This window comes from Castor canadensis, chromosome 15 (assembly GCF_047511655.1).
Source record: "Castor canadensis chromosome 15, mCasCan1.hap1v2, whole genome shotgun sequence".
NCBI lineage: Eukaryota > Metazoa > Chordata > Mammalia > Rodentia > Castoridae > Castor > Castor canadensis.
The window spans coordinates 87734114-88022471 of record NC_133400.1 but is presented as its reverse complement, the minus strand read 5'-3'; the positions used below and the strand labels follow the sequence as shown (position 1 = coordinate 88022471).

At 41.3% G+C, this 288358-nt stretch overlaps 1 protein-coding gene across 8 annotated transcripts; it reads right to left on the bottom strand.

The window, feature by feature from the left end:
- Positions 1 to 58610: 58610 nt before the first annotated feature.
- On the bottom strand, positions 58611 to 260246 carry Sfmbt2 (Scm like with four mbt domains 2). Of its 8 annotated transcripts, XR_012442179.1 has the most exons (22): positions 257870 to 258038; positions 234818 to 234966; positions 227220 to 227314; positions 225097 to 225337; positions 165035 to 165123; positions 163130 to 163376; positions 156567 to 156664; positions 139625 to 139726; positions 135685 to 135832; positions 123717 to 123799; positions 118113 to 118239; positions 107837 to 107950; positions 105584 to 105626; positions 103821 to 103891; positions 101413 to 101552; positions 90014 to 90123; positions 78932 to 79107; positions 76866 to 77032; positions 76008 to 76271; positions 74911 to 75039; positions 62248 to 62485; positions 58611 to 60180 (listed from the first exon to the last, which is right to left on the bottom strand). XR_012442179.1 is itself a non-coding variant. In XM_074056710.1 (21 exons), exons 2-21 carry the CDS (start codon positions 234912 to 234914, stop codon positions 62345 to 62347), a joined length of 2682 nt encoding a protein of 893 aa, XP_073912811.1. In that variant the 5' UTR covers positions 234915 to 234966; positions 260178 to 260246; the 3' UTR covers positions 58611 to 62344. The 8 variants fall into 8 exon arrangements, 6 of the variants coding, with proteins under 6 accessions (XP_073912811.1, XP_073912810.1, XP_020038386.1 ...); XM_074056710.1 differs by lacking the exon at positions 257870 to 258038 and adding an exon at positions 260178 to 260246 and having other exon boundaries at positions 58611 to 62485; XM_074056709.1 differs by having other exon boundaries at positions 58611 to 62485; positions 257787 to 258038.
- Positions 260247 to 288358: the final 28112 nt, after the last annotated feature.

The following is a 288358-nucleotide window of genomic DNA, read 5'->3' as shown; positions in this document are numbered from 1 at the left end:
ACAGTCAGAAGACCGGAGGTGTGAAATACATTTATGTGTCATTTTTAAAGCTTGGAAAGATAAGCATGAGTTACATCTGTGGTTAACGCTAAGTAGGTGAGGTTGATGAGTGTCTTTTCCATTCCTCTTTTTGCTCATCGATGCTTCCTAACTTTTGTTAATGAATATGTGTTGCTCTCATAATAAGAAAAGTCAATAAACTTCTTTTATATTAAATGTTAAATAAAACCAAACAAGATCAGCACAAGTTTAATGGGGACAAAGACCCAGCTCTATCATAAACTTTATCTGGGAGTTGGGGTCAACAACACAGATGAATTTGGGTTCCTCATCCCACATATCTGCTTGTTTCTTTCCTTTTCCTCCTTCAGTTATTCACTCTTTGGGTGCAAGGACTCTGATCTCACAGTCTCTCCTAAGTACCTTGGCTCATAATGCATTTTAAGAATCCCTAGGGCAGAGCATCCACCTTGCCAGTCCCAACAAGATGAGTCCCGTGCTCTAACACATCAAGTGCCTCTGAGCACCATCATTCACTGTCTTGGTTTGCTTGGCTGTTTTAACAAAACACACAAACTGGGTGGCTTGTAAACAATAGGCTAATTCCTCATAGTTCTGGATGATGGAACTTTAAGATCAAGGTGCTAGATTTGGTGTCTGGTGGTGGCCTGCTCTCTGCTTCATGTATGGCACCTTCTGGCTGTGTCCTCACACACTAGAAGAAGCAAAGGATCTCTTTGGGGTTGCATGTATGAAGACACTAATCCCACTTAGGAGGGCTCCATCCTCATGACCCAATCATCTCCCAAAGCAGATATCATGGATATGAGGTTGAGTTTCCACCTGAGATTCTGGGAAAGACAAACAATCAAACCATAGCCCATGATATCCTGGAAGCACATGCTGATGGTGCCATGTTGTCATTCAGACCCACAGATGAAGAGGTCACTTCTATTGCACAGGTGCCCACAGGAATCACCTAGAAATCTCATTGTGGCTCAAATGAAATGTCATGTCTGAATTTTGTTAATGGAATGAGTAACGTTCTAAAGGTGCTCATTTCCTCTCTGAGTCATTGACCTTTTCCTTCTTGGTACCAGGGTCTTGTAACTATTAAATGACATAGACTATTTCTTTTCAGATGAAAGTTTCAATGTTTCCTCCTCTCAAAGTTGAAAGTCAGCCAGATGTTGGTAGCTCGTGCCTATCTATAATCCTAACAACTTGGGAAGTTGAAATTGGGAGGATGGTGGTTCAAGGCCAGACCAGAAAAAAGAGTTTGTTAGACCCCATCTTAACCAATAGCTGGGCATGAAGGCATAGCCATTGTAGGAAGTGTCAAATAGGAGGGTAAATAGTCCAACTGGCCTAGGTAAACAGTGAGACCCTACCTCAAAAATAGCCAGAGCAAAAGGACTGGAGAAGTGGCTTAAGTGGTAGAGCACCTGTGCAAAGCCCTGAGTTCAAACCCCAGTGCTGTCAAAAAAAATTCAAAGTCAATTTTTCACAGCTTTTCTTTCCTAACAATTATCATACTGATTCCTGACAGCTTCATGGAGCATCATGGCACACTTAGCTTCTTATGAGGCAAACTCCTAATGCCATCACTCGTTGGTTGCCTAGGGAAATACAGTGTTTAAAGAATTAACTCTTGGTCTACTGTGGCTCAAGTAGTAGAGCACGTGCAAGGCTCTGAGTTTAAACCCCAGTACCACCACAGAAAAAAAAAAAAAGACTCCTACTGTGGCTCTCTCAAAGAATTCTAGAGCATCCAACCCTGGTCAGATTCCTCTGACAGGCTAAATCCCAACTTAATATTCCTTTAAGGGAATCCCTTTGATTGTGGAGGTAACATAAGACCAACCCAGAGAGAAACTGCAAAGTATGCAAGCAGTACATCCATCCTCCCTTTTCTGCCTTTCCAAACGTTGTAACGGCTTCTATCACCCCGTTTTTCCACCTTTTCTCTGTCTTTCACTATCAAACTCTATGCTCAGAACAGAAACAGACAACAGTAATTCACAACATGGTGGGAATTAATGCAAGCGTTACCTCTACCAGGGCATCTGCCTGAGTCTCATTGCTAATAGGACAGAGAGCACTTCCTTACTTCAGAGGATCCCCTTATTCCTCTCCTCCATTACCCTCTGGAAGGATGAAGCTCCATGTTACTCTGTTCCCATCTCTGGATAAGGACCCCAGTTTACACTCAAGAGATTAAAAAAAAAAAAGGAGGAGGGGAAAGTATGGATGTCAATAGAAAAGTCACAACTAATGATTTTTATGACAGTCTCCCTGATTTTAGTCTCTGAATCCAAATTGTGTTTCCATACGAATCCATTCAGCAGTTTGTAGCCAGTTGTCATAATAAAATTGCATGAGCCAAACAGAAACAAGAGAAGGTAGGTAACGAACTTGAAGCAGAAATCTCATTTCAAGCTTTAAAACACCAGCGGAAGCTCCTATTCCCACTAGAATTTCTTATTAAAAAAATAAATGGCCTTTTTAATGTGAAAAAACTGATGTGAAGGGAATATTGTAGTATGTATTGAATAATGGTCTGAAGACTCATTGCCTGCCTAAGTTCGCAAATATCCACAATGCTGTAGCCTTGGGAGCAGGTGGTACCATGACACGTCTGGGTTTCATTTCACCAGTATCAGATGAGAGAGGAAGCGTGGCTCTAAGAGGTTCTGTGATCTCCCGGGGGAAGCTGAGAAGTAAGCAGGGTTCAAGCATCAGGGGAGGGGAAGTCCCGGGGGAATTTTAACTGGCACCACTACCTAAGGAAGCCTGAAGTGCTTTGGAAACAGAGATAGCCTCTTTTTTGTTATTAGTACATGGAGTTGGCCCTTATTCTGTGGGTTTTGAATTTGAATTTAATTAAGCTGCCCATTTAGTAGAGTTTTCTGGCCTGACTACCACCTATTTCTCTAAAGGACATAGAAAATAAATCAGGTCTTGGACAAATCTTTCACAGATCAATGAAATTTTATTCGAGAACTACTTTCCAGAGGTGCATGGAAGCTGTCTTAGAGGCGGGGCACACTGCGCAGGTAAAGCTCCAGTCACATTTTTGGGGGCAGGACTGGGTTTTGAACTCAGGGCCTTGCACTTGCTAGGTAAGCTATTTATCAATTGAGCCATGCCTCCAGTCCTTTTTGCTTTTAGATTATTTTTCAGAGAGGGTTTCATGCTTTTCACCCAGAGCCAGCATTGGACCATGGTCCTCCTACATCTGCCTTCCAAGTAGCTGGGATTACAAGCAGGAGCTATTGAGCCTGGCCTTCTAGTCACTTTCATTCCCACATATCACGCACCCAGTTTGTCAGAAGCACCCCTCAGTTATACATATTAGGGTTCCAGATACAGTTTTGTTTTAATCTAAACTAATAAAAGAAAAGCATGAAAACCACTAGTATATCAGCCTTAAATATTTCCTTTATAGTTAAGCATAAGTTTATTTTCATATATTCAACTTCTGGTTTATTCTGAGATGTTTATATGGATTGAACATGGGGAAAGAATTAAAGACAGAATTTGGAGCTTTTGTGAGTTGAATTCTATCCTCCACCCAAAAAAGATATGTTAAGTCTTAAACCCACTTAGTCTGCAACCATAGTTGAAGATGGGTTTCTTTAGACCAATTATCAAGCTGAAATGAACTCATTATGTGGACCATAATCCAATATGAATAAAGTCTTTATAAAAAGAAGAATTTTGGATACACACATACACACACAAGGCACCATGCGAACACAAAGGTAAAGATCAGGGTGATGGATTTATAAACTAAGAAACACCAAACAAAGATGGCTGCCAAGCCACAGGATACTATGGGAGAGGCATGGGACAAATTTCCCATCAGAGCCCTCCAAAGGAATCTTGATCTTGGACGTCCAGCCAAGATCAAGAATCTTGATCTTGCGAGAGAATAAATTTCTATTGCTTAAGCCACTCAGACTATGGTACTATGTTTCAATGGCCTGACCAAATCAATACAGGGCCAAAGGCATGAAATGTGTTGATTCCTATTTATTACCACTGCATCTTTTATGCTGCTCTTTCTAAAATGTAATGCCAATCAAAAGTTGACTTTGAGCTTTTCTTGAGAATGCCCATGCTTATTTCCTATCGGGTACCATTGAGATCAATCGGACTGTGGAACTCACCCACATCCCACAAGCATGTTACATAATCCAGACTATTTTGCTGTTCTCAGTGTGTCCCAAACTTACTGAGCAACAATTATACAGACTCCCAGTGACCCACGGCTCGGTGCTTTTCCCAACAGATCCTCCTCAAGCACTGGTTTTGACATTGGTGAATGCTCATCTTCCTCTTCAGTGGATAGTTTTTTTTTTTTTTTTTTTTTGGTGGCCCTGGGGTTTGAACTCAAAGCCTCATGCTTGCTAGGCAGGTGCTCTACCACTTGAGCCACTCTGCCAGCCCTCAAAGGATAGTCTTATAAAACCTTCCATGCAGCAACTTCTGCCCTCTTCTCTGGCCTCTTTTATCACCTGTTCCCATTGCATCCCACACTTTCCACAATAGTCTTACCTGCCATTTCCTCTCCTATTTTCTGGTCTTTGTACAGGCCTTTTTCTCCTTTAGTGCACTTTTATTCCCCTCTCTCCTCTCCCTCATCTTTCTAAGCCCTGCTTATCATTCACATCTAGAGGACATCTCCTCCAGGAAGCCATCTCTGACCATCCAAGACCCGGTCAGGTCTCCTGACTATGTGTTCCCATGGTACACTGTGCTTGGTTCCAAGAGCCACTTGTGTCCCTATAGTGAAAATGCCTGTCTCCCCCAACTGGACCGTGTGCACCTTGTTTAGGATCTGAGTTTGGCTCATCACAGGTACCTGGCACTTGGTATTTACATAGCACCAGGGAACCTTTCAACACTTCTTTTTGCATAACTGGAGAAATGTAATTTTTAAGAATTGGCTATTGCTGGTCTTGTTAGAAGGTAACCACTGTCTGAAGTGAGATAATGCAGAGAGATGATAGGCAGGGATTGATTTGACAGATGTTGAAGAGACAGGATTGTCAATATTTAGTGACAAGATATAAGGAGCAATGGAGACAAAAAGAATCAAAGTTTTCTAGGTTTCCTGATCTGGGTCAGCTCATGAGTTATGAAATAGAAGTGACTAAATCTTCCTAATTATGCTCAGTTTATGGTGGTGGAGAGGTGTTGAGACTTGCTGTTGGCCTTGGAGTTTATCTGGATTCTAGAACTCTCTCCCATACATAACATTTTCTAGCTGTAGGCAAGTCATTCATAATGACTGGGCTCAGTTTACTCATGAGGACGAAATAGATGCTGGATGGCTATTGGCTGAGTGTCCTATAAGCTCCATCATCCCATCTACCCTTCCCTTCCTTGCAGAATGGTTGTGGTTCCCAGTTAGCTTCAGTGTAATGCAAGCAATTCTCCAAGAGATCTTGGAAGCCCTTCAGCATACAGGCATTCTCACCATAACTAAAGAGACCCAGAAGTACACCACATGACCTCCAGTTTTCTACAATATCCTTTTAAAAACTTGCCTCTGACAGCAAAGTGAATTTAAAACAAGGCACACAGCAACATAAATATCAACCTCAGGCTTACAAAAAGAAGAGAATCTGCAACTAGTAGTAATAACAGTAATAATAACGCTAGAACACTCTGGCTACTGGTTGCTCATGCCTGTAATCCTAGCTACTCAGAAGGCAGAGATCAGGAGGATAGCAGTTCAAAACCAGCCCGGACAGATAGTTCTACAAGAACCTATCTCAAAAAACCCTTCACAAAAAAATAGGGCTAGTGGAGTGGCTCAAGATGAAGGCCTTGAGTTCAAGCACCAGTACCACAAAAAAAAAAAAAAAACTCTGTATAGGTTTTCATTTCCTGAAGGGACCTGAGATGTGTCCTCACAGGGAAACATCCACCTGTGGGCAGCATGTCCCATGCTTCAGAACTGCAGAGCAGTGTCACATCAGGAAGGAAAGCCTGTGGTGGGCTTTTCAGAGTTCAGTCCTCTACAAACTTCTGCTCTTAAGATCGTCCATGGGAACAGGTGCTCCCCAGGTCCATACCTCTTGCTCCTTATCTCTGAGGCTGAATTGGACCCTGCATAGTGACAAGGTCCTTCAGTCCATGCTCTCTGGACACAAACCAGCCTGCTGAGTCTCTTACTCTCTAGATACATCAAACCCATAGCAGGAAGGCACTGCTAATTGGGGGAAATGGAACAAAACATGGAGACACACAGCAATGGGCCAAAGACTGTGGGAGTGCAAGGCAAGGCCTTTGCCACATTAACAAGGTGGTAGCTTCCTAGAGGAGGAAGATCTGATTTACAGGGGAGAGAAAGAAAATAGTCACTTTTTTGTTTGAATTTTTTGGAGACAGGGTCCCACTATGTAACCCATTTTGTCTTGAAACTTGAACTCCTTCTACCTCAGCCTCCCCAGAGCTGGGATTTGACTGGAGGTGTAGCTCAAGCAGTAAGAGTCCCTACAGTCGAGTGTGAAGCCCTGGGTTCAAACCCTAGTTCTAACAGAGTTCTGGGGTTGCAAGCAGGTGTCACTACATCTGACTAGAACCTCTTAAATTCAAGAATTTAAGACAATACTATGAAGCAATTAAGATCAAGGGGTTTGAAATTCATATTAAGGTTCAAACCACTATTCATTTGTGAAACCTTGGAATTGAGACTTCTCTCTCCAGGTTGCATTTTTCCCATCTGCAAAGCATAAGACATAATATTAACAACCTCCTAGGGACAGTGACAGGACCAGAAGAGATAAAGATGGTCAAAGTGCTTAGTATAATTACTGGCATCCACAAATCCTTGAGTCACTGTGAAGAACTCTGCTTTGTATAAACAGCCAAGAAGTATAGCCAATACAGAACCATCTTCAACCCGAAGTTCATTTTTTTTTAAAGTGAGAAAGAGTACATACTTTTCTTGTTCAATGACTATGATTTATGTGTTTTTAGAACCCCAAATCAGAACAAGTGCTTTCTGAAGTTTAGGGTACTTTGAGGACAATGGAATAGAGCCTTCAACTCAACACTACTGAAAACACTCAGAACCTGGGGCTGTCATCATGTTTGTTCACACTATCCCTCAAAAAGAACATGGAGCTCACAAGGGAGGGGTGAGGATAGGTAAGACACCTAAAAAACTAGATAGCATTTGTTGCCCTTAACGCAGAGAAACTAAAGCAGATACCTTAAAGCAACTGAGGCCAATAGGAGAAGGGGACCAGGAACTAGAGAAAAGGTTAGTTCAAGAAGAATTAACCTAGAAGATAACACCCACGCACAGGAAATTAATGTGAGTCAACTCCCTGAATAGCTATCCTTATCTCAACTAGCAAAAACCCTTGGTCCTTCCTATTATTGCTTATACTCTCTCTTCAACAAAATTAGAGATAAGGGCAAAATAGTTTCTGTTGGGTAGCGAGAGGGTCGGGGAGGGAGTGGGAAGGGATAGGGCGGTAAGGGAGGGGGTGGGGGAAGAAATGACCCAAGCATTGTATGCACATATGAATAATAAAAAAATTAAAAAAGAACGTGGAGCACTAAAGGGTTAATTGTAAGTGGATTACTCACAATCTCATGAAAATATGTAGACCAGCAAGCAGCCTTAATGGCTTTAAATTTAGCCATTGGGGTAACTCAATTTCTTCTGAAAAGTCAGATTTGTATCTGATTGTGTTACCTGTGTAAGTAAGACAAAGACCCCAAGGGGAGCAACTCAAGTCACAGATTAATTCCAAAGAAGGAAATAAGAAAAATTTCTACTATAATCATTCCGGAGTGGGTGACCCACCATAGTGCAATCCCAGCATTCACAGTCATATTCATGCTACTAATTTATAGGCAACGTTTTTATTGGAGTTTAATACTATCCTAAATATGTAAGCATTTTTTTTCTTTTTAATATATGTTGGGAGCATTTTTCATTGATGTGTGGAGGAGCTGAACTCTGAGTAAACATGCAGGAGGAAGGAGGGAAAATTATACTTTGCAGCCTTTGGAACACAGTTATAAAGTGTCATGTTCTAAATACATATGAAACTGATTTTCCCACTGGGAAATCTACTTGCCGTAAGTAATCAAGATGGAGAAGGGAACGAAAGGGCCTCACTTCTCAACTTTAGCACAACGCACAGGAAGCCTCAAGAAAGCCAGATAAAACTTTCTGTGGACCCTGTGGCTTGGGTGTTGACTCAGAGATGACAGGAAGAGTGATTTCCAAAGAATATGTACAGCTTCTGTAACCTGAACCAAGCGGAATAAAATCTGAGTTAGCATCATTACTCAGTGAATGATAACAAGGACTCACTGTGAAGGATGTCTTAGAAAACACAGTGATGAATATCAGATAAGAACACCTTTGTCATACTTAATCCCACAACTTGACTTCCTGTTCCTTGTGGGATTAAATTAAAAACCAAAGTAGGCCATGGATTATTACTAGGATGCAGAACCTTCAGACTTCTAGAACTTTGTGCTCAGTGTCTATGCTTAGGAAATTAGAAGGCTTAGTTATAACTACCTCAGAGGATTTCTGTTGGGATTAAATGTGAATCTATGTAAAGGACTCTCCATGGCATCAGGGCTGGCACAAAACAGCACAAGCACTCTGGTGTTAGTGGCAAAGGTTGCTATCAGGATTGTGGTCACTGCCCTTGTCATGATCAATCACTCCAGGCCTGCCATCAGCAGAGAGCTCTGTGACAGCCATAGGCAGAGGTCTTAGGCTTTATTGCATTGAAGTATAAAAGTTTTAGAGTATTTGATTTATATTTTGGTTAAGTAAGAGCATTACAAACAAAACCTTATCATTGAACAGAACAGAATTGGAGAATAAAAGACAGTTCCTTTCATGGAATGGATTTTGCTTCTCCTTTTCTTTATTACAGACCAGTGGAATTGCCAAGAGTTGCAGAGACTCAGGGCCCCATGTTTAGAAGAGGATTCCCATGAACAGGCTCTGAAATGGCATAACTGCTGTTACCTCTGAGCATGCTTGGTTAGAATCCTGCAGATATATTTTTTGCCTTGACTCTGATGGTGGCATCACCCATGTATGTCTATACAAAGTCATCAAATCACATACCATAAATATGTGCAATTTTGTGAGTCAATTATACCTTAATAAAACTCTAAAACGGAGGAAAAATAAATAGTAAAATGAACATGGATTAATCTTAATTTTACCTACTTGTTTTCCTTTCCAAAAAATGTAGATTATCAAGGAATTTTATAGACTAGGTTACCAAAAGGTCACTAACCCCATAATTTGTAATACTTGCTGCAACTGAGAAAGTAGACCCAAAGTCATTCAGAAGCAATATGAATTAAGAGCTAAATTTAAACATCTCATTTTCATTTACCTCTTCATATTTACGTGGATTAATTTTGTTCTGTTGGTTTTATGGGGCTTCAAGGAAGCATTCTTGAAATATTTCATCAATGCAATTGCTTGTTCCCCTGTCCTGTTTAAGACATGTTTCCCCTGAGGGCCTGAACCAAAAGCAGTGTGACCACAACAAAGGTAGAGGAAAACACCCATGCAGAAAAAATGTCTGGAAGGCTATCAAGTAAAATGTTGCTGGTATATGTTGAGACCAGAAGTGAATTTTCCTTTTGTCTGTTTTTGTTTGTTTGTTTTCTAACTTCAACATTCTTACTAAAGCATGTGGCAATACATATTTACAGGAGAAAGCACAGGGGTTTTGCAGTAAGGCAGGTTGGGTTGTCATTCTGGGTCTCTATCTTTGAAGTGGTAGTTGAGCCTTTCTGCATCTCAGTGTCCTTATGTGCAACATGGACGACAGTGATATTACCTACCTGATGGGTATGAAAGTTCTTAGTCCAGCATTTAATACCTACTGGCAGTTAGGAATCATACTCCTAATAGAAAATATAAACTCATCTTTTGGAATAGTTAGGACTTTTTTGTTTCTTCAAGGCCTCCTTTATGTGGACAGTTAAGTAACTTGAAAAATGCATTCAGGAATTAGAGGTAGACTTGGTAAATGACAAGATGGCACTAGAATGGCTCATGAAGAAGTATCATTTGTAGGGTGGATATAGCACACATATGTTGACAAATCTAGCTATTATCAAGGAAGCTGAGAAGTTTTGATTAGGACTCCATTTTCATTTACCTGGACGTTGACTGTAGCAGTCTTTTCAAAATGGCTTTGAGATGCATCCTGTTTCACATTCTCCCCACCACCCTGTCCCCATATCACTACAGTAACAGTCACCACTTTCCATCACTGCTCTTAACACCTGGACTATCAGATAGTACCATTTCTGAAAATGAGTCTACATTTATCTTGCTCAATTATCTTGAGCAAGATAAATTTTGAAATTTTTCTGGTTAGGAACCTTATTAAGGTTGTCACTAGCACGTATACCTTATGACCTTCAAGTAAACCAGCAGACTGAAAGAACAGAGTAGATTACAGTGGAGGGTGGGAAAAGACTGGCCAACACGACTCCCAAGTGCTCATCGCACACCTTCGTTGAATGGCATCAGCCACTGAAATGCTCTGATGATTCCTGACTCACCTCAAAAGCCTCTGTAGATAAACTGTTCCACAAATTTCAGGAATGAATTCTGGCTGCTGTTGAGGTTACATTTATTTTTTATATTTGTATATCAAGGGTCTTTTTCCAGCTGTAGAATTGCATTTGTTTTTGAGCAAAAACTGCCTGTGTCCCTTACGTTCTTATAAGCAAACAAGGCCACCATAGCTTTCCCACAGGAACCTAAAGAAAAGACAGCAGCAGTGGTACCACCAGAAGCAACTCTTCTACAAGTGTCTGACATTGACTGTTAGTCCATGTCTCCTGAGAACACTGTGGAGGCAATGAAATAAATAAAAGGAATTTTTCCCTAGCCACAGAAAACTGCTGAGGTAGAACAACATGACCTGTGTACCCCCTCTTGAAAACTCTTCATAATTTCAGCTAATTAAAAATTCCACTTGTGAAGTTGTTAAGGTGTCCCCAGCTAAGCCACTTTCTCTGACAATATCTTTAAGGTTTCCTATAACCTCGCCTTGTCACAGAGATGTTCAAATTTCAGAACAGGCATTAGTGGTGTAAGACACAGGAAAAGAATCACCAATCTCCCTTTATACTCTAGGCTTCTGCACCTTGAGAAAAGATCTCATTAGCAAGAAGAGACGAAAAATCCAATTTCCAACTTGCAGTCTTTCTGCTGCAAATGTTGATGGCCATTTCGGTCATTAGTCTCTTTCATAAATGCTGCAATCATTATGGTAACAGAATGGCCAAGGGGCACCCTGATCCCTGTGCTTATTTTGAGTTCCTGAAACAGCTACATAAAAATAGCTATTTCCTCTTCACAGTAATTACAGAGGCAGCCATGTTGGCCATGAGAGAAGATGGCACCTTACAAACACACTCTTTAATCTGTTCTAAGGAAGAGTCTGGTTTTATTGATATTCTTGTCTGTTAGGATTAGCATTGACAAATATGTATTTGCTTCTGTAGTATAGACTTGCCATTGGTTTTGCTTACAAAGGGAAAGAACAGAGTAGGAACAAACAACTTTTGCTTCTCATTTTTGGTTAGCAATAGCTTTCTAACAAACTCTGCAAACATGTGAGCATGTCTGTGAGGCCTAGTCCCAGGAGGTGGCTAAAATAGGGTAATTTAGAATCACTCAGTTCTAGGTTTGAATCCAGGGTCCACCCCATAATAGTTGCATCTCCCTGGGCAACTCCTTGCTTAAGTGTAAAATTAGTATAGAGTATAACCTGATTCATAAAGTCACTTAGGTCAATGAGTTATGCAGAGCACCTGATACATGACAAGCATTTGGAAAATAGTACCTTTGATTCCTTTACAGTAATAATATTGTTCGCTGTGTATGTTGCTGCAAATGCTTCTTGTAGAAATCTGTTGCTTGCTGATCTCTATGGGGGCTTGGTCTTTTCATTCAGTACCTTGAGAGGACCACAGAGTACAGGGACCTGAGGAGCTCCGTAGTGGGAACTGGAACTCTAGAATGTTCTTCAGGAACTACTTCCTGGGAGTTTTGGGTTGTTCCAAACTACAGAAGCAAATCTTTGTGACACAATGTCATATTCCTGAGGAAATAGGCACCATTTCAACAATGACGCAAAGAGGAACATTAACAACAGTAATAATTGAGCTCCCATAATGGAGGCCCTTCTCCATAATAGGTGTTGTACCTGCACCATTGTTGGTAGTCACAATAACCCAAGGTTGATATGCTAAGCCTCACTTTACACGTCTGGGAACAGATTCACAGAGGTGATGAAAGTTCTTTTGTTAGACTGTTATTAGTGCAGAAGAGAGAGAGATGAATGTAAGTCTGTCTAATTTAAAAATTCGTGTTCTGTAAAGTGATGGGAGAGTTCAGTCACCTTATGCTAAGCTTTACCCTCAAATCTCTGTGGCCTAGAACTCAGTACAACAAACAAACAATGCCCAAATCTAACTGGCTTGCATTCACAATGGTTTATTCTCACTCAGGCTATGTATCAGCAAAGCATAATTAACTATGGCTCTGTTTTATGTTTTGTTTGTTCAGGACCCATTGGAAGCTATGATCTGGGACTCACTATTTTCATGGAAGAAGGAAAATACCCATGGAGGAACCTTAGGCTGAATCACCAATCTTCTGTTCCATGCACTCTCATTTCATTGGCCAAAGTATGCCAGTTAGCCAAGTCAACTGTCAATGGGGAGAGAGAACTAACAAGAAAAACGTTGTGCTGATGGTCCTGGCAGACAAGCAACAATATTTGTGTTGAACACAGTCTGGACAACTCCAGGGCAATGCAACCGGTTCTCAAAAACAAAAAGTAGTCCTATCTGACAGGCTTGTAAACATACATGCCAGAGTTAAAGAAATTAAAAAGTTGTGCTGAATTTATGTTGTGAAGTGCTACAAATGCTAAAACAGGGAAGACATACTTGGGAAGACCCAAGCAGGGCAAAACTAAAGGTGACTTGAGGCAACACTGGCAAAACAAGGCCAAACTTTGTCTCTCAGTGGCTCCTCCAAGCGCATAAGTGACAGATAAAATAGAAATGCTGTAAATTTTAAAAAGGAGTAAATAAGCTTAGAAACAAAATTAACTTCTCTGTGACTTAATAAGGAATAAAAGCATAAAACAGGGAGCTGGACTGAAGTTGAGAATTTAAGTCCCAAGACCTAACTGGAGAACTTTGTTCTTTTCAGAGTTAAGAGTACTAAGTACCCCCATTGACTTAAAAGGTGGCACAGAGCCAGACTCACAGTCAAGTTCATGACTTTAGTGAAATTCTCCCCATCTTATAAAAGGGAGATCCATCCTACCTCTGCTGCTGATAAGGGCCGAATTGCCCTGTTCCCTGAAGCACTGGCTCTATTAGAAACTGGAGCTCAGGTACCAAAAAGACAAAGACTCACTCTCACACAAGAAACTGGGCCTAAATGCTACCTTCCTGACTATGTCTGAAATATCTCCAGTGTCCTGAATTAGCATTATAAAATATGGTTTTGAATGGCCGTCATGTGGAGGGAAGCCTAAGTATATAAAAAATTATGTAACTTCCAAGCAGAATGGAAAAAAAAGGAAACACAAATCAAACCCAGCCTGAATTGCCTTTTAAAATGAGTATGCAAGCCCCAAATTCTATAACAAAAAAAAGAATTCAAATGTCAAAGACTGAAATCTATTAAAAACCAACTCAGGATGCAGAGACAAGGTAACAGTGAGTTAAAGGCCAGCCCAGGGAAAAGTTAATGAGACCCTATCTTGATCAATCAATCAATATAAATTAATAAAATAAAAGAGGGTTGAGGACATAACGCAAGTGATAAAGTATTTGCCTAACAATTTTGATGCAATAGGTTTGATTCCCCCTACACAAAAATAAATAAATAAATAAATAAATAAATAAATAAATAAATAATCATATCATGAATTTTCTCCAAATGGATTTCATTTTGTGGAATATCAAAACAAGCATATTTAGGAAGAAATAACATCCTTTAAAATAAAGAAATTACAAAACAAAAGCATACAGAAATGAAATATGATTAAGGTAATCATGAAAAGAATAAAATAGAAATATTATAAATAAAACAAAATCATTCAAACAACAGAATATTTAAGAGAAATTCTAGTATAGTTGCAGACATGTGATTTGGAACTTATTAACTAAGGAAATAACTCAGAAAATAAATTAAAATTTGAAAATTGCAACTAAAAATAAGAAAGAGTGACTGACAGGCTTTGATATACATCTAGTAGACATTTCAAAAGAACAGAATGGGCGAAATAGCAGGGAATAAATATTTGAAGAGATGGTTATTGAGCACTTTCTAGAATGGAAGAATGACAAAGGTACAAAAATAAACAATACATTCCATTTTGTACACTGCACAAAAATAAGTGATAAATTCCAAGTACAGTGAATGATGGATACATTGTTGCAAACCAGCAGAACAATGATAAAGAAGAAGATCAAAACTACACAGCACAAATGATTAGCTGCCCATTAAAATTCATACAACTTTTCATAACATAGAGTATTGTTGCTGCTGATGTGTGCATGTGTGTGTTCATGTGATTGTAGAATAGAAGTAAAATCAATACAGTCCATTTAATACAAAGAGTTTTCTACCCATCTGTCCAAGAAGCTCAAAGAACTCCAAGCCATAAAGAAAACATAGAAGTTGGAAAAGCTACAGATCTCTGTGGGCACATTTGTGGAAGGCAGAACTCATTAAACACATGAAATGCATTCTTTTCATATAGCTTTGAGGAAGGACACTTTTGCTGCATATAAGTTGATAGTTTTGTTTTTTTTTTTCTTCCATCACTTTGAATATGTATTAGCTCACTGCCCCATGTCTCTAAATTCTCTGGTGACAAATTTGGCACATGATCTTATTGAAGGTCATTTATAGGTGATGAAGCTCTTCTCTTTTACTGTTTTTAAGATTCTTCCTTTATCTTTGATCATAATGCGTTTTAGTGTGGATCTCTGAATTTGCCTTGCTTCTTGATATCCATATCTTTCATCAAATTTGGAAAGTTTTTGGTCATTATTTTTTCCATGTTGTCTCTCCTCTCTTTCTTCTCCTTCTGGGACTCTCACAATGCACATGCTGGTGTGTTTGATGGTACCCTTCAGGTCTCTTTGGCTTTGTTCACTCTTCTTCAATTTTTTTTCTTTCTGTTCCTCAGACTCAATGATTTTCATTTTGTAATCTTCAAGTTCACTGATTCTTTCTTCTGTCTGCTCAGATTGCCTTTTGAATCCCTTTACTGATTCTTCATTTCAGTTATCATACTTTTCAGCTCCAGTAGTTTTAGAACTTTCTTTGTAGATTTTTCTGTCTCTTTATTGGTATTTCTAGTTTATATGTCTTGTAATTTTTTGTTGTTGTTGAAAACTGGGTATCAAAATTTAAATATAATAATATGGTAACTCTGGAAATCAGACTCTTTTCCTGTCCCAGAGATTTTTGGGTTTTGTTACTGTTTTTTCTTATTTATATATGTGTTTTTACTTGATGTGGTCAGCCTTTATGCCAAGATTGGCCTGAGGCCTTAGTAGGCCTTAAACTTAAGGCCTACTAAGATGTTTTCTGAGCCTTTCCTGGGGCATGCATGTTCACTTTCTAATTTTCTCAATATATACATCCATTTCTAATGACTTTATGCTAGATGTCTGACTCCCAAAAGGAGAAAAGGAGAAGAATGAAGTAGGGAGGGTTGAGGGCACCAGCCCTTTTACATCCAGGAAGTCACTTTATATGGAGGGAGAGAAGCTTGTAACAATGCAAGAGGGACAGAGACATTGTCCACTGGCTCTTCGTCTGTCTGTAAATGAGCAGAAGCAGCAGTCAGAGCATAAATCCCCAATAAATATTGGGGTTCAAGGGACAAGATTCCTTTCTGACTCCTTCAAGCTATATGGAAGCTGCTGTAGGAACACATAAATAGCTGCTGGCTACAGGACTGGACTAGGGGGGGACAGCTGTTCCTGTACTGCAATTTACTGAAACAAACTGTCCAATAGACTCTTCCTAAACCATGCGTGCTCAGAATGCATACAGTTCAGTGCTGTACTGTGGATGCTCAATTCATTTTTCCCATAATGCCACACAACTTCCTCTAAAGATATGCCATCTTTCACTTAAAGTAAGCACACTATGTGTCCTCTGTGGCTTGGGAGAATTACCATAACTTTTACTTTGCTTTTGGGACACCATATGCATTTTTGGGAGGCAGATTTTCACAAAATGAAGGGCAGAGAAACATTCATTAGATCACACAATGATTTAAACACAAGTTATATGCAGGACTGACTGAGAGCTTCTCCACCTCAAATGAGCTGCATGATGTGTGAGGGGAATATAAAATATTTGTTTTGAAAGTTTCTTTTGATTTTTTTTTAATCAGGACTGGGATTTGCTAGGTGGGTACTTGCTAGGTGGGTGCTCTACCTCTTGGGCCACACCCCCAGCCCTTTTTGCTTTAAGTATTATTCCAATAGAGTCTCACATTTATGTCTAAGCCAGCCTGAATCACGATCCACCTATTTACAATTCTTGCTGTAGTGGAATAACAGGCACATACCACTATGCCCATCCTTTTATGGGTTGAAATGGGGTCTTGAAAAAAGTTTGCCTGGATTGATTTCAAAATGTGATCTTTCCAATTTCCACCTCTCATTATATTTTTGGCTGCACTTGGTCAAAATCATGTATAATAAATCCACAAATTAAATGGACTTACTGTATTTACCATTCAAGTCTTCCCCATGGAATCTGAAAGTTTTTAACACATTCCAGAATTCCAAAAAATTGCATCAGGTTCTGCCAGTGTGATTCCTGTGAACAGAAAGGTCTTTGGTGCATCCTGCTCTTTCATCTTCTGAAGATGTCCCCTCCATAATTAGTCATTTTAGACATTTAAGAGTCAAGGAGTAAGAGAAGGAGCATATCTTTTCATCCCAAATTATCTATTCACTGAATCATCTAAATCATGTCTTCTCTTTATTGACCTTTCTTAGGAAAACTTACATGTGCTCAAGTCTTTGATTCATTTTTTCTTTAGAAAAACATTTCTTAAGCAACTATATGTACTAGTCATATCCCCTTCTCTTGTATAGCCTATAGTCTAGTACAAATAATCAAGTAGTTAAAGCAATAAAATCATAAATTAAGTATGTTAAAAGAAAGTAAAACTGGATCAGAAGACTATAACATGGAATAATTTGATCTAGTTTTGGTGGCCATGAAAAAAACCCTCTCCGGAAAAACATACTTTGAGCTCAGGTATAAACTTAACTTCTCCACCTTAGGAATTAACTATGCAAAGGAGGCTGAGGCTAGATGTTTCAGACAGAAAGTATAGCATGTGTAAACACACTGTGGTAGATGGAGCTTGTTACATTCAAGGCACTGAAAGGTGGCATGGCTTGAGTAAAATAAACACAATGTAGTGGTCAATGATGGTGGGGACACCTTCTTGGCCAAAGATATACACACTGGAAACCATTGAAAGATTTCAAGTTGTACAGGGGCCATTTACCAATATTTGTTTCTTAAATGGAGAAATATATTACCTTCCAGGTCAGTCAACCTTTAAGTAGTGATAAGTTAGTTATTAAAACTAGGCTCTAATGATGATGCTGGATAGAGTGGATGGAGCCATTTAATCAGGCAGTACTGATATGTCCTCCAGAATCCTTGGACCATCCTGTAATAAAGTACTCTGGAGGAGACCCGGTCTTCTTCACATAGCTTCATATGTAAGCAAGGATCAATTTAAAAGACTATTTTGAATGAAGTTGAAATTTAACCAGTTCATCATTTACCTGAGGGAATCTAATGCTTGCTTCTCCCAGTTGGATTACATTGTATATATAAAGCAGTGTCCCTTGGGAGAAGGTAATTTCTATAATTGAGTTAACTATCTGCTATTCTTTCTAGGTATCCATCTGCCCTGAAAGAATATAGACAAAAATCTGTGTGACCAGTCTGTTGTTGGGAATTCTGTGAAGTTTCATCTAAAGTTAGATTACAAATCTCCTGCACTCCAAACACTACCTGCTATTCCCCATGACTGTACCTATCAATGCTTAGAGAATTATACTAAAAATTAGACTTGGCCTTTATTCCAAATACCAACAACTGAATAATTCCATGAATGTATGTGTTCATCTTTCAAAGCAAATATTTCAGGATCATTCATTGCTCTGTCATTTGTATGCTTCAAAATGGTATACTGTGAAAGTAGCACACACTTCAATAATACCTTTGCTGGGTTAGATTTTAGTTTACTTGATACCATCTTGCAACAGGTGTTTATATGTCACTTTTATGAGCTTATAGTTTATGAATGCTATCAAAGGTTCTCATTAAGAGAATTTATGCTCTTCTTGGTCATTAACCAACATCACAAAAACAAGCTACCCTCATCACATGGAGGAGTCTTGACAATGTACACAATGTACTCCTAATTTCTACTCTCCAGGTTCAGTCTGACCATAAGCCAAGAAACACAAATTCATAAACATGCATAGTCTTTTTAATTAACAACAAAAATGATTAATATGTGCCACAAGTCAACTTTTGAAATTAAGACTTGTTTCCTCCTCTAGCCATCACAATTTCACTCACTTTTTTGGTTAATAATAGAACAACATTAAGAGTTTTATACTGCTGACTGACAGACCCCCATACAGACTCCACAGCCATTTAAACCATCCAAATCAATTGGCAGAGCCTTCTATGGATTATTTTTTCCTATGTTTCCTTGAATTTGGAACTAGATTGGTTTTTTCCATGACTTGCTTTGAGAGGTGGCTCAAATTAAACTTACTATAAATCTTCACTACTATGACGTTCATTCTGCCTAAAACCTCAGGCAGAGGTGTGTGAGGTGGGGAAAGAAAGACTTTGTTTTGCTGACCATAATTAAAACTTAGATCCATGTCAGGGTAACAGATGGCACCACTATAGTCAAATCTTCCACTCTCACTCATCTGTGTAAATAAACAAGAGTTGGTGAGAGACGGCTTTTCACAATTCATTAACAGAGAAACTCAGGGAGATAGATCAGCAATGAGTCTTGAGTGCCATGTTACGGGGGTACCAGGTTTGTCACCTAGGAGTTTGCACATCTAATTCATTCCTTAGTTACTTATATTTTCTGAGCTTTAATTTCTTTATCTCTAAAATAAAAGCAGTAGCATGGATAGCATGAAACTGTATGCTAATTATGTAAGAAGTAATGATAATTTCAAGAACTTCCCAGCACAGTCTGTGGTAGGCTATAAGCAATGGCTACATGTTGACTTCCTTCCATCAGTTATAAAATATATTTAATGCTACACACTCTTCCAGAGCAGGTACACACTGAAGTGATGTTGTTTGCTTCAATTAGACTGAATTTGGAAAAGTCAAATGGCTGGACTTGAAGAAGGAAACCTTCTTAAGGAGTCATAATGAAGATGGGAGAAAGGAGAAGTAAAGTAGGAAACACAATTGTGTGGGTACCATATACTGTTCGAAACACATGCAGGTTTTGGTGGAATTTACCAAAGTAAAAAATAAGAATATGCTTAAAAGACATTTGATCTCATCACCAATGTCACAAAATCAAATTAAAGGGGATATACAGGTGAACAATGCTGAGCTGAGGGTACACACAGACAAATATATGCAGAATTTCCTCCTCTGACAATTATGAACGTGTAGAGTGTTTCAGCTAGACCTCAGAGAGTACTAGGTCAATGGATAGGCTCCAGGACTTAAATGATCCCCTGAAATCCTATGAAAATGTCATGTACTCATTCACATGTCATTTTAGAGCAACATGATCTACGTACTCCATCAGAGTCTCAGAAGGATAAAAGGCCCCACAAAATTCAAAATCACTAATTTAGAGCAATCCATTCTTTGGCACTGGTTGTTCCTGATCAATAACACACACACACAACTCTCTTCTTAGTTTCTGATATGATTTGGAGCCTGAGACAACTTTTTGTGGTGGGACCCTTTAATCTTCTGGTTTTTCTCTGATGCTCCTGACTTTGAGAATCAAAGGCAGTGAGAAGAAATTAAAATTAAAAAAGGTTCAAGCCATGGGTATTTTAGTCTGAAAAGCAATGAGACAAGACTGACTTACAGATTTTTCATACAAGTTACATAGTTCTCTGTCATGAACCAGAAGCAATTCTTTAAAAAATCCTGAGGAAAAGTTGTAAAAAATTAATCTTTAGGAGTTATAATGAAAACTAACATGGGATCTCAAAAGAACTCTCAACTGAAGTCCAGCAATGTCTCCTTCATAATTCATTCTATTACATGGAGCAACTCCATTCTCTCTTGTCTCTGTTCCTCATCTAGAAAATTAAATAAGTGGCCAAATGTCTATAATGTCCTTTCTAAGTATCCACCACCTGGTATTAGGTCTACTGTGCTAAATGCTAGGCAATCAACATTCAGCATCATATCTTCCCAAATCCTCACTGAAACGCTGCAAGAAAGCATTCTTCTTCCACTCTCCAGCTCTGAAATTTTGTCCTCTGACTTGTATAAGGACCCATGTCTCAGCTGTATAATTGGATTAGGACCCGTGTCTCCTGGCACCAGTTTTTTCCTCTGTACCACTGGTCTTTAAAGTTATGGAAAAAGTGATTTTCAGAATGTATTCTCAAATTATATACTTACAGGTATACAATGGTTCAGCTTAAGATTTTTCATCTTTAAGATGTTATAAAAGCAACATTCATTCAGGAAAAGCTTGGTTTGAATTTTGATCTTTTCCTGGGCTCATGAAAATGTTGTATGATCCCCCTCATGATGCTTGGCTGCCCAGTGAGCTGCAACATCCTCAAGCCCAGGATCAGAAGTGTAAACAACCCATGCTTTACAAGTACTATGTTGTCAGTGTTTTTTGGATGCAGGTACTCAATAAATTACATGGGATACTCAACACTTTATTATAAAATAGAGCTTGTCTCAGCTGATTTTGTCCAACTATAGGCTAATGAAATTATACTGAGTACATCTAACACAGGCGAGGCTATGATGTTTGGTAGGTTAGCAGTATTAACTGGAGTTTTAATTTACAATATTCTCAACTTTTAATGTGTTTAATAGGACATAACCCCATCATAAGTCAGGAGGCATCTGTATTTTGTTTATAAACTACACATACACATATGCAAGTTACCTGTAAATTATTTGTATATATGTGGAGTATAGTCCCATATGCTATATGTATTATCCCATGTTAGTACACATAATATCCTCTGTATATCACAAAATACACAGAGATTTCAATGTGATGAGCTAAAATGTTCATAATTTGTTGAAGGAACAAAATTATATTCTTTCTAGAGGCAATCATTAATAAAATTTTGGGGAGTATGTGATTAAATATATATCATCTTTTTTGAAGTTTTGGTTAAATATTTTGCAATTTAGCGATTTGTAGATCTGTATCTATTTTATTTATTTATTTATTTCACAATGTGGATTTACTGGCTGTTGTAACCCAGTTAAAGAAACTCTTTGGTTGAATGGAAACTTTCCATTCTTAGTTCCTTTCATCAAGCATAGAAATGTTTGTTGAAATTCAGTTTATAAATTTCTCTTCCCAAGGGCTAGGCACTGTGGTACATGCTTGTAATTCCAGCTACTCAGGAGGCAAAGAGAGGAGGATCACAGTCCAAGGCCAACCCAGACAAAAGCACAAGACCTTATCTGAAAAACAAATTAACTAGAAAAGGCAGCGGCTATGGCTCAAGTGGTAGAGAGATTTCCTAGCAAGTGTGATGCCCTGAGCTCAAGCTCAATCCCCAGCCACCAGTCAGTCTCTCTCTCTCTCTCTCTCTCTCTCTCTCTGTCTCTCTCTCTCTCTCTCACTCTCTCTTGCACACACACACACACAAATTCTCTCTTCTCGGATGTCATCTGATCTATTTACTAATCAGAAGATGCCTCAGTTTTGTATTTTTAACAAATAGGCTCAAAACCCCTGAAACTTTTGCTTAAAATTTTAAACTGACTAGAAGTTTGTTTCCAAACTTAAAAGTTTGAAGATCTCTAAGTGATTCACTTAAGCCATTTTACTCAAAAAAAGTCACATAAGAATAGAAGCATTTCCCAAGACCCCTTTTCAAAATGCTCTTTGCATAGCATAAGACTCTTTCAGAAAGCTGGTTTTTCTTCATTATTAAGTTACATTTATGAGAAAAAAGATAGATTAGGTGTGTTATTACTGTGAAAGTATCACACTCCACCAGAGTTTTCAGGAAAGGAAAGCACAACTTGGAGTGTTTGGCCAGATAGATAGCTCGATAGATAGATAGATTGATAGATGATTGATAGATACAGACATACATAGATAGACAGATATAGATATTTGTGTAGATATTTTATATACACACACATATTTATATATCTCCATTCATAACTCTTCTAATGCTTTGCCACAAAATAAGCAACAAGCCTGTGAGTGGTGGCGAAGCTCTTCACTGTCATGCTCCTCTCCTCACAAAGTGTGTTAAATTTTCTGCTATTGAAGAGAGTGGAATTGGGACAAAGTACTCGCCCAGGATCAAAGGCCCTGAGTCATCCCCAGCGTTCTGAAAGCTTGCAGAGGAAGGAGGGGCCAGACAAGAATCCTTGCCCTTCCCTCAGGAACAAGAGGTGACTCAGAAGCTGTCCTCCTCATGGCCAGTTGTCTGACTTGCAGCTCAGATAAATTTGTAAGTCTGTATATTCAATGTATTACCCAAAGATGGATTTATTTCCCATGTTTTTGATATGAACAGAATCACAAACACTTCCTTCCCATACACTGCAGATCTTCTTAAGCACCCCGCTGCACTTCCCTCTGCTTTGGGAGATCTTTGGTCTGAGCACTGCCCTGACTAAACCCAGTTGCTGGAGCCATGGTGATGGCTGCTGCCTCATCTATGAACCTTCAAGTGCTGAAAGTTAAAGAACCAAATGGGTCAGCATGTAGTTAATGCTCATGGTGGGGACACTGATTTTGTCCCTAGCAATCCTAGTGCGCCCATGGAGAGAACAGTACTGTTAGTTGAGTTTGCATCTCCATCTCAGAACATTTAGATCTAGAATGCCCATCTGGGGAAGGTTTCACCCCCAGCTTGGTACCCAGTTTGGGTAGTAATGGGAAATTTAAGAGGTGAGGCCTACTGGAGCTCTTCTAGTCATTGGAGTCCTGCCTTTGAGGGATTCAACCCCTCCTCTTCCTCTCTCTTTTCCATATCAGCCATGAGATGAGTGGTTTTGTCACATGTTCCCACCATGAACTACTGTTTCTCCCACAAGCCCAGTAAACAATAGGGCCAACTGACCATGATCATTGGAACTTTGTAACAAAGATCTGAAACTGTGCTGAAATAAACCTTTGCTCTTTTTAAATAGATTCTTTCCGGTAATTTGTTATAGTAACAGAAAGCTGGTTACCATTATCTTCCATTCCTTCTTACCCAGCCTTCAATTTCAATACTTGCCCAGTCCTTTCTTGACATCTGTACCCTAGATTTGGCATTTGATGAGGGTATTCTTTTTATTACACCCTGGGACCTCTAGACTCCAAAGGTCATCATTTCTCTGCTTAGAGTTACAGCCAAAGGACCTGTAAGTTTTTGTAAGTCTGTATATTCAATACCCAAAGATGGATTTCTTTCACATGTTTTTGATATGAACAGAATCACAAATCCTTAGAGGGCTCACTCTGACTTGCTGCCTCTTCTCCTCCACTCTCCTGTGAAATAAAGACCCCACAGGTCCCTTTCCTGAGCTCCTCTGCCAGCACAATAGCACCATGGAAGGTTTGTTGTGTGTCCCCTTGAAAGTGACATTTGTGTAGTGTTTACAACTAATCTCCCTTTTAAAGTGTGAGGTCTACCTGCTAGTATAAGAACCACTTTATACATCAAGAGGCAACTGCTTTAGAAAATATCTCAGAACACTTTTGAAACTTCTGCCTCATTCTCAAAAGGTCAGAGTATAACAGAAAAATTAAAAGAATCATTCCAATGAAAGAACAGCTGTGGAGAATGACTACATTTTTGTATCCCCACTAAACTGTGATTAATGGAAAAGCAAAGGTCTTCTGAGCTAATGAGTATCTGTTAAAGTTTAAGAGCTGTGCAGAGAAGAATACGTGGGTGCCGCTCAGAGAGTTCTGGAATTACAGCTACACTGTAATTGAACTCAGAGGTTGCGATAAGAGCTTTGAAGGCTGATTATCTCTGCTAACTCATAGAACCATAAAAATTTAGAAGTACACATTTCAAATCACTCACTCTTTCCAACCAACTATAATTCCTTTTCACATGGCCAGGATCTGCACAATAGAGAGCTTTTTTAGCCAGCTGTAGACTCCCCAACAACAAGACCTGATCTGACCAGGAGTTTAAGTGTTAGGATTGAAGATGAAATTAGGCAGTCAAAACTCCAATCCTCCCCAACCCCATCAAGTCTCTCTGTAACATCACGCAAATCCTTTTGCTCACTTATAAAATATGGATGTCCACTGCCCCCCATTTCCACTACTCATTTCTTTTTATATACACAAATAAAGCGCTACACTTCTTATTGCCCGTGCCCACTCATTCATTGATTGTCAATGTGTGATCACAACTGAGTTCAAACTCATAAAAGGCATAGCAAAATAAAGTGTACCTGTAATAACCACTGTTTAACGGGTTGCCAATACCACAGAGCTTCTCTAAAATGGAAGCTATTTGTGTTATCAATAATATTGTGCTTATAGAGATTTTAAAAATGTTTAGAGAAAAATGTAAACAAGAGATTTTGCTGCTTTAGGGACTGAACTTTCTGAAAATGGACTGCACGTAGGCGAGGCCTTTTTCAGTAAGCTATACTGTTTGAATCTTTTGCGTCACAAAAGACACAGCATAATGGATATTCAGCACACTTCATTCAATGTGTCTTCTTCCTTTATGTCTTTATCTAACAAGTTACACGTAAAAACATTTAGGGTAGAAGCTTCACTGTCTAAGACGTACCATTAAAAGTCAGTAACTTACTATTGATTAGCCACCTACATGTATTTTATAACATAACACAAATTAATTCTTAAAGGATAAAACTGAAATGCTCTTTTATAGAGTGAAGATCAGACAGGTGACAAGACGTTCTCATGGTTAACTTATAACAATCACACTAAACCCAGTTTCACTAAATCGGCGACCTGTTCCCTTTGCCACATCCCTTTTGATAGGCTATTGATGTACACTGTTGACTCCTGTGTCCATGGATTCAATCAACTGTGGATCAAACTATTGTCTGAACAAATGAAGTCTATGGGGTGGGCGTGGTAATGCACATCGTAACTTCATCTATGCGGGAAGGATAGGTAGTAGGATCACAGGCCAGGCTGAATCAAGTGGTTCAAGTGGTAGAGCACTTGGCCAAGCAAGTGAGAGGCTTTGAATTCAAACCCCAGTACCACAAAAATAAAAGCCTCTGGACTGAATGTGTACAGAGTTTTTTCTTGACATTATTCCCTAAACAATGCAGCATAATAACTGTTTGCACAGCATTTGCCTTGTGTTAGGTAGTATAAGAAATGATTTAAGGTGTACACAAGTTGTGCACGGGTTACATATAAATATTGTACCATTTTATATAAGGGGACAGAATAGCCCCAGAGTGTGGTTTCTTTAGGGGGCACTGGAGCCAGTCCCCATCAAATACCAAGGGATGGCTATATGAAGTGATCTAAATTATTGCCTTCAGTCTTTCTATGACAAACTGAGTGCATTTAAAAAATAATATAGAGGATATAGAAAATATGTTTTGTCAAACTCTCTCTCTCTCTCTCTCTCTCTCTCACACACACACACACACACACACACACACAATAGAAAGCATCACATTCTATTGTTTATATTCGGTAGTTCACTCTTCTGGTTCACAACCTCACAGAACAATTTCTGGCTCCTGCCAGGTTTGACATAAGTCCCAGAGCATGTAATTGACACAGTGTGCTGTCAGGATCAGAGAACTTGAGGAGATAATAGACAATGAGCCCACTAAAGGCAAGGTAACTGGAACATTTAATCTGCTGAGGAGGCTTGGCCCGTGGAACAATTCTGTTGTGTTAAATGATTTTCTTCTCCTCTTGCAGAGCCCTGCCAGGGATGGTCCTTCCTCGGCAATGGCTCTTCCACCAGGCTGTCATTTCACTGTTACCCATCTCATGTCATGTGAATATAACTGGGCGATGGGGACGGGGTGGCTTTGAGTCACATTCGATTTCTTCTTATTTTGTCTTCTGGGAAGATAAAATATTTTCAGGTCGATATCCAACCATCCACTAGGAAGCTGTTTTAAAATGACCTACAAGATTTTTGACAGGTATTTCTCTATAATGCCTGAGTATTGATATTACACGTGCAGAACGATGGCATATGAAATTAGACCATGAGCAAAAGAGCTCTCAAAACTAAGAATTCCACTATCAGTGCTTTGATCTAAATGTTTGTGTCCTTCCCAAAATCTTACATTGAAACTCCCCAAAGCAGCAGTACTAGAAGGCGGCACTGTCTGGGAAGAGCTTCCATGAATGGGAGAGTGGTCTTACAAAAGGGAACACTCTCATACCTTCTGACCTGTGAACGCACAGCAAAATGAGCCCATCAGTGAAGAGGAAGCCAGACCTTGCCAGACACGGAATCTGCCATTGCCTTGATCTTGACTTTGAGAAATAAAAGTCTGAAAAAAAGACCTTGTTTATAAGCCCCCCAGTTTATGGTGTTTTGTTACAAAAACTCCAACAGACTAAGACAATCAGGTGTTTGTTGAGCCTCTACTGTATGCTAGGTTGTATGACTATAGAAGTCAAAAGACAGTGATCTCTAGAATTCACTCTCCATTGGGAAGAGGCTGAGTAGAACTTTGATATGACAAAGGTGATAATGACAAACAAAAGAAGCAGAAAAGGAGGTCTCTGTGGCCACCCAGGGAAATAAGGGAACTCTTCCCAGGGCAGGCTGTGTCTGTGCTCTTACCCAACAGTCAAATAGAGAGACAGGGCCATGGTAACAACTTGTACAAAGACTCAGTTGTTTAACCTGGTGATCTATGCATAGTCTGACAGTACAGAGGCTAAATTATGGACAAGGAGTTCCAGCAAGGGAGACAAGCCAGGCAAAAGGGGTGACTTGCCCCCACCTCAGTAATTTCTTTTTCCATAGACCTCTTAAATCCCAAATGTCAGAGGTGCTCAACATCCAACAGGTTTGCTTTGGTACCTGAAAGTAGGTCTCAGAATTTCTAGGCATCTGAAATTCACCAGCACCCATTCACTTGAGTTTTATGGCTCTCCTAAGGACATTAGTGGGTGGTTTTCTGACTATTGCCCTCAGGCTCAAAACTGCTCAGTAGAGCACAGAAGGGAACAGAGAGAGGCATCCTTTTCTCATTAAATAAGAAACTTCCAGAGGTTTTATCTGACTCTTCTTAAGGAAAGGCAATTTTTCATTTCAAAGAAAGGGGAAGGGAGAAAGGAAATGCTTTAAATTACAACAGAGACCCCAGAGAGTTCTCTCACCCCTTCCACCAAGAAGAAAGATTCAGAGAAGACACTATCTATGAACCCAGAAGGTGGTCCTCGCCAGACATTCAATTTGCCAATGCTGTTATTTCTTAAAACAGCTAGTAGGTCAGTGTTAATTTGTTGGTTTGTTTATATGTTTTGTTTTAGGAACTCTGAGTTTCTATAAAAAGACAGCACATTTTAAACAGTTAATGGATTGTTCGCATAATTAAAATATGCAAACATTTTTTTCTGAGACTACTGGAATTTTTATATCCTTGATCAGAGACTGTCTGAAAGGAATCAGAAGAAGATCCTGTTATCTTTTTTAGGGATAAGTAATCCTTCTAAACATTCTCTGGAGAGAATACTTTAGTTGAATTCAAAGGGGTTAGTGTTTTTGTTTGGTTTGGAAAATGTAGGCTGCAGAAAAGATTAAATTGGCCGTAGAAAAGGCAATGACTTATTTAGGCTGATACCTTTGTAGAATGAAAGACAGAATAACACCAACATTATACATCATGCTGACCTCCCCCTCTGACACTGCTTAGTGTCTTACTCTGGCTTAAATTTTAAAGGCGGTAATTAAGCCCAAGGAACTCCTGGTGCCAAAGCTCTTCTACAGCACTGTTAGTGTTCCGTAAATCACCATCCTCAGCCCCTGGGGGCTCCTTCCCAGAAGCTGTCAGAGGCAACTCCATGTTTATGAGAAAGTCTCTAGACGCTTTATACTCATGGAGATAAAATTAAGTCAAAGAGCATTGAGTTAAAATGGCAGGGTAATTAAATGAACTGTACTGTGTCCCTCCATTTAAATTGCATCAAAGACTTTGAACTGAGGGAATGAGGATGTTTGGAGCTGTTTTCTTGCTGAGTAATTCCCGGGTATAGCAGGCACTAGATGGCTAATTAGGTCATGGACAACTGGGGACCTTACTGTCTCTTCTGTGTCTACTCAGAAACTACACAGGTAGTTAGAGGCTCCTATGTCAGGTCCAGATGGATGGAGCACCAGTGCAGTCATATGCATTTCTTGATCCTTGGTTGGAGATGCTAGTTGGAGATATGGTTTGTGGTCTCTGGGAGTTTATAGAGTAATAGGGAAAACAATTCAATCAAGGAGCCTCCATTGAGCAAAAGGGACTCAAGGAATTGTGCTAGATAAGTGCTCTTAATCATAGAACATTTGAATGTATGAAATTTTAATAACTTAGGAAGACCCTAGATGTAAGGAAATATAGGCCCCAATAGTGACCACGTGGAGAGGAGTGATCTGGCCAAGAGATTCTTTATTGCCGGGTGGCAGAGGGAGAGAGCAGAGAGCCAAGAGAGAGAGAGAGAGAGAGAGAGAGAGAGAGGGGCAGGGGCTTAAATACCCCTCAGTGGGACTCAGCATGATCTGATTGGTTAGGGTCTTATGGTTCATGCTGATTGGAGGTGGGGGCAGAAGGAGGATTCAAGCTAGACTTGAAGCAGGACTGTGACCTTGGGAGGCAGGACTGTGACCTTGGGAGGCAGGACAGTGACCCTGGAAAACAGAAGCTTAAGGGTGCAGTAAGAACCGAAACCTATCGGCGCCATTATTGCCAACATTCCTCCCTTTTTTGTTTGTTAAGGAAGGGGGTGTTCGCACTGGCTTCTTCGAGCTGGCAAGGGGCAGCGTGGGGGAAGGGAGGGTTAGTTGGCAAACAATTTTGGGGTGGTGACCCTCATGATGGCATACACCCAGGCTCCAAAAATGAAAATGTCCTCTTCCCTGAAGTTGATGAAGGTCCCTTGTAGCCACAGGTCGTAAAGAGTCTCGAGCCAATCCTCTGACCTCTGCATGGTGGGTATCAGCCAACTATCCTGGCGTTTTGGAGAGGTTGGTATCCCTGGAGGTACAACTGGTTAAATTTTGATCAGCAGTAGCAAACATGTAGTATGATACAAGGAAGGAAGCTTAAGAATAGGGGAGCAAGAACACAGGCATCAGGATGGGCATTGGCCAAGAGAACCACTGTGAAATGTCCCCTAGACAATTTCAAGAGTCCTCCAATTCCCTTCTCCATTTTCTAATTGTTTCTTGAGAGGTGCCACCATTGGGGGAACCCATTGAGCTTGACAATAGTGGGTGTCATGAGAATGACCAGATGAGGGCTGGTCCATCGAAATCCCAATGGAGAGGGTAGAATATCCTTTTGGAGAACAAGATGCCCTGGTTTAACAGAAATTGTTATAGGGTGGGGCAGGATCTGGTTTGCATGCTCTCTGAGAAGTTCCCTGAGAAGGCAGGTAGTCAGCCAGAGGAGCAGAGTCTGTTGGAGGCAAGTTTTTCTAAGAGAAATGGGTGGCCATACATTATCTAAGACCCAAATAGGAATATTAGGAGGAGCATAAAAAGGTGTCTGTGCAGGGACTACATACCTAGGGATCTAAATTCTGCAAAATCCTATAACTGCCAGGAAAGCTGTAAGCTGTCTTATGGTATGGGGGTTGGGAAACGGAAGATTGGGTTGATGCATTTGTGTCTCAGGGAGTGAGTCTGCCTCTTTAAGGCCACACCTAGGTAGGTGACCTGTGGGAGGCAGGGGCTGTCAGGATTTAAATGTAACACTCTTGGATAAAAGAGAGCTTTTGCTCATTATTTTATATAAATTAACATCTTTAACCTTTTAAATGTTTGTACCATATTTAGATAAAGTATAACATAACACTGTTACAAGGTGGTCATTTAAGACACATAAGCAAATATGTAAATGAACTCTGATTTAGTAGTACTTAAAGCTTGACAAGATCAGCAGAAAACACGAATAATTTCTTTGATAAAATCTTTCTCTGTAATGGTTTTTTGTAGATGTTACTCAGAGCAGAACAATATTAAGATAACCTTGTTATTTTATAGACATAGAGGATTTGATTTTAGTTTGACATGACCCTAAAAATCTTTTAGGCAACTCTTAGATTATATTCAACTTTATCACACACCGAAGCTTTTATTATACACTTTTCAAACTTACTCAGACCTTCATACAACCTACTAAACCCTTCGATGGTTTGTCCTTATCCTTCCTATTTGAAACAATCTTTAGGACAAACCCTTCTTTACAAAATCCTTTCTCATCCAAAAAAACCATTCCTTTTCTCCTTAACTTCCAAAAAAATACATTTATTACCTATCTATATCCTTTCCAGTTGTTTACTTTGTAACTTGTATTTTAAAATTAACTTTTATAAGAATTTTTAATTTATTGTAGGGGCTGGAGCAACTAATTAGTAGCCCTTGTTGTTTTAAGGAATTTATGATAGGCGTAAGGCCTCATCCCTCAGGCTTGAGGGGATATTGTTTTAGGTGTGGAAACTGTGAGGGATTTTTGAGTTTTATTTGAATAGGGAGGGCCATCCTGGCTCACCCTACACTCATCTCATCAGTGCACACTGTGGAATCTCTTTGTACCTGCAGGAGGGGGCAGCAGAGATAGCTGCCTGGGGGGAGGAGAATTTGAGCTCATAATTGAGATAGTAAATCCCGTCCCAGCAGGGACACTGGAGTTTTAGGAACTATGAGGAAAGAGTGACAGAAGAGGAGGTCTCCCCAAGAGCAGGCCAGAGGCCAGGTAAACTAGCGCTCTAGGGGCTGGCCAGATTTGCCCCGAACAATAACTTTTGTCATTGGACAGGAGAAAAAAGTAAAACAGAGAAATGGGCTCCACTGTCTAGGAGGAAAATGACCTTTTGTTTTTCTGCCATTATGGCTCCTCAACATTGATGCCAAGAAGTGGAGTGTGGCCAGGAGGCTTGGACCCATAAATCCATAGGAGGAGGCACCTCACCTTCCATCTGGTGACGGGGGCACTTAGACCTCCAGTGGTTACCCTTGCAGAGGGCAGGGTCCCGGTTGGGGGCGGGGCTGTCTCCTGGACTGTCCCCCCTTAAGCATTCTCTGCAGAAATACTCCTCCTGTCCACCATGGTAGCAAGTTCAGGATACAGGCCCCAGTCGGGTGGGGCCCTCTCTGAGAGCAGCAGTGAGGCCATGGTGTCTCTTATCTTTTTCTCTCCTGTTAGTAAGGTCCCGGACATACAGACATGGCTGGCTGTATTACTTGGTTCAATGACTTTTTCCCTTAAGCCACAGTCTGAGTTTTTATGAATATCTGGGACTGACTGTTAAATTTATCTTTGAGGAGAACCTCTCTCACCTGTGACTCTGAGTCCACAGTGGTATGCTTTCTGATAGGTTGTTGCTGTAAAGTAAAGTTGTTATTTTACATTGACACTTGACACTCTGGAGAGCAAGTCTCTGAACTGTTCTGGGCCTGTTTCCTCACTTGGAGAATGAGGGATCTGGTCTAGGTTAAACTACGTTTTTCTACTATGAGATGGCTGAAGTGACATTAATGCCACTTATCTTCTTTACCATTTTTTTTTTTTTTTTTAGTAATGCTGGGGAATTGAACCCAGGGCTTTGCACATGCTGGGCAGACATTCTCCCATTGAGCTACTTCCACAGCCCCAAATATTATTATTATTATTTCTTACTTTGGCTGTACTGGGCTTGAACTCAGGACTTTCTGCTTGTAAAGCAGCACTACACTGCTTGAGCCATATAATCATTTCCAACCTGAGTGGCCTGGGCCAGAATCCATTGCTTTTCTAATGAGAGAAATTTGTATAGGGAACCTCAGTTTACTTTTTTTTACTTTTATAGAAAAGGTCTAATTGGAGTATGGTATTGTAATTTAAGGAACCCTGTGAAGGCCACTTCTCTTGGTCACCCAAGGCATACTGAGGCTGACCTCAGTACAAAGCTTCCAACATCTACCAGCCAAAGACTGGAAGATGCAGGTCCCATCTGGAAAGAACAAAACGTTAGGATCCTGTCTTTTAGCTAACAGCAGGCAGCCTCTTTAATAAAGGCTACCTTTTTAACAAAGAAATAAATCATTTGTAAAGTTAGAGAAGGGCATTCAGAGGGCATTTCAGGACAACTAGTGTTAATATTTGGAGGGAAAAATTTATGCTGAGGCCAAAGGTATAGAAAATTCTAAATGAGAAATTTAGAGACCACAGTAATGTCTATTTTGTTATTTCTGGAACTATAACCTTTGCTAACAATTGACTTACAAGGGTCTGATGCCCTGAGGTGTGAGGTGGGGCTAGGAGCAGGACTTGTGCAAGGCCACTCCCTCCACACACACCTGGGACAAATGACCCTGACTGCCCGAGCCTGATCCTGTGGCCTGTCGCCCCTCCCCCCTTCGTGTGTACTCTGGCCGTGTTTATTCTAGGGGAAGTGGCAGCGGGCCACAGCCATCGCCACGTGTGGCTGGCGGCCCGGGATTTGCTGGGTCCTCTCTATGGATTCTCTTTGCTATGGCAGGCATTTTGCTGTGTCCAGGAGCCGGCATCCTGTGCACAGGTGTGCCTGTTTGCTTTCCCTCCTCCCCTTGTGGGGGTGGAGTTACAGCGTGAGCGTGGCAGCTGCAGGTTTTTGCAAGCGCTTTTGTAAAGCAGCTGATTTAAAGTTACTTTAGACTGAGAGGCCTGGCAAACTAGTTGGAATAACTTAAGTCATATGGTATCATGCTACAGGTTTTTCATGGGAGGTAGGGTCCCAGTAGGCCCAGGGAGGGGAAGGCAGACAGAGACAAAGGACACATGGTGAGACCATGGAGGAGAGAAAAGGTGAGCTGACATCTTAGGTAAGGGAGGGGAAGGCAGAGCCTGGAGGCATGACACACGCTTATGGGATTAGCCATCACCTGTGTCTCTAGGTTGCTCCCATTGATTGGTACTGGCAGGCTTTCAGGCAATGAAACCTCCACTCTCCGGTCACCAAATAAAGCATGAGCTCTCTCAGAGCTGGAATTGCCTTGAGGCCAGAATTGGCAAGGAGTGGCTTGCTTAACTCCATGATGGAAAGTTTGTCGGGAAGATAGGAGGAGATAGGTATGGTAAGCAGTGCAAGAAGTCTGTTTACATGGGGAAGGAGGAGGTTGGCAAAGGAGATTTAGAAACTGGTTTACAGGCTGATAGAATCTGCGCAGGGGAACAGAAAGTACAGAGGGAAGATTTGAAGTCAGAGAGCCGGATTTAGACAGAGGTATGAAAAGGCTTGAACATAATGGAATCTCTCCCCATCGTCCCGATCACTCATGGTAGTTATATGTCCTGTAAAAGGTTTGGATTTAAAGACCCGAAAAGGGGCCAGTGACTTTGGTTGTCTAAAGGATAAGTGGGCCAGATTTGAGTGCAAAAGTGGATCAATTTTTCGGTTTTATCTCTGGGGTCAGACCCAAGGTGTCTAGGCATTTTAGTGGGGAGTCAGACAGCAAAGAGGAGGTGGCCCCCATAGTGGGAGCCGGTTGGAAGGATATATGGAGTCACGGGGCATCCCCTTGTGGCCCGAATATCCTGAGAACAGTACAAGGCACACAAGAAACAGTTGTCACTGCGTTCAAGTGGCTTGTAGGGCCCCTGGGGCCCGGAGGCTGTGGATCACCCGGCATTGGGCTTTGCAGATGGGCGGTCTCCGAGACCGACGACAAAAATAGACCCAAGCTGAACAGAAGGAAGGGAACTCCCCTCTACCATCTGAGTCCCAGAGATATCCAAAAAGGGGGAGTGTTGAAACCCCAGAGACACCGAAGGGAGAGACCGCAAAGGGAGCCCAATAAGGGTAGGTGGACTCACCAAGAAGATGTCCGGTGTTGGATGGGAGCGAGGGCAATAGGGAGGCTGAGTCCTCGCCAGTCACGTCCTCAGGGTAGTAGTGGGGTGAGTTGGAATCGGGGTCCTACCAGGATTAATGGGGAAACCCACCCCAAGTCATAGCGCCGTTATTGCCAACACTAGACACTGTCTATCACAGAGATCTCAAGCTCATCTTGGTGGTTTTTACTAGGAGTTTCAAACATGTACCCTTTCCAAGGTTACCAGGAGAGGCTGACAGCCCTGGTAGTTTCAAACCATCTTCCGATTACACTGAAACTATTTTTTTTTTCATTTTTATTAGCATATATTCATTGTAAAGAGGGGATTTTTTGTGACAATTCTGAATAGGCTTACATTGTACATTGGTTAGATCTCCCCCTGCATTTCCCAACCCCCACACACACCTCCTCCCATCCCACTTAAAGGAATTAAGAGAGATTTAATTGTTCTCTTTCCTTTGTGTATATGAAGCCCATCAACCATCTTCCTTCACTTTCATCTCCTCCATTCACCTTCCCTTCCTACAAGTACCCCCCCACATACACTGTACCTATTTTACAGTCCTGTCTTTCATTATTAATTCCAAAGCCAGTATTCAAAGTGGTGTTTCAATGTGTCCTAGCTGTGAATATGCTTTACTTTTGGTCAGTTCAGCCCCCTCTGTTACTCTCCCTTACCCCTTCCCTCCCACCCCCTGTTATTCAGCAACTTTCAGTATGTATCATTATGTTCTTATCTGTGCAGATGCGAAGTCAATATTGTTGACTATCGTTCTCTTTTCTTTCCTCTCTTCCCACGTTGCATAGTGTAGTCCGCTGTTGCCAACATATTCTACCTGTAGATGTGTATATTATGTTTGTTTTTTGTGTATATCTTTATCTTTTGGATCTACTTTCTAAATATAGGAGAAAACATGTGGCTTTTGTCTTTCTGTATTTGGCTTACTTCACCTAACATGATGTCCTCCAATTCCATCCATTTACCTTCAAACCACGTAATGAAACTAATTTTTGTAATCAACCAGTCTCCACCTTCAGCACCACTTTCCTCCCCATGCATTTCTCCAGAGTCCTGCATGAGAATTTCATACACGTATGGCAGGTGTGCATGCATCCAGCACCCTCCACTGTCAATCTTGCTGGCAGCCATCAGAGCTTGCCCTGTGTTCACATTCACCTGCTTTCATGCTTCTTCTATCCCCAGTCAGCAGGCCCCATCTCTTGCATTTGAATCCTCAACCTGGAATCCACCTTCATATCACCTTCTTGGACCAGCAGCCTCCCATACCCCCCAGAGGAGGCCATGGTAGCTTTCTTCATCTGCATCTGTTCTTCTAAATATTCAGACTTTAATGCATTGGTCTTTGAGAGTCAGAGTCTTTCACTTTTAACCTATGGTACAATACATTGGGATTATGAAATAGTAGGTATTTACTAAACTAAGAAAATTAGGATAAATGATTTCTGAATTACCTTCTTTAGCATGGTTCAGAATTGCATATTTTATTTACCTCTATCCATCTGCCTATGTTTAGTTCTGAGCAGTACACCAAAAGTGTACAAAACATGTTCCCTCCAGTTAGGTGAACATTTGTTTTCATGTGCCTTGTATCCATTAAAGGTAGTTTCCTGGTTTGGTGCATTTTAGACATTGCAAGAAAGAAGTAAAGAGTAGAGATGTCTATGGGATATCTCGAGACATCTATAGGATATCCCGACAGGAGCTAGTCTAGTTTTGCCAGGTTCCTATAAAACTCCATCATTCTGCTCTCCGTTAGTCTTGTCTTGCTGACCAGCTCTGCACTATAAGAAGGCAGATAAAGTCTCCCTGGTTAAATTTCTGGGTCTCCTTGATTCTGATGCCTTTGTAACTATTGTCTGTCTAAAAGTGCTGTGAGAAGAAACGTTTGGGAGTTCTTGCTACTCTAACGTATTTCCTCCCTTCTGGCTCTTTCCTGAGCATTCAAGACTTGCTTGACATAAGGATATGGCCAGATGGGTTGCCCTGACCGTTTGAATTCTGCCTCTGGTAAGGTATTTCAATCTCAGTTTCTTGCCTGTCTCCACATTCCAGAAGCTTCTCTGGAGTGGCATACCGTCTCAGGAAATACTGTGTGACTCATTTTCATTAGAAGATGTGTAGGTGAGAGACATAAAATTCTCCAAATTTCACTTGGAGAAAAACTAAGACTAACATAAAGATTTTGAGGAGGCAGTGAAAAATACAGAATTAGTAGTGGTCAATCAAAAAATAATGAAGAAGGATTGCTTACGCTAAGTGTTATCTGGTAAACCTGAAATATGAACACTTATATCAAATAAAGCAATTCTAGGTTACTCAGTGCAGGAAGAAGAAAATACTCAACACCCATGAGATTCAGACATTTCCTTACAGGCCTTTATATCAGACTTCCTATATTAATATGGTTTTCCTTCTTTCATGATGGGAGATGTTGATGAAAAGTCAGGTTGACAAGGCAGATTTCAGAAGATGGGAAGCTAGGTGAGGTTTGTGAATAATCAGGAGTGAAGTGTGGACATTATCTTGCATAGAATGTTGTCTTGAGAGTGAGAATGTGACTCTAAATGGCTGTAAAATCCTAAAAGGGAGATAGATCCCTGGGCTCTGCTTACTACACCACTAATAACTGCGACCTCTGGCCTTCTAAGCAGGAAACACCAGTATTGTTGAATAAAGAGTGGAATGAGCATCGTCACCACACTATTGTATTTCCATATCAAATTCCAGAGAGAAACACAACGAGACACTATCTTACCTAGATAAGATCATGATTATAAAACTATTTTGGGTAGAGCTAAAATTTTCTATTTCTTGAGGACCAAGATTACTGTGTATGTAATAGGCTGAAAACAGATTAGAAAAATTCCCTGTCATAAATAAAAGCAGTAAAGTAAAAAAAAAAAAAAAAGCATTACTTTTTTTTACTACTATTCAGTAAGGCTTATACGAACATTTAAAAAATTTATGTCATCGGTGGCCAGAGTATTTTGATACTTCCGGTTGCCAGAGTATTTTGATACTTCCCGATAACATTTGATATAAAAGTTGAGCTTTAAGAGATTTTATAGTTCCTTGTAAAGTTAACTCCATGCCTTCACTATTAACTGTGATAAGATAGCTTGCTAACAGTAGCTACCCCGGGATTACACAAACTCTATTGTGTTAGGCTGTTGTTCTTTTGAATGTTTCATTTACTCAGGGGGAAAATATTGTAATTTGTAATTTCCATATTGCCAGATTATTGTGTGTTCTCCAATGATTACTCTCTCTTTGTTTGGAATCTGTCAATTTCTGCACAATTTAATAAGACAATTTGACTTCCCAAACACCAGAAGAATCTCCGAGGGCTACATTTCAATTGAAAAATAAAAAAAAACACAGTTCTTTCTCAAGAACACTGCTCAGCATTACCTTTTGCTAAACTACCTTCCCTTTTTGTTTCCCTTCCCTCCCTGGAAACTCCACTATTTGATTTCATCCTGTCACAATCAAATTTTCAAGAATTTAATCTTAAGCATTATTTTAATGCTGAAAGAGTAAGTGCAGAAGATGCGGTTCTTATGAGTTTGCTAGATGCTAAATTGCATTTTAAATGCACGTAGGTTTATGTGGAGATTAAAGGCAGTAAGTTGCAAAGACTCAAACACAATTTCTACAGTATTTAATATACCAGCTGTGTAAACAGTTTTCAAAAATTATCAACTCAAAGGAATTCTATTTGGGCCTTTCCTGTACATTGTTCATTCTTAATGATAGTCCTTTTAGCTTCCTTTTGGCTCAGCAACTGCAAGGTTCAAATACCACACTACTGATTTCTCATCAGTCCATTTAATTTTTCTTGGCTTTGTCAAATTATTCCCAAATAGGTTTTGCAATTCTCATGTCATGTCAATCATGAAAATCTGTTGAATTCTCTCGTCAGTAAGGGCTCATTGAGTGCCTTTTCAAAGCTGGGTGTAAAAATATTCTTTTCAGAAATAGTCTCACCTACTGGCTTGTTGGCTCCTTGAAGGATTTTTTTCAGTCCCTCCTTTAGTTCCAGTTCTTCTCACTGGAGAGCCTGGGTTAATAGGGCCACTGATAGGGCTGTTCCCAACTTGATTTTTCTTATCCATTAGAGTTGTTATGGAGCAACTTTTAGGTGTTCAAGACTGTGCCTGTGCAACAAACATATATAGCAGATCTGAATAATTATAAATATGTTGGAATTTAGAAGTAATCTGTGTCCTAATAGCATGGCCACTTGTGATTATGTGTTAAGAAGCAATAGATCACAGAGGTCAAGTATACAAACTTTGGAGTTAGACTCAAGTCCCTAGGTGATTGCTAACTGTGAACTAGTTAACGTCTCTCTGTTGTAGTTTATTTATCTGTAAATGAAAATTATAGAGAATACCTCAGAATGCTGATGGACGATTAAATGAGAGAACCCCTAGTTACACTGAAGTGAGATGTCAAATCTACATGTCCTGAGGTATCCCTTGGGTCACTAGACACAAAGCTGGTTCCAGTTCTCTTAGCTCAGACAGGGTCTCCCCTTTCGAAAAAGACCATTCCCCCTACCTGGAAACCTCCATTGTTACCTAGTCATGTAGAGGTTCTGAGCCCCAGAACTGTAAGTTTGTGGAACCCTTCATGCAGAGTCCTCCTCTCTCCTTGAACACTGTCAGTGCACACACTTACCAAATGCCTCCTACTTCCTGCTACAGAAACTTAGGGCCATTGGTGATTAAAATGGAAGCTATGTTGATAAGTAAATTTTCCTTGAGACTCTAAAATCTGTTTTGGCCTTGTTTTCTTTGGATGGTTTGTAGATAAAGATGGCTTTCATCTGAATTAGCTCTGTTATTACTTACAAAGCCTGGCTGATCTATTCATTCATTCCTGGTTTCTTCCTTCTGCCTGTCTTGTAACTTGTGGGATCATTTAAAAAAGATATTTGGTATGATTAACCTTGCTCAGGGATTCCATCCGATGACGTTCATATTGCAGGCTTACCCAGGGAGCACTTCCGACTAAATGCTCAGCAGAATCCACTTCTTTACCCAGCTTTGAGCTTACTAAGCAAGTGCTCAGCCACTTGTGCCACACCCTGCCCTTTTGTGCTGTAGGTATTTTTCAGGTAGGGTTTTGTCTTTTCATCTGGGGTGACATAGGACCACAATCCCTCTACCTATGTCTCCTATGTAGCTGGAGTCATAGCCATGCAACACCATGCCAGGCTTCTTTGTTGAGATGGATTCCTGCTAAATTTTTACCTGGGTCAACCATCCACCTGATCTCCATCTCCCATGTGCTGCTACTTACAGTATGAGTTTGCTTTGCAGATAATGTCTCAACAACATTTTCCTAGGCTGGCCTTGAAATGTAACTCTCCTGTTTCTACCTGCCAAGTAGTTGAGATTGCAGGCTTAATTCACCATGCCCAGACCATGGTTCCAATTTTTTATAATTAGATTAATCAGGTACTAACCACTCCATTGGTCATATGGCATAGAGAAGGCGATATGAGTAAAGCAGTTTCCAGAGAGGGTCTAGTGGGTCATGTATGCACTCACAGAACAGCCCTACACAGCTCTGACCTTCCATGAGAATGCATGTGCCTTAATGCATGTGGGTGTGCCATCCACACCCACGCCAGTTTGTGATACATTACAAGCAATTAGCGTATACTGAATAAATACCTCCGCCCACAATGCTCTGTCCTTCCAACTTTTTGCTTCTTAGAATCACCTTACCACATGGTCAAATATCAGACTACATTTGAAAGTGTGTAGTATGCAATCTGTTAGTGTTGAAAAGCATTTATCAAGTGCTAGGAGCCAGGTACCATGCTAGATTCTGCATACTCAACAAGGAACAAGGTACAGTGAATCCTAGAAATTCACAGTTAAGACAGAAGCCAGAACTGGAATCTTTGGCCTGTGAGGCCACTCCATGGGGCTCTGAGTGAATGCAGCAGAGGGAAACCTACCTCAGACCACATGTCTCACAAGGTCATGGTCAGGACTGGATGCTAGAAAAAATAGTGTGGATGTAACAAGCATAGAAGAATCTGGCACATGGTGGTGGCTCCATAAGTACTAGTGCACATAACAGTCACCTTCCAATTCCCCGATGCTTGCTGCAAAGAACTCTGGTGCTAGAAGATAACTAAGCTGTTTTCTTAAGAGATGCTCTTTTTAAGAACACTGTTAGATATGAGTGACATATTGTTTTTAAACTAGAAACAGGCTGCACCAGTGTATTAACTTCACTGTACACCTCCAAATGTGGTTTGATCATTCAGAAAATGGAATGAAAGCATCTCTCTCTGAAAGGTCTTCATATGGACCCTATGTTTGCTCTTATTCCCCTGACTCATAATTCCCAGGGGAGCAAGTACAGATATTCTGGACTTGCAGGGACTTGAATTCTAATTCTAATCCTCAGACACTTCATCTTTCTGATCATGGTGAAGTTACTTTCCTGACCCTCATTTTTCCTCAGCTAAAAGGGGAATTATTAAGAAGACAGTGCCTGGAGAGATGTTAGCCCATTCATTTATTCAGCAAGTATTAGCTGAGCACCTGCTCTGTAATAAATGCTGAAGATCCAGTAGAAGAGAAAAAAGCAAGAAAACAAACAAACGAAATCACCTGCACTCATGGAACTACCCTCTGGTGGACAAGATAAATAAATCAGGTAAACAATTACAGTGTGTCATATGTCAGTGATATGAGTAGGAAAAAATAGAAAATAAAGCAGGGGGCGGAGAATGAAGTACAAGAAAGGGAGTTGAAATTCAGATCAGTCAATTATCTGAATAAAGCCCTAAACAGCCAGGTGTGGTGGTGCACACCTATATTCCCAACTACTCGGGAAGAGGTTTGAGACCAGCCTGGCCAAAGTTAGTGCAAGACCTTATATGGAAAAAAAGAAAAACCAAAATGACCGGAGGCTCAAGTGGTAGAGCGCTTGCTTTCCAAATGCGAGGTGCTGAGCTCAATCCCTGGTAGAAGTGGTCCTGGCCCTGGTGAATGCTCAGTTAATTTTAGCCACATTCTTAGAATGCACTTTTATTCTGTGTCTCTGGAGTTGGAGCTCCTTGAGACAACCGCCACACAGGGAAGAGCGATCTGAGATGGTGACTTTGCCACACTTTGCTCTTGTGATTAGATTTAATCACCATTCATATTTCTCATCGGTGTCACTGATCTCTTCCCTTACACATGTCTGATCACATCTGAAGGCCCTTTTCTGAAAACAAACACACAGCATCACTGCTGAGGCGATCTCGCTGTTAGAGAACACACTAAAGCACTTACTTCTCCGTCTTTCATAAAAGGATTACCCCCATAAAAGGATTACCTTGTTTCCCACAATTGTTTCTCATCAGATGTAAAGTTACATAAAAGGGTGTTGTGTCCCAAGGGGAGCTTGGGAAACCACTTGCTCAGATGCGGTTAGTGTTGCGGATGGCATGTGTATGGTTTGTCAGGAGGGCAAAACCATTAGCTTGTCATGAAGTTGACATTCTAAATGACAACAGATTCCAGATAGAAATATTCAGTGTCAACATACTTATTTACTGAGCTAATAGATGCCACAAATCAGAGGGGCTAGGCACAGTGGAGACAGTTGTCCATGGTGGTCCAGGAGTGAGAAGACCAAGACAATTCTCTCCCTCCTCTTCTAGCCAACTAGAGTCCTGGAATCCCCAAAAAGAAATATTTTGATCCCATCTTTTATTCTGCAACGTTTGCTCCTTTTTTTTTTTTCATGCATCTCAAGTTTTTCACCAGGCCCCTTTTGGCATTAGTCAATAGCTATTTATTAAACACCAGTTGTTGAGGATGGGACCAAGTTGCGTGTGTGACCTTGGGCAAGCCATTCAACTTGTTCAGGCCACAGTGACTTCTGTGAAATGGGAAAGAGCACTCCTACCTGGAAGGAACATGGCGTTCTGTGATTGAGGATTGTGAACTAAGCAAAGATACGATGACCCTGAGAACCAATGCCAAGGGGCTTTTTTATAGTAGTAGAGATAATGTGAAGACATGGATGAAAAGAAAGACCATTAACCAGGTCTCATGTGATCAATGATTCTAAAACAGAAGACTCACTCCTAGTGGTCCCACGGTCTCTTCTTGGCATAGCATTAGGCATGAGTGTGTGAAAGTAAGTACACAGGCGGGGACTAGTAACTGGATATTAAGGATTGATAAGTTCCTATTAATCAGGCATAATGACTCATATCTGTAATCTCAGCTACCTGGCAAGCAGAGATCTGGAGGGCTGTAGTTTGAGGTCAGCCCTGCACAAATTTAGCAAGAGTCCATTTCAACAAATAAGCTGGTTGTGGTGGTGCATGCATGTAGTCCAGTCATGAGGGAAGCTTAGGTAGGAGGTCTGGGCTGGTCCAGGGCAAAAAAGTTGCAGACCCTATCTAAAAACAATCTAAAGTAAGGAGGGTTGGAGGCATGGGTCAAGTGGCAGAGCATTTGCCTGGTGAGTGCAAGAAAACACCTGAGTTCAAAACCCAAGTATTGCCAAATTTTTTTAAAAAAAATCTCCTTTCTTATCTTTCAAAACAGAAATATTCTATTCAGACAATAAATAAGCACCATGCTTTTGTAATTCCAAGGTAAGTTACACTACGCTAATTTATTTTGGGTTTTTAGGATTTTTAATGCAAATAGAAATATAAATTCCATCCATCCATATTTATTTATTACACAAAAGGTGTATCACAATACTATTTGATAACCTTTACTCTTTATATATAATATCTTACAGATAGAGCTAATCCCAATAAAAAAATCATTGCTTTTATTTTTGATAGTTACAGAGTTTTAACATAGAGCTATGCCACAATTTATTTAAGCAATTCCCAAAGATAGACACTTAGGTTGTGTCTAATTTTATCTATTATCAGCAATGCTTCAGTGAACATCCTTCTGCATACTTACTTCCATTACTTTCACATTCTCATCTTCAATTCTTCTTGGGTTTATTTTGGCTTAATGTCCACGGGTGAATATCACAAAGCTGCTTTAAGTATGAAGATGGGTGTAGCATTTCATTCTTTTGTTATCTTTTTATTTACTTAAGATACATTTCTAGATGAATTTTTTAAACAAAAAAACTGAGTATTTGCATGTACTTTTAACAGGTTGTAGGTTGATCATCTCATCAACGGAACACTTGGAGCATCATTCTTTTTATACTGTCACTACCGATGTCTGAGTCACCTTTCAATCATTGCCAGTTCCATAGAGAGATGAAATCGGGGCTCACTAACCTTCCGATTTGCATGTTTTCAATATTAAAAACAACTTTAGTTGTTCGTGTGTTTACTGGCTATTTTTATTTCTTCTCTGAATTACCTGCTTATGTTCTTTATCAGTTGTTCTCTCTCTCTCTCTCTCTCTCTCTCTCTCTCTCTCTCTCTCTCTCGAGTCCATTAGTTTTTATTTATTAAGAATGATATGTGGCTACGCATGATGGTGTATGCCTGTAATTCCAGTTACTTGGGAGGTGGAGGTAGGAAGATCACAGTCTGAGGCAAGTCAAGGCAAAAGCATGAGCCCCTATCTAAAAACCAAATTGAAGCAAAAGGACTGAGAGCGCAGCTCAAGTGGTAGAGTACCTGCCTAGCAAGCATAGGCCCAGCATTCAATCCCCACTACCAAAGGAAAAAAAAAAGAGAGAATGATTTTTTATAGTTCCAGCCACTCAGGAGGCTGAGACAGGAAGATGACTTGAGTGCAGGAGTTCAAGGACAGTCTGGACCACACAGTGAGACTTGTCTCAAGAAGCAGATTACCCTTTAATTACATTAATCTTTGGTTACAATAGTACAAATACTTTTCTAAGTGTTAAAACTTTTTTGTGTTCTAAAGTCCATTTGTTATTTTATTCTCCTCTCCTGTTATATAAAATCTACTTTTCATGAAATTATTTTCCTATTTCACACACTTTAATTACTTTAGTATTCCAATCCCTAATTCTTGAATTAATTTTGGTTTCATGTCTACAAGTAGAAGTGAAGCTGTCGTAAGCTGAATGTGGATGTAGTGTCTTAGAGAAATCAAAGTAAGCATTTATATTACACTTCATTAATTTAAAACATTTGCATAAATTCTCTCTCAACCCTCACAACAGTTTGAGATTTATCCTTATATTGTAGATGAAGATAACTAGACACAAAGTAATAAAACAGAAGTTTAATGCTGCTTACGGCCATAAGGGCATAAGATGGTATAGAATCTCCCATTGTAAATGACTAGAATAGAACAAATCCAGGACACGCTTGTTTTCTGCAATGACGATCATAGGAGAGGCATGAGAGGATTCCTATGCTCACTGGATTTCTGTCCTGGATTCAGTATTTGGAAGGCCTGTGACCTGGGAGACTTGTAAGTCCTAAGCAAGCTGGGGTGGTTGGTCCCTCTGAAAATGAACCTCGGAGAACAAAAACCCAAGATAAGAATTCAGAGATTTGATATCCAGGGAGACCTACAAGGCTGGGATTCTATGGAGATAGACGCTATGGAGAGAGAGAGTTCCAGAACTCTACAGAGGCCCCTGGGGTTTTTGCCTGACTCCAGCCTGCAACCAGGTGTGGATTTGTTTGAATCTCTACCGTGCTGAGCAGAGAGTGATCTGTGAAAGCATGCAGCTTTCAGACCACAGAAAGATCAGGCCTACAAGCGGAGCTACAGTTGTCCATAGCCTACCTAGCCCTAAAGAGCTGAAACAGAAAGCCCAAAAGGACCAGGGAGCAACTGTGAGGAAGGTCTCCCAGGAATGCGAGGTCCTGCTTTACTTCTAGAAAGGCACTTGAAGGCAGAGCATGCAGCCTGGCGCAGTCCCCAGCCGTCTGCACCCCTGGCTGTTCCACTTTAACTTCCCCAACACCTTACACTTCTCTGCCCTGCACTGCCTTGGCCTGGAAGTTCCTTGTTTTTTCTGACGAATGCCAACTGCTTTGCTCAGATCCCATCCAAATGCCAAGAAATTTCTCCAGGAACTCCTGGCATCTTAGTTTCCTGTCTCAGTAACTTTTACCCTTCTTGGTCATGGTATGCCACATTTACGGTATTGATTCCTTTACTCGTCTTTATAGGTTTACCCTTAATTATGCATTTATAAAAATATATGGTTTAGTATCATGGTCTGGCTTCTTTTTGAGCTTTATAGACACAGAACCATACAGCATCTATCTTGTTGTGTAAGGTTATTTAAAATTATTCATTCTCTTTTTTGCAGGCATCTGTTGCTCACTCATGTTCACTATTCTAGGGTATCCTACTGTAGGAATATATCACCACTGGTTTATCTGCTCAACCACTAATGGGTGCTTTGGTTATTTGGGGGTATTATGAACAGTGCTTCTATAAACATTTGTCTATAACCATGCATTTCTGAGGACATATTTCTAAAAGTAGATTAGCTTACTTAATATTTAAAATAATAAATGACCTACATGCTATTATTATCTAGCAAGTAGCAATTTTTATCTAGATGTAATTATTACTATTATTGTAGATAATGACGTACACAGATGGTAAATTTGCTGGTGTTACAACACAGGTACTCACTCAAATCCAGTCAGCTGACCCCAGAGAGCTCACCCTTCGCCACTGATCTATAACTATACATATATAATTATTTGCTTAATAAAATAATATTGTGAGAACTTTGACTATGAGTAAGCCTTCAATTGAGTACAAATTAATTCTGATATGCTTTAACTTTTTTGCCAACATTGGTCAATTTTGAAATGAGTAAAACACTTGGATTGCTGGTTGCCCTTTCCAAAATCAAAAGGGAAGGCAACATGTGGCCTCTATTCTTGCTTGGCACAGAGGAATGTCCTCCAGCTTCCCCGCTGTCTCCAGCACCCACTTCTCCCAGTGGTCCCCTGCCTGATCCCTGGAGCATTTCAGCTTTTAACCCTAACCCTATGAACAATAACAGGATTGGGGCCTTGTACAGGGATCTGAGAAGGACCTCAGATACCGCTTCCTTCCTTTAAGCACAACTTAACCCTCATTGTACCTATATCAGCTCCAGTGTCCCTTGATGGCTGTTTTGGTGCCTAGCTGCTAAGTTCCTTCCACATGGCTTCTGTCATTTCAAGAGCCACTGTCATAATGATGTTCTCTTTCCCAGTGTGGTCAGCACCGTACATCCCACTTAGTAAGTATGAAATATTTTTGATATAGAATTCATGTTGTTTAGATTTATTATAAAACAAGTTAGCTTCAGATGTGATTATTAAAAGTTTCATAAAATTTTTCATTTTAGTTCATTTGAATGGATGATGTAGGACTATTGGGGCTAAATGATCTGAGCATCTGCCCATTTGCATATTAAGGTTGCCCGTTTGAAGTGAGTCCAGTTGACAGGTAGTGCCTATCATGGACCATTTTTACTCTTTTACACAGTTACTTAATCATTCATGCCAACAGAGGAGACAGAACAGACTGACTTACTCAGACTGGGGTAAATACAAGCATTATTAGTGTGTTACAGAGACCAACACAGGCCATTCTACATTTGCACCACTCAAATTTATACCTCTCTCAGTGACAGGGATTTATGACCGGAAGTCAAAGGGGATAATATGCAAAGCAGTTTTTTCAAACCTTTTATAAAAAAAACTGAGATTTTCCTAAGAGCTATGTTATGGAGGAGACATTTAGAAATGTCAACTAGCTGAGCATTTGTGGAGTTGTGACTTAAATGGACCCTGTGCCAATATGAATTTTCACATGGGATTAAAATCTCATTTTTAAATAGCCAGAATAATGTAAGATTTAGTTTCACTCTCAGAACGTGCTCTAACATCATCTGTTTCTTGGAAGAATTTTTTTAAAGGTAACATGGAGGGACGTTTTAATCAAGATGGCTCTGTTAGTTTAAACTTGGATACATCTCCTCTGATCTAAACACATGAGAGCAACAGATAAAATAACATCAGTAAGACATGGCTGAAAAAAAATGAAATAAACATCTCTGTGGACTAAAATAGGTACAGAAGGCCAAGTGGGGCTGAAGCTGAAGACATGCTGGGCTCTGGAGCAGCATTCAAGCGTTGTTGTAAGTGAAAGCTCAGTGCTGGTGGGGCAGGAGCCACGCTCATAGTTTGGAGTCATGGGCTGAGGTGGGATTTCTCCGAACAAGAAACTGAAAAGGATGACTGACAAAAGTTGGGAACCATAGTGGAAAGTGCTTAGAGAAGCAGGTAAAAGAAGATAAAGGTTTAACCCTAGAAAGTGAGTCAAGCCGACCATGGGCTCAGTGACTGGACAATGAACAATGCCAATGTTAGTGTGGGGGAGGAAGGAAATGCAGGGCCTAGTTGTGTACTTGGCCCATGAAATGGATAGAAGGAAACACAAAATCATCAACAAAATGAACAAGAGAGGGAGCTAGACATAAAAACAAAAATAAAATCTGCTACTCAAAGTGACCTTGCAAACCACAATTCTGAAAACATAAAAATAATCTCACCCTTTAAAAAAAGACCAAAGAAACTTTCAGTTGAATTCACTAATGTTGCTGATAGACTATTAGCATATAAACACCACCAATGTCCCTCTAACAGTGAACAAAACATAATAGAAGAAAGTCAAAACTATAAATATTTAGGGACTATACTTAATGTCATAACCTTATTGAAGGACATATAAAAGATATGAATCCATGAAGTTATACCAATCTTCCGAATAGATTCTACAGGAGAGAAGTCCATTTTCCTCCAATTCTTCTATAAACAATGCAATTCCAATCAATACCTTCAAAGAGTTTTTTCTATGGAATTGAACAAGTCAACTCTACAATTTGTAATGAAGAACAAAAGATCAAGAATAGCCAGCACAACTTTGAATAAGAAGAATGAGACGGGAAGATTTCCCTTATCAAGTAAGGGGGGGTGGTCATAATAAAGCCAAAATACTGAGTATGATCATGCTCTAAGGACAGACAAACAGAACAATGAGACTGAATATAGGAACAGGCACAGAAACACTACATGGGAATGTGACCCAGGTGGCATGACAAGTCAATGGGGACAGGCCAGATCCTGGCATTAAAACACAACCGAGCAAAGTCACTGCCATCTCCAAGCTCATCAGACAGCAATGGTTAAATGCTGTGCCAAGGGCTGGCGGAAATGCAGAGCAGGGAGAACTCGCACAGTAGTGTGTGCACCAGGACCACCACGTTGGCTAAACTGGGAATGTCAAGTTAAAAAAAATTCTAGACAGCCTGGGAAAGACAAAATTTGTATATAATAATATAAAAGAAGTTTATGTTGGAAAAGTAGAGGTTTCTTAAACAAAAAAAAGCAAACACCAAAAAGATTGAAATTTTGAAGTGCACTAAAATAAAAAAAAAACTTTTGAGTTGCAAAAGACAAGTAGAGAGTGGAAAAACACATTTGTAACACTAATAGCTGATATGAGATTCACGTCAAGAAGTTATTTTTAAAATATCCCATAAAATATCATATAAATCAAACAAGGATAAGAGAGAATTGGAAGGTAATAGGGGAGGGGGAGGAAAGAGAGAGAGAGAGAGAGAAGAGACAAAGATGCCATGAGAATCTGAGAATAGAGAGGCAATTTACAAAAGAAAAATCCTGAATAGCCAATAAGGAGGTGAAAAAACACAACTAGTGATGAAGGAAATGAAAATCAAAACTCTGTTAAGATACAGTTCCACTCCTCAGATAAGCAATAATTGAAAACTGCTGAGTGTGGGCGAGGCTGTGGGCAGGAACAATGCTCATGCCCCACCTGCAAGAGTGCACACTGGAAATGCCACCTGGCATAATGTCAGTGACAGCCGGTAATGCTCAAAGGTGCCCAGTCCAAGGGCCAGCAAACCCCATTCTGGGGCGCTGCTACCTGTGTTCAGAAGATGTACTCAAATGTCCAAGGTGACATTCACTGAAACAATGAAAAACTGAGAAACATCTACCAACAGGAGAGTAGACAAGAAAATCATGATAAATTCCATCAAACTTGTGCATCAATGAAAAATAATGAATTAGTTATGTACATTATAATCTATGTATAAATTTCATCAACATAAATTGATCAAAACCAGCAAATTGCTACCTGATACAGGAAGCAACATGACCCAGTAACACTACCAACAATTTCAAATCCACAAAAACAGTACATATTATGGCATTTATATTTAAATGCAGTAATATAAAATCATGCTTAGTGGGCCAGGTAATGTCCATAATCCCAGTTACGTAGGAGGTGGAAGTAGGAGGTTCAGGGTCTGAGGCCAGCCTCTGGCAAAAACATGAGACTCCACCTAAAAACTGAACTAAAAGAAAAAGGAATGGGGGTATGCCTCAAATAGTAAAGTGCTTGCCTAGCAAGCAGGAGACCTTGAGTTCAATGTCCAGTACCAGAAAACAATGACAACAATTAAAAAAAAACCCTTAAGTAAACAAACTAACAAAAAAAACATGCTTAGGAATTTAAAACACCACAATTGGGGTGCTGAAATAGAATCACAGAGAATACAGCTCTATAAAATAAAAAAATATAAATCTGAAGCAAATATGGAAAAATTATAATATTTTTAGAGGCTGGGTGAGTGGTACTACATATTTGTTATATCATGTTGAATTATTTATTTAGCCATTTAAAATAAAAGTGTTGATGTACAAAAATATTACCTCCACCTCAAAGAGCATGAGTGCAAAACAAGGCACCAGTGAAAAATTTTCAAATGGTGTAACAACTTGATTTCAATACTTTATTATAAATGTAGATGGAACTGTGAGAAAATGGTAATTAAATATAAGGAGGTAATGAGCAATTTAGTAATGCTGTGTTCCAAATATTCTACAATGTACACAATACCCAGAAAGAACACTTTTAATTTTAACCTCTAGCCCAAGTCTTAATTCCAAAAGTGTTTCAAGGGCTGGCAGAGTGGCTCAAGTGGTACAGCACCTGTACCTGTCTGCGAAGCATGAGGTTCTGAGTTCGAACACCCAACAAAGTTTGCTAAGAGCATCCCAATTACAAAAAGGTGGCAGGTTTTGCAGACCGAATTACATAGGAGTATTTTGTCATTATTATTTGTACATTGCCTAAGCCAGTATGCTAATAGCTACTTTTAAATGCCTACTGTTTCAACTGACTTCCCTAGAAAGTAGACTCCAAGACAAAGTTTACAAGCTGATGCTTCATCGAAGGAGAAGAAGTAATTCCAGGCTGACAAAAGTCATGGAAGGAGAGAAACTAAATGCCAATACAGTGCATGTGGAGTTGGCTGTGATTCCATCAGAAGGCACAAGCAGTTGCTCAGACACATGGGACATCTCTAGACAGACTAGCAGTGCCACCTTATGGGGGGAAGTCCATGTGGAAGAGGAATTTATTTACTGGCTACATCCTGTATCTTACTGATCAACGTTTGTCCCATTGAACTTTAAGTCCTTAGCACTTTCAAGTTCTATCATCTGCAGCAAACAAATTCCACACCTCCTTGCTTCATCTGTGTCCATAAATCATGGGAGAAGCTGAAGCTGTGGTGGATTGGATACAAGGACTCTGAGTGTCAGAGTGGTTGTGGTTGTCACCATGTAAAGTGGGAAAGGCCAAGCTGGACTTGGTGATGACCTTAGGGGAAGCCAAGACAGCTAGTAGTGTTGGGAGACAAAGTAACAGTGACTGTGGGTAGAGCTACCCATAAAGTAGCAAATCATACTAAGTAGGCATGTGGAAGACCATGAATTGACCCAATACCTACCAATATCTGTGTGCTCAGATGTACTGGAACTCTCTCATGACCCACAACTCTTATCCAATGAGAAGATATCCTCATCTTTTGTAGTAAGAGGGAAAGTGCAAGTCTAATCCTTTAGACAGTGTCAGCCTTTATTGCAAGTCTCAGGACTCTAATGAAAACTTATCAAATTTTTCCTCTACCAAGAGTTTCAGATTCACCCTTGGCCAGTTCATTGACTGGTTTGGATCCTAGTCTCATGGACTCATTCAGAACTTTATACTCCCAAGAAGTCTAAACTCTTTTGCCCTGTCCTTGTTCAGCCCTGGTGCATGAATTGCCTATTCACAGTTACTAGTGAAAACACTGACAGTAAGAGATGCCCTAGTGAATCCATGGGTCTCTAACATTCTCTCTGTCCCCATGATATAGTAACAACCTTAGCTCCTCAGGGCAGTTAGGCATATTAACTATTTATTTACTTGCTGGTCCTTTCATGAGAAGCTCAAAGTAGCCAATGGTAGCACCACAGCTTCCAGTTCAATGGCATACTATATCCCAGAAGGAAAATATTGAACAAGTGAGTAATTTAGGAATAAATGATGAGAGAACAATAACTCTTTGGATCTGTCTGTGCCTTCAAAATCTTGGGAGAATAGTGCTTTACAGTGGCCATTGGATGACGTCCTATACCTATAGGATGCAGTTCCAAACTGATGCCATAGCTGTTCTGCTGGTCTACTGGGCTGGCTGATGTAGGTGATGGAGTTCCTGGTAAAATCAGCTAATCCTGTAGTCATGGGAATTATCGTGAAATCCTATCATGATGTGAATTTATCACAAATATGATAGAATTATCATAATGCTTTCACTGTAAAATGGAGCTCTTGGTCTAAGGTAATGTTGGATAGACATCTTGTCAATGGATCAGGCCTTCTGTAAGCATTCAGCGCAAGGAGTTGAAGATAGGGAATGCAAAACCCCTAACAGATTTTGCTTAAATTATGATAAGGACCCATCACTGAAATTTCCAAGGTGAAAGGAGTCCATTGCAATCAACTAAGAGGCGACTGGCTGATTTCCCCAAGGAATGATTTTATTATGAGGTCACCGCTATTGGAAGATTGGATATTGAGCTATGGCGTGGCAAAATTGGCATTGTTGAGAAGGAGCTCATGTAATTGAGTCCATGTTAGTCTACATTCTTACCACAGTGGGTCTTCCTTTCAGGAGCTCATGCACAATCAATTATTATTCACTTTTTCCATTGCTGTGGCAAAATACCTGAGAAAACAACTTAAAGGGGAGAATTATTTATTTTAGCTCATGAATGTGTTAGCCATTAAGCAAGGCAGGCACTTTTTTGGGGAAAACTGTTAAATTAGTGCACCTTCAAAGTATCCTTTCCTTGTTTTTTTGTAATCAAAACTTTTTGGACAAGGCTGAACATGCATGAACAATTTCAACCTTTTGAACATGTGTTTCATGCCTTTGGGTGAAACATGCCCCAAAATTTGTCCAGTATTTTCTCTTCTTGAAGCTCAAACTGAGCATTCTTAAGAATGTATCTGCCCCTAAACTTATTTCCTATATGAATAGGCTCCCCGAATAAAATGCCCAGGCTTCCTTTGTTTAAGGAAGACATTGCTTTGGACATAACTCCTATGTTCTCCTTACCTGTTGCAGGTAATAAATCTCCACAATTATTTCTTGGCCATCCTTGTTTTGGCTTTATACTCACCAAGATGCAAACCCATTGCATTTGGTTACAATTTCAGAGGTTTCAGTCCATCATGGCAAGGAGGGTGTGAAAAGCAGCTCACATCATGGTGGCCAGGGAACAAAGAAAGAAAATGCCTGTGCTCACTGGTTTTTTCTTTTCCTCCTTTTATTCCATCCGGGTTCTCAGCCTTTGGGATGGTACTGCTCACATTGAGCGTAGATCTTCCTCTAGTTAATCATCTCTGAAGCACCCTCACAGACACACAGAAAGGTATGCTCTACTAATCTATGTGCTTTTCAATCCATCCAGTTGACAATCAAGATAAGAAGCTACTATAGTGATCATTGAAGGACACTGGCCGACATCCACAGAACAGGTCATTATGGTCACCTCGTTGTTGAGCGCCATCTGTAGCAGATCATCTTGTGAATGTCAGCATCACATACAAATCCCTACAAAGATTGCCCATTGCTGACCATATACCCACATACCTACTTCCCAGACCTCCTTGTCCCCAGTTTTCTGGTCTTTGCTTTAAGACCAGATCAAACATTAAGCCATCTGTTATAGCATACAAGTCAAGTGTATTTCCATACTTCAGGCTACCTCTCTTTTGTAAATTGAATGAGCAAAGGTACTGCTTATAATTCTGCCTGCCGTTATCTTTCAGGGTCACTCCGAAGTGTGGTGGTAATACAGTTGTAGATCTACTTCTGGCTAAAAACAACGTATCACACTGACTCATCTGTGAAGTATATCTAAGTCCTTTCTTCCTCCATCAGTTAGTTGAAAGGACTCTCTCATGAAGCCACAGGTGTGAGTTGAAGGACACATATTGGTATCTTGGAAAGAGGTGGCTTGGGCTTGAACCTAATGAACCTACTCAAGCCTGAAGCCTAACGTGCAACTTCCATCACATAATGAATTGCTTTCTTGTTTTCCCTGTCTTCTGACTTGGTAGACCCTAAAGCACATAGATCATGGGGGACATCTCAGGTTGAAAAGTCACCCAGTGTCCCATGGATAGGCACTCAGTAACTCTGAGGGCCCCACAGCATGTCAGAGGCTTGGACTCATTCCAGAACCCTGGCAGCCTGGGATGCTATGCAGTATGCTTTCTACCTTAGACGAATGTAGCTAGATGAGTATCTAGGTCAAAGGCTTTAAGAATGATGTCCTTTTGCAAAGCACCTTTATCAGGTGAGCTGTTCTATGACCTTCAGGCAAGGGAAATATTTCTGCCTGGGAAAGGGCTGTTGCTATTAAGTGGGGGATACAGTGAGGGATTTAAGTTCATGGGTCCTACCTTATGTGTTCAATGACTGTGCTAATCAGTTTTGTGTCACTGTGACAAAATACCTGAGATAAATCAACTTAAGGGAAGAAAGACTTATTTTGTCTCATGGTATTAGAAGTTCAATACATGATCATTTAGCTCCACTGTTTCTGGGCCTGTGGTAAGGCAGAAAACCACAGTGGCAGGAGCTTGTGGTGGTTAGGGTTGTCTGCCTCATGGCAGCCAGGAAGCAGAGAATGAGAGACAAAGGGACTTTTGAAAAAAATAGTCCCCTAGGGCATGCACCAAAGAACCTATTCCCTTCAACTAGGTTCTACCTCCTATATGTCCATCACCTCTCAACAACCCATCAAATTATGAACTCGTGGATTGATCAATCCATTCATAAGGTCAGAGCCCTCATGACCCAACAGCTTCCCCCAAATCCATCAGCTGGCAATCAGTCCTTTATCACAAGGACTTGGGGTACACTTTAAACCCAAATCAAAACAATGACCCTCTCAGGTTTCAGATTTTCACCCTTTCCTTATCAAGGTCTTGACTTTGAACAGGGAGGGAAAGTCGCCAAGGATGCACATTTACTCTCTTTTTTAGTTCTGCCATCCTTCTACAGACGCTGGGCTTGATTTTCAGTGGGTCTTTCTTGGTGGATGTATAAGATGAAAGAATCTTTGAATGCTGCTTTAGAGGCCTTCAAATTGACAAAACTGCTTCTCCCGGCCTAGCATTTTCTTTTCAGATGATGCCAAATACAATTATGTACATACCATCTTTGTTACTATTACATTCCTTTTACCATAAGCAGCAGTCATATAGTCTCCCACAGGCATGCCTTTCACTTGCTGCTCATTCCAATTAACTAGAAGCAAAAGCTTTAGTGACTGTGATTCCATCTAGTATCTGGAAATGGTAGCCAATACTTACTAAGAACAAAAGTGTACCTATTCTTGTCAGACAGGTGGCAATGATTCCAAACTCTTATCCCGATGGGCTGTCTTCTAGAAAACCTCTGGAAGCAATTGTTTCATTCTGTGTTTAGAAAGCAACAAAATCTGATGCAAAGCTTATATGATAATATCTTATTGTAGAATAAAATACCAAGGCAGTAGGAATGAGGGAAAGTGAAAACGGAGGCAGGGAGGAAGGGAAAGCAAATACAAGGCAAGGTTGGACATTATGGATTGGTTCTCTATCAGATGACATCTCTCAACAGGCATATTCCAGTACCCTTCCTCAGAAGAGTTCATCAAGGGAGATGGGAGGGGAGCTTTGCTGCTAGTTTTCTCCTACCTTCATTACCAACTTGATCCAAGTTGGTGCTCTTGGGCACTAACAGCCCCCCCTTTATCTACGAGTGGTATCACCTGGCCTTCTGGTCAACTGCTAAGGAAATCAGATCCTGAACCCTATGGTGTATATCCTGTTTGAATCCAGAAATGGTAACTGGCACCCAAATTCTCAAGGGTTTGATTGAGTTAGGCCTGGGTAGCCAAGGTTCCTGCTGAGGTGGGTGTGAAGGCAACAGCAATGGGCAGGATGTTCGAATGGGTCAAGGGCCCTGGAGTTGATGGTACCTGGTGAAACTGGGCATCTGGTTCACCTACCACACGCTAAGACCTGCTTAAAATCACACAATAGTTACCTTATTAATAGTGAAATCTCCCATCAGCCATGTATGGATGTGTTACTATCTACATTTTAAAGAAAAAAAGCTGAAGTTTTGTTAACATACCTGGCAAGCAGTGGTACAAAGTATCTGAACCCAGTAAATAGTGACATTTGTAGTCTTTCAATGTTGTCTATCTTTACCTTGGTATCTCTCTCTCACTCTCACATACACATTTACACACACATACATACACATACACCCCTGGGGTTCAGTGGGAAGGCACAGTAGCAGTGGTCATGTTGATCTGACTTGAGAAGGGCAAAGAAAGAGTTGTTTTTATTTCTATGAAAGACCATTAAGACATATCAGCTACAAAATGACACTAAGCACAACTCTGATACAACAAATGAACCACATCAAATGGGACATGTTGGAACCCAGGCTTGGGGTGACATCACAAAAACCTCTTGATTAAATTACTCCTAGTAAACCTTTGTTCTCATATAATATTTTCAACTCTCTGATAAAACATCCAGTCTTCACAGGGAATCACCTAAGGTTATGTGCACATAAACAGCATTTTAAAAATGTAAAATAGTCACAGGACAAACACCAGTACAAAGGGGAAGTAAGTTCTAGTGGTGAAAGTTTTAAACAGTCAAAAATATAGACTTTTGGTGGCAACCCGGAAAAAAATTTTTTTTTTGCCTTGATTCATTCCATTTAGTGACCTGGAGTGTTCAGATTTCACTTTATAATATAGTCAGTCTTAAACTTCTGTTCTCAAAGATCTTCACGCACAAATAGAAACACATCCATACAATACTTTATCCATTTGCCTCTGGTGTATTGGAGAAAATAAACAATGTTTGCCACTTTTCCTTCTTAGGGTACTTACTTTTGCAAGTAAAGTTTTGCTATTAAAAATATCTTCCATCACAATGTACCCCCAGTACAACAATAATAAAAACAAATAAAAATTTTAAAAAAATAATTAAAAAGAACTGCCATAAACTGAGTGTGGTGGCTCATTCCTATAATTCTAGGAGGCTAAAGCAGGAGGAACTTGTGTTTCACCCAGCTATGGCCACACAGTAAGACATCACCTCAAAAAAATAAAGAAGCTCCATAATTTAAATAGAACAAAAACTTCTACATGTAGCCCATGAGTGTCAGTAGGACAAAAGAATGTACTTAAAATGAAGAATACTTGAGATTGTCTGGGATTAAGGAAAGTGGCTCGGCATTCCTCTGACTCTATTAAGTAGGTGCCTAACTTCCTTTTTATCTTCTCCCTGTCCCTAGGTAATGTCACCTATTGAGGAAGAGAGAAAAGGAGCAGGCTCTGGCCATGACATAGCCAGTGATGGGGTACGACAGCAACAGACTCTCTTCTTCTTCCAACGTGGATGCCCAAAAACCAGCAGTGAAAGGTAAAGTGAAAAGATAAGCAATAATGGAATATGGTAATTTAACTATGGCCATGCTAGTAATAAAACATCAGGTAATCCTAGAAGAATTGAAATGACTGAAAGTGGGAAGGCCATGGGTAGTCACGAGAGGTTTTCAGTACTGTTTTAACAGCAGGAAGAATAAACACAAGTTGAGTGAAATTCCAGAGCTAGGAGGTGACCTTGAAAGGTCACACAGAACTCTGAGAGCCATGGTTGTTAACAACCTAAAAATAGATGCTTTAGTGCATGACAAAAAGAAAACACAGGAAAAAAAATCCGGAATAAAATGGCCCTAAAGTGAGCCTTAAAAATACTGGATAACCGTCAATATAAAATACAAACACCACCAGAGAATTTATTTTTACTTTATTAACATTGTGGCCTGCAAGTTTTTTTCAAGTAAAAAGGGTTTTTTTTAATCATTTAGAATAAAAATTAAAATATAACTCTGATATAGATTTTCACTTATGTACATGAAAACATATATACATAATACAATCTTACAGCAAACTGACAGCATGCCCTTTGTCCTGCAGATTTCCAAAGTAAAGACACCCATTTTTCTCTTCTATGCACCAAAACATACACAAGATATGCATCAAATTTCAACACAAACTTCTCAAGCCGGAATGTGAAATGGTAAAGGGCTTTCTTTCAACATTCACAACTAGGGGTCCTTTATGCTTTGTAGGGATCATGCTAGCTTCCATTTTGAACAAGTGAGATGATTCTTTTTCCAACTATTTAAAAAATTTGCCTCCAAATTGTCAGCAAACAATTGTTCTAGAACTTTCCTTCCTTTTCAGTGCATCTCTTCTCTTCGGTCCACATGAAGCATTGCTTTGCCTCCATTCTGTGACATGACTCACCATCCTCACTGAGGCTGAATTCCAGCCACTGAAAACAAACCCAGTAAGCCTACAGCTCAGGAAATTGAGTAATTTATCATTTGTTATAGAGGCTTTAAACCAAAACCCAAGGTGGCACCATATGTCAGCAATTACAAGTTTTTAGGTAAATTAAATGGGTCACAAATGGCACAATTTGATTTTAGCCCATCATTTTGGATACCCGTAACCTATCTAATGATAAGAAACCACGAGATTAGATCAGCTTAAAAATTCAGCCACATTAAAGGAAATAATTTTTAGAAAACTTGTGAAAAGAACAGTGAACAAGTAAGAGAATCATTAAATTGTAATAGTTGCCAATAATAGCTTTCCCTGGCTATTTAATTATTGTACCAAAGACACATGGGTGACATGTCTATCTCTCCAAAGACTGCTTCCTTAACATCTACAGGTATCCTCATTTAAAATTTTTCCTTTCAAATAATTGCACATTCGACCACAGCTTTCTGAAGACAGAATAGAGTAACTGGAGCCTAGGTTTACCATTTTAATCCAAAAACAGCAATGCTGTCAAACCGCAACAAGATCTTAAGCACTGCTGTTTTTTTTTTTTTTTTAGTTCTATGATACAGAAATAAATATAAATGGGTGTTTTACAAAATAAGCATGAAAACCCCTAGTGTTTCCAAAACTAAGGGAGAATGGCTCTTAGAAAGGGGTGTTTGGTATAAGATAGAAGACAAACTCAGCATTTGCCTAGTACAACACTCAAAATTTGATGAGATAAATTAGGTAGCAGATCCATCTTCAAAAGGCTGATCAAAGCAACCTTCCAGAGACGGTAGCAGAAGTCAGAGGTGGCAGTGTTAAGGTTTGGATCATTTTAATTTATTGAGGAACAAGTCAAAGGAAACACATGAAGTGATCTTTCGAATATGATCAAATAAGGTAGAGGAACCTAAAGAGATATATGGCTCAAATACTGTGTGTGACTCAAACTGATCAAAAGAATCTAATTTTAAAAGTGACAGATGACTCTTCGTGCTGCAGATTCTGTAGGGAAGGAGATTGTTGTTGAAAAGCAAAGAACTTTCTGAAATGCCAGTAGTACCCTGCTTTTTTTCAGGTTATTATGTTTTATTTTGTGAACAGGATATTTTTACAACACAGTACAAATGCAGTTGAGAAGACAGGGGCAGAAACAAGCTCCGTTAGTTTAAGGGTGGGACTAAATGGTAGACTCTGGATATTAAAGTTGACGTGACATTTCTTGAGTTATACACACAGGACAGACTGCAAGGCGTCTGTCTGGCCAGTGCCAGGAGGCAATGAGAGGCAGGACGTACACACAAGGCCTAGTGCATAAATCAGAGGACTTTGGCCCCACAGAATGCTCAAATAGAGATAAAAGAATGGTATAATCCAAGGAAGGATGGGGGTGGGAGAAGCATCATTTGGTGGTGTTTAGACCAAGACATTTGTGGCTTATGGGCTGTAGTAGTACTGGAGTATATGTGTAAGATCCATTTTCTTTTGTCATGAGCCACAGGGACACAACACAGCAAAATGCTTCTTGGAAAATGATCCTATTTTTAAGACAGAAGCTGGTGAGAGGTAAGTCTAGAGAGAAATGGAAACTACTTTCTAATTCTGTAACAGAATAGCTGCTCAGGTGAAGAAGTACACCCACAATGGTGAGAATCCCCAAAGAATCCAAGTGCAATAGGACACTGGAAACTCTCAGAAGAGAAAGGGTCTCCTTGGTCCTAAAGTTTTCTTAGCTCTCCTGGAGGGCCAGGGTGATGGCACATAGTCTCCACCAGGGTGGCCCCAAGGCTGGATGCTCCATTGCTCTGGTTCCAGCATTTCCTCCTTGCCACATACACATACAGGTGAAGTTGACCAAATGACTGGTGTCATGCCGACAGAGGCTGAAGTTCAACTGCAAAGCTGAAGGCTACAGACAGTCTTAAACATCTGACTTCATGGGAAGCTTCCTACAGCAATGGTGGCCACAGTCTGTCTGGCTTCCTGATGGGTGGTCCTCTGGCTGTCTGGGTAGACTCTGAAAAGATGTTCTTCCTCTGATGTAACACCTCCTCTTCTCTCAAAGTATGATATTCTGTCACAATGTACCCATGTCCTCATCCTGGTTTCAAACAGAAATAGCTCAGCTTGAAAAGGCCACAGTGAAGGATTATAAAGGAGTCAGTCAGTACAGAGAAAATGCCACAAATCTTAAAATGGATACCCTTTCTCATCGTTGGGCAGAGTTTAACTCCACAGGGCTGAGCATTTAAGGCCAAAAGCAGGTGTCTGAGAAGGCAGGGGTAGGAAACCTAGGAGAGGTCAGACTGTAGCTCAGAAGAGAGACATCTGATAGTAAGCCAAGCACACATGGACATTTCCATCCTTGCAACACCACGCAGAACAAACTCCCCCATACGAGTCCCCAGGCAGATCCATTCGCCCAATGTTTTAAGCTTGACTATAGAGAAATCAGCTGTGGAGGAGACTAAAAAGTTTCAACCACAAAATATTTGTTTTGTACTTGTATCTGTAATCGTTACAGAATAGTAGAAAAGGTTAGCATGAATAATCAAAGTTTTCAAAGTCTAACAGATCATTGCTCTTAAAATGTTGCCTAAGTATGAGCAGGCTAATAAGCCTAGCTGTCTGGAACTGTAGAGACTCCAGGCAAAGAGAAGAGACCAACATCATCATAGTAAAGAATTTAACCAACAAAGCAAAACAAAAACCCACAGAGGTGTGAAGCCTGACCCTCTGTGAGAGGGTCCACATCTGAACAACATGAAGGTCTGGTTACCTTGCATGAGTTTTTAAAAAACATGGAGGTAACCACCACATCAGAATAGTGTAGTCCCTTTGGGTTTGCATGAACACATTGAACCACTCAGGAGAAAACACAGATGAAGTGCTGGGTAGAAAAGGTCAGTCAATTCTCACAGCCACAGATCTGTCTGCAAATGATTTATCAGATTTAACAAAGCTCCCCAAGAAGTTTCATAAGCAACCTCAAGGCCAGAGTGAAATGTAAGAATTGCAGAGGTAAAAGCTGTGACCCCCACATTTCTTTTTCTTGTTTTCTCATTTTGGTCAACTTGGACTCCTCCCTTCTAGTCTAAGAAGGAAGCAAAGGGAAACTGTATGCTTGCCCTGCACTCCAAGACACTTCTTTTACAGAAAATGGGGTCCAGGTTGATGGGAAGTTACCCAAGATCACAGAGTTGGTCCTGAGCAAAGCCAGGATGAGAAGCAACTGGCTCTAGATCCAGTGCTCGCTCTGCTGCACCAAGCCAGGTACTCTGCCTGCTGACACCTGCTGTATGTGTGGTAAGCCAGGGCAGAAGTGAGTGGAAGCGATGCTGAGAGGTGACCCACTGCAATAATGTCAGTGGATGCACCTAATTCTTGAAACACTTCCCCCAAATCTCTTCCCATTCTTCACCTCTAAAATTAAGCTTTCCTTTCTACATGGGGAATTTGACGTCTCCCTAAAGTAGTCACTTCCCTGGTCTGGTTAGGGTGAGATTAAAATGCTGGAAGACATTGTGGTTCAACAGGAGGCCGTGTAGAGAGCTTTCATCCACAGGCATTCCAGGCTTCAATCACACAAAAAGGTTGTCTCTCTGTACTGAACATCAGCCTTCGTTAACTCACCATACTTGCTAAAAAGGCACCTCTGACAGATGATGGAGGTTAAGCACATCTTTTTATAATGATGTCCTGAAACATCACTCACAGCTGTGTTGAAGAAAGGAGCTGTGACCAAGATCAAACTTCAGTGGTAGCACGTGCCACTAAAGCTCAGTCATGTGTGCATATAGCAAAGACGCTCTATAAACGTGCTTGAGAGTGACTAGAGCAAAAACTATCCGCAAGGGATCTCCTGTTCTTTGTGGTTACTTTTGAGAAGCTGTCGACTGTGCCCATATCAGTGTTCAAAGAATGTTGGCCTCAGCTTAGGAAACCTTGTTCCCAGCAAGCTGTATGGTATAGAGTGGGATAAAGATGAAATGTAGATATACAAAGGAGCTCTTCCATACGCAGCAGGGTCTAACACAGAACCATACACTCCCCGGAAGCTACTGCTATGGTACTTCAGTGTGCTTTAAAAACATGGTGAGATCAGATAGGCTGTTGAATGAAGGAGGTCCTGGGGTTCTGGTTTTTTGGTGACACTGAGTGAATGTACCTTTTCACATATCCCAGAAAAATCTAAGTCTCTGTCCTGAAAACCTTCACAAATCCAGCATCACCAAGATTACGGGCCACCTTCGAAGAGGACAGGATCAGTTAGCATACTGCGTGTAGAAAGCCACTTTAACTCTCTCGATCTGGTGACATAACTTGATAGCAGGTCCCAGCTTCAGCTCCATGCACTCCTGCACTGTTGGGAGAGTCAGCAGTAGGAGTGCCTGGCCATCAATGTCCTGCCAGAAAATAAAGGTGGATTAGAGCAGGGGCAGTATACACTTCGGGACGCATTTCTTCAGGCTTTGTCCTGGAGCCAAGTATGTGAACAGTCTTCTTTAATTTCATGTAATCTGAGAGAGTACTGGCAGAGATACCAGCTTGGTTTGATGACTGTCTAATCTTTGTATTAATAAAATAATTTTTGCTAAGAACATTTTGGCTTCTCTAAAATTCTCATGCCTACCTTTGTGGGTACAAAATTCTGCAACAGGTGGGCTGCTCCAGTAATTGGAACCTCCCTCACCAGGCCAGGTCCTTTCTATGCTAATTTGAGCACTAGAAAAGGGCTGTCTACTAAAATAGTAAAAGCTCTCTTACTTCTCTCCAAGATCTGACATTTCACCACCAGGATGCGTGAAAAGATACTAAAGACAGATATGTCAACTACCAGCATGGTTTTCCCTAGAGGAAAACACATGCACAGATGGATGTGGATGCATGCACAAAACAAGCACACACATCACATCCTACTATGTGTGCACACCCACTTGGGCCACGTCGAATTTCCCCACTGCCACACAGCCATAGAGATGGCATGTATCATGCCCAGATCATCGTTTACAGACTGGAACCAAAGCCAGTGTAGTATACCAATATAGTACCCTATGAGACATCTTTAGTAGAAAGTCTTTCAATGCAAAAAGCTATCCTGCAAAATTGGTAGAGCAAATGGATCCACCAGCTGCACCAATGTCAATATAGGGGCGACACAAGTATGCAAAAACAAGGTAACAGGCTACCTCCAAATCAACCCAAGAGCTCTAGCAATAGAGCCCAAAGAAAAGGAAATCAATGAAATGCCTGAAAAAGAATTCAAAAGAATGGTTTTAAGGAAACTCAGTAAGACACAAGAGAATACAGATAGACAATACAGTGAAATTAGGAAAGCAATTCATAATTTATATTTCAACAAAATGATGGAGATCATGAAAAAGAACCAAACCAAAATCTTAGAGCTGAAGAACGCAGTAACTGAAAGAATTACAGTTGAGAGCCTCCATAACAGACTAGATCAAATGGAGGGAATAACTTCTGAACTCAAAGACAAATCTTTTGAAATAATTGAGAATTGGGAGTGGGGTGGGGTGGGCAGAGAGAGAGAAAGAGAGAAAGAACCAGAAACCTATAAAAATAACATTAAATGAACAGATTTAGGTTTTCTAGATGAGAGGAAAAGCATGTGGAAAATCTATTTAATGAAATAATATGTAAACTTGCCAAATCTGAGGAAAAATAAGGACATTTAGGTTCAGGAGGCTCAAAAGACAGCAAAATGGCATGAAACAGTCAAACCATCAAAAGTCTGAATCAAAAAATTCTAAAGACAGCAAGAGAAAAGTGCAAAGTCACATGAAGGGAACCCTTGCTAGACTAATAGCGGATTTCTCAGCGGAAATCTTACAGGTCAAGCGGGAAGAGGTGACACATTTAAAATTCTAAAAGGAAAAAAAAAAAACTGCCAACACAAACACTATCACAGCAAAGCTATCTTTAGAAATGAAGGAGAAACATCACAGATCTGTTTCCTCATTCTGTTCTACTTCACCCTTCTATAACTACACACAGGGTCCTCTGTCATGAAGATACTCGCTAAAGGACTGTTAAATTGAAGAAGGGCACGACACCTCACTCCAAAGCCCTAGATAATTTCACTAGACATCTTTGTTCACCTGCTTGTTTCCTATAATAATCTGATTTGTTCACAGAGATGTCACCTGATTCGGTTATTGAGCATAACTACAAATACTCTTCCTATTTCCCATTTCCTCCAGAGGAAACAACTGACGGTCACAGAGACTGCAGCCCCAAAGTAAAAGATAAAAATTAATGGTGGTAAGCTAAACTCAGCTTCCCAGAATTTCTGCCACTTGGAGAAGCCTTACACTCACAGCTCCCATAAGCCACACGGATTCAACAGTCATTTGACATTGTACAGGCCTGCATTTCAGACATTGACTAGGAACTAGCTGTACACAGGGTGCTTACTTTCTTAAACCATAGTTTATTTGGCTGTTTTGAAAATGTCTAGAGCATAAAACCAAAGTGTCTATAAATGATGGTCTTGAGAAGACTAGTATCAAGAGTAAACTTAATTTATCATCTGATCAGGTTCAAAGGACTAATATTAAGAGAGCAAGAATAATTTATCACACCATCATCCCCCAGGCTACAATAGTCCCTATTAAGTATGGCAGCAATAAAAATTAAGCTTTACCTTAAAAAGTATCAGTGCAAGTGCAATTTATTATTTTTAAATTATGGATGAGCACTAGCTATGATATATGGAGCCATAAGTCATGTCTCAACAAAGACTCATTAAGTGACCTTATCAAACTCCAAATCAACAGATCAGTCTTGTATTCATCTTGAAAGATAAATGAATAAAACTGTCAACATATTTTTATGCTATATCTAGAGCTTTTTTTCCTGTACTTCTCCGACATGTTATTTTACTTTTCAGAGGCTCCTGCCAAGGCTGACTATTGTAAGGGGGAACTGGAAGTACTAAGAAATAGCCGTTTGGCTGAAGGTCATGAAGCAAACACGGGAAGACCTTTGGCCTGGGACCTGTTAGCTGACTTCATGGATAGAGCCAAATATGCATATATTATACCCAAGTGGACAGATAGTCTTAGGCCTAAGGATGCAAGGGCTCCAAAGCATATGGAGCTTTTTCATATCGTGAAAATTTACCTCGAGGCAGTTAGCTGGCATGATAAAACTGTGACACAGGTGGCTCTATTATTATGGTCAATGAAATCAGCAGAACAAGACAGACTAAAACGGACTTACTCTTAGGAGAGGGATGTTTATTTTTGACATGGAAATTCAGGCCCAGAAAAGCTAGCTGTACCACACAGATAGGCAGAAACAGCACTGGAACTAGAATTATGGCTTTGTGATACTCATCTCTGAGGGGGGTATTATAGGTCAGTTCTAAACAATGACACTTGGTCACGATGGTCACACTTGGACATTTATACTCAATTAGATTTGAAAATCAGACCTGCAATATATATGTATAACTCTTTCTCTACAATTTCAGTGAAGGTGGCTGGCATAAGCATGTACTTCACTGAACTACACTCTCTGGAGACCCTCCTACGGAACCCAGCAAAAACTCCCCCCAGGAGACTCCAGACATCTGAAATGAAGCAGGCAAGTAGGCAGGCTACTATGATATATAGAGAGATTAATGTATAGACACTGAGCCAAGGGTTAAAATAGGATAGGTACCCAAAGCAGCCTTACAGAGGTGTCAAGAATGACTTCAGAGATTAAATGATGCTTGGTTTGAGACGAGTAGGACCAGTGGAATTATCAAGATGGACTGATAGAAGACAAGTAGCTCACTGGACCATGGAATTTCAGGGAAGTAGGGAGACAGTAAAGGTGAAATTGTGACAGCCAGACAGCCACTAAGGAACTTGGAACTTATTCTGAGGTACATAAAAGAAAACAATCTCTCTTTGGTGACTTTTAACAGTTAAGTGACATATCAGATTTGACTGAATTAGGAGAAGGGAGGGAAAGGTATGAGAGATTGAAAGGAGTGAGATTTATTAGGTGGTCATGAAACTGAGCCTTGCTGGGAGACATTCCTGGCCCAGACTGGAGCAACACTGGAGGCTCTGACAGAGGTCACCACGAATTGAACGGATGAACTACACACTGGGAGAAACAAGTTCCCCTCACATATTCACACAGAACTGACCAAAGGTGATAGCAGTATTTGCATGGACAAAGAACTCCTATAAACCAATAGAAAAAAGACAAAACTATAGAAATGTAGGCAAAAGGCATGGGTAGCTATTTCACAGATGAAACAAAAATGGTAAAAACTTAGGAAAAGATACTCAACCTCATCAGGAATCAAGGAAATGCAAATTGAGTCCACAACAAAATATAACTTTATACATACCCACATAAATTACAAAGTCTGACAATACCAGGTATTGACACAAAAGTATACATAAGAGAAATCCCTTCCCTACTGGTGGAAATGTAGTTGGTTCACTGTTACAGAAAAACACTTTTGTACTACCTAGCAAAGGTACAGGAGAGGAAAATCAAACAAAAGCATAATAAACACAAACTTAGTATAGCATTTACCTCTGGTGAGCATCAAGCAGATGAGATAGAGATGATGAATCCCTAGGCTAGATCCAACGGGGTGGCCAGAGTCCAGCTTCCCCACATCTGCATTGTATTAGTATGCTCCATGTGCACACATGTCACATACATTCTTTGCTTTTCCCAGTGAAAACATTTTAGTGCCTCTATATCTTAGAAGATGTAATTTGGCATTTCTTCCTGGTTTTCTTTCTGAAATGCTTTTAGTTTTCTCCATTTTTCTAACACACCTCAACTGAGGAATTAAATCTTAGTTTTCGAGGAAGGACTAACAAGCCTTGTTGACAGTTGATTTCATTTATTTGCAAAATATTAATTAAATATTGACATATGGCAGAGACTGAAGTAGATTAAAAAAAGATACAGGGTCCCTTCCCTGCTGGGGAAGAAACTTATTGTTCAGGTAACCAGGGAAGAGCAGCACCTTAGCAGAACTAAGGTTACAAAAACTGGGGAACACTGAATGCTGGGCACATCCCTGTCCCCTGGAGAGCCAGGAAAGTCCTCGCAGAGGACATACACTGTAACTGCCTTCTAAGAAGGTGTTGATGTGGGGAAGGGATTATTGCTGGGTCGTTTGTTTCCCTGGTTCCATCCTCCACACCTAGAAAGAAGCCTACTTGGCACATAAGAGGGGATCCTGTATTTGCTGAATGAACAAATGGGGGAAATTGGCTTTGGTACACTTAAGTGAACAGATGGGTAGTGGGGCGATTTGGAAAGTGGGTAGGAGAGGAGAAGAGGGTATTCCTGGACACTGCACACACTTGTGATGGGCTCCTGCAAGGGAGGCTTTGCTAGCCATAGCTGGAACACAGCACTGAGTTCTTGCCAACAGAGAACCAAGGCATAGCCACGGGAGGGCAAGTCGTCAGCTCCCAGAGAATTCTCATTCTTTTATGTGACTTTTACATGGGAAGAAAGAAGGAAGATTAAGGGTTAGCTCTTCAACTGACTATTTTCTCAAAATAAAAACTGACATCAAGGCTGGGTGTTGTGGCTTGAGCCTAGTTACTTCAGAGGCTGAGATACAAAGGATCGTGGTTCAAGATCCACAGAGGCAAAAAGTTAGTGACAGCCCCGTAAGCTGGGTGTGGTGGCCTGCACATGTAATCTCAGCTATAAGGAAGAAGGATCGCCGTTCAAGGCCAGCCCTGGCAAAAACACAAAACCTTATCCAAAAAATAACTAAAGCAAAATGGGCTAAGGCTGAGGCTCACGTGATAGAACACCTGCCTAGCAAACCCAAGGCCCCGAGTTCAAACCCCAGTACCGCCCAAAGAACAAAACAAACACGAAAAACACTCACATTTAGTAATGAGGGTTAATTTAAGGTCTCCAGACTCCCAGACAAAATCTTGAAGGCTGCCTCACTTTTAGTCTTTTCTAAACTATTGCAGGGCTTTATTTATTGTAAGGAAGACTTTGTGGCACCAATCCTAAATGCTGGGTACTGGAGTTTTAAAGACCACAAACTCTTTCCTAGACAGCCAAAGTACTTGTGGGAGAAGTCACATGCCTTAAACCAACCACGAAGATGAGCCTGTTTGCATACCTGGACAGCCTGGTTCACCTCCAGAAACTATTCTTTGAACACCAAAGACTTGCCTGCTGGGACAAATGAGTTACATAACCAAAGTCCCACAATTTACTGTGGCTGCAGCACCAAGGTAAGCAGCCACATCCTGGTGTGGCACTCAGCACGCAGTCACACGTGTGTCACAAAACATGTGAAATGAAGTTAGGCCTCTGATTAAGTGCTAAAACCGCCTTCTAAAATTGGATGAAGAATGTAGTCTCTTTCGTGGGAAACCTCATGCCCTGACACATTTAGGAAAATGCATTGACAGACACTCTGTCAGCTGTACCTACCATGCCTGTGCTCCTGTGGTCATCCGTCCAGCCTCCTAGCCTGTTCCAGGAGCCTCAGTTCCAACTCCACCTCACTCTCCCCCATCTGCAAAGCCCCTGGCCTCTCCCTTTGTTAAGCTTTCCGGGTTCAATGCTATCTCTTCCCTGATTTCCCTGTTTAAAACTATCACCTCGCCTTTGCTAATGACACACCATTTTATTCTCTTCTGTGTGTGTGCCAATTGTGCCCATGTCCACATCCCTGGTCAGTCTAAGTACTTTGAATGCAGGCCTTCTTACCCATCTTTGTTTTCAGTCATGCAGAGGTGACTCTAAATGAGGACATGTCTTGCACATAACTGGCTCTAAGGACATCAAGGGCCTTTTCAATTAGCAATCCTCTCTAGACTTGGACAAACTGATTATGGCAAGGTCTCATTCTTCTGTCATATTCCCACAAACTGGCACAATGCAAGTGTGTGATCAAATAATGGTCTAAGTGATGAAGGGCAGGAACAGAAAGGGGAAAGGGCGCGGGATTTGGAAGAAACATTTAAGGAACCAAAAATAAGTCAGGGCATCTGTGAGCTTCCTTCCTACTTCCTACATTTGGGGCTTCCAGTGGAGACAATTTTATTACAGTACATGCATTTGAACCTCCAGTACTGGAAACAGTGGTGAGAGTTATTAAGACAGACTGGGTGCAAAGTACTCAGCATTTCTACAAAGGCAGAGATATGTCCATCACAAGCCTAAGTAGCAATTTTAAAATGTTTTTATCAAGAGAATTTAGAATGGCGTTATTTAAAAAGAGGCTTAAAAAAATAGCTAACAAGCAAATTCCATCAGTCTAATATACTCCACTAATTCTCTTTTTCCTTTTGAATCTATATGCCAGTGACAGAACAGTCACACTTCGAGTTAGGCAGAATTCTGCAAACAAGGAGCGAAATAACAAGCTAAACACTAGGTACCCATATTTATATTCTCTAAATTACACAAATCAAACCCATCCCAGCTGTGGTTATGACTTCTTCAAAAGAAAACAAATGAGATGAGGGGAAAAAAACTGAAAAACAGATTCTACAATAAAAGATATTGGGGTGCTTTGATAAAACTTTTCAAATAAGTGTTCTGGTCTCCATACCCTCCCTGATCCAGGACAGGGCTCCCTTGCCTGCTGTTCATCATGGGGCAAGTGGCATAGCTACAGAGACACCATGCAGCCTGGAGAATGCCACAGAAGAGTGATGCTTAGGGACCTGAATGGCAACTCTCTCACCTGGTCAAACAGATGCCCCTCCCTGTCCAGCCCTGCACAGGGTCACTAATCCATCTTCAGACTTTCCCAAGGAGAAGAGCAAGTGTGAAAATGCTCTAACCCAACTTCCTCCTGCTCAGCAGGGGTGAAAGCCCTATGCTGAAATGGGGTCTTGGATTTGAGGTCACAGTTGGAGGGGAAGGAGAGTCCATGTTCCCAGGTGTGAATTTCAAGCATAAGCAATCAGGAACAGAAAAGCACATGGAGGCCACACCTTTGAACTTCTCCAAGAGACCATTTATTTACCTGTATTGCACACAGAAACCCTTGGACACCTGTAGCTAAGGAGAAATAAGAGCCGGATGAAATGCCTACTTGCAGGAAGCTGTGTGTGCAGCAGGGGGAAGGGTGTTAAGGCTAAACCACCTGATTCAGTATAGAGATCCTTCAGCTTACTTTCCATCTGGGAAGAACGAATCAAATGTGGATTTAGGGGAAGTGGCTAAAATGAAACTTGTCTGTATTCGAGCTGCTGAAGGGCCTATGGCTGTCACCTCTAGGTTCTCAACTCATTTTCCCTGTTCCCTACCTAGTATAAAATAGAATTCTTGGGTATTACCATTTTGAGAAGACCATGCTGCCAGCACACTAGGCCTCTGATTTCCACATTGCTCACTGAAGGGAGCTAGGATTAGCCGAGTGACTATCAGACTGTCACTGCCATTGAAGGACTGTGGCAGACCTCCAGGGACTTTGGGATAACCCCAAGCTAACCCTGTGTTGGACTCTCTCTCAGTGCAGACTGTATGTAGCCAACACTCGCTCTGCCTCTCCACAGGGTGGGAGAAAAGGGTAAAGAGAAACAAAATTGGGCAAAAGAGAACACAGACATGACACTGCAAAATGTGGAGGAATGAGGGATGAATTAATTCCACGTGTTTCATGGTAGCCTTTGTTTTAGTTTGGAAGGAGTCTGTCTTCTTTTCTCTCATAAATTATGTAGACAAAACATCAGATACCACAACTGAGGTAATTTTTACAAAAATGCTTCTATAGAATTCAGAATGGCTGGTAGATCACCTGTTACATTAAACAGAATCATCTTAAATAGGTACTATTTTTTTAGATGGTTTGAACTCAAGGCCTACACCTTGACCCACTTTGCCAGCCCTTTTCTTGTGACAGGTATTTTCAAGACAGGGTCTCGCAAACTATTTGTCCAGACTGGCTTTGAATTGCAATTCTCTTGACCTTTGCCTGTTGAGTAGGTAGGACTGCAGGTGTGAGCCACAGGCACCCAGCAAAATGTTCTGATGAGTGTAATATGTTTATATTTTTGTGGACTGGGGTTTGAATTCAGGGCTTCACACCTGCAAAGCAGGTGCTCTATCACACCTCCAGTCTGGACTACTAATTTTAGAGAACTGAAACATGACAAAATATGCAACATGGAAGTTACACTTAGCATATGGCAAAGTGATACTGCTTTTGATAGAGTTCCCTTTAGGATTTGGTGGCTCCTTAATGGTGGTATCCAGGTAAAAAGAAGGGAAAAGAGGAGAGGAGAGTATCAATTAGAACTAAAGCTGTAAATGATTATGAAATGTTTTTATTAAAGTAAGCCACTAATTTAGGCAGTAGGCTTTTCCTAAGCCAACTGACTCACAAATAGGCAGAATGTTATGTAGAGTTGTGTTCGGTTTTTAGTTTAGATGTGTGGATTTTTACTGCATAATGTACATGTTTGCAGTATAGAATTATAGAGTATAGATTTTTTTAAGAGGTTGCCATAACATTTCAGAAATAAAAGGCATGCATGCCCATAATGGGAAATTTTGTAGTTTCTGTAAGTGCTCCTTTCTGTAAGAGATTATAACAGTCTCTGAATTTATAACACCCAGAGGTGTGAATGAATACACCATTATCATTCCCTGTACTGTGATCTCACATACACCAGCAAATGAAGCCCCTGGCTTTTTCTAGTTCATCTAAAAGCTCAAAAAACGCCTGCAGTGACCCATTGAGGCCTTGCCAAATCAGAGCAGTGGCATTTGGGCTCAAAGATGATATGATAAATTAGCAAAAAATAGTAATTAAAGGTCTGATGGAACAGGAAAGGACTCAAGTGCCCACGCACTTTAGACAGCTCAGCAGGCGACAGCTTTTTTATTACAACAGGTGTAACTGCCTAGTGTGAAATGTAAAATAAATGGGGATTAGACTCTCATCAATTGCAGCCTACCTGTTTTTCTCTCTCATAAAGAAAAGTATCTGAATGAAGGATGAAACTTTCTGGAAGAGGGCTTTGTCCATTGCTTTGTGCTACAAGTGGGAAGGGCCAGTAATGCTCCATTGCTTGGGAACCTTCTGAGGTACTGTTAAAAACTGGGCTTAGGAGTACAGTAGGACTTGGTAGAAGCAGTATTTTAGACTTTTCCCAAATTGGATTTCTTTCTCTTTCTTTTCTGAGAATTTGCACCAGGTACTGGCAGACAGGCCTGGTACCTTTCATGGTGAGTGAGATTGAGCTCCTGTACACATCTTTGAATCTAGTACCAGTGGCTCATGCCTGTCATCCTAGCTACTTGAGAGGCTGAGATCAGGAGGATCATGGTTCAAGATCAGCCTGGACAAATAGCTCACAAGACTCCATCTCCAAAATAACTAGAGAAAAATGAACTAGAGGTGTGGCTCAAGTGGTAGAACACCTGCTTTGTAAGCACAAAGCCCTAAGTTGAAACCCCAGTCTCCCCCTCCCCCTCAAAAAGGTGGATTATCTGTCCTTTGTTCTGGCTCAACTGAAAAAAAAAGTTTCTTACTTGTAACTGGGCATTTAAGCCCAAAAGGAATCAAGACCAAAACTTCAGGACTTCAGGTTACTATAGAATGCTGCATTTCATAACCATATTTCGATATTTTGAGGCATGGAACAGGTGCTTGATCAGTCTATGTTGAATGCTAAATGAACTAACAGACATACATTGGCATATTAAAACCCATCTAATCATTATTTCTCAATGCTTTTTTTCCCCTAGTGCCACTATCAATAAATACTAGACTAGGAAAAGGCTGCGTCAGGCAGTACTGATGTAAGACTTCAACCTATTGCTTTATTTCTGTCTTCAAGACTGAGATGTGGCTTATCAACAATTCCCTATCACCTAAGCTCACCTATTACTTACAATTCTGTCTTTCCTGCTTGTGTGTTACAATGAAGGATCAAGGCCATTGCCCAGGTTGTTTAGGTCAGAAAGAACTTCTCCCTGCCTGGCTCCGTTCTTTCCTTCAGCACTTAACTGAGTGTCTGCAGAAGGTTCAAGGGTAGATCAGATGAATCACTTCAGCTCCTGGACTTCTCCAGACACAGGGCAAGAGACTTCTGAATGTCAAGAACTACTCTCCCGGGGGAGCAAGGAGCATCTGAGAAGCACATTAATTTGCTTTTTTATAATTTATTACTACACTGACTTGGGAGAAAAGCTGGAAAATTCCCTGGATGCCTAGGAAATCAGAGATCTTTCTGGTTCTAATTCAATGCTTAAAATTTTCTCTTTCTAGACTATTGGTTTGTTAAAAACAGACTAGGTAAACATCTTTGATGTACTACAGCGAAAACAGTATATATTCTAAAACCGTATACATATTTTTTAAATGTGAGGTCTTAAAGGACAGATATTTACTCTGTGGGACATTGCAAGAAATTTCAACAAATCGAGCACACGGAATAGAGCACAGGAGCCACACGGTTAGAACTGAACTTTTTAGATAAAGGCAGTGAAGACTATGCAAGGTGGTATGTGTGCAGAGCAGCAGTTTGTTTTCATATTAATTTCAGGGAAATGTAAATTTTCTCTCTCTTCTTATAGAACACCATCTTGTGTCTTCTGTTTCAGCTATCGTCATTGTATCTGTTAGGTTCCAAAACTCCTTTAGGGTATAGATTACATCAATCATTTTTATCCTTGCTGATCACAGAGTCGTTAGTTTTAAACTATTTTATGACGAAAGAGGTGAAGAAGGTCAAAACCCAAAAAACACAGCAATGAGAACAGTGTTAATAGAACGCGTGGACAGAAGACTTCCATTTGAGTCGATGAACCGGCACCCTCCCATTTCTCCTGCCAAGCAGAACTAAAAGCTCTGGACACAATAACCAAACAGAAGACTGAATGGTGCAGAGAAAAGAAGGCGGTATACCAGCTAGGGGCCTTGGCCTTAGCACGTGAACTAATGAGAAAGCATTGATTGAGTTCTTTGGCTACTTTTGTGGTTGACTTTTTTTTTTTTTGGTAATATTGAGATTTGAACTCAGGGCCTCACACTTACTAGGCAGACACTCTACCATGTAAGCCATGCCTTCAGTCCTTTCTGGTTTAGTTATTTTTCAGGTAGGGTCTTATGCTTCTGCTCCGGCTAGCCTTAAACCACCAACCTCCTACTTCTGCCTCCCCAATAGCTAGGATTACAGGCTTGTGACTTGACACAAACCTGTTGCCAGTTTTTGTGGTCTCATATAATCATGTCGTAAGAGTTGAAGAAGATGGCAATGACAACAGGACCCAGCCAAAGCTGTTTTCTATTCCCAGATGACCAGCAAGGGGTAGCCCTCCAAGACAAAGATTGATCATGCCAAGGGCTCAACAATGTGGCAGCCGATGCCACAGCAAATCTGGTCCATCAGGTAAGGCCCAGCAAGTAGCCTTGACTTCCAGCTGGACCAGGCTGCAATCAGACCCCAACAAGGTGGCACCTGAGAAGGCCGGGCAAGAAGCTGGGTAAAGACTAAACTCCCTACTGTGGAGTTAGTGTGAACAAAGAGAGAGGCCTGGACGTCCACCCCTCACCTGGCTGTGATAGACTCCTCCCCATCCATATCAGGTGGTGTCAGAAGAGCCTCACCCAGCTGGTGTCAGTGAGGCCACTGAAGAATAGCAAGGAGGTACTCCAGAGACCTCATGGGAAGCCTGGTCTCCCACCTGGGCCCAGCAGCCTCCTTCAGGGGGGCTACAGCTGAGTGGGCACCTGGAGCTTCTACCCTCACCTGGCAGTCATAAGGAAGCCAGGTAAGACAGGAGGATCCTTCAAGATCCAGAGTCTCAGCAGAACCAATGATGATGACACAGTGAGGTTCTGTACCTGTTCCTGAAAGATCTTGGCCAAAGGGGCGCAGTCTGTCAGCTTGATGAACCTCACCACGTCAGTGACAGTCCACTCCAATGGGTTGCTCTCCAGTACAAGCCTTTCCTCTTCCTCCTGTTTCGCTTCCTGCAGGGGAAGGGGGACAGGACATGGTCACTGCATCCTGCAGGGTCAACTGTATCCTTTCTAACAGCCTCCAGCCCTCAGCCACTGTGCTGGCCAGGACCCATGGCCTCCCTTCATCTCTCACAAGTTACTTCTTAGCAACTTGTCTCTGGTGACTTCTGCTGCACCTGTAATGTCCATGTGCCTTTAGAGATTAAAAACAAAAGCACAGTGACAGTGACAGCCAATCTTGAGGCCCCAGTTCAGGGAATCTTGGGCATCTTGAACCATCTAATTACAGAGGAAAGGAAAGGCCAGAGGGTGTATCCAAGGGCACATAGGAGAGACACCTAAGTCAATCCACACTGACCTATGTCAGTCCACACTGACTTTTTATTTTTGGGACAGGGTCTCAAAAAAAAAAAAAAAAAAAAAAAACCATCCAGCCCAGGCTGGCTTCAAACTTGCAATTCTCCTGCCTCAGTCTCCAGAGTGCTGAGATTATAGATGTGCAGCACCATGCCTAGCTGTTCCCACTGACTTTCGTGATGATGGTACCAGTGACGTTTGCAGCGACCACACATCACTGTGAGGTTAGTGGAGGCCTGGTGCACAGGCTTAGTATTTTATGACACCACAGAGGTGTTTCACAGAAGCAGGGAACAGGGAGCAAGGGCAGAAATAGGAGTTGTGGGGATGGAATTTTGGAATCCCCATGATCAAAGGTACCTACAGGGCCTGACCACCACTACCCCCATTACAAGAAGCCCTGATGGGATTAAAGCCATCCAGAAATGAGGATGCTATTCCGGCCCTGAGAGCTGCTGTCTGATGCCGCACGACCACTCTACCAAGAGATGAAATGAGTTTTCTGCCCTTGGACTTGGGGTCTTTGACAATTAACAGTTTTTAATTCTTTAAATGAGTTTCTGCAATCCCACCCTGAGCTCTAGTTCATGGGCAACATGCCCTCTGCTCCCAGAGCTCACCTCTGGGCCCTCGGGCCTGGCAGGCAGACCCTTGTCCCCATCCTCAGGAGAGGCGATGGCTGGCGCTGGGCGGCTCCTTCGCACCCTCTCCACTGGTGGCCGGCGTGCGGCCTCCGAGCTGCTCCGCAGGGTGGCAGCCCTCCGGGGCCGGGCAGAGGGCACCTCTGCCGATGAGGTGTCGGTCTGGTCGTCCCGGACCTCAGAGCCAGTCTCCTCGCTCGCAGTGTCATTGTCCAGGGCGTCTGCGTCCTCCTCTTCACTTTCCTGAGAAGAGAAATGCATTTAAGGGGCGAGTAGCAGGAACCTGAGTGAACAAAGCTGGGTGGCCTGAACCTGTAGCCACATAGCCCGACCCTGATCCCAGCTCCTCTTCCTTTTCCAGGGGCAGCCGTGCAAAGCCACAACACATAAAGATGCCGTGAGGTGCTTCTCATTGTTTCTAACCACTCTGCAGCAAGCTTCACCCACAGCTTTCTCTATACAACAGTAACAGGCCAGTGAGAGCAATGTGTCAAAACCAGACGCTGGAGCCGGGTATGGTGGCTCACACCTGTAATCCCAGTACTCAGGAGGTGGAGGTAGGAGGATTGTGAGTTTGAGGCCAGCCTGGAATACATAGCAACACCCCGTCTCAAACAAAGGAGGTGTGCATGCAAGTCCACACATCTAATCCCAACTACTCAAGAGGCAGAAAGAGGGGAAGAAAGTGTGAGACCCTTTCTGAAACACTAAAAGCAAAGGGACCGAGGGTGAAGTCAAGTGGAAAAGAGCTTGCCTAGCAAGTGCAGCACCCTGAGTTCAGTCCCCAGGACCACTGAAAAATACAAAGTCAGAGAGTGCTTTCTAAGCGGCGTGTACCTCTCCCGAGCCTGCAGTCAAGTCCACAGTGGAAGATCTCCGTTTCTTCTGCACGAAGATGGATTTTCGTCGTTTCCTCCTTCTGGCTGGTTTGGGGTGTCCGCTCTCAGTGCTGCTTTCCCCGATCGGGGGCTTAATGATCTTCTTTCTCTTCCCGTAATAATAGGCTGATGGGAGAAAGACGGTTTTACCAAACAGGACCAAAGCACAGCACGCTCTTAGAGCCTTAGGATCACACTGGTGACCCCGACTGCTCTCAGTCCCACCAGACATTGTTCTGTTTCCCATGGCTGAGCTCAAGTTTGAGCTGCAGCATTACGCACTCTAAAATGACCCAAGAGGTCTGAGGAGATGGAAGTTTTATGAAACCAGACCCAGAATCAACTTTAAGTCACTTCCGTGGTGTGTAATTTTGCTGTAAGCCTGCTCCCACGCTGTGTCCTGGATGTGCAAGGAAACCCATTTGTAAGGTAAGCCTTCAAGGCCAGGTGTAGTCCTCAGTGAAGTGAGTTTCTAGTCAAGAGTGGCCATTGCCCAGTGAATCCCTCCCTGGCCTAAAGTCAGGTGACGTGAAAACAAGAAGGGTGTCAGGAACACACCCACAGCTCTCACCCAAGATCAGGTGTGTAGACGGAAAAGGGAGCAAGTGATGGAGAGCATAGCTGACCTTTAGCAGGACTGGCAGTGAAGGAAGACTTGGTGTGTGTGTGTGTGAGAGAGAGAGACAGAGACAGAGCGCATGTGTGGGGTATGTGTGTGTGAGAGAGAGAAAGAGAGAGAATCACAGAGAGGCAGCTATGATAGAAGAGTCACATTCCGAACATTGTAAAGGACATTCTGATTCCTGGTTCTGACACATAAGTTGACAAATGACAAGTGGCTGTGGCTCACAGAGCACCGACCACATGGCATGGGTCCTTGTCATATTCTAGCAGGTAGCTGGAATTTGGGCCGGCAGAGCCAACCTCCAGGCCAGTACCCTGGGACCAGAGAGAACTGAGGACAGAGGGAGGAAGCTCAGAAGCTATGGATCAGAGAGAGTTTGCATGCAGAGTTGTAGGTACTCACGGTGAGGTGTCTGCAGTGGCTACTGGGGTGCAGAGGGAGGTCATCAGAACACAGGAGGGGCAGGACTGAGCAGAGGTCTCTTAGTGGGATAGGCATGGCAGAGGTACGTGCTAAATGTCAGGAAAGTGAGGCCAAACCTGGCTCCTGAGTCATGGTGGAGAAGCAAAGGCATTGGGAACAAAGAAAGGGGTGGTTGTTTCTGCGTCCTCCAATTACAGTCCTGAGAGTTTTGCAGGATGTGTCTAAGTAGGGAGAAGCAGAGTGTGACAAGGACAGGGCAAGAAGGGCAATGAAGGGCCAGCCGTGAAGCTCCTGCCTGTAATCCCAGCTATTCAGGAGGCTGAGATTAGAGGGACTGCAGTTTGAGGCCAGATGGAGAAAATTTAGCAAGACCCCATCTCAGTCAATAAGTCAGATGTCCATGGCACACGCCTGTGACCCTAGCTACATGGGAGGTGTAGGTAGGAGGATCACAGTCAGAGGACAGGCCTGGTCAAAAATGCAAGCCCCTACCTGAAATATAACTAAAGCAAAAAACAAAAGGCTGGGGGTGTGGCTCAAGTGGTAGAGTGCCTGCCTAGCAAGTGCAATAATTAATTAATAAATAAATACAGGGCAGTGTAAGAATCATTACAGCTTTTCAGTGTAAGGACAAGAAATCAATCCGGGTTCCCAACCATCACTAGCAGTCAGTTTATCGTGCCCTTCTTCTAGCCATAGTTCTGGGATCGGTCTATTGGTATCCACATTCTCCTCTCTTCTTTCCTGAAGTCTACCTGTGAGGACCCGACCTGTGTTGACCCACCCCATCCCTTCCTTATGCCAGCCTAAAAACTGCTGTGAATCTGCTGTTCACTTTAGCAAATCCTAAGGATGTCTCCAGAATAATTCTTAAGAAAAACTACTGGAACGGTTAAAAACAAGACAAAACCCAAATGCATCTCAGCACTGTTTAGGCCTAGGGACCCAGGTTTTTTTTCTTCTCCATCTGCACTTACTGTATTTGGTTTTGGTGTGAATGGAGCAGTTCTCTGGGCAGTTTTCAGAAACCAGCACAGGACTGAACAAATTCGGACAGCACTCTAGCTTGGCACAAACTCGACGGCAGAAATTTGCTACTTGGTCAGATGTTCGGACAATCTTGACCACAGCCCTGTACGTTTTGCCTCTGTATCTAGAGAAAAAAAAAAAAAAAGAAGAGAAAGTGATGGGAAGACCCAATTATTATACAGACTTACTCTATTACAGAACAGTCAAAAGCAGTCACTTCCTTTTCCAACAACAAATCATGTGGTGTGTGCCTTCCACTCTGTATACTTCTTTACAGTCTCACAAATTACCTATCTATCTATCTACCCATCTATCTGTGGAAAACTGAGTTTAAACTCTGGGTCATGGGCTTGCTAGGCAGGCGCTCTACCACTTAAGCCATGCCCCAGCCCTTTTTGCTTTAGTTATTTTTCAGATAGGGTCTCCTGCTTTCTTCCAGGCCGGCCTCAGATTGTGACCCTCCTACTTGTACTTCCTATATAGCTCAGATTTTGTACAGAAGTGCACCACTATAGACCCAGCTTGATTGTAGAGATGGGGTCTTGCTAACTGTTGCCTGGGCTGGTTACAATTCTCTGCCTCCCTAGTAGCTGGGATTACAGTGTAAGCTACTATACCCCGCTCACAAAATTATTTTTAAGAAATGCTCACAGTATGCACAAAATATGTGTCAACAGTGTTAGTCACCGTAGTAAAGATTTCTATGTAGTGGGTCTCTTCCTGCTACAGATAACTAGGGCACGGTACCTAGTGGTGGTGGCACTCAAAATGAAGTTAATGAGATTTAATGGAACCTTTTCCTGCTGCTCTATCTATGGGTGCACATGGGATCGTGACTGTGCTTTGAAAGACCATGCAGAACTCAGAACACGAAATGACACCTTGGTCAAGACTGCGTACTGCACTGTTGAAGTGGGGACAACTTCCACTATTCATAAATGTCATCATGCAGATTGGTGATGGGAAGCAAGGCCACATTTGAAAGGAGAGAAAACACAATGGGTTTTAGAAGAAAAAAAGCAAAAACTGCAGCACAGCCACGAGCCGAAGGACTGTGAGGATTCCTGGCACTGAAGATGCTGGCAGCCTCAGCCACAGAAACCGTGTGAAGTGGCAAAGCCACCAACCACACCATGCTCACCAGGTGACCTTTCCTGTCCCTTTCCAGGTATGGATGGTGACATGTTGAGCCATCAAGTAAAACCACTTCTAGAGAAACCATCTGCCCTCCTGATCCTCCCGACACCGTTTTGGGTTCCTCTACAAAGCCGCACCTCTGATCTGTTCTGCACACACACGGCAGGGGATGAGGCCACCACGCCCAGAAACCAACAGGTTTTCTTAAGAATCTTTATTTTATGCGACGGAGTCTTTGGAAAGTTTGAGTCTTTATTTGTATATGAGGAATAATAAAATGCATTTTCCAGTTAAAAACAAAAAATACCCAAAGCAGTAAATTTAGACAAGGGACCTCACCTGGGACACCTTCACTCTTACGGTGTCTCCCCGCCTCCTCATTCACACACGTGAGTCCTAATCCCCAGTGTGCCTGTTCCTGGGGCATTTAGAATGGGGACTTTAAAGAAATTAAGGGTAAGTTATGTCTATAAGGGGAGTCCTGTCGCAGCAGGACTAGTGTCCTTATGAGGACAGGAAGAGACAACAGAGATATGAGCACAGAGAATAGGGCATGTGAGGGCACAGGAGGAAGACAGCCATACACAAGCCAAGGAGAGAGATCTCAGGAGGCACCAGCTCTGCTGACACCTTGAACTTAGCCTTGCAGCCTCCAGGACTGAGAGGAAGAGGAAATGAATGTTTGTGGCTGAAGTCACTCAGCCGGTGGTGTTTTGTTACAGCAGCGTTTGCTGACTAGTACAACTCATGCCTCAAGTGGGAAAGGGAGAGACAAGGGCAGGCACCCCAGACAATCTGTTAGTCACAAGGCTCTGACTGTGACTGCTGCTGGCTCTGCCCCTTTTCGCTTTCTTGGTTTACATTTTATAAGGATTCTCTGAGGTCAATCTTCAGTGTTTTTCTCTTCTCTTAGGGGGAAGACCAGTCTAGACTAAGGGTTCTCAAACCATTTTCAAAGCAGCAGAAAAATAAGACCTGGGAACTCAAACACCTTTTATACTTACCCACGACCATCTGATTTATGGTATGGGAATCTTAAACACACAACTAATATTTGAGTATTATTGCATGCTACTTAAATAGGAATCAATCTCTTCTGCTCTTCTCCACAGTGAAAAGCACAGGTGATATTGCTGAAGTGTAAGTATCTAGTGAAAAATGAAAATTCACGCCTTCCCTGCCTCTCCCCACCTAGCAGCCTGACAAAGAGTTCAGAATGAGGATGATCCTGACCTTTACAAGTTGTCATCTGTTGCTCATGACCCTTGAAAAAACTCTCTCCTGCCTAAGAAGGAACACGTGCAACGAAGTCATGAACATGAAACTAGCCACCAGATCTACAGAAGGCACGACACGTGGTTCTTCTTTTAAATGTAACTCCTGAATCCTTTATTCAAGATTTTATGGTAATAGGACATAAATACAACCTGGCTGAAAACACAAACACTTGGAAATAAGTTTCAATCACCTTTTAGCATGTCTTTTAAAATATCATAGGGGTTAGAAGCGTGGCTCAAGTGACAGAGCAATCGGCTAGAAAGTGTGAGGCACTGAGTTCAAACCCCAGCATCACAAAAAGCAGATGATGATGACAAAAAACTATCATGGGTACAAAATAATGATAAACTTTCTAGTAGGCATTAGATCATAGTTCATACCGACTAAACTTAAGAGGCCACGGATGTGTGGACGGATTAAAGTAGCTGTATCTCTCAGGTTGCGCCTTTAGTGTGGGTCCTTATATTTTAGGCAGGTGCTCTACCGCTTGAGCCATGTACCCTGGCATGAGCCATTATTTTAAAGTTGAACTCTTAAACAATTTATTTTTGCAAAGAAACCACACGTTGTGGTAGACTTTGCAGATTAACACCTGTGTCATTTCTGGAAGACAACCAAGATCACGAGGAATGACCTTCCCAGGTAAGCTGACAATACTGTCCAATGAGATGAGGACCCGAAATCTTTGTCTAATCTGCTCTTCCCACACTTGACATTCAAAGTCAACAATCCACAATGGGACGTGAGGAACATCAGACAATTAATTTGTACAAACATGACTATGAAATGAGATGGTCATGTTTGTAATTTGCAGGTAAAGCATTAACTTAAATAAAACCTTGACTTGTTTTTCAAAGAATAATACAGAGGTAGAAATTACTACTGAGTATATTATTTCAACTTTGCTTTTTGTGTTTTTGGAGACTAGAAAAAATACATTTTCCCTAATAAATCATTTTTTAAAGCCTCAACAGCAAAACAACTAAATTGTAACTTGAAAAAATGCACTTTATACTTAATCCACTGCTCTTTCATATCCTGGGGTCTCTGCCCTCCTTTTTCTTCCATTTCTCTGATGTGCCAAGGCTGACTTTCTATGGATAAGAACTAAAAAGGTAATGCTTTGTAGATAAAACCAGGCTTCAAATCCTATATTCTTGCACAACTGTTGATTTTTCTAGAGCTCTATCGATCCTAAATGTAGAAACTCCCCTCTGTGTGCCCCAGAGGGGGCCCTGCTTCGGGGGAAGAGTCTCACTTCCTGCTTTTGTGATATTTCATGACAAAAACAGCCCAACTCTGTGAACACAGTACGCCCCTCACGTTGTGGGAAATGTAGAAGAAAAACACCATATGGGTCCATTTCCCCTTGAGGTTTTACTTGCCACATGTTTGGTCCTAGGGCTCTGTTTAAGAGAATCTAAAGAATCTTCACTGTGAACACTCTACAGTCTCCTTAAAAAATAAAACATCATGGCACTCCACAGCAGAAGAGATGTGAAGACCAGGTCAGATGCTGAACTGGGGGGGGAGAGCCCAAAGACCAGACATTTATGTTCACCCAATCTCCGAGTTAGAAAGCACACGGGTGCCATGTGACACGTGGCAGGGACGTATGGAGAAAGGGAATGGTCGCAAGTGCAACAAGGGAAAAGGTGGCCTCTTGTTTCGTTGGTAGGGTGATTCAGAGGAAGCAGGTGTTTTAGTAGAACCTTTCATAATTAGAAAAAACCCATCTAAACATATGGAAATGAGAACTACAGCACAGTTTTGTTGTTTTTGGCAGCACTGGGAGTTCAACTCAGGCCCCTGCTCTTACTAGGCAGGTGCTCTGCCATGTAAGCCAAGGCCACAGCCCTCTTTTGCTTTAGCTAATTTTCAGGTAGGATCTCACAGTTTTTTTTTGCCCCAGGCCTGGCCTCAGACTGTGATCCTCTTACCTATGCCTCCCAAACAGCTGAGATTATAGGCGTGAGCCACCAGACCTACAGCACTGTTTAAAACTAACAACGCCTTTCCTGTACCATTGTGTCCAAAAGCCATGGCATCAGTGGAGGGATTGAGTAAGGAGGGGTTCTGGGCTGGGGGGCTGCCAGACCTCCTTTCTCGTGGGACTGGTTGTCCCAGGTGAGGAAGGCCTTCTGGAAGACAGCCTTCCTCTGTAGCCCCTTTGGGGTCTGCCTCAGCAGCCCAAGGCTGCTTTGCTCCCAGCCTTTTCGGGGAAAGATCTCATCAAGCCACTGCCTATGAAAGAGGTGAACAGGTGTGTCCAGTTGTCCCAACTCAGGACATGAAGGGCCATTCTAACCCCAGAGCTGCCTGAGAGCTACTACCAGACTTCATAGCAGATTGGTCTCGCCACCTGCCCTGTCCCTTCCCAAGTTGAGGGTCCCAAGGGCCCTCCTTGATGCAATCCGTCTGGAAGGCCCTCAGCCTGGGCAGTGTGGTGGTGAGGAGGCCACCTGTGTGTTGGGACAGCTGCATGGGGTGATTCTGGGGCCTGATCAAATAAGTAATACATGGGACAGAGCACAAGCCAGGCTTCCCCGTCACAGGGAGAGCTGCCAACATGGCAAAGGGAAATAATAGGATGAAGGCGGCATGCTGGCCGGGGACTGGAACCTGGACCTGCGCATGAGTGTGCAGAAGAGCTATTTATGTACCTGGCCTGGGGCTGCTGTCTACAGAAAAGCCATGAGCAAGGCAAGCCCTTGGCTGGCATCTGGAAACTTGGGCTTCTGAAGGGGTAAGAGCAGCCTACCTTGATCAGCCCTGCAAACAATGGGGCTCTTGACAGACACGGGCTTTCCTGCTGGGATGCTGGAATTTGGTGTGTGCTAGGAAGAGGCCAGACCTCTGGGTTTGGGCTTCTCTAGGCAGAAATGTCACCCAAGTGGCACTGCATTTTTTCCCTTTTTGGTGGTACTCAGGGTCTTGTGCTTGCTAGGCAAAGACTTTGTCTCTTGAGTCACACCCTAGTCCTCTGCTTTTAGTTTTTCACCACAGGGTCTCATGATTTTGCCCATTTTAGCCTCAGACTGCAATCTTCCTACTCCTGAGTGACTGAGATTATAGGCCCGAACTACCACGCCTGGCCCTGCTGCTGCATTTTTGTTGCTGGGGAAGAAGTGAGCCTGGTGAGAGCAATAGCAAGAGGAAGTCTGCACATGGAGATCCTTCCAGACTCTGCCTTTGTTCATCTTCCTTATGATCTCACCATACTGCCATTAGAAATCTTATCCACAAGTTCAACTATGTGCCAAGTCTTGTGAATCCTTCAGCAAATCTCTGAATAGAAGGTAGTCTTGGGAGCTCCTAACCCAATAGATGTAGAAATAAACAGAAAATAAGTTTGGAACATCTTATGGGGTCAGGAATTAAAACACGATCAAAGAATGATGGAGACACAAAAAGGAAACTAAAAGCCAGCTGGATATCATCATGAAATAAATGATGATAGCGTGATGGTAACTCACTGAATAAAATCAGGGCCCATCAATTCAGACCAACATAAGTAAATGAATGAATGCAAAGCGTGAAGACTGGGATATAAAGATGGAATCAAGTATCTCCCCACAAGTGACTTCTGCAGTGGAGAAATGTGCAGACCTCACCCTATTAAATGACAAGGTGAACATCAGCTGTGATGACACTAATTGAAACTGAAGAATGCAACATTTCTCTGTGCTATTCCTGCTTTGGGTACACAAACTGACTCAACCGCAAAGAACATAAAAGAACCCCAGAACAACAGTATCCATGGCCCTCCAACATGTCCAGGTCATGAGACTCAAGGAAAATCTAGGCAACCACTGCAGAAGGGCAGAGATGAACCTGGTATGGCACCCCCTTGCAATGTGGGACAGCACTGTACACTTCTGCCATCAAGGATGATGCTGGGTACCTGTGGAACGTGAGTGGACTCTAAAGATTCCATGGAAATGTTTTCATTCTAACTTCCTGATTGTGGTCACCCAGGAGGATGTCTTTGTTTTGTAGGACATACGATTATTTGGGGGCAATATGACATCTTGTCACAACTTATTTTCAAACCAATCAGGATGCGAAATCAGGAGGACAAAAATAGGACTTTTGTTCTGTACTTGCAATTTTTCCCTAAGTTTGGGATTGTTTCAAACTAAACATGTTAAAAACTAAGCATATAGTTATATGACTCAACTATATTAGGCTTACTAAATAATATGCTGCCCATCAGATGAGTATTTTCCAGCCCTGCTGATAGAGTACACATTCACTCTCAGAGAGTATCAGAATGTCAAGTGGAAACTCCATCCTGTTGAGTTGGGCAATGAATTAAGAGCAACTTGCTTTTGAAGATATCCTGAACTTCTGAAGGCATTAGCATACAAAAAAAAGGCAGCTCTAATCTTTAAACAAATGCTTGGAATTTAATGGCATAACTGCATTTGCATAATTTATTTTGCATGTTAGGGCCCTATACGTCAGGCAAGTTGTCTACCACTGAGCTATACCCCTAGCCCAGGGAAATCTAATTTATTTATTCTCAAGGACTCTCTGTCATTCAACCATCTGATCCTAACACAGTCTTCCAAGATGGCCAGGACAGGGCTTGAGCTCTACATTACAGACATGATGAGGTCAGGAAATCTGGGTGAGGATCTGGGGTTGCATTCAGAGTCTCCCCACTCTATTTTTTATTTTATCACCAACTTTCTGGACTCTTTCTTTTGGCAGTACTGGGGTTTGAACTCAGGGTCTTGCGCTTGCTAGGCAGGTGCTCTACCACTTTTGAGCCTGTCTACCAGCCCCCATCATGAACTTCCTTATCTCCTGTTTGTTCTCCAAACCAACTTCTCTTTCCCAAAGAACTCTCCATATTCTTCCCATAGAAGCCTTTACTCCCCACCTCCTCTCTCCACTATGGTAAGTTATAGAAGCCTCCAATTCCTCCTGTTTCTTAGAGTCACTCATCACCAACCACTCCCGTGGGTGTGCACTGTACATACAAAACAACTCGGCTTGTCCTTTCACTAACTTGTGTTTTGTCAACTTAACTTGCAGGATCCCAGTCACTGAACCTCAGAGAGTACTGGAAACACTTTTCTCCCCTGACATCAATAAGGAAGTGTGTGTGGCCTTCCAATTTCTCCCCTTAACCAAAGTAGGGACTTATTTCCATCTGAGTACTTATGGCAAGAGTAGAGGGAGATAGAGGAAGGCAGGCACAAGGAGTGCTAGAAAGAACAGTCTTGTCTACTTGAGTAGAGAAGAACCAAAAGGGATTTGAGTCAAAAAGAAAAGTTGTAATGATCTGCTCATAACTAACAGCACAGTCCAAATGGGGTAAGTGGGTGTGGCCCAAGTTCTCCCAGTCGCTTTCCACATGACCCTGGCTGGCATCTTTCAGCAGTATCTCCTTAGGTAGTGAGGTTAGGGCCTGGAGGTCAAAGTTCCAGTTCTTCAAGCTGAGTTCCATCTCAAACACCACAGGAAGTAAAAGAGAACCAATGGGGATTCTAACAGCCCTTCAGCAGCAGGGAAGGACCTTCTGCTTCTGTGGGAAAGCCATCCTGTGCCCCTGCAGGAATTAGTATGGTGGTGACTTCCTCCAACACAGAGTCTTTGTGTCACTAGCCCCATCTTAATCTTGACACATGAATACACAGAACATTTTCCAGTGCAGGGTCTCTCAGTTTAGGGCTCCTTTTCACATCAACCACCTGACAGCCAAATATTACATCTTACTGGTCATAAAATGTAGGCTGGAGTAAAACCCTCCTCCCCCCCAAAAAGAGCAAATAAATTAAAGTACATACAAGGTTAGCCAATGCTTATGGAAAAGAAGAAACCAAAATGTTTCCATAGAGCTGAGCATGACTTAGCTAAAAGTAAAGATCAGACTGCTCCCTTGCCTCTGCCTAAATGATAACGGGAAGTAATTCATTTGAAATTACACCAGGCTATTTCTCTTATGAACTCAATGCTTGTTACAGAAGCTGGGAAGTCCGTTTAGACTCCACCGGGCTTTTGCAGAGATCAGCACAGAAGCTATGCACAGAAAGTTAACACAGACTTTTTATTTTCCCAAGTAGAATTTATAACACATTGAAAAATGTATTTAAATGCCTCTAGATGCAGCGAGTTGGAAGGTTTTTAAAAAAAATTCCCCTAAAGTATAGTCTAAATTCCTTCTCCTAACATTCAAAATATAAGTCAAAATTTAGAACACCTAAATTCATCAGAAAGATGGGATATTCTGTTCTAGAACAGCTGAAATGAACTACATGGAAATCACTTTTCCTGTGCACAATAGCTAGCCTGTTTTTGTTTCTGGATACATGTTGAGGACTGATGATATGGTAGACTTCTTACAAGTTGTTCAAACACTGCAATCATTTCCTTAGCAGCATAAAAGCTATGCTTGGTTGGATAAATAGAAAAAAAAAAACCTTAAGAACACAACTGTACTTTTTTTTGACTGTACTGGTGTTGAACTCAGGGCCTTGCACTTGCTAGGCGGGCACTCTGCCATTTGAGCCACACCCCCAGCCCTCTGGTCAAAACCTTTTGGGAGGCCCCTTCATCCTATCAGGTAAATAGGTTTTTACTCTTTAGAAAACAGCAGTTAAAATCCCATATGTGAAATGACAGCAACCACACTGCCCTGGGGACAATCTCATGACCTTGTTTCCTGAAGACAGTCTATAATATTACAGCTGAATGCCTTAAACACAGGTCTCCTCTCTGCTAAGTTAATTTATTCACAGCAGAACACATTTCTGTCTTTCAGCAAAATGGGAAGAAACCAACTCGCTCTCCCCGTGACCAGACCAAAGATAACAGAGCCAAGTTGTCACAATCTAAAAAGTTGTCATTTTCCATCAGGAGGGAAGGACTGTCTGGAGGAGGCTCCTGCTGACTGTAAATCTGCCATCATTACCAGCTGCTAGGAGGTGCTGCTCTGATGTGGTGTAGTTGAAACCCCATCAGACCGCCATCTCCTCATTAAAAGCTGTCAGGTAAGGTTTTGATCTGGAACTCCCTGTCACCTTTGATATAAGTGGTAGTACTTTGCCTTTCCCATTCAGTAGGGCCGGATTGCACTGTGTCTGTTTTGATTGTATCAGGCTGGATTTAATGAAAGCTCCGATCGACTTGGTAACATGAAAATAAGTGCAAACACTTGCAAAATGTCATGGAGCCCAGTCATGGAGCAAGGTTCTGGCTGATTTAGGAACAGGGGAGGTTTTAATATAGTTTAGGATTTTGTACTTGCACTGTTTCTATATCCATGAGATGTAATTAGGCTGTACTGAATCATACAGAAAAGTTCTAAAACAAGAAAGAAGGATCTCTGACATCACCAGTAATATGACTTTAGAAGAAAATGTCCCATGGCTGATGACATCTTCTTTAGAGGAAATAGAAAAATATGGAACATTAGACAGGAAAAAATTTTTTGGGGGGGAGAAGCTCATTTAAGTATTGCTTGGGAACGAAGCTATACAATGACCTCTTCATGCCATTTTATACAAATAAAACCTCTTCTTATTATATATATTCTCTCCATTGTTCTAAGTTGGCAGAGTATCATTAGCTCTGAAAATACTTTTGCAGAATCTAAAATGACAGAGCCATTCTAAAAAGACACGCGTGTGCATGGGTTACTGACAACGAATGGTGAGCGACAGCCTAACACGTCCATCCCCACTCAGTACCAGGATGAGTTAACTACAGAGGAAAAGGCTACCGGTCATACAAACGATCAGGAATGCCCCAATTTTCACTATGAACAGGGCAGGTGCCCTCTTTAAAGATGAGCTTAGATTCTACTCTAGCCATCAAAAAGTGCTTTGCTTTTTTTTTTTTTTAACGTTTTCTAATTGCGCTATATAAGTGATGTTTCAGGACACGAGTGTAAGAGAAGTTAATCAGCTAAGATCTTCTCCATTGGAAAACCATACATGAGGATTGAAAGCCCTCTCAGGACACCAACCAACCATTCAACAAAAAGTTATCTTGAGAAATGCGTCTTTTCCCACAGATCTACTCAATAACCAAGTTCAAGCACATTGATGCCATTCCTGTTCTCGTTTTCAGAGGTCAAACACTTAATGCAATGCAAAATATGTCACCTCTCAATTTCCAAACAGAAGCAGTCGAGGAACCCACTGTCATTTTATTTAACTCAAGCCAAATGCGTGTGATCAGCAGTTTTTATCTTAAAAAATTCTCAAAGCTCAGAGCAGGGACTCTTTCAGCAAGGTCTTCACAATATCAAACACCAAGGTATTATTACTGAACATAATAGGATGATAAGGGATATCCTTTTCTTATAATTTTTCTTTCTTTCCAACAAATAATCAATTGGCTCAGAAACAGTGTATTTTTATTCTGAACATGTAACATAAGAAAAGTATCAGTTAAGTAGATTTCTAGAAATCCTAAGGCTTAAGGCAACTCTGTAGAGCAAAAATGCTGGTGAGTTTTTAAGTCATTCAGAGAACTGCAAAATGATGGTCTTCCCATTTGTGTCCATTTCTCTGGCTTATGTCAAAACCAGGAAACACAAGTTCAAAACAGCAGGTGAAGTACTACAAAAATCTTTGTTTTCCAGGATGGAAAGCACTTACTTTGCCTTCAGTGTCTCCTCCTGAAAATTCCAGTGTGGATCTTCCACTAGTTGTAATTCTCTTAATACCCTTCCAGGCTTGTAGGCTGCGTTGATTATCATACTAAGAACCTGTTGGGAGAAAATACCAGGATGAATTGCAGTTGTGTTCATTCCCATTGAAACCAGAATCCTTTGAAAACCACACTGCTGAAGAGGTGTTTGCTGTGCACCTCATTAAGAGAAGGGCTGTGATTAAGGTAGACAGAACCCTCTGTAGGCTAACAGGAACTGAGTTGCCATCCAGGGATGGAAAGGATGTAAAAATCCAACCCCTCTGGCTAGGAGGGTGGGAACTGCTCGCTAGAGGTGTTGCAGATGCTCAGTAACTCTTCTGGTTGCAGAAGAAACTGGGCACAACCTTCCAAGAGCTAGTTATGACTCTTCAACAGGAGTCACCTTTAGTAGGACGGGTTGCTTTGAATTTCATTCTGTTTTAAAGACACATTTCATAAGGAACCAATGAAATTGAGATCATATGTTTGGGCCAACACTTTTTTTTAATCTTTGGCCAATTTTTTAAGGATTTATTTTTTTAAAACATTTTTATTAGCATATATTAGTAGTAGGGGGAGAGGGTTCACTGTGACATTTCCGTATGTGTTTACAATGAATCTTGATTAGGCTCATCCCCAATCATCTCCCTCATCCCTGTCCTCCCTACTTAAAATGATTTTGACAGGTTTCAATGTTCCATTTTCACACAAGTATATACACTAAATCGATCACATTCACCTTCCTGCTCTCACTAGTACCCTACCCCTGACAGGATCCATTCTGCGTTCCTGTTCTTCACTTTTTTATTTATATTTTTATTTTTGTGCTGGTTAGGGGAACATTGTGGCATTTACAAGGGTTCTTACATGTCCTTCATTATTTAAGTGTGTGTCCACTATTCAAAGGCGTTTCACTATGGTATTTCACCTGTGAATATATTGCACTTTCACAAGTCTAACCTGGGCCAGCACTCCTGAAGAAACTTCAGATATTTGAAGTTGTTTGAAATTCAAGTGATGACGGCTCAATTAATGGGCATTTAATACAAGGGTGGTGCGCTGTGTATTTTATAAGGTAGTCTAGACCACCTAATGACATCCCATATCGTATTTCCTCAAACTACCCTGTCATTTCCAAGTCCCAATTCCAAGAAAATAACCAGACGGTCACCACCAATGATGGGGCACCTAGAAAGACCAGGCATTTCCATTTGAGCCCCACTGGCAGGCTGTGGGGGGGTTGAGGGGGTGATAAGAAGTTTCTGTTGAACCTCAATCTGCTTCTTTCCTGAAAAGAGGAATTCAGACCCCCGGGGGTGCTCACCGTTCATAAGCAAACATGATGAACTCTGACATCTACTGCTACTTAGCAAGCTTAAGGGACACGAAGGTACAAAGCAGAAACCTGGGTGCTGAGTTCATGAAATGACTACCTGCGGGGCTCTACTGTGGACCAGGCACCAGGGACACAGAACACACAGTGCCTGTCCCTCCTCAAATGTGCCCCAGGCAAGAAGAGGTATAAAGGGCCAGGGCTCATGTTTCATATTTCAGGACAAAATAAATACCACTGAGAGTGAGGAAAATGCCTCATGGAGGAGATCCTCACTGAGATGGAGACGGCATTATTGTCAACACATCTACTATTTTTTGGTGGAAACCAGTCCAATATAAATGGGAAGGAAGGAAGGAGATGCAAGTATGTTTAGGATATAACCGGCCTGAGTTCCTTTAGAAAACAACAAAGTTTTCTTGCATGACTCAAAGGATTTGCTCTGAAAATATTTTCTACTATGCAGTCAGCATGGCCTTTGACTTTTGCCTGGGAGGAATTTCACCATGTTCCAAGAGCCCCTTAACTACACAAGCAGAGGCACACTGAATTCAGCCAAGCACCAAACAGCTGACCAGTGCATTATGGGCAGTTTGTGGCGCCTATGTTTTCTGAGTTGGAACAAATGATCTGATTTTACCATTTACTGTCAGCACAATCTCAGACACTGAGCTTAAAAAAAGTCTAATTAGAACTGGCTGTAATAATGTACAAAGTGTCTATCAACAAACAATAAAATTTCAATGGGTTTCTTTTCACTGTGATTAGCTAAGAAAACCCCAGGGCTCCATGTTATCTGCTACATATCGAAGTGTACTTGGTGACTGTAAATAAATAGAACATGCATTCTAGAGTTTAATTTAGCCTGGGCACAGGAAGCAATTAAATCCTAAAAACACCTGCTATTGAATGTTTTTCACATGGCTTTTCCTGACGCCATGCCATTTGCCTCCAAATTCAACCAGGCCTTATAAAATGCTGGGATTGTAAGCTGCACAGTTTTTGGGTACATGGAGACCTAGTGTAGTGTGGCTCTCCCATCAGAGGACCTGAACAGATAGCTGCTCTCACTGTGCAGAGTAGACTGAACTATTGCAAACCATCACTGCATAATTCACCATGCTCTCCATCAGAGAGTAGCACGGCGCCTCCCACTCTAACTGGGAAGCCCTCAGGTGTGGATCAATAGACAGGATTCTCAGTACATGGTGTGGGGGGGGCCTGGCACCTCCAGGAGGAAGTTCACACCAGGAGCAATGCCTTATGGGATTCCTTGGAGTTCATGAAGCATGATGGGAGCAAACTTCTTCATGCAAGTTCCCCATAGTGGCCTTTCTTGTTGGACTTATCTGGCATCAAATGGCAATTCCATCCCTTAGAGGCTTTGGGTCCTTGGGCAAGGTGTCTGATTGACTTTCCTCACCTGTACGTGGGTCCTGCATTACCTGGTTCTCACAGATGTTATGAGAAATAACAAGGTGCCATTTTGGTACACAAAAAGTCCTTCAAAGGCAGCTCTTGTCTGGCTGTCAACGAGGTCCTTACTGCCTGTGTGACAGACGCTCTCTTGTTCTCTCTCCTGCCATGGGCTGTGTTATGTTCTGGCCTTGTGTCTTTGGAGATCAACTCTCCTTAGAAACCGCTTGCCTTTCTAGCTCCTGTCTCAAAAAGAACCAAAGTTCTCAAAATGTAGTCTGTACTGTTGATTCTTACCTTCACTTCGAATTCTCAACCTACCCAAATCGGTTTTCTCTCCACCCTCTGCACAGAAAGGCCTTGATAAAGGAATCCAACGACCCTGTGTCCATATCCAGCAACAGTCTCCATGTCTCTGGACCTGAGTAACCTCACAGAACCTCCCACAGTCCAGTGCTGACTTCCATGGCTTTTGATGGTTTCATTTATATTCCCTCTCACGAAAACTCTTTACAAAGCACCAAAGTTTTCATAACACTAATCTCAACTACATCATGACTAAAGTTGCAATGATGTTGAAAGTGCAGCTGAGTGTGGTGGCTCATACCTGTAATCCTAGCTATATAGGAGGCAAAGATTGGGAGGATCGTGGTTCAAGGTCAGTCCAGGTAAAAAGTTCGTAAGACCCCCACCTCAACCAACAACCCTGATGTGGTAGTTCATACCTGTAATTCCATCTATACAGGTGGGCATAGGTAGGAGGATTGTGATCCAGGCTGACCCTAAGCAAAAACTCAAGACCTAGTAAGCAAAAGGCCCTCAATTCAAACCTCAGTATCACCAAAAAATATTTAAAAAAAAAAAAAAGGAAAAGCAAGCATAGGTAGCCACTTACTAGAAAGTAATTTCTCTGCATGTCAAAGTTAGAAAAACAAAGAACACAGATGTGTCTCCCACAATGAGTGGAGGTTCACCAGATGGGAAGAAGATGGATTCCTGACCTCAGAGTTCTAATCTGTAGAATCTAATGACTACGGAAGAGCCTTTGCGGGTAGATTCTGGAAGCAGAAAAACATGCAGGAGAACGTTCAAATTTCTGGACACATCTACTGCTTCATCAGGCCGTTCTGCTTTTCAGGCTACAGAGGGCCACAGCAACAACAACAAGCTCTTTAAGAACCATGGCACATCAAGGCCTCACAGGTCACAAAGATTTCTTCTTTTCAACTTCAAAATCGGAGGAAATGGAGCTAATTTTATGAAAAGAAAAATGGTAAAGAATTTTCTTTGCTTCATCAGTGATTTCTCCCTTCACGGTTCCTCTCATGAGTGGTGTCTTAGGAACAAGTTAAAATAGGGAGAAAATGAGAAAGTGGGTCTCCTCTTATGGTGAGTTACAAAAACCTGAGTTATTTTGCTAAGTCTAAAACTGTCATATTGGCCAACTCTGATCTTCATCTTTAGTGTTTCTGTGAAAGCTGACCTCTTGGGAAGAAGGTATCCAGCCCATTGGCTCTGCTTTTCCAACAGGTAGGCCTCCGTTTCCCCTGCACCATCTGCTTCTCAGGCCACTTCCCAAAGGAGGCTATAATCTATAGGAATTCCCCGCTCCCCCTCCAACTCGAGCAGGACAATCTCATTCGGCTCTGTGTCCTAGTGACAGAATTCCAACACTCCTAGGGTACCTTTCTATCCAGTTCCAATTCCCATGTGGCTCCAATTTACCCCAAGCCAACCTCAAGCCCCTCCTCCTCCTTGATGCCCTCTGAACTCAGGGCCCATCATCCACAAAGTACGCTCTGTTCTCAACCTCCCATGAGAACATTCTTTGCAACCCTAAAGCCTTCCTTCCATTCTGGGATGGACTGGAGCCTAATCCCCAAGGGAATGGTATCAGAAGATGACTGCCTCTTCCAGAGGTGATCAGGGTAAGAAGAGACAGAGATGATTGGCCCCTGCCATGGGATTAGGGACTCCAGAGAGCAAGCTCTTCACCAAGTGAAAACATAGCAAGAGGACTGCCACCTGTAGGTCAGGAAGAAGCCCTCAGCAGGATCAGAGCACTCTGGCATCCTGACCTCGTACTTCCAGGATCCAGGCTGTGGGAAATGAGGCTCTACTGTTCAAGTCTTCTACTCTGTGGTGCTTTGTTAAAGCAGCCAGTTTCCTGAGACCTCCCCCTCCCGCACTGTCACGTCCTCTCAGGGAATCATCTGCTCTGTGTAACATTTCCCACCGTAAGCAAAGTCAACTCTCCCCATTCACCCTCCTCTTCCTTCGCCCACCTCACTGCTCTGTCTGATAGTAAAATCTTTCAGAGTGGTCTACACCTGCAATTCCTCTTCCCCTTCTTCAGTTTGCTCTGGCACCTGATCCAGTGGGACTCTGTGTCCACTTCCTCCTGAAGCTGGTCCTGTCAAGATCACAGGTGATGTCAAATTGCCAAAGGACGTGTAGTTCTCTTGGTTCTATTTTTATTTTCCCCCATAACTGCCTCTACCTCACCCTCCTGAAGTCTCTCCTCCAGCTCATGGCCAGAAAGATCCTCTAGATGCCAAGTCAACCAGGCCACTCCTCTGCCCAAAACTCTTCATAGGCTTTTCTCAGAGTCACTCAGAGCAAAGTCAAAGTCCTTAGCCTGGACTCTTGGTCCACTTGTCCCAGACAGTCCCCTTCCTCTGTTTACTTTGTTCCTGTCATGCTGGTCTGGCTGCTGCTGAAGGTTCTCTTTGTTAGGATTATTCTTTGTTGCTGTAGGTTGCTGTGGAATGTCCATGTGGTAAAGGCTTGGTCCCCCAACCTGGGATCTATTGGGTGGTCATTGGGCTGTGTCCTTGAAGGGGACTGTGGGACTCAATCCACTTCCTCTTTCTCTTTTTCACTTCCTGGTCATGACATAAGCAGCTCTGCTCTACCATGTATTCCCCACCATCCCGTGCTGCTTCACTACAGGCCCAAAAGCAACTGGGCCAATCAATCATGGACTCAAACTTCTCAAATTGTGAGTCAAAACAAACCTTTTCTCTTGATAAGCTGTTTATTTTGAGGATTGTTCCAGTGATTGAAAGCTAATGCACTTGGGATATCCTTACAACTCATCCTTTCTCTCAAAGAATTCTTATCACAGAGGCCTCCTTGAATATCCTATCTATACAATACCATCTCTCATCATTTTGGACCACTAATGCTGGTCATTTTACTAATAATATACTATTAGTCATTTATTGGTTTATTTATTTACTCGTTACCCAACTAAAACATGTTCACCAGGAAGTAATGGACTTCAAGCTGCTAGAGCTCTCACTGACAGTAGCAGGGGCCAATTATCTTTCTCAATTTGCTTGATGAGTTTCAGGGATTAGAAAAAATTAGATTCTGTTCACTAAAAAATAATGGCTAATTCACTGCAAGAATTTATTTGATAGCATATAATCTATGTGAATGGAGGCTGAAGAAACAGCATTTGCTACTGATTTTCAAGGCTACAAATCCTGTTCTATGGTAGAATGAAAAAGTTCTATAAATCTATCTTGTTTTCTTGGGAAAATAATGGAGAACACCTTAACAGCAACAACACTTTGCACTTCTCTTTGGCCACTCTTCCCAGACATTTTATGGCATCCTGCATTCTCCTGTACCCCAGGCTGTACGTGTGCATCATGTGTGATGTAGGGACTTAGGCTTAGTACATTATTCATAATGGATTAGTCAACATTTAGCATAAACTCAACGAGGCAGCAATAAAAGCACAACAGAAACCTTCCAGAGGCATGTCTGCATCTGTGTTTAACTTTGACTGACTTAGGCAAGAGTTTTCCTCTGTCCAGTATTATCTGAAAAGGTCCTTGGTATGAGACATGATTTCTACTGCCTGACTCAACTTCCCTCCATCCTTCTGACAAACACACAGCTGCTATGAAAGTATGGCCACCCTCATGAGCAGCACTCCACCATCCCCACAAACAGCAGAGGCTGCTCTGGACTGTGGACTCTCTGGGTTCCCCCCTGAAGATTTTTCTAGTCTTTGAGTAAAAGTTAGAAAGAGATAGAGAAGAAAATTGCTCAAGAAAGAGAAATTCAACAAGCTTTCCAGAACTCCCCAAATGTGGGAAATAAACACTACAATCGAAATGAAGTGGAAGGAAACTGCTTAATGGCTCAACCATGGACAGAAATACAAACTTCAAACAACAGAAATGAAGCCAGACTCCAACTGTCAGGCCACATTTGAGAGTGGCCAGGAGCGGTCCCTTTACCTCTGACGAGGGCATGGGGGTCATACAACGATCTTCAGTCAGGCCACCATGTTCCCCCGTTGAGGACAGCTTCTCTTTTTTTGTAAGCACACAGATTGCACAGTGGCAGATACTGTAAGTCAAATAACTTCTAAGAGAAACCACAAATGCACCCCAAATCTCTGCAAGCTACCCTGAGGTTTTTCCTGGGATGCCATCTCCACAGCTGATAGTGTCTCTTCAAAGACAGGGGCTCCATAACTCTCTTCCACAGTGGGTACTTTCAGAATCATTTTTGCCAGCAGCAGGTCTTCTCTCACTTTCACCATGTCCTGTACCAGCAGCTGCAATACTCCTCCATGACATACTGATGTCAGTTACGAGATTAGACCTCCCACTCCTCTTTGGTCTCTTGTGCTCACGCTGACTCACTCACTCTCCTTCACACCTGCGCACCCACCCAAACTCTGACACACTGCATAGAAAGAACGACAGGCCTGGTGATTCATGAGATCACTTAAGTCAAGCAACAATTTCCTGATCATCTTGGTCAATACACTAGGAATACCATGCCCAGCCACACTCTGCTGCAGGGGCAGGCGACCTCACGATACTACACAGACCCACATTTATCCTGTGGTGAACTTGGCATGAGGGTAGAAGGACTTGGGCTACAAACAGGTGGTTCCAATTGGGAACGACCCTACTGCATTTAGGTTTGATTTATGATAAACACCCTCACTAATGTCTGTACCTAAGAGGTTTCACTCTCCATGCACCTGGGTCCACACATTCAGTAAAATGTAGCACGTGAGGGACCAATGTACAGCTTGAATTGCCCCTCAACACCAAGGTCAGCTCCATTCTGAGTTCACTTCCAGGGGTTGCCTGGAGCTGAGTGAACCATCTACAGACTCAGGTTCCAAGTTATTCCAAGGTGCTGGAGGACTGGCTCAAACAGTTCAACACTTGCTTTGCATGCGGAAAGCCCTGAGTATAGACCCCAGTGCCACCAAAACTTATCCCAAATCTTCTACCTCCCCTTAATGCATACTCTCTAGAGCTGAGGTCAGACACGGACAACTCTCTGGCTCCCTCCATACCCCACTCGAGTCTAGAAAGTGAGTATAAGACTGGCCTTCCCAATCACTTTTGCCAGAAACTTCCTCCTTTCTACCACATGGCTCTCTGAGACAGGCCCAAGACCCCACCTCACAGTCTGAGTTTAATCATTATAAAGACCACCCCTGCACCCACACACTGAAATTATCCATTTCTAGCCTAGACATCCATTTCTGTGTCTAGACAAGACACAGAGAGGGAAAACAATGCTTATTTTACATTTTTTGAAGACACAGAAGTGTTTTAAACTTTCAGTACCACTGATGGCCCAGAAAAGCAACATACTCTGTCTTTGCTTCAATTACTTCATTCTCTTTAAGTAAAATGAAATTTGAAGCCATGCAGAGGTTCTGGTGCTGGAGAAGGAAGTGTATTAGCATAAAGATTGGCTTGGTGGAACTTACATTTTTCTTGGACTCACAGAACTGTAGTGCTGTGCTTTATTTGTTTTTTTCCTTTTTTGCTGCATGCATTTTCTAAACATTAGCAAAAAGTGACTTTTGTCATCGGATAACTGTTCTGGCCTGGCTTTTAAATTTGGTTGCGGGCACCTATCAGAGAAGTGATCAGGATAACTACTTTTGGCTTAAAATGTTATTTGGTAAAGTAGAACAGCAACACCCTAAAGAGAGGCTGAGGCCAAGGTCATGCTGTTTGTTAACGCAGCTGGCAGATAAGAGAACTCACGTTACCTGGAATGTGTCATATGAATCAGGCTTCCAGGCAGCTATGGAGAAACCCACTCACACTGTATTTTTGTCAGTTTCCGTGTCCTTGATCTCTCACATTCAGGCACGAATACAGGTGGACTTCGCTATCTCATTTGTGGGCTTAGAACTCTGGTGGACTAAAGAAAGGGAATTCTCACATGGGGTCCTGTGTCATAGCGAGACAGAACTTCTTACGCCTAATCCTGGCTTCATTTCTTTCTGAATCGAGTTTCCTATCTACAGAGAACTATGTTCCATCTCAATTTAAACAGACAGTTAGACAGGGTCCTACCACTTACCCACATCTCAGGCAGTGCCAGGTACACTGCCCCTCCCCCATGACAGCCATTCTTCTTTAACTACAAATTTGTAATTTGTCAACAGTATTTGCCGCTAAGGATGAACAAGACTTACAGTGTCTGGTTTCCAGAAATAATGCCAAACTCTATGGAGAGCTATTTGAAATGAAAATACCACCCATCTGCTGCGACGTGAGAATGTGGGCGAAGGGCCAAGTCCAGTGGCCGGGCCTGCCCGACACTCTCATTGTAGATTTGGACACTTGCTGGGTTTGACCTTTGGAGTCCTCTCATGTGAGGTGCTGTAAGCATCCCATCCTGCTTTCCTTCCCTTCATCCTCAGTCCTTGTATATGTCTTCTCTCCACCTGACCAGGTACCTGTTCACTGCACCGCAGCACATAACCTATAACTCTGGTGCTATCTCATAGCATCTGGGCCAGCCCCTGTCCTGGCACGTCGGAGGCCTGGGCCATGCTCCATCTGACTGCTCACCTTTTCTACTTGATGGGAAGTTCACTCAGGGCTGGGCCTACCTGTGAAATATCCTATGGGTTAACTACTCCTAAACAAATAACCATAGTAGCCAATTCTTACAGGTTTCTTTTAAACTGCAATCTCACCTTCTCCCTACAACAAATATTTCTTTCAAAATATCTAGAAAGTTTTTTTAACTAATACCACCCAGGGCCTGAAAAAAGCAAGCATAGCCTGACTTCTGCTTCCATGATCTTCCTCCTTAGGAAAAATGATATTTGAAGCCACAAAGATACTCTCGCATTGTAGGAAACACTTTAGTGCAGTGATTCTAGGGGCTCCCCTGCCCTGGGGCTTCAAGTTCAAACTGCTTCCAACACCAGAGAAAGCCTCTCACAAGTATCTCCCTCTGATTTGCTTAGTCCTAACTCACACTGAAGCTGCAGGCAAGCCAGATTCCTTTGGTTTTCTTTTCAAAAATACAATACACTCTTTTATACTTATTTCTTATCGCCAGCCTAAGTCCTAAGTTCTTCCACTCCAGCCATACCTGCCTTTCCCTTTCTAGCTCTCACCTTGAATGGCTTGCCCACACTGTGCAATCCACACTGTACTTATGCCTGATGTAGTTGTTCACATCTGTAATCAGAGGTAGGTGGATCATGACTTGAGACCAACCTGGGCAAAGTTAGTGAGACTCTGTTTCAAAGAATAAGTCAAGGCATTATGGCACATGGTTGTAATCCAAGCTACTCTGGGAGGCAGAGATAGAAGAAGCACAGTCCAAGGCTAACCAGGGCAAAAGCTCAAGACCCTATCTGAAAAACAAACTAAAAAAAAGCAAAAGGACTGGGAGTGTAGCTCAAGTGGCAGAGCACCTGCCTCCTAAGTGCAAAGCCCTGAGTTCAAACCTCAATACTGTCAAAAAAAAGAGAGAAGGTCTATCTGATGTCCTTTTCCTTAAGAAAGAGTGCTGTGCATACAGGGCCAAGACAGAGCTCCAAGAAGATGTGAAAAACAGTTCTAGATTGCCAGTCTGCTTCCAGCCACTGTCTGAAGTTAAGCTATAAAAATGCAACAGAGAGAGAGACAGACCTCCAGCCTCATCCAGCCTCTCAGATTTATTTACCTCTACCTGCAGGTCACTTCCTGAGGGCAGGAAGAGAAATGGCAAGGAGCTTCCGCCTACTGAGCAGCTTGGGCTTTTCCCAGATGGTGCCAAGACACAAATCTCATGAACACACTCGGAGGTTGGCCACACATTGACCACAGCCTCCTACACGCAGGTGCAGGGTGCTGTGGTGGGAGGGAGGGAATACAAAAAGATGCCACCAACCCAGCTGAGGGGGACCATTCTCAATGTGCTCTACTGTCTCAAAGGACATCTTTCTGCCTTTCCACACTGGCTTCCTCTTTGAGAAATCTTGACTCTTCAGCCTGAGCCCTCACTCCATAGGCAATCAGTTCCCTGTCTTCTCATAGCACTGATTCAAATTTAGTACAACACCTCCCCCCAAGTCACGCGAGGAACGTATGAACGCGAGGACTGAGTCTTTTGTGGGCAGGAAGATCATTTTGTCATCTCTGTACCTCCTGCTTTCAGTCCCCAGAATGAGAGAAAGGAGATGCTTGATAAAAATGCGAACTAAATGACCTTGATCATCTAGTATCTCTTTCAGATGCTGCTTTTTTTTTTTTTTGGTGGCACCGGGGTTTGAACTCAGAGCCCCAGATGCTGTTGAAAGAAGTCAGCCAAGCTCGGGAGGGGCGTTACCTCTTTCAGCACCAGCACGCACTTGCCAGGCCCCACAGACTGAGGTAGCTCTGCGATCCTCCCCTTGTTCAGGTATGGGCCCGAGAAACAACGGTGGTTGATGAAGAGCTGAGGGCAGCAGTACTTCCCATTGACAGTTCCTGTGGGGAGGAAACAAGGTGGTGGTGATTAGGATCACAGGTCTGGGATTTAGGGTCTTGATGGATGAAACATCTGGAGTCACAAAAGAAATGGACTCTGAATATACACCACAACCACAAAGGCCAGCATTGGTGAACTCTACTTAGGAGACATCACTTCGGTTCCAAATTGTGTTAGAGAAGCAGAGAAAAAGATGATTTTCTTCTCTGAAGAAAGGTGCCTTGTGTCCTAACATCAAGACATTTTATATCCTTAAAATATCTTAGAAATTGCGATTATTTTTCCACCACAGAAACATACATTTCTGTGGAGAATGAGTATTTCAGACTCACAGAGAGGTAGAAAGAGTGTGACAATGACAATTCAGGCTTCACTAGGTAGATTAGGGACAAACATGATTACACAGCTAAGATCCCCTGTGTGTCTTACCCCACTGAGTTGTCCCCTCACCACCCCTCTGGAAGTAACCATTGCCTCAAATCTGGTATTGATAATACCAGAACTTGCTATCAAAGTCCCATGTATATGTGTATACCTACAAGTACTATGTATTTTAGACATTTAAAAAAAATCTCATAAATGGCTTTCCATAACATTTTGTTTGTCTGCTTATGTTTCTGGGATATGTTCAAGATGATAAAAAGTACAGAATTTTTACCAACAAATGCTGAAATGTTCATTCTGTTTTCACTGCTGTATATGACTCCACTGTATGGATATCCACCATATGGATATGCTATGCCTGGCTATTAAAGGTTTTTTTCCTTCATTTCTCTCCTTTCTTCCTCTTCCTTTCTCCCTCCCTCCCTCCCTTCATTCCGTCCTTCCTTCTCTCCTCCCCCCCTCCTGCCTTTTTCTTCTTCTTCATCTTTTTTTGGTGGTACCAGTTTTGAACTCAAGACCTCGCACTTGTTAGGCAGGCACTCTACACCTTGAGCCACAGCCCTAACCCTTTTTACATTACCTGTTGTTCTGATAGGGTCTTGCATTTTTGCCCAGGCTGGCCTGAACCTACTTATCTATACCTCCTCCCTAGCTGGGATGACAAGGAGTACCGCAAGCCCACCCGATTGGTTGACATACAGTCCCACAAACTATCTCTGCCTCCCAAGAAGTTGAGATTAGAGCCTTGGGCCACAGTGCCCAGCTAACATCATTTCTTGATGTTTATTAGTACAAATGGAGGTTTCACTTCGGGCTAAGGGAAATCAGCACGCACTCCACCTCTCAATGTGCCCATCTAGCTCCTACCCTCAGGTTACACTGCACGAAGAGTGGTATTTCTATATAAACAGTGCTATTAACTGGAGATGGTAATTTAACAATCTAGGAAGGTTTGTTTTTATAAGGACTCCCAACTAAGAACCAACAGGTAGGAGGTAGAACTTTTATTCTAGATATATGAAAAAAGAAGTAAAATGGCCATTACAGGGTAGCTGACATGGTTCTTTTAAAACCATTCTGAAGTTTGAGTTCCTTACAACAACAGGCAAAATAACTAAGTTCCCAGATGTATTTACTTATAAACTTTTAGTAGTATTACCCTACCCAAAACTTTGGGAAAAAACTATTTTAATTAGATAAAACTGCTCTCTTTACTACAAAGATAACTTCAACTAATGGGATTCTGCCGCATAGCTTTTAATTCCGGAATTCAGAGCAATTTCATTTTGGCTAAGAAAACAGAACTCTCAATCAAGTACCACTTACTATACAAACATACCTATTGTTAGATTGGGTGGTCAAATAATAGCTCACAATTGTATTTTGAAAGGTTATTGTAAGATGTTATGCTTCATACCTATTGCACACAGCAGCTATTCAGACTCAAAGGGTTTTAAGCAACAATTCAAAAGCCAGTGGGGGGGGTTAAGTAATAATCACTAGGGTAAAAATGCAAGTGGAACTGTGATAAAATGTCAAAGAAAAGAGGAATGCCTAATGATAGTGTATTCATCTCTTTCCTTTCCTCATGCTGGTCCATGACAAATAGTGCTAATCTGGTTTTCAATGTCCAAGGATCACATGGGTCCTTTTCTTGTGAATCAGGAGACCTGTCTAGAGCTACTGACCAGGAAAGAAGTACAGAGACTTTAGCTTAGAAATGAAAAAAGAAAAATGTATGTATCTGTAACAAGTAGTAACAGAAAAAAAGAAAGGAGGCTCAAAGTTGAGCTAATGACCTAAACTTACACTTCTATCTCCACTCACTGCTATGAATTAAAAGTTCTCTCTCCCACAGAGAGCCCTCAGTGGGATCCATTTACCTGCAGTGTCCAGGTGAGGGAATAAGCAAAGATCATGAGGTATTTTCTCAACAGGCACTGTGGATGACAATCTGTGGATAAAGAAAACAAACTGTCATGGGACACAAATTTAAGAAGAAATGAGTACATTCCAGTCTTTACATAATTTCAAGTGACTATTCCAGAAATTTAAGATGAGAGCATCCTAAGACAGGATGTGTGCAAAGAAGTGGCCCCAGCAGGACCAGATAAAAAGATCATGTCAGAGATCTTGCATCTTGATGACCCTAAGACACCCAGGGCACAACTGCCCCTGAGTGGCCGTCCTTGCTCAATGAAGTTTATCTACTGTTGCTCAGCTTGCCTCTTGTGACAGAATTGTAGTAATGTCTTCAATCATGTGTTAGTATAATTTACATTTCATTAAATTCAGACTTTTCCACTTGTCTAATTAAAAACCACTTTCTGCTAACCTCGGATTTCTGACCTCTGGGCCTGTGTAGACATGGTCACCCTAAAAACAAGACCTTAAAAGAAAAACCTATAAACTGGTGATGCTTAAAATATGAAGTAGGCTTATTCTAGCAGTTAATAACATGCAGAATAAATACCTTAAGAAAACATAGCCTTAGGGAAAAAGAGGTGAGTTGGGGGTCACAGGGGTCCCCAAGGTGGCTAGACAGAAACCACACAGTTGAAAGGTGACATAAGTTCAAAGTAGACCACTACACAGGAAATCCCAGAGGGGCATTTTCGGTAGTGGTTCTCAAAGTGTGGCACCCCAACTTACAGCATTGACGTCACTCGAACTTGTTAGAAAAGCAGATAATTAGGCCACGATTCAAAGCAGTGAATCAAAAATATTGGGGATAGGGCCCAGCAAAATGTGTTTCTGTAACAGACTGATGCTGCAAATTCAGGTCCAATCACAGGTCTATTAATATCTCTACTTCATGTCATGTAGATAAAATGAAGTCAGGTTACAAACCTGATACAGCATTTGGGAATGACTGCACAAAAAATACTCCCCAAACTGTTATTCTCATTCAAATAACTGTGCAGTTATGGTTCACTTTCATTGTATTTCAACTTAAACTTGAGTACCACAAAATGCTATTTTCAGTCAACTTTCCGTCAATATGTTTTTACTTACTTAAGAAAACACAGTCACTTTGTATGGAACGTACATTTTGGCGTATTTTAAATATTTTACAATATATGGAAGGTTCACCAGCAGATCCAACCTTTAAAAAAACCTACTACCTAGAGGTATGACACTTTGCTCTAAATAAAATTACAATTTCCTCACAAAATTACAACTGAAATGGGACCCCACAGTTTTTTTTCCACATGAATTCAAATTTAATCTTCATAAAATCCTGAGAAATAGGTTGCATACCAATTCGAGTGTTGGTCTGCACAGAACTGAAGCAACTTGCTCAAGTTCACCCAGTGGGAAGTGGCAGACTTGGGGGTAAAACTGACGTCCTTGTCTCCAGGCACTCAAGGTCAGGAAAAGGGGACAACCCTCTAAGCTACACTTGCCACATGAGTGTGGGAGCACTAAGAATCATTAGCACACACAGCCATTTCACCAGTGTGAAATAAAAAGTGAGAAATGACAATTTGAACTGTAGATTTCTTTGGGCGCAAGTAACGTATTTTACACATAACAGGTGCACAATAAGTAACGCTTGTCACCAACTAACTCTATAACAAAGACATCTATGTTTTCTATTGTCTGTAGACAGTAGTTTTAGAGAAAAGAAGAAGAACCAACATACTGTTTTTCTGGCTGTACAACTGCAATCTTTCTCTTCTTCTGTGCTATAAAACATGAAGGAAAAAAGAAACAATCACTGTTAGTGGGACCAATGCATTTTAAAAAATGGCTTAGTGTAAAAAACATTCCTGCTTTTTAAAATAACAATTTGAAAAGTTACTCCAGTTATACTATAATTTTACATTAATTTCTCCTAGCATAGAACAGATATGAACACATCAGACACAAGATCTTAATAGAACTCAGTACATTTAATTTTATCACTACACTGGCTACTTTATTTTAAAATGTGCTTTTCATAAGAAAGAAAAAAAGCACACATATTTTACTTCACATAAATACACACCAAGATTGAAGTGTTGCAAGTATGATTATCCAGAATGATTTTTCCCATACCAATTGTGATAAGGCAAACAAACTCCCAGAATAGGACACCCACAAATAAGTCCCAGAGGCATGCATTTACACTAAAACACTGAATTACCGGAAAGAGAGCTGGTGGCTAGCAAATATATCTGGTCAAATATCAATATAAACCAGCAAATGGTGATTGTGGTGATAAAAAACATTTCCAGTTTCTGTTTTAATTGATTAAGACCACCTTAACAAAAACAGGCCAGAGCTTTTGGCCCTCATTAATTTTGGCTCAGATAATCTTTTACCTTCCAACATAAGCATAAATTAATTCCACTAAAACTTTTAAAGCTGATAGCACCTGGCAGGGTAGAGTTTGCCTCCTTAAAGCAAAATGGTAAGAAATGAATGCAAGAATCAATAAGAGAAGTACTCAAGAAACAGCACCCATTACTGATTTTATCTGGTATTCAATTCCAGTTGTTGCTATACAAAGCATCAAATTTTATTATGCCTCCAAGGTGGAAAAAATGTGTAGAGTCACTTGTCTAACACTGTCTGCTACTAAAGGTCAGGAGCACTGGTTGCATGCTATTTTGGTGAGAAGCCAAAAACAACAGATCCAGAAGCGACGTGCAAAATAAAGAGGAAACATTGCTACATGTGCCTTAACCAACGTGTGACTTTATTCCAAGAACTGAAAGCACCTGTAGCCTTCCATATCCATCCTTGTGAAGGACAGAGGGAAATGATACAGGTCAGTAGGTTCTATTTGGGGGATAACAAGGACAAAGTGGACTGAGCTCCAACCCCATAACAGAACCCAGCAAAGATAACTGCTACTCAATGAGTCTTCCCTAATTAGAATCATTTCTTCTCTTTATAGTATCTCTGGAACTAAGTGTAGGACACTAAATTCCAGGAGTGCCTCTCCTCTACCACCACTCACAAGGAGGCAAATCCTTAACCTGTTCAGCAGGCATGCCCACCAGTCAGGTCAGAGGATAATGCTGGCAGTACTGTGTTGGGGACCCTTCAACTGTGGTGTTGGGAATATGAAGCCAACTGTGTGATGGAGCTCTGTCCTGAGAATGTCCAGGAGTGTATCACAGAATGGTGCTAGAAAGAAGTAAAGCTGGCACACAATTTTCACAAAAAAATACTAGACATATAAACAAAATCTAATCCATTATCTTTAAGGACTCCTAAATTTCAAAAACTATCTCTGGTACACCTTACAGTGGAATGGTAAGTGCATTAGTTTGGGAAGGTCTTTAAGGGGTATAATTTGGTGAAAATGATACAATAATGCATATTGAAACTACGATTGTACACATTTAAATATGCTTGAGTGTGAGTGTGTGTGACTGGATTGATAAATCATTAATACTGGTTTTATTTGATATTTCTGTAGTCACAAGGATGTGAGCTAATCTACTTGTTACTTGTTAAAGTACAGCTGAAATCTCACTGACGAGTTTGTGCTAATATTTATATCAGTAAGTTACTGAGACCAAGTAGGATTGCTTTAGGGGAAACTATGAGAAAAAGTTCTAAGAAGTGATACTACAATATGGTATCTAATCTAAATTTTTTCCAATCAAAATAATGGACTGTACAGAAAACTGGAGGTGAAGACATCAGACATTTTTTTCCCTATGTCTCTTGGTGACCTTCGATTGCCTCCTTACTGTGACTCAGTTTCTCAACCTGTGAAATGTATCCAAATGTTTCACTTATTCAGACACTTAAAGGACAACTGAAATAAAAAATATGGTGCTCTTTGGAGTCATCTAAAGCCTTTATTTTCTTTTTTTTACAACTTCCTTTACAAAACTGCCTACTAATTCACCAAGATCATAGATGTTATCTGCATCTCGCTCAACTGGTCCACACTTACAGACAGTTTTGTGGGGTGTAGTCAAAGGGTAAGAATTCGCTTCACACCATCCTACTGGGAAGATATCCATGGATTCCACATCAACAATGACCTCTGGAACAGGAGACTGCAGACCTGCATGGGAAGAAACCAAGTCAACAGGTACCAATAAAGAAACAGAAGGAAAAAAAAATAATAGCACATCCCTCAGATTGAGAAATACGTTCCTGTATTTCTACTACTAAGTGGGACACCCTGATTTGGAGCAGAAGAGAGACAGGCAGTTTCTCCAGGAACCATGTTAGCTTCTCTGCTTAATCAGTTTGTGGTCTGCAGACTCTAGCCACGTCACACAAAAGTCTTTTCTGTAGGAATGTCGTCTTTTTCACAGGGTCTGCCCACCCATCCCATCCTGTTCCATAATCATAATACACTTTGTGTAATCACCCATCACAAAAAGGCCAGAAATCTGAATCCAACTACAGCACAAGTTTTAAGCAGCATTGGCTATGGAGAGAACAAATCTGGGACACAGCCCACTAGCTGCAAGAAAATTCTACCCTAAATCAAAAGTTCTCAAGAAAAAAATACTTTGTGGGAAGAAGTCTTGAACCAAGCATCAAAAGATAAGAGCTCTATTAACAGAGAGTGACTGACTCTCAGGCTCTGTCTACTTCCACTAGCTTGCTTTGGTCTCCTCACTGAGAATGAATATAAAAACACCACAGTAAAACTAGTCACATGCCCAGGCCATCACATGACATCTGATGAATCTGGAATTGGATTTCCCACTTCCCCAAACCTTCATAACTTCAGGAAGCTAAATACCAACAGCCAAACACAAAATGCTCCTAACTCCAATGTCAGCTCCATAGCTCCCAACTTCTTCTTTCTTATCCTGAGGCAGTCTCATGAAAACCTAGTATGTTATTTGATAAACAAAGGCTCCTAATTTAATGCCAAAGCAATGCTTTGATGAATACAAGTGCTCTGGATACTTCTGACAGTGGATACTTACACATGCATACTATCACCATTAGTTGCTTTGAATTTCTGACTGGTTCTCAAAGAAATCAACCATAAAGATTATCACTGCTAACTTTCCGTGTGCTTAATTCTACAGTTTAAAGTATAAATAAATTGAAGGAATGGAAGGTAAATGAATAGAAATCATTTCTGCTTAATCTTATTTCACTCACTATTTAATCCAAATTGCCAAAGGAATTATTAAACAACAATATGACAAAAACAGACTAAAGGTAAAGAAACTCTTACAGGGGCATCAAACATGGAAGTGAGTAGGTCCTGGGGGGATAGAATAGGTCATTTTCTCCTTTTCAGATTCATAATAATAGCATTCATTTTTAGTATGTAACACTTTTGCCAACAGGTTAAATTCATCTACGGAAACATCTATATTTCCAGATTTATGTTTGGCTACAAATAAGATTTTCAAGGTCATTAAAAGCAGTACTTACTTGAAAAGGAAGCATAAGGTGAACTCTATGCTTAACGTTCCATCCTAAATTATGGCTTTCCAATGTTCTGCTAGTTCAAACATCACCTCATATTAATGCCTTAACACATCCACTTTTTTTTTCTGTTCAATGTATGCATTAATATATTGCTACAGCCCACCTTATCACACTATAAAATTCTTTGCTCAAGCTTTCCATCCAATTAAACAAATATTTATGAGTTAAAATGTGTCATCTACCTTTCTTCCAGAAAGTTATAGCCCTGCATTCCTCCCACCCCAAATCTAATTATTCAATAAGAATGGATGGGAAAGTGGGTTACTTATCACCCAGGGAAGTTTCCCCAGCCCCAAACTTCTCAAATCCCATTCGTATAATGGGTACCAAATCTTTATTTCTTTTATTAACCTTATGAATCTAGATTCATCTGGCTAGACTGAGAATAATCTTTTAAAGCCAACCCATTATATTCCAAGATTGGGGACCCAATAGCTTACAAAATAATCTATTAAAAATGTGTGCAATGCCCCTTCTTGCCTGTTCTAAGACTGTCAAAAGTTTATGTGAAAAGCTGGATATTTCACTAAAGACCAAGACGATATTAATAGTTTCCTCATGAAGAACATAAAGCCTCAATCTGTGTCCCTAAGTGGCATCCTGTCAGCGTAGATTCTACTTGTTCATTCTTATCCAGAACCTTCATCTCAAAACCCACCAGGAAGCTGAAAACTCCTTCTACGGGAAAAGTAGTGTGTCCAAATGGTGGAATATTGTGCAACTACACAAAAGAGTAAGAAACCTCTTTACGTACTTATATGTAAAGATCACCTGGCTACATGATGCAGTAAGAAAAGACAGCACGTGAGTACATAGGAACAAATAACATATGCTCCTATGGGCATAAAATAAATCTGGAAGGAAATGTGACACTAACACAGTGGATGTCCACTGGAAGAGACACAATGTGGTTGGGAATGGGGTGTCTTAGAGTGGGAGAGAGGCTGATGTGGTGGCTCAAGCCTGGATCCCAGCTACTTGAGAGATGGAGATTGAGGTTCATGTGTGAAGTCAGCTCGGGCAAAAGGTTCACAAGACCCCATCTCAACCAATGAATGTACATAGTTGCATGGTTCTGTCATTCCTACCACATAGGGGAGCACAAAGAGGAGGACTGTGGTGCAGGCCAGTCCAGGCATAAAACAAGGCCCCATCTCAAAAAATAGCCAACACAAAAAGGGCTGAGGGCATGGCTGTAATGGTAGAGCACCTGTCTAGCAAGCATAAGGCCAAGTTTAAAGAATGGGAGAGAGAATATGACCACAGATACTTTTATGGATCTGTGCCTTTGCGAATGAGTTACCTATTGTTTTTACAACCACAGCCTCCAGGATCCCCAGAAAAATAATGGCACAACAACAAAAGATATCCAGAGAAGAAGAGAAGAATCTCATACATCAATTCAGTGCTGCCACTGAGGTCAGATTAATGAAAGGCGAGTTGCCATGAATAAAAGGAAATTAAACTTCATTGAATTGCTTCACTGCAGAAGACGACATCTCACTGACAGCAAGTTGACAAGAATATAAAATTGGAAGACTAACTGGAACCTTATTAAAGTAGTTCTGCAGTGTCCCAACTTCTGAGGACTTGTCCTCAGCTCAGCAGAGAACAAAGTCCTACCTACTCCTGTGAATGCAGAGACTTTCTATCAGAACTCAATCCCACCAGTGACAAAGGGACTGCAATAGAGTTGTGACCACTTCTACCCAGAGCATCAAGATGAGAAAGGAAGATGGCGTGGGAGGACACATCGGTGTCTTACATGGAGCGCAATCTTATCAAACTCCTAAAGCCATGCAATGACTTCACTCTAGCAAACGTGAGAAGAAAGAGCAAGTGAGGGTGAGCTCCAGGGTGGAGATGCTACAGGGCTCCAAAGGCAAGAGGGACGTGAGGGAAGAAAGGCTAAGAGTCAACCACAAGGAAGGTAAATGACTTTCATTTACTTCAGTAATAGAACGGGAACAACCTCATCTCAGTTAAAAGCTAGGATGGAAGAAAGTTAAGAGGTGTTTAAGTGGACAAGTTTATCATGGTTCATATCCTCACTGACAGTCAAGGGGCACAGCAACTGCTGATGGGCTCGCGTGAGGTAAAAAGGAAAAGCAAAGAATGAGAAGTGACCTGGAATATCCAATAGCAAACAAGAACTGGAGGCAGGACACTTTGCATGCAAGCACCTTGTGTTTGTCTCCTCCGCAGACACCAAGCCACAAGGCAGTTTTCTGACCAACCCTTGTCAGCCCACTAGTCAAATTCCTAAAGAATAAAAAGATGCACAAAACTGTAGCTGGCAAGATCAAGGTGGAGGATATGCAGTCCGAATGGCAAGAGCAGAAATGGAAATACAGGTGTGTATGGTGTCTGTGTAGCCCTCCCAGGATGGCAAGCACACAGCACTTGGCATTGACTTTAACCCTCACAACAACCCTAAAAAACAGGGGCTGTTTTCATCCCCACTTTAGAGAAGAGTAAACTGAGGTACAACAAAGATGAGGTGAGCACTTCACATTTCTTGCCCTTCTTCTTTCATGGAGGGTGGGCTATCTAACACCTGTCTTCTTCCTATCATGAGGACTCCATATCCCATTTGCAGAATTCCTGGGCTGGGGACATGACTTAAGTGGTAGAGCGTCTGCCTAGTAAGCATGAGGCCCTGAGTTCAAACTGTAGTACCACCAAAATTTTAGTTTTATTTATTTATTTTTGTCATACCAGGGCTTGAACTCAGGTTCTTCACCTTGAGCCACTCCACCAGCCCTATTTTTGTGAAGGGTTTTTCGAGATAGGGTCTCAAAAACTATTTTGCCTGGGCTGGCTTCAAGCTGTGATCCTCCTGATCTCTGCCTCCTGAGTAGCTAGGATTACAGGCGTGAACCACCAGAGCCTGGCCTATTTTTAATTAAAAAAAAAAAAGAATTCCCATTATGAAATAGCTGTTGCCTCTTTAACTCCAGGCAGATGGCAGCAGGCTCAGGCTGTCTCCAGGGGTTCAGCCTCTTGAGAACATGGTCACCCTGAAGTCACATCCATCACAATGGCAAGTAGAAACCCCAAACTTTGCTTTGGCTCCTCTGCAAAGCCTTCTAGAGAGGTGAGTCCCTGGCCTGTCCCTGCTGTCCTATCTCCCCATTTAAACAAAGTACATAGTCACTGTCCCCAAATATTCAGTAGCTTCTGATACGGACTTCAATGTCAAGACTATAGCTACCAGCTATCCATTTTCACCTGTAATTCCTATCCATATCTTCAAACACAAATGCTTCCTTCTAAATCAACTTTTCTTGCTTTTCTTGTGTGTCCTGGTTCCTTCTGATGTGGGTTCATCACCTTCCAATAAGCTATAATTAAAATCTCATTGGCAAATTTGACACACACCCACACACACACCCCCCGCACACAGCTATAACTGTCTTCCCTCAAATTTTGGCTCAAATGTTATCTTGTCCACAGTCTTCATGTTTTCACCTTGTGGTAAGAGTGTTTTCCTCCCGCCCCTAAGTTCCTGTGACATCTCAATTCCTATAATCTACAATCCCTCGTATGTTCAATATTAACACCTGAAGGAACTGGGTCTGCTTATATCCATTCTCCCTCAGCATTCAGTACACAGCCTCCCTAGAGGAGGCTCCCAGAATGACTGTGGAGTGTGGGCTGAGCACAGCACCAACTTGTCATTTCTCAGCCAAGACTTGCCTTGCTCTGTAGCCTCCATCAGGGAAAGAGAAACAGCTGCACACACTGGCAAGGATGCCTATGTGTGGCATGCAGTAAACATCCAGGCACTGTGTCCCCAGAAATGAAAGTGGGGGCTACACCCCTAACACCGGGGACTTCAATTAATTCTAGAAGAACAGTTTGGTACTGTTTGGATCTTATATGTCCCCAAAGGATCATGTGTTCAAGGCCTGGTCCAAGGGTTGTTATGGGGGGACCTTTTGGAGGATAGGGTCCTTAGGTCTCTGGGGATGTATCCTTAAAGGAGTCCATGGGAGTCCTGTCCCTTCTCTTTATGCTTCTGGTCGTGACAAGGTAAACTTTTGCTTCGCCATGCATTTCTGCCTTGATGTGCTGCCTAGACACAAGCCCAACGGGGACAATGAGTCATGGCCTGGAACCTCTAAAACTGACACAGAATAAATCTTTTCTCTTTATAAGATGACTCTCTCGGGTATTTTGTTATGGTGACAGAAAGTTAAAACACATGTTCTGACAAACCTGGAATATAAAGACAGACAAATGGAAAATGATGCCCTTGGGTCTGAAATACACCTCACCAATAAGAGTCAAATCTTACTCAATTTTCTAATACTTCAATAAGTGAAGACTATGTTTATAGAGACCACTACAAGGTGACCACCACACCTTGGCCAATACAAGGTCACTTGTACTTTACTGACCTTCAACTCAAGGTGACCCACTCTTTAGAGAGTCAGAAATGCTAGGTTCAGACAGAACACCAGGAACCACTTGCATCCTGGAATCTTTCACTGGATCTCAATGAACACTGACAGATAGCCAATCAGTCAGCTTAACTTCTGCAACGTTAGCACCACAGAGCAGCATCACAACCAAGGAATTAAAGCATTATAGTCAGGGTCAAGGACAAGCAGTATTCAGCCTCAGGAGATGCACCCGAAAGCCAGAGGCTTGGCTAGGATACACGCAAATACCTGAGCTATTCCTGTATATGCATCAGCACCTCCATCTCAGTCCCTTTCGAATCCATACACATGCCTCATGTGACAGAATCCTCTCCACTGGTCCCCTGGATGGCCCTGCCCTCACTCACCACCCTCTGTGGCCACTGACCATGTGACAATGGCAGGTTGACACGACGACTCATGTGACCATGTGACACAGTGACTCGTGTGCTAATAAGTGTAATAAAGACTGGCTGTCCAAAAAGTCTTTTCCTATAAGGCTGGAAACAAAACAACTCAATCTCCTTGGAACTGAGGTGGTCATGTGACAGTTTCAGCCAATGAGACTGAAGCAAGTGCCACTGGGGTTATAAGTCCTTCCCAAAAAACCTATTTTCAGATAAATACTGTATGATTCCATGAGATAGGGTCCTTAGAGTAGACAAATTCATACAGACAATAAGTGGAACAGTGGTTGCTGGCAATGAAGGGGACAGGGAGTTTAAAGGGTGCAGAGTTCCTGTTTTTCAAGATGAAAAAGTCCTAAAGGTACACAGTGGTGATGGTTGTACAACATTGTGGACAGACTAAATGCTATTGAACTGCCCATTTAAAAAGGGCTAGTTGAAACAGTAACCTTTATATGATGTATATTTCAACCACAATTTTATAAAGTAAAATAATTTTTTTCAAGTTTTTTAATAGATAAAAAGCTAACCTAGTCCAAGTTCTTGCCCATTGCATAAGCACCTGCAGACGGGAGCTGGAATTCACTGGTCCACCGCTGAAGTGTGAAGTAAAGTTGTGTATGTGTAAGTATAGGTAGAGAGGCCATCTCTAATCCAAAAATCTGAAACCCACAGGGTTCCAAAATTTGGCACTTTTTGACTGCTGTCATGACACCACTGGTGGATAAATCACACACTATGAAACCCTGCACAATTATTTATAATAACACATAAAATTACCTCCATGCTAGAGCATAAGGTATATATGAAATACAAATGAATTCAAGTTTAGATTTGGATTCCATCCCACAGATAGCTCTTAATGTACATGGCAAATATTTTAAAAATCCAAAACGCTTTCTGGTCTCAGATATTTTGGATATAGTACTCAAGTTGTACTTGGTCAAGTGCCCTGGAGAAATAACTCTGGGGAAGGGGAACTGACAAGAAAAGTCAAGCAAAGTAGTGCAAAGATGCGAAGCCCTTTAAAGCATAAAGAGCTACGAATGCAAGTAAAACACCAGACCATACTAGTCCCATAAAAAGGATGTGGAATGAATCTAAAATGATTGGCTTGTGAGAAGGCACACCTGAGTGTGTGAGTCACTCAGTGTGGCTGCAACACGGGACGTTAAACCGGAAAGTACCTTGTATGGTGGGGTGACGTTCCACCTGCAGTGGAAGAATGACAAAAGAGAAAGCACCACAGTGTCTGTCCCCAAACCCTGAACGCCATCTTCATGTAGCTATCAGTGGTTTATGAGCACTTAGAACTCTTTTCCAATAGTCACCTAAAATAATACTCTATTAATCTCGTATGTTTTATTCATTACTGCCTTTTCAATGGCAGACCCATGAAAGAATGATCTGACTCAAAAGAAGTCTAACACTGACTAGAAATGAACATTTTAATTACTTAAAAGTGGTCAATCAGCCAGTGCTGAAAAGACTTCAAATATTTAATGCATAAAAATAACTAGTAAAATTTTCATAGAGTAACTTTATAAATTTAAAGTGTCAAATAAAAGGTCTATAATCAGAATAATCATCATCATAAAAATAATTTAACAGCAACAAAGTGACCATAATGAATCCCATTCATTTTACATTTTATCACCAGAACTGAGGAAGGAAATGTTTATATATATATAATATAGAGTTTTATATATATATATAATGATAAATAACTTGTTCTTAAGTTGTCACTTTAAAGGTAAATGATCACTAGGGGCTAAATATCAAAACTAAAAAAAAAAAAAAAAAGCTCAAGCAAGACCCAAGAAGACAGATTGGATTTTTACCTTGTGTAAAATATATTTTTTGATGAAACCCATGCATAATTGTGACCAATAAGACCAGATAATATTCAATAGATATTATTATCATATTCAATATTCTACAGGGTGGTTACAAGCACTTGTAAAATAAATACAGGTGGTCTGTGAAAACAGCGCATTTTCTGAATTGTTTCTTAATGACAATTAGTTTTCATTGATTGCTATAGTCAAAGCAAAGAACAAAGAAAGACCAACATGAGCAAACTTCTGCTTTTTACTATAAAACCCAAACTTTATATCCAAAGGACATAGCAAAAGGAGAGAGTCCCGTCAAACAATGCTAAACATTCACTAAACCTTGCTTATCAGTCTTAGGGGTGTGGGGGCTGCAATGACTTGTGCATTCACCAACAGAGAAGATACCAAGAGCAAAGACAGTGAACCCCAGGCAGGACTTAGTTAGTTCTCCGGCTATAAAAATCAGGACACTCTTACTGCTGTTTGTGTTAGGTAATTAACAGCTGTAAAGCATACTGAAGTAGAAACTGCTAAATAAATAATGACTGCCGAAGAATTTTAGCCACAATGTGCTAAATAATAACGATGAAACATGGGCTTCTAACTTTTCCGTTTTTGTTTCCAAATTAATAATGCAGGCAAGACTCCAGGCTCATTAACATGGCTTCACACACTGTTATTCAGCTAGTTAAATTTAGTGATTAAACATCACAGAGGTGATCTCGCGTCTCCAACACCAGTTAACTCGACTCTACATGTAGCAAGGAAACGAAGTCATGCTCTATTCCTGTAACTGCAAAAAGTATCACCACTTTGCCTATGTATATTTTTGGTTGAGTTCAAGTAACCACTGTTTTACTTGAAAATCCATGAAACAGTCAAATTTTGAGAATTTGACTTTGAAACAATGTTTTAAGCTATTCTGGGAATTAACAACACAGTCACATCTAAACTGACTGTCTTGAGCCAGGCATAGTGGTGCCTATCTATAATTCCAGCTACTCAGAAGGCAGAGCTAGGAGGATTATGGTCCAAGGCTGACAAAGGAAAAAGCACAAGGCCCAATCTGAAAAACAAACTAAAATCAAAAGGATTTGGGTAAGACTCAAGTGGTGGACTACTGCCTAGCAAGCAGAAGGCCCTGAATTCCAGTACTGCCAAAAAAAAAACCCCAAAAAGCAAAAACAAAAAAACTCTACATGTGTTTGTTAGACTTGCTAAGGGAAGAAAGAAGAATGAGGTGATATTAACACCAATTCTAGCCATTTCTTCCAAATTTTACCCCAATGGTGGAATGAGCACAGAATAAGAGTCAAACTATGATAGACTAGGAGAGCTACAATATTTTGCTACTCATTTGTTTTTGTTCTTTGAATACAACTTTGTAGTAACTTCTGAGTTCTGTGCAATCTTAAAAAAATGAACAATGATATAAACCATGGCATGATGGGAAATTGTGAGAGATTAAGTTCATTTTAATTCTTTTTGGCTAAAAACATCTAGAAAATACACTGTTCTTTCTCCCTAATTCCAGAATAAGATCAAGGTTCTATTCAAAAGAAAGTATTCTGAGAATTTTCCATGCACTTCTAAATAAGCTGCAACTATAAAGGAACAGTTTTAACAACACTGAAGGAAAAAAAAAAACTAAATCTTGTTGATTGTCTATTTAGAGAGTCATCCCCCAATGACTATATTGAGAAAAAACATCTAAGAAGAAACCAAAGTAAAGGGTGTTATTCACATTAAAATGCAAATATATCATTCGATTCTTATAATAACCAACACCTCAAATACCATTTTTAGTGACTCATATTAATTTAATTGTGACATTAGCTTTTATAATCTGTAAAAGGACCACTGTGTTCCAAACATAATTATCTCGCCAGCATCTCATTTTGTGAAATTATTAGTTAACATGAACGCCTTGGAATGAATTTGTATGTGATTAGTTTCACTTACTAAAGAACACTGAATAATTTAAGATCTGTTTAAATAGAGAGGAAACAAGAGGGCATTTCTGAGTGTTGAATTCACTCTAACATGTACAAAGGGAATCCAAGTTCTTTCAAGTAACTATGAATTACACAAACCTTCCAAGTGCAGCCACAACAACCGCCCCTTCACACTGACCACGGAGGCCACACAGAGTTCCCCTGGATTCCTGGGGTTCACAGCTTCAAGTTTCATATTCTTTGAGAAGCCCCAACTGAAGGATGTCTGGAAAAGAAAGAGAACCAACACTGAGTCAGCAACTCCCATAGCAGGGGAATGGCAGCTGCAGAGCTGGCCGGTGAAGAAACAGAAACGTGTGCACATGTATCTTAGTATCTGAAACAGACAGACTTGTTCACATCTTGGTTCTGCCCACCACTTGTGAGGAAAGAACCATGCATTCTTCATTTCTGTACCCCAGAAATGAGAACTACACTTGGTACACAGTGGGAGCCCAATGTTTGTCAGATGAGTGAAAGATGAATACATTCTCTCTTTCCAGTCCCATATGCACCTGATTTTATAGGACCACTGACGCTCACATCATTTCTTACTCTCTTCCATATCTTGCTAAATTTGTACCTATGCATATTTGATGGTGTTATAGCAGGCAGATGGACCACCCATCCTGGCATCATTTTCTTTCAAATACCCGTTGGTGTTTCTTATAGTGCAGGTCTGCTGGTTTTCTTTTATCTGAAATTAGCTTTATTTCCTCTTTGCTCCTTTAGTTTGCTTACTTGTATTTATTTTTTAAATTAACTTTCAAAAACTTGCACATAGTAAAATTCACTCTTTTGGGTGTACTATTCAACGAAGGTGAGGTTTTAGACCAATGGCAGACAGTCACACCTCTGTAACCACAATGGAAATACAGAACAGTTTCCCATCCCTAAAATACCTTGTAGTGGCCCTCTGGTAGTCAGTCCCTTCTCGACTCTCAATTCCTAGCAGCCACCTGCCTATGTTTGGTGCCCCCAATTGTGCCTTTTTATTTTAGATTGTCATATAAATGGAATCACACTACCCGGAGTCCTGAGGGTGGCCCTGGAGATTCGCCCGCGCTATTGCAAAGATCAGTAGTTTGTTTTATTTTATAGCTCAGCATGTTTGTAGATGAGCTGTGGTTTATCCATTCATTTGCCAGTTAAAAAACATCTGAGCAATTCAATAGTAAGTGGTTATAAGTAAATCAGGTACACGCGTTTGTGTAAACAGAAGTATGTGTTTAAACGACAGAAATTTATTTTTTCATAATCCTGGAGACTGAAAGTCTAACAACAAGATATCATTGGGTCACTTTCTTCTGAGACCTAAATCTTGGCTTGCAGAAGACTGTCTGCTCCCTGTGTTCTCACATGGTCTCTCTCTCTCTCTCTCTCTCTCACTCTGTGTGTGTGTCTGTGTCCTAACTTCATCTTCTTATAAGAACACCAGCCATATTGAAATTAGGACTCACTCACAGGGCCTAATTTTATTTTAAATACTTTTTCAAAGATCCTCCCCCAAATACAGTCACATTCTGAGGACAGGAAGGAGGGGTTGGAGGGTTATTAAGATTTGATCATATGAACTGGGGGGAATCTAGTTCAACCCTTCATGCTAATTTTTCACTCCTTTTAGAAATGAGATTGCTGGACCAAATGGTAAATGAATGTTTAACCATCTGAGAAACTGCCAAATTGTTTTTCAATGTGGCTATGCCATTTTGCATTCCTGTCAGCAATTTGCGAGAGTTCCCAGTTGCTATAAATCCTCATAAGCACCTTGTATTGCTAGTTTTTCAGAATTTAACCATTCTCACAGGTAGCCAGTGGTACATCATTGTGGTTTTAACTTAGGTTTCCCCTAAATACTAATGATGTGAGCATTTTTCCCGTGTTTCTTTGTCATTCACATCTTCTTAGATGAAGTGTGTATTTTCACTTTATTCTTCTGGGTCTCCAATTATATGTAATTATACAATTATACATAATATCGTCCCCCAGATCTCTGAGGTTACATTTGTCTTTTTTTTTTCTCTGTTCTTCAGATAATTTCTATATTCAAAGTCATGCACTCTTTCCTTTGTCATCTCCATTCTGATATTAAGCTACTTCAACAAATTGGTTTTATTTCAAAATTATATTTCTCAATTATGGAATTTCTTTTTTCTAGTTCCTACTTCTTTTCTGCGGCTTCCTATCTTTTCATTCATAATGAGGATATTTTGCTGTAAGTCTCAAACTTCAATCACCTTGAGAGCCTTTATAGAGCAAAACCCCCGGGCTTTACTCCAGAGTTTCTGATTCATTGGTTATAGGTGGAGGCAAAAATCTGCATTTCCAGCAGATACTCAGGCAGTCTGAAGCTGCTGGTACGGTTGAGGTTAGATATAACAAGGGCTTTAAAATACTTGACTAATTCCAACATCTCTGTTGTTTCTTTCCCACTGAGAACAAACCGGATTCTCCAGTCTCTTCAGGACTTGAGCAGGTTTGGACTGAAACATGTACATTATAACTGTTATGGTGTGTTAGGTTCTGACCAAGTGTGTCGGGTTTTCTGCTTTAGCGAGGAGTTACCTTGATTGGACTCAAATTACCTACTCTGTGTCTTGAGAAGGAGCTGAAATCTCAATTCTGTTCTTTTATCCTTTTATCTAGGCTGCTGAGAGTCTGCGGTCAGATATAGGATTCAAAGACATAGACAGAACTTATAGACAGGACTTGGTATTTCCCCCTTCTCACTCTCCTGTTTGATACTCCTCTCACTTTCCAGTTGGTGGTTGCCCAATTTTATCACCTGGTCCATCAAGGCAGAAAGTCTGAACTTTATATCACTCTTTTAGTCATCCCACAGGTTGTCAACTCAGGCTGTCTTCAAGCTAAAGACTGAAAAAAGTGGGGTGCCAGCTCATGTTCTTCCTCCTTTCTTTGCACCCCTTACTCCCCTCCAGAATGTGCCTGCTTCTGTTCATCTACACTACACTCATGCCTTCGTTTTTGGCACTGTGTCTGGAGTTGAGTTGGGGAGTACAAGAAAATCAATTCAGTATAAGCTTATTCAGTCAATACTAGATGCGAAATTCCTTCCTACCATGATTTTAAAATACAGATAAAATCTTCTCAAGTCATCAACCACTATGAATTACAATCAGATATGTCATATTACCATATAGTCCTATCTATTTTGAGATATATAAACTAATACAAACAGGTTTCTACATAAAACAGATTACCTCTTATGTGATCCATGAAAAGAAATTAAGGTAATTCATATTCATGTGTCTTGTTATAAAACAAGTTGAAAAATGCCATCATATCTTTATATAATCACAAAATTATACACCACATGTTAAAAAATCAATGTGCTCCTTTTCTTTATGTTTCTTTGGAAATAAGAACAAGATAAATTCTAGGTGGGCTATGTTTTTCTTCAAGTCATCCTGTGTCCTCCACACATATTAGATATTGATCTTCTTTCTGATAACATAACTCAATAGGCCACTTGAAAAAACTCTAAGTAAGTTAAAATGCATTTTATCCTACTTAATAAGGGAAAGCTACAACCACATAGCCTATTTTCGTTTCAACTCATTGCTCGAGGGTAATTTATAAAGGGATCAATAGCAAAACTGTTACCTCTGAGTTTATTTTACTAAGCATTTGGCTGTGTCAATCCGTTCCATAACCACCCCTGACTGTAAACCTCCCTGGAGAAATGTCTTCCAAGCATCCAATTCCCTACCAGATCTCATCTGGTACAAGAGATGTGTGATTAAAAAATGAACTCATAATAAGCATTCCATTAAAGAGCACTTGTAGCAAGCTAACGAATTCAGCAAAGCACCAGTAACACAACGTATATGCCAACAGGCAAACAATCCTGTCTGTTAACTAAATGGAAAGCCAGAAACAAAAGCATTCCTACGAATGCACCAGCAAATTCATTAAGACAGATTTAATCCCGAAAGCTCAAAAGCCAACAAGGTTATGTGGCTACTTGCTCCACAATTAAAAGCCACTTGGACAACACCTGGTTAAATAAGAGCAAAGGACAAATCCTTTAAAAAGCTTTAGTGGAACTATGCTGTTATAAAAGAAATACACCCTGAACACAGAACACAGTAGTGATGTGAACATTTTCATCCTGAGGGTAGAGTCAAAGAAGGAACAGTTTCCTTCTGGGGAAGAACGCACAATCTCAAATGGGTTTGGGGATGTTCATGCTTCCATGGTCCTAAATCAAAGGCAGTTAGGCAGTTGATCCAAGACAGCATCAAGGTGGTGAAAAATCAGTAAGACACCACTGGACTTGATAAGCCGTATGGAATCACCAGCAGCTGTCCTCATGGGGCACAGTTCCACAGCTCCCTCCAGCTCACCACTTGCACACACACCACACAGTTCTTCAATGCTACAGAGAAACTGTGCATGTACCACGGCAATGCCACCCAGCACGAAGGCCACTTTGTCATCTCAGTCATCTAAGGAGCCCTGACTTCCAACTCTGCTACTGATTTCCCTCTTTGTGAGTGTATGCTAACCCAGTAATCAGTCATCCTAATTTTCAAAATCTGATTTTGACTTTTGCTCAGTTTTGAACTTCTGTGAGATCAACATTTCCCCCTCTGGCTTTTCACAGGCTGTTATCCCTGTAGTAGAAATTACTGAGGGGATGGCAGCCCTAGAGCTCATGCTGAGAAACACGTCTTTGACTAGGGAACCCTTTCCACTGCCATAACTTCAGATCTCAACTAAGAGGAATATGTCTGTATTCTTAGCACCAGGTATCAATTTTCATAACTAAAAGTATGTTAAACACACCAGGCAATACATTTATACTTCATTCTTAAATCAGAGACATTTCACAACCCTTGTCATGGTTCCTAGGGTTGATAAAGCTCAGATGAATATTTTATAGATCACTTTGTAAAACCAGCTCTTGTTATTATGCAAGCACACGTGCTCGTTGCTATTCTGTGCCACCCATAAGCTCTTTGGATAAGGAATTTAAGGGAAAGCACAAAACTCTTTAGCATCTTACTAGTTACCAAAGTACTTAATAAAGTAATCAAAGAAAATAAAATTAGATTCTAGTTTTTCGTAAGGTTCAGGAGTGAACTATCTCCCGTCCCTGGGGTTGTCAATATTGCATCACACAGCACGCACACATCTAAGAGTGGTGTGGGGGGCTAGCTGTCCACCAGAATTTGTTCTCTTTCCTTTATAGTTCAGAACTATGGCTGGGATAGAGAAGCCAAGCCAAGATCCCTTTCTTAGCATCACTTATAGCTGCTGAGAGACCAACGGTCACCAATGGGAGGTGAACAGACATAATATGTATCACTACCAGGCTACAGTGTTTAGAATTAAGGATTTTGTCTCCTTGATCACTTAACTGCTGGCTATATTCAGGTGCCAAGTGTAGCCCTTGTCTCATCCTAATGAGAACCACCCACCAATCAGGAACACCTCGAACTCTTCCACAAATGAGAAACAAACCTTTAACAAGAGCAAGCCACTGTACATTTATTAGTCAATTTGTTGTTATAGTCGAGCATCATCCTAACAAATAGACAACTCAAAAGAAGGACTTTTCAGAAACCATGAAGATTCTGTGATCCTACAGTGCACAAATAGTATTCCAAACTTGGTCAAAAAATGACAGCAACTTTTAACACCTATAGTAAAAAAAGTAGCAAGAAGGAAGTGTCTTACATTTCTGAAGCAGAAGGGAGGTGCTTCCTCTGCCCCATGTTGCTTGTGATAATCTGCCCAGTCAAAGTCCTGGCTAGAGTAACCTGTGAACAACAAAACACAGAGAAGACAGCATTAGCTAGGTTAAATCCCGGAAAATCTCCAACCTCAGAGCAGCTCAGTGATTAAAATAACAAGAGGCACAAGTCTAGGTCCCTGAAGGACAAAGTCCTCTGCAGCCTAACAGCACTTCAGAATTCAGGAGCGCAAGTATTTCAGAAGTATTTGAGGAGCTGTAATGTACTAAGTACAAGTGGGGCATTATCTGAAGCTAGTTGCCACTGCGAAGATTTGCTATTAGGGAGAACAACTGAGAGAGAATGTGACACAAAACACATTCTTACAACCCATTTGTGCAGGACTTGACACTGATTTTCAAATAAGTTCTGACTTCACAGGAACTCAATTGCACCTTTGAAAGACTACGGGAGGACGAAAACAATTGTGGAGGGTTAATTTTTAAAGTTCAGTCAAATACAGAGCAGAGGGCGAACAGAAGAATGGAGGCTGGGGAAATAGAGCCCCAAAAGAAAAGTAGGAAGGGAAGAAATGTAAGCACACTGCAAGGATGAGTTGCGGGGAGAGAGATAGGGGGAGAGAGAAAGAGAGAGAGAGAGAGACAGATGGGCCTCTCCTTATGTGAAGCTTTGGGGGAAAGATCTGAGCTCCTGAGGGAGGGACTGAGAAATAACTATTTATGTGCACTGAATTTCATTAAATACAGGTCCTACTCATGGGTTTTTTCTTTTTCCTGTCTTTCTTTACTGACTTCATTTTGGGAGAAGAAGGAGATATGGCTATATGTTAGACACGCATCACGGCAACTCCAGGAAGACTTGGGAGGAGGTGGCAGAAAACAATTCTGACTCATAAATAAGAAAAGCACAAGTAAGGAAGAAATTTCTTCCTAGTGAGAGCACCACTGGCACAAAGTCAAATCTGAATGAGGACACCCAGGAAAGAGAGAGAGATGCGGAAATTGTTCTTGTTAATGAGGATGGAAATGCAAAATATAGACCAATTATGATTAACCAAAATAAAGGAATTACCTTCAGTTAGTGTGCTCTCTTTATTGGTTGAACTGTGTGTAAAATAAATGCTTAATGGCTTTCTGAAGTATGTTTTTGACACAGCCCTCCGATTTTTTTTTTCACTGTATCGTCACAATTCCCACCATTGAAAATTCACTTAACACAGGGAATTTAAGTACTAAATCTCACAGGTGCAGAGCAACTACAGAAATTCTTCTTCAAATTCAATTTATTTTTAACTGACTCAAGAAAACAAAAATTAGACATATTAATGGCGTAACTTCAGACATGTATATACTCTTTAATGTTTAAAGCCAGGTTAAACATATTTATCTCCTCAAACATTTATCATTTTGGAAGGTGAAATCTCTCTCTCTCTTGCTTTTTTTTTTTTTTGGTGGTACTAGGGTTTGAACTCAGGGTCTTATGCTAGCTAGGCAGGTGTTCTACTACTTGAACTGTGCTTCCAACCCATTTTTGTTTTAGATATTTTTCTGACAGGGTCTTGAATTTATCCTGAGGCCAGCTTAGGCCATGATTGTCTTATTCATGCTTCCCACGTAGCTGGGATGACAGGTGCACACCACAGTGCCCAGCCATTTGGTTGAGATGAAGACTTGCAAAGTTTTTGCCCAGGCTGGCCTTGAACCACAATCCTCCTGATCTCTGCCTCTCTGGTAGCCATGCCTACGGGTTATCAGCCACCATACCAGGCTAGTTATTTTTTTGATAGGGTCTCAGGTTTGCCCAAGGCCAGCCTCAGACAGTGATCCTCCTACCTCCACTTCCTAAGTAGCTGGGATTACAGGCATGCCTCACCAGATGTCTATTTCACTCTACAAAGACTGACAACTCATTTCTTTCTGACCAGGTGACGCGTAGTCTCAGAGATTTCAGATACAGCATATGCTGTCCAGCTCATTTCAAAGTGGTTCTTCAACTTCTTCCACCTGCCTTTCCCCAACTGTACTCTTCAGCACTGTTTCTTCAGCTAAATGACTCTTGTATCAGAGGCTCTGAAAAGGACCAAACCAGCCTTCTTCTAAACATTTTTAAACACATCAGAGCATGTCTTAAATAAGATGATAGAATTTGAGTTGTTTTACAATTAGTACAACTCAACTCTGCCCTTTGCAAGCAGTCTCTCTGGAACCGTTGTGGAGCAAATCCTCACGTCCAAGTATGAGAACAGAAGGAAGAATAAGCCTGAGACACTCAATCTGGCCAGAAGTGTTCTAACTGTACAAGGAGCATGGAACTGGAAAAGACGAGATCTGTGTCTTAGATCTAGCTGCATAGGCAACTGGATGGACCAAGGTAAAAATAAATCTATACCTGACTTGTTTTCAGGGCTCAGCTGGCTGTCACACTCTATGATTCAGAGCCAGTATCTCTATTTTACTGTTGGTATTTGGGATTGTCTTTTCATCTTTCTATGCTTAATTCCCTTCTCTCCTGGGAGAAAAGCATAGGAGCACTGGACAGAGCAGGTATGCCAGGGTCTTTCCTGTAGAACACTCAATCCATGAAGACACAGTGCATCACTGCAACACCAGGATCCCATCTGTCGGGGGCTTTGGCAGACTCACTTTGTGAAAGACCTCCTTCTGTCCTGGGATCTCTTTCCTGGGTTTCTGCTACTTCCTTAGATAATTGTGTGAGCTGAAGAAAAAACTTCATGAGATTGGGGGGGGCGCGGGGGGAATCCTAAATGGATGAACAGCATCACTTTCTCTGATATTCATATAACATGGCATTTGGAAATTCTCTAGGATTAATTATCTTTCCAATCCAAAGTCACTCCATTTCCCATGTACAGACATGTAGCTGGGATTTCTAGAACCAACTTCCACAAGGCTTCAAAATGGCACACTCCATGTTTGCTTGGCTCTATATCCAATCCTCCTACATATCCAAGCCTCCAGAGTGTCTATGAGGAGACATTTTTAATCCAATAATCTCCAGATATAATCAAGTCTTGCTGGGCATCATCTAAGCAACAATTAATTATTCTGCCCCTAAAACTCACTCATTTACTTGAACATTGGAGCAGTTGGAGCTTTGCCTCCTCCTCCTTCTCTTAGGGACTGTTATTCACTTCTCAGTTAAAATTCTTTTCTTTTGGGCTAATAATGAGCTCTCTTTGTAAGGCAGCTTTGTGACAGCTCAGAAAATAACTGCTACATAAAAACAAATTGCCATGGATTGTATAATAAAGACAACGGGGGTCAATTATACTCATTAATCAACAAAGGCAGAACAAGAAGTACTGAGGCTTAACTCTAGCCAGGAAAATGTTTTAAACCTGGAGGGAGGGAGGAAAACAGCAGAAGGGAGAAAAAAATAAAAGGAAAATAAAACCCCTTAGGCTATTAAAATTTGCAACAAGCTGTCATGGGAGACGTTAAACCATGGCTATTAGAGTTATTTAAGCCTTTATTAGTGTTTATTCTGAATGACATTCCAAGTGTTACAGGTCTAAAAGGGAAGAGGTTGATGACCCGTTTTCTTGTGTGTATTACACTGGGGACTGAACACAGGGTATTGTGCATGCTAGACAAAAACTCTACCACTTGAGCTGTGTCTCCAGCAACCCATTTTATCTGACACACATTCATTGACATAAACCAGCAACTCTAGCAATATTACGATTGGCAGTGCAAATGAGCAATTCTTTTAAAAATTATTTGGCATTAAAATATTTATGTTCTTTGACACAACAAGTTCACTTCTGGGAACTTATCCCATAAAAATGACCCTAAAAACAGAAAAAGTATCATACATGTTAAGGTACTTTGGTCATCAAGGGACTCCACTTGGGCTTGAGGGGGGGCTGAAGCGACATTCCTTTAACAGGAAGTGATATGGAACTTATCCAAGTTTATCCAAGTCCATGGAATGCCGTGCAAGAATGAAAGGGCAGTTTATTAAAAAAATTATTCATGAAAAATGACTGTTCTTTAGATGAAAAGACTGCACAAATTACTGCCCAATTTATCAGATCTACATAAAAATATGCAAAGAAAAGACCAAAAAAATACAAGAAAAACTTAAGACTTAAATAAATATCAAAATAATTGTTTTGGTATCATTGGCTGTTTTTTTTTCTTTGACCTATTTGTATTTTTCAAGCTTTCAATTTCATGATCATTATCATGAAATTATTTCAATAACAAAAATTATTTCATAACAAGATCTTGGCCCTACTTTAAAATATAATCAAAGCACGAGTCAATCAATCACAACTGTCTCCCCTCAGCCTTCCTCACTTCCGCCAGCAAAATCCTGAGTTGACCCAGTTCCTGAGCACCAGGAAGTGAACTGTGACTACCCCAAGATAATGGCGGTGGCCTCAGGCCCCTTGCCTGTGGCTTGGGACAGGGGTACAAGAAAGGTTTAGGAAAAAAGTTCTGTTATAATAAAAGAGACACACCAAAATAAAAGTTCCTCTTCCATGCTGAGTGACTAAAAAAATGTATAATCATAAGAACAAATAAAAATAGAGTTGGCACACACCTGGCATCCCAAGCTATGTGGGAGACTGAGATCAGGAGTATCTCGGTCGCAGAGCGACCAGGACAGAAGTTTGCAAGATTCCATTCCAACAAAAAATGCTGGGTGCAGTGGTGTGTACCTTCATTCCAGTGACAGTAGGAAAGTGTAAAATAGGAGGACTGTGGTATAGCTTGGCCTGGGCAAAAATCTAGACCCTATCTCCAAAACAACCAGAGCAAAGAGGACTGAAGGCATGGCTCAGATGGACGAGCTCCTGCCTGGCAAACGCAAAGCCCTAAGTTCAAACCCCAGTACCACCAAAAATAAGGAAGTAAGTATTTAAAAATAAAAATAGCAGAGCTAGGGGCTTTACTCAAGTGGTAGAGCACCTGCATACCAGCACAAGGCCCTAATGTCAAACCCCAGAATCATAAATACATATATACCTACATAAATAAAGCAAAAGAATACAATGCTTGCAATCAATCAGACTGGCAAAAGGAAAAAAAAAAAAGAAAATGTTACCATTCTAAAATTCTGTTGGAAGATAGGAACTTTCATTTCTGGTTGGAAGACAACTCAAAAAAAAAGCCATGGCAAATGTCAAATTTGGTATCAATGTGTCAAAATCTTCAAGAATGTTCCCAATCTAAACATGTGTTTCTTCATATATTCTTCACCCCAAAATACTGACCCAGGGAAGGCTGTGGGTGAAGTACAGTTCTAATATGTGAAGGAAAACAAACTATCAAAGCTCCTTTCCTCAAAGGACTCACATTTCAGTGAGAGAAAACAAGAGAGAGCAGTAATATTAAAAGGTCAGGTGATCACAGGTGCTACAGAGAGAAGTGAAGAAGGCACACTGGGAAGGCTGCACCTGTGAATGCAGTGCTCAGGAGAGGAACAAAGAGTACAACAGACACTCAAAGATAGTGAAAACCCAAGGACACTGGGCAGACCTAGTGTCCTAATGCAAACCTAGAACAAAGGAACTATGTGAATCTGGCACTGGAACTGCTACAGAAATAACAAAAAACACCACTAAACATTAGCTCATGCCGGATGCCTATGGCTCACATCTGTAATCTTAGTGACTCCAGAGGCAGAGATCAGGAGGATCACAGTAAAAAACCAGAGCAGACAAATAGTTCTTGAGACCCTATCTTGAAAAAACCCTTCACAAAAGAAGAGCTGCTGGAATGGCTCAAGGTGAGTTTAAACCCCAGTACTGCCAAAACAGGAAAGAAAAATTAACTCACAATGAAAAATCATAAACCACTTAAGGAAACAAATCAGCAAGATGGAAAGTCATCAAATGAATTTTCCTAGAAAAGCTTTTGAAAATTTATAGAGCAAATAGACAAAAATAGTGATGACATAGAACATTTGAACAATTCAATTCATAAGCTCAATCTAACCAAATTATCAGACAATAGATTTTAAAAATAGCTCAAACAGACAATGCTGCGTATACATTAGTCAAACTATCTTAAAGGGAAATGGTAGCCCTGAGTAAATGTATAACCAGTAACGAAAATAAATTCAAGCTCAGTGAAACACCAACAATAACAGCTTCAGATGGCTTTACCAGCTGGTGTTACCAAAGCTTTAAGAATCAGATAATCTATATCTCATGCAAACTTGTTCTTGCAACAGCTAAAAAGGTTGCTGGATATGGAATAAATATACAAAACTCAAGATGGTGACAGAATGGGGTAGATCTTCAAATCACTCAACAAATGTCTACCTAGGGCCACCCATAACTACAAGTGAGGATGAGCAGTGACCAACAAGAGATAAAAATTTCTGCTCTGGTGGATCTTACATTGTAGTGAGGAGAAAAAAAGAAAGACAGAAGTAAAATATATATTGCTTATTTGTATACTGTGTGGACAAACACAGTGTACATAAAAATACATTTGCTACTGATATCAAATAGGGTAGTTCAGAAAGGCAATTCCAAGAAGGCACAGCATCTGAGTTAAGACTAAAGAAAAAGGGCTGGTGCAGCTCAGCCCTGTAATCATAGCTACTCAGAAGGCTGAGACTGGAAGGCAAATAGTGAGACTCCCATCTCAACCAATAAAAACTGGCATAGTGGCATATGTCTGTCATCCCAGGTACATAGGAATTGTAAATAAGAGGATCACAGTCATGGCTGAACTGGGCATAAATGCGAGACCCTATTACAAAAATAATAAGAATAATAATTAATAATGATGATAAAATAACCAAAACAAAAAGGGCTGGAGGCATGGCTTAAGTGGTAGAAAGTATGTGACCTTGAGTTCAAACCCCAGTGCCTCCAATAAAAAAACAAAATGACTAAAAAAACACAAGTGAGCCATGAGGCTGGGGAGGGTAACCACAGAGAGGAACATGAAGTGCCAGGTCTTAAGGAGGGGTGTGCTGCCATGATGTAGAAACAGCAAAGAGGCTGCTGTGACTGGAACAGACTGAGGTGCCTTTTATGAAATGAGGCCAGACAGGGTGGTGGGAGTCAGAACCACTGGGTAGTATCAGCCATTGCCACAGTCTTGACTTGGACACTGAGTGAAGTGGAAGACACTGGATGGTCTGAGGAGAAGCAGGACGCATGCAATTTATGTTCTGATCACTCTAAGAATCAACTGAGGGAAACAAGGCCACTGTGGTAACCAGATGGGACTTAATATTGACGTGGGCCAGGTGGTCATGAAGACACAGAGGTGCATTCTGAAATCTGACAAGGTTTGCTGGTGGAATAGAAATGGGGGGAAGGGGTGAGAAATAGAGTAGTCAAGGATGATTCAGTCTTCAACTGTATCTCCAATGCTTTATTTCACTTTTAAATAATCTGCATCAAAATGTTAGCATCTGTTGAAAGAAGGAGTAGGGCAATGAGTGTCTATATATATATTATCTTGTGCCCTTTCTGAAATACAATGGATGACAAAATGGACTAAGGACATCAGATGGTGACTGAGGATTTTCTTTAGGAAAAGAGAATATGGATTAGGATTGACTACTCTGTGCCCCAGGATAATTAAAACATATCTGTACCTCCTAAATTACAGTAACAATTTGTATGTCTATTAACAGTTGACCTAATGAAGACACGTCAAAGTGCTAAAATAAACCATTTACTTCAGCCTTTGCCCTGACATTTCACAACAGAAAGGATTCTCCTGAGTCAGGTGCCAGTGGCTCAAACTTGTAATCCTAGCTACTTGGGGTGGGGGGGGGGGCGTGCTAAGATTGGAAGGATTGCACTTCAAGGCCAGCCTGGGCAAAACGTTACTGAGATTCCATCTCAATGGGAAAAAAGTTAGTCGTGGTGGTTTGCACCTGTCATCCCAGTGATGAAGGAAGCATAAACTAGGATTGTGGCCCAGGCTAACCAGGGCAAAAAGCAAGACCGTATCTCCAAAATAACCAGAGCAAAAAAGACTTGGGTATGGCTCAAATGGTACAGTACCTGCCTAGAAAATGCAAAGCCCTGGGTTCAAACCCCAATACTGCCAAATAATAAAATAAAATAAAAGAGCTCCTCCCAGGTGGAACTCTTCCCACTTAAGTCTAAGTTTACAAACAGTCTCTGATACTTAATGCCACAAAGATTAAGGAAATAAATTAAATATAGTAAGTCATGGTTGATGTCCTGTATACCTTTTGGATGAATTTATTTATCTATGCGTTTCTATCAATTTTCATAGTATCTATAATATTTGCGTATCATTTATTGAGTTTAAGCTAATGGGATAAAACCTGCAAGGTTCTATGATTTGCTTAACAAGAAAACACACAGAAAGCTACTGAAAAATTCATATCTTGTTTCTAAGGTCTTGGGGCAAAATTTTTCTCATTTTTTAAAACAGGAGTAGAGTCAAAATGCACTGAGACATCTATGTTCTTCACATTCTCTCTCCAATGACACCAGGTGACCTTTGTTTCATCAGCTGCTTCCTGCTAATATCCTTTCAGGACCAGTCAACACATCAATGCTAGCAGTATTTACAGTTTGTAAAGAAATCTCAATACACTATATTCCTGGAAAACGTATGAAATTACCTGGCAGTGTGTATAATAAACCTTACATATTTTGAGATATAAACCTTAGAATTCAAGTTTAATACAAAAAACTAACAAAAAAAGACTTCTCCTTTCATACAGTAATAAAGCAAGGAGTGGTGTTTGAGAAATTCCACAGCAAGATTCCCACCCCTGGGGCTGAGATAAGGCATGTAATGAACTCCCTCCAAAGAAAACCACCAAACCACACTACAAAAACCACCACGTCTAGAATCTTAGTCATTTTTAATTACAAAAATAAACACATTGCACTCTCATAAGATGGAAAGGGAGACCAATAAATAAAGCCACATCTGAGTTACCATCATCAACACTTGGAAGATTATTCCCTAGAATTGTAATTCACCGAATGCTTTAACATCAAGACTGTGTTGACAGTCACAGTCCAACAAGGCCCCCAAAACTCACCAAAAGGCATGAGAAGGATGGATTTTTTTGGAGAGACAAGGAGAAAGTGGGAATGGCAGGAAAGTGTGGATATGGTTATGCAGAAAAAATAAAGCATCTGATTTGGGGTCATAAGACTGGTTTTAAATCAACTTCTGCCTCAGGATTTCGAGTATCATTTAACACAAGTGAGCCTCAATTTCCCCAGGTAGAAAATGACTGAAGTTAAAACAAGAGGATAATCTCTAAGATTCCTTTCAGTTACTGAAAAAAAAAAGCCTACTTTTAAATGTATATACTTATTTTTACATAGATAAAACATGTATTTATATCAAAAAATTTAAAACAAGATAAAAATAATAGTCATCCCTTAGTATCTGGGGATTGAATCCATACCCCCATACCCAAATCCACAGGTGCTCAAGTATCTTATATAAAATGGCATATATTTGCCTAGAACCTACACGCATCCTGATGTAAGCTTTCAATCTCCTCTAGATTATCTCTAATACCCCATCTATATTCCACACCGTTGTGCCCACCTGCTCTCTCACAGCAAAGTCTGGATCTTTGTTTCTCTACACTCATCAAACTGAGTGCTTCTTTTCTTTCTACTTGAACTTCTACCTCATCTGATAGACACATAGCACGTCAACATGATTTTTACCATATTTCTTTCACTATGATGAGTTTGCCTATGAGCCACTGTGTTTCCTTTATTGTATATTGGTCTATTCATATTCCTTATTTATCTTTCTATAAGCTGACAGTCTTTTTCTTACTGGTTTATAGGTAAAAAATTCTACTATCTCAAGGACATAGACACATGAGCACCGGCAACCCCTGCAGATGACTGTAACTCTTGAGCTAGTGATATTTATCACTCCTTGAATGCTTTAAGGGTTTAAAAAGTTACCGTTGAGATTTTCTTATTGGCAGGCACTAATGATTTGCTCAATATCCTACAAATAACCTATCATATCCATGAAGAAACATTCTCTTCCTTCAAGATTTTCCAAAAGGCATGGATGGAACAGTAAACAGGCTGCATGAAAATAATTTTACCTCTTCAAAAATAACAAATATTTGGGGTGATAGAGGAAAAAATGGGATTGTAGATAATTATTAGGTATGAAAAGCTTAAGATATAAAAATATTTAACTTTGTTAATATATGTGTGCAACTCCTCCCCCTACATGTTTCCATGTTTAATATAAAAGGAGTTTAATACCACAAAATTACAAGTATCTAAATAGGCACACATTTATTTTCCTAGCAAATATTCAACTATATCAACAATCTATTTTCATATAGTTCATAGATATGAATTTAAAAACTTTTATGACAGTGACAGCTGTGAAGCCTCTGCCACAATTGGACTGATAAGCAGCCAAAACGCTGATATGAATATTTTTCCCTTTTGAATTTTTAAGTAACTCCAATTACATACAAGAAATGTGCAAAATCTAACCAAGAAGCATTTTAGTTATCTAGAAAAAGTTTTCCCTCAATGACATGGGCCCCATCCCATACATATCTTATTGCAGAAATTAGAAGGAACAAAGATGGCCCTAGGAACACTCAAACTTGGTGGGTGAGCAGAAAAGGCCTTCCTACCAATAGATCGTGGGTAACAACAAACCTGTGCAATCATATTAAAGAATTGCAAAAATACTTAGACTTTTATCATTTCTTAGATTCTTCAGGGTGCCTAGAGACTAGTAGAGATGTTCCTATTGATGGTCTGAAAATGGAAGCACAATGAACTAGCTCAGGTCACAAGACTGGTGAGTAACAAAATGGAAACACATACAGAGTGCCCATGGACTGGAGTCCTTTCCGTCATCAGGCAGAGACCCAGAGGCCAGGAAGCACGATCCATGGGACCCTGGGCACATTACACAAACTCTATGTGACTAAGTTTCCCATAGCATTATTTTGAGAACTAAAAGAGTTACATCCATAACACAATGACAGGTCAATGGTGTTACATGAAAACTCACTGTAGTGTCAAAAGACCGTGTGCCGTGATGACTCAACTTTAATCTGAAAAGTCAACAGGTGAAATAGAAACAGGAAAAAGCATGTCCTCCACAGGACAAGTATGGGGGAGAAATGAAGACAGAAGCTCAGCTATAGAGAAGCTAGGCACAGCACAAACAAATGATGCACACAGCACAGGCCAGTCTTATGCAGAAGAATATCCTAACTGAAGAGCTCAGTACAAAGGTTACCACAAAAGCCCCTTTAATTTATATTAAAGTCAGTTAAAGTCTACCCCCCCATAAGCTTATTTTTCTAATGTTTTTCCAATTTTTTTCTTCTGCTGTTCCCTTTATTTTCATTTGACTGTTATCATCCCTATATAAACTTTAGACCTGTAGGGAACAACAAACCACGTTACTGAACAACAAGGGTGTTACTTATTAAGCATGTGATTCTCGGATTACAATCTAAAATGACTTTAATGTACCCTGGCTCCCAAGTGAATTGTGGTAATGCCTTATGGCATCAAATTGCTAGATACCTGAGAGCAACAGGACCCTGGGGAAAATCTGACCTGCTAGAAATAAAACCTAAAGAAATGCATTATTAGCATTTTGTTGCATTTCTAAAGCCACTTTCAGACATTTTCAAGCCTTTAACCTTAATCACTTGACAACAATGCTGCCTTTATCACTATAAAACAGAAGCACAGCTACCAATAACACAGTAACTGGTAGAAGAAGAGAGGTAGACAGAAATGGGCTAAGAAGCCAGCATCACACACCTCACCTCCCAGGGGACAGGGCTGTAGTTGACACCTTCATCAAGCTAACTAAGAAAAACACACTACTTCATTCATCTCAGGTCCTCACAACACAGGGTTCTCCAGCCGAACAAAAATGACAGCAAGGCACCATCCTAAATCACTCGAATTCCGCAAGTTTTCACAGAACACCAACCTTTAGGAGGAGTGAGACTGACTCCATTTTTAAGGCACCACTGTACTGGCAATATTCCCAAAGAATCCGCATGGCACAGCATTGAGAGTTTACTAGGTTCTGGTCTTAGGTCATCAATAGTCACTTGAAAAAAATGATTGTTAAAAACCTGAAAGAAGAAAAATATAAACCCAAAGTTAATTCCTCAGTATTACATACATAATACTGGCAGAGGTTCTAAAGACAGTCAATATAGTTCATCAAATTGGATGATTTGGAACACAAATCAGCCTTTCAATGCATATCACTAAATTAGTCCAGTAGCTAAAAAGGTAGAATTGATCATTATGGTCATGTTAACAAAAAGATAAGCAAACAATAAGAATACACAGAAGACAGAAAATTTAAAAACAAAATCAAAGAGTCAAGAGAAGTAAACCAATGGCAATAGATAGAAGAAAAATAAACTAATGAAATAAGGCAAATAAACTCCAAATTAGACAAAAGCTAAGATGGACAATGGAAGGCCACCAGTGGTTCCCCAGTGTCTACAGAGGGCCCCATACTCCTCCCACCAGTCATTTGAAGCCCTCCAAGATCTGGAGTGGGAGACTGCTAGCCTCATCCCACATCACACGTCTCCAAATAGCCCCTTCTGTACCCCAAGAGGAGACCAAGAAGTCATTCCTGTGACAGCTGGCCTTCCTCAGTGTTCTCACAGACTACACACCAGGACTACCTTGAACTACCTTGCAAGTGCAGTTTTGACTCACTACATTCTCAGGTGCATCACAGATGCCAAGGGCACTGGTCTGGCTGGAAGAATGGGCCCCTGCTCTGTGCTTGTAAAGCACAGCGCAAACCTCTGTACTGAAAATCTTCCTTCCTCTGTGTACTGATAACACACCTGTCTCCACCTATGGATCATGTGTTCTTTGAGGACAGTGGCCTCTGTTATTCATCAAAGTATTTCCACATGCATAGAAAATGTTTTGTTGGCAGTAGTCGACAAACATCCAGGGAAGATAAGAAGCATCAAGGATGAAAAAGGAACAAGGCAAGTTGATAAACCAAGCAGAAGGCAAAAATCAGATGGTCCTCAGTGCCTAATGTAAAGAACCATGCAGGTAAAACATGCCAGAAAAAAAATTAACCTTCCTAACTCAGCAGACATAAACCTTTCTTAGGAAACCTTAACATTTTACTAAGCTATGACATCCAGCTTCTACATTTATGAAGTATTTTCTGGAATCGATCTACTTCAACATTAAGGAGAAGGAGAATTTTCTGTACTTCTATATCTACATTTCAGCAAATAGTTTTGCCCAAGGTTTGTCTTTGAAAGTTGACTATAAGGAGTAAAGGGTCAAACGTGCCCAGACTTCCAACCACATTTAAAATTGCATCCTCCCTCCACCCCCGATGCTCCATTAGTCCCCTCCTGTTGTACGTTCTCTCCTTAGCATTTGACATGAAATACACTATATTTATTTGCTCTATTTTGCTTATTGTATCTCCCTCTCCATTAAAATGTAAACCCTGTAATAACAGGGACTTTGTCTATGTCTCACTGTCTGGAACAATCTGTGAATGCACAGTAATTTGCAAAATTCTGTGATCTCTTCTATCACACACATACACACATACTGCACATGCTAAAAACTAAGTCATACTGGTGGCAGCTTATCTAAGTGGCATGGGACCCTGTACTGGCACTGAACTCCACTAAAATGCATGTTCATGTGGGCACGCTTCAGAGGAAAAGCTTAGTACATTTCATCAGACCCATCCATCAGAGTTCATGTCAAGAGTCACTGCTTTAGGCTCCAGCCAGTCCAGAGCCCACAGGTCTCAGAACTGAAGCTCAAAGCAGTTAAACTCAACCAATTTGTCTCAGAACTGGTACTAATAGAAATAGAAACAGAACTAGAAATGAATAGAGCCTCTGACCTCAAATTACAGCATCTTTTTTCTAGCCAATACAAGACATTTCACTTACACAGATGACGTTATTGTTATGACCATCGTCATCTGTCAATCTCACTGGTGTGGAACACCAAAAACAAAATCCTACTGTACTTCTAAAGATTTGCCACTTAATACTGCATCCACTACATGCTTGTGTGGATTTGTGTCTATTTGTTTTAAGATTATTTCTTCAACAGTTGTGCCACAACGAAAAACCCCAAGAGGGAAAAAGAAAATTCCCATTGTGATAAGTAAAGACAGCACAGTGTGCTGTATTCTCAAGACAACATTCTAAACCTCTTCCCAGTGCTTAGTGAAATTCATTTAATTATAAATATCTTCTACAATAAGAACATTCCAATTTCTCACTGCATAAAGAGGATCCTGGAATCTGGGGAGGGGCCTCCTCTGGTTCTAAGAGACAGAAGCACATTCTAACTCATGCATATGCAACAGGTGGGCAGTAAGAGAAGAGGCTATCTATGAAATAGAAAGGCTTAAGTATTTTATCTTCGGTGCAAAAGGCAAGAAAAAATAAAATGAAATCGTAGTTTAAAAATCATTGAAAGTAGTTCTCTATCCCCACAATAAGATCTCTTTAAAGAGAAAATTTATTGTGAAAAACCCAACATTGTCTTGAAAGTCTATCCAACTAAATAATGATATTTGAAACTAATTATTATTTGTATGCTCATTTTAACATTATACATCGAAATTACTTAAAGGTATAAAACTGTGAGAGAGGTAACTCCTGACAGGCACATCAACTCTGTTGAGTTTATTTTCTAAAGACCAAGGGAAACTGATATCATAGCCTTTCAGAATGAGGACAGTGAGCTCTGTACCGAGAAAAGTGGGCAGCTGACATTGCCACATCACCTGTTACTAGAACAAAGGAAAGTATGGCCAGATTTCAGAAAGGTGCAACTCTCCAGTCTTAGAGAAATTTGTGTCACGTACTATAAAACAGGAAAGAACCCACCAAACCACTTCCAACAGAAAGGTTTTTAATGATCAACAAGAGAACCTGAGTTTTAATCCCAAGGTTGCCAAAAAAAGTGTAAGTCCACATTTTTCTTTAAATAAATTGATTTAACAGTTACAAAAATAATTTATGTTCACTAAAGGAAAAACATTTAGAAAAGAAAATAGTACCTCATGATTATGGCCATTATATTTACATTATTACCAGTAAATTTCTCAAATTCTACCAAATCATAAGGGGGAAAAAAAAAGAAATCATGATTTAAATATATCAAACATACACCACTGCAAGACAAAATCTAGTCTGAGGAAAGAAATTTAAATTAATTGACTTTTGAATCTTTAATTGAGTTACTTGTCTGAAATGTACAAAAGGCCACTAGCTAACCCACACATTGGCTAAGAAGGCAATGTATGTCAATTTCTCCCGGCATTTCTAAGAGAATATTTAATTTTACCATAGGTGGTATCATGCAGAAGAGATGTTATAATCTTAAAAGACTACCAGAACATCATTAAAACACCTTTACCCAAAAAGGTAATTTCATTTTGAATCAGCAAATCTCTGAAGCATAACTTTTCCTTCAGTCAATGAAAGCAGATGAGCAAAGGAGACAGGAATCCTAGCTTATGGGGAGGTGAGAATTTGCTTTCCTCCAATTTCAGGGACTTTGTAAATATGAATAGATCATATTCACCACCATCCATGCATGAGGAACAACTTATTCTTGTAATGATTGTAACATGCAATTTTCCAGTAGACAACTGTGGGAAGAAGGAAACTCCATCCCGTACATTCCCAGAGGAGGCACCTGGCTAGACTCAGCGACCATTGGCAAGAAAAAGCTTAGTATACAAGCTTGCACTGGAGAGGCAGCAAGCTCCCTGTGGTGGTTTTGGTGTTGCTGTGTACCCTTGTGCAGTATATTTCATCTATTTGGCTCTGAGCTGAAAGACTTGTTTGTTTCACCCTGGGCGTCAGGGTAAAGGAGCAAAGAAGAAAACCCACCTTAGTCACAGATGCAGGACAGATGTGAAAGGGCTCACTCATATTTACTGTTTCTAGCTTCATCCCAACTGTGAAGAAATGGCTTCTCAAATCTGCATGATCCTGCAGGAAGAAAGAGGAAATACTGAAGGCGATGGCATTGTGAATTCACCATTCACATTGTGGAAGCTGTCCTGGAGCACTTTCTCAGGCAACTGAACGACAGCTGATGAAAATAATTAACGCTCCCCATTTCAAATCTCTAATTATTGTAAGATACTGTGGATTTAATTATCTTCTGCAGGCTAAATTGCTTTTCCAAGGGAGAGGCAAAAAGCCTTTGTGGCCATAGGTAAATGTACACTAAACAAAAAACCTCACATTACATTGCTTTGCTCTTCCTAGGTGCTCACCGCTGAAGTAATGGAGGCCATCAGTCAGTCATCTTAAACACAGCAGGGATATCTTCAAAAAACAGAAACATGGCCTCTTGCCACCAGAGTTCCATCACAGGGCATAGTATGCACTTTCTGAGTTATAGTCCGCCCCACCTCCTGTGCTCTTCACTGGTTTACTGTTAGTGATCCATGATCTTGGAGATGTGTGCACATGAGAATCCAAGGCCACCTTGTGCACAATCAGAATCTCACTCCTGCTCCATAAGAAGAGTGAAACCCCCTTTATAGTAAGTGTCTTGGCAGTTTTATAACCTGCTCATGGCAACCTGATATGTAAATACTGGGGCTTCCCTGTCTCCTCAAGAAAACAAATTTCAATATCCACTCCAGGTCTGCAGCAAAAGATGACGGTGGCTAGACTTTGGATGCCAGAATTTATCTTGCTGAAATGGAGGTCACCTCATAACTCATACTCTGTATAAGTAGTAGAGGATAAATAAATGTATTTGCAGTGTGTCCCTGAGGAAATAACAATTGCAAACAAATCTTGCTATACATCAATTGAGTGTGAAATAAAAAATATCTGGAGACCTACTGCTTTCTTTTATTTGCAAATCTAAGTGGGTTTTTAGTTAATTCAATGATGCCATTCTAGATCCAACTCTAAAGATCAGACAAAGCTCACTCAGCTGTGTCTGTTCCCCCTACCGTATCTGACAGGAGACCAGAGAAAAGGATCTGCATAAAAATTCTCCACTGGAGGGTGGGAGGAGAGGGGAGGTGGCCCAAATAATGTATACACATGTAAGTAAATGTAAAAACGATAAAATAAAATTTTAAAAAATTCTCCCCTGCACCCCTACTTTGCCAAAGGGACAGAATGTAAATGCCTATAAAACCACAAGGATCCTTTCACTTTTCATGTCCCCACAGCAGTCTGTAAAGGTCTCTGCTACACAAAGATGCACAATACATGTGATCTGAGAGAAGCCATTAGTGCCACATCCAAGGCTAGTGAGAGAAAGAAAGGATGCAGGCAAAGATGAGAAAAGTGAATCAAAGGATTTAACTCATTCTAATACTTTATTAATTCCTTAAGAACTTACAATCAACACTCTATAAAATTATATGCATAAGGAAAAGCACGAGGAAATATTTTTAGGTGCAGCCAATGACTTTCATTGTTGAAGCTAAACCTTCATAAATTCCTTAAGAACTTACAATCAACACTTTATGAAAAATATATACATGATGTGAGAGATGACTTTTAAAAGCACTTACTTTTAAAGATGACTGGGGAATCTGGGTCAGAAAAGGAAAATAATTAAAAGCAATAGTATAGGGAGTTAAGCATATTAACACAGAATGACAAAAGCAGGGCTATGAACTACAGGTGCTGGGGCATATGAACTAAATGCAAAATGACTAATTGACACTGGAACTAAAAGATCAAAAGTCAATGCTCCTGTCAGACATCAGTGTCCCAAATACCTACCAGTGGAAACTGAATTACATTAGTGCATTTTGCACAAAACCTTTATTCTGAAATTATAATATAACACTTTCTCTGAATGCACTCAAGAAGTTTAAGCCAAATGCAATAGTTTCTCCAAAATCCTTCTGCTTTCCTCTCTGCCATGGGATGTCCTTCCTTGCTGCTTAATCCCTCTCTCCGTGCACAGCTGCAAGGAAAAACCTACTTGAGATTGGCTCACCAACCACAGAAAATGGTCGCCTCTCTTTGAATGCCTTATCTCCAGAGCTCTCAGGCAAATTCCCATCTCTCACTTGTTTCAGCTGTAGTGAAGGCCAAACAGCAATCTGGACTTCTGGTCTACCCGTTGTCTTAACCCCTCAAACTTCAGCTTGTGTGTCCTCTCTGCCTCATATAATTTTGCTCCAACCTTTGCTCTCTGAGTACAGTCAACTTTCCAAGTAGAACTAACACACAACCCTAAGCCCTTTCTATATCCCAGGCTCTCAGTTTGACCTTGATCACTGACTTGAAGTCTTTAGCTAAGTCCACTATTCACTCTACACATCCAATGTGCCAAGTCCTAGCAGTAGGTCTCTCAATCACAGCTGCTGACGCTGTGCTGAAAAGCTCTGTGGCCTCAGGGACCCTGCACTAGGAGTTATCATGTCTGCTGTGTGCCGGAGACCAGGCAATGGCTGCTTGTCCTAAGAAATGAAGCATATGCTAAGCACTCCTCAGATAAGCTCTCCCCTCAGGGCTGTGGCCTGTGTTATAGGTGCTTATCACCCACGACTTCAAAGCACACTGCATCATCACTAGGTTAAGGAGGGATCATGTCATGTGTCATGTCATGTTTCCACCCATGTGCTCGTTTGTCAATCACTGAACTTTTCTCTTTGCTCATCCACAAAAATGAGCACAGATGTCAGAACCAAGTTTGGTTCATATGGTGAACAAAAGTTGAAAGGGCACATTAAAATGTTTTCAGCAATTTCAAAACAATGCTTAGGGAACACTACTCCAAGGATTTAGAAGCTGGTTTCCCCTTTGTCAGTCATGGCTCAGATCTCCTATACCTTTAACCTTTCTACTACACTTCAATTTTGTGGCAAATATATATATTTGATCTCTGTCCCCAATTCCTGGCATATAGCTCCTATATCCCTTGGAATTTCATGGTAACAAGAGCATCACTGGTGAGGGGGACGGGGCTCTCTTGGCAGGCCTCTAGACAGCTTTAGGATGAGGGCTTCTCACCAGAAAGATCAAGCCACAAATAAAGGATTGCAACATTTACCACCCCACACCCCTACCACTGTGGACGAAGAGGGGCTTGAGATTGAGTGAAGCACCAGTTGACAATTATTTAATCAACCATACTTGCATAACAAAGTCCCAGAAAAGCACTAAATGATGGGATTCAGAGAGCTTTTCAATTGTCGAACATATCCTTGTTCTGGAAGGATGGCATACTCCCAACTCCATGAGAACAGAAGCTGCTGCCCTTGGTATCCTTCCAGGTCTCTCACCAGGTACCTCTTTCATCTGGCTACTCATTTCTATCTTTTACAGTATCCTTCATAATAATCCAGTGATCATGAGTAAATGTTTTCTTGGAGATTAGTGAGCTATTCCTTGCAAATTATCAACTTCAAGGAAGGGGTCTTGGGAGCCCTCATGTATAGCCATCATAAAGGAGTTTGGGGGCCAAGTGGGGCATGCCTGTAATCCCAGCTATTCAGGAAGCAGAAGCAGGAAGAGCACTGTCTGAGGTCAGCCTGGGCAAAAGCTTGAGATCCTTTCTGAAAGACTAAAAACAAAATTCCTGGGACATGGCTCAAATGATAAAGAGCTGTGCAAAGCTGGAGTTTGCTTCCCAGTACTGGCAGCTCAGGACTTTGAGGCTGATGTCTAAAGTAGGGCAGGCTTGAGGGACTGGGAGCTTCACCTGTGAGATCTGTATTACATTGAGATAGCGAATGTCAGATATGAATGAAACTTCAGGACTCCTACTTGGTATCTAGAGATTTTCTAAATTGACCAGTGTTGAAAAAACCCACATGTAATATTAGAAATGTTGTAAGTTACAAATAACCAAAACTCTTACAGAAATGCATCTGGTTTTACTCCAAATGATGCAAAGCCCTTAAACCCTTTCCTAAAACACTGAAGAGAAGCCAGACAATTTGAAAGGTAGCAGCATCCAAATATAGGTATTTATAGTTTGACTTTGAATATATACAGGTATTTATACTATTAAACTTGAACTTTAAATTTCAGAAATGGATCTGGAAACTATAATGTACATTCTTAAAATTTCCAGCCCTTACTTCTACTTTCCTAAGATGACTTTTTAATCAGCATCCAAAGTAATAAGAAAAGAAAATCCTTCTATGATCATATAGAAATTCCACCAGTAAGTCAAAATCTTTAAGAAAGACACAAAATGATTAAGGGTTTGACTAAATCTGCTCCTCTAATGTCTCTGCTATGAATGATGATATCAGAAACTTTATTGTAAAAGCAGAACAATATTTTCTAAAGGGCCTTGCCATTTAAACGTCTGGCCGCTGGATAACTTTAAAAAAAACTGAAAGACACTCATGTAGATATGCAATACACTCTGGTGAATGCCAGACTCTTGTTTGTAATATGTGGTTCATCCAAGAAAGAACTCAATGAATATTTATTGAATTAAATTGAAGGACAAACAGAAACTAGGTGCTTTCTTGACATCTATTCCAATTCTTTTATTCACTAGAAAGCTCTGAGAACCACACATTAGATGAAATACACACACATACACACAGAATACACACACACACACGCATACACACACATACACACACACACACACACACACCCCTAAAAGAAAAAAAAAACCCTCTAAAACCCTACATTCGTCAAAGAGAAAAGGAAGACAAAGATCAACTAAGAGAAGAAACAGGCTTATAAGAAATTTCAGAACATATTCTTTTACTTCTCAGCTATAAAAACTGTATCACTTTGATCAGGGTAGTCAAAGGATTTACAGAAGTGAGTCTTAATTTGAAATATGAAAAGGTTGCAACTCAGAATGATAAAGAGAAGATTCTGGAGAGGCAGAGGTGGCACAGTAAATGCAATCAGAGAGTATGAGACTTACATATGGGATGGAAGCCTCTGAGTACGCTGTAAAAGGCAAAGATGTAATTTGACACTCCTAGGAAATATCAAGCTTTTATGGTAATTGAAGAATTCAACACCAGTGAATTTCTAAATAAAGTCAGCAGACAGAGCTGCTGAGACTTATGTATGCATATGAACACCCACACTAGTGTACGAAGAAGGGGGCAGATATTCTCATTGAAAAGCAAATTTAATCACTCCCAGGCCCTTCACTTTGGGCTATTAATATAGACAGAATGCATGCATTCATTTACACAACACCCAGCTAAACATCCTCAGTGCTTAGGAAAGAGAAAGTTCCTGGAGCCTGAAGATGACTCACAAAATCGATTACCTACTGAGAGATAATGGAAAACTCACTGTGATTTAAGAGAGACTTTGTGGTCTCTGCAAAGCTCTAGAGAATCATTCACACTTCATGAATGGTGGATCGAGGATGATGTTACTTTTGATACAGTACTAAGTCCTCAGTACATTTGCAAAATATGCCTGTCACATTCAAGAAATACTGTTTACTTCCATGCACTAGAGTCCAGTGAAACTGTTTCCAGAAAAAAAAAAAAAAACTCTCTTAATAAACGCCATCAATGTCATTCCCATCTACAGTTATCCTTACCCATTTTTACTTTTGCCCTTAATAGTTTTATATTGATCACAAGTAAAATAAAATTCATATTATGGGAGCACTACCTTACCAGGCTATCTTTTTAGGGACTCTATTTTCAGTTGAAAGACAGGGTAAAAGATGTTCTGTAGACACCAGCTTCTTTTCTCTCCTCAGGGTCTACCAGCTCCGTTCCCTCCAGGACCTCTGTGGTCCTGACTCACTTCAGTCTTGCTGAGATAGTGACTGCACTGAGACGAACTTGGCTTGGTACAGATAATACCAAGTGGAGGAAGCAGTACCAGCTAACATGTAGTGAATGCTTGCCCATGCCCCATGGTTTCCCCCTCACAAAGTCTACAGGGTGGTATCCAACTTACAGCGAGGAAATTAATGTAGAGAGAGTAAGTTACCTATCTAAAGACACAGAGCCACAATTCAAACACAATCAGTATAACTGACACTCGGTCCATGATTTAGCCATCACACAGTATCACAGAGAAGCAAAGAACAAAAAGGATCTTTTATGTTTTGTCAATAATTAGTAAAGACAAATAAAACTATAATCTGTAGACTCCTAAAATTTTATTCCAAAGAAAGCTATTAACAAGCTGGAAAGGGGAAGCTGTACTACTTAATATTTAAATCTTTACTTAAAATCTCCAATATATGCTTTTAACTCATAACACTCTCCATTGACTTAGGAAAAACATATCAGAGAGAATTCTGATATTAAAAATCACCCCTAAAAGTGTTTAATCCAAAGACAGCCAGTCTTCATTGACAATCTACAAGCTCACTAACAATCTACTTTCATGCTTGGTACCTGAAGCAATGGAGACTAAAGAAACGTGTACAGCAAAATGCCTATAGTGCTTCATAAATCACCCTTCATCGATACCTAATTCCTGCTAATATTATCAGTCCTAACCGGGGCAGGTAAAACTGACCACTGCAGTCAACCTAGCACATGGGGTTATGCCTACAAATTCCACACCAATCTCAACTCCTCAAGGGTATTTCAAATCCTATGTATTAGGCACTGATCTACAGTGAATGCAAAGAAGAGGATGTCATTCCTGACAGTGAGAAGCTGAGGTTTACTTTAGAAGAATAACTGAGGAGTGAGAAACCTCAAATATTACAACACTGGTCAAAGCAGTCTGGACAAACCTCACTGTACTTGGTGCTCCAGCTTTACTTTTTTAAACCTAAGAAACACAGGTCAGGAGGATCTGCTTAGCTCAAAGCACACCCTGGTCACCTATGGCTGTAATCAGCCTCTGCGGGATGGTTCTTTCTACCTTTACCTCTAAAGGGGCTACCATGCCCAGAAAAAGGCATGACTTGGCTCGGCAGGGATCAAATACAGCTATTTAGGGACCAGGCCTGACACAAAGCCACCCTGAGAAGTCTGAGCAACCCAAACCTTCCTGGAAGGCTGATACAGTTTCAGGAAGAACACTAAATATTTTTATAAAACAAACAAATTCGGGCCGAGGATGTGGCTCAAGTGACAGAGTGCCCGTCTTGCAAGTGTGAGGCCCTGAATTCAAACCCCAGTACCACCAAAACAAACAAACAAGTTAGTATGAGTATTAACCTACAGAAGGGGAGAAGGGTGGTACTAATGGAGAGACGGAAGAAAGAGGAACCAAAGGAAAACAAAGAATATTCGTGTCCATGTGCCTACTTGAACTTCACTCACACCCACATTTCCTTTCAGGACTTGAAGAACTCCACGTTAGGCTCTCAAAATGCAGTTACGTAGCTATCACACACTTCAAAGGTAGCTAACGTGTCTACTCGTCCCTACTTCACTAGATAAATACATCTCACATGACATGGAATTATGCAGAATTTGGCACTGGGGAGAATGAGTTGGAACCAATTAACACAACAAAATTAAAATGTACTTGATGAGGATTTTAATGTAAGAAAAGCAATAAAATCATCCCTGTGCAGAAATTCCTAACTTGACCTTGAGAACTGAAGGCTATAAAAAATATTTCTCCATGTGGCAGCCATCCAAGTGTCAACTCCATGGTTCTTGCATTTTATGTACGTTGATATGAAATGAAATGGACAAAAACTTGATAAGTAGTTCACACACTTTCAAGTATTTTTTAAGAGTCAAAATCTTTTAATGGACTTACAGAAAAATACAGCATTAATTTTTTTCTGTTTCAACATGCCAGTTATTTTTGGTCAACTGGGAACTCAAACACTGTACAAGCTCCTCTTCAATGCCTCAATAATTTGCAGGATTTCTAAGAATAGGCTTCAGAGAGTCAAAGGAAGATTTTAATTAGTACCACATTCAAATCAATTCATAATGAACTGTGCTTCGTCCCCATCAGATGATGTCATGCTAAAAAAAGTCAGTGTCATTTACCATTTTGTTCTTTTTGTTTTACAAATGATCTCGTAGTGCTCATATATTCATTAGAAAATTAGTCTTGTAATATTAATTTCATCCAAAAACAGACATTAGGATGCCAGCACTTATTAAATGAAGGGTACCTTTGCACTGCAAATCCATCACACTGATTTAAATTTAGCCAGTGAAATATTTATAACAAAAATGTAATAAGAAAATCTATAAGCTAAGCAGTAATAAGCATTTCCATTTTATGCTTACAGCTGTAAATAGCAATTTTATCTACTAGTGGTGCATTCAATCAAGTTAAAAACAGTAATGAGAAATGCAGTACTGTGGTATTTTGTACTCCAACCTGAACCACACAATTTATACTGGGCAATTATACCAAGCCCATTTCATGTAAGTCAAAAACTGGTACTAAATTGGTTTTAAAACAAACAAAATCAGGCAATGAGAATGTCTTTCATTGACTTGGCTCCGGAAAAGCACTGGCAAATGACAGAAAATCCGGCCATCCTAACAGCAGCACTAGGAAAGACTGGTGCCCAGTTGGGTGTATGGGGAAACAGCGATTCTCCTCTTTTCCTTCTCCTGCTTAGGTAACTCACTTCCAACAAAACTGGGCTGGGGGACTCCTTATGTTCCCACGGTGACACCCTGGACAGCATGGGCTGAAAAGCATCAGGACAGAATGTTGGGCCAGTTGCCCTCTCAGTTTCACCTCCCACCGGCAGAAGGTGGTGACACAATTACCCAAGGGCACCCCACCTTCTGCTGAGAACACTTATACTGTTGTCATGGAAACAGGACACCAGCTCCAAATGGTCTGTTCTTGGAGATCCCACCCCAAAGAGTAAAGAGCTTGTTAGAAGCAAAGCGCCACAAAGCTGGCTGCTGTTCTGCCCTTTCTAGATACTGAAGCCAGTGAGCTAGTGAACCCGGTGAGCTCACAAGCTCCCACTAATGCTCTGCCACAAATGGGAAGAGTCCAAATTGGAAGGGGTCGACGTCCAGTCAGCCTGGGGTGGAGTTAATAACAGTTCCCATCCCCAGACATCTCCCCCTGCTTCAATTGACCAACCCTGTCCCTAGGGTATCACAACCTCACTGCTGCTGACATTTGGGTCAGGTTATTCTTTGCATGAGGGGAGTGCGGGGGGTCGTCCTATGAATTACAGGATATTTGGCTGAATCTCTGGCCTCCTGTCCACAGGATGGCAACAGCACCCCCACTGTGACCATCTAAAATGTCTCCAGACATGGTCATATGTCCCAAGAGGCAAATTACATGTTAAAGGTGAGAACCAATGAAAAGACACCTGAATGTATGGTGTCCTCCCTTATTACTTTTGGCAAGTTTTCTCAAAATCATTCAGCTCTCTTGCCTTCCCCTCCAGCACCAATTCATCCTGGAAGACCTCAGTTCTGTGGCTCCATTAGCCATCTACACCATTCCTTTTAGTTTTGACCCACTTTAATGCTCTCTCAACAAGACCCAGGACTCTTGCTGTGGATCTGTGCCAGTCTACATTGCAGATCCAGCGCGCCTGTGACCTGCTCTCCTACTGTCATTACTCTGGGCATCCAGTGTGTAAAGTTAGACAACTAACACACCATGCCGTGATGGAGACCACAAAAAAATAGTTATTCGGTGTGCATACCATGTTAGTGACTCAAGTACTTGTTAGTCTACTGACCTAGCATGGCAGCAGTGAGTTCAATGTTTATAAGGAGCAAGGCATCATTTCCAACCAACAGACAAGAAGAGAAGTCACCAGGAGTGGTAGTGATCCCATAACAAAGTCCTGGTCCCCATCTGAGTGTCCTTACCCATAAAGACTAGACAACCTTACTCAACACAGCATAAACCATAGGAAATCCAACATCTTTTACAACAAAGAATTGTAGAGAAAGGACAGCTAGAAAGTAGTGAAGAGAGAGGTCAACAATGTCAGAAATGACCCAAGTTCTTTTCATCCTTCATCTTCAACATTAATGTGACAGTTTTCCCCAGTGTAACCTCCTCTGGTCTCCAGATAGCTTTAGTCCCAGGATTATCAGCCAAACACAACACAAGAAAGAAAGAGTGTTGCCACTCCCTAAAAGCAAGGAAACCTATTACAGATACCACCAGCAGACTCTCACAGATTGTTGACCTGAACTGATCACCAGCCTCTTCCTAAACTAAGCACTGTCAAGAACAATGGGGACCCTGCTCCAGGCTTACACCAGTGGTTCTAATTCTGTACATGAGCACTCTTGCCCTCCAGAGTACAAGTATTTGGCACAGAGTGAAGGCATTTGTTAATCAGTACAACAGAGAATCTTCCAGGCCCAGCGAGCTTCTGTCCAAAGCAACTGTATAATAAGGAGTCAGTCGATCAACATATTCCAAAGCCAATATGGAGGGGGTAAATTAAACTATGATATATTTGATATATCCAAAGAACTTTTGTAAATGTCATAATGTATCCCCAGCACAACAATACAAAAAAAAATCCAACATGGTATTAAAGAAGCAACATTTAATACTCTTAGAATTCATTTTCTAGGTCTTTTTTACAGTAATAATTACTTTGCTCAATACTTAAATGTCTTGGCTTATTTCTGAAATCAAGACAAAAGCAACAATTAAAAATAATTGTCCTTATGAAGTTCAGATGGATCCATGTTTGAATGCTAACATCACAAGGTCTCTGAATGAGGTAGGACAAGACATTCACTTCCCTGAACCTTGGGTTTCCTCAACGTTAAGAGTACGACCTAAAATACCTACCAGACCAGCTTATTGTGAGAATAACGAAGTAATACTGTGGTGAGGGCCCAGCACAACGTCTGCCATCCTGCCAGGGCTCAATAATTAGGAGCTATCATCAATACCACTGAAATAGGTCCCATGGGAGAGGACTGTCAACATTCATGGGAATAACTCATGGTTACATTCATGGGTTTCCTTCTGTGTCTTTGCTGCTATTTCAAGGAGTCTGAAAGAGTTAATAAATTTCAAGGAGTTTGAAAGAGTTAATATAAATTCCAAACACATCCCCAAGATGGGTAACACCTCCCACAGAAAGCCAGGCTTTATAACACTCTATCTGAGCCTTGCTTATGGTCCCCTCATGATGGACCTACAGCCTCAGAATCATCAAAAGCTCAGAAACCTTGGAGCTCCACTTAGTACAAGAATATCGCAAAATCACAAGAAAAATGACAAAATTTCCTGAATTCCTTTGCAGACTGGAGTTAACAATTCATGTGGGGATGCATGCATTTGTTTTCAGGAGCGTCAAGATGCAGGGATAGAGGTAATCCCATTATGATCTGGAAACCTTTCGGGTGACTCCAAATATGACAGTGTGTTAAAGATCGGGGCTTTAAGTCAAGTCTCTTGTATTGTGAACCTATTCGTTCCTTTTTTAAAAATGTCAATATAGAGATAGATAGATGGTAGATAGATAAATAGACAGAATGACAGCCAGATATAGGTACAGATATATAGATATTCATGTAAAAGTTTATCTGACTTGTTTAATTTGGCCCTCTTCATATTTGTAAATGGGTCTAGAGATGGAATCAGAGGAACATTGTTATGTTTGCCTTTATGGCATCAACACAAGGAGACTCAAAGCAGGACGGCTGACAGCGAAGAGAGAAAGTTCAAGGCAGAAGAGTTTCCACATCTTTTATTTACATCTAATGATGTCAGGATACAGTGGAAGTACACTGAAGGTCAAGGTCAAGGCATCTTTGCTATGCAACGTGTGGTCCTCATTGTGCATTAGACCTTAAACCTCTGAAGACCTGAAGTTCAACAGGAGAAACCCCAACTTCTCTTCACATCAGCTTCCTCCCCCAAGACACTGCGATCTGCAACTGTCTGTTCATGACAGACACTATGCACCCTAAAGTAGGGTGCAACCCAAAAAGGATCTGTGTATGTTTAGGGGGACAAAGCTGACTCCTTACAATTTTATCATGGCCTAAGTCCACAAGAAAATTCTCCACAAATAAGAGAATATATAACATGCTTCATTATTCCTTTTAATGGAGAGAAGAATTTTAAGTCTTAAAAAATTTAAATACATCACAGCAGAAATACATCTAATTTTATAAACAAGAAATTTATTGCCCTGGGGCCCCCAACATACCATACCTCTACTATGTTAGGTTCATACTAATATTAGCTTCCCTTCTCTGCAGCTGCAAAAACCAGTCCCAGCCAGAATTATCAGTGGTGAACAGAAGCTACTTGGGAGTGATAACTCCCGGAGTAGATAACTGAAGGTTGACTATATTCTTCAAATCTTAATACTTCAAATTAAAAGCAATTCACTATCTGACTGCAAGCAGCAACGCTTGGCCCCTGTAATCAAGCAACTGTTACAGTGGACTCTCTCTATCTGGATTTCAGGACTTTTATGTTTGTTTATTGTTTGACCAGAGTTGGTCTCTTGACTACATCTCTTACAAGATTTTCTCCGATACTCATAAAAACAAGGCAGCCCCCATGGTCCTTTCACACTACATAATTCTCATAAACTCAGAGCACACAGTAAATAACCACAAATAAGCTTTATCTTAAACAATGGGCATGAAATAAACTGAACTTCTCTGTGATTTGCCATCTCAAGGAGGTTTTGTTTGTATAACAAAATTCTTTTTTAAGACAGGGGAGAAAATGAGAATGGCAGGAGATGGTAATATCTCAGAGTCTTGCATACCTTGAGCCTCCATCCTAAGATGTGGAGTAAGGCGAAGAGAAGAGAGTCTGGTATAGCAGGCCACTGTCTACAAAACTCACAAGTTAAATGAACACCACCAAGGAGACCAGAGAGTGACAACCATCAGTCTGATGATAAATAGCAGACTTAGCACATCCTTGCATTGAAAGAACTATTTAGGCATAAATTCATGAAAGGAGATACCAACCATGGGTCCCACTTTTTGCTCAATGAGTTAGCCAAAGAAACAAAATTCTGTCTGCAGAAAAGGGAACTAAAATTCTTGGAAAATTTAAGAATCCCACCTGAAAGCCAAACCTTGCTCCGAGTGTTTTACTGTTTTTGTATTTAACTGCTAAACAAGAGAAAAAGTTGCCAGGCACCATAGAAACTACAAGTTCACATTCCATTGGAAGACAGCACTCACATCTTTCTTTCCTCTTTGGCCAACCCAGATGGTATAAAAAAGAGAGTCTCTTAGTCACACTTACTTCTTCATGGCCTCTAATCCAGACCTTGGATGCTAAAATGTAGAAGAAATGCCCTTCTTGAAGTTAATCTGCAATCACTGATAAGCACACAATTTAAAGCTTTAAAAAATGCTGAATTATAGGCATGGTGTCACACACCTGTAATCCCAGCACTCAGGATGCTAAGGCTGGAGGAGCAGGAGTTCCAGACCATCTGGGCTACACAGGGAGACCCTGTTTCAAAAAACCAAAGCAACTGAAGAAACCAGAGGATGTACAATCTTCTGTGTGTTATGAACAGACCAAAAAATAACTAAAATGAAAAAGGGGCTGTAGACAACGTTCTGGGGGTATAGCACTGGTCTGGCAAACATAAGTTCCTTCGTCCAAGCCCCAGTACCCCTTAAAAAAAAAAAACCCTGAATTAGTCCTGTTCATAGAAACAGGGGCACTTCAGTTTAGTTGTCAGTAAAATGAGTCAGCTAATCACATGTGGCTTGCAGAGGAAGCAATATAGGTAAATGTGACACGCCAGTACAGGTTTTACTCACAAGTAGACTTCTTTGTGTTCTGAAAGCTGACAATTACCAAGCTACTCGAAGCAGGAAGACCTGGCCTATGTAAGCACCTAATGAGAGAACAAGGCTGACATGGAAGTGTTGTCACCTCTATGTCCTTATTATTTTCAAGGAGCAAATTAGTACTAGTACAGAGATTGTTTTGGTAAATCTTTGAAGCCTCTAAGTAATGAGGCCAGTTTTCAGGAGAAAATTATTATCCATTTTTTCAATAAAATGGGTTTTTAAACCTCCCTCAGTTCATCAACTACTCAGCTTTAAAAAAAAAAAATTATCCACATTTTCTAAATAAGGTAAGTGAGACTTTCTTGTGAAACATGGACTCCAAAAGCTGCTCAGATTGTTGTCTCAAATCAAAGGTAAGGAACAGCAGAAATACTATGATCTTGTTTTTAACCCTGTCTCTGTTTGGGTTCAAGGTAGAAGAGGAAAGGCGCACATGAACTCGATTGGACTGTGCGAGTACAGACATAGGTACACAGACATGTGAACACATCCTCCAGAGTGAGAACCACAGTGCAATGAGATGCATTCCATCAAAGTACCCATTTCATATAAAGTGCAACAATAACAAAAAGGCTAACTTGGAAATACTGCTCATCTCTAGTCATTAAATGTGCCTAGCATTGACTCCTGTCTTGTAACGGTGAACACGACGGTAATTTTCCATAGCAACATGCATCTTGGATGATTCACTGTTGAGTTCAAATATATATTCCTTTTACCATAATGAAAGAAACAGAATGATGTGAACCTGAGAAACACTGATGATAAAACAGTGATAACCAAAAAATTATATCTATATGTATCTGTCTGTCCATCCATCTGTCCATCCGTCTGTCCATCCATCTATTTGGAGACCCTTCAGAGGAATAGTGCAGGCTAAAAACTTGTGAGAGAAAAAATTAGGGATTTCTGGTAAATGAAGCAACCGCAAGGATAGTCTGAGGAGGCCATGTGAAGATAGAGGTAGGCAATGGGGTGATGCAACCACAAGCCAGGAAACACCAAGGACTACAGGTAGACACAGGAAGTGATGATGGATTCATGTGCCTATTTCTCTCTCAGAGCCTCCTGTAAGAGTCTGGTCCTGCTGACACCTGGACTCAACTTGTAGCCTCCAAAAGTGTAAGAGAAAAAATTTCTGTTAAGTCACCCAGTCTACAGTGATTTGTTACAACAGCCTATGTTATTCTTATGACCCTGAATTAAACACATAAATATTCGCTCTACATGCTCATTCCTCTTCCATCACATTGAAAAAGAGAAAACAGTTAGGAAAGTATTTCACAACCTTTAAGAACACATAATATTTGATACAACCAATTTTTATTTATGAAGTACCTCACCCCATGTTCACTGCTTGTGCTGGGCCCTATAGAAATATTTAGTATCTACCCTTAGATAATGCTTAATTATGAACAAAATATTGAATAAGATACTGAAAGTACTCTTTCAAAACAACAGTTTGAATTCTCATAGGAAGAAATTAAGGTGAAGAAAGAGAATAATTGTATTTTGGAAAATACGGACAAACTATTAAATCCTGAAATCAGGTCAAATCAGGTCAATTGCATAGAATATTTGCTCAATAAATGTTTAATTAGTAATTTTTATTACAAATATATCAAATTATTAATGTTTATGCCTTCTAAGCCCTAGCATTCACAGTTTTAATAAGTCTGCATATCTAATTAATCTGTAACATTAACTCCGAATTTTTAATTCAATGAGTTGAATACAGACATCCATTCAAGAATTTGTTCATTTATTAGACAAATATTTGTTAAATATTACCACGGACAAGGAATTATGCTTCTAACAATGAATGAAATAGACGACCCTTGGAACTTCAAAGTTAGGCAAAAGGAGCTGGATATCATACAAGGAATCACGCAAATGGTTACATGTAACTGGTAGAACAGGGTGCGGAGAACATTCCGAACAGGTACCAAGCTTGTATGGGCTGGGGACAGGGTCCAGGAGCCCAGGTAATGAGTCCCTTTGAGAATTTATATTTGAGTTTTAAGGAGTAAGAATTTAATAGAAAAAACAAAAAAGGCGCAGAGAACATTTGAAGACCATAATGAAGACCAGCGTGAGGCAGCCTCATACACTGAGCTGAGACATGTTACAACAGAGAACTGCAAGCAGATGCACTGTGAAGTCATGCCAGACTTGGCCTGTCTTGGCTTTTTTTTTTTTTTTTTCACCCAAGAGTTCAAACAAAAAGAGATTTCTAAATGGCAGTGCCAGGCTAAGGTGTCATACAAAAAAACTCACATCAATTTAATTTCCACCTAAACTCTAACCAAAACTATAATGAAGAGTTTAAAAACAAAACAAAAAAAAAGACACAAGCCCACTCAGCAGCACAAAGGTATGGAAGCTAAAACAGCTGATAGGAAGTAACTAATTTCACATATGCAGCAAAGCCAAATTGAAGATTTCAGCAGAAAAGCAGAGAGCTAACTCAATTAACACTGCAGAATCCACACAAGGCTCTCAGGGTAGGGGCACCAGGTATATCTGAAAATGGAGGTGCACAGGGGCTCATAAAATAAGTGTGGGGAGCAGTGAGGACCCCCCCACCCAATATTCTCTCTGAGCCCACTCTAGAAGACCAGTGCTCTTTCCCAGTCTTCGCTGAAGAGGATGGAACCAGTAAGTCCAAGGGATGGATTTAAAAGTGGGAATTGCTTGGTGATCCCTTTCCTTTGGGATTGGTTTCCCAAGTCCTTCATCTCTGTACGAGGCCCTGGCAGATGTCCTAGGATGCAGCAGATACTCAAGTTTCTTGAATCATCCGGAAAATTGAACCATCAGGAGAAAGCATCATTTCCAATCATTTTTACCAAATAGCAAAATTAGACTTGCTGTATTTTCTTTTGTTCCATTGGTAAGAGATGAAGGGATGAAAATGAGATCTCCATTATAGAGAAAAACAGTAATCTAAATTTTTTCATCTGCATCCTATAATATCAATATTTATGAAGATTTTTTAAAATAGCAAAATGGAACAGACACAATTTTGAACATTTAACAATGGAAACTGACCAAGAAGGCAGCTTTTTTCTTAACGGTGGGACACGATCTGAGACAGAACACTTTGTTAAGTTTGTAACTAAACATAGTAGCTAAACTGCCCGGAAACTGTCACTTACCTTAAATACTTCCATTGGAAGAGGAAACTCTGCAGCAACAACAAGGGATTTTTCTAGAGCACATTTCCATTCAGAGGTCATCTTCAAAGGATAGATTTCTGTATCAACAGGAAACCACAGAAGAGTTTAAGGACTGCAATGTTCTGTTAGCTTCTGTTTTCTTGTTTCCCTAACCCCAGCATACTCAGCAGCCATCTGAGTGCACACTTTGCCCGCCATCAACACCAGCTGCTAAAGGGATTTTCTGAAATTAAATAGCAACCTGGGATTCTGCTATCAGAAATGAAGAATAAACCTAATAGGACTCTTCCTTGGGGAACAGTCTATGCATTTTGTGGGCATTCTGCAACTAATTTAATGGTATTAATCACATTAGCAAAACCCTCACTGAGTCATCCACAGCCCTAAATTCCATGTAACACCCAAGACCTGCTAACCACTGATGAAGAACTTGTTATTTGACAAATTTCTAAACCACAAATGACTCTGGTCTGGCATTTGCCATTATTACAACATATTTTTCACTCAATCTCTAAGCTCTCGTGTGCTAAAAATACTCCATATAAGTCAAAAAATTATTAAAATTTACCAACCAAGATTCATATTTACACTTGAAATGTTGCTAACACACCACATGTCAGCCATATTTTCCCACAGGCAGTGGGAGGGGGGATGATTTACACACAGAGGTCACACAGTCTGAATGCAAAATAAAAAGGATAAAAACTGTTGAGTACTGTTTTTACCTATTCCTGAAACTGCAGGGAAATTTTATGGCCTGATCTCAACAGATTTAAGACCTTATCAAAATAGGATTTACAGAAGCACTCATGGGAAGTAGATATGTTTATACCTTCACTATATCAAACCAGGCTACTTCGGTCCGACAGTTAGGATATGAATATGAATTTAAGCACAGTTAAAAGGCAACATTAAACCTCTGGGCTATATTTTTAATTTCTTGCATGTCTGCTTTTTAGCATGGAGCCATATATTTGGATCCTCATAGCTTCTGAACTCACCTTGAGTATGAAGCCCCTGTTTTAGCAGCTTATTTAGTCTTTTGGGAACATAATGACAGTAGATCTAAGATGCTGCCAGAGCTAGCCACTGTCACTGTTCATTACACAAAGCGTGATTTGTGACATAATATCCTGTAATTGTGTATACCGGCTAAAATCCTTCTTATTATTTCATATCAATTCTTCTTCCTCTGGCCAAAAAAAATTTTTCCCCAAATTGGCATTAAACAAAAATAGATATGATCTAACATATTTGGAGACACACAGTAGAACCTCAATAAAATATTTCTGCAGAGACTGAATAAACTGTTCCTTCACAGGTAAGAAGGACATGCTGAGAGTGACATTGATTTTCATGTGCTCCCACAAAGTAGGCAAAGGGTATAGTTGACAGAGCCCCATGACTTGCTCCCTGAGGGTGAGAAGGATGCCCTGACACACACAAACGGCTTAAGCTCAGTGGCATAGCATCAAAACCTTAGTGGATGGGAAGGCAACTTGGGGGACCTAGGGAGCCAGGCCCAGAGGTCACCAACACAGCCTCTGGGAGTCAGGAGAGAAACAGCTCCCTAGCCACTATGCTGCCCTCCTACTGAGACATGAATGTATTCACTTTTCCAGCAGGTCAGCAGTTCAACTCAGTGTGGAAGGAAAAGCACCAGCCTGTGAAACTTCTCTCATAGAAATGCCAAAAGAACCAACAAGTGAATCCTTTTGGATAAAGAGATTTCCAAAGACGGAGTCTGAAGACACAAAAGGCAAAAACAAGGAAAGGCTCCATCTACCTTAATGGACCCTTCCCTCTCTAGTTCTGTAATCCTGACCAGTGACACCCTTGATTGTGATATCTGAGTAGGGGAGAGAGGCCCTAAGACAGGGATTAAACAAGGGGTTAAAAATAAAAACCACTCAAGGCCAGTAGGAATGGAAGCCCAACATGGCCTGGGTAGATCCACACTACAGAACTCAGTCTGGGGGTGTACAGATCTCTGCAGGGCTTAGATCGATCCCAGTCTCACACACTGGCCTGGAGGGCAGATGGGCCAAGTCACCTCCACACCAGAGATGGATGGAACAAGCAGCTCAGGTGTCAGGGAATTTCTGCCTCTGTCCTACAAGCTTTAGAGTCTTTGTCTTCTTTAGTGGACACTAAACCCTAAAGCAGAACCCATCCTATGACAAGGCACCCCTTCTTTTTCAAGAAGATAAAATTCAGCTGAAGCTTGGTCAGTCACCTCAAAATCACTTGCAAAGGCTAAACACCTCCAAGATACCATAAGCAGAGAACAAATTCCCTGTATGCCCTTCGGGAGACAGACTGGTTACACTGGCAAGTTTATGGACAATAAATAGTTCCATTAAAAGAACATAAAGCATTTCTTCAAAATGATCATGTCGCAGGTAATTTAACAGAATCCATCATCCTGGTTCCTGTTTGTAGGTAGTAAAATGGGTCCTCATTCGTCTATGACTACAAGCCTACAAGAAAACGAGGTGCTCTCCCTTCAAGCATGGGTTTAGTGAGTTGTTTCAGAATAAGTGTTGCAGAAAGGCATGACATAATACTAAATAAATAAGTGACCAACAATAAACAAAGACCTAGAAGAATGGTCCCTCTGCTGCCCAGCCCCACCACACCTCTGTTCCTCCTTCTCCACCAGGTCCTTCCCAGTGAGGAGAAACACTTTATGATTGTCAAGAGACAATCAAGTCATATACTTCAGTTCAAAACATTCAAGTGTTATGAACTGAATGTTTTGTGTCCCTCCCAAAATTCATAGATGGAAACGCTCATCCCCAATGTGACAGTATTTGGAAGGTGGTCAGGGTCAGAAGAGGTCACATGGGAGGGCCTGTATGATGGGACCCATGTCCTAATGAGAAGGGAAGGCAAAGCTCTGACGTGAGGACCCAGGGGGAAGGCAGCTGAGTGTAAGCCAGAACAAGACCCTCATCAGATCCTGACCATGCTGAGATCCTTAGGGCAGACTTCCAGCCTCCAGAGCCATAAGGAAATAAATGCCTGCTGTTTAAGACATCTAGTCTGGGGTGGGGGGATTAAATTTAGAGCCTCACCCTGCTAAGCAAGTGTTCTCTCACTTGAGCCTCACCTCCAGCCCTTCTTGCTTTGGTTTATTTTTCAGATAGGGTCTCATGCTTTTGCCTGGGCCAGTCTCAGACAGAGATCCTCCTATCTCTGCCTCAAGTAGCTGTCCGTCCGTCCCCGCCCCCCTCCCTCGTCTGTGGCATTTTGTTAGGAAAACCCATGCACATAAATACTGAAAGCCACAAGTCATACTGGAGTAAGATCCAGTTTAGGTAAGAAAAATTTAAGCTATATTCAGGAGCTTAAATTCGGACTCCGGGAGCTATTTGAAACAAGAATTTCCTTTTAAACATTTAAAATGTTAAGAAGAAAGATTTTGAAAGACAAAATATGGAAAAAATTTATGAGGTGGAAAAGAAAAAAAATACATCAAAAAGTTTCATGTCCCTCTCCCTCGCTTCTGCAAGAACACCAAGAAGACCCAAAATCTATCTTGCTTTGGTAAACATCCACAAACAGGAAAGCAGGCGGGGCCTCTTAAATGACCCTTGCCTCTGTGAGCTACCTGAAACTAATTGGAAAAACAAAGTATAACCATAATCCTCTGACCACAGTTTGAATATGTAGAAAATGCTAACCAGTGTATGTTATATTATAACACTCAGCTCAGCCCACAACTGAAAAATTTTTCCCATTTTACTGGCTTCTTCTACTCCACTCTCTCTCACCTCTCAAACCTCAGAACTCCAGCCAGATATAGGATATGCCCAATGGCTGCACATCCTGGGAGGTAACTAGTATAAAATCTGGCACCTTTTTCTAGAGTTTCTGAAAAATAACTTCCCAGCTACTTTCCAGTACCTCTTTCTATTACCTCTATTTGTACTGAGTAATTGAGAAATAGTGTGGCTTTTAAAAAGTAAAAGGAGTAAGTACAACTTAAGGAAGAGTTAAGACTATCTTTAACAGCAGTGATGGTGCACTGGGAATGCACAGGGAAGAGGAGGTGGGTGGAAGGAATCAGCTCACACTGCTTTCCTTCTTTCCAAGGACCCCCATGACTACTCTTGCTTCTACCCCCGAACACACTCCACCTTCACTCCTCACCATCAGTCAATGCTGGACACTTTCCACTGACTTAATAGCATCTGAGAATAAGATCTTTTCTGAAAGTCTGAGTTTTATTCCCACCTTTATTTCAGGTGAGGAAATGGTGCTACCAGGTAAGTTTTACAAGTCACATTGGGACTTGGAATTAATTTTCACAAATCCAGAGTACTGGATTCTGTTCCCATGGGTAAAACCTGAGTAATCACTGCATCTCTTCCCAGGGGTGTTGTTCTGCTGAATGAGGCAGGAGAATCCAGGTTTCATCTTGCAACTCCTGTACTTAATAAACTAAAAGTCACACTTTTCCCTTTGCTTTCTTCCTTCCATGCACAACTTTTCTTGATGACAATTTAAGTGTTGGAGAAGTTCTTGATAAAAAAAAAATCCATTTCCAAAACCTTAAGGGACGCCCCCCACAATGGGCTCTTTCATAAAATGGACAACCCATGTCAGAAAATCCTACAACAAATAAGCATAATTTTTTCAGGCACTATAAAGACATGAAAGTATCTAAAGAGGGAGGAAACTCATAAGCAAATATTTCCTGAGTTTCTAGGGGACACAGTTCATTCTCACTTCTGAGTGTGAGTCCCAAGATTTCATAGGAAAAGAACAAGAGAGAACAAATGAAGCTACTAGAAATTCTTTGCTTTTACACTGGCAAATATATGTTTCTCCTAGAATTTTTAAAGCAATTAGGCACTGAGCTGAAATTTATACTCCCGCCCTTCCCCCATAAAGTACATTTTTTTCATGCCAGGTTATGAATCCTAAGGCAAACCCTAGCTCATACCCTTCCTCACAATCCCGACAGGTCCTCTGTTCATCACTGTCCAAAACTGCTCAGGCTATAAAAGGACTTCCTGGATGCTTCTCAAAACATTGACAATAACAATATGAATATAATATGATACAAGGTTACATGTCAAACACCTGTCAGGCTTAACACAGATGCAAGCAAGCAGGATCCAGAACAAGGAAGGTTTTAACAATCAAAGCCCTTGTGTGACAGAAAGAGTAAATATAACTTCTCACCTTTATGTACTCAAGATTAACAGGAGGCAATTTTAATAAGGAACTAACTGATTACTCCAATATACCAGCAAAACTGACCAAATGAAGATAAGCAATATCTGAAAGAAGTGAGTATTTCTTCCTTGGCATGGCTAATTCCACAAGAACCCAACAATTTTATACTATTTTTTTTTTTTTGGTGGCACTGGGGTTTGAACTCAGGGCTTCCTTTGGACTTGCTAGGCAGGCACTCTACCTCTGAGCCACGCCTCCAGCAGAAGCCAACACTTTTGTTCCGAAGTTTCCTAGCATAAGGTTGGTAAGAGCAGTGTTGGTCAGCAGAGGCAATGGGGTAGAATGGCCACAGGACCAGGGAATTCGAATCACAGCTCCTGTTCCCTACAAGCTGGAAAGCCTTGGACAAGTAACTTAATCCAGTCTCAATTTTCTCACTGTGAAATGAAATTCACACTGAACATGCGACACTTTTTTAGAATCAAAATAAACAACATAGCAGATGTAAAATCACCTGGCACAAGGTAAGAATTTAAGAATGGGTATTTTGTAAACACAGATTTTTGATGACTTAGGTATGACAAAAGGCATAATGCACTATTCTATCCAACTAAGACGTGCACAAGCATTTAATGGTGCATTTGAAGATATCTAAAATTGATGATGCAACAGGGAAAAAACCCAAAAATATGCTGATTTTCTTGGTGCTATTTCCTGTTCAGAATGGGCTATATAAGCAAGCTGGATGGATGGTGATGGATAGAATGAGATGGGTAGATAGAGAGATAGAGAGAAATGGATAGATGAATGGTTGGGTAGTTAAGAGGGTTAGTGGTGGGTGGAGGGATGGGTATGGATGAATGAGACAGATAAATAGATATGAATGGACAGATGAATGGTTGGATGGTAAGAAGAATGGTGAGCAGGTAGGTGGATGGAGGGATGCATGGGGAATGGGTGATAGGGATGTAGCAGCTAAATGGATAAAGGTGGATACACAGGTACACGGATGGACAGTCAGATGGGGATTGTGGAATCAAATTACAAAACAATTAAAATGCCTACATACAAAAAAAGGAGAATACACTCAAATCCCAAAGGACTGTGTCTTCCATTCTGATCCAATGATTCCAAAAGAACCAGACCAACTTCCCTAAGGCCTCCAACTTTACTTTTCCCTTTCCCAATGCTATCAACCAGAGTTTGGGATTTTTTTCTCTTTCCAAAGTATTCTGAAGTTAACATGCTAAAAATTCATTTATTCAGATGTAAGAGATTCCACAGAGTGAATACATTTTTCAGAAACACATCTCATCTTAAAAACACTTTACAGCAGCAAAAGCTTTGGCCCTTACCTGAAGGTGGGTCCATTCTGTATTTATTCTCTTGACACCAACCAACTGGTCGAAGTCTGTAATCCAAGTAAAACAACCACTGGTCACAGGATTCAGTGTCCTCCAATCCCACATAGCGAAGGCGTAATCTTCCTCCAACATTTTCAATCACACTAACTATCCAGTACTGAAAAGGGTTCTGAGAATCCTGAAGTTCTATTAAGGAATCAACTGTAATGAGGTCTATAGGGCCTTTCCCTCGCAGAGGCTGTTTAAACAGAAGCAAAACTCCTTATTTTAAACTTTATTTTAAGGTTCTCATGGAAACAGATGACAGCAGAAGATAATATTTTTTTCACACCATCATCCAAGCTACTGGCAAACAGTCTGGCGTTTCCCGCCACCCCCATCCTCTGCACAGCCATTATCCCACCCTCTTCCCTTTCCTCCTCGCACACATCCATGTACTGAAGCTGTATCCAACAACAAAAATCACAAGTAAATAGAAAATAACAGTTTGTGCTAGGTTTTCACCAAACAAATCACCCTTCCCAGATCAAACTGCATTTGTTAGAAATTAGTATACTTTTAAGAAGAGCTATACCCAGATTTGCCTGGAGATAGAAAACATGTGGCAGCAAAATGTCTGCTTTTCAAATAGACCAATGAATCTAATAGGGCAATAATTTTATTCCATGAATCAAGAGACATTCAGCTTACTGTGGCCTCTAATAGCCAAGTCTCTCTCCATTTTGACTAAGGTGAGAAAAGCACAACTAGTGGTCGATGACCACTCTAACACACATTCATGAACAGCTAAATGCAACCATTATATCAAGTTATTTCTATATTTAACTACTTAGCCTGATAACTAGTTTGTAAAATAGGTAATTACTGCTTTTTTCTAAGGAACCTTCTTAACATATGTTAATATATGAAAAGGGTGTTTGTTTAGCCAGCCTTGTAGCCAAATGGGTTTTAAAAAAAATTAACACAGTAAGGCAATTTGTCCCTTTGAAAGGGTGAACAATCATCATTTTGATTTGTTAACCCGACAAGTAAAATAGTAGCTATTAAGATAAGCAAATACATTAGGCAAAATCATTACAAAACAAAATCTGTTAACTGTGTATCAGATAGTGGTGATCTGAAGTATCAATACTATTTTTGAGAAGGGGAAAAATAAAGTTAAATGATACTGATAATACTGAAGTCAGAATCCACATTCAATTCCCAGACATTCATGAAGTTTCTTCTTTTTCCAGGGGCACTCTTAAGACAAATTTGGTAATTCAATAATTATTGAGAACACAGCACCTTTCTCTTCCTTTTCTATTACATATAATACATATTAACTGTTTCATCATAAAATTATTTTCAAACAAACCATCAAGATGTCATATTAAGTTTTTTTTTGTATGGAACCTTTAAAACTGCCTTAGCTACATTTAAATGTGGTCAGCTATTCTTCCTCTTGTTTCTACAAGGGAAGCTAATGCTCAGAAGCTTGGCATTATGCATCTGAAATCAAATATTTAATAGAACCACTTATCAAAGTGCTCTAAGACCACATCAGCAAAGACATATGTATATGCTTATCATGGCCTCTTCAGGAAGTATTCCACGGAATTTATTTATGTTCACTAATTGAGGAGAAAGTCTTAAACTTACAAGACACATAATTTAAAAATGTATTCACATGGAGCAAATTTTCCACTTATGATTATAACACCGGGAAAGATTAATCAATGCCATTCAAATCCATCACCTATATAATCCAGTAGAACAGGAAGGTGGGCTATTTGAACAGGTATCTGTGTGGACACATGTATCTGCAGAAGGATATATGCAAAGGTGCCAAGAGATCTGAGCTCACAGAACTGGGATGCTTCAGAGACATAACAGATGTATAATAGTAATACATACACCTTCTAGCAGGTTGGCAGGAGCTGTCCGGGAGCCAGTCAAATCACGTATGAGGAACTCTGTCCAATCTGTGTACTTCTCTTTGATCGCTGGTAAGACAAGGGAGAAAAAAAAAAAAACACTTCAACACATCAGTAAAATATCAAATAAACTGAAAAATCACTGCAGTTTTCTCTATGGTGGTATCTTTTCAATGTTTTTCTTAATTTTAAGTAGTGCTAAAATCGAGACAACAAATCTGTCAACAAGTAATGGCTTTATTATAGCTGCTGTGCGTGGGAATCTAGTAGATGAATGAATCTGAGGTCTGGAAACCCTCCAATCTATTTAGAAACCTCTCAGGAACAACAGAACAGATAGTACAGAGCATGCAATTCAGGAGGTCCCAAGAAGTAAGAGCCCAAGGCCGGCCAGAGGAATAGTTTTCAGTGGGAAATTAAACCAAGCCCTGAATTATATAAAAGGTTTATACATTAGGGAAAAAGAAAGTTTCTTCAAAGTGAGAGAGAACAGCATATGCTGATGAAAGTGATGGAGTAAAGGAGAATGATGGAGGGGTGAATTCAACTATGATAAATCGGGTAAGTATAAACTCAAATATTTAAATGTGAAAGTTATAAGGCTGAAAATAGAGTGACAGCACTATGAATAAGGAAGGGATACGTTTGAGACACTGAGTGAAAAAGAACACTGAGCCCCAAAGGTTGACATTCTAAATGCTTAGAACTCAGTATCTAAGAATGATGCACCTTCTTGACTCTACAAGCTACAAGCCTGCAACCCTTAGGGAGGACAGCTGAGGGCCTGAGCCTTCCCAGGGCTCTTTCGCAAAGACAGCAAAAGTAAGAGGACATCATTCTTGCCTCCAATTCCACCCACACTTGCAATTCTGACCTTCCCAGTGCAAGGAGAGGCAGCAAGTGGCTGGTGAGCAGCCTCGGATCCATCTGGGACTTAACTGAGCCTCTGTTAAAGGTCCAAGACCAAGCATTTGTGCACTGTTTAGACTCTAAGGCTCGGTGCAACCCTTCTTAGCTCAAATTTACAACCTACTGCACAAAAGGGAGCCAGGCCCTAGGGGTGTGGGGCAAAACTGGAATCCAAGGTCAGTTCTACCATCTTTGGTTGTGCACTTCTGAGTAATCTATGTAACTCATCTCATGAGGAAAACAGTGCTTACAGGGGAGGTACAATGATTAAAGAAGAAACCTGTAAACAAAACAAAAGCATACTTGGCACACACGAAGCAATTAGTAAACATTATGTCTCTTTCTCTTGTATGTACGCATTAGATAATTACATATTCCCATCAGTTGCTTATTATTTGTTCCTACGATTTCCAAATGAAACATTCAACAAAGCTTTGGCAGAACTGTCACTAGCATGGAGCACACTGGCAGCACCTGCTGTTTACACGGCCATTGTGCACTTCAGTCAGTGTCACATACCCATGAATGATTATGAGTCTCAGAGAAAACCCAGCCCCCAAAGTGCTGTGACAATCAAGCCTGGAAGGTAGAGCTTTCTGTTGTACTACAATGTCCTGGCCCCTCCCCATTATGACAAAGAGCTAATCCATTCATCCTCTTTTATCTCTAGGGTATTTTTTCTCTCAAATGAAATAGCACTTTCCTTATTTTAGACAGACTTACTCATATGGAAATACATTGTTTGGGGCAAAATCTGTGTTCTCTTCTATCAGCAGCAAATGTGGTGACTGCTTTTCAATGCTATGGTATTTTTAAAAGAATCTGATTTTTGGTTAGTTTTGCAGTGGTGGGAACTGAACCCAGGGCCCTGCTCTTGCTTAGGGGAATGCTCTACCACGGAGTACACCCAGCTAACTATATATGCCCTTTTCTATACACATGTATATAAATGGAAAAATGAGACTTGTTAAAACTATTCCAGAAATAGGGGGAAGTGGAATAAAGGAGAATGATGGAGGGGTGAATTCAACTATGATAAATTGTAAGAAATTTTGTAAATGTTACAACAATAAAAAATAAATAAATAAAATGAGCACTTCCACATTGCTAAGGTGACTGAGACCACCAGCAAAGACACACAAGATAAAGGAATTAAAATTTGTAATGTACCTTAAGCTCTACAAAGACCTTTCCTTTCCTTTCTCTGTTTTGATCCTCTTAACAATACTACAAGACAGTTGTTCTTAACTCTTGCCCAAATTTATAGAAAAAACAAAAACAGGGGCAGAACCAGTCTCAAACCTCAGCATTTTTAGACCTCAATCTTATGTGGAGTCTTTCCACTAGACTCTGACACACCAGCGTTTTTTTATTCAAACAGATAAATCAAGAATTTAAATTGTTGGCATAATGGAAATAGTATGAAAACATCTATCTACCCAAAAGTTTCAAGTAGGACAAAATATGCCATCTGTATCCAATAAATATGGATTTCGTATCTCATCACAAAAGCAGGCATAGAGCAATAAGGCATAGAGCCTGACAAGACTTATGTCCATATCCGGTAGGATACAATCCATTTTCCTCTTCACGGTTGTTTCTGGCTTGCATATAATGCAAGCTAACATGTGAACTAAAGGTTTTAAAATATGCACGCACCCTACAACGAGACGGTGCAATGCTGAAAATGCAATGGCCAGGGTCCTAGCAAGAGAGGGTACAGTTGCTCTGAAATTTACACCTCGGAAGCCCTGAGCGCCAGAGCTTCTGTAACTTCCTCTAATATGTTTCTGAACACGACTCTCAAGTGATCTTTTATGTGCCACAGAATATCTAGATAGATTGCTCTCCGTGGAAAATCCATCTATAAAGCTATAAATAAAAGTACACAGACCACTTTAAGTTAAAAAACAGAAAAAAACAATTCTCAGAAATTTGAGAAAAACTGTTCCAATCAACATTTAGCTCACAAAACTCTTAAGTTTTTAAATGTACAACAAACCTATGACAATACATATTTCCATAAAATGAAAACTAAGTGTCACTAACTTATAATTCCTAGTTGATGTACTTATTTTAATCAATATTCAATGACATTAAATTCTAATGCAATATGAGCTGCCTGGGAATTGCTTGGAATTTATTGTAACAGACACTGATCGGTATTGCTCCATGTGTCTGCCTAAATGCCTAACTAGATAGGTTAAAACAATCAATGTTTTACTTGGTGGCTCATCTCTCTCCAGAGTCAAAAATCAGAAGAGTATGAACATAAGAACAATCTCACTCAAATGTAAACTAAACCTCTGCCCCATGATCACAATGTTTTTCTTCAAATCGAAGGACTGATCTACACATTCAGTGTCAGAAACCCCACATCCCACCCTGCACTACCTGTAACAAAGGTGAGCTCTACAGCAGGAAAGAGATGACTGCAGGTGGTGGGAGGGAAGCTTTGCAATTTTAAGTGGACCAAAGTTTATCCACAACTTGGCAATCACTGCCCCTTGTTTTCAATATAGAGAGAGAAACTCCTAGAAATTCACAGGAAGCATACCATCAGGATCTTTTTAAACCTTTCTCAGGGACATCCATCAATGTTCTATTCAGATCTATTACATAAACACTCAACTCCGTCTTTTTAAAATCCAAGTCAGAATCTATGAATGCCCCATGTGGGGGAGGATTCCACATCATGACCTTGAGGTTCAGAACAATAAAACACACCCACTTTTCATGAGGACATCTAGAAATGGCCCCAAATCCCACAACTTTCTTAGGATTAGAAAGCTTTAAGAGTCTTGAATAACAGGCAGAAGATCACTGTCTGTATTTGGGGAAACCACCTCTAATGTTGGATTTTGAACTCATCAAGTGACTGTCATGCAGAGTCTAATGACATGTCACCTCTCAAGGACATCATCTTCTGTACAGAGACTGGAGCCCCTCAGAGTCTCCACTCAGGTGGATCGTGCCGGGGCTCACGTGGACCCGCAATGGAAGTGCACACTGCTCGACTCCTTCCCAGACAAGACCAGGCACGTCATGCCTTTCCACTCATTTGAAAGATGAGAAGAGTTGCAATAAAGAGAAAAGGCCAAGTTTATTCAAACACCCTCTAGAAGAAAGAGTTGAACTCATGTTTGTGTCATCTAAAGTTTAAGCAAATGAGATTTCTTCTTTGTCATCTTCATATTCATCTTGTCTTTGTCTTCCTCTTCTCCTCTCTGGGCAATTTTCTCAACTCACTTTCCACCAGCCCTTCTTTGAAGGCACCTGGTGGGTCATAATTTTAGTTTACAATCTTCTTTCTTGATCTCTAGTGGTTCCTTGCTTCTAGAATGTTTTTCATAATATATGCCACTTTCAGAACCTCTCATTGGGATAATTTGAGGGTTTTTCCCTCTCCTATTCCCAGGATCCTTTGATTCCTGGGGGCTATTTTTTGTTGTTTCTTGATCTTTGTCCTTCTCTTTCATGTCAAAGGCTTCCCTGGGGCTCTGGTGATTTCTAGTCTGAAATCTGAGACAACAGAACACCTGGAGGAGAGAACTGCATCCTAGATCAGAGGCAGTAAGCTCAGAGTGGCCATCAGAGCAACCCTCTATGTGAAGCTAACTTCCAAACTAGTATCAGGACTCTCCCCAGACAATTCCACCAGTTTCTTCAGAGATCAGCCTGCAGGATCAACACCTGGTTTCTAGCCCTTGGTTGTACCACTGTGGGGATGGGGAAAATAGGAATAATTCACATGAATGGTCTATTACAGACATCCCATTAAATCTGCCTACTTGGCATCCAAAGTCATGAACCTCCAGAGCCCATGGTGTCCCTCAACTGCAGTTTCTATAATAATTTAACAGTCACCCACCTCCATCAGCATTCAGGATGCCAAAAGCATTTTTGTTTTTGTTTTTTGGCGATACTAGGTTTGAACTCAAAGTTTTGTGCTGGTAGGCAAGCACTCCACCACTTGAGCCATGTCTCCAGCCCTTTTTGCTTTAGGTTGTTGTTCATATAGGGACTCACTTTTTCCCAGGGTCAGCCTCGGACCATGATTCTCCTACCTCTGCCTCCCACATAGCTGGGATTACAGGGGCATACACCACCACACCCAGCTCTGCCAGAAACATTTTGAAATTTCTTTCCTATGTTGGTTCCCACTTCAATTGACTGTGTTGTCAGTCTATGTACTTTTTATTCTTTTTACTATCATTTTAATGTGATCTCTGCAGGAAAAAGAGATACATAAGAGTGTTCAATCCACTAAAATTCCTTCCAGCTCACAAGGGAACTGAATCTTTATAACAAGAGATGAGACAGCAGCCTTTGACTTGTCAGAAAAATATTTTTGAACATTGATGTAGCCAAAGAACAGAGGTGGCCACAGTAGATCCTGAATTATAAATGGAAGCACTTAGTCCTACTAGACTACAGAGACCTTTCCATGGAAACTTTTGAAGGAGAATCTGCCTTAATTTTTCATAATGGTTCAAACAGAAGGATAGATCATAAAATGACTCAACAGAATTGATAAGCTTCATTGTGTGAAATGGACCACACTATGTACTGCTGGTGTTCAAACACACGATAAAAAAATTTTCCTGTCCTTACTAAGACACAGAATTCAAAGATAAAACTCATGAAGACTTTAATAAAAATTAAACACATGAGCACACACACTCCTCTGTACTGATCACCTATAGACTATTGGAAAGTTTTGTTTCACCTTCTTAAGACTCTGGCAGTTGTATAAATATACTTGCATAATTAAAAAAAGGAGCAATATTTTCTTCTAAAAAATAAGGTTTAACAACGATATTATCTAGGAATCGTGGAAGTAATGACCTGCGTATGAAGGGAGAAAAATAAATGATAAAAAACTTAGAATAATCTACTAAGCTTGAAGATTTAATATTCATGCCATAATCATTAAAAGCGTGGTCAGTATTTAGTAGATCCTTAAAAAGAAAGGTCTTTGCTACCTAACATTTTTCATATTACTTCTGTTTTCCTCCTTATTAGAAATATGGAAAGGGCTGTCACCTTTTGTTGAAATGTGCTTGTTATAGTGTTGGATTCCACTTTTAATGATAACTACTAGGTTGTAAGGATTAACTGCGAAACTAAATATAAACTTCCTGACACTTTTCACTTAACAGGCATCCTGTGAATCCTTGTAAGAAGCAAAGTATTCTTTGGCAATGCGATCAATCATACAAATGTTTACATAACATACTAAGTTTTCTTTTAGAAAAGCAAATATAAGATGTCTTAAGCTAATGTTTCATTACAGGCTAGCAATTTCCTGCCACCCAAAATTAACCTAGTAAACCTGGATATTAAGTCACGGACATAAAATTATAGGGCAGTATTCCATCAATTTGAAAAATTATAACTAAAGTAAAGATCCTTCCACAGGGCACAGCCTTCTCATCTTTTATTTGAACCTCCCTAATTTGATCATCATGATCACACCTTGACACCGTTGCAAACTGGTGCCAAAATGGAGTCCATTTTGGATACCATTTTATGGAAATTTTTATGGAAAACAATTCCTAATGGAAAGTGTCTCAGGAATCCAGTTTATTTTTGGCTTCCATTCTGCCTCCTCTCCTTCTTCTAATGTTGATCATTGGTTATATGGGAGGAAAATGCAATCTCTCTGGTTCAACCCAGAGTAACACTCAGCACAAAAGGATTCACTGGATCATGTTCCAGTTACTAGCTGATTTTTTTATGACAAAAGGATCAATGGAAAATAGATAACACACAATGCTCATATCAATATGAATGTTTACACATACTGTTACTTATCTACTTATATTTTAATTTACACTACACATCCTTTGGTAGCTCTCATAGTCTACACATCTAAAGCAAACTTTCTTCTTTGTCTTATGCACAAAAACACAGAGAAAGAATAAAAGCAACATCCTTCAGGTGGTCACAGAACTCAGAGTTCACACTGGATTGTAGGATCCAGTTCATTCATACTTCACTTTTCATATGTTCTGTTATTCCTGCAACTCATGCAAATGTACACCACACTGAACCAAGTCATTCTGATGACTTTGCCTTCCTGGAAGTGTTCATTCACTTGATTTAACCACAATGAATCCATTGATCAAAACATTCCACTGTAACCTCATAACTATATACAAGTATTTGTCAAGTTACAATTTTAATTAATTAGTTTTTCAAAATATGAAAGCCAATCGGATTTACTGATGTGGTACATGAGATGTAGGATGTCACCATGTCACCATGGCTTTGGGCCAAGCAATGAAGAATGGGACACCAGCACAGGAAGACTCAGAAAAGGCACATCCGCAGGGCAAGCTCCACCTATGTTTATGTCACATGACCGCTGGACCTTGTGTCACAACCCAGCTGATGCAATCGAGGGGCCCAAACATGGGCAGGCAGAATGACTCAATGGAAGAGAAGCCCTGAGTTCAAACGCTAGTACCGCCAGAAAGAAAAAGAGCACAAACATGCTGTCGTGCAAGTATGGTGGAAGGTTCTTGGTGTGTGTGTGTGTGTGTGTGTGTCTGTCTGTCTGTCTGTCTCTCTCTCTCTTGCCATTCTTTTTGTTTTTCTCTTTTTTCATTGGTGGGAGTGGGGTTTGAACTTAGGGCTTCATCTGCCACTTGAGCCACACATCCAGTCCATTTTGCTCTGGTTATTTTGGAGATGAGGTCTTGCAAACCATTTGCCCAGGCTGGCCTTGAACCACAGTCATCCCAATCTCAATCTCCAAAGTAGCCAGGATTGCAGACATGAGCCACCGGCACCTGGTTAGACCATTCATTTTTACAACAGTGTTTCTCTAGGATCCATTCCTAGGACAGCAGCAAAGGATGTGCCATGCATTTGCAAACTATTCTCCAAGGTCATTCTTAAAATTAAACTCTCATCACCACTATATATAAGTTCCCATTCCTCCCAACCTTGCCAGAGTTCTTAAATTTTCACCAATCTTGACTATATGAAAACTTTTTTGGCTTTAGTTTTCATTTTACTGAGTATCCTTGCAATTTTATACTATTTCATTATGGCAATTCAAGTTTTCCTCTTGGGAACTTCCTCTTCCCATCCTTATATGTATGGCTCATCTTTAAAAAAAAAAAAAACATTGATTTTTCAGGAGCTCTTCATATATTTTACATGCTAATGCTTTGTTTGAGGTGGCGCAGCTCTAACTTGGCATACACTGCTTAGCATGAGCCTTTTACAAACAGAAATGAGATCATGTCACTTGGTCACTGAATCTTAGACCAAATCTCAAACTTCCAACCCTGGCTCAATGTACTTTATGATTTGGTCCCTCTCCACTATTCTTCTCTTAGCTTTCTACTCTGAATTTCTCTGAGGTCTTCCCTTCTAATAGGCACCATTAGGGCTCTGATTACCACTTTTTAGTGTGTAGACATACTCCCCACTCCCCACTCATCCCTGCACGGCACACCCAGCACTTCCTCCCTGTTCTTCCTGCTCCAGGACACACACTCTCTCCTCTCAAACTCCTTCCCTTCACAGATTTCACTCCATCTATAGTGACACCTTTGTTCTCAGTTGTGTCCACCTGACTGTCAGCTCCAAGGGGCCACGGGTCATTCACATTCATTGTGTTCATAGCCACATACTCAATGCATAGTAAGTATTTATTAAATTTTGCCACAAGAAGAATGACAAGTTCAATGATTTTATAAATTGTATCTGTCTTACTAATTTTTGGATGAAATAACACTAGCCCAGTTCAGATTAAGAGCCAGTTCCCTTAAATATTACCCAGACCTGTTATTGTTATATGACTTAACACAATACAATAGCACAATCCTTTACAAATGTATTGTCATTTCATTTATTTCTTTTTTGTTTTGTTTTTGCCTGTTTTTAAATGCTTACATTTAGGGTAAATGATCACTTACAATTTTAGTTTCAGTCAATATAACCTAAGAATCTAGGAATCGGTCCACTTACCTAATTTGGCACTTACCACCTTGGAAAATAGAGAGCAGTATTTAACATTTTTAATGTAGTTTTCCTTCTGTATGACTAACACTATCAATCCATTAGGTAATCCCAGTTCTGTTCATTTCAGACAAGGGAAGCACCCTTGTCAAAGAAATAAAAGGTACTGCACAACAGTACCTCATCCCCAAAGGGACCAAATGCTTCTGTTCTCTGAAGTTCCCAAGAAACTCTTAGCACTAAAAACAATAACCAAGATTTGCAATTTTTTTTAAAAGGCATAGAGATAGATAGAAACATTTATGGTATTCTCAGAGTATAATCCATGTTACTCAGAAGCATCATTTTAAGAGCCAAAAGATAAATATCCCCTAAAACTCTCTGAAGAAATTTCAAGTCTTATCATTGTTCACTGGCTAGAGATTTTTTAATCCAATAAAATATGAAATTTCTCTCATCTTGCACATTCTCTCCAATTCTTTTCTAACTGCTATTTTATAGACATCTCTGCTACTGCTTTAAACATGTGCCTGCCTTTAAAGAATTCCCCTTCCAAAGAGTTAGCCACTTTTTTTCAACGCCTTTCCACTAGGAAAAATTTCTACAGGTCTTTTATTAGTTTTTTCTCTGTAGAGAAACTGTCAAGACAGAATTGACATATCACACAAGTCCAGAGCTCCAAGTTCAATGGAAAAAAGCATTTGCTTGTTGAAGATTATATTCTCCTAGGTTTCTTTTTCTTTTTCATACTTGCCTTACTTTTTTCTGCAAAGTTACTCTCTGTGCTAGAGTGAAAGCGCTTCCATTCAAACTTTTTCCCAACATTCTCTCAGGTATTTGCTTTAAAAAGAAAGAAGAAGCACGCTTGCAAAAACTTTTTACATTATCATGCACTTTTATATATCTGATCAAATCAGTCAGTCTGCTGTTAACAGTTTTCACATTACTGTCTGTGATGGTTAATTTTATATTTCCATGTGGCTGTGCAATGGTATCTAGACCTGTGGTCAAACACCCTTCTGGATGTTTCTGTGAAGGTATTTTTGATTGAGATTAACATTGAAATCTGTGCAGTGTGCTCTCCATAATACGAATGGGCCTCATGCAATCATATGGAGGACTGAATAAATTAAAAGAATGACTTCTCCCAGAAAGAGAGAATTCCCCAGAAGATAGCCATGGGACTTCATCTGCAGTATCTACTCTATCTGGTTCCCTAACAGACAACCTTGGAGCTCAAACAGTCACTCTTGCCTGAGTCTCCAGCCTCCTGGCCTCCTCCATCAGACTTATGACTTGCCAAGTCTTCTCAACCACAGGTTTGTGTGTTGATACATATACACATTCATCCCCTTGGTTCTGTCGCTCTGAGGAACTGTGATTACTACATCATCTAATTATTACTACTCTAAGAGTTTAGTGGACAACTCTTGCAGATTGTGTCTTGTAAGTTGCACAGTAAAAGCCTGAGATAAACTTGTACCCACTGAGAAAATCACCTGATACAGGAAGTGGCAGGATCCAAATGGTATCACCTGAGCTGAAATCTCAGCTCTGTCCCAATTGGATAAGTGACATTAGAAAAGCCATTGAGCGTCTCTAAGGAAATGTCCTTACCTCTAAAGCTGACTAAATAACAGTACTGACCTGGTAGGGCTGTAAGAGCATTAGGTGTGATCACCCACAGAAGCAGGGACTCAGTGCCTAAGAGGAGGGAGGAGAAGGTGGTCGGGGAGGAGAGGCAGGCTGAGGAGGGGAAACGGAAGGAAGAAAAAACTGAGGAAGAGTAGGCCAAGGTGCCAACAGGGGAGGAGATACCATGATTTCACCCACACTTATGAACCACTTCAGGGAAACAAGCAAATTTGAGGCATTGATTAGACATGATAGTTGGGAAGTTACATTTTTAAATTTCAAAACTAAAGCCAAACAACAATCAAAGTCATGGCACTGCTTCAGATGGAAATAGAAAATGGAATTCAATATTAAACTAGTTATAACTTTAGAGCATTCGCCTGCCAGATGACTACATGCTCACTCAACACGCACACCCAACACTATGACCTTGGTTCAAAAGTCATCCTGACACTTGTGCATTCGAGGACAATATTAACAGCATGTTTCTACTCACCCTATACCTCTACATTCTGGACTCCATGGGCTAATTGATGTTTTCAGTTCACAGGATTCTTACTTGTCCAAAGGCTGAGTTCACCATGTTTGAGGTTGGCAGGTGAGCTTTTGGTCGTACTCTTGTTGGCTACACTCCCAGCTGCCAGAGGCCCTCACTCACAATCAACTACACTTTGCCCTTAACCAATGAGTGGTAGATTTTGCTTCAGAAAATAATTTGAATTCTGGGCAACCTGGGGAGATGCAGCCTCACAAATCTCAGCCAGATTCTAGAATGTCTTCCAGTGAACAGATCACCAATGTGCTCTGTACTTTCAGCTTCTACCCAGTCTTGCTCCAATCCCTGACCATGGTGGCCCCATCATGTCTTGAGCATCCTTCAAGAGACACAAAAATGGAGACTCACCCTTTGCATGGGATTCTAGTGTAACTCACATTCAGATTCTTCATCTCTTGGGTTGGTAGGAATTTCACTTAACCCAAAGTCCAAAAGGCAAGCCCACTCCCTCATCCCAGATGGACCCATTTCTAATGTATGTGTGACCAGTTATCACATCCATCCTAGGCTTCATAGAGTCTCAGTGTGGCGTGTTATGCGTGTGTTTGTTTAAAACTTTTTCCAGGAAGCTTCTTTAGATCAATCAAATCTCAATTAACTCTGCAACTCCAAAAAGATTAAGGACCACTGCACAGAAAATGGTACTGTGCTGAAACGCGACTACCATGGAAGTCGCCAGACTGTAAGTTCCTTAAAAGATGCCATGCTCTGCCTCCTTCTTCACTGTTCATCCTAGCAGCCAGCAGAGTCCAATCAACACTCACCACACAGCTTCAAAAGGGAAGCAATCTGTAATCTTTTCTCCAAACTGCGACTCTAGTTTCTTTTGTTATTGTTTTGATTTTTGTGGTGTAAAGATTGCACATGCTAGGCAAGTGCGCTGCCCTTCAAGTCATACCTCCAACCCTTTTGAGGGTTTTTGTTTTGTTTTGTTTTTTTAGTTTTGAAATAGGGTCTCATTGACTTTACCTGGGCTGCCCTTGAATTTGCCATCCTCCTACCTCCACCTCTGAAGTAACTGGGATTACAAGCATGCAGCACTGATTACAAAAATATCTACTAAGTGACTGCTATGTTCCAAACCCCGAGGCCAAGTACTTTCGTGTTCAGTAACTTCCTTGGTGCTTCCAAAACCTTGGTGAATGGTTATTCCTGCCCCCACACCCCGCTTACAAATAAGATGCGAAGACATTAAATAGGCTTGACAAGTGCATTTCCAACAGAGATTAAAGACTCTTGTTCTCATTCCGCTGGGCCTCAGTTTCTTCCATCCAGCCCTCGAGGAGCCTCCTAGCCTTTGACAACATTCCTGGCTGGTGCTGCGGCTGAAGACCTTCCCAGCCTGAATCTTATTCTGCCTCCTTAACACACACTTTAAAGGACCGCCCTGGGTCCCCACCCTGGGCCCCCGCCCACCAGACTTCACAGAATTCCACTCCCTCCCTCACAGCACATGTTCCAGGTTGTAATATCTGCCCAGGTGTTCGCCTACATCTTCCTTCAGCCAGTATGTTCCATGAGAGAAGAAAAATGTCACTCTTGTTCAGACTTTCTCCTCAAGACCCACCATCATCTCTGACACACAGCAGACATCCAATAAACACTTTGTGAATGAACAAGTATATTATTAAGAATATTTAGCTTAACAGAGCACTAGACTGTAGGTCAAAAGACCTTTGAGACCTACTTCTGCCATTAGTTATAAATTTCAAAAACGTTACTTACAATTCTTTAGAATTTAACATTATAAAATTTGGAAGAGTGACAAAAACACGTAGCTATCCATTAATATATCTATTGAAAACACACATATGGAGTTACCTTTGTGTCACATGAAGTTCAGATACATGAAGAGGAAATAAAGATCATTATGACATGATTCCTATGTTCAAGGAGCTCAAGCAAGATGACTGGTATGTCAACAAGTAACTCAGACAGGAAAGGAGTGACACCTGCATACTGTAGAAACCTAGAAGCCCTGAGACCAGGTAAGGATAACTTCCATCCCAAGGCACTTTAAGAACTGTGCCATGAAGGAAGAAGTGTTCTTCAGATAAAATACTGGAGAAGAGCATAGTTGACATAGGGAATGTCATGTACAGATCAAAATGAGATACTGGCTAGTGCTCTAGGACAAGAGAGAAGGCTGGATGGTGGAGAGGCTCTTCCAATCATTCAAGTGAGAAACAAAGAATACCTGGACTGATGAGAGAGAGATGATAATCCAGGGGAAGCCCTCAGAAGTCATGGAACAAGGACCAGAGAGAAGTGAGAAGTCCTGAATAGCCCATAGTGGCCAGGCATGAACTATGACCTCATCAGCAGCAGTTAGTGACCCAAGTTTCACTAGGGTGGTAGGGGCAGGACCTGGTAACAGGTGACATTAGTCAGAGGAACCTATGTCACCTCAACAAGATACATCAGAGATTCTATTAGGAGGGGAGAAGCCATAGCTTCCAGGTAAGCCATTTACTATTCTTAGATTGAGGAACTGGAACCTTGAAATAGGTTCCCCAAAAGCCACCTAGCATCTCTGTTCAGCCTGGAGTCCTCACTGGGCTGCAGAATGACAGGGAGTAAAACTGATCAGATCTACATTGTCAAATGGGGAAAAATGTCACTGGTTTAGATTTAAAAAAAAAAAAATCAGAGTTGGAGGTGGGGACAAGAGTTAACCTAGTATAGGTATGTGAGCTAGAACCTCACTGATGACAAGGAACAGGAGAGCTAAGGACTGGGAAGAGCAAGAGATTTCTATAGGCCTCAACATAGTCTCAGTCACAGGTAGACAACTCCAAGTCAGACGATAATACAGTCTACTCAAAAAGTAAAATAAAAATAAGGCAAGGTTACTTCATGACCTATCGTAACTTGCTGCCATTTCTCCACTAAAATCTCAGCCTATCTCCTTCTTTCCAATGTCTGTTCAACCCTCAACCAGATAGTCCACTAATAAGGCTTTATCTTCCTCTTCACTCAGGTAACTGCAATGTTTCAGTAATAAACTCAGATCTTATAGTTTGAATTCATCTTCAAAGTTTTTTTCTTCTTTGCAGTACTGGGGTTTGAACTCGGGGCCTACACCCTGAGCCACTCTACCAGCCCTGTTTTTATTTTGTGATTGTTTTTTTCAAGTTACGGTTTTACAAACTATTTTCCCCAGGCTGGCTTAGAACCACTATCCTCCAGATCTCTACCTCCTGAGGAGCGAGATTACAGATGTGAGACACCAGCACCCAGCTCATCTTCAAACTTTTAATATTACCCCAGTCATAGCATTTGCCTCAATAAGAGTAACGTGCAAATCAATTAGCATTAGTTTGTTACCCACCATGAAAATCAATGTCACTCCACAGGCTGAGTAGCTGAGAAAGAGCTCACAACTCCAAAACTGATGGTGACATTGACCCTGGACCTTTGATGCAACCCAGGCGAAGTTCCTGAACAATACATTCAAGAGTTCTCATTGCTATTCCATAAGGACAGGTACTTGGACAAGAAAACAGCTCAGTTTTTACTGTTACAAAGAAGAAAGAAGGTGTAGTAAAACTGATTATAAGAAATGTTCCAAAGTGCTAGAATCAGGATTAAAATCCATAAATCAGGCTGCTATTAAAGGAAAATGGTTCAAAAAGAACAGAAATTATAGCATGCTCCCCAGTTTAGGGACGGCTGAGCAGTCACGGCGCCTAAAACAATAGTATCCATTGGCTTGGAAACTGGTAGAAATGAAAGGAAACATATTGGAGTGTACACCTGCCTCTATATCTCTATTTTTCTTTTTAGTAAATAAAAAGGAAGTTTCAATTAAGTAGGTCCCTGAGGTCTTGTCTTGTGTGCTTCTTAAAATAAACAAAGCAATATATACAACAGCATGTCACAAAATATTTCAAGGGAAATTTTGCAAAAGGGCTGGAATATGTAAAAGACTATGCCACTCTGGTGTTGTAAGTAACTCATTTTGAGTGTTGACTATAAATTCTGCCTGCTTTATTCCATAAACAGAATTCATTTGGATTATTGCATGTGGCAGTTTTTGAAAAAAGCCAGCTGTAAACAGAGCCTGGACAAATTCCCTGAATTTTCTTCTATCAATTACACGAGATCAAATTATGTTTGTAAAAATGAGGCTTTATTACCGACAATTATTTTTAAGCAATGAAATGTAACAGATATTAACTTACGGGGTTTTTTTTTTTCCTGTTAACACTAAGACCATATTAGATGAGATTTATAGTTGCTTAACAAAACAAAAACTATTATGTCAGCCTTGGAAACAATAATCCATCATCTTATGCTGCAAACAATCCGGGCTGGATGAGTGAAAAGGAATAAATTAGCTACTCCTTCTGCAACCATTATTCCTTCCACTGGGGGAAGGTATGAGGGGGAAGATGGGGTAATTTGAGATTAAAAACATAAGTGGGAAGTAGTATAATAAAACAGGACCTCATTTAGACACTTGCTCTAAACACAACCTAGCTTTCACTAGTCCAACAATCATAAGCTTAGCTACTTCTATCACTGCAGTACTGCAATAACCCCAGCACAGTTAACCACTGAAATTTAAAACCAACCTCAAATGGCACCAATTTGGAAACCTGTCTCTCTCAGTAAGCTCTCCTCATAAAAATCCTTGTATTTCTTCAGAATATTTCCTTCATGAATAAAAAGGGAGAAGAAATTTTTGATCCCCATGGTAGGGTAATTTTATAAGTAGGAACATAAACATAGTCACATGGAGAAGCCAGGCAGGAACTTGAAGCCAGATTGCACAGGAATGGCGAAAATGAAATTGTTCTTCTTCATCTCAGTCCTCGATCCTGTGTGGCTAAACAAGAGGAGCTGGTGGAATGGCTGAGAGGCCATAGTTGGTGATGTGACTTCATTAGGTAGGTTGGTCCAAGATCATGGAAATGGCTCTTCTGTGGGGGACGATGAGCAGAAACAGCCCAAGCAAATCACTTATTAACAGACTCGGTTTTCTCATACAGTTACAAGGAGTCCTGGACTTAAAACTGGTTTGAGCCAATAATTTGGCTTCAGGATTCCTTTGCACCCACTCAGTAACAGCAGTAACCACCTGCTCAGCCAGCTCACAAAGTCTACAGCTAGGAGACAGACTGGACAGAATTCCATCTGTGCCCCCTACTCTGTCCATGCTATCCGTCACAAAGAACATGACTCACTGCAGACATTCCTGGCAAAAGTACTTCAGGAAAGGAGAAGGAAGTCTCCCCTGTGGAGCAGAGAAAAGGAGCACCAAAGCCTCACTGCCCAATGTTTATGGACAAGGTAGTTCCCAGTTTGTGCCTATGGGAACGTAGCTCCACGCATCAGTCATCCAGGATGAATAAACAGAGTCATTGTCTTCGCTTCTCCTTTTTTAGAGTGAAAATCGGGGTGTCCACCACCAGCTCAGAGTCTCCCTCTTTCCACACAGTAAGTATTAAACTGAAAGTTATTTTCACAAAGAAATTTGTGAAAATGAATTGCATAAAATTCTACTCACGTTACTCACATGGATAATTTCTGAATCTCAAAATTACAGCTTCAAGAATCAACCTAAAATCAGCGTGTCAACGCCACCTGTAATCCTCTCCCTCCAACAGGAAAAGTGCTTGGCATGATCTCGAGATGACAGTTTTCGAGCTCTGAAGCCAATGCGCTGTGTTGGATAAATGCCACATGGGTACCTTCGTGTCAGCTGTTTTCCTCCTCAGTCAACTCAGCAGTGTCCCTCTCCCCAGGTTCACTGGCTTTTCTTATTTAAGCGCCCATGGGCTTCTTCCACTATGCTGTAAACGCCTGTGAGAAACAGGTAAAACGACCTCTGGCACCGAGCAAAAGCTCTCTCTCCCATGCATAGTGTTTCATAAATTCTTAACAAGAAAACATTTCCTGAAAGGTGTGCCACTATTTTAGGCATAAGGCAAGGAAAGTGTCAATCAGGCCCCCACCTAGCCATGAAGGAGCCTCATCCAGACACAGGTGAAATGAACAGGAGATAAATGACCTTCTGAGGTAGCCAAGGAACACTGCGCCACTCATCTAATCCCTTAAGGAGACGCAAATTGCCTCCTACAAGGAAAAGCAGGAACAGTGCTGGGTGAGCTGCTAATATCTGAGTTTTGCTGCTATCTAACCTTGTGATTCTGGTTAAATCACAAAAACTTTCAAATTCTCAGCTTCCTCTGAACACCATGGGGAAGGTGAAGAAACTATCACTAAGGGTGGCCCCAATTATCCACACAAGACGCGAAGTCAAGTTGGAAAGAAATTAGCCTTCAGGATTGTATAAATTTGATGTCTCATTTATTTCCTGAACTCTTTAAATACTTGAGACTTTCCAAATGACTTGAAAAGACTGTCCATTACTCAAAAACGTCTCTGTAATTGAATGTTATAAGAATCAGAATTATGATCATGAGGTCACAAAGAAGCTACTAAAAATGTGTTAGTCCGTTTCACGTTTGTGGGTGAGTCCTATGTTAGAAGCTTACACAGGTTGCTGCAGAGCTGGTTTGGCAAACTGTGATTTGTGAGTCATAGCCTTTTCCTTTCCTTGCCTGTGTCTGCAGAGCCAGGGGCTAAGGATGTTATTTACATTTTTTAATGGTTTGGAAAATCACTCTTTCATGACATATGAAAATGATATGAAATTCAAATTTTAGTGCCCATATTGGAACACGGCCAGGCTCACTCATCTGTGTATTGCTTATGGCTGTTCTGGTGCTACACTGAACTGAGTGGCTAAGCCTAAAATACCTACTCTCTAGCCTTTTGTACAAAAAGTCTTTAAACCCCTGCTACAGAGTTCCTGGGAGAAGGGTATTACAAGAGTGGGAAATGGAAGATCAGACAATACTGAGCTCATCAAATTAAGGAATATTTTAAGACAGCTAATAGTCACTATGAATACATGCCCGAAATAGCAACTAACAGGAAAAAGGAAAACATACCCAGAAAATAAAACAAAAGGAAGAAAAGAAGAGAAGGAGAGAGAAAATAATGACAAATGACTAAGGAAAAAGCATCATCACTACTGCAGATCATGTTGTGTGAGGCTACAAACTGCTTGATTATCAGTAAGTGTGTGTATCACCCTGGTTGAAAATAAAAGTGCATTTGTAATTGTCACTGTGTGTGGAAGAGGGGGACAGTAACTAAATATAACCAATCCCCAATGGGATTGCTACAGCACTCTAATAACAATGGATAATGGGCCAGACATGTGGTACACACCTGTAACCTCAGCATTGCAAGGCTCAAGCAGGAGGATCACAAGTCTGAGACCAGCCAACATGGGCTAGGTGAGACCCTGTCATTTGTTTTTGTCAAAAATTTTTTAAAAGGTGAGAAATGAATACAGCTAAATATGAATCAACCCTTAGAAAGCTGTGAATGTAACAGTTGCCATTTATATGAGGTTCTAAATGTCTAAAACACGTAAGAATAAATCTCACCAAGGTAAAAGGTAGTGACACAGAAACTATGATACGTAGTAGAAAGATGTGAAGGAGGATGTAAATGAAGGGAACGTATACTATGTCCGTGGACTGGACAACTGAACATCAAAAAGACATGAACTTTCTTCAGCATGATCTCTCTAGTCACGGTTATTCCAATCCCAATCCCACCACACCGTTTTCTAGAGCTAGATAAAATGATTTTAAAATTATATGGAAATAGAGGGTGTCAACAAGAGCCAAGACACTCTTAAAAGACACCAAGAAGTCAGGGAACGTGCCTCACAGATAACAACAGCGGTAATGCAATAATATCCTGAAGACATGGTGTGGTGAAGCGAGTACACAAACCTACTAAATGGAAGAGAAAAGACAACCAGAGATACTTGACAGTTATCACTCACACCGTGGGTCAGGGGGAGGGAACAGACTTTAATTAATAGTGCTAGGACAAGTGCTTATCCATAGGAAGAAAAAAGAAATGAGGGGCAGAGTACAGTAGTGCACATCTGTAATGCCAGATACTCAGAAGGCAGAGATCATAGTTCAAGGCCAGCCTGGGCAAAAAGTTACTGAGCTCCATGTCCACAAACAAGCCAGGTGTGGTGGTGTACACTTATAATCCCAGCTGTGAGGGAGAGAGAAGTAGGAGGATAGCAGTCCAAGGCCAGACCCAGGCAAAAAGCACAAAAGTCTATCTGAAAGTTAACCAAAGCAGAAAATGGGCTGAGTGCATTGTTCAAGTGACAGAGCACCTTCCCCACAAGTGTGTGGCCCTGTGTTCAAATCCCAGTACCGCCAAAAAAGAAAAGGAAAGCAAATGCTCTGTGCAAAAGTCAATTCCAGCTGAAGCAAGGACTCACACGTGAAAGGCAGAACTACAAACTGCTGAAACCATAATGGGGAAGGCACTGGTGTCATCCATATGGCGGAGGAAAATATTTCCTTTTCGTGACACAAGAAGCATAAAAGAATGATAAACTCAGCTAAGTACAACTCAAGAGTTTTCATTTGCCAAAAAGCCTGAAAAATGACACCAAAACTCTAAGCCACCAACTACAAGAAGAAGAAGAGGTTGGTTCTACAAGGGTATGTATATTCAGAAGCCTTCTCATTCTCAAAATTTTATACCAAGAGTCCTGGAACTTATGGAAACTGAAGTGTGGGGAGAGTAAGTAATAAAAGTAACAACACTAAGCGTGACAGCATATCCTAGAAGACATGTTACACACCTTCTAAGTACCACAGGAAATAGAGGCTTTTGTCTGAAAAACAAAAACCAAAAAGGGGAAAGGCCTGTGATGGAAAGGGCTACAAGGAAGGACCAAGATGGCTACATGAACGGGAAGAATGTCCACAGAAGAAGGGCACAGTGACATTAGCACTGCCAGGACAAAGCCTGGACCCAATGTCACAAGACGAAAGTGGGGTGAGAGGGCAGCTCCCCTGCAGCTCGCCCATTTCAGGTGAGCTGAGGAAATTCATGGTCATTGCTTGCTGTGACGCAGTAAGATGCCAGGGACACTGCAGGGTAAGGACCCTCTTTACATTAAGTGGACATCAACGCCCTACTCACCAGACACATGCGAAGTCTCACACCAAGGGAGCTTGCACTGTAAGCTGACACCTTGTATTTGCAATATATAAAAAAAAAAAAAGAACTCCTACAAACCAGAAGAAAAAAACAAAACTACAAAAATGGGCAAGACACTTAAATAAGCACTTCACAGAAAGAGACAGGAAATGTGAGACAAGGGCCTCAAACTCCATGGTTGTGATGGTCAATTTCACATGTCTACCTGAAGTGGCCATAGACACCCAGTATTTGATTCACTGTTATTCCAGTGTCTGCGAGAGTATTTCTGAATGGAATTAATCTTTGGGATTTGCAGACTGACTGATTAAAACAGATTCTCTCCCTGACGTAGGTGGGCCTCGACCAGTCAGTTTGAAGAGCCAACTAGAACCAAAGGCTGGCCTTCTGCAAGAAAGAACTCCATGCCTATGTGGTTGAGCAGGGACACATGTCTTCATTGCTCTAATGAAGGGACCTCGTAAATGCTTGTCACTGCCTGAATCTTCTATCACATTCTGTGTCTCGCCCAGTTCTACAGATCTGTATCTGATCAGCCTCACACATGCTCTCTGGGGCCTCTGCTTCTATGGCCATGGGGACCATAGGACTGGTTCCTACAATAAAAAGAGAAGCTGTGCTCTCTCCCATCTACAAGATGAAGAGAGAAGAGGACATGGCCTTAGGAAGGGCACAGCCACAACCAGGTGCTGGTTGCCCATGCCTATGATCCTGGCTGCTTGGGAGGCTAAGATCAGGAGGATCGCCATTCAAGGTCAGCCTGGGGGAAATAGTTTGTGAGACCCCCATCTCCAAAATAACCAGAACAAAATAGACTGGAGGTGTGGCTCAAACGAAGTAGAGCAACTGCTTTGGAGGGAAAATCCCTGAGTTCAAATCCAGCACATTCCCCCTAAAAAAGAAGGGCAGAGTCACAGACAGAAGATGCCTGGTCCAAAAGAGGCCTTCTGTGGATTCTCACTGGACGGCGCCATGAGCAATGCTATAGCTTGAATGCTGAAGGTCCCCCAAAGGCCTGTGTGTAAAGGCTCAATCCCCAGAGGGGAGCAACTGGGAGAAGGCAGAACCCGTGGGAAGTGAGGCCAGGTAGGAGGTCCGTAAGTAATTGGGGGCCTGCCCGCGAAGGGACAGTAGAACCTGGCCCATCCTGTCCCTCTTTGCTTCCTTATTCACGTGGACAGTGGTTTTCCTGTCACACACTCCCACCATGCTGAGCTGAGCCACCCTCATGAGCAAGGCCCTCCATCTTGGACTGAGAACCATAGCCAGAATCAAGCTTTTCTCTTTATAAGTTAATTCCCTCAAGTATTTTGTTACAGGAGTGCGAAGTTAATATAAGCTAATAAAAGCAACAAAATGAAATACCATGGCTTTAAACCATCAAGACTTCCTTTCATGTCTCAGGTACCAACGGACTTACCCTAGTTAGATACATCCTCACCTTACTCTAATGCTAAAATATAATTCACTGAAAGGTCTGCAGTCCATTACATCCATAACAATCATTTCGGCAAAGGTGTAGGGGGCTGTCTGTAATAATAAAAATCCAAAGATAATTCAGTCAAGAAAAATCAGTGAAGATCAAGAGAATTAAAAATACCCAGAAATGTGTACGATCTAAATCAGTTTCCCAACCTCACACTACTGACATTTGGAGCCAGGTGATTCTTTACTGGGGGGACAGGAAGAGTGTTCTGTGTGCTGTACATGCTTAGCAGGATCAAGGGGGCCCTGCCCACTAATGTCAATAATAACCCCTCCCCCACAGTTGTGACACCAAAAATTGCCTCCAGATACTACCAACTGTAACCTGGGTGGCAGAATCCATCCCAGTTGGGAATCCCTGGTTTAGCTAGAATGCCCGGTAGGTAAACAGCTTCAAGCACGTGTTAACTTAATGACCCAAGTACCATCTACCCAATGCCACCACTTATTGGAGCCCTCGAATGGCCTCTCCAGAAGCTGTCCTAGGCCAGAGAGGAAAGGCTCAAGCTGGAATTGGAACAGGACACAAAGAATGGTACCAATGCCAAGAGCTGAGAGCAAAGTGGCACCAGATGAGCACCAGATGACAAGTCCAACGGCTGTCCTGCGTCATGCCAGAGTTATTTCAGCACATAATTAAGGCAACTCATTTCCAACTGTGTATATATCTGACTTAATATTATCACTGTCCTGGTCCCGGAGTAACAAAAGAATCAAACGGTGACAAAAGGTCATTTGCTAGCATACTATGTGACCTGATCATTTTAGTAATTAGGGGTCCGCTCTCAATCTGTCCCGAGGAAGAAAGCCAGTTGTGGGACTGATGAACTTTCTGTGACTCAGCCGTCACAGGCATTTACCTGCAGCCAGGTCAGTCTAACCATTTTCCTGAGGAACCTCCCTCAGAATTTCCTTTGACAAAGGTTAATATCAAGTTGTTCTATACTTCCTGACTATGTACTAGCTCTGGAGAGAAAAAAAAAAGAAAGCTCAGGCGACAGCTTTTGTGAGAAGCATGTCAGACTGGGTTACGAATTTTCCCTGGAGCCAGGCACTAGTGGCTCATACCTGTAATCCTAGCTACTCGGGAAGCTGAGATCAGGAGGATCGTGGTTCAAAGGCCAGTCTGGGCAAATAGTTCTCAAGACCCCATCTCAAAACTAACCAGAGCAAAATGGACTGGAGGTGTGGCTCAAGTGGTAGAGCTCCTGCTTTATAAGCAAGAATCCTGAATTTAAACCTCAGTGCCACCACCACCACCACCACCAAATTCCCTGGGGGGGCGGGGGAGGGAACACAGTATTTAACTCTAATTTAGGAAAATATCATCTCATTACACCACCTGTGTCATTGTCCACAGGATGAATCACGTCCCCCCAGTCCTAATTACTAAAGTAATTAGTCCCAATTACTAAAAACACAATTGCCATCGTAACCTGGAGTGACACATTCCCCGTGGCTATTTCTCAGTGGTTTATGTTCCACTGTGAATTCAGTTGGTTCAAAGCTACTTTGCAAACTAGAAGATTCTTCCACACTTGTATCTGGTTATTTTCTTATTTGCAAATCCACCTGCTAGGAACAGAAAGTGATTTTTTTTTTAAAGTAGAGTTTGGCTGATAAAGCCATCACATCATCCATTGCCATCCAAGAGTGACTACCTCTGGGTTTCTCCAGATTGACTCACACCTCTACCAGCACTCACTCAGCCCCACAGAGCAATCAATGGTCCTCCCACAAGCCGCCATGATTAATCACCGCCTGTCAGTTCCAGTCAATATCCCACGCACATCATGTTGACAAAAAGAAAAATTTGGTAATAAGAAATGGCTTGGCTTTATCTCAGCTGAAGATATAAATTACAATCAGATTATGTAGATAAAATACATGAGCTATGTCTATCTGCTCTAACTACACCTGCCACACGACTGTTTAATGCCTCTTAAAAAACAGATTTATTTAAGTGCCACAGTGAACAGTACAGCGGTTCCTAGAAGACCATTTGTCACTCACTCAAATCATTTCTTCTCATTGAAGAAATCAATCACTAAAAGCTTTCGTTTCGCTGGCCCAGAGGGTTTTTTTTAAGTAATAAAAATAAAAACCCTACTTATAATGAATTGGACTAAGGCTGGGCATGATAGCCCAAACCTATAATTCTAGCTAACTCCCAAGGTGGGAGGATTGTGATTCCAGACCAGTCTGAGCAAAATGTTAGCAAGACCCCATTTCAACCAGCAGCTGGGCATGGTGGCATACACCTGTCATCCCAGCTACAGGGGAGATGTAAATACGAGGAACGAGGTTCAGGCCAGTCAAGGCAAAAACAGGAGTGCCTGTTTGAAAAGTAAAGCCAAAGTTAAAAGGGCTCCTGCCTAGAACACACAAGGCCCCAAGTTCAAACCTGCACAGTGCCCAAGAAAAAAACTATCCTCAAGTCATAAGCAAACTACACTATTTTCTTTGTGTCACTGTAGAAATAACAACTTCAACAGGGTTCTGGAGGGCTGAAGTTAGCCCACACCCATCCCCCACCAACTCCTGGAGAAGAGAATGGGGGTTAATGAATCCAGCAGGCAGGCCACTGTCCACCTTTGCAGAAGACCGACATAAGGGACAATGGGCCACCAGCACTGAGAGGAGAAACAGGGCAGTTCAAGCCAGAAGTAACCTAGACCACCAGAGCAAAGGTGACCAGGAGAGCCCAGAAATGTGTTCCTATATCCCCTGTAGTAGACAAGGGGCCAGAAATACCCACCCACATAGCCACCTGGGGCCATGGCTGTCCACACTCGCAGAAATCCCCATCAATAATCAGCAAGTAAGTGGACTGGGTCTGTTTTGTGACTTCTGCTCTGAGCTTAATCTTCCTTGCTGGTAGCAGCCCTCATTAGAGACACAGAGGATCAAAGCAGTACTTCCTAAGCCTGCAGAAGAGAAAGTCAGGCTGGAGTTATCTTTTCCTATGGTTAATTATAAAGCCTTGAAATTGATATTTTAATTACTCACCACATAAAGAGACTACAGAACTGCATCCCAGAAGGGAGAAAACCAGGTAGGCAGACTGGCTGGAATTTGAGGACATTCCCAGGCTGGATATGTCAGATGGCCTCACATGCACTAAGCCTCACTCCCTACCTTCCTGAGCCAAGCCCAGCACATCCTGTGCACCTGCTATATCAGGAAGGAAATGAATTTTGTTCTGATGGATTAAACCCAAGGCCTCATGCACGCTGGGCAAGTGTTCTACCACTTGAGCCACACCCCAAGTCCTTTACCTTTTATTTTTCAGGTAGGGTCTCGCCCTTTTGCCTCAACCAGTCTCAGACCATGATCCTCCTGCCTCTGCCTCCTGAATAGCCAAGATGACAGGCATGAGGCACTGCACCTGGCTAAGAAAATGAACTTTAAAATGCAGAGAATTCTCTCTACAGCACTGCCCGTGAAAACAACTAAGATGACAAGTACCCACTGTCAAATAAATAAATTATGGGGCACATCCATACCACACAGCACAATGAAGAGAAATAAAGCCAATCTAGCTTCCCAGTGATGTTAGACAACACCACAGCAATCTAAGAAGTATAGGACAAGACCCTACACTTCTCATTTAGGCTTCTAATGGGAAATGTCTTTATGAGGCAATCTTTTCAGAAATAGAACATCCCCCAATGCACGCCCTTACAGAAGTGAGCTTACAGGCAGATAGGGAAGACCCTTCATTTCTGACTTTATATATTTACCTACTGTTTTCATGTTTCTTATTTTTGTCAGTTTTAAAAATAATGAAAACACAGAGATGACCCCTCCCATCAAAATTTTGACAGATTCAAATAAACACATGGGACGCTTAGTAGGACTCTAGTGGAGAAACACTGGCCTCTAGGCTTAAGTCTTATTTCCCAACTGGTATTTGAAATCAACAGAAAAAAAGTAGGGGGGGGTCAATGAGAGGCAAAGGGCTACTCAGCATGCAGTACTGACCAGTTTTAAGTTTTCTCCCGCTTCCACTTGCAAAATGACATCATTCCGCTACAGAAAAATCCACAAGCCATTACCAGGAAGGAGTCTATGGCTACATAATTGCTACCTTAGGGGAAAACACCCACATGATGACCCCCCAGGCAACTGCGCAAGCAAAATTTCAGATCTGGGGAGGGCTGTGGCCACGTTGACCTTGGCAACAGAGGAAAAAGCAGGTCATGGTTGGGATCCCTGTAGACACCAGCTTGTGAAAAATACGAATTTATGCAGCAAGACGACATCAACTATGAGGTTTCAAATTTCATTAATGGAACTAGGAGATGCAGGAAGACCCCAGAGAGGATGGTATGGAGGGCAAAAGCAAGTCTCTGGAAGAAAAAGATACTTGATTTTGTGGTAAATTTCTGAGGATCAACAAGTCACCCAAAGATTATCCCAATCGTAAGTGGAAGATTATCGCAAAGGGTAGCCTGCCATCACAAACACACTCACCGTCTTCAGAAGAGGGTTTCCGGAGAATTACGGGGAATGCTGCCTGGACAGGGGCTCCCTCGACAGAGTATATACCTGTGCTGTTACCTGAATCTGGCTACAGTCAGAAAGACAAACCTAGAAAATTCACAGACATGCAGGAGGCCTTCTTCCAAAACATTCTTAGTCTATTTTCACTGAATTCTCTGCCGAGTTCAGTGTTCCCCAAGCTTTGACTCACCTGTTAAAGAAGCCCTTTTGAGCATTTTTCCATCCTAACCACGCCCTGATGCAAGATTCAAACCACAATCATAGTTCATGTCTTCATGTACTATACTGTGCATCTGTACCTGACATATTAAAAAAATATGATTTCTTGTACTGCTTTGTGGACAATAATGTCCCCACTTACAAATGAGTCCTCAGGGCAGCAGACGTCCAAGAACTCAGCTGTCACAAATGTTGTGACTTAGGTTAAGAAACATTTACCTTCCAACCCCAGCTGTCTAACACCGTGACTCCATTAAATACGTCCTGAGCTGCAATGTGAGCTGTTGAACAAGAATCTCTACTCCGTCTTCAGAAAGCAGCCTGGATGCTGAGGGATCCATGGTGTCACTGATTTATCATTTGGTCATACACAAAGCATAGGAATTAAACTCGTAGAGAAAGGGAGGAAGGGAGGAAGGGAAGAGAGAGAGAGAGAGAGAGAGAGATCAAAGCTTGACAACCCCAACTTGGCAAGATGAATTACCCTCATTACTGTAATATGCTGTCACACACGCAAAGCAATTTAAATTCACTGAATTTGTTTTCCTTCTTATCAAACTAGATGCCTGAGTGTGCAGCTGCTGACTCTTTAAAATTAATTAATGACTCACTTTTCTCTGCTCCTTCCTCAAAGGACTTCCGATCACTATATGAAGTGTCCTCACGCACCTCACCCCATGGTAGAACTGAGACAAACTGAGGAGCCAGAGGGTCACAGGCACAAGTTCTCCTAGGCAGACGACTGACATCAAGACAAAAGCAGGACGGAAACCCTGCTTCAAAGTGAGCGGAAGGAGTGAGCTTATATTTAGAAAGCTGCTCTCCTTGCCCTTGCAGGAGACTCGCTCAAGAATTTTCTTACGAAAGGAACCACTCCACTGTAGGATGTAAGATGATCACAGAGAAGCAGAAGTCACAGGTGCTGATGACAGGACCATTACAACACACGGGACTTCTCTGCATATTTCCCACCATCCTGTGACATTAAAAAAGTACTACCCAGTGTTCAGAGGAAAACAGTGAAGCTGAGAGTCTGCCCTCTGTTTTAAGGGAGGGCTGAGGCAGAGGTTCAATGCCTGGGTCTTTCTAACCACATCCCCTACCCTTCAGTCCCAAATTCCATTCTTTATTGAGAGATCTGCAGTACTGATTTAGTAACTGCAAACTGCCCTGTTATTAAAGAGTTGATTCCCATTTGGAAGCAGAACAGACCTGCCAAGCACCCAGGTCGTCTACTGGAGAGATGGGCAAAGAGAATTACACAGACCCCTAAGAAACACACCTGTGCGTGCCCACTAGAGGTGCTTGTCCCTAACTCAGGACCCATAATGCACTCTTTTTCAATTAATAAAATCACAAACTTTATTAAAGGATTCCTCAGGAATGAAAAACTTAACAGTTTACCTAGGAGGGAAGAAGGGGGAGGCTCTTGTTTGAGAAAGGTGCATCTGTCCTTTCAAAAGGAATGGATGACTCAGTTTCAGTAAAGCAAGCGTGAGCGTCACAACTGTGACTCAGAGTAACACGGTCAGGAGTACAATGTCTGGTCTTGACGGGCACAGTAGAAATATTTGCCAAATCACTGAGGAAACTGCCATGCAGGGTATGGTCACACAAGCACTCGTACATTGCTTAGGAGAACCACAACGTTCAACCTCCAATCTTGTGTGGCTCTGTCTTGCCCACTTCCAGAGACATAGCTTCACACGGTGAACGATGGCGTGCAGGACTTTATCACTCATCTGGGGCCCTTGTCAGTACTTAGCACTGAGGTTCTAACTCATAAAATAGAATCACTGGTCTGGCTGCAGGTGCAGTGCAAGTGGCAGAGCCCAGCAAAGCCAATATTTGTGTGTGTATGTGTGACTGCTTATGTTTGCAAAGACTTTTTTCCTATAAAATGCAAATTGAACTCAATACCATAATAATTTTAATTCCTCAATTAGTAAGTTCTATCCAATCAAAATTCCAGTGGATTTTTTTCAAGGAACTGGAGAAACTTTACCTTTATATTAATATACAATGTCAAAGAACTCTGACTAGTTAGGGTCCAGTACTTCCCAAACTTTTCCACATCATGGTACACGGCTCTCACTAAGGAGGAGGAAGGACCCAGCTAAACGAGACAAACCCTGAATAAGCACTGCCTTGTACAGGGCTGGCAGAGTGGCTCAAGTGGTAGAGGGCCTGCCTAGCAAGTGTGAGGCCCTGAGTTCAAACCCTAGTACTGAAGAAAAAAAAAAAAAGCCCTATACATAGGCATGAATTCAAGGTGGATTAAGGATCTTTAATCTTTTAGAATTTCTGAAAGGAATAGACAAGAAAAGTTTTATGAACTTGGAAGAGAAATATTGCTTCACACAAAAAAATACATGAACACACAGAACAGATCTAATAAAACAGACCATGTCAAAATAGGGACAGCAAGATAGCAAGAAGAAAAATAGACAAAGGAAACTAATGGCCACCGAACACATGAAGAGACATCAAACCATGCTACTAATCAAGGAAAACCAAAAAAAGCCACAGAATAGCATTTCACATCTATCTGATGGGCAAAAATTAACTGCTGACAGTGTATAGGAAGTTGAACTTTTGTATACTACGTGGCAAGAGTGTGACCACTATGGAAAACAAGTTTTTAATTAATTATCTTCAGAGAAATTCACATGTAAGCCAGAACACTCACTCAAGAGTCTTCTTTGTAATGCTTTTTATAATAGTGAAAATCTGGAAAATTAAATGTCTACCGTGAAGCAAATTGGTAAGTTGTTGTATAAGCATAGAAAGCAGATTGAAGAATTATTTATTTGTGTTGGTATCATGCACGTAAAGCCTAAAAACAGAAAAACAATACTATGTGTTATTTATGTAGGATCATGGCTCAAAGCCAGCCCATACAAAAAGTTAGTGAGACCCCATCCCAATACCCAGGCATAGTGGAATGTGCCTGTCATCCCAGCTACGTGGGAAGCTGAGATGGGAAAGACTGTGGTTCCAGGCCAGCCTGGGCAAAAAAGTTCATGAGACCCGCCCCTTCCATCTCAATGGAAAAAAGCTAGGTGTGGTGCTTTAGGCCTGACACCCCAGCAATTATTACGAGAAGCATAAAATAGGGGAGAATTATGATCCAGGCTGACTTAAGCAAAAAGTGAGACCCTATCTCCAAACTAACCAGAGCAAAAAAAGACTGGAGGCGTGGCTCAAGTGGTAGAGCACCTGCCCAGCAAGCACGAAGAACTGAGCTCAAACCCCAGTGCCACCAAACGATGATAATAATAATAATAATAATAATAATAATAACAAAGAGGCTTTGAAAAGATAAATCAATGAAAAACTCCTTGAAATGATGGATGCCATGGAAACAATTAGAAGTGTATAAATAAATTTGCTTAGAAATGTAATTTTTTAGCAAAAAAAGTATGCACATATTATATCTGGGATACACACACACATATATACTCACATACATGTACATGTATATACACACATACATATATATGTATATATTCCAAAAATCCAGCAAGAAGATGTTAATTACATTTTTCAAGTACTTTTCAACCAATGAAAGTCTACATGGCTTTTTAACATGTTATACTCTCATCCATGTTCACTGCAAAAGACATCCACAAAAAACTGTTTCAAAGCCAGTTCCTGAATGGCAAGTATGGTCAGATGCCATGAATGTGTAACTGTGTCCCTGTATAAATATGGGAGGGGCTTCCCTTACACATGGAACGCTGTCTTGGAAGGAAACTCCCAAGAGCTCACAGTGGCTAACCTATCTAGTGACGTAAACACTCATGAGTGTTTGTGAACATCCTGTTCTTCTTTTGTCCTTTCGGAAACAACTGCTATCCAAGGAGTACAAGTCATCAGTATAACCACAAGCAAAAACAGACACATCTGGCGTTCTCTTTGTTTGTGGAAAGTTCTCTCCACAGACTATTCAGCTGATAAACGTTTTCTAGACACTGTAGCTGAGCACAATGCAATGCCAAGAACTAATAGGAGGAGGACAGTGACAAGTGACAGTGGAGAGAGGTGACAGGCAGGAATGAAGACAAACAGAAGCAATGGAGGCCCAGGTGGGAGGAACTCCTGAACCCAGTGACTGAGTCCACTCCGCAGCCAAGGATCCTCTAAGCCAAGCTCCAATCCTGTTCCAAGTGACTTCTTGTGATAGATGTCACATCTACCCAAAAGCAGACTCAGCCACTCCCACAATGATGTCCCATGGAATGGGCTATTTCTTACCAACTAAAAGAAATCTTTACTGTATTAATTTGCTTGAGTTGCTACAACAAAACACCACACATAGGACAGTTTAAACAACAGAAAATGAGACACCCTGCTCTGGAGGCTGAAGTCCAACACCATTCTAAGATTTCTAGCGATCTGCTTACATACTTCTTTGTGAGCTTGGGGGCTGGAGGTGCTCAACACCATCTCTTCTTAAAGGAGAAGTGTACAAGTTCCTATGGGACCAGGACCACCTCATGTTACTTCCTTAGAGACGGAAGGTAAAAGAAAATGATTTATAAAACTACAAAGTGTTTGTCTTCATGCAAATGCTCAGTTATGTGTCACTTGACCAGAGGGAAAAAGGAAGTAGTAGTCAAAGCTTTCACCTACTTACAATAGACCAGCTGAGATTAAAAGCTGACAGTGTAGGAGTGGGCCTGGGATAGACATGACTGCTACTGGGCAGGGAGCTACTTTTTAGGATGGCAAAAATGTTCTAGATTTGAAGATCTTTTTTTTTTTTTTCCCAGGACTGGGGTTTGAACTCAGGTCTACTACTTGAGCCACTCCACCAGCAACAAAAATGTTCTAAATTTAGCTTCAGGTGACGGTTACACAACATCGTCAATATACAAAAGCCACCGAATTGTTCACTTTGAATGGATATTTGGACAGTATGCACATTACATTTCCATAAAGATGGCAAGAAAAAATAAAAAGCCAGGGACGATGGGATGCACCTGTGATCCCAGCTACCTGCAGGCAGACATAGAAGGATGGCAGCTTGACACCAGTCTGGGAAAAAGTTAGCAAGACCCTCTCTCAAAAACAAGTAGGGCATGGAGACACACAGCTACAATCCCAGTTACTCGGGAAGCAGAGGTAGGAGGATCATAGTCTGACACTGGCCCAGGCAAACATGTGAGACCCTACCTGGAAAACAAAACTAAAAGCAAAAGAACTTGAGACATGGCTCAAGTGGTAGAGCGCTTGACTCGCAAAGCCCTGAATTTTATCTCCAGAGTTACCAAAAAGAAAAGAATAAATAAGACGGCATTCAACTGAATGCTGCTGACACTCTTCTCTAGGTGGCATCTGGAGAAAAAAAAGTAAAGTCGTAAGTAAAATTATCTAGTATGCTGCCAAAGGCAAATGCAGGTATTCCTACGCCACCAGGGCCACTGTGGGGAATGAAAAGACAGGGTTTTTTGAGAGTTACAATTCTTGTTAAGGATTCAAACCAACAAACAAAAAGATCAATCTTTGCTCAACTTGCCAGGTAGCTGTCTTCCTGAAAAATTTGGACTATCTAAAAAAGTACAAAAGTCACAAAATGGCTTACAGTTGGAATTACCAACAGGCTCCAAGCATTACACGTTAAGTTTCTCACCTCTGTGCCTAGCTAAACAGTCCGAGAGGACAAAGAACAATTCTTCATTCTGTGTGACTGTTCCAGGGGCTACAGGGTGGCACCAAGAAATGCTGGTAGCACCTGGCCATCAGTAAACCCCCCTCCCCCCCGATGTCCCAAAGCTGCGAGAGCAGAACCCCAGGTCCTGGCACGTCTTGCCAAAAGCTTCGGCTCCAACTCTGTCTCTGAAATCAGCTTAGGCAGCCACCATTCTGGGGCCTCACAACACTTCTGGCATCCCACGTAAATATTAGTGGTAGTCTGCAGACTAATAATAGCCATTTGTGTTGTGTTGAAATAAATTCTCCTTCAAATCAGGCAGACTATTGTGTTTACCCTTTAATTTTCTAAGCAATGCGTGGTAATTTAATTGTACGCCTCTGATTAGCCCTGGTTTTGAATGGTGTATTTAAATATCCACGAAGTATACTGGAAAATAAAATTTTTCTATCTCTGGTTCTCTGTAACCACTGTAAGTCAAGCCTTTGTTTTCTGCCCCCAATGTACATGCTTGTTCGTTTCTAAAATGTCTTAAAACCATACCAAATCTCCCTTCACTGTCCCCCTGGGTAAGGGGACTACATTCTAAGTTCTTCACATAATTCTTTGGGTAAGATTTTAAGAGGGTAACTATAACTAGAAGCCAAATTCGTGATGCTCTGGCATGTCACCTCCCTGCCATCCTTCACCCTGGGGACCTGGACCAGCCACGGTTGCACTTCACTCTTTGGATGTGATTTGCCAGCTGCCGGGGAACACCAGGTTTTCCTTGCAAGGAAAGGTCCTGTGCTGGTCCTCTCTGGCACCAGCACAACAAATAACTCAGATTGTCCCTTTAATTTTCCTTTTTCCTACTGTACAATAAATTGACCTTTCCTGGATACGGTCCTGTGAATTTTAGCACAAGATTTTCCATTACTATCTCCATGACACAGAGCAGTTCATCGTCCCCAAAAATAAGCCTGGAGTCTCAGCCTCCTTCTACCCTAAACCCCTGGCACTTCTACCCTAAACCCCTGGCAACCACTCATCTACACTTTACCTTTTAAAGAACATCACATAAACAGAACAGAACGTGCAACTTTGTAAGCCTCGTGTTTTCTCACCAGCTTAAGGCCTTTGCGATTCTTCACCTAGCTGCACAAATCCATGGTTCATTGTTTGCTGACAGTATTTCAGTGCGTGGATGGACCACAGTGGGTTTCTCCGCTCACCTGTTAACAGACATCTGAGCTGTTTCCAATTTGGGGCAACTGATAAGAACTGTGATTCAGCACACTATCCAAGTGTCTGGAAGTAGCATAACGAGACTCACCAAAAACTGTTCAAAAGGAGGGTGTAGGGCAAGGAATTAGAAGAGAGTACTATAGAGGGGGTGAATTTAATCAAAATACTTATATACATGTTGTAAATATCACAATGAAACCTTTGGACAATTAATGTATGCTAAAACAGAAAAACCGAATTCCTGAGCAGGCTTCACGAAAGCATCAGAATTCTCTCAGGGGACATGTCCCCAGCAGTGGGACTGCCTGCCGGTCATTTGTTAAGTAGGAGTGTCTCCACCCTGTTCCCCAGGTGGTTCTCCTGTTTTTCATTCTCAACCAGCAATGGCTAAGAATTCCAGGTGCTCCACACTCTTGTCAACATTCGGCACTTTCTGATTTTTCTAATTCTTATGGGTGTACACTGTGGCTTTAGTTTGCATTTTTCTACTCACTAATGATGCCTTTTGCCCATGGCTCATTTACCCTCTGACGTCTCCTCAGTGCAGTGTTTTTGAGTTTTTACTTTTTTAAGTCTTTTGCCTATTTTCTAATTGGGTTACCTGTTCTCTCCATATCAAGTTCTTTTCATTCTCACCCAAAGTCCTTCATCAGGTTTGTGAACACTCTCTCCCTGTGTATAACACTTTTAATTTTGACGAGGTTCAAAGCATCAGTTTGGCTTCTGGTCTTGTGTCTAGGAGTTCTTTGTCCAAGTGCAGATCACAAAGCCTTTTCTCGTGCTGTCTTGTAGAAGTTCATAGTTTTACGTTTTACATTTAGACCTGTGGCCTGTCTTAAGTTTTATGCAACAGGTCAAGTTCACACCCACTTTCAATGTTTTTGCATACAGCCACCCCATGATAGTATCCTGAAGAAAACAATTTCCTTTTTGATAAAGTGCAATGCTGAAATCCTAATGGTCACAGACAAAACTCACATTCTTCTGTGCCGAAAATACAAAAGTTCCTCTAAGCACAAAGACATATGACCTTCAAAAATTGTCACAAGAGCACCGTGACTAAGAAGAGCTCACCTTGTGGCTCCATCCTTCTCTCCGTGTCTACTGGCTACAAGAATAAGCTGCCTCCCGAGGGTTTTACCCAGGGCTGACGACTTGACACAGATCTGTCATTTTTCCACCAAGTGACTTCTTTCTAAACCTGTGATCCTTTATGTCACTAATATTCTAACGGCTATATAGTAGTATGTCCTGTGGCCAAATGGTCAACGAACCCTGGAAAGGTCAGGAGGTTTGTCTAATCGTTCGTCTCTCCCCCAAACACCGAGCCTGTTTTCACGCTAGGATAATTGGTGTGGGTCCTTCACTGACGTTATCTGATCCTGTGACTCCTGTTAGCAGCTCACTCAGATCTCTTCCTGGAGCCGGATGTGCTGGAAGCTTACACCTGTAATCCAAGCTACTCAGGCAGCAGAGATCAGGAGGATCACGGTTCAAGGCCAGCCTGGGCAAAGAGTTCAAGAGTTCAAGAGACCCTATCTTGAAAATACCTAACATAAAAAGTGTTTCAAGTGGTGAAGTGCCTGCCCAGCTAGTGTGAACCCCAGAGTTCGAACCCCAGTATCACCAAAAAAAAAAAGAAAAAACAAACTTGTTGGTTTTGTACATAACAGGTACGACCCTCAAGCCGTACATCCCAGCGGCTTTCAGAAGATCAACATAAAGGCTGAGACCACATGACGATGGACAGACAGAAAGACCAACTGCTAATGAAGTTGATGTTTCTACCACGCTCATAAACAGAAAGAGAACTTCCACTGTGACTCCAGGTGTCTCAAGCCGTGCTAGGCACTGGTCACATAGTCCTTAGGAGCCATCAGCTATAGCACAGAACAGAGTCCAGAGACTGGGCACGATGAGTCACATGAGAAGCACAGCTTGAGAACACCCTGGGAGAGGAACGTAGCAGCTGTTACAGGTACTTGTGCTGCGTAACAAATTGCCCTGATACTCGGTGACTTAAATACCCTTTACTGATGAGCACAGATTCTTCCATCAGAAATTCTGTCAGGGCCCAGAAAGACTGGCTCATCTCTGCTCCACACTAACAAGAATCTTGGCTGAGAGGATAACAAACTCCATATGACCTTGAAGCTGGCCAGGTCAAGGGTCACCTGAAGACTGGCTCATTCCCATGTCCAACTGGAAGACAGGACTAGTGCCCAGGGTACCTCGTTATGACCTCTCCATGTGGCCTGGCATCCTCATGGCTTGTCCTGAGATGACTTAGAGCACCAGGGGCAGGGATCCAGCAAATACAGTGACAGCTATATTACCTTCTAACACTTGGAAGTCACAGGTGGTCACTTTGCCCGTACTATATCAGTTCCAAAGTCGCAAACCCACCCAGATTCAAGAACAGGAGACAAAGACATCACCCACAGTGGAGAGACATCAAAGAATTTTAGGGTCACATATTAATACCACCATTGCTACTGACAGCTGACAAAGTAGCTCAAGTAGTAAGAGCACCTGCCTAGCAAGCAGAAAAAAAAAAACATAGACGCCAACAGCTAAAGGTCTGAGGAGCCCTGAAAAATTCTGTTTCAGGGTTATTCAGGAACTGACAGATCCCTTATGACACCCTATGCCCCAAGGATCCCCCTCCACTGCTGAAGTCTTTTCTCATTCTGCCCAAGAAGGGTTTGTGAGCATCTCTTAGTCCCCAGTGTTCAGAGCTGGGGCTTTGGGGAAGTCTTGGATCATGAGTACTGTGATATAATCAATGGATTAATCCATTGATGGATTCAGAAATTGATAGCATTTTGGGAGGTGGTGGAACTGGAGATGAGGCTTGGTTGGAGGAATTAGGTCACTAGGGGCATACCTTTGAAGAATATATCTTGTCCTAAGCCCCTTCTCTGCTCTGTTTCTCTCTGCTTGCTGGATGCTATGAGGTGAGCAGCCTTCCTCTGCCATGCCCTTCTGCTGTGATGTTTCATGGGACTAAAAGCAATGGAGCCAGTCAACCTGGACTGAAACCCCTATGAGCCAAAATTTTTAATTTGATTTTCTCAAGTATTTGTCACAGAAACTGAAACTTACTGACACTAAGATTCAGAAAAGAAGACCTTCAGATTCATGTGGGACTCTGTGGTCATTCCTTAGTGAAAAGAAATGAAAACAGCTACTCAGGAGGCAAGTCCAGACTGGCCCAGGCAAAAACTAGAGACCCTATTTCAAAAGTACTCAAAGTAAAAGGTGACAGAGCACCTGACTAGCATGCAAGAGGCCCTGAGTGCAAACCCCAGTGGAGGGGAGGAAGGAGGGAGGGAGGGAAAGAGGAAGGGAATGAAACAATTACAGCCTTTCCAGGAACCACAAGCCACCTGCAACGTGTCTTATCTGTGGAGTGGTAGGAACCCAGGGAGGTACTCACACTGAGTCTCCTCACCGATGGGCTATTGGATTTTTGCACATAATTACACTTCACTGGAGGTTTATAAAGCTGAGACTCCTAGTTGATTCAGTTTCTTTCAAGTTTTTCCAGTGGATGAGCTTGAGGCTAGAAGTAGCTAAGAAGTCTATAAATCCACATTCAAATGTGTGAGAAGGATGTGACACCATTGCCTGTGCTGGAAAGACAGTAACAGTGTTTACCCAAAAGCATAGCAAGATGAAAGAAAGAGAAAAACACTGTTATTCATAATAAGCACACCTTTAAGGTTGCTCTTTATTCTGTTATTTAAGAGTGACATGCTTATTCTTTAACAGTTTGCTTAACTGGGGAAGACAGGTATAGAAAAAGTTAGGAATTACTCATAAGTTCACTTTTTAAAATTAAACTTATAGATATTAATTTGCCCTGTAAAACAACAAGTGTGTGAGAAATTTAACAATTTCTACTTCTCCTGCTCATGAAAATGCTTCTATGAAAACAAATCTACTAGGTCCATTGATTTAGTTCCCCACGTGGGAAAAACTGCTTCATTAAGGACTGGTGGAGTAGCTCAAGTAGTAAGAGCGCCTGCCTAGCAAGCATGAGGCCCCGAGTTCAAATCCCCAGTACCAAAAAAAAATTGCTTCATTAAAATCTGGGCAAGGCTGGACATTGTTGCTCACACCTGTAATCCTAACTACTCAGGAGGCAGAGATCAGGAGGATCACAGTTCAAAGCCAGCCCAGGAAAATAGTTTCCAAGACCCTATTTTAAAAAACCCTTCACAAAAAAAAGGGATGGTAGAATGGCTCAAGGGGTACAGCAACTGCCTAGCAAGTGTGAAGCCCCAAGTTCAAACCCCAGTACTACCAAAAAAAGAAAAAACCTGGATAAGGGGGTATGCACATGACCTAAGTACATTTTGTGCATGTATGAAAACATCTCAATGAAACCCCTTTGTACAATTAATATACACTAATTAAAAAAAACTAGGGATTGGGCTGGGAATGTAGCTCAGTGGTAGAGCACTTGCAGATATGGGACCCTGGGTTCCATCTCCAGCACAACAAACACTTGGGTATTTCTGTGACGGTCTATCACAAAAATGTCACCAACACACAGAGGACGGTGCAGATTCTGATGTCACTGTGCAGAACACAGCATTGTGTTTCAACACATTGGGCCCCTTAATAAAAGAACGTGGATGAGGCCAAAGAGAAACCATGACACGAGACTAAGAGAAATAATTGTGCCAATCATGTTTGGATTTATGCCAATGCTACCCCCTAACAGAGAAAACTTGAAGACTGGCAAAAATAAAGTACAGCGAGAACAAATCAAGAATCATTTCCTGAGCCCAGTAACTGCTTCAAATCTAGCTTTCAGGACTTAAAACAATGCCTGACACAAAACAGGAATCTATTGAACATGTGGTGAATGAGGATAACTGTGACACTTGTCTACAGGCGAGTTTGCAAAAAGAGGCGTTTAGAAATCCCCTTGAGTTACTGTCCACAATTAATACATCTAGAAACTTCTCCACAGTCACTAATGCCCCCCTTCAATTAAGTAGGAACACTGAGATGACACACAAAGAGAAAAGAGTCAAGTGTCACTCAGGCGTTAGATGCACATCCCTGGTTGCTATGGAGACTCTGCGAACCACCACAATTAAAACTTCAAAGAAGTATCTCCTTTCTCAAAAAAGGAACAACCATTTTGGTTGCAAAAAAAGCACATTCAGAAATACATATATTTATATTTATATAAGCTACACAGAATATTTCACATTAATTTGGAAAAGGAACCCATCCTGCCCCATTGCCTAGGACTTGCTGGTATCCTATAAGAGAAGTATAATCCAACCCAAAGCAGAACTGATACTTCTTTGCATATCAAGCAAAAGGCACGCACTCCTTGTACTAGAAAGTAACAAAAGATGAAATCTGAAAGCAACTGGCCAGAGACTCTGAACTAAAAGAGGCATCAAATCCACCTGTTTCAGCTACTATACGTGTACTGCAAACACTTTTTACTCGAATACCTTGTGGCATGATGAATCCCCCTGGCCTTTTCAACACAACTAAGTCACTAAACAGGAGAAAAAAAGTCCTCAAAAGAAAGAACAAACACTTCATCTGAGACTATAAAATATCAGGCAAACACATATAAAAATGGAAGCACTTAAGAATTCAAACCCATCCTAACTCATTTCCAACAGTTTTTAAAATCCTAAATCATGTGCAAATTAAATATTACCTTGAAATAATAAAACAGTGCAAAATATGCTAATTAACTCATAAAAGCCTATTCCCCTGCATAATTATGTTTTTCTTCTCTCTGGTTTCTTCACAGTAGAATTAGCTGGAGTTCCATCTGGATCTGGGAACAATACACAGGTCATGCGAGAGTTCTGCAGACAGTGAAGGCTCAGAGCTGAGGACGGGCATCACTTGCCTTGCTGGTGTGAGAGGTACAAAGGGAAGAAAGTCTCACCAAACTTCAGAGCTACTTGTATTTGGTCTTGTATTAGATTAGAAAATTAAAATGATGCAGCTGGAAGCTGGATGTAGAGAGAATCAGGAAAAAGGCAACTTCAAAATAATAGCTTCTGTATACCAATAGATGAAGGGGCTCCACATTTTCTACTCCTAAAAAATGTCTTGAAAAGAAAGGACTTAGAAACAGTAGCCCAACATGGCACGTGATCAGTTCACCTAATGCCATGCAAGAACTTCAGTTCCTTTGCTCTCTCTCTCCAGGATCAGGGCTGGAATATTCCTGGGTACACAGGAAGAATTAATGCTAACAACTTGCTTGGACATATGTAAATGCAAAACACAAAAACCCCAGAGTTACTCAGTAACACAAAGTCATTGTCACCACCATCATTGAGTCCAAGCCTACTATATTTAAATCAAATATTCATTCTGGGTCTCTCCAGAGGAGAAAAATGAAAATTCTCAGTTCCTAAGTGATTAACGTGTAAAAGGAAGAGCATTCCTTTTTCTTGTTTTAGTTTTTGTTTGTTTTCAGAGGGAGGGGAGTTGATTTAATTTTAGATTTTATGTGTGCCAGATTTTCTGGGATGGAATTTAATTTCCTATGCCTTGTCTTTTTTAAATCAATTTTTGGCTCTCCTTAAAAACTATTTTGTAAGTAAACAAAGTCTCCCTTTAGACTCAATTATTGTACACGCACACACACACACACACACGCAGAATTATTTTTTAGAGATACATGCTAAAATATTTACAGGTGAAATGATACAATGTCTAGGATGTGCTTCTAAATAGTAAAATTGGGAAACTGGCTTTGAACTGATCAGGGTTAAGGTCAGGTAAGGAACACCTCAGGTTCAATATATATTCTGTCTACTGTTGGATATGCTTGAGCTTCTCATAGTGCTTTCAAAGCAGAAGAGAAGGGGAACTTTGGCATTCATTAAGAAAAATGAAAGCTGCCAACCACAGGGGAGCTATTAAGATCCTGTTCAGTTGAACATGCCAACAATCAGTTGAGAATTTGAAGACTGTTGTCATTAATTTTTTTTTCTCCTCCTAGGTTCCTTTAGTCTGCAGCTCACTACGTCCTTCAAAAGAATTTACCACGTATTCACTGTGAACAACCCAAGGTCTCTAAATTGAAACAACCCTAATAATAGCCAAATGGTACTAAAGAGAACCCAGTGTACACGTGCTGTTACGTACTAGCCTACCACTGATGAACAGTTAGGCACTCGTGAATGCATGTGTCTAAGAGAGTCTGACTCATCACTGAGTGGGAGGGGAAAATACAACATGCTTCAAGAACAGAATGGAGTTCAGAGACCATGAAATTGAGCTATCATGCAGGAATGGGTCTTTCAATCTCAAAAGAAATATGTTTACTGATCCAAATTTCTTACCTTTTTTCTTTTTTGGCAGTACTGCGGTTTAAACTCAGGGCTTTCCATTTGCTAGGCAGGTGCCCTACCATCTGAACCACACTCCCAGCCCTTTTTGCTTTGGTTTATTTTTCAGACAGGGACTTGTGCTTTTGCCCAGGGGCAGCCTCAGACTTCACTTCAATTTCCCTGTCTCCACTGGAATCACAGACATGCGCCACCACTCCCAGCTTGTTTTCTGAGATGGGGGGGGTCTCACTAACTTTTTTACCCTGGCTGACTTGGAACCATGATCCTTTTCTCTCTACCTCCTGAGAACATGGGATTATAGGCATGCACTAGCCCAAATTTCAGCTTTTTAAAATGTAACTCAGTATAGTACATAGTTCCTTTGATTTACCCAAGACTATCAGAAAATAACTGCTTACATGAGCCAAACCATAAGCCACTGTGGTGCAAAATTAAAGCAAAGCAATTTACTAACAACGTAGTACCTTCTGAGGAAATCTATTAACCTTTTTTGGAGAGGGGAGGAGAGAGATGTGCATCAGACGTGTAAAAAAGGACCCTGTGAGGCACAAAAAACCAGTATTACTGTAAAAATGAGCTGATAATTCTAACTTAGAAGCACACCACGAAGACCGTGGAGACTCTGGAATTGAGAAGACAGAAAATACAACTTCACACCATGCTGTCTACACTGGCAGCTCCTTGGAAGAAGGTGAGTATCGTGACACGGTTGTTGTATGACATCTCCTGAGAGTTAGCTGAGGTAAGTAAGACAAGAAAACGTTGACCTTTAATGTCATTCTCATCCACGAACCAAGTGACAACTACTCCTGTGCTTCTGAAGGAAGCTACGGTCAGTTCTAATTTGGCTGAATTAGCTAAGGGATCTTTCGTGCCTTCTTGGTTTAACCCCTGTCCAATTTGTGCATGTGCTGATCTGCTTTAGAACAGAGGAGAGAAAATATTTTGTTTTCTTCATGTTTCTCCCTATTACTTGGATATTGAGCATTTTTGCACTGTACGAGTTAGGAACGTGAGTTCCATGTATAAGTGGTCCACCCTAAAAGAAAAAACAAAGAAAGGTCCAATTGGATGTTTTGTCTGGATTTATTTTGGTGACTGTCTTTTTTTTTTTTTTTTTTTGAGTCAGGGTCTTGCTGTGTAGCCCAGGCTGGCCTCAAACTCTCAATCCTCCTTCCTCAGCCTCTTGAGTGCTAGGATTACAAGTGTGTGACACCATAGTCACCTCTACAGCAAAGTTTTATGAGCCATAAAGGATTTTTATGAGACTAAAGATGATTGAAAGTGGCTTGTGATGTGATCTTAGGCAATCAGTACAAAAACAGGAGACCCACACAGACAGGGTAGGGCCTGACAGAGATGGAACCAGGTGACTCTGGGAAAAGGAAGTGCTAATGCAAGACTGGAAGCCTGAGGGCCCCACTTCCTGCCATGAGAGGACCAGGTGACTTCCCATCAGGGTGGGCAACCAAACATGCATGCCCAGGTCTTAGGAAAGACAAGTGCAAACCCAGAGTCTACAGGTTTAAAAGACCCTTCTGTAAGTTATCCAGACATTTCAAGACCATTTGTGATTAAACTAGTAGACAAGTGCTCCCTATAGAAATAGAAAATCACAATTTAATAAACTAGTGATTCCAAAATATCCTTTTACATCCTTCATTCTTTTTTTATTAGTTGCGTGCTGGTGATTGAACCCAGGGCCTTGCACATGCTAGACTGAGCTACAGCCCCAGCTCTTCACATCCTTCATTCTACACCAAGTATACAACTGCAAGACAGTCTGAATTTCAACAAGGTGCCCAGCTGTCAATAACACAAACATGGAAATCTGTTCTTCCTTCCCCAAGACCCATGGGAAACACCACTGGAACCCATCGTTCCATCCCTGGCATAAATGGTGTTCACCCTTCGTTAGTTTCTTCACAGGGACACAAACACTAACAAGAATATAAATCCTGGGGAGTGAAGATCCAGTGTCAAGAAAAACCCTGACATTATTACATACTGAAATGAGCACTGAGTGAAGCACCACTACTTAGCTCAGCACTCAGTTCTTACCATGTTTTAGGCAAAAAATAAACGCACTGAACACTTTAATTCTGTGTCTTCCCATCCCCAAATTCTCTCTCTTCCTTATTTCAAAACTGAAGTCCAAATGACAGGAGCTCCTGGCTTAATTTTGAGCCTTACACTTGACCACACATGTTCAATACACATTGTATAAGCTTTGCTTTAGGCCTTTGTGTGGAGTGAGTGAATGAAAGTATTTTAATTAAGAATCTTGTCTATAATTTGTTCAGCTTTTTTTTTTCTGTTATGATATTTTCATCCTCAGTGTTCATACATTTTGTGGTGCTGTGTCCTGGTGAGGGGTGTTTTGTTCTTATGCTTATTTTAAACAGTTAAAAGCAGTTTCCTTTGAAAAGGAAGGTATCAGGAGGGTATGAGCAAGACACAATTAATTTTTAAAACAAGCCTTTTAGAACTATTTGTCTCTTGCAAATACTGTGCACATGTAACATTCCTCTCTGTAAAAGTCGTACTTGAGCGCCAGAGGCTCACACCAGTAAACCTAGCAACTCAGGAGGCAGAGATCAGGAGGACCACAGTTCAAAGCCAACCTGGGAAAATTGTTCATGAGATCCTATCTTGAAAAAAATCGATGACAAAAAGGGGGTAGCAGAGTGGCTCAAGCAGCGAGAGAGCCTATCTAGCAAGCATGAGGCCCTGAGTTCAAACCCCAGTGCCGCCAAAAAAATAAAAAATTAATACTGGGAAAATGCACACTGTATTCAATCAACAGCAACCAACACAAGTTAAAAAGTCTAAGATACTGTATCAACTACATCGCATTTTGATTCTCAAGGAGAAAAAAAAGGAGTTTGGTTTTATATTTTAGAACTTTTACATTTTCCTTGAGATGGTTTCCAAAGATGAGATCATTATCCTGCTTTCCTTTTATCAAAGGCAGATCCCCTGGCCTGGGATTTTATCTCCCAGAGGCCCACAGCTGGGAGAGGCATGCCGCCCTGACGAGGAGGCACATGCAGGTGACCACGTCCAGGGGGATAAGCAGCTGGCCCAGGCCTTCTTTCCCTCTTTCTTGCTGGGGATGTGGAACAGAATTAACCTCCTACCATACAGACATGGAAATTGCAGGAAAGGACAATAAACTTCTAAATTAGTTTGAGTCCCAATATTTTAGGGTCCTTTGGAACAGTAGTCATATCCTAATATATAAGCCATACAGTCAAAGCCCTCAAATCAGCTGTAAGCTAAAAACTCTCAGGAAAGGGAAATTTTGAAAAAGAAAAACTGAGAGACCAAGAAGGGAAAAAAAAAAAAAGGAGAAAGGGTATGATTAAATTTACAAGGGAAAAACCCTCAAAAATGACCAAATCAATTCACTTTTAAAACATACTTTAAAATCATGGTGATATTTGAACATAGCACATTGATCTGTATACACAACAGACTTGCTCCTCTAAATGCAAAACGGTTTCTTTTGTTAGTAGAAAGATGAGTTGAATTGGGAAATTAGGCAGGCACTGATCTCAAAAAAAAACTGAATTTGATCTAAACATACCATACTTAAGTGTTAAAAACACTACTGCCAGCGACGGTAATAGAATTTTTAATTGACATTTATTTGCTGGTTGGTTATTTATGTTAACATCCTTCCTGCATAATCTTTCACAGAAATTCACCCAAGAAGGCCACATTAACTATAGGCATTTAACTTAAAGAACCATTAGCAGTGTTTATAAATCTACAAATCCATGTACATTGGAGTCTAAAATTAATTTCAATGGGCTAACAACTTACACATCAGATGTGCACATGCAGAATGTGAACCATGCTTTTACTCCACGAAACAAATCTGTTTCAATATTACTCCACAATACACTAAATAAGCACATAAATCATCCCTTGATTGCTACAGGACCTCAAAAATACGTAAACAAGAAAAGAAGTTTTTAATATATTTTATTTTCTTTGGAGATTTCCAAAGAGTTTTGTTTTGATTATGTTTGAGGATAGTAGGGGAAGTTTGAACGGGGGAGTTGTTTTGTTTTGTGATGGACTCAAAAAACATATCCATGGTATTATTTTCTAAGAAACAAACTCAACAGATGTTAATGGGTTCACATAGCTATCTATTGTGAAAAAAATAATTGCAGATCATTTTAATGGCTGTCACTTGTTATTATAATCCATGATGGGTTTTGAGGGTGGGGGCAGGGAATGTTCTTAAAAACCAAACCTTTGTGTAAATATGGGCTTTTCACAAATTTACACTGCTTAATCAACTATACTCCAACAACTCTGTTCATTGATAAGAGACAATCATAAAAATATGAAACCACTTTAAAATCCTACTTCTCTTCAATTCTTCAGCATTTCCTCTGATTAAACCTCTTTAGCAATATAGGTTAGCAAGGTCTGGCTACATACCCTATGAACATTTTAAAACACAAACAGTTGGGCTTCGTTTTCTGTAATTATTTGATCCTCAAAGCTGTTCGATGTAACTAGATTCGTGCTACTCTTTGGAAAACGGTCAGATTCTTGAAAAACATTCCCTCTTGGAGAGAAAGACAACTACTCCAGCACAAAGGCTGGCTGGCTTCTTTGAATGTGAGGTCTCTGATCTGCTCCCATTCTCATGAATGGTGGACACTGGACATATCTTTTCTGTAACCTGCAGATTGCAGGGATTGTTTTGTTTCTTATATGTGTTTTTATTTTTGTTTTAAGACACAGTATCGTTATGTAGCCCAGGCTGGCCTGGAACTCTTGATCCTACTGCCTCAGCCTCCCAAGTGCTAGGATAATAGGTGTCACCACCACGCCTGGTTTTAGTGCTCAGGAGTGGCAAGAACAGCAGTCTTCTCATCACTGTGAAAAGGATGAGACACCCACAAAAGAGACCACAATGTGACATGAAAAGAGACCTAGACACCTCTATCCATGGATCAAAGCTGATCACCAAGCCATTTGCCACCTCAGTGACCCCCCAGCTTCCCCCCATCACTCTGAAACCTTAAGAAACTCCCTGTGCACTTAAATTTTATGTCTCAGAAACCACAGCAAAGAGAACCCCATATCCCTTGTTTACCCCAGAAATCACAAGTGTGAAAATCATCCAAGACCAACAACTCAGTCAATAAACACTGTCTCACACCATCCCTCAAGTGCCATGCACGCTGTGACCCCAGACACCAGTTATCATGATAAGACATCTCATAACTGCCCTAGTTCTGGTTCTAGAACCACTGCTTGGTACTTCAAGCAGACAGAACCCCCTTGGCCTTCCTGAAACCCTCAGAGCCACATTCACCTATGTCCATACCCTGCCAGTCACCAGCCTAGGACACCTGCATTTCGAGGACTGTATTTCAAAGACTGCTAGATGCAAAGCTAAAAACATCCAGGTTCTAGGATGTCCCTGTGGAAGTCACTTCTCAGAGGCAAGAAGGCTATGTCACCACTTCATGAGTGCATCCCAGCACGAAGTAAGCCATTCAGGCCCAGGACCTGGAGGCCTGAAGGTGACACAAACCTGTTCCTCCCCAACCTGGCTGCATCCAGGCAGTCTGTGTGGAGCTCGCTCCAGAGCACTCTCTTCTACCTACTTCTCCACATGGTGAGGCCAGGGCACGCCTTAATCCTTCCCCCCCAAAAAAAAAAAATCTCCTGATCGAACCCACTCCTGTTCTGGGTTCTAGACTTTTCCTAGCAGGATCTTGATCTTGCTGTCAAGATCTCATTTGTTCTAGGTGTCCCACTCTCCAGGCTGGGACATGGGATGTACATTCCCCTCCTAGGAGCAATCTCCACCTGACAGAACCCTTCTGGTCAGCCTTCTTCTACAACCATGACAGCTGCCCACAGCTGCACCTCCCCTGCTAAATGCCTTCCCAACTGGCTGTGAACTGCCCAACACAGAAAAGTCCTTCACCTGTGTGCCAGGCTGATGCCTCCAGCCACCTTGAGGGACTGGAGGCTTTCCCATGAAGTTAAGGAGCCAGAATAAAGACTGTTATTCCCTGAATATTACAGAGCATAGGACCAGTTATAATAATAATAAGACATCTGAACTCCCAGAGCACCTGCCTTTCTAAGAGTGATAGTTCTTGACAACCATTTTCTATCTATGCCATCTTCCCTCCCTCCTGACACTGGCCATTGCTGTGGTCACCTACTTATAAGATATAAAATAAATGCAGAGGGTCTTTTTGAGGATTCAGTCATATTAATCAACTATTTTGCCCTACTATGTAACAGCTGACACTTCAGTCTATAATGACCCCACAGCCTCCAGATCTATTGATGGGCCATTTTTCCCATGACTGGTGACATCAGATTGTGCTTTTGCTGACACCTATCTTGCCGTCCTTCTGCTCTCTTTCAGTTATCATTCGTTGGTGATACGGTATGTGTGAATACCAGCTGTTCTCACCTGCATTTGCTGGTACGATCAATCTGCATTTGCTCATATGAACTAGGTTACAAAATCAAACGTAACAGCCAGATTGAGCATGGTAAAATTAAAAAGGACGCACAAGCACCAGTACAAACTGCTTTCAGTTATTCTTCTTGTAGCTCAGAGTTTAACCACACAACCACTGAGCCTTAAAGGCAGGCATTTTTTTTGGGGGGGGGGCGAGCGGTAATGGGGTTTGAACTCAGGGTCTCAAGGTTGCTAAGCAGACAACCACTTGAACCGCACTCGCAGCACAAAGCATTGTAAGAAATCTACAAAAGAATAAAGCACTAACATCAGAAGGATGACGAAAAAGAAAAAAGGCATTTCTTATTACTTCCTACATTCTTCAAACTACTCTGAGTTGATACAAACTCCGCTGAATACAAAACAAAAAAATCAAGGTATCAAGTTATTCCCAGTTTACACAAGGGAAGACACAGGTCACAGAGTTTAGAAAGGCAGGACCAAGTCAAGTTCACACAGTTAATTAAATGGTAGCAAGTAGATCCAAAATACATACTTCTGATTACAAAATGTTTACAGGCCTTACTTTTACAATCAGAAGTGTGAGATTATGTATGTATAAATAATTATAACAGAAAACAACCATTTTGAAGGTGGAATGGCCCAAATTCTCCAAGATCACAGGGAAAAACAAAAAGCAATTCTCTGTCAGTACCTGAGTGAAGACTTTCAGTTAATGAGACGGTACTGTGCCTTGACAACCATATTTCTGAGCTCCCCTTTGAGAATGAGGACATTGGCTCATTCATACTTCCTACTAAGGGAGAACTGTTAGGGCCTCTTAAACTTAAAAAGGAAAAATGTGATATAAATTCTTCCCACTTAACAGATCTTTAAAGGTTAAAGTCTGTTTGCATCAGCCATCAAAGTCTAAGCCATCAAGGTGTGGGCTAATGCTGTCACTGAGAGAGCAAGGTCAGGCATCAAACAGTGACTGTGAAGATGAAGAGTGATGCAAAGAGGCCTGATGGCTTTATTCCAAGCTCATTCTGTGAGCAGCAGGGCTGAGCCGGTGGCCCGGGCTGCCTGACTCACACTAGAGGTCTGGAAGAGAGCCCTCACTATACAGATCTCAGTTCTAGAGACCCCAAAAATTTATCTCAATACCAGCAGAGTGCAAGCCATGGGGACCTTTGAATTTAGCCCCTGGCGGATCACTACAGAAGTTAGGGTTCTAAGTTCCAGTACCAGGCCAGCCTCCAACTCTTGTAAATTTCCAAAACAGGCAAGCAATCCAAAAATTTTAAGCATAAAGTGATATTTTTAAATTTCTAAAGGAAAGAAGTATTAAGTTCCTGCTGAGACAAGAGACATATTCCCTGTGTTTCCACAGACCAGAGCTTCAAATTAGCATCACATGTATCTCAGTAAGGCCAAGTAAGACAGTGAAGAGCAAAGGGAAATGACCAAAAAATAAGTAAATGCACAAGGAACAGCCACACAAAACATCCATCGCCGCACACAAGTTCGTCCGAATACCTGCCATCAGCCAAGAGTCTGAACGCATTACAAATATGTTTTACCAAAAAATGCTTAATAATAACCATATCATATAGTCCCACACAGTAGGACCTCAGCAAACAATTCTCCATGGGTTGGTATGAAAGTGTTTCCGTTTCTATAGCAACAGTAATGCAGTGTGTGTACCAAAACAGCTGGTGGAGGGCTGAAGGTACAGTAAATGGTAAAATGACTGCGAAGGATGCGGAAAGCCCTGGGTTCAGATCCCTGCACCAAAAAAAAAAAAACAAAACCAAGACAGCTGCTGCTGGCCAGGAGAGAATCTCTACCCCTCAACACAAGATCTTTTTCCTACCAGTTCTAGTTTTCCTATTATTGAAGAACTGAAGAAAAGATGGAGGAGAGGCTTACGAATGTCTTATCAAAGAAATCCAATGACTTAAATAGAAATTCGGCAATGCACAGTTATGATGAATCTGTTCAAACTCCCGAGAGCTTCTAAACACCTGAATTATAAGAAAAACAGTCTGAATGGGTGAACGAGAAAACCCGTAGCTGAGCATCATATGTGCACACTAGCCTTCAAACTTTCTTGCCTGCGTGTCCCCTTGTATGAGTTTTGAAAAACTAATGTCCACGCCCTGCCTTACTTTTTCAATTTGACATCCAAATATTTTTGACCTATAAAAAGTTACAAAGGATACAATTTCCCACCTATTACAAACACGACATTTTAGATGAAACTGCTGTATTACTCCCGTAAATATACTCAATAGAGATCTGATACCCTCCACCACGCATGTACACAGGAATGTGTGCTACTGAATCACGAATCTGGGTTGACTTCCTTTTCTCCCTGAAATCATACAGCCATTCCTCACACCCTGACTCTTCTCCTGGTGTCACCTTCACTGGCTCAGCAGTCTTATATTGCTCATCCTGTCTACTTCTCAGCACCAAAGAATCTGGAGTGTATAATCAATGTTTTGTTCTTTTAACCTCTTCAACCATAAAATAAGATTTTTCTTCTGGCTTAGATTATTAAAAAGTATCATTATCCCTAATTGAAGCAACATACAACATGACAAAGTGTGATGATTAAACAAGAAAAGGTAAATTTCTCTGTCTTGACACCGTGGCTAGCAGGACAAGAATGGTTATGGCATCTTGAGGAAAGGGGGCTTTACTGAAAATGCCACTGTTTGGTATTCAGTGACACGAAGGCTTTTTATATCTTAGGGAAATACACAGGTGACACTCTTCTGAAAGTGGAAGAAGAAAGAAGGGGATGGAGGAGGTGGAGAAGAATGTAACCATTACATTCTCAGGCAGATCAATTTCATGGAGGAAAAAGACCTTGGGATGTAGATACTGCCTTCCTATCTCGCCAGGCCCAAGGAACCCTTGGGAAGAGATCAAGTTCACAGGGTTCTGTCTGAAAACCAGGTATCAGGGCCCAGGGCAAGTACAAATGTAGGTGTACCCAACGTGATTAACACCACCCTCGGGTACCAGTTAGGTACCACCTGCCTTGCACTTGCTGGGCGGGCGCTTTAGCACTTGAGCCATACCTCCCCAGCCCTTTTTTGCTTTAGTTATTTTTCAGATAGAAGTTCATAGTTTTTGTTTTTCTCCTACCTATGCCTCCAGTGTAGCTGGGATTACAGGCATAAGCACCACCCCCCCACCAAGATTTTAAAGTTATTAATCACATGAACAAGCTGTTATAGAATGCTCTGTTCCCCATACTGACAAATATATCTTCATGATGACAATCAAGAAGTAGGTGAAAAGCTAGTAGAAAGTTGGCAAAATGCCAGTGACTAAACTTAATTAGGACATGTATCTGGGTGTGGTGTTAATGCATCAGCGGTGTTTAGGTGTGTAATCAAAGAAGGTCTTATATAACTCACAAATGAGTGCATCTTTACTCTCTAAGAAATGTATTTACCTGGCCTTCATTTCAGTAAAATCATAGAAATGACCTAAGGATTAAAAGATTTTATATCTAATTATATTCAACCTATATCATCTTAATATTTTTTCACCAAACAATGTAAACTGAAGAAAATACAAAAGTCAAAATTTTAAATCACTTTGTGTTTACAAAAAAAGTTATTTCACTTCTAAGCTTATGATGCCAAATATGTGGCCATTTTAATATTTTAATCTATCTACTAAAACACATAAAATTCAAATTACAATTTATGGATATCAAAATTTTAATCTACAGTAATTAAGAACTGAATCTTATCAAATTGTTTAAACAAATAGGAAACTGTCCACAATTCTAGTATCCAATGTCATTCAATAGTCAACACAAAAAAATCAACATTGCACTTCATGCATCATTTCCACTGCTATATGTATGTGTGAGAGTAATATGAACTAACGTTGTGAAATATTTTGTTTTGATTTTGTGAAACAAAATTAAATTCTGTTTAATATTGTACAATATTCCCCAGCCAATACATACAACTGTTGCAAACTCTGCACTAATTACTAAGTACAGCTGCAGTCACAAGATGGAACAAGAAAAGAAAAAAAATGATCACTACTGTTGCAAAATATCAAAAAGAAAAGCTACCATATTTGTGCCCTCTGGGAAAAGCAATTTGACCATTAATTCGTCTTTTATTCTGACAATGGCAATGCCGCAACCCCCAAAATTCACAGCCCTTCAGACACAGCTTCCTTTGCTCCGAGGGCAGGACGGACGTGGAGAAAGGGGTCCTAAACAGTGCTACTCTCAGGACAGGATGTCCAGCTGTGAGCTGCCTGGGTCAGCCCCAAGCACAGGTCCCCAGTGAGGCAGCTCTGCACTCCTCATGACAGGCAGTTAGGTGTCTGCGCTGTGATTTCCACTTTGCTAAAAGGCAGAGTTCAGGCTGGAGGTCCCCTTTTGTCCTGGTAGACGTGTGGGACTAACATCAGAGACCATGCACATGCCTGTGATCTCTCAGAGCTGAAGACAGACCTGGAAGAAACTGGGGGTGACCCAGGATGCGGGTCACAGAACCCCATATCCAAAAGTACACCTGCATTAGCAAGATCTCTTCTAAAGGTTTTCAAAGAGCTGCAGAAATGACCATGGACTCAAGTAGAACCTGTCAAGCTAAGGTAAATGATGGTCATGCTGAGAAAAAGGCAGGGAGCCCAGGGGTAAATGTCTCTGCCTCATTTTCCTTCCCATTTCTCATTGGTTTTCAAGAGAATCTGTCCCATCACCTTGATGTATAACATTCATCGAAGTCAAATGCAAACTTTGCTTTTACTCTGCTATCTCTCAGGTTCTTACCAGAACATTCTGTTAAGAGAATCTATATTCTCAAATATCAACTTAATACTGTCTCTTAAGGTAAAAATATAGTACACTGCTGACAGTGCACACAAAACCTCCCTGCTCTCAAGAGGAGAACATGGTCTTGAACAAGGACATGGCTTCTGGAATGGTGGCATGGTTTCTGGAATGAAGGCATGGCTCTAGAATGGAGGAGCAGCTTCTGGAATGGAGGGGTGGTCTTAGAATGGAGCTGTAGCCCTGTAAAGGAGGCAAGACCCTGGAACACAGAGATGGCCCTGGAATGTCAAACCATGATGGGAAACTTAACCAGAGCCATCAGAAAGTCAGAGGTGTGTTCAAAAGGCCAGAGAAGGAATAACACTGGGAGGCGCTCACCACCCCAACAGACCAGAGGGAGATCAGCAGCATGATGGAGAGTGAACAGGCAGAGCTGGGGGCTCCAGGCCCAGACACAAAACAAGAGAGGACAAGGCAGGATCAAGGCTAGAACAACAGCCAGATAGATTTCCCAGAGGCCAAGCTGTGTTCTGGGGCACTTGGCTGCCCAAAGGTGACTTCAAGCTTCCTTTGCAGGCTTACACAAGAGTCATCCAAGATATTCAAGGGTCTACCTAGAGCAAGAACTGGGACCAGATGATAGCTGTCCCCTCCATGCACTGTCATTTGAGCAGGTCAGGGCCAGGATCTCTAGGTGGGGGGAAAGAGGGTGTAATGGCAGGGAAGGGCCAGATGAAACCAAGGATGACAGTTAAGGAAATGAGAGTTAATAAGGAAATGATGTGTAGACAAGAGGCCAAGGAAACATGCAGAATCAACTCGCCCTCACAGTCCACACGGAACCAAACACATGCTTCATTTAAATGACATACATAGCTGGATTAAGAAGAAGAAGAGAATAAATTCATTTATGCCTAGCACTAAAAAGGGAAGCCTTCTAGTCACTGCTTTGTGCTTACAGTTTTCAGGCGACACAGGAAAACCCAAATAGCATCTGATACAATTTGCATAACTTTGCATAATTTCATGATTACCATTCGGCAAAGAAGTTCCAGACCACAGCTCTTCCATTTATTTGCCGCCCAAAAAAAAAAAAAAAAAGACAAGGGGGGAGGTGGCCAAACAATGTATTCACATGTGAGTAAATGTAAAAACAATAAAATAAAAAATATTAAGAAGGACAAAATGGAAAAGATTTTGGGCAAGTGGCTTCCTACCCCATTCTTAAAGATCACAAGAAACCAATTCAAATCTACAACTTTTCACTATGACTATACTGTGAGTTTACATATTCTAAAATAAGAACTTACTGATATAATTTAATCCATAAGTAGATATTGACTGACCCTCACCCTTACTATAATCAAACATTGATTTGGGGGCTGGGAAGACTTTTCCTATAGCTTAAAAACTACTGCAAGTTGCCCATCCTAGAACAGCCCCATTTTCTCTAAATATAAAATAAGAATCCTACCAGCCATGTTACAAAGTTGCTGTAAGGAGGCCACAGCAGACACACAATCAAAAATACTCTGGTTACAACTGGAAAAGCCATGGCACAAACATGATAAAATACCCAATTTGTTTATTCACTGTACAAGACAATGAAAAAGAGAGTACCTGGTATATATCAAGTGTCAAAGACAAAAAAAAAAAAAAAACCAGACACCAAACAGCTTTATAAGAGAAAGGAATACAACAGTCGTTCAGTACACAAGGGGGCTTGAATCCCAAGACCCACACAGATGCCAAAGCTATGGGTGCTCGATCGTTTATGTAAAACAGTGTATTTGCATCCTGCTGACATGCACTTTAAAGTCATGTCTAGACTGCTTAGAATCTAATGCAATGTAAATACTTTGTAAATAGTTGTTATGCAGTATTGTTTAGAGAATAAGACAAAGCAACAAGTCTATACTGTTCAGAACATACACAATTACACAATTTTTTTAAATATTTCAATCTGTGGTTGGCTGAATCTTCAGATGTGGATCCCACAGATACAGACAGCAGGCTCCATTCCTTTTTTCATTCATAAACAAAGAGTTTTTACTATAAAGACTTTTAATTTATATGAGAATCATCAAATCAGACTTCTTTTTTCATTTTTGGTCTTTGATCTGCTTTCCACACCTAAAACACAACATCTGTTCAGGGCCTATTTATTTTAGAGCGCTTTCATAAATTTTATCATTACACATCTTTGAAATTTATACTCAGGACACTTTTGAACTGATAGAAACTTTGGTGACTGCTGGTCCAACTGACCACATAACAAGCTGGTCCTCTGAAGCTCCTAGGGGTTTGATGGCACTGCACCATGAATCTGAAACTCTCCTGGTTCCATGCCTGACACTCGGGCACAGGACCTAAGCAGGTTAGAAAGACCAAGCAGGAAAGAAGGTCTGGGAAACAAATGACCAGCTAAAGAGAAGGCCGCTCCAGCTAAACACACCGCATGGAACTCAGACCCAACTATGTATGTCTCATTTTTCTAGAGCTGCCAATAATTCAAATGTTTAAGTGAAGTGATTTGAAAGTAGTAAATATGAAATTACTGTTGAGGTCAAACATGCAAACACACATATATACATGTTCACCCACGTGTCCACAAGCTACATCCACCCTGGTCTACACCTTGGTCCATGTCTACACAGACTCTGCATTTGATCAAACAGAACTCAAAAACATGTGGGTTGTGTTAAAGGTCCACTAGTGCCCAGAGAGAAAGGACGACTCTGTTTCTTACCTGAATTTTCCTTCTTTCACATTCCATTATGAGAAAATGGCCTTTGGACAAAAGGATACGTTTTTAAAATATACAACTATGACTTTTACTTTGTTTACTATCATACGTATCAATCACCTTTTCTTATACCAGTGTGGTTTCTTCTCAGCTTTTAATCAAACCATTTAGTACTAAATGAGTCTCTCCCTACTTCCCTAACAATGAGTGGCCAATTAGGATTAATTCTGTCTGCCCTTTGGGTTTTTACCATAGTTACTAAATTTTCTTCCTAATAAACAAAAAGTTATCATTAAGGCATCCAAAGAAAACAAGTTTCATTTAAGGTTTCATTAGTATAATAAAATTTCATTCAAATAAAATATAAATTTTTAAAATTGATGTCCTTATCAGAAAAAGAAAACAATGAAATTCGACTTCTCAGAGTCCACGGTTGAACAATTGTTGTAAACTGGTGAGTCCAGTTGTCCAAAGAATTTAAAGTCCCGTGGACCACCTGCCAGCAAGTCTTCCTTTAGAATCCACTCCAGTAAAAACAGCGATTCCCCAAAACAGCCCTGAACCAGGCTGTAGAATTTGGCAGACTCTATCTCATAACATAAGCCCATCTTCACACTGTCTCCTCACACTTCATGAATAAACATTCCTTTATTCAAATACGTTATATATTAACTACGTCCAGTAATTGTGATTCAACTTCGAATGGTAAATGGAGTCATCCTGGCAAGACTACAGAGTTTGCAATTCAAATTACAGAAATTTTAATAATGGCGCAAATAAAAATTAGTGGCCTGGTTCCTAAGGCAATGGCATGGCAACACTTTCATTGCAGTAGTAGAAAGCACACATAAGTACTTCACTGATAACCCAGGGGTCTTGCTTGGCTGTGCGTCATCACCCAACTTTACCTGCAGCCTTACACTGGTGCATCCTTTCAAGAAGTGGGTATGCAGCCAGAACCCCAAAGCTCCCAGCCCCTGACACTAAGAGGTAAGGCTGCTACTTCTCAATAAATAACAATGAAACAGTGGCTGGATTAAATGATCTCCGTCCATTAGCACCATAAACAATAATTATCTGGCGCTGCCCTCTGCGAGCTTTCCATGCTCTTATGAATAAATCAAGCCTTATTGATTTACTAAGCCAAACCGTTTTACATTTTGCTCCACTAATAAGGGCTATAATCCCTGCTGCACTTAGTGATGCTTTAATGTATGTTCCTTAATACTTTTAATATGAAAGATTAGCGCCGATTAGCCCCCAAGCAGGGACACTGCTCTCTGAGCAGCAGAGTGGCCACTGACCTCAGGTCGCTCTGAAAATGTCCTTACTAATGGCGTTTCCTGACTGCTGATGGGAATCGCATCACAGCGACGTACACTGGGATGCTGCCGTGCTGTTTCTTCCTTCCTCAGAGCATTTAACATAATAACAACGGCTTACATTAATTCAAAGATTAGATTAATTTAAAATAGCGAGGCAGGAAAACATGGAACTGTAAAGAGTTCTCCGTGCCCCAGAAAACTCTCATCTAAGGAAATTAAGTTACTCTTTCAGTGCAGTGACTGCAGAGACACAAAATTATTTTGGAAAGTCCCAGAGGTCCCCAGCTCTGCAGCCTGAGTCTGGGAGGGAAACTCCCACACACTGCCTGTCCTCTCAGCTTCCCCCACCACTCAGGGGGACTGAACAATTTAGTTCTCTGCATTCAAAACGGAACCCTGAGTCTCTAATTTTTTACTGAGGAAAATTCTACCCAGCTCCTCAAAATAATTTGTTATCCTGGTTAATATGTCCTGCCATCCATTAAAACTTCATTATTCCCAACAGACAGACACTTTACTCTTATGCATCAGACAGACTCCTGAGCTAGATGTGCAGAGACCCTAACTGCAAAACAAACTCCATTCCTCATGCGTAAAATAGAAAAATTAGCACCCATGCTTTCTACCTCCCTTCCTTCCTTCCTTCCTTCCTTCCTTCCTTCCTTCCTTCATCAAGGAATTTCAGACTAGAAAGTTCTTCAGGGATTCTACATTTTAACCTCCCATTTCTAAGGCGAATGCTAGGCAGCAGGGAATCATCTATTAAGCTGATTTAATAGTGGAGGCAAGATAAAAAACTCAGATCCCTGGTTTCCCATAATATCCGTTCCTCAGTGACACTTTGATTCCTGGGATCTGTAAGAAACCTCTATATCATCAAGGGGCCTCCCAGACAGAAACATTAGTGTCATGGATCACTATAACTTGTGTTTAATATTCTGCGATGCCTTTCAAGTTCAACCACAACAAAGATCTGCTAGGTTGAGTTGCAGAATTTACAACGATATTAGCTCTCTAAGAAAAACCACACAAAACTCTCCACTCAAAACATAGCTTCTCCTATTCCCTCTAGAACAACCACTGCTTTTGGTTTCAAAGCAATAATTATCCTGTCCTACAGCAATCAATAAAACCTCTTGCCCCCTGAACCTGTTATTTCCTGACTTTGTTCTCTGTACTAAAGATTTCCAAGTCCTATTGATTACCTATAAATTTTTTTAAGTTCTTTAAAAACCAACACTGAAAAAACTCTCAAGTTCACTTCACTTATTATTGTCTGAACAGACTTCAAGTCTTTCAGTCACATTGATGGTCTTCCTTTTCCCAGGGTTTTCACATTTTTCATTTTGAACCTGTCATTTCACAGGTGTCTGTGTCTTGGCACAGCATCTATAACATACAAATTTAATAGTGTTTCTGAAACTGTGACTACTGCCACATTTTCCTTCCAAGTGAGAGTTGCTGATGAATCAACTCTGTCTCTTCACTCCACAACTGTGTGGAATTTTACCAAATGAGCCCATGAGCTCTTAGTGTTACCACTCAGAACTCTGGAACTTCTACCCAAAACTAGAGCAGCTAGTGCAACCATCTTGCATCCTTCACACAGGCATTTAGCAACTCAAGTGTCAGACTTTAAGAAAGAGTCACAAATGGGATGATGAGTGTCCACAACAAGGACCTGACCTGTAGCAGGGCCATAGCCAGGAGTCAGGTCTGAGCTTTGGGCCCCAGAAATTCAGTAGTCCCTCTCTGAATTTCCCTTCTCCCTGTGCCCCCAATCCTGTATTTGTCCCCACCAAGAAGGAACCCACATCTGTCTGTCCCTTCATGTGTGTGAGGGGCATATCTACTGGGCATCTGTCTGCAGAGTTGAGAGGCAGAGTCTAAATCTCTAACTAGGATTGATATTTTCCCAGTATCCCATCAATAAAATTCTCCAACTTCCCTACGATGTGCATATGCAGAACTGTAAGTTAAGATAAAGCCTGGCCGTTAACAAGCATTTTCCAGTGCTCACCCAAAAAGTACCCATGGAAGAAAAGGCTAGAAATAAAGGTTCACACCGCTAGATAAAAAGACACAGGTGAATACTAACTCAAAATGCAAGGAAGAAAGGTTAACGATTCAGGGCACTGATTGCCCTGGTAACAGTGAGGTATGGACCACCATGTAGAGCCCTCAAGTAGAGCCCTCAATTACTCAACCACCCTCTAGGGAGAAGTCCTGGGGCACAGACATTGAGTGCTAGCTCGGGGTGCCTGGATAAGCAAGCTCTCAACATGGGGTTGACTGTCCAGAGCTGCTAACCACACTCAATTGAAAGAATGCACAACTAGGACAGGTGAATCTAAACATGAGCGAACGACAAAATGTAGTTCACCCATACAACCGAATACTACTCAGCCATAAAAAGAAAGAGATTCTGATAAAAGTGCCAATATGGATGAGCCTTGAGGATGCTATATTAAGTGAAAGAAACCAAACACAAAAGAGTAAGTTCTACATGATTCCATAAATGTAAAAGGCCTGGAATAGGAGAGTCTACAGAAACAAAAGAAGATTGGGAGAGGAGAGCACCAAAAGAAGAGGAGAATGAGAAAGACCTTGAGTTAATAAAAGTGTTCTAGAATTAAGACAGTTACTATGGTTGCATAGCCTTGTGAACATACTAAAAATCACTGACCTGAACACTAAGGAATGAATTTTATGGTATGTGAATCTTATTTTTAAACTATACACACAAAAATGTTTGAGATTCAGTCATCACTAAGGGCTCACCCAGCCCTGCAAGTCAGATAGGATCTGACCTTGTGATCCAAGAGGAAGAGATGGATAGGCTGACAGCTGGAAAAGGAGGAGGACAGTGGAGAAAGAAGTTCTAGGCATGGGACAGAGGAGATACAAAATCAAAGAAGGGGAGCCTTTTGCGTTTTTATCTGAGACAATAAGGTTGAAGATGTCAACTAAGGCCAAGGCAATGCAGTCAGTCCTAACAAATGTCACATAAATGCAGCTCTTAAACTCAAGCCATTTTTCGTGACCCTCTCCTTAATAGGCTATCAATTATGTGTTACAAAGGGTAGCCAAAAAAAAAAAAAAAAAAAAACCCATAGACCATTCCCCTAATCAGAAAAACAGTACAACATACCCTTAAAAAGAAGATAAAAATTCATATTCTCTGAAATGCTAATGCCATGGTTACCTCTAAACCGTATATGTCAAAACAGTCAACTGCTGCCATGGTTATACAAAACAAGAGAATAAGATGGTAAGAATCAACTACTTGGTTGAACTCAGTAGTTTTCACACTTTCAACACCAGACGGGCTTCTTTAACACCTGTGTACTGTGCAGCCCCTTCTCCAGCAGGGATCTCTCAACCTCAGCTCTACTAGCGGGTGGAGCCCGATAATTCCTAGTTTCGAGGCCATCCTGTGCATTGCAGGAGGTTTAGCAGTATCCCTGGTCTTGTCTCATTAAATGTCAGGAGCAGTACTTCCCCGCACATCAGGGACCCAACCACAGCTGCTTTCAAACACTGCCAGTTGTTCCTGGGGATTAAAACTGTCCCAGGAGAGAACCACTGCAATGTAGCAACTATATTGGCCTCATCTCCATGGGCTTTGACCATGGAGTGGCATCATTTCTCCTCCTTTCTCAATCCTTCTTATTGTCTCCCCATAAAAAGACAAATTGAAATTGATTAAAGAAGCCTGTGCAAGAGGCTCTATAGTTCTGTTCAAAATGTCAACTCTGAAGCAGAAGGAAAGCAACAAAGCAAGCACAAGGCCTCACCCCCTGGCCTCCCTTCTGCCTTCCTTCCCCATCCTCCAAAAACCAACCTGACAATTAGGATCCAATGTTTTTATGTCCTATAGACCATGGTTGGCTCAAAGTCAGGACCATGAAAATGCACCCACTCCCCTGCCCCTGCCCCTGTCTTCCAGATAACGAAGCCCAAGAAACAGTTTTTAAAGAGCTGGAAGACCTTTGCACTAAATCCATTTGGGATTTTCTACTAGGCTCTCTCTGACCATACGATGTCTACAAGCATCATGAAGGATGATCACTGTAACTCAAAGCCTTCCACAGGTGGGCTCACCATCTGGGGGCATCAAAACCTTGTTGTTCTGTGTGCACCACCCAACAGGGTGAAGATCTGCTATGACCACATCACACCAGAAGTCAGCCCTGCGGTCCTCCCCATAGCCACAGTAGCGTAGAAGCAGCAGCTGCCCACAGGTGGTGATGATTGTAGCCACCCAGTATGTATCTGGGTTGTTCTTATTGGCCACCTCCAACTTCATTCCCGGCTGGAAGTTGCTCTGAATGCTAATTTCAACCTTAAAGAAACAAAAACACAGGAAAATCATCAATGTACTGGAAACATGCTTCCAAAAGATTATAAGTTCTACTTAAAAACAGAGTTCTTTAAAATAGTATTTCTCTTTCCCTTAAGACATCTATTTGTCTAAGACAAATACAACAGGAGCCACAAATGTAATGCTAACTTTTCTAGAAGCCACATTAAAAAAAAAAAGACCCACAGATCAAATTAATTTTAATAACACATCTTATTTCACCCACTAAATCCAACACATCATCATTTCAACATGTATGTAGTATAAGAAAATTTGAAGGAGATGGTTTTCTTTTTGAACAAAGCCTGAAACCACCCAAAGTTGCTCGTGTACCAGTAGCAGGTGCATGGACAGTGCCCATCTAGAGAATGTATTTGCTTTATTCTTTCTTTAATTGAGGGTTATACTAGTTGATATTTACCAGCCATTCCCCTCCTTCCAAAAAAAAAAGTTTTCCAGCCTGGTGGGTCTTAAAATATTTTCTGTCTTTGAACAGCAGGTGCTTAAAAGGGATGATGGGACCATAAATTACTTGTGTCCCAGGAGATGAGGTAGCTTTTCCTTCGAAGCTGTTGTACAGGCCTGGGGAAAAATCTTCATCCTGCAGGACAGATGCTTGCACTGCCCTCCAGAAACACAGGTGTCATGAAAGACGCTCGCTTACAAAGAAATCAAAGCCTGGATGGGCTCACCATCCAGGGGCATCCACTGCCATTAAAAGGGAGGTGGGAGAATTGATGAGTCAAAGAGAATGAGAGAAATTAATTGATGACTTCACACAGAAAGAAAGGGAAAAGTTGTCAATCAATATCTGTCTCCCTCCAACTGCCCTAAGGAAACTACCAAAGTGCCCAGTGTCTTCAGATGTACATGTCATCATGGCTCCAGCAGGACCATGATCCAGGATGTACCCATGCTAGGAACGCTTTGGTTTTGCTATGCTTACCTATTTAGCTCTTGGTTTCACTACATAGCCACAATTACATTCATAATTAACCCTAACATGACGGACATGAAAAGAGAAAGGGGAATTCAATCTACCATTTACAAGGCACACAAATTTTAATGAGGTCTTAAATTCCTTTTCAGAAGAACACTTCACCTCCAAGAAGAATTAAATGTCTTATTAAAATGAAGAATCAAAGTTCTGGCTTTCTTCTTCAGCCAAGGAGCCAAAAGGAAGTTAAGAAAGTAAACTGAGTTTCTTATGAAACTCAGGCTGAATCACTGTCCAGGGGAGCCCAGTGTAAAAAAAGGCTTCTCAGAGCTACATTTTCACTTTCTAAAATAGTGACAACTAAGAACTTAAGTCTTGGAAATTTAGCCTTTTCCTTGCTACCTATACAGTACCAATATCTCACACCTAAGCAAAAATTGGATAAAAATGCACTTTAAAAAAAAAGAAATTTCTGGGACTTATCCTCTGGTGAGCATGCTGTTTGCTGTTTGCATTATTCAAAGAAATATTAATGAGGTTACATCTAAATATTTTCAGAATATTTATAGTTACTCTCATTTGACTCAACTGCCCACATAGAGCTATGAAACTCATGTGTCCTTTCAAAATCAAAACCTAGCTCACAATAAAAACACACAGCCATTGCAGCTACTCAAAAGATGTCACGTGTTGCATCTTCTTGCCTGCTTAACTGGCTTTTTATTTATGAGAATCATCCTCACCTGTGGCCCCTCTTATCAGCAGTTATCTGTGAAAACCAAACTAACTTGCATGCCTTATTATTTCTATGAAATCTTAGCAGAATTGCCTCTTTCCTTTCTTCCAACTGGTTCTTGGGCTTTGCCCTACAGATCCCCTTCCCTTCCCGTCACAGATCAGAGGAATGATCAGATGAGCTTTACGTACATGTTTGAAGGATGTGTGAGGAGCCGCCCTGGCACCTGTTTCTTCCAAATATTCTCCCCAGTTAAAGTCAATTTCATCCAAGCTCGAACCTTCCTCTGTCAAGAAAAAGAAAAACAAAACAGAAGAATATTAATACTAGGGCAAAAAATGGAAAGGCACTGGCCTTCAAGTGGGCACAGAAAATCCTTAATTCAAGAGACAGACTAATCCAGTGATTCAGGGGGACACTGGGGAATTCTACACAGACAATTACTTTGCTCACTGTGGAGATGTTGACTAACCACCCTGACAAAATCAAAAGCAACACTAGTGCTGGGGCAGACGAAATATAATTGTCTTGAGGCTGATTTCCTATCCTGTAACATATTAGTTTGCCATTAGACTTGTAGACACCCCAGTCTTTGGGGCAGTTGGAGGACCAAGGTAAAGGAACTTTCCAGCACTAAGTATGCACCATGATGTACACAGGCACCAACCCTACCTGTCCACTAGTTACCTACAGTAGCTAGAGACTATAAAATAACATCCTGGACTGCTAGTGCCACAATGACTCTGGTGACATTTTAAAGGAGGAGATAATCAAGGGCCAGAAGGATTGCTGGAGTAGGTGAGGTCATCCAGCATGTTGGTGACAGAAACAGACCAGTTGTCTGCCCACCCTGTCCAGGGCCCTCTCCTGATGAAATAGAGCTGTTGGGGCCATTCACACCAGCTGAAACAACAGAACACGTGCTTCTCCCATCACAAGGAACGAGGGAGGCTACGATCAAATGTACATGATTCCTTAAAATCAGAACTCCTTTAAATTTGCACAGCCCCGCACACCCAGGCTCTAAAGGAAATTAAGCGATCCCCAAAGCATTTAAGGCTGCACACAAGATATCATGTGTAAAACTGAAAAGCACCAAATAATGCAACATAAGACACAGAGAGCAAAAATGTTATGCTATCATCTCAAATGGGAACAGCTAAGAAGTTGCACACATCACTTGACTCTATCTGCATGGTTCTAGGTGGCACCCAATAGCTCTGCCCCTGTTACTTTCTCCCCAGACATCACTGGGCACCTCTTACCAAATCCACGAATCAGAGGCATCAACTCAGCACTGTGCTTTTGCCACCATGTGCTGCAACAGTGTCTGAGGGCTGGTGCAAGCCTGTTGAATACAAAGTCAGAACATCTTCCCATCCTACATGTCTGGCCTTGAGGCAAGAGAGTAAGGAAGTTCAGGTTAGTCAGGAAGGGGTGGTCACTGACCGGATAAAATGTCATCAAAGTTCTGACTAGGTCACGCCCCAAGTCCCACCTACACATTCCCCATTCAAGAAACAGCTGGTTGGGAATGTCCTTTGGAACCCTTTTTTGTGGTCAAGTCAGTAACTGCTATATCCTGATAAAGGACTGTTGCCCAGAACAAAAAAATACAAAACTGGCACATCCACTGAGGGTTGGCAAAGCTGTCCCAGATGACCTTTCCGGACACACCCACACACACACTTAAAGCATCATACATATGGACTGCCTCTCATGCATTAACTATAACAGGATGGATTTGTACAGTCAAAACTAAGTCATATTATATCTTCCTGTTAACAAAACGTATCAATCATAAAAGGGATGCTCTTCTCAAACCCCTCTTCCAATGCCCCTTTTTGCCTCAGCTGAATCAGCCTTAAAATACAATGCAGACAGGAGAATCAAAACTTTTTCACTCAGGTCCCCTTCTGTCCTCTGTGGGAATGTATTTATGCTTGCAATAAATCTATGCTTTGCTTAGTACTTCCATGTGTTTTGTCCAATTCTTTGCTCAATTCTCCAAGAACTGGATCACTCACAAACTCCAGGCCATAACAGTCTTGGCTCACACCTCACAGTATCTGTGAGCCAGTGCCACATATTGTCACAGAAACATCCTAGAGCTCTACTGTGTTTGGGTCTCCACTCTTGACTAAGAACTCCACACAAATAGTCTCATTATCCCCCCAAGAACCCCGAAAGATGGGTACTCACAGGACAGCTAGGGAGCTCAGAAAGGTTAGGGACTCACTGGTCACACCAGTCCACCTCAGAGTTGAAGGTCTGAAATAGGCTGGCTTATTAAGTACCTTCTGCCCTCATTCTCCTGCCCCGTTGTCATGGCTCAGAAGCCTGGGCCACCACCTCTTTGTCCATCATTAGTATCTAACAGGGGCCACCAAGGCTGATGCATCTGCTACTCTGTGCTGGGAAACATTTAAAGTATTCCATAGTCAGACACACGGATGGGGGGCAGTACCCAGCACTGAAAGGAAAACAGAGAGCATAGAGTTCCTGGAGCCAATCCAGGGAGACGAAGAAGAGAAGCTACAAGAAGACATAGGCATGGAACTGAGTCTTGGGCCTAAGGAGGCAAGAGGTATTACCTGAGAACTATGATAGCTGTTGAAAAATGGAGAGGGCTCTGTTGTTGAGTGATTCATCCCTTCATACCACAAACATTCATTCAGATTCAGGATGAACCATCAGGGCCTGTCTGCTGCTGCCAGTATCCAGAATTACAGGTCCCAAGGAACCTACTCTCAATGAACCACAGAGCTGATGGCTCCACCACTTCACATCAGTGGTTCCAGGACCTAACTCTTTTCACTTCAGCTCTCAGACCTTTTCTTGTAGCTCCTTATTCTTCATACAGTTCTAATCAACACTACTAGTGTTTTACCAAAAATTGTGCTTCCACCACATTTTAACTTAGTACAAACTACAAATCAAGTTGACCATGTGAGAGGGTTCCATTGTGTCTCTCTAGCAGAATCAGGAAGATGGCCCTGTCACTCTTGGCTGGCCCAAAGAAATACTTTATAAAGTACCCCAAAAGTCAGACCCAGAATGGGACTCAAAAATTAAACACCCTGGTGACTTTAACCATGCTGTTTGAACAATAAAGTCATATACAAAATTTAGGTTTACTCATGTACAGAAGCTGTCACATACAACCTTTCTTGGGCTACGTGCTACAAGCAATTTATTCTCTAAAGACATTTCAATGAGCAATAGATAAACACACACAATGTTTACGAGGAGAGGTCTCATAAACCCAGAGCAAATATTTACAGCTGATTCATAAACCTCTGAAACCCATAAACATTTTATCAAGGAAACTCTGACAATCTCCCACCACCATAAATGAACCAGTGGGAGGCATTTCCCCATGATGTCATGAAAACCGAGTATGAAAAGCTACTAAGAAAATTTCACAATTTATAAAAGAAAACAGGAGTGTTCATTAGCAGCAATCCAGTTTTAGAAAACAGACAGCTATTTGTGGGACCACAATATTCCATAATAAACATAAAAAGGATACCTTATTAAAAAGCTAGAATACAAGTGACTTTAGAGTGAAAAATGCAATAAACAAACAGCCCATACATCTTTTTCTTAAGTAATAAAATCTTGGATTTGTTCCATTTTACAATCTGAAATAAGGCTGACTTTGCAAAGCTGAATATTAAAACCCATAACTGTTACCCAATAAAGGACCTGGGACTTGCAGAGTCTGAATGAACAAAATCTTACTGAATACATTCTTAGGTGCTAGATATTTTCTTAAGTGTCTCTTAAGAAGAGACAGAAAGAAGGCATTAAACCTTCTTTCTTTAAATACGGATAGTTCATACCAGCATAAGGAGTAGCGTGCAATTGTGAGCAATACTACAAATAACTCAGAAAGGAACTCAGACCACCTGCCACACCTGGATCTGAACTCACAGTGTAGGACCCCATAGTCAGTGATGGTCACCAGAACACAAAAGATCCTTCTGGCTATCCCAACTAAACTCAGTTTTCTTGGGGGAGAAAAAAAAGGAAAAGTCACCCACCCGAGAAAAGCAGCAAGTATTCAAAAGAGGGAATATTAGTATTGACTCACAGAACTAGTCAGTTCTTTTTTCTTCCCTCGCGCTTGCTAGACAGGGACTCTAACTTGAGTCACTCCACCAGCCCTTTTTGCAAGATTACTTTTGAGACCGAGTCTTGCTTTATACTAGGGCCAGTCTGGGCCATAAGCCTCCCATCTCTGCTTCCCATGCGACTGGGATGACAGGCTCACACCATCATGCCCCAGCCACTGGTGAAGATGGGAATCTGGCGAACTTTTTGTCCAAGCTGGTCCTGAAATGTGATCCTCTGGATCTCTGCTTCCCAAGATGCTAGGATTAGAGACTGTGGTCACTGCACCCAGCACGTCCTGAGTTTTTCTAAGAACATTCACCCCTTTTCTTCCCAAACAGAAGAGCCTGTGGCTCTGCAGTTAATAAATTCCCAGTGCCAAAAATACGATGCAAACCCACATTTCCAGCATAAGTCTTTCTTCCCAGGGGTTGGCCCAGTGAGGACACGCAACACCACTTTATCTACAGACTTCATCAGGAAATTACACTGAGCAGGCCTACAACAATGTCAAGGAATCTATTTATCACTGTGTCAGCAAACTATCTTGCTTGCTTTTATCACAGCCACTGAAGATGCCTTGAGCTCCAGCCATGGGACCTCTGGGGAGCCCCGTTCCCATGCCTCACAGGGCACTGCTGTTCACTCCGCTTGCTGGGAGGCCTGGAGTCCTGGGTTATGCATCCACCTGTGCTTACCCCAGGCACAGCTCCGTGTTCCTGGGAGGCAGTCATTTTATACTGTGGCAGTTTCATGTACAGGACCTGAGTGTCAGCGATTGACGCTAACTAGGATTTGAACTTTCCTTAAGAAAAGAAGATTAAAAAAAAAAAAAAAAGTAGTAAATAACGGGCAGTGAGACTTACAGTCCACTGCTTCAGCTGAAGTTTTTGTCATGGAGGGACTGTCACCTCCCCTGAGGAATCAAAGCAGCTGGGGATGCAGGGTAGGGACAACTGAGCCACAAAGAGAAAAACATCCTGGAGCCTCCAGGTTGAGTTCCCATCCTATGAGTCCCTGGTTTTCTCAGGGAAGTGGAGTCACTTGCTAGGGAGATGACATAATGTGTGCAACACACAGGAGGAAAGTGGAAGAATGAACGAGAAAGCATCTGAGCTGCACCTCTGTCCCATAAAGTAGGGACCAGGGTGGGGCAGGATTCCTATGACTTATCCCTACACTGAGGGTGAGGCACCCTTCCCCAGACATCTTGGACCAACTCCATAGCCTCAGGATGCCTGGGATTACATCCTGCTTCTCACACACACCACCCAAATGGCTTCACCTTTGTAGTTTTCTCACCTACAAGATAATGACAACGAAAGTGGCCACCTCACTGGGTGTTGAAGGCCTAAGTGAATTAACACATGGAAAGGACTCAAACTTTGAGTGCATGCTCACACAGCTATTGTCTCTACTTCACAAGCCCACTTAGAATCTACTGAAGAACACTGAATTTGCTTTCTCTTGTACATCTAATCCATAAATCTTACCTAAAAACTCTTCCCAGAAAAGACCCTCGGTTTTAAGGTTCTATACAGCCCTCAGCATGGCCCACAGATGTTTTCAACTAAAAATATTTTATGTATTAACAGGTTGGAAAAATAATAATAAATGACTTGAAAATTCATATGTAACTACATCATTAGTAGTTTAAATGCTCAAAACTCAATAGGATTTTCTAGTGGTTTTTTTTTTTTTGGCAGTACTGACATTTGAACTCAGGGCCTCACACTTGGTAGGCAGGCACTCTGTCACTTGAGCCACTCACCAGACATGATTTTCTAGAATGAGGTCAGCCTCTGCACTCCACAAAGATTTAGAGTCTGCTTTAACATTTATAGCACCATCTAAAAGTTTTTTCTTCATACAAGTACAGATGCAAATTCTAAAGAGAAGAGACAGACTAGCCAGAGTGCCAAACCTAGGCCAGTATCGGAAAAACATAAAAGATTTTTAGACTTATTTAGAAATATCATTTGTGTTAAAGATCTGGACATCTTGTATGACTTAGGCCATCTACCACACAAGAGCAGGGAACACATCATAGAGTGAGTATAGGATGGGCTTCTGGCATGGAATCCCCAGTCACTGCCATCACACTCTCAGACTTCCCATCCATGGAACCATTCTCAAGGAAAGGTCAGTGCAAATAATTTCCTGGCAGCAGGCTATCATTCATGAGTTTCAGAAACTACTTATGCCAGAGAGATCTACTGCACTGCATGAAAATGAAAAGCCAATACATACTTGGCTTTGAAACAGTTTTGAAAATGCATTGTTGAAAATGATGTAATAATAAACGCAATGGGATGGATGATATACTTCAAAAATACGGTAAGTGCTCAGGACCTCCAGAAGTGGAAAATAACCTCGCCCAGAAAACATTAGACTTTCTAAAGAAGCAAAATTGTACTTTAACAAAAAAAAAAAAGGAAAGAATTAGGATGAAACTTCAGTCAACAGGCTGATGCCCTCTCAGAAAAGAATTCCCCTATTCCCACTGGAGGACAAGGGTTCAGCTCTACTTGTAGGAGAAGTTTTCTTACTCACACTTTATGTGTAGAAAAACTGAAAGGGGGCCAGCTGAGCTGATTTTGAAGAAAATATTCGTATCTTTTATCCTACTAAGGCATTTAGTTATTTCAGGTTTTGTCCAGAGGAAGGCATAGTTTAAGAAACATAATCTAGTCAATTCAGTGATACCAAGCCATCTGTTGTGGTGTCATTGACTAGCCCAATCAAACCTCGAAGACAGACTTGGTCACTCCTTCAGGAAGTCAAATCTCCCACTGAGTTAATGCACATTTTTATACGAATTCAGAGAGTAATCGTTTATGATTCACAGCGCTGTGTTGTCCTTTTTAATATTCTCGTGTGTACCGCAATTCTTCTTAACAAAGCATCCTTTTTAAATAAACCCCTTCTTGTGTAAATATTTTTAAAAGACATGTTTACAAACTCATTAAATATTAAAATTCAATCAAAGGCTGTGCTTTTTGTTGTTGGTTACCAGATTTACCCCTGGGTGGGAACACCTCACCACCAATTCACATGACCTCAATTTCTTTCATGTTACACAGTTTTTGAAAATATGTGTCTTGAGTCAGAGACATCTAACATTTGAGCAGATCCCATCTCTAGCTCTCAGACACTTAAGAGAAGATTCTATTTCCCAGTCTCCCTTGCAGCAGCAGAAACACTGGACTACCTCCTGGCCAGAAGTTGTGAGCAAAACTGGCAATTTCTCTTCTCATCTACACCACTGAACTACTGGTTCATACCAACCCTGGTCACTGTGCTGAGATGTGACACTGTAGGACAGTACACAGTGACTAAAGGGAACAGAGCACCCGTGGACATCTGTTGGGAACAATGTAATGATTTAGAAACCTTTGCTGGCTTACTCCACTGAGATTTTGACGTACTGTGTCACCTCACTGTAACCTCGCCCATGCATCTCATATAGTCATATTAAATCTGACCCCACAGTCTGAATAACTTTAAAGAGACTGTACCCTTAGACATACTGCTTAGACAGGACAGAAAATCCCAGGCACAGGCAGTGCGTAAGGTCTAGTAAGGTATAAGTGCTACCCCATGGTTTCCAGAACGTTTCAGGAAGCTATTGATCAATAAACCAAAAAACCAAAAGACTCGAGCAAAGTCATACCTGAATCAAGGTCTCCATTGCCGTTAGCTGAGCCGACATGTTTTTCCAAGGGTGAAGAAGAGTCTTGCATGTTGGAAACGGACAAACTGCTCTCCATGCCTGACGATTAACTATCCTCTCGCCTTAATTCATCCTGCAGGAAGGGTTATCTAAGGGTAACCAAAAACAAAAATCAGAGACTATTAATCACACCAATCATATTAATTCATTTTTAAGCGCTCCAAAACCTCTACAATCCTGTCAGAGGTGCTACCAAGTCACTGTAACATTTAGGATGCAATATAATGTTGGTCACAGAAAATACCAAGAATAAAGACTAATCTACACAAGGTCAACAACAAATGTCAACAGCAAAGCAAAACCAGCAATTTTCTTGAAGTTATTAGCACCACTAAAATGAACACATTTTGACCAACAATTAGAACTTCTATCTCAATCTGGCATGGAAAGCCCTCCCCCACCTCTCTCTGAAAGCTGGAAAGGAGCAAGCCCATCCCAACCTTGTCATCCCCACACAGGTATAGCAGTACCTGGTGTCCTGACTGAGTAAGAAACCGTGTGTCACAAGTGATCCAGTACAAAAGCAGTTATAGTATCGACATTGGTGTGGTTTTCTTTTACAGATTAGAAGTGGGCAAGACTTCTCCTATAACAGCACTGCCTTTCCTCACTTGCATTCTAATATGTCTTGGGGGAAAAGAGGTAAAACTTAGAGCTTGTTCTCCCACATTGCTACACTCTAGTTCACCTGGATCAGAGCCCAGGAGACATCAGAAGCATTCCCACGTGGTATCTTTAAATCTTTCATTCATTCAATGGTCTCCTCTATTTCACATGTAGGTAAAATTTTAAGTCAGGAAAAGGGGAAGGACAGACGAAGAAAAGAAGAATATGGTGGATCTGTATTTAACCATGGAATAACGTGAGGCTCATGTACTAGTAAGTTGTCTTTAAGAGTATCACACTCTTCTTAACACACACACACACACACACACACACACGTACACACGGCGCTATTGCTATTTACTTTTCTGGAAAACATTTTGAGCTTTTGTCAAAATCAAAGGCCATGAAAGTGTTACTCGTGTGTGCAATGTTAGGCAACAGGCTGGAAACAGCTGCCCGAAGTAGCCAAGAAGAGACTGAAATGTACAGGTACCCAGCAGTGGACTTTTGTTCAATGCACATTTAATTGTCTTCCTGCTGCATATAAAATACTACCCAGAGACTGTGGGGAGGATATAAAGCTATTTTCCCAATCAAAATATGAAGAAAGAAAACACCTATTTTAGAAGAAGAATTATAAAAATACCTCCACTGCTTCTTTAAACAGCAACCTAGACATCTTGCATCTATGAGGACAAGTTCCTCCAAAAAACAAATGGAGTGACGATCAAAGAGCTAAGGCACCTGTAAACACAGACTTTCTTTCATGCATGCGACACTCTGTGAGCACAGAGGCTTATATTTTCTGAAGCAAAACTGAGGGCATATGTTCTGAGTAGAAGTCAACATCCATGATGCAAAACTTTAAATCAGTGTTTTCTCATAAAAAATGAGAATCTTTCTCAAGTACGAGGTTCAAAATGGTTCTTCTGGTTGTTTAAAATCACATAAAGGATTGATAAAAACCGTATCTACAGACCCATGTACACTTCTGGAAGCGTTGTGGCAGTGAGGAATATAATAAACCAACTGGAAGAAGACTTACTCCTTAATCTCAGTCCTCTGGAAGGTCATGTCACAGACAGTATAAAAACATATGACATATACAGAACTGACTTGAACCTACATGGAAACAGGGTTTGCTTTTTCCTTACTAATTCAAAACCTGAAGTTATCTCATATCCGTAGTGGTCACTTGATAGGCTTAGCTTTCAAAAGCCTAGCTGGAAACACCAAATAAAGGAACCCACTGGACAGACAGATGGGTGCTGAGATTATTTCTGGTAGAAGACACTGGCAAGCCTGGCAATTTATCCTTGGGGCTGGCTAACGTTAGCCTGTGGACTAACTCCCAGAACTTCCCTGAGCATCTCTCAAAACTCATTACGGTAGGGACACTTGAGTTTGTGAGCAGCAAACACCTCTTCCACAAAACCAAACCTACTCAAGAAGCAGGCACAGAAGCAAATGTTACCTAACACCAAGCGTCAGCAAAAGCATGGGGAAGGAGCCTATACGCCTGTGCCTCGTCTCAGACACTTCCAGGGACTTCCTCCCATGGGGCTGCACACAGTAGCCTGCACAGGGGAACAAGGGCTGCTAGGGGATCACAAGTTCTCGTGTCCTACGCCTGGATCTTTTAGTGGGCAGCAATACCTACCAATTTATCTCTATCACCATTAGCATCTAGGGAACAACGGCTAGTGCAATCTGCAGACCAGCGTTTGTCCTCCATAAAAGCAGTCAGAAGATAGGAACTGTTTGTGGGCTGGGGAGGACAGAAGAACGGTATAGCACTTGTGTGAAACTTTGGGCTGGATCCAGAGCACCGCAAAAATTAATGACTGAACTCTGGACAGGTAACTATTAATAATATGCAATTTCACGGTGTAGGTACTTTTGTTGTGTACATATTAATGGAGCGTCTGATTCATGGATGCTGACACTCCCCAGGGCACTGGAGACAGACATGTAACACCGATGGCTGTCAACCAATCTAGTTCCCAAGGCCAAGATGGAACCCAAGTCACTACAGAGGTGAGCACAGGGGGCGGGGTGCAGAAAAGGCTCAGGGGAGTTGATGACAATAGTGAACAGAAGGCTTAGGGATTCAGGAGGGTAGAAAAAACAGTAGATGTAGAGGTCCAATGGCAAACATTGTGACTAGCAAACCATGTGAAATTTCTCAGGTGGCTCAATGTAGAGGGTGGGAAACAGGACTGTGTGGGCAAGAGAAATCCTTCTGATCTCTTCCCAAATATTTACTGATCCCCTGTTAATGTCAGACACCAGAAGACATCTGGAACAAAAATAAAACAAAAAATATCCTGCCCTCATAGACACTGCATCCTAACTGAGAGAAAGAGCCAGTAATTTTAAGTGAGAAAAGTATATAGTCTATTAGAATATGATCAATGCTCTAGACAAAAAAAAAAAAAAAAAAAAAACTATGGGAGCAAGGAGAAGGGACGATGATTATTTGGATGGTGACCAAAGAAGACTTCAGGAAGTGATACCAAACACAGGCTGGAGGGTGGGGCTGGGGAGAACAGAGGGGTGGCTGAGTCCAAATAAGAGAATGGTTCCCAGAATAAGGACTGGCACCCGCATGTTATCCTGCAGGCAGCACTGGACACTGCGGGATGTCATTCTGGGAAGTGAAATGACCAGATTTGTTTTGGAAGAATCACTCTCACTCCAGCAGCCATGTTCAAGATGGATGGAGGGGGCAGGGCTGGATGCAAAAAGACTAAAAACAAGAAGGTGCAGGAGAGGGTCGGAACTAAGTGAAGAAGGAATAAACGAGACAAGTTTAAGCAGTATTTGAAAAGTACAATCAACACTACAGTAGAAGTAATCGTAGCAAAATGCAATGTTTTCACAGCATGTAGTCCCAGACGCAAGGATGTAAATCACCTCATTTGCCACAGCCAGTTCTAGGCACCTAATGGAACCTGTGAAAACAGGTAATTCTGTGGGAACACATTACGTATGAGAATGACAAACCACTTCACAGAAATTTCTATTTGCTTTCCTTTTTATGTATTTTACTTTAAATGGCAAGACTTACTAGTAACAACTGATCCCTAAGCTTTGCAAAATAAAGACAGGATATTTTGGGCTGGGATTGCAGGTCAAGTGGCAGATAGCACTTGTCTAGCATGTGTGAGGTTCTGGGTTTGATCTCCAGCACACACACACACACATACACACACTCACACATATACATATACATATACACATACACATACAAACAGGCTATTTTAAAAAAGCAAATTCTTTTCCTAACAATAATACCTTAACCACAAAAGTCGCTCTTTTTAAAAGGAAGCATATTTCCTTTTCAGTGTGTGTGTGTGGTGTGTGTATCACTGGGGATTGAACATAGATCTTATGCGTGCTATACAAACACTCTACCACTGAGTTATCCTCTATCCCCTTTTGATTTAGTTACTGTATTTAACTTCAAGGTCAAAGTATCTATTAATTACAATAGGATTTTCTTCCGAAGATATATAAAGAAGGTTCAAAAGGCTGGGCTTTTGAAGAGAACTTCCTGCTTTGTACAATATACTTTGTGATCTTGTTTAAAGTAAATTGTACTACAATTAGCTCTCTCTTCTTCCTTCTAAAGCTGGTGAACACAGAATTACAGCACAGAAACTACTTACGAAAGCTACCTTGGCCAAGTGAAAAGAATTGAACTTGGAGAGTTCGAACAGCAGGCTGTTACCTAGCTGTGACATAAACAAATTACTTAACCTCTGAGTTCTCATCAGTTAAACAAGAAGGCTTGATTGAGATGCAGTCAAAGTTCCTCTCCAACTCTAAGATTCCACGAATCTTCTAGGTATTTTTAGTATTAATTGTATATTTCCTTCATTGGATTATCCATTTACCAGAACCAAATTTAATACGATGAGCATTCTCCACTCTCAACTCTATCCTGTCTCCCTCCTTCACCTGGGGCATATTTACAGTATACAGCTAATTTCAGCACAAGCTAAGCAAAGCCTTGTTAGGGAGGAAATGAGTGAGGGAGTACACTCATTAGCTATTATTCAAAAACTAATCAGAAATCACTGGAGTCTTACTTGCTATTGAATGTCTCTGGACCAACACGGCCCAAGTGAACTTTCTACACCTGTCCAGTCCAGTATGGTAGCCACCAGCCCCACGTAGCTACTGAGCACATGAAATACAGCTAGTGCAATTATGCAATTAAGGGTCTGGATTTTTAACCTTAGTTAACTTAAATTTAAATAGCCTTGTGTGGCCAGTGGCTGCTGTACTGGACAGGCCTGCTGGATCACTGCACTGGTAAGAAATATCTGAGAGTTTGGAACATGTCCTAAATAACCATTAGTTCTTGGCTCTCTGAAAACTTTTAATTTAATTTAATAATGTCAAGCTTGTTAGAAGAGAACATAAGAATTTTAAGACCTAAGAAACTTCAAAAGATTTGGTTTTCTTCTAATATTCCACAAGCAACTCATAGACAACTTCCTATGTGCTAGGTTTTTACTGAATGTGCTGTAATTTTACATCAATACAATTTCAAAGGAGAAGCAATCTTAGAAACGAAGTTATGTGTGTCACACTGAGAGGATTTCCTTTTCTCGTTCATTTATTAACTGAAGAAAGTCATTCCACTTGAAAAATGTTGTCAGGAACTAAGTTTTTTCCGTAAAGGAAAAATAAAAGCCCATGAATATAACTATTAATAAGTCATTCATCAAGTACCAGTGGCTTCTATGACACTTATTGAATGGGGAAAAAAAAAAGTTTGCCAAAGTTGTCATGACTCTTCAGTAGTTCAACTCTTTCTCATTTGTGTCAAACCAGATGGTACAGAAAGGCATAGGGCTGTAGAGTCAGGCAGTGCATTCAATCGACCTTTTTAAATAGAACTGGAAGGTAACAGCACAGACACCAAAGAGAAAAACACCTGAATGAGTGCGCTCAAAGCTCACACGGCTCTCATGAGGACACATGGTATTCCGCTAAGGTTTATATACACCCAAGTGGCTGCAAAATTTACTTATTTTGGTAAATAGTGAGTCACCCTTTGACTTTTTCAACAATGTTTACTTTTTTCCTTTCCATAAAAGATAGACATCTTGACAGAAATCCAGGGAAATAAAATTACATAAAGGAGTGAATTAAAAATCACATGTAACCCTAGCACCTACAGAAAATCACTTTTATAATACCTTCTCCTGACAATTTCTCTGGGCACATTTTTCAGTTCATACAGAGTTTAGAATTCCGATCTATTTTTCATTTAACATTTATAGGGAGCATTTCTTTGTTGCTATAATTCTTTGAAATGCTTGTTTAATTTTTATGATAGGAGTGGGGTAATTTATTGACCACACCTCTTCTGCTAACTAAGTTGTTTTGTTTGGGGTTTTTCATCATTGTAACTCAAGCTGTGGTCATCGCCCTCCAGTCATGCATCCTACATCTCTGATGTTTCCTGCACATGGAATCCCAGAACTTAGATTACGGATCCAACACCATGGGGCCAAAGTCAAGGCCTGTGATTAACCATGCTGAAATGCTGTCCAGAGAGCCGGGCTCATTGCACTGTGACTCCCGTGCAGGAGAGATGTCGAAACCCATCTCCTCCCCATCCATGAACATGGTCTGCATTCCACCTTTTTCAACTTGATGCTCAAAACACAAGTTTTTTTCCTGACCTTCACAACTCTCACGGGATAGCGCTTTCAAGCGCTTCCTATCGTTTAACTCTGCTGGCATATTTTACGTATTTGGGTAGGGGGACAATACTGGGGACTGAACTCAACATGTGCATGCTAGGCAAGCACTTTACCCGAGTCACGCCACCCCCCACCCCCACCCCCCCACCCCCCCGCCGGCCCTTTTTGCTTTGTTTTTCATAGGGTCTCACACTTTTGCCATGGTTGACTTTGGACCTCCTCTCTCCACTCCTGAGTACCTGGAGTTACAGGCACGTGATGCCATGCCTGATCTATTTTACAGATTTTTAAGAGCTACAGATATTTCATCTCATAAAACTATTAGATTTTCCCCAATCTGCCCTTGAGTGGTTTCTCATGACATACGGAATGCTAGGTTTTTGTTTTTTCAACTTCGTCAAATATATCAATTGCAATACTTCTAAAACTTACATTCTTAAAAAGTCCTCCCTGACCCTGAGAAGCCAGAAGTATAACTCCTCTGGAATTTCAAGCTGTACATTAAACTTTTTTTAACACATGGAGAATTTTTGCTCACATATTTTGCAAGTTGCTCCTCTGTGCTCCTCCTCTTTTCCCTACTCCAGTTACCAGTTCATTCCCACTCATCAGGTATTTACATCCTGTCTCTATCAGATATCATTACATTCTTAACCATCTCTGCTATGTTTTAGCTCACCAAAGCTTCATTTACTTATGAGAAGAATCAGAGAAACAGGAACCATAACTATTGTTCAGTGATCCCTCTTTGTGAAGCAAAAATCAAACCTAGGGTCATTGAAGGTGGGCTTACGGATGGGTGAAAATGATTCTGCATGGCTTGGGAACCCAGTCTCTAATGACCTTATCATCACAGCACATTCAAATTAAACAGAATGTGTCTGAAAATGTGCATAGACAAACAGAAATTACTTGTAATGGAGACTTTTTAAACTTATTTTTTGGTGGCACTGGGGTGTGAACTCAGGGCCTCACTCTTGCTAGGCAGGCACTCTTACCTCTTGAGCCATTCCACCAGCCTGCAATAGAGACACTCCCCCCAATGTCCATTTTCTCTTTTGTCTACAGTAAAAGTCACCAGCTAACCAAAATAGACAGCCAGCTTTCCTTATAGTCAGATGTGACCAAACCACTAAGCTCTAGCCAGCAGGATTTAATGTGCTGGACTTCAGGTCAAAGGAACATGACTTCGCCATCCACCTGCTAAACTCCCTTGGGAACCCAAAGATACAGTCCCCATGATGATGAAGCAAACAGCAAAGGAAGGCCTGATTCTGGAGAACAACAGGCCCTAGACCACTACAGCAGAGGAAAACAGCTCCTCTCTTGGATGAACTGTTCTAACTTTGGGCGGCTGATACAGAGTCAATTCCAAATCCTAACAAACCAACCCTACAAGCATTATGTGCCTTTTAAATCACCTGGTTATCAAGACTGTTCTAACAGGGTGTCTCAGTGTGAGCCTAACTGATAAACAAAGTGAGGAGGTGAGCACCACCTGTAATTTCATCGAATTTCAGTGTTTCTCCAACTTCAAAATACAAAGAACCACCTAAAGGTCTAGAAACACACACTGTTAGGCCCTACCCCCAGAGTTCCTGATTGCATACATCTGGGTAGATGTCTGATGGTTTGTATTTCTCACAAGTTCCTGGGCGATGCTGAAGTGGCTGGTCCAAGGACCACACTTTGAAAACCATGGCTTCCTAAGAAGGAAATTACATGTGGGTTGTTGCAAAGATAAAAATAATTCTTCAAACAAAGGATATCTATCACAGGTATACTAAAAAACATAAATATTTCTTCAAGTCATTTAAATGTGAGGACAGGAAGGCTGGTGTCTCTGGAAATAGTTTTATAAAGGAGATTTCTTACAGAGTGCCAATAAACTCAATTCAATGGTTTTACAGGTCAAGCTTAGCTAGGCTGTGTTAGTCTACTTTTGTCACTGTGACCAAATACCTGATAATCAACTTAAAAGGAGGAAAGGTTTACTTTGACCTGTGGTGAGGCAGAGAACATCATGGTGGCAAAGGCACCTCACCTCAGAGCAGCCAGGAAACAAAGGAAGGGACCAGGGTTCCAATATCCCCTTCAAGAGCACATCCTTGATGACCTTCCATCCACTAGGCCCCAGCTCTTAAAGGTTCCGCCACCTCCCAGTGAAGCCACAGGCTGGTGACCACGCCTTTGGGAGATACTTCCAAAGCCACAGTGCTACAGTCAGGCACACCTGTGCTCTATAAGTGAGAGTTACAGTGGTAAGAATTAATCAAATTATTCATGGCTGCACTGTTGTCTTAACAGATCTAAGTATCGGAACAAAGGTTTTTTTTGGCAGTACTGAGGTTTGAACTGAGGGCCTCACACTTGCTAGGCACGTGCTCTACCATTTGAGCCACTCCACCAGCCCTTTTTTGGGTTGGGTATTTTTCTAGATAGAGTCTCGAGAACTATTTGCCCAGGCGGACTTCAAACCATGATCCTCCTGATCTCTGTTTCCTGAGTAGCTAGGATTACAGGTGTGAGCCACCGGCACCTGGCCTGGACAAATTATTTTTTATAGGCCCCAGTTGTCTCAAGTATAAAGGACAACGGATTATAAAATCTCTAGATACACTTTCATAATGTCCTCATGCTTGTGGGTGATTTTTTTTATATCTGAGTTATACCTACTTATAATTTTAAAAGCCAAATAACTCAAACTTATACAATGATTCTTCCCCAAAAAACAACAGACTCCCCTGCCTGCCTCTCTCCTTCCCCAATGCCCTCTTTCTGAGTCAAACCCTTTTAACTTTCAGCGACTGTTCTGTCATTCATCTCCATCAGGCAGAATAACACAGCGTCTCTTAATTTTTCAGCCTCTGTCATTAAAGGTAATGTCCCAGTAGTCATACCACCCCTGCCAACATCTTGACACCCGCATCCTCCTCAACAGATGTGGCTGCATTGTTGCAGTGCTATAAACATGCCACCGCCAGGCCACGTGTACACTAGAATTGTCTCCTTTCTTACACAACTTTTCCTTGGAGTTTTTCCCTTGTCCCTAGTTTTCTACTCAGTTATACTTGATTCGAATCCAAATTTCCCATTAACTGCTCCCCTCCATAAACTGAAGCACGTGGATCTTTCACTCATTGCAATTTGAAGCAGGGTCCACCTTTTCTGCTCTGAGCTGGGTAAAGCTTCCAGGCTTGTACACAGGTGCTCATCTTGAGGTTTTGCTTCACCTCCTTTTTTCTAGGCTCTCCTCTCTTCTTCCCTCCTGGTTTCCTCCCTGTTGTTGATGGAACACATTCTCCAATAGCTTCCTGAGAAATGATTTATGTGGACAGGTTCTGGAGCTTCATCTATTCTCATGTTCTAAGCTATGGCTTTGGTGGGTAAAGAACTCTTACACTGGAAAAACAACCTTGTCAGAACCGGGGACTTCCCTCCACTGCCCGCCACAGCTTCCACCGAAGGGACGCGGGCGGCAATCGACTGGAGAGCTCGGAGGCACCAAGTGACTTCTTTCAAGACTGGAATTCATTTTCTTTAGTTCTAGGATGGTTTTTCCTCACCCTTTTCTCTTTTGTTCTACTATTTCATCCATTCAAAGGCTGGGCTCTTAATTTCCCCTTTTACTCTCCATCACTTTAGTTTTTAATCCACCATCAAGAGTGTTTCCTCCAATGCACGAAAAAAGGAACCCTCCTACACTGCTGGTGGGAATGTAGACTAGTACAACCACTCTGGAAAAAATTTTGGAGGCTACTTAAAAAGCTAAACACTGATCTACCATTTGATCCAGCAATACCACTCTTAGGGATATACCCAAAAGACTGTGACACAGGTTACTCCAGAGGCACCTGCACACCCATGTTTATTGCGGCACTATTCACAATAGCCAAGTTATGGAAACAGCCAAGATGCTCCACCACTGACGAATGGATTAAGAAAATGTGGTATCTATACACAATGGAATTTTATGCAGCCATGAAGAAGAACGAAATGTTATCATTCGCTGGTAAATGGATGGAATTGGAGAACATCATTCTGAGTGAGGTCAGCCTGGCCCAAAAGACCAAAATCCTATGTTCTCCCTCATATGTGGACATTAGATCAAGGGCAAACACAACAAGGGGATTGGACTTTGATCACAAGATAAAGCGAGAGCACACAAGGGAGGGGTGAGGATAGGTAAGACACCTAAAAAACTAGATAGCATTTGTTGCCCTCAACGCAGAGAAACTAAAGCAGATACCTTAAAAGCAACTGAGGCCAATAGGAAAAGGGGACCAGGAGCTAGAGAAAAGGTTAGATCAAAAAGAATTAACCTAGAAGGTAACACACACGCACAGGAAATCAATGTGAGTCAATGCCCTGTATAGCTATCCTTATCTCAACCAGCAAAAACCCTTGTTCCTTCCTATTATTGCTTATACTCTCTCTACAACAAAATTAGAGATAAGGGCAAAATAGTTTCTGCCTGGTAGCAAAGGGGTGGGAGCGGAGGGAGGGGGTGGGTGGTAAGGGAGGGGGCAGGGGGAAGGGGGGGAGAAATGACCCAAACATTGTATGTACATATGAAAAAAATTTTAAAAAAAGATTGTTTCCTCAAATCTCTCCCTAGTCTTCTACTGAGTTTTATATTTTATTTTTCAAAACTCTTTTTAACCCACGTAATACTACCGTTTTTCATTCTGTTCCATTCTCAACACACAGACACAAAGTCCATTATATCCCTAACGCTATGCATGATTTTTTTGACTTTCCTCTCTTCTTGCATTGGTTACTTTTCTCATCTCTGTGACAAAATACCTGACATAAACAACCTAAGAGAAGGATTTATTTCAGCTCACAGTTTTAGAGGTGTCAGAGTCTGTCATGGTGGGAAGGGCCTGGCAGAGCAGAGTGGTTCACACCATGGCAGCCAGGAAGGGAAAGCGGCCAGGGAAAGACACAGCCCTCAAGAGCACACGCTCAGTGACATACTTTCTCCAACGAGGCCCACCTCTACCTATCACCACCTCCTGCTAATGCTATCGTAATATGAGCACATCGGGGCTTAACCCATGGATTAGGTCAAAGCCCTCATGACCTAACTGGCTCTGGAAATGCCATCACAGACACCACCTAGGCATTTCTCAATCCAATCAAGTTAACATCACACTCCTTTGTAAGAAAAGTCCTTTTTCTCCCTGTTAGCTCTGGTTTCTACTTTTTCTATTACTTCCCTACCTCAGCAGTTTGGTAATGCTTTATGGCTTACTTGTTTCAGAGTGGGGAATGAAAAGGCTGACAGGTATATATGTGAGCACATAGGTGAAGGCTGTTGACCTCCTTTGCCATCCAGCAAGGAAACTTCAATATTATAGACTTCAAATCCCTGCTCTCGGGCTAACCAAATTATCCAGAACTCTCCAATATTCTAATACAGAGGGCTGGCTGTCTCCTGTCTACTGTCACAGATTCAGAATCGAGCACCCCACTTTCTTAAGACCTCCTTCTGAAATCCAAATCAGTGCAGACAAATCCAGCTCCAAGTTCAGGTTTGCAGTGACGAGTCAAATTCTCTTCTTTCCTAAACTGGCTCTAATATACCACTATTCCATCTTGATTTTGTCTTATTAGACATAATAAATGTTAACTATCACTGTGAAACTGGAGTTATCAAGCTTAAGTGAAAAGTAAAACTTTATACTGGAATAATAAAGCTACCTTAACATCAGAAATCATTCAGATGTCCCCTCATTGTGAAGGTCACAAAGGCTTAGGACTCACATAAGGTGCGCTGCAGTTAAAGTCATCTCATTATTTAGACTTTCCACGTTGATCTGCCGTAAAGTAGTTCAAGAAACTTACACTTGTTCTAATTGATGATATACTCATAATTCAAGGCCTGCTACCCAGCACTCATTTATTTTTTTTCCAAAGGCTCAGAAAAAGACAGCATCCTCCAGGAAGAAAATAAAATGTTCACGTCTAAACTGAAAGCTCGTGGAATGCCAGGCCTGCTCTCCCTGCCTTTGGGAAGCTAGCACGGCTAAATCACCCAGCGAGCTGCTTCATTTCACACTCTAGGAATTCCAAAATGAGCACAGGAAACCTAATCGAAGACCTTTCATGATATTTCAATCAAAATGGAAAAATCTCAAAGGAATCTGAAAGGAACACAACCAAAGTCAGGGCCAAAGCTCTCTGAAAAACCATGGCTTGCTTCCATTTTCCTAAGACGCAGCCTGAAAATAGCCTGGACTCACCGATCCTCCGGAGAGACCCTATGTATAAATGGTTTTGAAGATGAAAATCAGTGTTAACTGCCAAGCCCTATTTATCAACACAAGCTGTCTTCTACTTATATTGTCCCTGTCACCCAAATCACTCTGCTAATAATGCCTGACTTAGTACACTTCGTCCCCGCTTTCACCAGCCAACACTGAGCCTTTTAAGAAGAGCCAGGCCCAGCCTCACTCCCTCATCACCTGAGATGGCCTGACTATTTGGGGCAGAATTTTCATGGACCTGTGCAACGCCCTGGGCTCAGAGTTTGATTTCCTTTCATAATGACAGCAACTGACTCACTGTCTTTCAACCAGGCTTCATTGGTTTTCACATAAAGGAGACAGAAATCGGACACACATGACTGACCCAGTGTAAGAAATGCTAATTTTTTACAATCAGATTTGTACCTCAACACTAGGAAATAAGATACGTTAAGAGTAAGAGGCATTGAAGGAGTGCATACCAGGGCTGCAGGCAGCCACCTTCTCCTGAAGGAACATTCCATGTCTAATTCACAGTTTGCACTGGTCCCTCTCAACCTCCCCCTCAAACAGCACATATCACGTGAGGCTGTCACAGAGAAAATGAGAAAAAAAAAGAGGCTTCCAAACTACTTGCTCAAAAAAATGACTCAAAAGTGCACACCAGCTATGCACTACCTTGAAAGTACATTTGCTTATTTATTGACTGTCTACAAATTACTTATTTACTATGAAGAAGGATGAGGCCATTAAATATTATTTATCCTTTATTTGAAATGCTAAGAACCAAAAGTGTTGGAGAATTAGGATTTTTCGGATTTTGGAACATTTGGATTCGTGACAAGGTATCTCAGGGATCCAAGTCTAAACATGAAATTCACCTGATACACACAGCCTGAAGTAATTTATAGAGTATTTTTAACAGTGTTAGACATGAAACTGAATTTAATGATAGGGAATTTTCTACTAGCAGTGCTTCTTCGCACTCAAAGTTTCAGATTTTAAAGCATTTCAGATTTCATATTTCCAGTACAAATACTCAATCTATATAAAATAGGTCTTAGCATCAAAGGAGTGATACAGGATTTTTTGTACCAAGAATTTACATGCAAGCCACAAAGAAAAACACCATCCCGACTGGTGGAGTGGCTCAAGTGGTAGAGCACCTGCCTAGAAGAAAAACACCATCCTTAGGTGAGTAAGCATAACAATGAGCTGGGTCATGGGAACTTATAAACGAATCCAGGCATGGTGACTCACCCTTGCAATCCCAGCTACACACAAGAGGTGAAGATGGGAAGATTGTGGTTACAGGCCAGCATGGGCAAAAAGTTGGTGAGACCCTATCTCAAAAAAAAAAAAATGGCTGATAGAGCACACCTGTAATCTCAGCTATACAGGAGGTAGAGGTCCAAGGCCAGCCTGAGCAAAAGCAAGAAACCCTATCTAAAAAATAAACTAAAAGCAAAAAGGCCGGGAGCATGGCTCAAGTGACAGAACACTGAAGAGCAAGGCCCTGAGTACAAATCCCAATGCTGTAAAACATATATAAATAAACAGAAGCCTGAGTTTAGAAACAGCACGGGAATGGCCGTTACCTTAGTTCTAACATCTTGAATAAACCCCACATGTAGGAGGACTGTCCCATCATGTACTAACACTAAAAAGAATAAGAAGTCACAGCACCAGCTCCAGTTTGTAACAGAGCTAAGCGATGTCATATTCCACAACAGATCTGTGTCTCCATCACACAGTCCACATATGAGTCATTTTAGGTAAACAAGACCATGTGTTGGCTAGACAGTCATGAGAACTCAAAACCTAAAAAAGCCCACAAAGAAGCCTGCTATGAGCCTGCTATGCACAGGTAATGCCTAGTAATCAATGTCCAATTTTCTGGGTGAATTTTATGAACTGATCACATCAAATCAGACAGATACAGAGCTATAGTGCTTGAGAGATGCTACCAAGCCTGCTGTGCCCAAGGAAAGATTGCCTCACACAGGCAACCATCACACCAATGGTGACACACCAGTGCTGGGCTCCCTCCTCTGAGGACAACAGGCAGACAGTAGCCCTGGCCTGCAGAACTCCACAATCTAGCAGAGGAACTCATACAACTGGCAGGCATTTCAAGTGTTTATTTTTTGTTTTGGGTTTTTTCAATACTGGGTTTTGAACTCAGGGCTTTGCATTTGCTAGGCAGACGTTAGTTCTACCATTTGAGCCACGTCTCCAGCCCTTCCAGAGCTTTAGGCTTTCAGATAGGGTCTCATGCTTTTTGCCTACACTGGGCTCAAACTGAGATTCTCCCAATCTCTATCCATCAGCCTCAACAAGAGCCATCTCCAGCTACATTCTGCTGCACTCCTTTCTCTTTCCAATTGGTTCATGGGTATGACACAGCCTTTCAGAAGAGCTCACCTGGCTTGATGCCACCTCCGCACCTCTAGCTCCCTCCTCCACCCAGTTATCAAAGCCCTCTCTTTGGAAATGCATGAAGAAACTCACCTGCCAACAAATTAATACCGGAAAGTCATCACCACCGCCCTTCAAGAAACTCTAAGAGGTAAGTGTCTTAAACACACACCTTTATGTACTTGGGACTTTAAGTTTTTTCTTCATTGGACCAAATGGAAAGTTAAGGCTTCGGGTTACAAGTGAAATGAAAGAAGACAACAGTTAGGATAAAGTCTACACCTCTCAACCACTAAATTCACACTGATCTGTCAGTGCAAATCTACACAGATAAACTAGGGCTAAGGAATACAAGTGGACAGGTACACATAGCTGACTGGGGGATATGATTTTACATCTGCTGATGATTCTAAGTGAAAGAACATACACTATGAAAGAATAACTGACTAAAGCACCCCGCCGAGCAAATGGAGTTTCACCTAGAGAGTTACTACCAACGATATTAATAAAAGAAGCAGGTTGCCTGGAAAAGCAAATGTTTGCCCTCTGGATTCCTTAACCTCATGGATACTCCTCTCCTCTGTGCCCCCCTGCTGATCTCAGGGTCAGCCCCAGTCTTGCCCCCCAATATGGCCTCCCTGAGACTCCTCTGTTCCACTTCCATCACAAAGGGAAATCCAGTTTTTTTCCTGTACAAACAAATGCAAAGATTGCCTAACACAACCCAAGTGCACAGATCGTCCTAACCCAGCCTAAATTCAGGGAGAGGATCTCCCCAGCACAACCCAATGTGTGGCAGCACTACTTAGAAGGGAAAATTGTCTCTCTGCTCTCCCTGCTTCAATTGCTCCACTTCTAAGACTTGAGACTTTATCCTCATTATCATTATTGTTGTACTGTACATTTTGTAAATGTTGTTTAACATTTACAAAAGTTCTTATGAGAGATCATAGCTACATTCACCCCTCCATCATTCTCTTTTATCCTACCTCCCTCCCATTCCTGAAATAGTTCCAACAGGTCTCATTTTTCATACATGAAATCATAATATTTCTAGACCTCAGACTTTTAAAATGTCTTCTCACCTACATTCTTAGGGGAAGAAACTGATTTACAATAATACCAATTATTTTCCAATCAAGACGAAATTTCAGAAAGTCAACAGTTGTCAAATCTTTAATGATCAATATGTAATACAGTAAGCCATGTTCTAAACAAGTGACACTGAGACTTTTCAATTCCTTTAAAAACAGTAATTTAAGCTTCATTTAAATCTTGGGTTTCCTAGGATAGTCTAAACTAATCACAAAAGGAAAATGCTCTAGTCTTACCCCATTTCAAAATTAACTGCTTCAACCAAACCTTATTTGTGTGATCCTGCATAACCTCTCTAAAGACTCAATTTCCTTATCAATAAGATAAATATAATACCATCTAGCTATAAAGATTAAATGATCATGCATTCAAGTGCTAGTCACAGTGTCTCACACAAAGGAAAAATCAATCAACCCACAGACCATAAAACACTTAAGAGTCAGATTCATATTCTCATTCTTTGTCAGTCCTTTCTCTCTCTCTCTCTCTCTCTCTGTTTGTTATTCTAAGAAAGTTCCCCAGCACTCTAAAGCCTTAGTCTCCTCTGTAAAACGAGAGTGGTAAAACTCAAGTACCACCACCAAAAAAAAAAAAAAAAAAAAAATGAAAAATAAAGCAGTAAGAAGAGTGGACAGCAAACAGTAACTACTTAAAAAGCAGCTGTCACTTTTATTTTTGAAAGTACCTGAAGTAGGTAATTTCCAATCAGTGAATTTCCATTCACTGGTTAATCTCTAGACCTGCCAGTGCAAATGCCCTGTGTTAAAGGAGCACCAGGGAGTGCTCATTTAAATTTTATTTAAAAGGAGACTATTTAAAAAAAAAAAAAAAAAAACTTGCACTTGAAATTTCTGACTCTTGTAAAGTGATTCGGTTGATACATTTTTCATTAAGGTTGGGAAAAAGAAAAAAACATGCTAAATTTAATAAGAAGCAGAGAAGGTGCATTTTAATATATTTTATAACATTTTCTCAGCCAATAAAACTGAAAGGAAAAATTCCCAGGATAAAAATTGGCCCCCTCGCCTCCCACGAAGTCCACACCAGTTTCATCCAATCACTGACACTATTTAACCTACTCTGCAGAATTCACCAAATGCTTTTAACAACAAGCCCTGTGTCTACCAAAATATGTCATTTCTGGGTTTGGGTTTGGTTTTTGTTTTTTTTCAGGAAAAAAATGAAACAGAAAAGCACAATGGATTCTTTCTTTAAAAAACAGTGTCAAAAACATCGATATTATCACTTAAGGAGAAACCTCCTGGTGTCATCTCACGGGTAACACAAGGAACCCTAACTTGTGAGTGGGGTGGGCACCCGGATGGGCAGTGTTATGGTGGCATATTTTCAACTCACAGTCCAGCCCATTAAACATCTTGTTTACGCTGACTTAAACACAACCAACACTTGTTTTAACCACAAGATTATTTCCCTTAAGATTTGTCAAGTTTGTAATCCCAGCTTCTGGGGGTAGAGGGGCTAGGGGGAATCACAGCCTGAGCAAATTAGCAAGACCCCTATCTCGAAAACAAACTAAAAAGAAAAGGACTGGGTGGGGAGGGCTGTCAGCTCAAGTGGTAGAGTGCTGCCAAGCATGAGGCCCTGAGTTTGATCCAAAGTACAGTAAAAAGAAAAAAAATTGTTCCAAGAAATTTTTAGTCCAAGAGAGGAAGTAACTCAAAGAGTGAAAATGGGAAGCCAAGGGCCTCCCAGTGGGACATTCTCCCTGGTCACTAGATTAGTAAATGAGTTCCAAACACTGTCTGGGATGAAGGGTACTGAGTACCATTTCAATGGTCATTGTAGACCTAGGAAATAGTGCTACAAAATCAAGTCAGGACTTGCATTCAAAGATAGGCTAATCTAGTCCAGTGCACATCACTACTGGGGTTACCTGTGAAGGCCACACCTGCTGTGCCTGAATTTCCACTCCCTATACCTGTTCCAGAGTACAAATGGAAACAGGACCTCGGGGGAGTTTATGACACTGAGCAATAACAGCACAGCACTTCTTCATAGCAAACTACAACCCTCCAGCAGCTTTCAGACCTCTTCCCACACAACTGTCACCTTGCGCTGGCAATGTTTTCACTATACTCTAGGAACATGAACCCAAAAGAAGAATCAGTTAGACAGGTCAGCACAGATGTACTGAACCACAGATGTGTTGATGTTTTCCCAGATGGAAGCATGGAGATTACTGAGTGACATTTCAGTCCAATGTCTTTCTTTTATAGACAAGAAGCCTGAGACTCAGAAAGACACGAACTCTAAAAGTTCCAAAAGTGAAAAACAGAAAGAGGAATGTCCATACCTATTATACCAGACCTGGAGGACATTTCTCACAGTGACCCTCTTTGATTCAAATTATTGTTTAAAGAGAGAGAGAGAGAAAAAATTCTTTTACTCTGATAGACTTAAGGGTAGGCCCTGGAAAGTTTGAATTTTTACTGTATGAACTTTTTAGACCCCCCAAAGCATTCTGCATTAAGTAAATCCAATCTCCTGTTCTTAGGCCCAGAGAAACAGTCCCTCAACTAGTCACTCTTCTCAGAGTCCTCTGGAGTCAGGGGCATGCAGAGGAAAGTGAAAAGTGCCACCTCAGCTAGAGTGGACAGAAGAGGGATTAGACGGACATTTAAAATTCTCAGGAAAACCTTAGAATAAAAAAGAAAAAACCAGGAAGGAGTCAGGAACCTAATCTGACCTTTTCTTTTCTTTTCTTTTCTTTTTTAATGTCAAGAATCATGGAGCCGGTCATTTATAACTAGCAAGATCTTTAAAAAAAAAAAAAAAACTTCATAATTTCTTCAAGAATACATGAAAAGAAAGACCTCTCTCTGCAATTACTCTGGTCACTAGTGAAATACATCTCCAGGTGGGAATGCTGGGTACAGGTACCCTAACTGAAAAGAGACAATACTGTCTACAGAGCAACACAGAGCAAAACAGGGTGGGTCCTGCGGTCAGTAAAATCTTTGGTGAAGGCCTGGAGACTCTGGAGTGTGCATACATTTCTTCTGCCCACCTTACAGACAGGCGACTGGGTCTCAGCCACCAGCTAAGATAAAAGATCTGAGTATTTATTTATGGCAGGGAGGAAGCAGAGGGCGTGCAAATTTAATGCTTAGTAGGGAAAAAGTAGCAGCTCTCCTATCTCAAAGGAGCATGGGAAAGTGGCCAATAATTCCTTCTGACCACCAAGGCCTCTCCCCTCCCCCTTCCCTAACTCGCTCAATCTCCTTCCCCGCCCCCACCCCACCCCCAGGAAATGAGGCCAAATTTACGCCTGTTTTTAGTTTTTGGGTTTTTGGTTTGTTTGTTTGTTTCTCAGACCTGGTGTAACCTGGATCCATTCGCTCCGTGGAGAAATGCCAATCGGTTCCCTGGGTGCCTTGACTATGGTGCAATGGTAGAGGGGTTAAGGAGACTGGTTGACAGCGACGATGGATTCGGATCCTGGCGAGGTGGGCTAGGGTGGAAAGCTGTTTTCTACCAGTGGCTGCGCATCCGCGGCGGCTGCACTGCTGGGCGCAGGGGCTGCGCGGCGGGGAGCCCCCAACTCCACACAGCTCCTCCAGGCGCAGGGTGCAAAAGCGCGCGATGCGGGGGAGAGCGAGAACTCGGGCCACCGCACAAGGAGGGAACGAAGGTCGCCTGGCTCTTCCTGGAATCCCTCCCAACTCTAGAATCCCAAAGATCCCAAATATTCCGAAAGCGAAACTGCGAGCAGGTCTCCAGCCGAAGTTTGGGGACGCTCTCGCTGGCTTCTCGGCGTCGTCTAGAGGTTCGTGGACACTGGAAATGCCATCAAAGATGAACACCAGTGTCGGTGGGCATCGCTCCGCACCGCTACCACTAGCGTCCCCCGGGACTTCCCTCGGTTTTTTTTATGCGTAAATGTCCCCAGCCGCTGCAGCACCCCAGGTCCCCCTTGGTGCTGGGGCGGTGGTCGGCTAGGCTCCTGCACCGTCTCAGTTCCTCCCTCTTCTCTCTCTTCCCCACGAGAAAGGCAAACTTGGGCCCCGCGAGAATCCTGTGGAATGATCTCTGTAACTGTCCCTCGTTTCCACGGCACAGCCGGGTGCAAAACCGTGGGTTTCGAGGCGATAGAGTGAATTGTGCCCTTGTCAGCGGCGACGTCAGAAGACGAGGGGAGGGGTCGGAGGCTGAAACTGCACTTTACCAATGCAGAGCCATTTTAGGCTGGTCTCCACCTCGGCGGAGCCCACGGAAGAGCTGTCCTGGGAGGACGCACCCAGGAGCAAGCTGCAAGGCTGGGGACGGGGACGCGCGGCGCGCTCCACCCTAAGGGATGAAACGCCGGTGGGTCCGCGAGGCGCCAATCGCTCAGCCTCGCCGCCCCGGTGGGAGGGAAACCCTGGGGCGGGGTCTCCAATCCACTTGCCCCTTGCACCCGTCCCCCATCCATGACACAGTGCGAGGATACTGGCACCTCCAACAGAGCGGCGTCTAAGTGACCCTAGGGAGCCCCTCTCCCGGCCCCTGCAAATGGCCGGGGACCGCGTTGCTGCGGTAACTATAGCTCTGACCAACACTGTTTTTTTTTTTAACACGTATCATTTAAAAACATGTCCTGGCATTTGATCGCTGCACTGTTGGATTCGACGGCCGGAGAAAGTCCCCGGAACCTGCCCTATCGGGAACCGTGTGCGACCGCCGCGTGGCCCCCGCCCCCCTACCAGGGTCTTTCCCATTGGCACTGCCGCGCGTCCTGGGCTTGGTGGCTGCGTCCTGGACTCGGGCGACCCCTATCGGGGACCCATTCCCGGTTAACCTACATTCCCACATTCTGGGTGGCTTTGCTTCCTCTAAGGTTCCCCTGACGGGCTGATTTTTGTCTCCAAACTTCACTACCAGACCCTTCCAGGTCCCACATGAGGGCCTTTCGCGGGCACACCCCAAGGCTACAGCCCCAATCGCGCGCCGGCCACGGCCTGAGGACGCCCCTCTCGGTAGTAGCCTGGTGGGTGCCCTGTGTGAGCAAGGGACAAAATTTCAACCAGGAACGTGACCCTCCATCCGCCACCTCCCCTAGAGCGCTAAATCCTAAAGTACCCTGGCAACTCTTCACCTTGACCTAGGACGGCTTTTTGGCAGAGGTCCGCCCTCCCCCAACCCCCCAGGTCCTTCCACTTTAGCTGTCCCCATGCCTCGGTCCTGGCCCCCAACCTCCCACCGACACGCGGCGAGAGAAGTAGGAACCCACTACTAAATGCGGCACACACACACAAAATCCCAGTGAGCTACTGTAGCCCGAAGGCACCCAGGTACCTGAACTGTTGGTCTTTTTTAATAAGCACCCCGCTCCACCTATTCCGAGCTTTGCTCGCACAGAATGCAGCACCCAGAGGGTGAGAGCGAGCTCGTCTCCAAGAAAACAGAAATAAATCACTCCCCCTGGCCTCATGTATTTTGCACCACGTGTCATCAGTTTGTCACGTCAAATCGTCGCTGGGTCTGGTTCCGAAACACACACACACATTCGGGGCGGATCTGTTTATCTCCCCACACACACCCCGCAATTGCATACAGGCGTGTGCCCCGAGCCACAGGCACACAGAGCCTTGGATGTCCTAGTCCCGACCCGAGGCACTCCTGCACCCTGTACCTTCTAGTAATGGGTTTGACACACAGACTCTAACCACGGAAAAAACTGGGGCAGCTCGTCCTCTCTCTCTTTTCTCACTTAATTCGCTAAAGCGGCTCCTGGAGTAACCAACGAGAGTCGAAACTAAGGCGTGGCCACCTCGGTTGGGTTTTTTCCCATCACAAAACCTTTATTTTCAGTTTTTAAAAGCCACCTTAGCCCGCCATATTGGAACTGGCACAGTGTCTAAAGACTCCTTCCCCGCTGCTGTAGCGCTTCCAAGAAAATTCAAGTATGGACTGGGCTGTCGACGGGCGTCCGGCCACCGCGAATCAACCACTTTCCACCGCCCAGGCTCCCCCTGCCCCGACTAACCCCCTCCTGCCGCCCCGGGTCAATATCAATAAATACATCTAGTACTTCCTACAGTTGCTTTTGGAGGGTTTCGGCAAGACACACACCCACACATTAAAAAATAAACTCCAGAGCTCGATCGACTTAGTAATTTTGAAAGGAGGTCAGACGAGAGTACACAACAGGAAAGCCCCAAGTGACACGATATTACTTTAAGGGGGGGGGGAAATGAACAAAAAGATCATCCTTGCTAGAGCTTGCTCCAAAACTACTACTGACAATTTCATTTCAGCTGCACAAGCAATTATTTCCAAGGGGGCGATTTCAAACGTCTGTGCAATGTTTGACCCGTTTGCTGGCTTGCAACCACCACCACCACCCCTCAACCATATTCATCCGCCCCCCCCCCTCCACACACACACAAATCACCAAACACACACCAAAAGGAGACCCCAGCGCGGAGAAGACGCGGGAGCGCGGAGTAGGTAGCAGGGGCGGCTGCGCCGCTAAAACCAGTGCACAAACGAGGAAGGTGGGTGGCGGGAGGGAACAGGCTGCAACCAGAAGAGGAGGAGGACACTTTGCAACTCCGGACAGACTCGTGATCGGCTGAGCTTTTGAGAGCCGGGGACTCGGGGGAAGGGGACAGAGGAAACAAAAATGACAACCCAGAGCGCAGAGAGGAGTTTGGGGCTTCCCTCAAGTGCCGTCGCTTTCTTCTCCACCCTTCTTTCTCTTTGGCTCTTCTCCTCTTTCCTTCCAAACCCCCCACCCCCACCCCCACCCCAGGCTTGTTCAGGATTTTTTTTTTCTTTGCTAAGCTGGAAAAAAAAAAAAAAAAAAACACTGACCAGCGCACTCGACCTGCGGGCCAGAGGGTCTGCTCGTGGGCCGTGCTGGGCGCGGGGGGACACTGTCCGGCGCGGAGTCCTACCTGATGAAGTTTGTCCTGCCCTTGGCGTGGACCCTGACCCGGGGTGCAGCGGGAGAGGCTGCGGGCCTCGCTCGCTCGCTTGCCCGCCCTCGCTCACTCGCTCGCTCGCTCGCTATCCGCCGCCTCCCTCGCGCGCGCGCTCGGGTCCTTCAGCTCCCACTACAGCCTCATTCCAATATGGCATCCTCTCTGTGCGCATGCCCGGCAGTCTTTTTTAAGATTTTTTTTTTTTTTTTTCTGTGCAGCGAACTCCTTCAACGACCTTTTCCAGCGCTTGCAAAATGCCTTAAGCCAATTAGCCCGCAGTTAGTGGTCGACTCCTTCCTCTGCCCTCGCCTCGACATCCCCCACACTCCCGGGCACACAGACACCTCCCCACGCCAGCACGGTCCTCGCCATGAGGCCCCTTCGGGCCCCGCTCCCCTCCCTCCTTTCCTTTAGCTCCTTCGGTATACGATCGTCAGAAAGTTCACATCGCAAGCGTTTCCACACGCCCATCTGCACCCACAATTGGACAAACTACATTTCCTCGGCCACTATTCTATTTGCATTCCCTCTGTCGACCAAGTGCACAAACTTGTGCTGTAACCGCCCGAAATCCTTCAAAATAGGGAGAAATTCAATCCCAAGAACCCTGCTCCGCCCGAGCCGCCCCACCCTGCTCTTTAATTGTGCCTTTTTATGGAGATCTGAAAATCTCCTAGCTCTTGAGTAGGGGTCAGGGAGTGATTTTCAAGAGGAACTTGCCACCAGGGGCAAGTAATTAAGTTGGAGGCTGCTGGGGAGATCTGCTAGGGGCCTGGCTGGACGCTGGTGACAAGGCTTGCCAGGCATCTCGTGGGGCACCTGACCAGGACCGGTTCTGACCCAGCAAGAAAAGAATCCCCGCCCGAGCCGGAAAAAAAACATGACCCTCCGCGATCTGCTGGCGTGCACAGGAGGCAGCGCAGCTTGGTGCAAGGCTGGACGTCTGCAGAGTGACGAGCACTTTGTCACGGGCGTGGAGGAGGACACACAGGAACTCCCCAGGCCTTGGACTCAAAGGCTGGGCAGAGCCAGAACGAAATGTCCCTGGTGGAGAAAAGCTGGTGATGGCCCAGGGAGACAAGCCCCATGGCTTTCCAAGAGGGCTTCGCCTTTCTTGGGGAGCAAAGAAAGGGGATATGGTGGTGTGGGGGTGTCCTGTAATCGCCTGGGGAACAGTTGACACGTTTGCTCAAGGTTTTTGCTCTGTTGCCACGGGGTGGGAGAATTACCCCCCCAGAGGCTTCCAGTTCTCTGCCTACCTCCTTCTAACCCCTCTCGTTTTAAAACCACCACCCACCGCGTAACCAGGAGACTTGCCACCCTCTCTGGTCCTGCCATTCCAGATTCTCCTGAAGTGAGGTCCCCTAAGCAGAGGTGAACGCTCTGAAGGGTTGTGGACTGCCGGTGGAGTGAGGGGACCAAGGGTAGACCACCACGCGGGGGGGACAAATTCTGGGTGAGTCCTATCCCCGACGGGGGAGGCCCTAGCTGATGAAGAAGAATCAGGAAGGGACGTGCCCAGAAACGGGCTCCCCTACGACGCGACCCTTTGGAGAGCCCCACCACCAGAAAGATTGACCCAGACCGGAGATTCAGGACCGACATTGGCCCGAGCACGGCCAATTTGGGAAACCACTTTTTCCTTACATTTTGGAGAACACTGTGCGAAGTCTAAAGCCCCTTCCCTGACCTGTGTCTCCTCGATTTAGCACAGAAGCCACCTGAGACCCAAATAAGTGGAGCCGCTCAGTTACTGGCTCTCGCTGCGCCCCACAGTTTAAACTCCTGCCAGACCCTGCCACCCCAACCAGCAACTTCTCTGCAACTCCGGGACACCGCGCCTCAGTCCCGTGGTATCGAGTCCCTGCATACTACCCCTTCCACCAGCACCCCCGAACTCCCTCCTTCTGAACCCCAAGGTGGTTCCAAGTGGCGCCTGATGGATGGACTGCATCTCGGAGAAATCTAGAGTGTGGGCTGCAAACACGCTCCTTGACACTACCCACAAGTCTCAAACACCCAAGTTGCCTCTTTTCACTCCTTCTGCACACAGTGGGGCCGACGGAAAAGGACAGGAGCAGGAGAGAGTGCCACCCTTTGGGAACTTAACTAGGCACCGATCTCGGCGAGTGTGGCTACCATCTAGACATTGCCTGAGCTCGGAGCACATGGCGGCAGGACGGCCGGGAGCTTACATTCCCTCCCACAGCTCCCCAGTGCCCCCGGCCTGTGACAAGGCTACCGTGTGTCCCAGATCCCCCTCCTCGCTCCCTGAGCGTACTTCCGGGCATGAGCGCGGGTTTGGAGAGAGACGATCGAAGCGAGCTTCCACCAGGCACTGCGCGGTCTCCAGCCTTGTTGACCAGTTTTAAGTCACGATCATGCGCAGAATGTTATTTCATCAAAATAAAAACATACAAAAGAACACCTGATCCCAAACTCCAGGACTGTGCACACATTATTTTATCTGATTGCTCCAGGGCGGTTGGTACTAAGCTCCCTATAGTGTGACTTTGTGTTTGGAGCTAGACAATGGTGTGAAATTGTATTTATTTATGTAGTTACCTATCACGATTAAGCAGGAAAATCATGACGCCACAGCACACAATGATTGCATTGTTATCATAAAGAGTCTCAATACTGTCTATCTTGAAATGCCTCAAAGTTCGGTTCCCATCTACTTTTGTGTTGCTTTTGCACGTGACTTTTTGTAGTCCCTTGGGTTTTCTGCCACCTCCCTCCGTTCTCCTTTATCCAAGGACACCAATAAGGCAAATGAAAATTGGTTAGGAGATTCCCTGAGGCAATTAAAGTGGCCCCTTCCTCCCACTCCAATACCTTCCAACTTTCATTTTTATTTCAGAATCAGACACTTAAGGGATATAGGTATCCAGATGTGGGATCCACCCTAAATCAATTAAAGAGGTGGAGGATAAAAAGAAAGAAAACCCAGCATTGTTTGACAAGGATAAAGCACTGCTTAAACTCAAATGCTTTTTCAAAGTAAAGAAGGTATACTGCACTCAAACTCAAATAACATCAGCCATGTAAATTTCATAATTAATGCAAGATTTCTCTCAATATTGTTAACATTTACTGAAAATCTCCCCCAAAATAAGACCTTTGATCACACTAACTAACTATATGTGTTAATGCATTCCTAACTCTGGTTAAGCCATGAGGTTCATCACTTTTACAATGCATTAAAGACATGGTTATTTGCCTCTGGTTGCATTATCATCAGGCTAAGAAAAATGTTCAGTTTGCTCATACCCATTCCATGTGTATCACTTCCCGTTCAGAAAAGGAAATATCCTCAAGATGAGCCATAGTAGAGTCTCTTTTTAATATGAAGACACTAGAGGTACTGGACATAGTAGCTTCACACAAAAGCAGAAGAGGGGGAGGTCAAAACCAAATATTTGAAGAATTTGCGCAATCTTCTCTTTACTGGAAACTTTAAGCCAAAACTTGTTTTCTTTTAGACCACATAGATAGCATTTTTCCATCAACTCCTGAGAGCACCAACAGATCTAGAAACACTCCCTCTCTCATTTTTTCACCCTTTTTCTTTATCCTCTCTCCCTAATTAAAGTACTTGGCCAATGTAACAGGACTCAAATGATCTCAGTCACTGCTTCATCACTAATGATCTGTGTGACCTGTAGAAGTCCAGTGACCTTTTTGACCCCTTTCCCCACACCCCTGGGTAGAATGAAGAGATTGAACTAGTCCGTAAAGTATTTTAAAGACTACAGACTTCTTAGCAATCTGCTGTACCCCAAGGTCACAAATTGCTTTCTATAATAGTCTAGCATTATCTCTGTCAATTTGATGTAGGCAAAGAGTGAACTATGAAGTCACAAAGAGGACAACAAAATCAAGTAAGCCTGACGGGGAAGGTATTGTTTTGGTGACATTTGTCCCTCCTTGGGTTACTATTGCATTTTTGCATTTACCTGTGGGTCTGGGTTTCCTGTAACAGTGACCAGGGCTGAGGTGAGAGTGCCAGTGAGCATCATTTGGGGAAAAGCCTGAGGAAAGATGGTTTGTTGAGATGGTTAAAAAGTTCTTACTGAGTGCACAATAGAGGTGCATAGTGGTGAACAAAACCATAACCACATCATTGAGCACTTTCTTATATGTTTCTAAAAATTCCAAAACTAGTTGTTGCTATTGCTTCTTGTGTAATTTGAAGGAATTACATGCTCTCTTGGCAAAAATAGAAAAAGTAGAACATGTACACTAGAGAGAAACTGCATCATGTTTGTTCTCTACTGGAATATTTACAGAAGAGCTAGCCTGGCTTGCCTGTAGATGTGCTAGCTTTGACTAATGGCTTTTTTTTCTCCACTAAGAGCATCCTGACAAACATCACTCTCAACTCCTGCAGCTCCTAGCTTCATCTGGGTGTACAGTAATACACTTGGGAACCTTACTTAATACTAGGCATAATATTTTGTAGCCTGTAGCCTCTTGGATAGTCCTTTTGAGAGCTGGAGCTCAGAGAGGTTAAATGACAGAGTTCATTAAATGACAGAGTGGCAGAGTACAGGCTGACTCTCTGGTACTTGCTTTTTATTTCTCCACTCTAACAAAGAGAGGAGAAATAAGAAGAGGGGATTTATTTAATGCCTAATTTATACCAGACATTATTTTAGGTATATTTACATATATGATAGCATTCAATAACTTATAGTCTATATTATGTCTAATATTCCATTTAAATGATTAAAAAATGTTTTAAACATATGTTGACACATAAATCTGAATCCTGACCACTGTCACTGAAACATATTGATGTTACATTTTGTTTTGTTTTGTTTTGTTTTTATAGCAGCTCTGGAGGTTGAAATCAGGCTTCAAACTTACTAAGCAGACACTCTACCACTGAGCCACTCTGCCAGTCCTTTTTGCATTGGTAATTTTTACATATGGGTCTCATTTTATGCTGGGGTCAGCCTGGACTGCTATCCCCCTATTTGTGCTTTCCTGAATAGCTGGGATGATAGATATGCATCACCACACCCAGCCATTAGTTGAGATGGGGTCTCACAAATTTTTTGCCTGGCCTGACCTGGAACCTCAATCTTACCAATGTCAGCATCTCAAGTAGCAAGGCTTGAGCACTGAAGCCAGCCCTGTGTCATGTGGGAACAATATTTCCTCTGTGTACATTAACTACCCTGAATTAAGTCACATTTGTCACAGTGCATAGCGGAAAGAGTCCCATTGGACTGATACAAAAAAATAAACTAAGCAACTTAAAACAAGCATCCAAAATTTGGCATCAAAAAGTGATTTCACATATAAACACAGTGGGCAATTTGAATTGCATGCACCACTAATTTAGTTCGGTGCCCAAACACGATGTATAGACTAGATCACTGTTGATACACAGCACAATTCCAGCTATGGTAGCTTCAAAACCCCAACCTATTTGTTTTCACTGTGTAAGTCACTTAAATGATTTTACTACAAAATAAAGAATTATCGTGATCAAAGTAGCGAGTTATTAAATCTACAAAGACTGGCTTTGCAGTGCCATCTACTGGGATCAAACATTGACTTGCTTTTGGATATTTTTAGATAGGTTTTTATTGTTTGTTCTAAATAGAAAGAAATTGGGAATGTAGATATCAGTGATAATGGAAGGATTAGGTCCTTTCTACATTTAATTAGAGCTAATGCCTTGGCAGCTCTGCTTATAAATAAACTGAAATATATTCCGATCAAATCATTCATCCTTTGAATGTTAGACATATAAAGTACTTGCATGTCTCTTTGAAAGTAAAATTGCTTCCATTTTTAAAAAATGAATTCTGCAGACTAGTTTTTAATAGAGTGCTATGATTTTTCTTCTTTAAAGACTGATTTTTTTTTTTTACATTTATAAGTGCCTCTGAAATGGATATTGTTGATAGATTCTTGAAAGTGTTTACTTCCATACCTTGGAGACTCAAAGACTTTTCAAGGTTTCCCAAACCAATTTCTTTAAGAGGTAAATGTTTTAAAAATAGATTTATCATAAAATTAAGTAATGAAAAATAAAAACCAGGGCTGCGTGCCTCATGCATGCCCAGCACCACAAAACAACAATAACAAACATCTCTGTTTACTCATTCAACAAATATTTACTGAGAATTTCCTATGTGTCAAACACTACTCTAGAATCTGAAACACACTGGTCAAAGCAGACAAATTCCTGCGCCATGACACTTGTTTCATGAAGGAAAGATCCAAGATAAATGAATATATAATGTGTCGTGTGGAGGTGAATACAGTGGAAGACAGGAAAGTATAGAAAGTGACAGTGAGAAGGGGAAGAAAGAATGACACTTTATATGGGAGAGGTTCAGGAAGTGACATTTGGACAAAGTGCTTCAGGCAAAGAAAGCAGCAAGTACAAAGGCACTAAGGTTGTCTTGGCTCCATGTGAAAGACAGAATAAATTACATAAAAGTTTGATGATATTTATTTAACTACATAAGCATAAACTGCCAACTTTAAATTCTAAATTAAGCAAGGTGTACAGATGGGAAATCACAATAAAGCAATCAGTTTAAAGGCTTACCATGGGCTGGCAGAGTGGCTCAAGTGGTAGAGCACCTGCCTAGCAAGCCTAACAAGCATGAGACCCTGAGTTTGAAACCCAGTACTGCCAAGAAAAAAGAAGAAAAACAATATACAATATAAAGACTTACCACAAACCCTTCTGTTCTCCAAGGGTTCAAACCCAGTTGTCATGAATTTAATTAGATTCTTAATTGAATAAACTGGTCATCTGGTCTACCATCTTTCCCATATCCCATTCCTTCCCTTCCTCAACTCTGTAAATGGTCATCCAGTCTGTATTTGACACCTCCCACCTCACTCCCTCCAAAGATAGCTGGAGACTCTATCTTGGATGGCTCTGATTCAACACACCCATCCTTACACTGAACTGAAACTGTTGCTCTGGTCTTTAATGGTTGGGTGACTATATGCCAATGGTGAAAGCAGAAGGTCCCCTCTCCCACTTCCTTGTTGGGAATGTGGTCTTCTTTGAGCAAGATTGCAAAAGTTCGGTGATTTTGTGGAGATTCTAGGACCTGTAGTCTTGAAACTGAGTCTTTAGTGGACTTGTGAGTGTACTATCTGGAGTTGAACCCAACCATCATCAGTCTCATTCTGATCTCACCAGCATAAAAACACAAGTACAGGATGGATTCTAAGCCTTGTCCTCATAACAGTGGAATAACTTTTTTTTCAATCTCTTTAAACCAATGGAAAAACAGTAGTTCATTCAACCAAAAAACCTCAATGTTTAAGCACTCTTACAAACTTTCATTCCTTTCATGGTTTGCAATTATGAAGAATCAAAAATCAATTGTTTAGAGATAGCATAAAAAAAGCTATCTGCAGGGCTGGGGTTGTGCTCAAGTTGTAGACCACCTGCCTAGCGTGAAGTCCTCAGTTCAATCCTCAGTACTGCCAAAAAAAAAAAAATCTAGAGAATGTAGTTGCAAAGCACCCGAGTAAACAATATAGTGCAGTTGCTACAGGCAAATTCTTAGACTAGGGAATTAATAACAAGTTATTTACTGCGTGAACATTCTGTGGCAACCCTCCTGCAATGTGTGTTTTCATATTAGCTTATTTAACGCCAAAGCTGTGTGGTGGGCAACGCTACTGTACCCACTTTACAGGTAAAAAAAACTGAGGAGCTAAGAACCTTAAGCAACCTGCCTACCTACAGATGCATAGCTAGGAAGTCCTGGAGGCTGAATTTAGTTCAGGCAGTCTGCTCCAGAGCCTGGCCTTTTCATCCTCAAACCACATTCCCATCGTTTGTGAGGATAGAAATCCTGTAAACCAAACATACCAGACTGGAAGACTGAAGGAATGTGGGTCATTTAGCAATGGAAGAGAAAGCTAAAATGAAAAGGAGGGGCCAGGGACAGTTCATGAAAAACACCGACGTTAATTTTTTAAAAAGTGGGTTGGAAACAGAATCGTATCTGTGGCCCCAATGGAACAAAGTCTGAGTATTAAAAAAGCAAAGAGAATATTTGGAATATGGGGCTAGAACATATTGCATGCACAGACTCTGTGCTAAGTGCTTGACATGCATTTGTCTTAATTAATCTTCATAAAATCCTGTGACGTAATTATTGCTATCAAAGCCATTTACAAATGCAGAAAGTACAACTTGAAGAATGTAAGTCACTGCTTAAGACAGCCAGCTAATGAGTGCCAGAGCTGTTACAGTGTACATCACATACATATTCTAACAGTCATGTTGTTTATGAGCCAGAATAGCTTACATGGACTGAAGTTTGGGCTATGCTAAAGCACTACTAAAAACTGTGGTTGTCCTTTTTCCAAATTCACCAGCAGCCTCCATAGAAAAATTCCCTGGTTGTGTCCATTCCACATCTGCACAGCAGGACCATATTAGAATAATAAGAACATGGACTTGGAAGCCAGGAAGGGTTGTGCCTAAAGCCAGCTGGGCCAGCCTTATTTTCCCTCTCTCTCTTTCTCTTGTCCTTCCTCTTGCCTCTACCATCGGTTTCCCCAGTATAAGCATAGGACTAAGAAGACCTACCCCAGCTGGTCTGCCTTCTTAAAGTTCTCTTTCAAAGAGATAGCCAGAGGCTTAAAAAATATTACCTGCTCCATCTCTGCCAACCCCATCTTTCTGTCTCCTGCTCAAAACACACATCATTCATAAATTTTAGCACAAGTTATAATATCTGTGAATTTACACTTAGTAATTATGTGTTGAGTAATTGAATCAGATTATATTCCAAATTTATTTTCTACATTACTACAGCTTGTACACTATGTGATTCCTGTATCAGATTCCTTCCTTTCTTCCTAGCTTTTCCTATTGTGTTTCCATGTGTTCTTTTTTTTATGCGCCTCTCCTTTTTTTTTTGTAGCCCTTATTTTGGGTGATGGGGGCTTTGGACTCAGGGCTCACACTAGTTTGGCTTTTCCTGTGTTCTTATTCAATAATTTCATCTCCCTGTGTAACATCAAATATTCTAAAACAAGAATGTGAAAAGCAACTGATTCATACCATATTAAAAGGCCTTAAGTTATGTTCTACTCATCAAAAACAAAGCCTTCACATAAACCAATGCTATATTACTTTTGTAAGCCTTAATCTTGGCCGATCCCTAAAGGTATAACTAATGTTAACACTCAATTGGAAAGGCAGATAATGGATAACACTTTGCTAAAGAAGTTATTTTAAATTCACATGAGACAGATGGCCATAGGCTAATCCTGCAGTTCAGAGTAGTGAAAACATGGAAAAGGAATAAAATATGAAATCCCAATGGCGTCCTAAATAGAGTCACCTTTTGTGAAATGGACAAGGCAAGTTCTTACTTTGTAAGATTGAGAGGAACTGGGGACATACAAAACGCACAGGGACTAGTACACAACTATGGCATCAGTGCTTAAAAACCATTTGCTTTTACTCTCCATTTTTTTGTTTAATAATAAGTTTTCAATTCTAGCCCAAATCAAAGTCAAAGAAAAATCTTTATAGAAGAGGTTATTCTGGAATTCAGAAATGGGAGAATCTAATAAAAGTCCCAATGACCAAATTTAATCTTGATTTGTGTGAATCTGGGCAGACAACCTATTTTTGCCTAAGATAGCCCCTGGCAAGTTGTAAGGCGATGCTATTAATCCAAGACTACCTAAGTCATTATCTGCTTTATCCCAATCATTGTTACACCATTTGCTTTCCTATTTGCACTCTTATTTCAAACTGGTTTGGGCTGTTAAAAAGAACAGAGCTACAAAAATTTCAGTATGGCTGACATTTCTTGTGAGTCTTTTGTGGGTGTGTCCTTAACTGCTGAAAAAAAAAGAGGGGGGACTTGTAAAAACCAGGAAATTTCTTGAGAGAAATTATCTTTGATCCACCCTTTATCTTTATCATATTTTCCCCTGATTGTAATTATGTGGAATAAGCCAATATTTTTCAATTTTAAAAATATTACCAGGTGTTTTTTTTAATTCTTTTTGTTCAACTGAGAAAAAACATTTGGCAAATTTTAAAGTAGTGAAAACACAGATCTAAGAACCAAAACGTGAGTCTGATACTTACCACAGTAATTTATTCACAGAGCAGCTCAATGAATGCTTGCAGGATGAGATCCTGGCTTTGACCTTGACCTGAATGTGATCTATTTAGTGACTGTCTCCTTTTCCCTTGTGTTACAGGAGTGTAGTTTATGGTTTGCACACTTTTGGAAAGATTGTATGAAAGTCATTACAGTTCCATGCCTTTTTTAGCTTCTTAGAAGAAAAGAGATAAAGCAGATTTTGGTTTTTGGAAGCAAAATTATTTACACAGCTTCTGAGTGACCTGTAGGTTCCACAAACCCATTGTTTGCACTCTGGGGTTTATTTACTTTGTGTTGTGTCATTCTGGACTGGAGGAGGCATCCTGCTGGGGAAGAAGCCTGCAAATGGGAGGCTAGTTGTGCTTTGCATAAGAAAGCTACTTTTATCAACTAAATGTTAGTGACAATCTGGGGGGACACCGAAGCCTTGATACAGCTCTCCAACGGAAAGAGTGGGAGTGATGTCCACTGAGTCTTTCTCCTTAGCAGCTGTTTCCCAGACTCAAAGGACGCCTCAAACTTGAACCACATTTTTTAGCGGTAAAATAAAATCTTTTATTTTTTCTTACTCTTTTTCTTTTTTTCCTTTTGGAGGCACTGGGCTTGAACTCAGAGTCTCACACTTGCTAGGCTTGCTAGGCAGGCACTCTATCACCTGGGCCATTCCACCAGCCCTGATGTATAATGATTTTTTTCAAGACAGGGTCTCATGAGTTTATTTGCCCGGGCTGGCTTTGAACTGCAATCTACTGATCTCTGCCTCCCTAGTGAGCCACTGGCGCCTGACCCTCTTACTTTATTATTATCATAATTATTATTATCATTAATTGTACAAAATAATGGGTTTCATTATGACATTTTCAGACCTGGATACTATGAACTTTAACCCTCTTCTCTTGTTCTCCTTCTCCTTAGTGGCTTCTACCACAAAATAGTCTCTCTTCTGCTTTCATGTCTCTCTCTCCTTTTTTTTTTTTAATCTAGATGTTGAATATGAGAGAAAAGATGATATTTTTCTCTTTGGCTCTGGCTTATAGTAGCAATGAGATTAAAGCAATAATAAAGTCAAAGAAAAACCCAGGACTAAATCGATTCAGTGCTGAATTATACCAGAACTAACACCAGTGCTCCTCAAACTATTCCATAAACAGAAAGGAGAGGAACACTTCCAAACTCATTCTACAAAATCTGAATTAACCTCTCCCAAAACCAGACAAGGACACACTAAAAAGGAAAACTACAGACCAATTTCTTTTATGAACATAAATGTAAAAATTCCTTTCTTTTTTTGGCAGTACTGAGATTTGAATTCAGGGCCTCACACTTGCTAGGCAAGCACTCCATCACTTGAGCCAATCTCCCAACTCTTTTTGCTTTCAGGTAGAGATTCCACTTTTTACCCAGGCCAACCTCAGACCTCAATTCTCCTACTTCCACCTCCTAAATCATGAGCCACTGTCCCTGGCTTTAGATAAAAAATTCTTAATAAAGTACTTGCAAAACAAATTCAACAAAGACATTAAAAAGATTATAATGTGATCAAGTTGGTTTCATTCCGGGGATGCAAGTATGGTTCAACATATGTAAATCAATAAACGAAGTACAGCACATAAAATCAAGAACAAAAATCATATGATCGTCTCAAGTTGCAGAAAAGGCATTGACAAAGTTCAACATCCTTCATGATAAAATCTCTGAAGAAACCAGGAATAGAAGGAACATACCCTCAACACAATGAAGGTTTTATATATAACAAAACGATAGCCAACATTGTACTGAACAGTGAAAAACTGAGCTGTTCTTAGTCATCTTCAGCCTCAATCCTGGGCTCCATCAGGAGGATACTTGTTAGTGCCCTGGTAGCTTCATTCCAAAGAAATCCTGATTAGAGCATTATAAGAAGCAAGGTGGCCTTTTGGCCAGGTGCACAGAGCAAGACCAAGCAGTTCAGAGGCAAGGGTTTTCCCCTCTTCTAAAACTACAACACATCTGATACCGTGTTTTTCCTAAGTGGCCCACAAGGAGCAACTTCTCACTTACTTTCTCATGGTTTTCACTTATCCTTCAATGCAATGGCCTCTGACAAGAATTTTAATGATAGCAAGGTCGTATGGAGTAAGGGTGGGAAGAAGTAGGAGAGGTGAACTTTGGAATTATCATGGGAGAAATATGCATAGGTATGTTGTTATATTGTTGGAACTTTACTGTCTTCCTTCTCTTGCAAAAGTGTGAGTGGTGGAATTTAGGGGATGGGTGATTTTATGTGTCAATTTGGCTAGACGTTGGTTCCCAGATATTTGGTGAAACACTATTCTGGATGTGTCTGTGAATATGTGTTTTTGAATGGGATTAACATTTAAATAGTGGATTTTGAATAAAGCAAATTGCCCTCCCTAATGTGGGTGGGCCTCTTCCAATCAGCTAAAAGTGTTAGTAGAACAAAAACTGATTTCCCCCAACCAAGAGGGAATTCTGCCAGCTAGAGGCTTGGGACTCAGAGCTGCAGATCTTCCCTGGGTCTCTAGCCCACCAGCCTACTCTGTAGAGTTTGGACTTACCAAGCTTGTATGATCAAGGAGTCTGGAGCAGAGCACTTGCCTAGCATGTACGAGGCCCTGGGTTCCAAACACAGCACCATGAAATGAAATGAAATCAAACTAAATTTAAAAATTTAACATCTTAGAACAGTTCTAAACCAATTCCTTCAAATATGCACGTGTGCACACTTGTGCACATGAATATCCCTCCAACACACACACACACACACACACACACATTATTGATTCAGAGATCCCTGACTACAGGGTGGTTCTAAGGGATACTTGACAAATGTCATTTTCCTCCAATTCTCTTAGGCTATGGACAGTCTCCTGCTGAGTTTCTGTGTTCCTACACCAGGGCTACACTGTTCTATGCTTACTCTCTTTTGCTGTAGAAGGGACCCTGGGAACCAGGCAGGACTAGGCCAGATGGCCTCAAGTTGTCACCACCATAATGGGCCATTCCATGGCCAAGGTTGACATAGACGTATCTGGGGCCAGTGATGCACTAATTCCAGTTGTTTGCTCTGATGGGTCTTCATACTATGTTATAATGCCTTATTATTTTATTATTAGTTATTAATGACAGATAGATATATATGGATTAATATATATTTAGTTGACCAATGTAAACTCACACAGCCATGACAATTACATTCAATAGCAATTTGTGACAATTCTCTCTTTTACTGAGTACATTTAAGTCTGCCTTCAGTAAACAGTATCTGATTGGAGAGATACTACAGAATGATTTTGGCCCTACCTTCAAAATATGCTTTGAGTTTGACCTCTTGACACTGCTCCTCCTTGGACCAAACCACAAGCACCATGAGACTCTGGGAGATCTAGGGCAGCATGTCTTAACTGAATGCTTTAGAAAAAAGTGCATCAGATCATATCATCTGGGCCCAAACTCTCCACGAGTTTCCCATCCCACTCAGGTCAGCCCCAAAGTCTTCAGTATAGTCTGTCTTCATCCCTTACAGTGGCCGCCTTGTCTACTGAGCTCCCTTCTGCTCAGGCCACTCCAGTCATTTGGACAGGCTTACTGCACTCAGGTCTCAGGGCCCTTGCATGGGCTGTTTTGTCTGCCTGGAATACTCTTGCTCAAATATTAGACTACTGTTTCCTTTATTTTCTTCAGGTTTCTGCTTTTCTGACTACTGTACTTTCCCTTTTTCTTTTTGCAGATCTGGGCTTTGGACTCAGGGCCTCACACTTCGTAGGCACTCTACCACTTGAAGCACACCCCCAGCCCTGTTCTATTTTCAAACACACTGCCCCCACAGTTCTTTCTTGTGCTGTAGTTTTCTGCACAGTATTTATCATTATTCATATCATATTGTTATTTTCTTCACTTCAATGGCACTGTTAAGAGTAGGGGCTTGGTCTTCTTTATAGATGTATCCCCAGCTCCTAGAACACAGTCTGGCATACAGTAGGCGCTCAATCAATGTTTGTTGAATAAAAGAAGTGCCTGAACACAGTATCTCTCTGAATAAGGCCACATGAGCATGTTTTACATTTATTATAGAGGACATGGAACCAGCACTTGCCTCCAAAGCAGGAACATATCATTGTAACCCACCTTCCAAAGACTTGAGTGAGGAGAAGGTGTTTATTCCAGTGCTAAATACTGTATAGTGGTACATGGAAAATTAAGAGACACCCTGCAACTGAGCACTTGACCTTATGAAAACACCACCCCCATTTGTTTGATCCTTGCCTTTGATCCCAAAAAAGCATTTGAGGCTAAACCTGCAAAGTATTTTCTTTTCTCCCTTGAAGCTTCCACACTTCCAAGAAAAAAGTCTTGAAAGCTCTTTTTACTCACCAACATTTTCTTTTTAAAAACAGATTTCTAAGTAGATTGCAGGCACTCTCTGAGCCAGTACTTTCTGATTATAATACCCCATTTACACACCAGGCCTTGTAGAGAACAGATCCCTTAAAAGCCTTCTGGCTCCCTTACATATGCAGGAGGCTGACAGAGGTGGGGTGGCTGTTGGGTGCTAGCTAAAGTCTTCTCAGTAACTGCTCTGTTAGAGTAACTAAGAGTAACTGCTCTGTTAGAGGCCACAGCTCAGCAGCAGGAGACATTTTTGTCACTTGTCACCTGTTGCAACAGTCAATTAAAGCAAGATCTTAAATGAAAAACTTGACGACCAAGAAATTGGCTCCCATTCAATTGAGTATTAATCAGGATGTCAGTATATGTCTTAATATTGTCCCAGGGCAAGCTGGATTCCTTCTCCTATTTTGAGGGTAAGCAAAACCACAATGAACCTGTGGCAGTGATCGCCCCAAGGATAACTTAAATACATTAGCAAAATGTAATAATGCAAACTTCTGTGCTAGCTGATCTCTCGTTTGGCTTTACTGATGTGCATTAAGTGGCACATGGAAGGGTTCCATCATGATTTCTCCATGTTTGCACATGATGTAGGCCGATCATACCTCCCCATCTATTTAAGCTCTAGTCTTTAGTAGCTCTACATGCTTATAACCTGGACGTATGTGACAAAATGCGAATAACACTGAACCGCAACTTAGGCTCACATTCTACATCCTGTGCTGTCTTTCTCCAGCTTTACGATTTGAATGAGTGGCTTGACCTTTTTCAGTCTTTCTAAAAGAGAGGAAAAGCCATAGAAGAGGACTGAGATAGAAAGGAGAAAAATGAAGGGGAGGAACCAATTTAGGATACAATATATATATACATGGAACTGTCATAATGAAACTCTGTATAAATAACTTAAAACAAAAATGTCTGTCTTTTTTTCCTAAAAAATGGAGGACAGGAAGGTAAAACAGGCTCTGTCTTGGGGTTGGTTTCCAGGGGACAGGGGTAAAGGAGGGTGAATATGGTGGCACTGTTAGGTACTCATTAATGAAAATGGAAAAACGAGACTTGTCGAAGTTGTTCTAAGAAAGGGGGGGAAGGGGGGATAAAGGAGAATGATAGAGGGGGTGAATTAACTAAGATATATTGCAAGCCCTTTTGTAAATGTCACATTTTATTTAAAAAGTAAAATGAAATGATAATAAAAAAAAAAGAAAGAGAAAAAAACTAAACCAGTAGACTTTAGAAATCTATTCTCCCTTTCTCTCCTATCTGTGCAAGGTGCTATCTAGGCTTAGCCACCTAAAGCAGTGCTCTGATCCCCTTCAATTCAGCCCTCTCAGCATTAAACAAACATGAGTTACATCAACATGTGTGGGCGATGAGTCCATTGGTCACCACTCTAAGGCTGCTTCAAAGTTACGACAAGGGAGTTCCTTTTGGAGAGCAGAGAAACAAAACTGAAATCCAACCAGGCACCTCAGTCACAATCTATTGCCAAGACCCGGCTTCATCCTTTCCATTTCCCCACCTGGCACACTAAGGACATGACAAGCCCCTGCCCCTTCCAGAAAAAGTGATTCTACTTTTGTTTCCACAGATACACCACAATGCACTTCTCTTCTCAGGACAAATGGCCCATTTCTTTACTCTTTTAAATCTATGCATGCATAGCTTTGCCCAGCCATTGAACTTCTAGATGTCTAATCAAAGCAAATATGACAATTACATAAATAACTATTCATCACAGAAATGCTGAAACCCTTATCTATAGGGAGCTGATTAAATCAACTAAGGTACACAAAGACAATAGGATATGTTATAAATTAAAATTTATGCTCTAGATTTAATTTTCCACATGAAAGGTATTTTTAAAACATTGTGTATATGGTGATCTCATTTTTGTAAAAATATATTTATATATGCCTGGAATCATAGACTCTGTTAGAATCTGTAAATATGCTACATGCATAGTAGTTTGTACTTTATAACTTCATATTTTTTTATTTTCTATTCTGTGCAACGTACATTACAACATGCATCTTAATTTTTAAAATATTCACTTTAATAGATGATGCTTACATATGATTAAAAATTTAAAGGATACCAAAGATTAAACAATAATAATTAAGGCTCCATTCCCCCGCCATTCTCTCCAGAAAGCAATCATCATTTCCTATCTTCCCTAATCTCCCCGAGATAGTTTCTGCTTTCCCATTATTACTTTTATAATCAGAAAACAATAACACTAGTTCTATTTTGAAAAAAATAACTTTAGGATGATTAAAATGAAGTCTGTAGGTGTTAGATGAAATATAGGAATGGAAGGGGTAATAGATCTACTTGGATTTCTTCATTGTTTTGCCACAGAGTAGTGAACAGAAATATCTAGCATATTACTCACCTCTTTATTATTTCACACTTACTTAAATACATCTTTTTCTCCCCCGCCATGTTTTTTTTTTTTTTTTTGAGATAGGGTCTCACTGTGTAGCCCAGATTGGCCTTGAACTTATACTTCTCCTGCCTCAGCCTCCTGTGTGCTAGGATTAAAGTTTATGCCACTACACCCAATTAGACTGTACATTTTTGGGGAGCGGAATTATTGCCACACAATTTTGTGTCTCCCACAGTGTCTACATGCAATACAATAAATTAATGAAAACATTTTATTTTCTAGTATTTATAATTAATCAAGATTTATACTGGGGATTTTCATGATTTTTAAACAATAGTTGGCATACAATATGCAGAAAAATTTATATTTGCTTCATAGATAAAAAAGTGAATAAGGTCTAAAACAAGATTTAACAGTTGAATCTTATTTTTTTGGAGGTACTAGCATTTGAACTCAGGACCCATGATCTACCACTTGAGCCACACCCCTAGTCCTTTTTGCTTTTAGTTGTTCAGAGAGTCTCCAATTTTGCAAGACCATGATCAGACGGTGATGCTCCTACATCTGCCTGCCAAGTAGCTGAGATTATGGATATGACCCACCACTCCTGGCAACATTGTATCTTGAGCAGAAAGATTAGCAAATATTTATATTATCCTTGCTGTGCACCAAGTGTGTTTCCCATTAATTAACCATAGTGACCCCACTTAACTCTCTTCAAAAATTCTCTTTTCTATAGATAAAGAAACTACAGCATGGAAAGAACAAGTAACAACCAAAATCATCACATGGGGTAGAGGCCTGGGTCGGTCTCCAGACCAGGCAGCCTCACTCCAGGGCTAATCTTGTGTGTTAGTGAGCCGGGCATTTCAACTGAGCAGCTGAAGTATTTTATAGCAGATAAGTAAACATAAACCCAGCACTTCAACAAGGCACGGAACATGATTGTTGTGGTTGCATCTAAGATAATTACATAAACATCACCACAGACCTGCTCCAAATGTCAGCTCTCCCAGCCGTCCAGACATCTACACCCCTCACCTGAACACTGTAAGAGCACTCATTCACCAATGACAAACTACAGTCCAGGAAACCACAAGGAAATGTAGTGAATATTTGTCATTTAATGGGGTGTTAATTGGGTACTCAAAGACCTTTAAAAGAATTCATAGGGACTGTGGTGGAGAATGAAGTCATCCCATAAATGCCTGGTCTGTAGTCTCTGACTGCTGTGAGTTGAATTCATTTTCTTCCAAGCTTGTGGTTTTGATTAAAACTTGAGTACGCTCAGCATCTGATAGACATTCTGAAGAGACACCCACTATAAACAAATTTAAGTAAAGCATAAGGTGGGCCTTTCTCAAGGTGATGAGAGAAGGCAAGATTAGAAGAACTGACCTGGTCCCCATGAACAATTCAAGCAACAAGTGATGAAAACAGGCATCTTTGGCCCCTCTGAAGAGGTACCTACCTCACAGAGGTGACAGGGAAGGTGTGCATTGCAACCACCCAAAATGTGGTCCTCCCACCAGCACCACGGGCATCCCTTGGAGCTGGTTAGAAATACTAACTTTTAAGTCCACCCTAGAAATCCAAAACAAGCTCCTCAGATGGCTCAAATGCAAGTTAGGGTTTGGGAAATGCCGACCTAGTTTAAGCCCCTTATTTTACAGGTGAGAAAACTAAGTGTTATGAAGGAGGCAAGCCACATGGCTAATCTCCTACAGACAGGACTAAAATCTAAATGGGAGACTATAAATGGACTGGTATTGTATCGTTTTACACTTTGGACTGTACACTGATGGCTATGTGTGTTAACCTTGTGTCTATCAGTGGGAGTGACAGTGATGCTGAAGTAGGGAGTAACTTCAGTTTCGATGTAACCAGTTAAATCTGTAATTAACACTGGCCCTACCCGGCCTGATCCCTACCAACTGTATTTCTTGGGCAAAATGTATATTCCCATAGTAAAGGTAATTTTCCTAACATCAGTTTTGTTTTTTTTCCCAGTCCTCAGGTGCAACTGCAAAAAAAATTTTTTAGGCTGTCTTCTCCATGATATGATAATTATTGTCGTGTTTAAAATGTAATCCTCTTCTAAAAATATAAATGTTAAATGCAACATCTTAGCTGAACACTATGATTATCCATCATTTCAATTTCTCAATTGATTTTCCAAACAGTTTCAAATCAGCTAGGTATTTATTAGAAGACTTTTTTTTTCTTTTTTCCTTTTGGAAAAAATGAATCATTTATATTTCCATCAATCGGAGAGATCAAGCAATTATAACTTATTTAATGATGCCAATTCTAAAGTCATGTGAAGAACTAATGATTAATTAGTATTTAGAAATAGATTGGAAATGGAATGATCAAAGCATATTATATGCATGTGTGGAAATATCACAATGAAACCTTGTCCATTATACAGTTAATATACACTAGTAAAAAATAAACAGTAGACTGAAAATGGAAAGAGTTCCCTGAATGCTTGGTGATAGTAGTCATATATAATAGTCAGTCAAAGCCGAAGTTTTTAAAAATCATGGCTGGCATCTAAGACTAATAGCCTGAATTCAATACCCAGATTGTATATGAGAATCCTGGTTAATTTGCCCGTAGTGTGTAACTGCACTCATCTCTTTCTCAGCACATTTCTTTCTGTGCAAAAGATTTGACTGGTATTTTTTGAGCTTTGACTGTGTACCTAGCACTTTCAATCACATTCTTACACAGATTGCTCACACAGCATGTACCTCTTGAATTGACCATGAATTTCAAGCTTCTAAAATTGATGCTCCTTATCCAGGATTTATTTCAGAGAAACTTTGTTTCTTGCTCAAATGATTTATTATTTGAGAGTTCCAAGCTTCCTGTGATCAGTACTACTGGAGGAAAATGGCAAACCAGAGTCATTTCCAGGTCCACATGGACCCCCCTGGTCTCCCTTGTTGGTCACTATGCCATCTACATAAAGAGGACGTGTTGACACCATGTAGGAAATGAGCATCAGAGCTGGAATTACCTCCCAGCAGCAGAACTTGGGTCCTCTTCAGAAGAAAACAAAACAAAACCCTTTGGCTTTGGTTATTCCTTTTGACTGTGTGTTGTGTGATATTGCACAATACTTCAAGAAAAGTTGATGTTTTCTACACAAAGGAGAAAACATCATTTCTATGTGTATTCATAGAAATGCCATGTCATTTTGTGACCAAGAGTCACCAAGCACAGTGACTTGGTACATTTAAACCAAAGTTTTTCTGTAGGATATAGAATGTTCTGGTAGTAGCATAGAGGGAGCGGGTGATGGAAGGAGGTATTCAACATACATTCCTCAATGTCCTGGCTATTGGAATCTGTAAGGGAGGCTGGAACAGGGTTGTCTGACTGGATAATTATCAGTTATCACATATAGAAGAGGCATCAGCAACACCAGCAAAACCCAAGTCATGAAAAAGTTGGGGGGATTACCAGAGGCCTTATATTTTAGGTTTTGACTTAACCTATCTTATTTCATTTAGGTTTCAGGATGACATCCGATTCAGAGTTTTTACACTATGGGTCTTGGGAGGCTTGCTGATAACATGGGACCTAAATCTGTGGAGGCTTCATTGAACTCCTTTTTCAGTATTTATTTTGTCACGGTATTACAGTATGTCTGCTGATACATGTCTTTCTGAAGATAATTCTGTTCCTCTGGTATTTTTTTGTTGTTTTCAAGAACTTCCACAGTGTTTAAAATCTCCACTTTTTGCTCTTTTTATCTCACAAGTCTTGCCCCTTTCCCTCAGGAAGAGTTCTTTCATAAGGAGATTTTAAAGTTCTTTACAGATGTTAGCTAATTTTCTCATTAGGAAATGTTTCTCTCTATTTTGCATCTTTGGGAAACTGAGGCAAAAAACCGTGTGACATGTCAAAGTCACGTGAAAAATCGGCATCAAGCTTGAATTATTACCCAGCACAAAGCATTCTCAGTGTTCTCTTCAGAAAGAAATTGTATTGTGTTAGAAATAAAGTCAGTGGTGGCCCGTTTTCAAGGCATTTGACCCTGGCTTGCGGATATTGGGGGAGGGACAACTGATAAGGAAGCTTAAACTGGGAGGGGTAAATCATGATAGAGTAAGGGAATGGGAAAACACTGTGTACATGCCAGAAGGCACATATCACATGGAGACCTTCCCACCACAAAGGAGGCAGACACCACCTAAAACTTGCCTCTAAAATTTAACCAATCCCAAGAGGCGTATTTTAAATAACCCAATAGGAAATCTAGGCCCCTGAGTGGGAAAAGAATGTACACCCAATACTGAGCCAATGAGGAACAGGGGAAGGGACTTGAGCACTAGACAATATTATGCTTATTGCAACTGCTTCCGGTGTCCCTGCTCCACCAGGCAGCCGATCTTGCAAGACTACCAGTAAGCTTTTGCTATACTCCACATGTCTCTGAGTCCATTCTTTGAGTTTGGACAGGGAAGTATATTTCTCACATATTCTGAACCTGAGATTAATGATGGCCAAAAAAATCAGATCAAGGAGAGACTTGTGTAATTTCCCTTCACTGAGTATAAACTTGAAGAACAACTTATTCTTAATGAAGATTTAACCACTAAGACATAGTAAAATTCATACTGCCAAGATTTTATTACCATATACATAACCACACACAGCAGGACTTTTATTATCCTTCTATGAAGTGTTATTTGAAATCATTAAAACTAAATTGCACCTGTCAAAATAAATCAACCAATACATTTAGTGATTCTGAATCTATGACTTTTTATCTTTTCTGTAGATTCATTAATTCTTAATACTTCTCCCATCACTATTGCTTAATTTCCAAGGACTCCTGTCCCATAAAAATCATGTCTTAAAACAAAATTGGATATTTAATGCATGATTCTGTCTTTAGACTCATCCAGGCTAAGCTTTGTCACACTGTGAGCTTCTAGAGCTGCTGCTCTATGGTTTTCTCTCCTATAAAATGTTTTTACAATCCAACTGACAAATCTTGGCTGTTGCCTTTATGTCTGTGTGTGACTTTACATGCTTCTGACTAACAATGGAGTTTCCTGATGCTGTCAGAATAAGTAAGTTATTAAATGCTTTGCTAGAAATGACTGTTTTAAAAAGAGAGATTAAGTAAACAAGCCATTCCTGCTGGTAAGATAATTGATTATGTTGTTGACTATTTAATATTATGGTTAGCCAGAACTCCCCAAGGACATCTTATTACATTAGCATAAACAAAGAGAGAACTGCAGTATTCCATGAGGGAAGCCCATGAAGAGAGAAAAAGGAAGCAGATATTGGTGTCTGAAAAAAAGAAGAGAGCACAATGCTTTTCTTGTTGAAGTAACTAACTGATGGCATGGAAACACATACCCTGAATGGACTGTTACCAGTTTATCAGTGCTACATTTCAAAATGGACCCAAGTGTTTGATAAATAATCTCACAGTTCTCAAATGAAGCATGCAGTTAAGAAAATACTGGGTTAATAAAATTTAAAATCCTACATCCAACAGGTAGGTATCTGGCTCTTTTTAATCTTTATTTTACTTTGTGACAATCTGGTTTTGTTTCTATGTTCTGGTAACAGGAAAATCTATTAACCATCTATTAATCCATGGGCTCCTTTGGTAAGAGTGTCTTGAAAGAAAACTCATCCATCTCCAAGGTTTTAATGCAAAGTTAGGAACAAAATACAGTGCTGATGCTACTAGGCTGAGCACAGCATGGCATTATGAGTCCATCTGTGTGACCCTGTGGGATGGTTCTGTGATTTTTTTTTTTAAACATGTGTTTTCATTTTGAGATTAGGGAACACTTGCCTCTCCAATTTTGAAAGAAGGAGGCAAATGTATTAAAAATCTACTATTTCCTCCTTGGCTATTTGTGAAAGCAGAGTTTTTATGAGTAATCTTTTACTGAGCTCTCCCCCAAAGGATGGGTGGTAGTTATCTGCATCTTTACAGTTGAAGAAGCAAACTGAATAAGATTTAGTAGTTCACTCAAGACCACACAACTTGTCAGAGGCTTTGCTACATGGAATTTGCATCTCTTTAATAGCAAAGCCCAGAACATTTCTGAGCCTGGAAGATGCCAACTGTGAAGGCAGACTGTAGTCCCCAGCCACATACTTTGTGGGGCACCCAGGTGTTCCCTGGCACTGAGGAGTGGGTGGGAGGAAAGGGTAAAGGACAGGACACCCAACAGTAGAAAGAGCTGAGGCAGGCAAGGAGTAGGGAAAGTTTGAACTTATATGTATACATAGGTTGCCTATGTCTGGCTCAGGGATGGACCAGACCATCCTCACCTGGCCAGGAACTGCCATGCCTCTTCCCACTCATTGATTATTGGATGGGAAGCACCTGGTTCCTCCCTTCCTCTAGATTAGTAAGTTTTCAAAGCACCTGGGAAACAAAGCGCGCTCTCTCTGCCTCCGGATTCCACCTGGCCTCACCATGCTCCCTTTTGTATTTCCATAACTTTCAATAAACTCCATTTACCCACACGTGTCCTGTGATAGATTCTTACCAAGGGACACAAAGAATTTGGAAGTCTTCTGATCACAGACTGAAATGGTGCCATTAACAGAGCCACTCACTCCACATCGTAACAGTTCCTCTCTGGTTATGTTAATACCATCCTGACTCCTCCCATTTTTCAGGGGAAATAGCTGGCTTCATACAAATACCAAGAGAATTGTCTCAACCTAAGGACTAACATTTACTAACCTGGAAGTAGAAATATAGTTTTAAGCATGGGAGAAATAAGAATGCTGGACAAACAGACTGATACTAATTGCTACTCTTCAGATATTTAATTGTCCAGATTTTAAATTTAAAGATAAATGAAAGTCAGACTCTCATTCCCTATTCTTTGTTGTTGGTATATTTGGGTTCATTATATAATTGTCAGGAGAAGTGTTTTCTCTCCAACAATGTAGCCTAAATATCTCTCCCTGTAGCTGAGTCTGATTCACATGAGCTACTTTTCTCACACCCATCATGGCCTTTCAAAGCATGGATGGAGTTGATGAGGTGGACACCTTAGACCAAGATTCAATCATGTCTTCTGTGTTTTTTGGGGTCTACTTTTATAAAAGAATGAAGTTTGGAGTGAGAATGATGCAAATATTAAGTAGCTAACTAGTGGAACACATGGGTTCAGGATTCAAATTCTGGTTTTCAAACTAGCTAAGTGTTGCCTTGAGCAATACTTTTTAAAACAAACCTCCTCTGGTCTTATCTTTCCTCACTGAGCTGTGGAGGTGGCATCTTTTTTATTTCAAGCTAAGAATGATCAAGAAGCCATGGGACCTGCAGGGCAACTCTTGGTTAGAAGTCTGATTGGGGTAGTAGGGAAGGGGAAGGCAGACAGATGAAATCAAGATGAAATTTGAGATGAGGGAAGGGTGGGTGGAGCAAGCTGAGAAGAGCCTATTGTGTATCTGGGAGGACACTATGCATGTCAAATCCGGATGGCAGGCATGTTCCAAAAGACAGGCCCAAGTAGAGAAACGAGGACAGAGCCGGGTATCTTCCCTTTTTCTTCCCATAAAATAGAGAAGAACAGTTGCTCATAAAACTACTAAAAATCCAACTGACCCAACTTTATTACTCTCAAATGGTGAGTCATTTGAGCCAGTGATATTTCTGGAGAGATGCTCTAAATCCAAAGGCTGCCAGATGTCCTGTCTATTCAAAATGGTTTGATGTTCACTTGTGCACATTTTGAATTTTTTAAGTGGTCTCATCCATCCTGATTTATTCAAGGATAGAAATCAAAGCTAGGTTAACATTTGGATTTAGGAAGCCAACCTTTTAAGAAAATGGCTGTTAAACTAATTTTAAATCCGCATCCCATTTTCTGAAACCCAGCTTATTAACATGACAAAGCAGGATTAGTTTGTATGACTGAAATTGCCCTGAGCATTTGTCTTGCCCTGTTTTTCACTGACCTACAATTGTTTACGTCAAGGTCATAGTATGGATTTCTGTTGTTAATCCCTACCCATCTACCTCTAGTACTATCCGCAACATAAGACACACAAGATGAAGAGTATTTCTCTTAGAAGAGTGCATCATTTCTTATTAATTAATTTAATAACTAATAAACAGTTCCCACTTGGATGAGCTTAGTTCATAGCCCCAGGCAAAGCAAGACTCAATGGAATAACTCTGACCGCACTGATGGGGACAAGGTATCTGTGGGTGACAAGACACTTGCAAGCATGGGAAATGAGCTGATATTTATGGCATAGGTTCCAATGGTTTCCAAATCTAGGATGCACCTCTCTCAGAACTTGGCTTCCAGCTCTTGCATGCACTATAGTGTATGGGGGAAGATCCAAGGCATTAAGATGAAGATGTGGGTTCCAAATCCACTTTTGAAATGTACTGGCAACTTCCTTCACTAATTTTCCTATCTGTAATAGGAAGACAATAACACCAATGCTGACTACACAGAATTTTGTGAGAACTGATGAAGATAGCACATAAAAGAACCCGCATGGGGATGGGGATGAGAATGGGGATGTAGCTCAACGGTAGAGAACACATTTAGCATACATAAGGCCCTGTGTTCAATCCTAGCACACACAAACACAAATACACAAAAGAATGGATGTCACATAGCAGTGGGTATAGACTGGATCGTTATGGTGCTTTCCAATATGTGCCAGGCACTGTAATAAATCTTTCTTGCTCCTCCCAACAACTTGAAAAGCTAGGTATCATTATACACTATCATTATACTCACTCAGCCAACAAGGAAGTAATAGTGTAGAGAATTTTTGTGAGTCATTCGGAGTTGCATAGGTGGTGAGTGGTAGATGGAGAACTCCTGCCTCATTGTTAATAAGACCACCCATGGGAATCACAAGATTTGTAAATGGCTCGAGTTTCAGAGAAAAAGCAGTCATATGTTTATTATAAATAAAAATGTAAAGGTTTTTGTCTATAAACAAAGTGACTTTAACTTGAATTACCAAAGTCAGTGGGTTTTTTTTGTTCCAGATTCTATTTTCCTGGAACCCACTAATTCCAACTTTAGTAAGCTATATCAAAGGACCACAGTAATATTACTATGAGGGTGGTGGAATCCATCCAGAGGAAGTAGAGGTGGCTGGAAGAAAAGGTAATAACTCATGTAATAAATCCCAACACATAGTATGGGGGCTGTCATCTCTATTTGGATTATGACATAACCATTGATAGTCCTCCAAAAACAATATCTCTTGCACACAGCACTGGAATTCAATCTCCATATGAATTTTTAATGGCCATTGTCAGTTCGTTTCTAAAGAAATTATAGGTAATTAAGTGAGTTATGTGGGGAGATTGTGTGTGTGTGTGTGTGTGTGTAAGGGAAAATTGTTGGAGCTAAGTGAATGAATCCTATGACAATCACAAACCAAGAAGGAGACATCCTGTGGAATAGGAGGGGGACTTCCTCTAAAAAACAAGGAGCTTAATAAGATGAAAATAGAATCAATGCGTTGAAAAGCAGTGCTAGCTGAGGGATTAGGGAAGAGCGCTTCCTTGTCTATGTGCTTGAGGGTGCTAAGTATTATCCTCAATTGTGTCCTGTAAAGTGCTGGCTACCAGGGCCTAATGTCCACTTTAAGCAGCACTGAGAGTGAGAGCAATTGAAAGATAATAGGAGGAAAATGAGTAATGAATCTGCTTTATTATACGCTGTAAATGGCCTCCATTGAAACAGACTGTGTTTAGACTGGTGATAAAAATGAGTGATGAAGGCAGACGTTTAACATGGAAATTGGTTCAAGCAAGGAACATATTTTCTATTTTTTTAAAAAAAATAATTTGGGTTATGTAGATACTTCTTGCTTGGAAACTTTCCTCAACCATTGTACAGTTTTTACAAGCCTTGGCAAGGTGCGTGCAGATTTTTCTTCTTTTTGTGGTTTGAAATATTAGCTAGGGCTGTAACAGTAGCCGAGGGGCATAAGATTTTACTCGTTAATTTGTCAGCATGTGGACCTTTGTCTTTCCAATGGGCCACCACAGGAGTGTTGGGAAGGAGGACATTCATAAAACATGTGGCACTCTTAGGTAGTAAAGATCTTGCCAGTGAGGATACCCGTTACTCACATCTTCAAACTATAGCTGAAAGTATTCATCCAAAAATGCATCAGCATCTTCTGGTTTCCACTCTCCTTAAAAGAAAAAAAAGATCGTTTGCTACTTTCTTCCCCATCATGGTTTGAGAGTAGGAACACTGGAGCAGTGCATTTTTTGAGAACCTAATGGAGCCTTGACACCCTTCACAAATAATTTTTACAACAACATGGCAAGGTAGGTTCACCTCTCATCTTTATTTTAGGGATCAGAAAACTAAAGTTCAGAGCCAATCATGGTGGTTCACATTTGTAATCCCAGCTACTTGACAGGCAGAGAAGGAGAGGGTTGTGGTTCCAGGCCAGTCCAGCCTAACTACCTCAACCAACATGCCAGGCGGGGGTAGGGGGTGGAAAGTGTGAGACTTTATCTAAAAAACAAATGGATTGAGGGTGTGGCTCAAATGGTAGAACATTTGCCTAGCAAGCATAAGGCCTATCCCTAGTAACACCAAGGAAGGAAGGAAGGGAGAAAGGAAGGAGCAAGGAAGGGAGGGAGGGAGGGAGGAAAGGAGGCTCTTCCCACAGCCTTGTATGGCCTTTCTGAGTTGCCATTGTCTACTTGGAAAGGATGACAATGACAATAACACCAACAATAAAGATCCACAATAAATCACCGATAGGTACAAGTTGCTGTATCTGTCTGCAATGGGCTGAAAGTAGAGACACCTGCCCCTATCACAACCTGGACACCCCCCTACCACCTCTCAGACCTTCACTCTATCCTCTTAAACACATCTCCAGGCTTGGTTTTGCAATAGAAAAACACTCCCACCAGTTAAAGCAGAAATGGTGATTAGGAAATTAAGGGAGAATTGGTAGAATGAGACAAAGGTGGAATTAGAACAGAAACTGGGGAAGGAGACTATGGGGTTCCCTCACTTCCATTCCCCCCTGGCTGTGAAGTGATCCCTCAGGGGCTGATATGTATAATTTGCACTCTCAGTCCTTAGAAGCATCCCAAGAACTGGAGAGAAGAGTGGGGAGGAAAATGATCCTCTTGCTATCCCCTTGTTGCTCAGTCTTTGAAATCACACACACAGGACCCTTGATTCGCTTCTGCTGCTTTCAGCCACAGGATTGGTGTGCAGTCTTCTGCTCGAGGCTGGCATCATGTGGGAGACTGAAGAGGCAGCTTGTAGTTCAAGCCAGTAGTTTTAAACAAACTGGATTCCCACTTCAAAGCAAAATTCAAAACAGACCACAAATCCTCACTGTCTCAGGTACTGGCATTCCATGAGCACTTTGACACCTTAGAACTCAAAGTTTCCAAAAACCATGAGAACATCTCCAGATTGACTAGGGCTTGCTTGCATTCTGAAAACGGAATCCCTGTAACATGTAAAATATTAATATGTCATAAGCTGGAAATGAAATAGAACCACAAGTGTGGAGAATCAATCAGTCTACCATAGCCAAACAGTGAGCCAGAGAGGAGACTGATGGAGACGGATATCAGTGAAAATGCAAGAAGCAGCAGCACAAATTGGACCACTGATCTGGCCCCTGCTGGCTCCTCTGTCCATCTCCTGGTGAGATGGGTGTGGCCAGTGCCACCTCACTGGGGACCATCCACATTTCAGCTGGTTGATCAGGACCTTGGTTAGTCAACAGGGATTTGATTTTGTTATTGCTGATTCTGTTTTGTCATTGCCTCCATGCCCAGGCAATGACATGGGCTCCATTTATGCAAATTTTCTAAAGGAAACTCAGGCTTGAGTTTGCAAGCAGGTGTGTCACCTTGCTAGGGAATGTTCTCACAGTTAAACTATCCTTGAAGTGCTTGGATAGTTTGCCACCCAGGCTGCACTTGGACTTAGAGGTGGAGGAGAAGGGAGTGGGGAAGCAACAGCTGAGAACATCTAGTGAGAGGAGCCAGCATGAGATTCAAGTTGAACAAATCTCATTCTGGAGAGAAGTTGGGTGTCATGATACACAAGAGGAGAAAGTATCTAGGTTCTCATTGTGGTCACACAGTAAAGCTTAACTCATGCTGTGGAAATAGCCAACTGTGCCATGAACCACTCATCCAAATGCCATGCCTGTTCCATGCTTCAGTTCCATGATTTATTCCCTCCACAGCCCAAAGGAGAGTTCAGAATAGAAATATTCTGGTCAACAAACAAACTAAAGATTTCTAAGTGAGACGAGTAGAAGGTCATGGTGTACCCAATGTTGGGCAAACCATTTGCAAGCTGGGCATCCCTTGGACACAGCCCTCTGAGGGTTCCCTCTACAGCAGCTCAAAAGAGAGATAGGAGTGGACATATCCACTCCCCAGAAAATGCAAAATTTTTAAAAACAGAATTTTACAGGTAATTAAACAATTATGTAATCTGGAATATAAAGTTAATTAATGCCTATATTTTCTTCCCCCCCATATTTTCTTTAAATGTTTATACTCATAAATTGCATTCCCCTTAAACTATTATTTTTGTTGTGTCTACTTGTTATATTTTCCAATCAAAACATCTCATATCATCCACCTGGGTTATGGAGGTACTGGTGTTATTACAGTATTCAGGGTTTCCTTGTACCTTGGTGTCACTTTTTAAGTAGGAAGGGCCAAGTGGGAGAAGACATGACTCAAATTCTAGATTCTAATGTAGTTTACAGAATTTTTAAAAATTACATCATACCCCAACCTGTTAAATAAATAAATAAAAACGAAGCCAAGTTGTCTATGAAATGCATAATTACTTATTTCTACACTATCACCATGCACTATTGTAGGAATACAGTAATTCATTGCAAAACATCTAAAAAAGGGGGAGGGGCAGATATTAAAGGATAAGAGAAAAATCAACGTAATTAGAAGTTCTCAACCCTCTGACACACCATTTAATTGGATCAAAACCTCCATTACTGAAAACGATTGATCCATTGAAAAAGAAAGATGACTTAATAAAAAACAGTACTTGTTTCCAAACAAATCAAGAACGTCTCTCCTGGAAGCCAATCTCAATATCTCTATGCTAAAATATATTTAACCCTGCCATGAGACTCCAAGTTCATTTTCCGTGGCTGAGAGGGCTGCCTTGGCTTGCTGGTTTTGTCCCTGGAGCTTCTGTGCAGGACAGGGCTGGGGACAGATCAGTGGAGCATGAACCATGGTTGCTCTGCAGCAGCGTTTCTAAGGAGATGGTCATTGCCTTAATGCAGGGCGCCATCCCTTCCTCTTCCTCCCGTTGTCTCTGCCTAATTGAACTCCCTCTTGGCTCTGTGCCAGCACCATTGTGTTTCACCTACTGATAAATGGTCTTTCAGTGTCCAGTGTTAGAGCTAAACTAACCCCCGGAATGAGCCACTGTTCGTCTCCACGGTGTCCCCCGTGCAGCTCAGACAATCGATGCGTATCGCAGCAAATTGGCCGGACTCAGCAGATCGGTGCTGGAGCATCAGAGA

Excerpts from the sequence above, each read along its gene's own strand:
- Sfmbt2 (XM_074056710.1), bottom strand. The coding sequence starts at position 234,914 with ATGGAGAGCAGTTTGTCCGTTTCCAACATGCAAGACTCTTCTTCACCC. Across the intron at positions 227,315-234,817 it reads CAATGGAGACCTTGATTCAG|AGGAAGGTTCGAGCTTGGAT; the intron begins GTATGACTTTGC and ends TTTTCTTGACAG. Across the intron at positions 62,486-74,910 it reads CCAAGATCTTTCAGGAACAG|GACATTGATGGCCAGGCACT; the intron begins GTACAGAACCTC and ends ATTTTCTGGCAG.